This window comes from Carassius auratus, chromosome 1 (assembly GCF_003368295.1).
Source record: "Carassius auratus strain Wakin chromosome 1, ASM336829v1, whole genome shotgun sequence".
NCBI lineage: Eukaryota > Metazoa > Chordata > Actinopteri > Cypriniformes > Cyprinidae > Carassius > Carassius auratus.
Genome location: NC_039243.1, coordinates 5,402,906 through 5,691,263, shown reverse-complemented (window position 1 = coordinate 5,691,263; position 288,358 = coordinate 5,402,906). Strand labels below are relative to the sequence as shown.

At 36.4% G+C, this 288,358-nt stretch overlaps 3 protein-coding genes, 1 long non-coding RNA gene and 1 pseudogene across 5 annotated transcripts; 3 read left to right on the top strand and 2 right to left on the bottom strand.

Annotated features, from left to right (window-relative positions):
• Window positions 1-3,895: 3,895 nt before the first annotated feature.
• On the bottom strand, window positions 3,896-12,376 carry caly (calcyon neuron-specific vesicular protein). The gene is made up of 5 exons (XM_026202495.1): window positions 12,253-12,376; window positions 10,148-10,278; window positions 8,863-8,979; window positions 8,630-8,743; window positions 3,896-5,428 (listed from the first exon to the last, which is right to left on the bottom strand). Exons 1-5 carry the CDS (start codon window positions 12,350-12,352, stop codon window positions 5,258-5,260), a joined length of 633 nt encoding a protein of 210 aa, XP_026058280.1. The 5' UTR covers window positions 12,353-12,376; the 3' UTR covers window positions 3,896-5,257.
• A 16,384-nt stretch (window positions 12,377-28,760) lies between these two features.
• LOC113043018 (C-X-C motif chemokine 11-like) lies at window positions 28,761-30,574 on the top strand. Its single transcript, XM_026202146.1, has 4 exons — window positions 28,761-28,960; window positions 29,131-29,254; window positions 29,668-29,766; window positions 30,030-30,574. The coding sequence occupies exons 1-4, from the start codon at window positions 28,795-28,797 to the stop codon at window positions 30,076-30,078; spliced, it is 438 nt and encodes a 145-aa protein (XP_026057931.1). The 5' UTR covers window positions 28,761-28,794; the 3' UTR covers window positions 30,079-30,574.
• A 17,540-nt stretch (window positions 30,575-48,114) lies between these two features.
• Window positions 48,115-51,456, bottom strand: LOC113050315 (uncharacterized). The gene is made up of 4 exons (XR_003277101.1): window positions 50,040-51,456; window positions 49,921-49,963; window positions 48,378-48,485; window positions 48,115-48,278 (listed from the first exon to the last, which is right to left on the bottom strand). It is a non-coding gene; the product is annotated as an uncharacterized LOC113050315 (long non-coding RNA).
• Window positions 51,457-144,725: 93,269 nt separating this feature from the next.
• LOC113042928 (VPS10 domain-containing receptor SorCS1-like) lies at window positions 144,726-287,483 on the top strand. 2 transcript variants are annotated; one of them, XR_003275653.1, is made up of 27 exons: window positions 144,726-145,638; window positions 218,226-218,293; window positions 225,937-226,036; window positions 240,611-240,769; window positions 244,073-244,146; window positions 247,608-247,672; window positions 249,520-249,638; window positions 250,695-250,784; window positions 252,601-252,780; window positions 254,247-254,393; window positions 255,810-255,912; window positions 258,724-258,800; window positions 260,889-260,980; window positions 261,211-261,318; window positions 262,433-262,550; window positions 263,885-264,018; window positions 266,464-266,577; window positions 266,877-267,048; window positions 267,942-268,128; window positions 270,365-270,498; window positions 270,662-270,785; window positions 271,576-271,688; window positions 273,772-273,906; window positions 275,934-276,033; window positions 276,237-276,342; window positions 278,689-278,851; window positions 286,511-287,483. XR_003275653.1 is itself a non-coding variant. In XM_026201986.1 (27 exons), the coding sequence occupies exons 1-27, from the start codon at window positions 144,967-144,969 to the stop codon at window positions 286,573-286,575; spliced, it is 3,723 nt and encodes a 1,240-aa protein (XP_026057771.1). In that variant the 5' UTR covers window positions 144,726-144,966; the 3' UTR covers window positions 286,576-287,483. The 2 variants fall into 2 exon arrangements, 1 of the variants encoding a protein (XP_026057771.1); XM_026201986.1 differs by having other exon boundaries at window positions 278,685-278,851.
• Window positions 186,511-186,609, top strand: LOC113110226 (uncharacterized; annotated as a pseudogene).
• Window positions 287,484-288,358: the final 875 nt, after the last annotated feature.

Sequence of the window (288,358 nt, the reverse complement as noted above, 5' to 3'; positions counted from 1 at the left end):
GGCAGCCAAGAAGAGAGCTCTACCTAGACTTTGTGACCTGTGATTATGTTACAATACAAAAAAACAAAAAACAGTAATATTGTATAATATTATTACACTTTTAAATAACTTTTTATTTTAATATGTTTGGATAATTAATGTATTCCTTTAATTGTAAAGCGGAATACATTTTTTACTGTATTTTTCATCAAAAATGCAGCCTTAGAGCATATACATTCAAAAACAAAAGAAACCTGAATAATTCCTGTGTTTTGGGAGTGTAAGCTAAACAAACAGTATCTTTCTGACCAATAACGGTGAAAACAGCCCATTTTTTTTTTATTCTTTTATTTTTCAGACAAAAATAAACACTGGATTAAAAAAGTGTGACAACTATCCCAGTTGTCTTTTATATTTGAGCAGTGATTATTCACAGCCAAATGCACTGAGTATGCTATATCTTTCTCAAGTTACCATCATTTTATAATGTTTAAACTGAAGTGTGCTGCTTTCAGTCTGACTGGCTTTGTTTTAAAAAAAGGCAAAATCAATTTTGTGAAATGAAAAAGATCACTGGTGCCAGAAAAGTCACTTACACATTATTGTTCATATAATTATTCTTTCCAACAGACATGTTCCATGTTCATGCAATTAAGACTTTAATACAATAACAACAACTTCCTCTGTCTGTGAGACTTTAAATTGGTATCTATTACTCACAATGTAAAAAAAGAGTGAATGCGGTAACTACACATGATTCCCGGACTTCAGACTGCCTCTAATTTACTCGTCTAAGAATTTGCCCCACATGTGTAATTGCTATAAATTTGGATTAGAGATTGGGGACAGGTTTTAAGTGGATGTGAAGTCCTGATACATACCCATTTGTAAGTCATTAACGTTTTTACCCTCTAATTTTACCCTTGTATTCTGACGTCATGGCACCAGTGATTCAGGGCGACACTATAATTCTGATGTTAACTGATTATGAACAGAATGAGAATTCAATTAAAAGAAATCACCAGAAATTAAATCAACAAAAATAACCTTTTTCTACTTTCATATGCTAAACAAAACCCATCACAAATTGATTATGTTACATTTAGGCATCGCAAATTAAAGCTCAAACGAAAACCATTGACCGCAGGTCAGACGGCCGACACAATTACTGCATACCTACTCTTTATTCCTGGCCTCAGGTCTGATATTTAATAAAAGTATCCTAAATTGTTGCCGGTGTAGCCAGGCTTTGTTTAAACGTTCGTATGATCTGTAAAAATATAGCCATTTCATTACGGAGCACACTCAAATATTTGTTTCTGCGGGTTTGTCTCTAACTGAAGCATAAATTGCTGCAAACAGCAGAGTTTGGAAAATGATTCCACGCCAAGCCATTCCTAAATGAATAAATCAAGGACTAAGTGCTGCCCCTAAGCAACTAAAGTCATTTATTCATACAGTCATTCAAAACAGATCCTACATTCAGTAAAAACACAGAGCACACACACTGTACACTGGCTCTTGCCCAGCATCACGGCAGGTCTGCCAGCTGTTATTATGCTTTGACAGTTGTTAAGTCACTTGATTTCTCATTCATCCCTCTATGACTGCAATATGGCCTTCACTTGAAGGGCAAACGATCAAACGCTGAGAAAAAGAGAGGAGTAGGAAAGTAAATGACGTATGAAAGAGTTTTTTCTTGACCTGTAAAGGTCAGGAGGTTTGTGTTACAGCAATAAACTCCCTGTCATATAGTGCTAAAACAAGAACACCGTTTTTTTTACACAGTTTGAACATTTATAGAAGCAGAAAGTCAACAAAAAACAGAGGCTGTCAACACTTCTCAATTTAAGGTTGGTTTTACAGCCTCACTAAATCATAGATGCTACACACAGTATGGGCACATTTATACACTTAGTAGTTGTGTGGTAAAATAAAACGAATGTAACTGGTTCATTTGAACTACTCTTTCAAAGTCACGTTTATCACATACGACAACTGTTTTCGGAGAAAAGTAGAAAAGTAGAAAGACTTTTTCTAGACATATAGATGTACAGAGAGTATATCCTGAATTAAATTTATTTTCATCAGCCCATGCATTTTATTTCTTGTATTAAGATATGAAAAAGCAGACTGTTCTTAAAGGTGCTGTAGGGAACTTTTGTAAAAAAATATTTTTACATATTTATTAATATGAGACAGATAATCTGTGAAAAAAATCAAGCTCCTCTGGCTCCTCCCAGTGCTCCTATTGCCATTTGCAGAAAGTCATGCGCTCCCGGTAAAAAACAACCAATCAGAGCTGCGGTCCGTAACTTTGTTTGTGTTCAAAATGTAGAAAAATGAACATAATAGGCGAGTACACCATGAATCCATTTTCCAAACCGTGTTTTAAGCTTGTCCTGAATCACTAGGGTGCACCTATAATAAGTGTTTATATTCGGACTATTTTAGATTGCTTCGGAGGTACCGCGGCGGAGTAACCCAGTACCTTTGTGATTCTTCATAGACATAAACAGAGAGAAGTAGTTCCGGCTACAATGTTCTTCCGCAAGACGCAAGCAGTTCTGTTTATTAACCGCTAGAGCGTCAAAAGTTCCCTACTGCAGCTTTAAAACAAAAATGAAAGAAGCAAACTGTCATGGTTAAAACAACAATAGAAAAACATCGGATGAAGTAACTGATGATAGTAACATCAGGGTAATTGAAGAAACTGTCCTGGTCAAAACAAAAACAAAACCACAACACAAACTTGTCTGCTAATACAGTGGCTGAAGGCCTTAGTAAAGTGACCTGAGGGTGGCACTGTATACTCTCTTATGAAAAAAGAAGAAGATGCAAGTTTTACAGTGAGAGATCTTCCTGAGGTGTGTAACATGTATGTCCACAGTAATGTTACATTAATGTAACAGTGCTTACACAGTCAAATCAAGTATTGGCAAATCTTGGAACAAGGAAATCAATTGCAACCAGCTGTAAACTCCAACATATAAATGCAATGCAATGCAATTCTGTTATTTCATAGTTTTCATCACTATTACTTTTATTGTAAAAGTAGCAATAATAAAGATTAATAGAAAGTAGTGATAATAAAGGATGAGTGGGTTTGTCCTTGCATTGTGAGGTATTTGTGCAGGATTCAGCAGAGCATTTGTTTTGACAGTTCACTGGTTCGGCTGTCAATCTGAGCATTCAAGAGTCAAGAGTTGAGCATTTTGACACATTTAATCTGTGTGTGTATGTGTGTGTGTGTGTGTGTGTGTGTGAGAGAGAGAGAGAGAGAGAGTAAGGTGTCTGTAACGAAAGGCATTCTCTGCTGGCGCCAGTATTCAGGAGATCCTGAGACACACACACACACACACTCACTCAAACAGGGTTTGACCCACAACCGCTTTTCACCCTCACTCAATTGATTGCCCTTTCCCCTGACAACACCTGCTGCGAGCTGACTATTGCCGTGAGCTATCCTCTAATTATTACTTTTGAACACTTTATTGGGTTCAGCGCCTGCACGACATACAGTAGAGTGCAAGGAATGAAAATGTTCATTACACCGTTGACTAGAAGGAACATGTGAAATCCTGTGTGTTCACAGGGTTTATGATATTGCAGTATCAGTTTTACACACACACACACACACACACACACACACACAAAGCGGTCCATCCTATTTAATGAACTTGTGATCTATAATAATAATAATAATAATAATAATAATAATAATAATATGATCCAATTTAAGATTTAGTCATCATTGCTATTATTATTACTGCTCTTAATATTATTCATAATTCATCAAGAATTTACTGATACAGAATCAAAGCTCAGGATTTTTATAAGCAACGTATTTAGCATTAGAAGTACATGTAACTGCAGTTATAGAAACCTATGTGCAATGAGAGGACACCACACTGTTGAATATTGAAACCTTTATTCTGTTATTATCCATTGAGGACACATGAATGTTTGTCACACACACACACACACACACACACACACACACACACAAATGACTAATACTGAAGGGTTTATGATTTGACCTTCTGCACCTTACAAGAACTTCCAATTCATCCTTCCAGCACCAGTCACATAAATAAGAGAAATACATAAATAATAAATACACATTGGATATCCACATTTATAGCAACTGGGAAAAAAAAATGCAGATCACAATAGATAAATATAAAACACAGTAGATGAACAAACGGGTAACAGAAGGGGAAACAGGTTTGAATCTGCTTTTATACATTCAGCTGGGATTCATTTGCTTTAGAAGTGATAAATGTACACAAAAACAATTCAAAGGTCACTCACCTTCATGAGGCGGTATCACATTCTTCAACTTTTTTAATAATTTACTACATTAATAAACATTTAAATGGCTGCTGGTGCTTAGTGTGTAAATGTTTCAGCACACAAACAAACACAAAAATGATTTTTCTAACACTTAAAAAATAGTTTACCATTACTCCAGTCTACATTCAAATCTTACACTTTAATTTAAATTCTAGCATACTGTGGAGTTTTGTGAACAAATAATGCATGCAAATGTGTATAAAATGTACTTTTTGCACCAATCATTTCATACTTATGAGCTTTCCTCATTTCGATTTTCTCATTTTGTAAAATGTACAAAAAAGGAAACAAAAACTCCAGTTTAATACTCACTTTTCTCATTTAAATCAAAGACACGTTGCTTTAAGACAACCATTCAGTAGTTAGTTGATTTAAGGGAAAAAAGATCAGAGTTTTTGGAATGCTTTTTCTTGCCAATGCACTTGTTTCTCAGTTGCATTGCAGTTCATTAGAACACAATTCACAGCCAATGCACAGTTCATTACACTAAGATAAATGACTCCAAATGAAGCGAGAACTAACGCCTAACAAACTTCGCAGAATTACAAGCAGCACGACTAAACCTACAATGCCACAGTGAGACGTGCCATCAAAAAAGTGGCATAGTGACATTTAAAACGTATACGGATGAGCTTCAGTGTCTGGATTTTTTCTAAACGGATATAGAGTATCGTGAGCAGATTTCAGAGAGGGTGAAAGCATTTGTATTGCAGAGGGTGACAAAGTAGAAACCTTGAAACCTTCACTTCATAGACATTTATGTGTGTCACAGTTCATCTAAATAGTAATTCGACACCAAATCCCCATTTTAAACAAAATACACACATAAAACGCCTTCAGACTGACTTGATCATCAATATTATGTGGATTCCATCTTCACAAACCCTCTAAAGTGAAAACACTGCGACCCTTTGTCGCCCCCTTATTTCTCGGAGTGGTTCACCTCGTCCTTCATGACTGGCATCCAGGGAGGGGACAGCTCTGGGATGTTCTTCTTGGCCTGGTTGAGGTGGGTCATGGCGGTGTACAAGCTGCCCCTGGAGTTCTGCTCAGGGTAGTACATCTCCAGAGTGGACGGGGTGCAGTGTCTGTGCTAGATTAGAAAGTAGACGTTTGCAAATAAAGGTTATATGGGAATACATTAACTAGAATGGAGAAGGTCAGGCAGGTTCCGTAATAAATCAAACATAAAGGTAAATGTCACATACATTTACTACATTAGTGTGTCATGCTAATTACAGCAGCGGTAGCTGCATCAAAGAAGGTGAGGGGGAAGACCCTGCAGGCCTTAAAGGGTTACTCCACCCCAAAATGAAAATGTTGTCATTAATCACTTACCCCCATGTCATTTCAAAACTGTAAAAGCTCTGTTTGTCTTGGGAATCACAGAGCTGCGAATGCTCTTCTGTGTCATCCGCGCCACAAGGATGCACAAGGTTTCTGTGTGTATTTAACTTTGATTTGAAAGAAAACAGCGCATCCTTTTGGTGCGGAGGACACAAGAGCATACACAGTGATATTGAGTGACACAGAGGAGACTGTTGACAAAGGAATTATTGAATAAAGTTGTTATTTTAGTTTTCTTCGCTTACAAAAAGTTTTCCCGTCGCTTCATATAACCTAGATTGCACGTCTGTGATTAATGACAACATTTTCATTTTTGGGTGGAGAATCCCTTTAATCACAGTTTAGCCATGGATAATACTAATTAAAGACATTCTCACACTCCACCAAAGCTAATGCACCACTTCAGATGATACAATGTAATATGAACACATATCACACAAACAAAAGATGCAGTTAATATTACTTAATTCCTATGCTCCAAAACCTAGCATCTCTGTGCATCAAACTAATTAATTTCCTCATGTGAAGCATATGGAAAACTCAACTCAACTGTATTGTATTGAATTATGTATATATGCTTATTAAATTTATAGTCCATCTTACATTGATTGTATTGAGATCATTTATTATATATTTTTGGAACCTGTGATACTTTTTTCAAGATTTTTTGATGAATAATTTTTGATGAAAAACAATAGAATTTAGATTTATTTTTTGTAACAATATACTCTACCATCCAAATTTTTCTTTTATTCAGCAAGGAGGTGTTAAATTATTAAAAAGTGACAGTAAAGACTTGTATTATTAGAAAAGATTTCTATTTTGCATAAATGCTGTTCTTTTTAACTATTTATTAATCAAATAATTCTACAAAAATATCAAAATTTCCCAAAAAATATGAAACTAATTCTCCAGAAGGAAACAAGATGCATTAAGAGTTGGCGGTGTCAAAACATTTGAACACGAGGAAGATGTCCAAACTCTTATTTTTTTAAATATAATTTTTTTTCCATTTAGTTCTGCCCTTCATAAGCAACAGAAGATACTTGTATGTTTCCCGGAACACAAATTAAAGGGGGGGGGGGTGAAATGCTGTTTCATGCATACTGAGTTTTTTACACTGTTAAAGAGTTGGATTCCCATGCTAAACATGGACAAAGTTTCAAAAATTAAGTTGTACGTTTGAAGGAGTATTTCTGTTCCAAAAATACTCCTTCCGGTTTGTCACAAGTTTCGGAAAGTTTTTTTTCGAGTATGGCTCTGTGTGACGTTAGATGGAGCGGAATTTCCTTATATGGGTCCTAAGGCACGTCTGCCGGAAGAGCGCGCTCCCGTATAGCAGAGCACTGAGAGGCTGTCAACAGACAATCACTGATCAGAACGAGAGCGTCGCGAAATGTCACAAAAGAAGTGTATTTTTGGTTGCCAGGGCAAGACAACTCTGCACAGATTACCAAAGAAAAAACAGCATTAAGGGACCAGTGGACGGAGTTTATTTTTACAGAGCATCAACAGAGTTATGCAAGTGTTTGTGTTTGTTCCCTGCATTTCGAAGATGCTTGTTTTACAAACAAGGCCCAATTTGACAACGGATTTGCGTATCGTTTATTTCTTAAGGATAATGCAATCCCAACGAAAAAGGGTCACGATCGTGTGTTGGAGAGTAAAACTGCTTAAAATATCTCTGCCTCCTTGTTAGTGCTTCCGCCTCCCATCCCCCCCGCTCGGAGCGAGTCGTTGCTGCTGCTGCTCTCGTTCAGTTTCAGCCTCGGGATCTGATTCTGGATCATAAATAAACGGCTGAATCTGACTGTTAGCCATGGTTTATTTTAGATGATGGTTTTTTCCTCAAGGTAATGTCAGAGCCGTTAAATATGTTTTTCAACGGCTCTGGGTAATGTCACAGCTTCCAAACGCTCTCAACGCAAAAGCCTACTGGCGCTCGTGATTCTTTAGCTCTGCCCACACTTCACGCCAGCAGTCGGTCGTGTTTTTCCGGGGAAAATCGGTACAGACTATCTTTCTCTTATGAATATAATAAAACTAAAGACTTTTTGGAGTTATGAAGGATGCAGTACTACTCTATAGGTACTCAAGATTAACAGGAGATTGAGTGAAAACGAGCATTTCACCTCCCCTTTAAGTACAATTTACCTTGATCTATAAATTGCTTAAGTTTTCACCCCCCAGCTCTTAATGCATCTTGTTTCCTTCTGGAGCATCAGTGAATGTTTGAACCTTTTTTAATAGTGGTGTTAGAGTCCCTCAATTGTCCTCAAAATCATAAAGTCCCTGCTAGAAAGGGTTCAAATATGCAAAGATGCTGGAAAACTGAAGAATCTGCAGGACCTTAAAGATTTTTCTGAAGAACGCTGCTCAGTTTAACTGTTCAGAACAAACAAGGGACTCATGCACAACCATCACAAAACAGAAAGACAGTCGAGGATCATCAGGTAACACAGTATTAAGAGCCAAGGGTTCCCAAACTTCTGAATGGGGTTATTTGAATAATCACAGCAATTTTATGTCTTGTGGACTATATGCAAACACACACACACACACATATGAATTCTGACTAGCTTCTTGTCTCACATATACAGGGAGTTATTTGTTTTCCTAAATGTATCATCAATTTTGAATAAACAGGTTGAATGAATGATTCAATGACTCATGCATGAAGCCAGTCACTTGTCGCCACTTACTGGCATAGAAGTATTCGTCTGGTAGCTATATACCAGCATTAACTGATTATTCTTCCACAGTGAAAGAAAGTAGGATACGTTTCGAGGTGAAAATCATGTTGAGATGTATCAAATGGCTGGCAACCACAGGCAAGTTTTCACTAAAGCTAAAGAAGTCTGATCTGTCATCTATATTTCAGAACAAAAATGGTTTATAAAGTAGACCACTAAAGTTCTTTATGTGGTGTGTTTGATATACTGGGTACCTGGAGAACGAAGCCCTCAGGGCAGCCGAGCTGATCATACCACAGCGCTTTGTACATGACCAACAGCAGCAGACATGCCAGGAACGCCAAGGTGATAATAATCAACCCAGTCAGCTGGAAAACACAGACATTCACACATTTATTTATGCCTTTCATTTTCATATTGCCCTAACTAACAGAGAAACAAATGCAAGTTCTAAGTAGGCTGGGCAATCTGTCCTTGTCTTTTTTACCTTGAGCTTCTCTGACATCTCATCATAAAGGTTTATGTTTAGCTTCTTGATGCTCGGCACATACAGCCTCCTCTTCTTCTCCTTCAGCTGATACTCTGCGGTGGTTTTCACAATCACCTTTAGAGTCACACAGAATTATGAATTAAGAATTATGTGAAGAGCCAAAGTAGAGTCAATCTTAAATTACATTACAAGTGCTCTGATTGAAGCCAAATTTACTTTTTTGAGTTGTTGAGTTAAATTTGTTGTGGTTTCATTCTACATGAATTCCCTAAATATCAGAGTAGTAGACTGTTAAAGACTATATGTATTAGAATACCAAACCCAGGTGTACATGTGGTGACATTCCAGCAAAATTATATTACAATTGCTTCTTGCATGACACTTCCAAAGTGAAATGTCCAGTGAGTGGAGCTAAACATACATACAGTTTTATCTGAAATAGATAAGATTTTTTTTAATGTTGGTCATTGTACATATTGCAGCAGTTCAGAAATGAAATATCCATTGAGTGGTGCTACAATAATGCTCTTATAAATCATACTTCGCAGCTTTGCGCTGCAAGTGTACCAGGTGAGCTACCAAGCAAGTTTACCATGCCAGAAAAGCCATACATATAGACCTGGTTATGTGCTGTAAATGGCTAAATGTATTATCCCAGTTTACAAATCATGCTGTTTTGAGGTCATATTGGATACTGCATTGAATTGTATGTATAGGTAAGTTTTGCTAAAATGTAGGTAGAGGCAGGATTTTTAAAGAGATTAGTTTGTAGGATACACAGGATGTTACTTCAGCACATTAAAAATACAGAGAGCAAGCACCAACTACTATATCATGTCATCCTTTAGATGAGTCACTGCAAAGTTAAATTCAAACTCTGTATGCATTTCCACCCTTTGCACTTGCCTCCTACAGAGCTAAGAATAGATACAAGCCATCTGTGAGAGTCCTGACATGATTCTGTATGCGTTTGCGAGATCAGATGGCTTGCGAAGTCTTTCAGTGACAAACTGTATCATACTCAGTGACAACGAATCTTGATGGTGTCACATGAATTCTTTCTTTCGTGCCAGGCTATCCAGTAGGATCTAAGAGGGTGGTTTCCACCATGTCTTTGATGGTATCAGTGGTACTGGATGTCTGCTGCTACACCTCTCATCTCCTATGAAATTCTTCCCCTTAATGAAGTTCTATGCAGAGTAATGAATAACAGAGGTGCGCTGCTGTTTTTAACATGGCATTATGTGTGGGTTCTGCTCTCTAATGCATGAATGATAATTACCTTATCAGGGAAAGGCTGCTGTAACTGGCCGACCTCCAGCGGAGTGATGAGGGGGATGTTGTCGAAACCGTCCTCCACCGATGGCTGTCTCTCCATCTTGTCTACCAGGTTACTGCCTAGTTTCACCATATCTGACGCAAACATATATGATTTGATCTTATATTAAAAAAAATACAAACAAAAAATGCCAATGAAAACAGAGATTTAAAGAAATATCCAACCGAATGCACAAGTATGTCTCCAAGTATCTAAGTTTTCAGCAATTATGTGTTACAACAGGAAGCTTTTGTGGTTTATTGTGATGTTGGCATCTATAAGCACATAAAATCAGTTTTTGTTTAATAAAGCATCTACTTGCTTGGAGAGGTTTTTGGACCAGCTTTCCTTTCAGGCACTTTCATTTTATGTATTTTCTCAGTAAGGTGTGTCAAATGTGTTTACATTTTTTTTTAAAGTAATATATAATATTTCCATAAAATTAATTTTTTTATTTACATTTTTCATAAAACATATTATTTCATTTTTATAAAAATGTATATGTAATATTTGTTTATTAATAAGTTTGAAGTTCATCTCAGACGTACACACGTATATAGAGCTGCTTGAAAGTTTATGAACCCTTTTTTGATGCAGTAACTATTTGACGTTACTGTATTTTCTCTTCCTTCCATATCATTCTTCACCTGAGAGGTTTTTGCATCTCTGATAATACTGCATCTGTTGTTGGTTCATATTTTCCATTTAGCACTAGTTAGTCAGTAAATATCTCTCCATTAGGTCTGTCTCTGAGGAGTCTGATGTTGGAGGACTGTGATGTTGTTACTCAGTTACTGTGAATCTCTCTCCATGTCATTATGACTCAGTGTGCGTGTTCACACACTCGCATCTGTGCGTACTAATTCACCAACACACACACTATCTCATGTCTCACTCATTAGCCGACTGAGGAAAACATCTGATAGTTCACCCGCTCTCTCTCATTATCTTTCTCCAACCTAACAGGTTATTAAAGAGCTCTCTACAGAATACAAAACACATAAACACAACAATCACTAGTGATAGATGGACATGGCAGCCCACGTTAAGTCATTGTCGACTTAGGGGCCAATAAAAGCTTGACTGATAAGACATTTCCATAATTCCACTGATCCAATTTTAATTATTTTGAGTGGATTTTGAGCAATTATTGTTTGAGGCTGGCTCAGATTAACCATTTTTTATTTAAATTTGATGCATATCGAGATTTTAATTAAGCCAAAATATTGCCAGTCATGCAACAAATATTTTTTATGTGCTGAAATTGAAATCGTTTTTTTTTTCATTGTAGCCTACATTAAGCTTTAGTGGCAATTTATTTTAATTTATAATTTAATAGATTTATTAATTTGAATAATTATAGATATAGTTATCAGCATATAGCTTGCTGGAAAAAAACTGTTTATTTTCATAATTGTTAAAGAAGCACACATTTTTTGACAAAGTATTACATTTGAAACTGTATTAAATAAATGCACGTTCCTATTTCGCACAATCGCTTAACGTGAAAGACACTGCAGGCCGCGGAGTAGGCGTGTTTTATTGGCTCTTCCACCACACGAGCCCCTCAATGGCTCTATCAAGGTTATCCGAGATGCCCAATGTACAGCAGCACATCAGGACGTGTGAGGCATCACCGATGATTTCTGCGCTGTCTCTCAAATAAGCTTCGACCACAGACCAATACAGCACCACTGAACACTTATCAAATCATAAACAACGTCATAATTCACTATATGACATACAGACAGGACAAACATAAGCATTTAAGCGTTACTTGTCATTCATCATACGGCACTGCGCGCTCATCAATAATGGGCTGTTGTTATTATTACGCAACAGCTGCGCGTTTACTGAGGCATTATACGTCCACATAATAATGGATGTTTTTTCCCTTTTCTTATGGTGCACTAAAAGGACTAATATTATTTTTCGATTGGGAAAGTGTAATAAATTCTACGCTTCCTCACACATTGCTGCGCTGCCCAGAGGTTAGGAAACGACGGGCATCGAGGAATACAGCCTACGATTAGGTTTTCGTCGGAAATGAATGAAAAAGAGATACTCACTGCTTTGCTTCTGCGGTTGTCCTGCCGATGCTGATGGAGAGCTACTGTTGTTATGGCGATGTGTGTGTGTGTGTGTGTGTGTGTGTGTGTGGAAGCGCATCCGCTCCGTCGCTGCTGTATGATGTCAGCTGTATCGCAGCAGATAACTGGCTGATCAGTGGGTCAAAGCCCCTTTTATACATCCATATTTACTTCGAGAATATGCGTTGAGTGATAAAAGGGTTGAATTTTTTTCTCAGGTCAGGAGAATGATTCCTTTCTTTCTTTCTTTCTTTCTTTCTTTCTTTCTTTCTTTCTAACAATATAGCCAAAATAATGGTTTATGTGATCCTCTGAAAGTGAAAATCTAAATTGTTATAAAGAATATGAAGAATATGACATGAAGAATTTAAATGTGAAAAAAGAGAGAATAGGTTTTGCTTTCAATCCTTGTTATTCTTTTAGAATCTTGATATATTTTTGCTCATAGACAGTTTGGCAGTGGTTATTTGATGAAATACATCCTTATTTATGATTATTTTATCATCTGTGGATTTGCCAGAAGCAATTAATTTATCATGCCAACTTCCATGTAGTCCTACATTTCTTTTTCATTGCTTCAGTTCAGAAGAAGTGTCAGTGTGAGCCCTTGGCCAGATCTACATATAGTTTGATGGAAGTTTTAGCTCATAATTTCAACACATTTTGAGACAATTATATTTCAACATGTATACTTTATTCAGTTGTTCCCAATGATGACTGTAATTAATATAAACATTCCTTCTGGTCTTCTGCATCAAAAATCGTAAAGTCAGGCCAAAAGCTTTGGCAGACTAAAGTAATAAGCAACATTGCCACCTAGTGTCAGTTAGTTTTACTTAAAAAGGCCTTAAACAAATGTTCCTTTTAGAATTTTTCCACAATATATATATATATATATATATATATATATATATATATATATATATATATATATTTGTTCTGATGTTATTTTACTTATTTGCCCTAACGTTGTTAATGTTCATATTATTATTACTATATTAAAATGTTCTAACTTAATAACACAAAACATAATGCATCAGCTGCAACATCTCAAAATGTAAACTGAAATAAAAATGTAAAAACTATTGTTTTTATAGTATTAGATGTTTTTATTATAATATCACAAAATAAACAGTGGTTAATTAATTTACCTATATCAATCAATCAATCAGTCAATCAATGTATTTATTTTTTTGTTATCTAAATTCTAAAAGGTCAGCGGACTATATCTGTCTTGATTGTAAGATAGTTCAATAAGTTGATTAATTTTCACTTGCGCTATCAAGTCTTTACAGAAGAGCAATTCATATATTCAGGTTTTCACGGTGTCCAAGTTGACACTAGATGGCAGTGTGGTTTTTAAAATAATGATTTGGTTTTTTAAACGTGACTCGTCTCCAACTTCCTTTTTACCAGAGATGTATTCACCTTATTCCGCCCCGCCCACTTTTAATACTTCGCATTTCCGCATTTTGTCATCCGACTTCCGCTAAAGCGATACGGCACGTCCGGTTACTAGTTTAGTAGTTGTAAGATTATTTATAGCTAGCTATAACTGTGGCGAAATGACAAAGAACGTTATGTTATAAATTGGGAGCACGATAAAAACGTCTTATGACGATCAAATGGTCTCAAATTGTCCCATCCATTGTCGCTGTTAACGTGGGTAATGTTAGACCATAGGAAGAAGTGGCCAGAGTTAACCTATATATTTAACTGCCCTGTCAGAAGGAGTTGATGGAGCAGCAAGGAAAAATTTTTTTTTTTAAATGTACCGAGGCTTACCAGTATTTACAGTGAGACAGTGGGTCGTGTACTGTTACACAGCGAGGGTTTTTTCGTCTTTTTAAAATTGAACGTGCAACCAGCCAGTCGAGCAGTCTAAACCTCTCCGCATGGTGCTGGTTAGTTTTGTGTGTGTGTGTGTGATGTTAACATACACGAAGTTATAAATGTTTAAAAGTATATTAACGTGTTTGATGACCATCATCAGACTAAGTATTTTGCCTAATAACTTAATTGTACAGTGGAGTATGGTAAGTGAACGTTTATCAATTACACATTAGAAAAGGAGGAGGCTGGAACTTGGAAGTGAAAAACGCTGTTTATCCAGGTATGCATAATTATTAGGCAGATTTTCTTTTACAAATAAAACAAGCCAAAAAAAGATTATATATCACTTATAAAATTAATATATATCACTGCAAAATTAATAGTTAAGATTGGTGTGGTTTGGAATTGTTAAATTTTACCAAAAAATATGAATAAGAAAATCAACTTGCCTCTTAATTCTGCACAGTGTATATGCAAAAGGTAAGGTAAAGTTAAGGTTTGGTAGGTGTACATTAAGTCTAATCAATGAATAATGTAGGTAAATGTCAACTGTAATAATAATAATAATGAATGATTCTGAAATAAGACAACTGTGAAAGCGTTGAAATGTATTTTAGGTTTGCCATGTTCTGTACAGGGCTGAGGGCCTGTAAGCTGCTCATCTGGGTTTCATCACAGCAAGTTACATGTGCCACACAATCAGCAATTCTGTGCCAAGACTGTAGCTAGACTACAAACCTTTTATTTAAAGTGTATGCTTCATCGTGTCAGATGAGTTTCAGGCTAGCGACCTGCTGCTTTCCACAATATACTTGCAGCTTTGTAAGTAAGAATGAGAATAATTAGGTTAAGGATAGGATATTAGGTGATTGGGATGGGATGTAGAGGATGTGGGTGAAGACTAACTATATGAAATAAGTTGCTTTAAATCAGTTGTGTTAAACAAGAGACAGACTGTGATTTGTTTTTTAGAACATGGATAATTTACTATAAGTTGTATAAAATCATTTGTGATTTGTTGATAAGTGTTTGTTGTTTTCAGGAAGCAAGAGACACCTCCTACTGACTATCCTGTAAAACTTCATTTAATTTCCATATGTAATAAACCAAGATGGAATTATCTTGCAAACTTGACATGACTTATTCCTTCAAATCAGAGATTAAAGATAAAAAAAAAAGATCAAATTAAGATAGATAAATAAAAACTATTTACAGCAGGTAATGTCAGGTGACATTGTAAAGGTTCATAAAAATATCTATTACAGCAGGTAACTTCTGGTGACTTTCAGCGAGATCAGGTGCATGTGGATCTGATCACCCTCACAGTTGTCCACTGCATCACCGGCGGTCATTGATACATCTGTGGAAATAATTAAACATTTTTACATTAGTACTTGCAATATATCATGAGTATTAATATATGATGGGACCCGAACTTAGAACTGTGTGTGTGTGTGAGAAAGAGAGAGAGATGCATTAGAAACAAAACAGTATACACACTCTTAACTGTAGTGTTCAAACGTAGGTCAGTATCTGAATGAGAAATGTAGTTAGCTGGCCTGCTATCACCTGCAATCTCTGTAGCAGAAATAATGTGAGCTATTGTAATGTACTATAATATCTTGTACTACCGTAAATATTAAATAAATAGGTGGACAATGGTAATCATGGAAAATTCGTTGTACTTCGTTAACTGCCTGTTACTGATCTTATATGTATTCATAGAACGGACTTCATAAATCTAACGTTAGGCGAGCAAACACATAGCTAGTTAAGGTTAGCTTACCCGAATCTGACAACCTTTTCATCCCCCGGCGTGATTTCTTTAACAGAACATCGTAGTCGAGCCATTTCTCGGGGTAAGAGTGTTCGTCAGTCGCCTTCCCGTCCATGAAATGGTAAGAACACACATAAGAGCACTTGGTGGGCGCTTCAAATTTAGCGCCTTCATCCATTTCCTCAGGTGCTTCTCTTCTTTAGGTGGTGGGTGTAAATTGTAAAGTGCACCACAACACTCCGACCGCTTCACAATGTGTTCGCTACATCGTTGGTGCAATTGTTTTTTAAATACAATTGTTATGCAGCCCCTAACTGAGCATTTGCATTCTGTTATCTAGCCACTAGCTTAGGTACGTTACGTCCGGTCCCTCAGCCGGAAGTAAGATGACAAAACGAGCGCAATGGCGGCACCGTTGTTGCCATGGAAAATAAGGTGAATAAAGTACTAGAGAACCATACTCGAGTAAAAGTACAAGTGCTCTATCAAAAAAGTGACTTGAGTAGAAGTAGAAGTGCTCTTTAAGCACCACACTTAAGTAGAAGTACTAAAGTATTCAACATTTTTTGTACTTAAGTATTGCAAGTAGTCTATTTTAAAATTTACTACTCACGTACTGAAAGTAAAAGTAGAAGTATTGTGTTATGTAGCTATTAAAGAAAGTAGTCAAAAGTTTGAACATATTGTTTTTACTATTTCAAATGATTAACCTAAAGGACAATCACAATTCCTTTGACTGTAACTTCTTGTAAACAAAAAAACGGTTACTATGGTTAGTTAGCCCAATTTGCAAAATGATGTCATTAATAACTTACCCTCATGTTGTTTCAAACCCTTAAGACATCAGAGGGTCATTTAGAATTTTTTGAAGCATCGAAAATACATTTTGGTCCAAAAATAGCAAAAACTACGACTTTATTCAGCATTGTCTTCTTTTCCGTGTCTGTTGTAAGACAGTTAAAAACAAAGCAGTTTGTGATATCTGGTTCGCGAACGAATCATTCGATGTAACCGGATCTTTTTGAAACAGTCCACCAAATCGAACTGAATCGTTTTAAACAGTTCGCGTCTCCAATACGCATTAATTCACAGATGAATTAAGCTGTTAACTTGTTTAATGTGTCTGACACTCCCTCTGAGTTAAAACAAACCAATATCCCGGAGTAATTCATTGACTCAAACAGTACACTGACTGAACTGATGTGAAGAGAGAACTGAAGATGAACAACGAGCCGAGCCAGATAATGACTCGTTTGTGAGTCAAGAACCGTTTCTGTCAGACGCGTCCGATTCGTGAACCGAGGAGCTGATGATACTGCGCATGTGTGATTTAGCGTGAAGCAAACCGACACACAGAGCGTCTGGAACCGAACTGATTCTTTTGGTGATTGATTCTGAACTGATTCTGTTATGAGCCCATGTGCAGTCAACGCCATAGCTGTCAACATTGAACATTTAAAATAAGGGACATTTCCCGGAATCCATCCCCAAAATAAGGGATTTTTTTTTTTACACGATTCTTATCCACAAACTTAAAAAAAAAAAAAAAAGCACTAATCATTAACAATCTAAAGAGTTTATAACTACACAATATATATTAAAGAATGACAGACCAATTGATATGTTAAAAGTGATTTATTTATGAACAAGGTAATATTAATAATAATTTAATATTAATAATAATTTCGTGCTGAGAAACGTCGTTTTTCCTGACAACGACTAATTTTGCAGTAGGCATAATTTGGACCTACATGGCTGCTTGTCAGGTAGTGGAAGGTGGACCCCCATTTACTCAAATATCGGCATAATTTTGCTTGGTGATTAATTCAGTGATTTTGGCATTCGGCGTCCTAATCCATCATCGCATGTCACACTCATCTACTCTCTCGAAGTTCACATCCCGCTACTTTTTCCCTCTTCCTCCCGCACGCTGGCGCCGCTGCAACATCTTCTTCTTCGATGGTAGCCTAAGCTACTGCCACCTGCTGTACTGGAGGTCAAGCAACCCAAGTGCAAGCCACTTCACAGACACAGATAGATGCGTGTTCTGAGTTAACACGTAGTGTAAAATTACGGGATATTTTACGGGAAAATACTAAAACGGGAAGACAGCGGGAAAAGACCTAAAATACGTGAGAAACCCGGAAAAAACGGGAGGGTTGACAGCTATGGTCAACGCCAATGACGCCATTGCATCGAGCGCAAAAGAATCGGTGAACTGTTTTCTTCAACTGGTTTATTGAATCGAACTGTCAGAAAGAACTAACGTTACTGGTCATCCGAAAACCGATGCAACCGGTTCTTGACTCGTGAACGAGTCATTATCTGGCTCGGCTCGGTGTTCATCTCTCTCTTCACAGCAGTTCAGTCAGCACGCGCAGTCTCGCTTGATTCGCTCAATGATGTGCCAGCTTCATCAAACCTGCCATCTACAGTTCTGGCAGTAGTTTGTAATGGAATGATTCGTAACATTATTATAATTGTAACGAGTAACGATACAGCACATAAAAAAAATATCGGAGTAAAAGTATTAAACTCAGCGAAAATATGTGCCGAAGTAAAAGTGGAAGTAGGAGAAAAAAATAATACTCTAGTAAAGTACAGATACCGCCTTTTAGTACTTAAGTACAGTAGTGAAGTAGCTCTACTTCGTTACTATACATCTCTGCTTTTTACCCAATATCCGATTGATTGCACACAAAATTAAATGTCACATGGCAAACTATTGAACTGCTCTTAAATGATAATTCCAGATCAGCCCTGGATAACTTTCCACCACTTACAGTATTTAAAGTAACCGGGACTCTTAAATTAGCCATGACCCTAATCTTCCTGTTTAAATGCCACAAGTAATCTAAGGAAAGCCTATGTTGGGAAATACCAGACACAGGATATTTTATAAGCTACACTAAATGTTACACATCTTTACACAGGCCTGGAAACAATGTATACACTTACCAAATATACAGAGATGAGTTAATAAAGGTTTTTGATATGTAGTTTGATTTAGTAGGCTACTGTATTAAACCATCAGGCTCTAATAAAAGCACAGTATTAGTAGGCACAATTGCACACTGGACCTGATCCAGGAAGTTATGTAACCCCTGACAGTTGAAAAACAGGAAATGGGTGCTTTTGAATCATCTTTTTCTAAAACTGTCCTTTCCAAGCAGACAAAGTGCTCTAACACTTTCACATCCATGTGGGTGTCCATCACCATCTAGATGATGAGTGAACATGTATACTCTTTTACAAATCAAATCATAATCATTTCAAGTGTTTATGACGTCTCTATTGCATCTTTCTCAATATGTTCATATTATTGTTAACACCGCTGAATACATGGCAGACTTGGGCAAAAAATACCCCTTTCGTGTCTGAAGTCCAACAAAGCCTATCTAATCTAGAGGTATTGAATCAAAATGAAACAAGCACAGCGAGGATAAGTGGATAATGTCCAATGAAGTGTGTGTTTGTTCACAGTTATTCCTGATCATTCATTTAATACAGACTCCCAGTTACTGAAAATGTTGACATCAGATAATCATCTCACTGAACTAATTTGTCCTCCTTTACTCCTTGTCTGGGCAATTATGGGATGGGCCAGAACTTACTCATGATCTCAGCTGAATTCAGAGCAAATGCTGACATTCCAGACGGAAGAAACATTAACAAAACTGAAGAGATTTCCAAACTTCAGAAGAACATTGACCCCAAAGCATAAGGGAATAAAATATTTCATAATATTTCACATTATTAATATTATACAGTTATAAAAGTTATTAAATTAATTTTAAGTGGCTATGACTGGTTTAAAAATTTAATATATTAAAATGTTATAATATATATATGTTTGCACAAATTTGTTATTTCTTGTGCAGAAAATCAGCGAATTAGAATGATTTCTGAATAATGTAATGATGCTGAAAATACAGCTTTGACTCACAGGAAAAAAATACATATTAAAATATATTCAAATAGAAAGCAGTTATTTTGAATTGTAATAATATTAACGTTTTTTATTGTACTTTTTTATCCAAGAAATGCAGCCTTGGTGATCATAAGTGCCTGTTTGTATCCCCACTAACAAAAAGACATCCTAAAACGTTTTGCGAATGTAAAAACATCATTTCTGAATCTTGAATGGTCGAATATAACATTTCTGTGCTAACATTTCAAAAAATTTATTTAAAATCAAATAACTTTCAATGAACATTCTTTCGATGTTACTGGAAGAATGTGTGTTAATAACTTAGAGAAAACCCTGCCAGAACATTAGCCAATGTTTCCTGTTAGCTGGGTCATAATATACTCAGTCTACAGCTTGGCAGCTTGGATGTTTCACTATTATGCACCACCCACAGTGTTTGATAATTAAAAGTTTTATCATTCTTGACTTAGGTTGAACTTTTCACTCTTGTTCATTAAATAAACCTACTTGAATAAATCCAGCTGTAAAGATGTGAAAGAATGCGTTGCAACAGCAGCCATGTTGTTGGTATGTGATTAATAGCCTACTGTTTGGATACACAAAGACCAAGTTCATCTCATCTGCGCACGAATCAAATAAACATGCAATTATAGCAGCTGTTGTTTTATGTCTAATGATGCCTCAGAAACACACATCTCTTTCTGCACAGTTGGAGTCTGGACTGTGACGATAGGAATAAAATCAGAAGTATTCCTCCTTCGGTTATAACCTCCTCCGTCTAAGCAAAAGCGTTTGGTGTTTCTGTTCCTACAAAGCAGCAGATGGAGATCAAAGCCTGTGGATTGATCTGTTCGTATGTTGCTGGCTGCTTCATGTAATATTTATATTCTACACTGGTCTATGTATTCACTGCTCTACTGATTTGTCCAGTTGAATGTTACAGGTTTATATAATTCAACATGGTGAAGATAAAAGTGTACACTTTCTTTCCAGTCCTTCTTTCTCTTATGTTGGCTACGCTTTATTTATTTATCATATTTTACATGAATGCCAATTTAAATGCAAACTGCTTGTTTATATTTATATGTCAGAATAATATTTTAGCTATAACATTACATTTAATAATTTAATATAAAGATTACTTCCAGATATAATAATGTTTTGAATCATGTTTATTGCCTGATCGAGTCATTGTGTCTTGATCCTGGCTTGTGTATCTCGTCTCTGTGTTCTCTGCCTGCCCTGAAGTTCACAGCCTGTCTTTGATTACCCCTCTCATCTCGCCCTGTTTGGCTACTTCTTACCCCTCGCCTGGACCATAGCCAGTGTCTCAGATTTACCCTTTGGATTACCCTGTTTGGACATTGTTCACTGGAGATCCACAACGTCCGTTCACTGGACTACTCTTATGTCTTGCCCTCATATACCTGTTTGCCATTGTCTCACTCTCGTCTGTTTTGACCACGTCCTTAATTAAAGCTGGCAAATGGATCTGTACTTCTCTCAGGCCATAACACTTACTATTTACTGCACTTATTATTTAAACAGTGTTTCCTTTGGGAAGAAACAAGCGAGTGAGTCATTCACTCTTTCATTCAGAAACATTTCACTCAGATTTTATGAGGTTAGCATCATTCCTTCAACTGATTCATTCAAAAGCGGTCTTTTATCTAAGAATGAAACAAGTGAGCGAGTCATTCAAACTATTCTTTCCAAAACCCTATAGAATTATAGCATTTTGCAGACGAAGGCAACTGTTTTGCTACGAGGCTCCGGCATTCTTTATATTATATTTATTACACAGGACAAACCTTTTTGAGAAACAACTACAGGACAAGCTGTTTGTAAAATTGATTGTTATATTCAAAGTATGAAAAAGAAAGAAAAAGGTTTTCCTTTCCTTTCAAAGAGTGTTTTGGAGGTTATGCTTTCACTGAAAAATTTCTTCGAGCTTAATCATAATACAGAGAAGCAATATGAGCGCCGAGGGTCCAGCGTGAATCATCACATGTTCAGCAAATTCCAGAAATACTCATCCACTGACACAGAATTCAACATATTCTCATCCGTCTCATTTTTTTTATGATCCTTTACCAGAACCAAGACACAGTAACAGAGAAGGTCTTGTGGTCTTAGAATGAGTTGCATCAGATTTCTTGAGTGATGTGGATGTCATAGCTTAATCATTTGGCTGCTTCTCCTTCCTGTTACTCAATATTTTTCCACATGACTAGTGTTTTCTTCAGCTATGGTCTAATCAAGATCAGTTATTTCCTGTTATTGCCTCAATTCTGTTGAAACAGATATAAGGTTAGTGTGTACTGTAATTGTACTGAGCACTAGATAGTTAATTTATGTACGTATATATATATATATATATATATATATATATATATATATATATATATATATATATATATATATATATATGCTCTTTGACCGCACGTCACTATTGAATTGAATTGTCCAGTTAAATTTAGAGACATTTTAAAGTAAATAAACTAAAATACTCAGAAAAAGCATACTGATTAATAAATATAATTATTAAAATAAGAAGTAAATGTAATAAAAAGACAAAGATAATTATGTTAAATGAACATTTTAAGGTTCAAAGTGTTAATTTAGTACAATTAAACGAAAAATACAGTCTGCAAAGATGCATTCTAGCATTTGAAAATGAAACAGAATAAGTCTTGAGATGTGTTTTCAAAAGTTGAACTGTTCAACAAAATATCATTTAATTAATTAATTAATCTCCTGTTGAATTTTCAGTCAATATATAATGTGAAGTCAATATAATATCAATAAAAAGATACACAGCATAACAATGGTCATTCGTTTTGAACTGCTCATGTTCATCACAACATTTTCTGAGCAAGGCATATATTCTGAATTTTTATTATGTTTCTCATGTCCCAATTGCTAATGTTATGAAACACACACAACAATCAAACGTTCAATACACATTTTTTTTTTCTGAGTAACAGATGTGAGAAGTCTTGTAATTAACACTAAACTGATCTGCTCTACCTGTTCCTAACACAACAAAGAAACCATAAAGGAATATATGTGACTCAATAACAGTCATGTGCCTTTTAAACATCCAAACCTAGGATCCATTGTTTGCTCTGTGGGAATATGTTTGGATGATGAATGAGAGATTGCACAAATTATCGCAATTATCTTCAGTGAATCATGTAGAAATATCACAATATTCCATCTTACTTGTTCAGACAGGAGCCAAGTTCAGTCAACTGTAGGGCAAGCTATAAGAGGATAAGACTTAAAACATGTATTATAAAACTAAAGATTAAAAATTCAAAATCTATTGCACAACCCTTAGAGTGAAATAAAAATCAGATAAGCAAATACAATAATATAATGTACAACTATATAAAATATATGTATAAAATACAGTAGATTAGAGGGTTGTATAACATGTACAGCTAACACATCCATGAGACTGACCAAAACAATACAGACACATCACCACACTCACACTAAAGCCATGGCATCCCTCTGCTTATTTTTAGTATCTTTGCTCTTAATACCAAAGGATTTAAAGTCTATAACTAGGTGGTAAATCCTGAACAGAGCACAAGACGCACTCAGCTGCTCATGAAGCTAGGCCTCTGAGCAGAAATCTGGACCTAAACACTCAAGACATCAAGGGAACACACAGGTCAGCCTTTTCAAAGTCACTCAAACTAACTTGTTGTAGTGTGATTATAATTTTTACATTTGATGTTTATTATTACTTATTTGAGAAAATAGAGAAGACCGCATGCACACACACACACACACACACACACACACACGTTTGTTTTGTGTAAAGTGGGGACATCCCATAGGCGTAATGGTTTTTATACTGTACAAACTGTATATTCTATGACCCTTCACCAACCCTACAACTAACCCTAACCCTCAAAGGAAACTTTGTGCATTTTTACTTTCTCAAAAAAAAAAAAAAAACTCATTCTGTATGATTTATAAGTGTTTTGAACAATGGGGACATGGGTTATGTCCTCATACTGTAAGTCACCCTCTCCTTGTAATACCTGTGTCATACCCATGTCATTATACAGAGTTGTGTCCTGATATGTCAAAACAACAAGAGCACACACACACACACACACACACATGTTTGTTTTGTGAAATGTGGGGACATCCCATAGGCATAATGGTTTTTATACTGTACAAACTGTATATTCTATGACCCTACACCAACCCTACACCTAACCCTCACAGGAAAGTTTGTGCATTTTTACTTTCTCAAAAAAAAAAAAAAAAAAAAAAAACCTCATTCTGTATGATTTATAAGCGTTTTGAAAAGTGGGGATATGGGTTATGTCCTCATGCAGCCCGGTCTTCTTATATTTTCAGCATCATTAACAAAGCTAATAATAGGCCTAAAGTACTATTTAGCATGGTAAGCAAACTTCAAATCCAGCTACAAAATCATAGTATCAGCCAACATGAATCTGATGATTTGTGTTGCACTTTTTTGCACCACTTTCAGGGAAAGTTGGATGTTTTATGTAGGACTTTTGATGACGAACTGACTATTTCTAATTGTGAGCAAACTCAGTCTACCCAATCATTGACTACCTTTGCCTTAACTAATCCATCTCTAATTGCTGATATAATATAGAAATCAAATTACTCTTCAAGCCGACTAGACCCTGCACCTACTTTTCTCCTGAAGCACTGTATCCCTGTTATTTCTGCCCCTATCTCACACCTCATAAACATGTCTTTCATTTCTTCCATTTCATTTCTTCTCAAGATTGCTGCTGTTACTCCTATTCTTAAAAAAAAAAAGAATCTGGATCCTGTAAATCTATCCAACTATTGTCCATTCTCTAACCTGCCATTTGGATCTAAAATCATGGAAAAGGCTGTTGCCTCTCAGCTGCAGTCATTTCTAGCTCGCAACAATCTCTTTGATATCTTTCATTCTGGTTTTCGCACACGGCACAGTACAGAAACTGCACTAGTAAAGGTTCTCAATGATCTATTACTTTCTGGCGATTCAGGCAGTTTATCAATTCTTTTATTACTTGACCTTAGCTCAGCTTTTGATACTATTTGTCATAAGATACTCCTCTCTCGCCTTGCAGAAGTTGGCATCTCAGTTTCTGCATTATCTTGGTTCTCCTCATATCTCACAGATAGGCAATACTTCATCTCACTGCACAAGTCCAAATCTCATAGTGCTTTGCTCAAACAAGGAGTTCCCCAGGGCTCAGTTCTCGGACCATTATTATACATCCTCTATATTCAGCCTCTTGGTCAAATAATTAGTCGTCATAGTTTTAACTACCACTGTTATGCTGATGACATCCAGATATATACTGCTTGTCAACCAGATTCTACCCAGTCGATGACATCCTCATCTTCATGTGTCAGTTGCCTAAAACTTTACAAAGCTGCTTTTTTTTAAACTAAGTCGAATTGCACAACTTCTTCCTTTTCTGAGTAGAAAAGATGCAGAATCATTAGTGCATGCATTCGTTACCACTCGCCTAGACTATTGTAATGCTCTTTTCTCTGGTTTACCAGCTCACTCCATTGTTTGTCTGCAGTACATTCAAAATTCTGCTGCCAGATTATTAACTTCAACAAAAAAAATCTGCTCACATCACTCCTATTTTATTTAAACTTCACTGGTTGCTCTTCTTCACAATACCCCAGAGATTCTCTGTGAGGTTCAGGTCAAGCATGTTAGCTGGCCAATCAAGCACAGTAATATCATGGTCAGCAAACCACTTTGAAGTGGTTTTGACACTGTGGTCAGGTGCTAAAGTCTTGTTGCAAAATGAAATCAGCATCTCCATAAAGCTTGTCAGCAGATGGAAGTATAAAGTGCTCCAAAATCTCCTGGTAGATGGCTGCACTGACTTGGACTTTATAACACACAATGGACCAACACCAGGAGATGCCACAGCACCCTGAATCATCTCTGACTTCAGAAAATTCACACTGGACCCTTGATTGTGTGCCTCTCCAGTCTTCCGCCAGACTCCAGACCTTGATTTCCAAAGTAAATACTAAATTTACTCTGTTAATTTGCACATTTAATCTGAAAAGAGGTGCACAGCATGCGAATGAACTTTTCCTTCGGCGGGTATTAAATGCGATGGATGTGGCATCACAACATTGGAAACTGTTATCAAGTGCAAGATTTCAGCTGTCTGTTATCCGATAGGGTAATCATTGTTTAATTTAGTTGAGTTTTTGGGACATTTTATTATCGTGGGATACTCTGACTTCTGAACTATAAATGAGTGAAGTAGACTCAGCTCTTGATTTGCCTGGCGCGAGCAGTTCGCATGCAGTGCAGTGCTTTAATGGGCCTTTTCCGCCTGTCTTTTTGGGTGACAGGAAAGAAGATTTTCTCCACTGGTGCAGGCAATTTGAAGTGACTGTAGAGGCTAGCGCTGATTTTGATAACACCAGGTTAGCAAAGTTTTTGCCAACTTGTCTTGGTGGTACATCTTTTAACTACTGGGACAGTTTGCCTAGTGACATTAAGAAAGACCATAAACAAGTGAAAGAAAAAATGAAAGCTGTTTTTGGAAAAGCGAGTTTAAAATTAAGACATTTTGTTGCTGGAATTGAACCTTATCTACAGCTTTGCATACATAAACAAGGCGTAGATATGTTGGATGCTGCTCTTGCATTGGCTCTGCAGATTGAACAGGCACACCAAGCCAGCAAGATACTGCTGCCATGTCACCCGCAACAGTGGACTTCCTCAGCAGCAGGAGTTTTTCCTGGATCTAACCTCAAGGTTCTTCCACAGACTGTACCTACCTCTCCCTGCTCCACGACGTCTACAGTACTTCCTGCGGTTCACTCAGCTACATCAGGGGACTTCATGAAACTTCAACGGACCTTGGAAAGATTGACAGAGAGAGTGGATCAACTTCAGCTAGAGGTTAACAGACAGAGGTATGCCGGCCGACACACTTCTTCACCGGATCGACAGCGTCACGGTCTTATCCCAGACGATTCAGGTGGGCGCACATCTGAACGTTGCAGGTATAAAGGACAGTGTTGAACAGCCTGTAGTGCTCCAGGTAAACCTCAAACTTATCTGGTGGTCATTCCTCATGTTCTCATTCAGGACACTTTACACTATTTGCATGGTGGTCCCTGTTCTGGACACTACAGTGTTGAACGTACACTGAAAAGAGCTCAGAGTTTGTGTTTTTGGCCAGGAATGAGAAGTGCCATTGAACAGCACTGAGTTGTGTGAAGCTTGTGGATCTCGGAAAAAGCCTGTTCCTCATTGAAGAGCACCTCTCCAGTCTATTAGTGCTGTACGACCTTTTCAGTTTGTGTGTATTGATATCACAGAACTGCCTGACACTTCCTGTGGTAATAGGTATCTGTTGGTGGTGCAAGATCACTTTACTAAATACGTCAAAGCATATCCTATGGTGGACCAAACAGCCAGTACAGTGGCACGGTTGTTGTGTGACCATTACATACATGAACATGGTGTTCCAGAGGAATTGTTATCTGATCAGGGACATCAGTATAAATGAGATATTTTGCAGGACACATGTAAGAGATTAAACATTAGTAAAAAGAGAACTACACCTTACCACCCTCTTGGTAATGGAATGGTAGAACGGTTTAATAGAATATTAAAGGATCAGTTAGCGAAGGTTCTTTTTCAGAGTGGTGGTGAATGGGACCAGTACTTATCTGCAGTTGTACTGTCATTTAATGCTTCACCTCATTCTTGTACTGGGCACTCGCCATTTTTCTTGGCCCATGGTCGTGAACCTCATTTACCAGCACACATGTACCTTGATTCTCCATCAGATGGAGTCGTGGACACTCCGCAGACTTATGGTTCAGCACAAGTCAAACATATGGAAACTGTTTCGAGAAGTGCTTAACACTAGTGCAGATCAGAGACTTAAGCAAGAGTACTTTAATAGGTATGTGAAATTCAGATCTTTTAAAGAGGGTGACCTGGTGTGGATGAATAATCCAAGCACACAGAGAAAGAAACTTGATCCAAAATGGACAGGACCATATCGGGTGCTTACGGTGGAAATTACAGGTATTCTTTACACAGTGTTGAATGTGAAAAATGTAACATAAAGGCAGAACCTAACATAGTTCACTATGAACGTTTGAAGCCCTACAGGTCTAAGTGGAAAGAATCAGCACTTACTGCTACATGGGCTGGTCAAGATAAGGATGAAAGGGTTCAAGAGTTGAGACCATTTTACACAGCTTTATCTGGGTCTTTGGGTTAGTGAAAATGAGGCTCCTGTTCTCTCTTCTGTTCCTCATGTACGTAGGCCTTCAGGTCGCATAGCGCAAGTTCCTCAGGTTGTGCAGCAGCCACCTCAGTTGGTTGAACATACCTCCTCAGTAGATGGGGAACCTTTGTCAAAATGTGTAGTCACTCGTTCAGGGCGCGTATTTAAAAGGCCTAGGAAATTTTCTTGTAAAAAAAAAAAAAAAAGATAAATGGACATAAATTGTACTTTTGTTATTGGTTTGAAGTTTTGCTGTTTTCACTGAGTGGCGTCTGTACTTCCTGTTCAGAGAGCACCTGTTCATCAAAAGCTCACTATACTTGTGTCAAAACACCAAACTTGCGGAAAAAATTGCGAAGCAAAAGCGAAATCTCTGGCATTGCATTCCGAATCGACGATTAGCGAAAACGAATCTTTGAAAAACATTAACAAAGAACGAAGCATATTTGAAGAGCCTGTTAAATGTGTGCAACTGTGTTAATTGTTTTAATTTTCATTGTGTTTTTCTTCTTTTGTAATTGCATATTTTGGAAAGTTTCTGAAAAAGTTACGTTCAGTTTTATAAAGTTTCGTTCATTTTTATTGAAGCAAATGTAATTCCATACATTCGCAGGGGAGTGTGTCGAGAAGAAAAAGCCTGTGATGCGAGCTTCGAGTTAAGTTCACTCTTGAGCTCTGTCAAATAAAAGGAAGTAATGTGTATGCCTGCATTATTTCGACGGAACCATTTACAAGAGACAGAGGTTTCCTCCTATGGTCTACAGCCCCTCTTACATTACACTAGCAAATTAGTAATGGCATTTTTACCTAGAGCCTTTCTTCTACTGCTTCTGGCAGTAGTTTGTATTCAACTGAGTGGAGGTAAGATATTAATGACACTTTAATATCTTATCATCTTAAAGTGTGTTTGTTATAGTCAGGTGTGTTTTCTTGCTTTTTAAACATTTTCTTGAGAGATTATTGTGCATAATCACCTTCTGTCAGAATCGTGCATTTTTTATGAATCTTTCTATGCTTTTCTATGTTAACAGTTCTAGCTGATGGACCTGACAGGTGCTGGTGTTTGAACAGTTTGAAGAAACATGTCCCAAGAGAAGATATTGAAGAGTTCTCTATTTTCCCCAGAAGATCACATTGTGACAGCGCTGAAATCATGTAAGTTAAAAATGCTGCTTATTATACTTAAAGTGATATTCTTAGTTGCTCTATAACTTTGTTATATAGATTTATACTAGTTGCCAAACACTGTTTGTGAGTTGTTTAACTTATATGCAATGTATAGGTCTATTTTCAAAAAGCTTTACAGTTAAAATATCCTTTGGTTAAGATGCAACAAAAATGTTTTAACATTTATATTAAAGGCAAAATAATAAATGCTCTGAAAAGTCATAAAATCATATGCAGTGTTGCTTCTCAAATAAACTGTGCTTGTTTGAAAGATTTTCAGATATTCTAATTGCAAAAAGCCCATTTAGACCACTTAAAGTTTTATAAATCTGAATGTAAACTTGAATGAAGTTAGACTGTATTTTAATAATTTGATGCATTTTGATTTTTATTGTCTGCAGACTGACACTGAAACCTGTGAATAACTCATCTGAAGTCATCCAGCGCTGCTTGAGTCCAGAAACAAAACAAGGCATTAACCTGCAGCTTTGTTGGAACAGGTACAGACATTTGATTATATCACTTGCATTTTTCAATCAGTAATAATGAACTAATACTAAACAATATTAGGCACAGAATTAATAAGCACAGCAATAGTCATGCTCCTTCAAATATGATGGTATAATTTGAGGTTGTGAATCAGTGTATTACTTTTCTTAAGGCTCTTGTATAAACATTATTCTGTGGAAAAAGTTTATACATAGGCAAATATATGTTAGGCATCAGATTAATGTGTGCACTTTTTTTGTTTTATTTGCAACAGGAGGAACATCAACAAGACCTCCACATTTAAGATGTCCAACTGTTTCTAAAGCCATACATTAAAGTGCAGAAGAAGAAAAAGGGAGGACAGAAGGGGGGATCTGGGAACTCCAGAAACTCTTGTGAGTGAAATTCCATCTTGTCACATGACCCTGCTGGCCAATCAGAATCCTGGGATTTAGGTGTTGGTCTCATGTTGCTGTTGGGAAACCACAGAAGACTTGAAAACACTCGGACCACTGTCAGTATCCGCCGGACACAGATGTTGTCGACAAACACATTTGGATTAGAATTCACTTGCGATATGACTGAAGCACTGAATTGATCATTACTCCAAGCAGTATTTAGATATTAAAGTGGTTTTATAATTTTACATATTTTATAAATGTACAAATTTAAAATGTGTTACTTTTATCTGACCAGGCCATTTAATGTTAGATGTGATATGTTCGGACTGATTGGGTCACATAGTTTCTTGGGCATGTAATTTTATTGCACACAAAGTACATTTGTAGTACCAACAAAATAAAGACCTTTTCCATGAAATTCTATTGTTTTGAGATACACACTTCGTTCCCTGTCTTTAATGTTAGCAGTTGATAAAAGAGAAATAACTTGGCAAAATCAAACCATTGTCAAATCAAACAGCTAAAATACAAAGATAAGAGGCCTTCAATTCCAAGGAGCTTGGAACAGACTGAAAACATTGAAGATGAACATTGAGATAAATCTCCTGATAAAAAAGTGATAGTGATGTGACACACAGCCAAGAATGGTGATCCATACTTAGAATTTCATGCTCTGCATATAAGTGAAAGTGAAGTGAAAGTCATGACATTTGCCAAGTATGGTTACTCAGAATTCCTGCTCTGCATTTAATCCAACCAAGTGCACACACAGAGCAGTGAGAATTTAACACACCTTGAACACACACCCGGAGCAGTGAACACACACACACTGTGAACAGACACCCGGAGCAGTGGGCAGCCATTTATACGGCGCCCGGGGAACAGTTGGGGGTTCAGTGACTTGCTCAAAGGCACTTCAGTCGTGGCTATTCAGAGCTGATTTGATTAAATACAATTTTTATAGGAAGGTTATTAGCACAGTCTGACAGTATTTTTTTTTTTTTTTTTATGAAACATGATAATATAAAGATATATATTATAGATATATGATAATTATATATGATCTAGGTATTATCACTTTCACTGATTTAAATGTTCCCTCCTGCTTGAATGACCTGCCCAACTCAATCCTTAGCCATCTTCAAGAATTGGCTAAAAACACATCTCTTCCATCTTTATTTGACCCTCTAACTCAAGCACTCTCTATTCTAATTATATTCTTAAAATAAAAAATTATGATTTTTTGTACTTTTAGACTTGCACTCTATTCATTTACTAACTGCTTTTTTTCTAAAACAACAAACAGAACAAAACAAAACAAAACAAAACAAAACAAAACAAAACAAAACAAAAGAGCTAACTAGCTTCCCTAATCTTTTTGTATTCTATCTATTTTTTTTCTTTTTATTTATTATAAAATTAACAAAAGCAAAAAAGGCCTCTAACAGCAGCTTGCTCTATTCTTTTTCTGTATTATCTGTTTTCTTTATATTTATCATATAATTTTATAATATAAACCCTTGCTATGTGTACTGAGTTAGGCTAACTGAGACTGTTATAGCACTTGCACATCATTGCCATTGTCCTCAATTGTAAGTCGCTTTGGATAAAAGCGTCTGCTAAATGACTAAATGTAAATATGAAGAAATTTTTAATAAATCACTGTTTATATCTCTCTCTTTGTCAGTTCCAGCATGAAGCCCCGGAGGCATCTGACCTCTGTGGATCTCCTCCCTACGATTCCAGAGCTCCAGGAGAGCCAGAGTCTGGATGACTACATAGACTCCATACGAGAGCTGTCCCAAACCACCTACCCTCTCAGCGGACCCCTCCGGGGATCCCGCCTGTCCCCACTGCGCTTGGCCAAATACCCCAGCATGTCATTGGCCACCCCTGGTTCAGTCCTGGCACATAAGCCCTGGACTCTCCCTGGACGTGACAACGTATCACTAACCTTGACAGACTCGAGGGGCCCGGCGAGTTCAAATCAGGACCCTCTGGACTGGCTGCTTGCACAAGCCCTGACTGACCCAGAAGATGTGTGCATGATGTGATGGAGACAAAAATGATGCAAAATCACAGCCTCGGGAATATGCTGCAATAATCATAAAAATTACAATTAATTATTTTCATTTGCAGTCTGATTTTTGAGAGCTGTGGATCATCCAGGTGACAACACAGAATCTAGCACATGTAAACATTTGAACGGGGTCATTTTATAAATTCAACTATTATTTTCTCTTGTGGACAATATGAACACCTCTTTCATGTGAAATATATTATTCATGTGAGTACTAAATAAAAAGTTTTTTTTTTTTACATGCACTTTGTATGATCCTTCTTATTTTGGTAAAATACTACAAAGTGTATGTCAATTTTTTTTAACACAACAGTATATGTGTGTATTCTTTATCTTATACAGTATACTGATAGATTTACTGTTTAAATTTTGCTATTTAATATTATGTGCAATAAATATAAATGTGTTGAATGAACTGTTGACTACACTGATGATTGTAAAACAATATATAAAAAAGGATAATTTCAGCTTTGCATTAAAATATGCACTAAACAAAGAAATCAGAACAGCAGAAGAAAGCAATTACATGTCTGCATGCTCTAAAATAAAAACAAATTAGTTAGGTTTCGTTTTCCTCTAAGCCACTGTAATTCCTCTCAGACTCACCGCTGATGATTTATTTAACCAAGAAGAGAATGTTGTCTTGCTGCCAAGCAGCTTTAGAAATCTTGCACAACACAGCTGAATCACTGGAACAGACAATACATATACCCTGTCAAGAGCAGAGAACCTGAGTTTACAGATAATGCAAACATAACTTAGTTTTCTTAGAAAAGTTTTTTTTAAAGTAAATGCAATGTGCTATCATAGAGCTCAAAGGTCAGAGAGAGCAGTTAGTCGGCTAAGATATTTCACAAGGTGTGCTTTCTGTCTATGTTTTGCTTTTCTGGATTCTGTGTTTCAACAGTAAGGGGATTTCTGGGCCACACACACAAAAATCAGCCAGCATACTGGATGAATGAGTTGATCATGACATCTTGAGTAAGTCCGAAAGATGGCATCCTTCCCAGTTCCCCATTTTTTTGATGTGGCAATGGCATCATCTTTTTCCATTTAAGTTTTGGGAATCATGACTCTGTTAAAGTACTAGCAATTTTAATTTGGTAGTGACTTTACAAACCTGTAGGGATATTTAAATTGACGGATGTGTCTGCACCAGATCTTTCTTTATGCAATAAAGTGAGTTATAATTTGTTTTCTCTAATAAATAAAAAGCATTTACAGGCACTTATCTAAAGGTAAATAAAACCATCTAACCTAACCTAACAGATCACTTAATGGGTTTTAACGGTAAAACCTTTTCTGTACAACTCGGATCTTCAAACACTACACCAAACCACCACATCCTATGGAGTATTTTTATACATGCTGCAATGGGAAATTCCTGCACTGCTGCATTTCATGAATGGGTTGATATGTATAAATGTGATGACTGTACATTTCTACAATTTAAAGAACAGTAGCTGTTCTCTATTTTAATGTATTTTAAGATGTAATTGGTTCCTGTGACGCAAAGCCTATTTTCAGAATCATGACTCCAGTATTCGGAGTCACATGCTACATTACTTATCAATCAAATATGCTGATTTGCTGCTCAAGAAACATTTCTTAAGACAATTTTCTGCATAATTTTGTTCTTAGTGGAATTGTGACACCCCCCCCCAGTTACTTTGAATAGACAGTAAAAAAAAAAAAAAAAAAAAAAAAAAAAAAGAAAAAGAAAAGGACATTGTCTTTACTGTCACTTTTGTTAATTTAATGCAATAGGCTATTTAAAAAAAAAATCGTTTAAGAAAGGAAAGAAAAGGAAAGAAAAATGATTGAACTACGGTGTACATATCCAAAGGAATGAAATGTGAGCAATAAATAAATACATTCAAAATCATACATACATACAACTGACAATCGAAAAGTAAAGTCTTGCTTTTTTTTCAACCTTTCTGCATTACACAGACTTCCTGCCTCTCTCGCTCCCTGTCTGCTCAGTCAGAGAGATATTTGGAAATTCCGTTGTAACGTCAGGCAGGACTGCTGGGAAATGGTGTGAGAGCTGGGAATCCCTCTCATCCACTATAAAAGGCTTCACTCCCCTCACTTTCACCACAGAACTTGTCACTTTCTCTGAAAGCTAAGCTGGTCTTTCAGCAATCCTACCTTTATTACACTAGCAAATTAGCAATGGCATTTTTACCCAGAGCCTTTCTTCTACTGCTTCTGGCAGTAGTTTGTATTCAACTGACTGGAGGTAAGATATTAATGTCAGGTGTTTTTTTTTTGTGTCTTGCTTTTTAAACATTATCTTGAGAGATTCTTGTGCAGAATCACTATCTTCTGTCAGAATAGTGCATTTTTAATGAATCTTTCTATGCTTTCCTATGTTAACAGTTCTAGCTGATGGACCTGACAGGTGCTGGTGTTTGAACAGTTTGAAGAAACGTGTCCCAAGAGAAGATATTGAAGAGTTCTCTATTTTCCCCAGAAGATCTTATTGTAAAAACACTGAAATCATGTAAGTTAACCTGCATATGATAAAAATGCTGCTTATTATATTTATAGCGATATTCTTAGATGCTCTATAACTTAGTTATATAGATTTATACTAGTTGCCAAACACTGTTTGTGAGTTGTTTAACTTATATGCAATGTATATGTTTATTTTCAAAAAGCTTTACATATAAAATATACTTTGGTTAAGATGTAACACTGCCTATAAAAAATGTTTTAACATGTTTATACTTAAAGCAAAATAATAAATGCTCTGAAAAGTCATAAATTCATATGCAGTGTTGCTTCTCAAATAAACTGTGCTTGTTTGAAAGATTTTCAGATATTCTAATTGCAAAAAGCCCATTTAGACCACTTAAAGTTTTATAAATCTGAATGTAAACTTGAATGAAGTTAGACTGTATTTTATTAATTTGATGCATTTTGATTTTTATTGTCTGCAGACTGACACTGAAACCTGTGAATAACTCATCTGAAGTCATTCAGCGCTGCTTGAGTCCAGACACAAAACAAGGCATTAACCTGCAGCTTTGTTGGAACAGGTACAGACATTTGATTATATCACTTGCATTTTTCAATCAGTAATAATGAACTAATACTAAACAATATTAGGCACAAAATTAATAAGCACAGCAATAGTCATGCTCCTTCAAATATGATGGTATAATTTGAGGTTGTGAATCAGTGTATTACTTTTCTTAAAGCTCTTGTATAAACATTATTCTGTGGAAAAAGTTTCAAATATATGTTAGGCATCAGATTAATGTGTGCACTTTTTTTGTTTTATTTGCAACAGGAAGAACATCAACAAGACCTCCACATTTAAGATGTCCAACTGTTTCTAAAGCCATACATTAAAGTGCAGAAGAAGAAAAAGGGAGGACAGAAGGGGGGATCTGGGAACTCCAGGAAATTCCATCCTGTCACATGACCCTGCTGGCCAATCAGAATCCTGGGATTTAGGTGTTGGTCTCATGTTGCTGTTGGGAAACCACAGAAGACTTGAAAACACTAGGACCACTGTCAGTATCCGCCGGACACAGATGTTGTCGACAAACGCATTTGGAAAAGAATTCACTTGCGATATGACTGAAGCACTGAATTGATCATTACTCCAAGCAGTATTTAAAAGACTATATATTAATTTAACTTATTTTATAATGTACATTTTTTTAAAAGTGTTACTTTTTTTTTTATCTGACCAGAGCATTTAATGTTATATGTGATGTGTTAGGACTGATTGGGTCAAACTGTTTCTTGAGCATGTAATTTTATTGCACACAAAGTACATTTTTAGGCTACCTAACAAAATATTTTTAGAAAGTAGTCTACTTTTGTATCGTTTTGTAATAAAAGCCAATTTCAAGTTATTTTGCATATTTATTTTCAAAATCCATTATATTTTTCTGTTGATATGATGATATGTGTATGATTAAATTATGTAGGAAAACATGTCAGTTTAGTAGTAAAATGTATATCGAAAGTGGAGGAAGACTACTTAGATGCTGTTCTTCTGCTATTATTATTATTTTTTTTTTATGGTAGATTTTACAAGAGTCCCCCCTACTGGTCATGTCCAAAAATGTATGCTCAAAAAGCCTCAAATTTTCAAGATTGACAAAATAACTATTTAACAGATGCGTTTATCCAAGTGTTTTGCTTAAGGGTGTGTGGTTCAAACCTTTTTGGCTTCCAGCCTAGATCATTAACCACTATGTCACCATGGACAGTTTAATAGGGAATGCATTTAGTTTTAAAAAGATATTGAGTCAGAATGCAAGAAATTGCCAATGATCACTCAGTTTTACATCCTCACACATCTACAGCTGTTGTGATCCAGCATGTTCGACTGAGTGAAATGTGCTGGGGGAAATACACTGTTTATTTTATTTTAAAATAAAAGTCATTCACGTGCAAACCATAATTTTTTTATGTATTATCATTGTCATTGTTGTAAAGGGCAGCGGAGCACATCTTTGCATGGTGGACGTAAACTTGACTGAAGGGCATGCACTTGTGTTTGTGTGTGTGCGTGTGTGTGTGTGTGTGTGTGTTCTCCTTTCCCTCCTCACAGGGGAAATCAAAGCTTTTCTCTGGGTTTAACTAAGAGGGAGTGGAGAGAAGAATAAATCCTCAATGAATTTCCACACTGTCAGTCCAGTTAACGCTTTGTCTCCTTCTTTTCTCATATCTCCTCAGAGATGCTGCAAAATTAAGTTTTGGGCCTGAGCTCACACAGCGGCGGCTTAAAGCTCAAGTCATGATCACCAAACTTTATTAAGGCATTTATTATTTAGAAATGTGTAAAAGAGTGTGTTAAAAATATAAAAGATTGGATAAACGATATTTTTTTTCTATTAAATACTATTAAATACCGATAATTTGGAAATAGATGGATGTACTGTTACTTCCTCTACAGTCAAAAATCTGGGTGTTATGTTAGACAGCTATTTGTCTTTTGAAAACCATATTTCCCATGTTATAAAACGGCATTCTTCCATTTTAGAAACATTGCCAAGCTACGAAACATGTTATCTGTTTCTGATGCAGAAAAGCTAGTTCATGCATTCATGACCTCTAGACTGGACTATTGTAATGCACTTCTAGGTGGTTGTCCTGCTTCGTCAATAAACAAGCTACAGGTAGTCCAAAATGCAGCAGCTAGAGTCCTTACGAGGTCAAGAAAATATGATCATATTACCCCAATTTTACAGTCTCTGCACTGGCTACCTATTAAGTTCTGTATCAGTTAAAAATTATCATTACTTACCTATAAGGCTCAAAATGGTTTAGCTCCAGCGTACCTAACTAGCCTTCTACCATGCTACAACCCATCACGCACCCTAAGGTCACAAAACGCTGGACTTGCAGTAGTTCCTAGGATAGCAAAGTCCACTAAAGGAGGTAGAGCTTTTTCACATTTGGCTCCAAAACTCTGGAATAGTCTTCCTGATAATGTTAGGGGTTCAGACACACTCTCTCTGTTTAAATCTAGAATCTTTAAACTCCAGAGGCAGTCCTGGAACGACAATGCCTGTCGCTTCTATGTCACTAACTTTGCGATATTTGTCCACTTTTCTTTCCAGAACTGTTCAAGCTCAGTTAAAATTAAAAGTGACCATTTGTGGACTGCAGTTTTCAATTCATTCCACAAATTTTTAATGGGCTTTAAGTCTGGGCTCTGATTAGGCCAGGGCTCCTCAAACCTTGCCCTGGAGGACCGATGCGCTTGATTAGGGCTAGAGCTAAACTCTGCAGGAAAGTGGATTTGAGGATCCCTGGACTAGGCCATGCAAGGACATTCACCTTTTTCTTCTTTAACCCCTGTGTGCTCATTTCGTTTTGCTGTGTGCTTTGGGTCATTGTCACGCTGGAACGTAAACCTACTTCCCATTGACAACTTTCTGGCGGAGGGCAGCAGATTTTCCTCCAGAATTTGATGTTTTTTTTGCTACATCCAGCTTTCCTTCTATCCCGGGAAGTGCTCCAGTCCCTGCTGCAGAGACCCTCATTACAGTCAGAAAGTCTAATGGCTTTGTGTGCATTTAGAAGGTGATTAGCTACACCTGATTGAGTTTACATTTTTAAGAGAAGGATGATCCCTTGTCCAACTCAGTACTGATTCTATTTGTATTTTTTTTGACATGTTGGGTGTTTTATCTTTTACTTGGATGTTATAAGTTGCAAATACAGCTAGATAAAACAAAAACTGTGTCCATCTTCATTTCAGGCTGCAAAGCAACAGAATGTGATTATTTTAATGGAGTGTGATTTCTCAGTTAAAATTTACTTTTTATGTTTTATATGAGTTATTATAAACAACTTGTTCTTAACTTCTCACTTGTACACATATAGAGGAATACAGAAAAGGACATAAAATATCAAAGCTGTTTTTCATGAGTCGAGAACCACTTTTTAATGTGTCCATTCGGTGAAGTCTCAAGGCCCTTTTTTCCTTTTTTTTGGGATGTTTCCTAACTAAATGCTGAAGCTTTTTTTTGGTTTCTCAGTCTGCTAGTGTAATGAAAAATCTCTTGGAAAATAAACCTTGTAGTGGTGGTCCCTGCAGTGTTTTCTAAAAAAAAAAAAAATATATATATATTTTTTTCAAATATCATTGTCAAAAAGTAGTAATTTCTCTTCCTAACTTAATTCAATTCTTTAAAAGGGCAATCTGTATCTCAAGCAATAGAACGATTCACAATATCGCTTTCAAAAAAGTAATAGCACTCCTGAACACGCCACCGGGGACAGTTTCCATATTTTTAAGACTGAATATGCTATGCTATGCTGCGGCGCCCGGGGAGCAGTTGGGGGTTGCTCAAGGACACCTAAGTCGTGGTATTGAAGGTGGAGAGAGAACTGTACATGCACTCCCCCCACCCACAATTCTGTCCGGCCTGAGACTAGAACCCACAACCCTTCGATTGGGAGTCCAACCCTCTAACCATTAGGCCACGACTTCCCCGACTTCCCCGACTTCCCCTAAAGAGACTGTAAAAAAAATAAAAAATTGTATATAGCATCACATTTACAATATAAATCAAAAACAAGTATAAAAAATGAAAAATAAAAATATTCTTACACCACCCTCATTCTATATATATACTTAAAAAATAAAAAAACGAAAAGTATGTAGAAAATATTTATACTTCTTTTGGCCTACAATTACCTTTTCTTTATGTGTGTGTACATAAATTGAAACTATTGTTATTATTATTATTATTATTATTATTATTATTATTATTGTATTTAATTGTAATTATGAATCAATCACAATAAAATGAAGAAACAGACTTTAAAATGTAGGTGATGATATATAATTTTATAATCAATAATAATATCATAATAACATTTATATATATATATATATATATATATATATATATATATATATATATATATATATATATATATATATATATATATATATATATATATATATATATATGTTCATGTATCATTAAATAAAAAACAACATTTCAGCTTAATATATATATATATATATATATGTGAACCTGCCATCACAAAACGCATCTTTTTAAGTAAATTTTTTTTCTATATGATGCTCATGGTGTTTTGACATAAAGCTTATAAAATATTCTCATTGAATATACAAACTTTGTCACATGCAACTATGCAGTCCAGCAAATTCTTACTGTTTGTTAGATCTGCACATAATTTATTTATGACGATGAGACACAATCCAGTTGTTGTTGTTGATGTTACCATCAGAACAAAGGAAACAGTAAATCATATCATGCCCACTTTATATGTAATATTTATGTGGTGTGGTTCAAACTGCTTTCACAGACTCCACAGATGGCCTGAGGTCAGCAGGGCGAGCTGGAAATAACGCTGGACTCACACACCAATGTCGGGAAACTGCTTTAAAACCCAAGCTTGTCAAGCTCATGGTATAAAGTAGTGTAACTACAGTCACGCTGCTGTTCGGAGAAAATAGTTAGAGGCTGCAAGCAAAACATAGCAAGCCACATTAAAGCAACTCCAGGGGGCAATATCTTTTTAAATATAGGACTATTCGATAGCACAATTTATATATTAAATTACATAAGCCAAGAAATGTTTTCTAAACCACTGCTCTGAACTTTATAGCTTGTTGTAAATCATTACACAACAGCAATACAACTATTGTTTTGTCATTATGAATGTTTCAATATCACATCACAGCAAATTATTATCATTATTATTATTAATAAACATTTTATTAGAAGTCTGTTTCTTCCTTTAAATGTAATGGAATAATATTAACAATTATTTTAATATAATTTATGAAAACAACAACAACAATGTTATTTAAAGGTAATATTATATATTTAAAAAGATACTGACCCCTCAAGCAGTTTTATTAAAGCTACTTGAGGGGTCAATATCTTTTTCAATACCGTATGTCATATTACCTTTAAATAACATTATTATGTTTGTTGTTGTTGTTATTATAATATTCCTATTAAAAGTCTGAAGATGCAGACCTAAAGTGTGGCATTGTGCAGCATTCCAGAGTCAAAAGAGCACATCCTCAGGCCTCTGTGATGTTCTGATTCTCTAGATATGGGTGTCAGGGGGAATTGATGGATTTCTTTTGCCCATTTTATTGTCTGCCCAGTGAAAACCATATGTCTTATCACTTAGCTTTGGGCAGAAAATATAAAAAGTATGAGCAATATTAGCCTTAGTAAGCTCCACTAATAATTTATCATCTCTCTGATTTCTCTTAAACCCTTGTGCTTTAGAGAGTGTAAGATAAAAATGAATGATAGCTTTTTTTTTTCTATGTAACTCCAGTCATGTGTTGAGCTTGTAATGTCACACACATGCCCAAAGGGGGCAGCAGAGGCACCTTCAAAACCGTCCTTCTCCTGCATCAATATGGCAAACAATTCTGCTCTCATCCTGGTGTTCCCACTGTAAAGGACTGGCAGTCCTACTGAATCCATTAACCTTTTAATCTGTTTCTCTCTGAAAAAACACAGGTGACCCACCCCTTACAGCATCACAAAGTTTTGTGTCAGGGGTCAGGGGAAGCAAGCGGACGGCCCAGCCCCCCATTTGTCCCCATCTAAGAGGTGTCATCCCGAATCAGACTCTTAGTTATTCACAGGCCCACTCAGAGCCTATAAGTGCTTCACCCTGCACACTCCTGCAGCGTGACCCTGAAACTGATATCCCAAATCCGGACAGGCGACAAATTGTATGAAAGTTTTTGAGCATGGTGACAATAATGTGGCGCAGAAGCCTCTGATAGCTTTCAAGCACTCGTGAGTAAGTTTTCAGAGGCGATTTGCATCAAAGCTGCTGTAGTTCACTGACATATTGAGCAACAGACTGTGTTTGGTATGTTAAGAGTAAAACGCCACCAATGGGGAAGGTATCAGTTAATCTGTCTGTTTGTTTCTGTCATTATAAAATTGTTGAAATTTTATATAAACGAAAGTTTTAACTTTTATAGTATCATCTTACCTCTTTATTTATCAATATATAGCTGTTTTTCACTTACTGATAAATAAATAGATGCACAAGTTCATAGTTGATGTAGTTAATGTATTATGTAATGTAACATGTTGGCATAATTATTAATATTTATATGCAACAGCTATCTAGCCTCAAGAATGTATCGTTTTAATTTAATAAATAATTAAATTAATAATAAATAATACTAATTATTAGAAATATTAATGAATTGACTATTTATTAAAACTGTTTTATATTTCTCACGTATAATAATAATATTTACAATAAAAGTGCTGTTACACAATTAATATGTACCTTATATACTTACACATATTTAAGACAAATGTTTTTTTTCTATATAGTTAATTTATATTTATATATAATATAAATTTTATATATGTAAATATTTTTTTATATTATATATATATATATATATATATATATATATATATATATATATATATATATATATATATATATATATAATATTGAATGTATCATTGAAATGACAATACTTTTTTTTATTAATTTATGATTTAGAAATTTTACATACAATTTAGAAATAAGCATTATTTCTGAACTTTATAAATATCAGCCATTCATTCTCATGTAAGCAATATGCTTCATTATAACTATTAAATATATTAAGAAATAAAATAATTAAAAATATGTTGTGATTAATTATTGCTATTCCAAAAGCAGTAGATTATTCAAATTATATAAATATGATTATAATAGCAGCATATTAATCAAGTTATATACATTTGATTATACAACAGCAATTGAAATTCAGTTTTGCTAATTGAATGTATATCCTGTATTTGGTATCAGGTGTAAACAACATTGGTTGATCTCTAATAACAGAACATTTGTTCACTGATACCTTTATCATTTATAAAAAAAATACTGAAGGAATCTGTTCATGCAATTGTTGCATGATATAAAACTGTAATCAAAACTCTGTCCAATTCAACCTTTCGCATTACTTTGATTCCCAAATGAGTTTCAGATTTCAAAAGCAATATCGTTGTTACTAGAGACGTTGTACATCTTTTGTCGGGCACAAAAATACACCAAAGTAGAGCAAAACATTTTTTGCATGTGTGTGTGTGTGTGTATGTGAATGTTTGCAACATGCTTCTTTCAGAAAACACCCCCCACCGTCTTTCTCCCCAGAAAACAAAAAGAATTCTAGAGTATGAGCGCACTGAACATCTAAAAGTGAGAAAAAAACAAGACGCAAGCCACCACAACAAAAATAACAGAAACAAAACCGTTACATGACAAGCTGAACACTGCCAAAGCGTGACATACTCCCACCAGTGTCGGCTAACTCGAAAAAATGACTCCAAGGACTTTTTCCTCCACAAGAAAGGGAATGATCACGCTTATTAAAAGCACAGAGATGGCAGATCAAGGAGAATTAAAAGGGCAGAACGGGAGATAGTACAGATGGAGGATGGCCCTCACATGAGAGAGACCGAACATCACGACAGGGAATAGTGAAGAGAGAAAGAAATTTCGAAGGAGAGCGGAGATCTCAAAGCCCTGTTTCAGCAGATGGAAAGCTCCTAATGAGGAAGGAAGCAATGGACAGCAGATAACGGTAAGAAAGGGTCAGGGAAAATGAGAGTGTACCTACATGACCCAAGGCATTGGATCAGAGATATATGGTCACTGAGAGACAGAATCAAATCGACTTTTATAAAGAGAACTGAGATAGGGGCTGTGCCTGGAGAGCGCTAAATAGCTTTGGGGGAGAAATGGCAAAGGATACCCTGAGAGGAACTCCGTGTAAAGTTATACAGTGGATCTCAACCATCTCAGGGTTAATTCAGTGAAAAGTGGTGCATCTTTAATATCTGTCTTAAAGGTATCAGCAAAAATGTACCCATTCATTCTAATTAATGTTCAGGGAAATATTGGAAAATTATTACTGGCCCTTTAAAATATTTTTAACCATGTGGACCTGTTCATGGTGGGTAGAGAAGCACCACATTTATTGTTCTGACAAGAACCTCTGAAGGGTATTTTCAGTCTTAGCATCACAAAAATCACCACTGACGTCAAAGGGGGGCTAAATGTGGTGTTCCACACCAGCAGGGCGTCAGAACTCACCTGAAGCTATCGCAGCTCTCTTATTGACCATGAAAGTTTCTGCTAACATAGTTTTACCTCGGGGGTCCTCCACAGAAAAAAGGGTAAAAGCAGAATTGACGTAAAGCTGGTTTGTCCAGCATTAAATGCATGGACTGATGTGATGCAGTGATGGTCCGTAATCCCTGAATGATGCACATTTAGCTTTGCTCTCATCGTAGAGCATGCAGACCTCAGTCGACCAGCGTTCAAACTGCCACAGAGTCAAATCTGAGCACTGACAGCCTGTACGGTGAGGTGACTTTCTCTTCCCCAGCTGTGATGATAAGCCCTAGGGTGGCGGAGGTAAAGACTATGTGAACGTTGAATGTGGCGAGATGAAAAAATTCACTGGATATTGAACGGAGAAATGTCAGAAGAGTTGGTTTGCTGGCTTGCATTTTAAATGACTATATTTTCTACCGAATCCCGTATTTAAAGCAGTTTTACTCTAGTGTAGTTTGTAGTGAATTAACAAGGTTTTATGGTGATTTTACATTAAGTCACAGTCATCACAGTCTACATACATTTCTTTTTCACTTTAAGGTACGGTGGCTGAGATAGCTCAATACGCTGCAATTTAAGAAAACACATGCAAATTGAAAAAAAAAAAACAGCAAATTAACACGCTGCAAATCATCACAACACATGCATATAACGAAACGCGCTGCAAATCATCTCAACACATGCATATAACAAAACGCGCTGCAAATCATCACAACACATGCATATAACGAAATGAGCTGCAAATCATCACAACACATGCATATAACGAAACGCGCTGCAAATCCTTCAAACACTTGCATATTAAGAAACGCTGCAAATCATCACAACACATGCATATAGCGAAACGCGCTGCAAATAATCACAACACATGCATATAACAAAACGCGCTGCAAATAATCACAACACATGCATATAACAAAACGCGTTGCAAATAATCACAACACATCCATATTACGAAACACACTGCAAATCATCACAACACATGCATATAACGAAACACACTGCAAATCATCACAACACATGCATATAACGAAACACGCTGCAAAATCTCACAACACATGCATATAACGAAATGAGCTGCATATCCTCACAACACATGCATATAACGAAACGATGAAAAGAGATGCATCCATCTTTTTCTGAATTTCAATTTCAAGTACTTATATGATCATGCTTACAACAAAACAAGAAATGACAAGAAAAAGTCAATATAAAAAAGGGAAAATTAATGAGTAAATAAGAGAAAATATAATATTTTATGCATATTTATATATTATATCCTTTATAAAAGTTAACTATCAATTAGACCTTTATATAAACACGATATATAATGTTATATATATATTCATACACTGACAGCTGTTCATTCAAATCAAAAATGTTTCTCGCAACAAATTTTTACATTCAAATATTTCATTGTATATATTTTGGTGTGAACAGGTCTTTACTGATCAGATTGTGGTTTTGGTCAGAATAATGATGAACCATTGCACTTGATGCTGGTTGTGAATGAAAACAGAATTTTACATACAGTGTGTAAAGTCGTCTTTTGAGAGAGTCCTACAAAAGTAAGTTTCACAAGTGCATGGCCAGGACAGCGGCTTGTGTCAAGACTGTCCTTACTTTCAGGCTGATCACCACTGAACGACTACAATCTCAATATTGATCTGTTGTCCAATGAAGCAAGACTGAAGGCTTGAACGTTAGGAGCTATGAAGTGGAAAACTGACTGGGTCAAAGTGAGTGTGAAGTACTTGATTACAGTATTTGTCTTTTTATAAGAGCGTAGTGGTGGACTAACAGATAAAGCTCATGTGGCAAAAATGGTGAATATGATGATGAATACGATGAAAAAGAGTGAATATGAAAATAAAATAAATAAATCAATGAAGTGTTTCTCAATGTTTTCTTTTTTTGTGTCTGTTTTAATCTGTATCTGTATTTTGTATTATTAAAAACAATACAATTAGATTCTAATATACTGTAAATAAAGGCAACACTTTACAATGAGGTTTCAGTTATTAGAATTAGTTAACTACATCATAAATATAAACTAACAATGCATATTAAGCAACCTTATTTCAAGTTAATTTCAACACTAACTACATTATTACAATTAAAGTTGCATTTGTATCAACTAATGTTAACTATCATAATAAATAACACATGTAACAAATATAATCCTCATTGTTATTTAAAGCATGAACTAAAGTAAACTAATGGGACCTGCAAAATGTTATCTAAATATTTAACTTTTGGTTCACGTTCACATGAAATCTTTGGAAACCAAAAAACAAACCATCAAACAAAAAACTAAAATGAAATTTTTTTTTTGTTGTTGAATTTCATTGTGAAAGCCCTTTCACAGCACCTCTGTTCCCCCAACAGGTCATACTCCACACTGCTATAAAACAAAAACTGTGTACAGCTGGTTAGAACAGCTTGGTTTTTATTCCAGATTTGCAACACAACAGAACTGACAGAATGCCATCTTCATGAAATAAAGGGATGTAGCTAATTACCTGGCCTTTGAGTTTCTTTTGGTGCATTGTGGGACTGGCTATAGTTATTTTCTCTTCTGAGTTTTGGAGATCGTCACATAATGGCCTTGAACCGCTTTGGCTGAATGCCGCTGTCGACTCGTAATGCTCCACTGACGACAGCATGAAAGACTCTGCTAAAGATGCTATTCAGACAACACAGAAAACTATAGCGGAGAAAGTGAATAGGGCTGGAGAAAACAGCACGCATCACTCAATCCTCACTTTAAAGGCATTTAAAAAAATATCTCAAAGTACTTATGCTGAATGTAAAATGTTATGCATATACATTTAAAGTCATTGCCAGTGCATTAGCTGCCCAGTTTGTCAAGGCTGAAAGCTTTCAAAGAGACCTTGTATAAAACAGCGCACTTGTCCTCATTCTGTCCTGAAAGAATGGTGCCAAAGTCACACCATTTTGTAAAACAATGGTGAAAATACGCAGTTGACCACAAAACCACATACCTGCTGCCATTGATTTTATTAAGTCAAGTACCAGTTCATCAGAGGGTAAAATGTCTTACTGCTAACGTATATGTGCAGGAACGCTAACAGGTATTAAGTGTTAATCGTGTACCTAGGAAAGAGCATGAAGGATGTTTTCAGACTAGCAGCTTAATGGTACAATGATGCTAGTAAATTAACCCATTGCCTCTTTTATCTGTTTGCACCATTGTGAGGTTTTCAAGCCTGCTCAAGGAGATACTTAAACTACATGTTGCTTAAGTGATTGAAAATGCTCTCATTATTTACTCACCTTCATGCAGTTCCAAACCCATATGCTATTACTATATTCCACAAAGGAGAATTGTTGATGCATTTTTACGTAATGACAAGGGTAGATTCCAAACTTTCAGAAGCCATACACTATCATTCAAAAGTTTGGGTTGATAATATTTTAAATGTTTTAAAATATTTCCATTAGGCTCACCAAGGATGCAAATATACAATTAGAAATACAGAAAAACTGTAATATTGTGAAACATTATTGTTTTCTATTTGAATTTATTTTAAATGTAATTTAATATTTTAATGGCAAAGCTGAATTATTTTCAACATCATTACTCCAGTCTTCAGTGTCACATGATCCTTCAGAAAGCATTTTCTGATTTGATTTCTTTTCATAATCTTTTTTTTTTTTTTTTTTTACGGTTAAAAATATTGCTGCTTAATATTTTTGGTTAAAATGATCAGTTCCTTTCATGCCTGTTATGAGTTCTCATTAGTTTCCATGGTTAGTGATTAGTTATTCCTTAGTTAGTCCAGTTGTTCTCGTTTAGTTCCCTCATATACTATGTGTATATATCCTGTCTATACGGTTCTGTCCTTTGTCAGTTATTGTCTTGTGTAATGTGTAGTTCTACAACTGTGTTCTCAGTAAACTCTATTTTAAAGGGTCAATCATTGTTTACACTCCTTATTCTGTGAATATTGATTATTTCTGCTTATTTTTTCACATATATTTTTGAAGGGATGTCAAAAGGAAAAAGATCTCATGATGAAAAAAATGCAAAATGAAAAAGTTAAATACTGTGAAATTTTTCAATAACATCAAATATCACTTTCCAAGCCCCTGTGATTTTCTTTTTCTAATGGAATATGTCAGTGACCATTACCAGCAGCTCTCCAACTGTAAATAGGAGACATGAATGACATTTAAGAGAGACCGCTAAAATATTACCTCTGAATAATGACTTAAATGTCAATTTGTTCCTCATACAAAGCTTTATTATTTAGATTATGATATTATTAATAATGCAATTGCATGCAGTCAGCTGCTTCTCTCCACCGAGGCTCAGTGCCTTGTACTGCCGTCTGCTCTCTGGTTTGGGCGGCTCTCTGCAGCCAGTGCTTCAGATGCCACTTTGCATCCATCAGCAGCCCTGTGGGCAAGAGGAAATGTAAAATTCAAACCAGAAAGGTGGGAATTAGGAGACAAAATACATGCAGGGGCAAATAAAAGGCAAGGACGGAGCACCCACACTATGATTGCATGTGAGCAGGTCCTTCTGCTCCACCTCTCACACATCGTTTCTGCAGCTGTACAGACTCCCTCTCCTCCTGAATCTAAGCAGTCATGTAGAGTATGCCTGAAAATGCGTTTACAAATGCATCGAATAACTATGCAGTTTAAATTCACATTGACAATGAGATGGAAAAACTTCAAAAAGCAGATGGCTTGGATGTGAGGGACCGAGAGTGATTTTCTGAGCCCTTTCCCTCACCGATATATACGGTTCTTGAAGGGTGGACAGGGGAGCACCAATAATCCTTTCAGCAGTCCGAACCATCCTCTGTAGTCTTCTGATAGACAGTTATTGAAGTGCACAGGACAGACCCAATTACGTTAGACTGTGTCATTGAGTACAGATATGTGACTGAACTCAAAGTAACATATATCTGTACATTAACAGATAGAACATTTTATTTGAAACTGTAATAATAATCTCATAATATATGTATTATTGATCAAATAAGTCTTGCTGAGCATAATAGTTTTTTTTTAATCAAAAACATAAAAAAAATCTTACTAACCTAAAACTTAGTGTTACTGTCATTTATTTCGAAGAAGGAGGTCATCATATTTGAGGGTCATTGGCATCAAAAGTTTGAAAACCTCTTGTTTAGTACAGCTGAGCAAGGCATGTATTGTTTCGGCTGTATTTCTGTAGAAGGTGTTTTCAAATCTCTTGTGGTAGATGAGTGTGAAGACACAGCAGTGCTTGGCTAACCACAGATTGCAATAGTCCTCTAAGAAACCCTTTCACTTCCTGCATAATGGTAATATAATTTTATCTTTTTTTATCTCTCACGCCTTCTGTTTTTTTTTTCTTTATGAATTTGGGTCTTTATTTTGGTTTCTAAATGGAGGTTGTATCTATGGTACCTTGAGATAAACATAATATTCTGGGAGTTTTCTTCATCTTTTCAGGTCAGAATAATATTTTAACCCTCCGCGTGTGAAATCCACGTGCTCCTTATAAGCAGACAAGATTAAATTAAGAAATAAAAAAAAAAAAATATTCAGTCAGCAAATTTAAATGTTTACCATAATTAATGCAAATGTGTTATTTAGCCTAGGGCATCAGACCCCCCCTCCCCCAATCTCAATAAATAACAACAATATTGCAGACCCCACAAGACGAGTTAATTCAAGTCCTTTTTTTTCATGGCCCTACTCTTAAATGCAGAGGATCAGGGACTCACAATTGATTGTTCAAATTAAAATCCCCTGTATCCATGCAACTGTGGAATAAGCTGTAAGTGCACTATACAAAGACAGTGAAAACAGAAAAGGTTACCATAGCACCTCATAAGAATTATGCGACCCCAATGGATGTGGGAGTCATGCACAGCAAATGAGCTTCTGCAGGTGGCACACGAGATGAATAAAGTTTTTCTCAAGCAATCTGTAATGGCTTTGATAGTACGTACGGTATACAGACAACAGTTCACCCAATAATGAAACGTGTGGGATAGTTTACTCACCTTTGTATTAAATTATTATTATTACTTAGAACAAACCTTGAAGCAGAGAGGTTATAGCGTGGGGTGCCAATCCTGTCAGCTATGAACAGAAAACAGAGGCTACAATTTGCACATGCTCTCCACAATTGGACAATAGATGATTAGAAAATGATTACCTGGTCTGATGAGTCGGGTCAGAATTTGGAGTAAACAACAAGAAAACATGGATACGTCCAGTTTTGTATCAGCGGATCAGGCTGCTGGTCGTGGAATGATGTCAGGGATCATTTCTTGGCACACTTGGGCCCCTTAGTACCAATTGAGCATTGTTTAAACACCACAGTCCACATGAGTATTATTGCTGACCATGTCCATCGCATTATGACCACAGTGTGCGATCTTGTGATGTCTTCTGACCTCTAGCAGGATAATGTCCCATGCCACAAAGCTCAAATCATCTCAAAAATGTAAATGAGTCACCAGATCTCAATCCAATAGAGCAGCTTTGGAATGCGGTGGAACGGGAGATTCTCATCATGGATATGCAGCCGACAAATCTGCAGCAACTGCGTGATGCTATCATGTTAATGGACCAAAATCCCCTCAAAATTGTGTCCAGTACATTGTTGAATCTATGCCACAAAGACTTAATGTGAACTTAAGCAGGTTTAACCTGGTACTTAAGTGGCCTGTGAGTGTATGTTACACGGAATATATAAAAGATCAAACTGACTCCTTCCTCCAAACCTGTCTTTTATTTTTGCTCAGAGTTCAGCAGAAACTGAGGCTTGATAAGCAATCACCAGCTCACAACTTCCTCCAAATTACAGAGTCTCATTTATAATTCACATCGTTAGTGGGAGAAATCCAAACAGCTTTGCATTTTGTTGTCTGAGCGTGGCAGTGAGGCTGCTTCTTATTTATAAGTGTCGAGTATGCACAGATGTGTGTGTGTGCGTTTGTGTGTGAGTGTGTTCCACTCTGCCCTTTTAAGAAGGGGAAGTGTGTCTCATTCATGAAAGATTTATCCCCTCTTTGAGAGGATTTAGCACTTTTCTGCTTCACCCCAGAACACATTGCATTGTTTATGAAGGAATATGGCTTGTGCTGGTCTTTTCAAAACTGAGGCTGCTTTGGCACTTACAGAAGGCACAATATAAAACTTAACCTGTTTCATTCCTTCTTTCTCTGCTTCCTTTTTCCTCTAGCCTACAACCAAAGAAGACACAAAAAGAACCTCAAAAGGTTGCTCTGTACCATCTGGTTGAACAAAAAACTTTAGTTAAATGCAACTGAACTATAAAATTAAACAATTGGAATATATAAAAAAATTCAGAACAAACATGTTCCTTCTTCCTGTTTTAATTCAAGACTCGCAAAAACATACAGTGACACTTTAATTTAGGGTCTCTTAACTGGTTGCTTATTAACATTTGTTAATACTAATAAAGCACATATTAATGTTTTATTCTAGATGACCTTATTCTACATTCCTACCCAATACCTAAACTTAACAACTACCTTAATAACTATTAATAAGCAGCAAATTAGGTAAAGTCATAGTTAATGGCGAATAAAGCCTGCATAAGTCCAGATGCGGACAACCTGCATTTTACCGAAAGCGAGTACTTGTCCACACAGTCGTCCGCTCAGAGCCTCTGCGCACACTCTCCGATGAAAATGTTTACGTCACGCCCACCATAGCGGACCCTAGCAGACTCGCAGATGTTGACTTCCCTGAAATATTACCTCTTCAAGTAATAAAACTATTCTAGAATGTATGAAAAGTGGAATGACTTCAAACAGACAGCTGGTGTAAGTATGCATGAGTCATTGTTTTGACTCTGGCTGTGTATCTGCTTGATTGGTCATTTTAAGCTAATGGCCACAGGCTTATTTATTGGTGAACGCTTTAATCCCTGATGGTGGCAAATTATTGCAATGTACAGGAGACCAGACACACGGCTCTGTAACCACAGATAGTAACTCCTTGACGGAGATGCATTATTAAAATGATGATCCTTTGAAAATACCTTTGAGCATATGAATAAGTCTTCTCTATTTGCTATTTCAATGAATCTCTTGACTATCTTGACACTGGCTAATTTACAAACTCAATTGCTAGGATCAGAGCGGTCACCATGATCTTACTAGTTGTGTTATATCCATGTAGACAATTCCATTTATGTATACAAATTCTATCCTCTAAATAAATATGCATACATCACATAAATTGCTTCAGGTTCACTTTTCCAGATGGGGGACATAAAAAAAAAAGTTTGATTATACTGATTGGACTTGATTAGGAAAGCCACACACCTATCTATATAAGACGTTACAGCTCACAGTGCATATCAGAGCAAATGAGAATTATGAGGTCAAAGAAACTTCCTGAAGAGCTCAGAGACAGAATTGTGGCAAGGCACAGATCTGGCCAAGGTTACAAAAACATTTCTGCTGCACTTAAGGTGCTGAGACCAAGATAGAACTTTTTGGCCTTAATTCTAAGCAGTTTGTGTGAAGAAAACCAGGCACTGCTCATCACCTGTCCAATACAGTCCCAACAGTGAAGTAACATGCTGTGGGGGTGTTTTTCAGCTGCAGGGACTGGTTGCAATCAAGGGAAAGATGAATGTGGCCAAGTACAGGGATATCCTGGATAAAAACCATCTTCAGAGTGCTCAGGACCTCAGACTGGGGTGAAGGTTCACCTTCTTGTTGAAAAACTTGTTGCATCTTTCCCAAAAAGACTCATGGCTGTATTAGATCAAAGAGGTGCTTCTACTAAATACTGAGCAAAGGGTCTGAATACTTAGGACCATATAATATTTCAGTTTTTCTTTTTTAATAAATGTGCAAAAATGTCAACAATTCTGTCAATACGGGGTGCTGTGTGTACATTAAGCATGCATTAATGAGGAAAAAAAATAACTTAAATGATTTTAGCAAATGCAATATAACAAAGGTCTCAATACTTTCCGTACCCACTGTATATATGTATGTATAAATAAATATATTATAAATTTAGCATCTAACTAGATGTACATATATGATATGCTCTGGATAGCCAAAGATGCGTTTTAATTTGATATGGTTTTACACAATCTAACTCGTGAATCATAAGTTCTAAGGTCAGAATAATAGAAATTGATGTAATTCACTTGGCTGATGTGTTTAACGTGTGCAAGATCATGTTCAATTAAAATGTAATTGGTTAGCGACTCTCAGTTCCCTTGGGGGTCAACTCCATTTAACACTTCATGCTTTAAATAATGTAATAATTGCATTAGACTTTCAGCTCTAGCCACATTTACGTTCCAACAATTACTCGGTACAATGCATACGCACTGTTTCTACTTTGTTGCTATTAAGAACTCCCAATGAACTTACGACTCTAGTCCATGAGTTTATCAAAAACCAGTGATGGCTGAAAAACATGATATTAATAGAGTAAGGATGTCACTGAGCATATCATGAAATGTGACTTACGAATGAAGCCCACATCTACAGTTTTAACAATAGAGTTGCCAATAAACTTTTATTGCATGGATTTTCAAAATAAAGAAAGAAGCTATGAAAAAGAACTAATAAAATGATGTGTGGACAGAGCATTACCTGAAATCAATAAACAGACGCACTGGAACAGATGTTTTTTGTTTTGTTTGAAATCCGTGATGTCTATATTCATGGACACACACACACACACACACACACACACACACACACACACACACACACACACACACAGTAACAGTTCTTAATATATCACATTTAGGATGTATAATTTATCAAGCCATTTTAGGCCAAAAGTCATCTAAGGATTCTCAAATTTTGCATTCAAGCCTTTCAACATTATAAAAATCCTCCCTCAGAAAATCATCCTTTCTTGTCATTTAAGGTAGGAGAATTGCAGTGATGAGAGAAATTAATGATCAAACTGAGCATGCTCAACCATCTGTCAATTCCACCTTGACCATCAAACTTGAAAAGGCACATTTTTGCTGTTTACAATTTTAGGTTGCTCACACCAAAGACCTAAAAGTTGGCTTTAGCTGATCTTTTTCTTCATTAGTTTAACCAACCTTTAAAACAGAGTTTGTCTGACAGAATGGAAGTAAGAGAAAAAGGATGTCTTCAGAAATGCCAGATGCACGCATGGACCTTTGATCTTTGCCATCATTTATTCTGAACTAAAATATGGAAGTCATAATTTTTACATTTTTAATATGTGCAGATGAATGTGTGCACTGCTTGGAAGCCTCTCACTAATATTAAAGGTGTAGTTCACTTCCAGAATAAAAAAATCCTGATAATTTACTCACCCCCATGTCATCCAAGATGTTCATGTCTTTCTTTCTTCAGTTGCAAAGAAATGAAGTTTTTTGAGCAAAACATTCCAGGATTTCTCCATATAATGGAGTACTATGTGCAGCTTAAAAAAGCTCTAAACAATCTCAGCCGAGGAATAAGGGTCATTTCTTGTATAACAAATTAAATAAATTAATGCATTTAGCAGACGCTTTTTTTATCGACTGTAAAGCGACTTACAGAGCATTCAGGTCATCAATTTTTACCTATCATGTGTTCCCGGGGAATCAAACCCACAACCTAGCGCTTGATAGTGCAATGCTCTACCAATTGAGCTACAGGAACAATCAGTCCTTTCCTAAAAATAAATGAATAAATATTTATATACTTTTTAACCACAAATGCTAGTCTTATTTCCAAGTAACAAATAGAATTTACTATTCAGCGTATTGTGAATCTAGTTATTTTGCGCTAGAACTTTATCTGCACACATAATTATACTCAAGCTGTATGTAAGTAGTGAATGAGACCCAATGCACTTCTACAAAATCCCTGAAAGTATGTGATTGTGGCTAATAATTGCAAGAGAATCAAATAACATTACTGTAAAGTTTCAATCAATGGGGCAGATTGCAGTGCTAAGTGATCGGAATAAGAAGCAGACTTGGCAGAGATGAGATGGCGCATGAATAGAATTATTATGGCCGAGACATTGATTTCACATTCAACATGCCTACAGAACAAGAAAATCTTGAGATTTTTGTTTTTCACATTCTTTCAAAATAAAACTATGATTTCTGCTCAAGCACCTGTTTTATAGAAGATGAAAAAGATGCATTTCCTCCTGAGGTAATTGCCAAATAACTTTTTCCATTTGAACAGGCAATGCAGAATTCTCTGTTTATGGTACTCAAACCATGACTTATTTTCTTTGGCAATATGTTTATGTTTATAGTTTATTCTGAACTAAAATATGGAAGTCATAATTTTACATTTTTAATATGTGCAGATGAATGTGTGCACTGCTTGGAAGCCTCTCACAAATATTAAAGGTGTAGTTCACTTCCAGAATAAAAAAATCCTGATAATTTACTCACCCCCATGTCATCCAAGCTGTTCATGTCTTTCTTTCTTCAGTTGCAAAGAAATGAAGTTTTTTTGAGCAAAACATTCCAGGATTTTTCTCCATTTAATGGAGTACTATGATGCTATGTTTGAGCGTCCAGATTCAGTGCAGCTTCAAAAAGCTCTACACAATCTCAGCCAAGGAAAAAGGGTCTTTTCTAGTATAAAATATCAATATACCAATTTTTACCTATCATGTGTTCCCGGGGAATGAAACCCACAACCTTGTGCTTGATAGCGCAATGCGTGACCAATTGAGCTACAGGAACAATCAGTCCTTTTATAAAAAGGATATACTTTTTAACCATAAATGCTAGTCTTATTTCCACGTACCAAAAAATTTTTTAATATTGAATATAGAATTTACTATTCAGCGTATTGTGAATCTAGATATTTTGCGCTAGAACTTTATCTGCACACATAATTATACTCAAGCTGTATGTAAGTAGTGAATGAGACCCAATGCACTTCTACAAAATCCCTGAAAGTATGTGATTGTGGCTAATAATTGCAAGAGAATCAAATAACATTACTGTAAAGTTTCAATCAATGGGGCAGATTGCAGTGCTAAGTGATCGGAATAAGAAGCAGACTTGGCAGAGATGAGATGGCGCATGAATAGAATTATTATGGCCGAGACATTGATTTCACATTCAACATGCCTACAGAACAAGAAAATCTTGAGATTTTTGTTTTTCACATTCTTTCAAAATAAAACTATGATTTCTGCTCAAGCACCTGTTTTATAGAAGATGAAAAAGATGCATTTCCTCCTGAGGTAATTGCCAAATAACTTTTGCCATTTGAACAGGCAACGCAGAATTCTCTGTTTATGGTACTCAAACCATGACTTATTTTCTTTGGCAATATGTTTATGTTTATAGTTATTCATCCAACAATTCACCCAAAACCAAGAATAGTCATAATTTACTCACCTTTATGTTGTTCTGAACCTGTATGATTGGAACACAAAAAAGACCAAATGTCCAAGCCTCTCTTTTCCATTTCCATCCCCCTAAACTCGAACTTTACAGAAGTACTAAAGTCGGTAGGTTTCAGATTCTCATCATAACTGATGCTGACCTGGAGAAAAACAAAACTGATCTATGACATTTATAATAGTATGCTGATTCTCTTGGCAGTTAAGTGTTTCACAAGGAGCCTGCATTACAGCCCTCTCTTGAAAAGCTTACAATGAGGGTTTTGATAATTAAACAGATGGGAAATAATGGCTTACGATATAAAACAGCAGAAGCATAATAAAAGATATAAGAGCACTTCATCAGAGCAGAAGAGATCAGAGCTTCTCAGAAGTTTTAAGTACTGTGTAACTTTAAACAGATAAATGTAAATGCTCTTGCATCAGAACGGACATTTTAAAGAATGTGTTTCTACTAAAGCCCTATGGATGTTAACCTGCTTTGTGAAGGGCTTTAAAAATTTGCTGTGGCTGCAAAATTGCATCATTAGATTGCATCATGCAACAGAATTGCACCACTCTCCGTGAATATGAAAGTGTGTGTGTGAGAGATGGTGTTTGTCAGGGGGCTGAATAGGGTGAGCAGGTCTGACTTTGTCTGACTAATCATAGAAAATGTGAGGATGTATAAGGGAACACACAGATGTGCCACCCCACTGACTCAGTGTGTGTCTGCACTAGTCTGAAGACTCACAGGACTGGCAGCTGCAACCCTCCCACAGAGCTGGAGAGTAAAGCATGCTGGGAATCAGAAGCCGCTCTCGTTTGGAGTGAACATATAGAAAATTAGTGTCAGGTGTGGGTTCTTGACAAATTGCACTTTTTTGTTTTTGCTTGAAGGTACAGGCGTCTGACTTTTATCTGCACATTATATTGCAGACGGGTGCATTTATGATGCTTTAGAGTATGAAATCCTAAAATAGTCATCTGTGAATAACATGGCTTAATCTCATGCAACTATATAATGGAAAAAAATGACATAACAGTGATAAACAATGGCTGTAATTGAAATATAATTCACTGGAATGTTCAATGTTCAATTATACATAGCGGAGTGATTCAACATTATATTATTGTCATGTTTGCCTGCTACAAAATAAAGTAGTTCATGTACTGTGTAAATCAAGTAGACCTACATGTGGTTGCAATGGGCTGTAAATCATGTTCTTGATTTACAGTAAGTAGTTAGATATACTCTAACCAGATAGGCTAAGAGCACAAAGTACTCGAATAAAGTTAGAAATAAGGCCAAATTTAAACAAGATTAAACAATTTGCTGTCATGTATATACTGTATTCAATGTTGATTTACAATACAAATGCTACAATTTTACATTGGTAACTTACTTTTCGTGCCATCAGTGAAATCTTCCACACACTCGAGCTCTGAGAATCATATGACTTGATTCTTGGCTCCTTTTAAGCCAGACGTGACCAATAGTGATTTGGTTATGGAAAGCCACACCGACCAGATCACTGAATCAGTTGTTGAATCCAGCACACCCGAAATAGGAAAAGACCGATTGGAAAATTAATGGTTCAGCGTGATTTGTGAAGAGAGTCAATGAAAATCATCTCAAAACAATGAGTTTTTTGAGACCTCTTGTTTGAAATAATGAATTATATGTTTTTATGAAATGTAATGTACTTTTGAGTCAAAATGCCAGATATTATGTTTTAGAATGCAATAAATGTCAGGTATTGGTAAGGGAGGAACTCAAGTGCAGACAGGATTCAACACAAAAGGGTTTATTAAATACAAAAAGGGAAAACAAAAACCCACGAGGGGGAAAACAAGGGCTAGGGTAAGGACTAAATAACCAAACAAGACAGGGCTGACCAGATAAAGACACTAAACACTAACTATAAACAAACACTCACGGTATACAGGATACAATCACAGTCACAAGTGTGGAACACATCTGAGAAGCACATAAGTAACACAATGAACCGACGCAAGACAGAGCACACTAGGAGATCTAAATAGGGGGAACAATTAAGACACGACAGGTGACACAGATAGGGCAATCACGACACGACTAGGATAACAAGGGGGGCGGGGCAAGGGAACGAGACAACACAAGCACATGGCCCAAAGACAAGGCCATGCGCTTGTACACAAAACAAGGGTCTGTCATGATCCTGCCTCAAGACTAGGAAAAAATCAAGGACACGAGGGCAGGATCATGACAGAACCCCTCCCTTAAGGAGCGGCTTCCAGACGCTCCTCAAGGGAACATCAAACACGGGACATGACAGACTGGGACACAGACACAAACCAACAAGACATGACTAATAATAACAAAGGCAAACATGAAAACACAATGGCAGGGTTAGGGTGACATAACAAAAAAAACAAACAGGGAAGGGGAGGGGGCGGGACCACAAAGTTCATGGGGGGCAGACCAGGGTGAGTGGGAGGGGTAGGAATCTTAGGAGGACAGGACAAAGGCTGACGACGGGGGGTACGGGCAGGTCTGGGTGGGGAGGGGCGGGGAGGGGTCTCGGGACAACTGACCGGGGACATGACGGGAGCAGACAAGGGACGCGGGGCAACACTTACGGGACGCGGGGCAAGACTTACGGGACGCGGGGAGACGACAGCTGGACACGGGGGGACAACATCTACTGGACATGGGACGACAACATCTACTGGACACGGGACGACAACATCTACTGGACACGGGACATCTACGGGACACGGGGCAACATCTACTGGACACGGGGGGACAACAGGACACGGGGCCACATCAACAGGACACGGGGCCACATCAACAGGACACGGGGCCACATCAACAGGACACGGGGCCACATCAACAGGACACGGGGCCACATCAACAGGACACGGGGCCACATCAACAGGACACGGGGAGACAACGGCTGGACACTTAGGACTTCTGGGGACAGGGTCAGGGGACAAAACAGGACTGACGGGGACTTCTAAAATTTGGACAAGACGGGACAAATAATCAGAAAAAGCTTTAGCAGCTAGGACAATTGGCATCTCCTTATGAGATGAAACCGACTGTACAAGAGTCTTTGCTGCAGAGTCGGCCGCGGCTCTCTCCTCCGCTCTCACGACTGCCGACTTGCATACAGCTTTCTTTCCCGGCTCGGGCACGCTAGCGCTCACCGCTGCTGACTCGGACACGCTCACTGCTGCTGGCTCGGACACGCTCACTGCTGCTGGCTCGGGCACGCTCACTGCTGCTGGCTCGGGCACGCTCACTGCTGCTGGCTCGGGCACGCCAGCGCTCACCGCTGCTGGCACGGGCACGCCAGCGCTCTCCGCTGCTGGCACGGGAGGAAACGGGGTCACAGGACCGGCAGGCCCCCTCTTCCTCCTCTTCCTCCTTGGGCGCGGTGCAGAGACCACAGCTGGGTCAGAGGCGGGTTGGGGGAGTTCGGTCTCTGGCAGGGCTGACTCCGACGATTCCGAGGCAGACTCCCACGATAACCGTCTCCCTCGCTTCCCGGGGAGACCGACGGGTGTGGGAGGCACCTCAGGACTCGGTGAGGGATGTGCCTGATCCCCCAGAGTGGCCACGGCCAGGATACGACCCTCTGGAACCGTTGGCAGCTGGGTAGGTGGGGACCTCTGGGGCTCCTCCTCTCGCCCGCTCGCTCCGGAACGACCTCCCCTGGTCCCCCGGAACACCACAAGGCGAGAGCCCTCAAAACAATCTCGCTGGCTGGCTGATGCCATCCAGCATTGCCTCCTGTCTGCTGAGTTCCTTGGTGGTCGGTTCATTCTGTCAGGTATTGGTAAGGGAGGAACTCAAGTGCAGACAGGATTCAACACAAAAGGGTTTATTAAATACAAAAAGGGAAAACAAAAACCCACGAGGGGGAAAACAAGGGCTAGGGTAAGGACTAAATAACCAAACAAGACAGGGCTGACCAGATAAAGACACTAAACACTAACTATAAACAAACACTCACGGTATACAGGATACAATCACAGTCACAAGTGTGGAACACATCTGAGAAGCACATAAGTAACACAATGAACCGACGCAAGACAGAGCACACTAGGAGATCTAAATAGGGGGAACAATTAAGACACGACAGGTGACACAGATAGGGCAATCACGACACGACTAGGATAACAAGGGGGGCGGGGCAAGGGAACGAGACAACACAAGCACATGGCCCAAAGACAAGGCCATGCGCTTGTACACAAAACAAGGGTCTGTCATGATCCTGCCTCAAGACTAGGAAAAATCAAGGACACGAGGGCAGGATCATGACAATAAAATGTTGGTTAAAGTAAAAAAAAAAAAAAATTTATATAACTCTGATTAAGTACATGTAACACAGTTAGTAGATCGGGAAGGAGGAGGAGGTAACCGGCTCTATGAAATATGAATATGAACATTTAAACAATTTTAATAAACAATTAAACAAACAGAAAACTGAAAATAGTGAGAAAGTCCCTCACGGACGACTACAGCACACAAACAGAACCAATATAACATGAATAGTCCAGGCCTGATCCTCTCTTATCTTGCACTCTTGACACTCCTCCTTTTATTCTTCCGGAGCTACTCTGTGGGACTCGAGACCAATGATTGGTGCAGGTTTCATGCATTATCAGCCTCGCTCTGTTCCCATGGCTCTCAGCCCCACCCCACTCGTCACATACCCCAGTCACCCCTCGTAGTCCAAGGGGTACTCACAAGATTGCACTCTACTCCCCCCGGGGGCCATGACACCTGAGGGTATGGACACACAAGGCCGGAGAAAAGGACACGGAAGGATGAGGAGAGACAGAGACGAGAGTGGATTTAAAAAAAGTATATATTCTCGGTCTAGTTCCTGGACACACAGCCGCTTGTTCCTCAACCAGCTGAGAGTCTCTTTCTCGTGGTGCCATGCAAAGGTCCTGGACATCATTGGTGGAAGGCCTGACGAATGTTCATAGTCATGGGAAGAAGTGGGCAGGAACAATTAAACATACTGTAATTTGATAACAAAATAAACGCCAAACTAAAAATAGCACAACAGCCCCTCACAGATGACCCGCCCCACTCATCATGGTACAATTGTCAATTTTACTTCATTAACTTACCATCACTTTCCATCAATTGTTTACACACACAAATACTTACATTTGTGGTTTACAGGGTCTCTCCATAGGTGTAATGGTTTTTATACTGTACAAATGGTATTTTATATCGCCCTACACCTAAACCTGTCACTTACAGGAACGTTGATCCTGGAGGGCCACTGTCCTGCAGAGTTTAGCTCCAACTCAAAAAAAAAAAAATAATACAAAATAAATAAAAACTATTTGTATCCAGAAGACCTGATTAGCTTGTTCAGGTGTGTTTGATCAGGGTTGGGCTAATTTTTTAGGGACACAGGCCCTCCAGCATCAACGTTCCCTTTCACTGCCTTACAGAAAACTCGCAATTTTGGAATTTCATAAAACACAGTTTTGTATGTGTTTACATGTTCTTTTTTTTTTGTTATGGGGACACAGGAACTTTCCTCATAAACCATGTTTCCGTTGTAGTACCTATGTTATCATACACATTTGTGTCCTCATAAACCATATATACTAGTGCACACACACACAGAGACACACATATAGATCCATATATTAGTACTTTTTTATGGACCTTTGCATTTATATATACAGTCTTGTTCAAAATAATAGCAGTACAATGTGACTAACCAGAATAATCAAGGTTTTTAGTATATTTTTTATTGCTACGTGGCAAACAAGTTACCAGTAGGTTCAGTAGATTGTCAGAAAACAAACAAGACCCAGCATTCATGATATGCACGCTCTTAAGGCTGTGCAATTGGGCAATTAGTTGAAAGGGGTGTGTTCAAAAAAATAGCAGCGTCTACCTTTGACTGTACAAACTCAAAACTATTTTGTACAAACATTTTTTTTTCTGGGATTTAGCAATCCTGTGAATCACTAAACTAATATTTAGTTGTATGACCACAGTTTTTTAAAACTGCTTGACATCTGTGTGGCATGGAGTCAACCAACTTGTGGCACCTCTCAGCTGTTATTCCACTCCATGATTCTTTAACAACATTCCACAATTCATTCACATTTCTTGGTTTTGCTTCAGAAACAGCATTTTTGATATCACCCCACAAGTTCTCAATTGGATTAAGGTCTGGAGATTGGGCTGGCCACTCCATAACATTAATTTTGTTGGTTTGGAACCAAGACTTTGCCCGTTTACTAGTGTGTTTTGGGTCATTGTCTTGTTGAAACAACCATTTCAAGGGCATGTCCTCTTCAGCATAGGGCAACATGACCTCTTCAAGTATTTTAACATATGCAAACTGATCCATGATCCCTGGTATGCGATAAATAGGCCCAACACCATAGTAGGAGAAACATGCCCATATCATGATGCTTGCACCTCCATGCTTCACTGTCTTCACTGTGTACTGTGGCTTGAATTCAGAGTTTGGGGGTCGTCTCACAAACTGCCTGTGGCCCTTGGACCCAAAAAGAACAATTTTACTCCCATCAGTCCACAAAATGTTCCTCCATTTCTCTTTAGGCCAGTTGATGTGTTCTTTGGCAAATTGTAACCTCTTCTGCACATGCCTTTTTTTTAACAGAGGGACTTTGCGGGGGATTCTTGAAAATAGATTAGCTTCACACAGACGTCTTCTAACTGTCACAGTACTTACAGGTAACTCCAGACTGTCTTTGATCATCCTGGAGGTGATCATTGGCTGAGCCTTTGCCATTCTGGTTATTCTTCTATCCATTTTGATGGTTGTCTTCCGTTTTCTTCCACGTCTCTCTGGTTTTGCTCTCCATTTTAAGGCATTGGAGATCATTTTAGCTGAACAGCCTATCATTTTTTGCACCTCTTTATAGGTTTTCCCCTCTCTAATCAACTTTTTAATCAAAGTACGCTGTTCTTCTGAACAATGTCTTGAACGACCCATTTTCCTCAGCTTTCAAATGCATGTTCAACAAGTGTTGGCTTCATCCTTAAATAGGGGCCACCTGATTCACACCTGTTTCTTCACAAAATTGATGACCTCAGTGATTGAATGCCACACTGCTATTTTTTTGAACACACCCCTTTCAACTAATTCAACTAATTGCCCAATTGCACAGCCTTAAGAGCGTGCATATCATGAATGCTGGGTCTCATTTGTTTTCTGAGAATCTACTGAACCTACTGGTAACTTGTTTGCCACGTAGCAATAAAAAAATATACGAAAAACCTTGATTATTCTGGTTAGTCACATTGTATTGCTATTATTTTGAACAAGACTGTATGTTCGCGGTGATTTCACTTCTTTGCTCAAGATGGTATTTCATTTATCTTCCTTGACATGAAAAGTGGTTACTGTTTACATATGAACATTTGCTTTTGATCAGTTTAAATGCCGCACAAAAAAACATTCTGAATCACTCAACTGAGCAGAAAATGTACAAAGATGCAGCAAGAGGGCAGATATGAGAAAAAGATGCAAGACTGAAAAACACAACACAAGTTTATTTGTTCTGTTTTCTTTTTTTCCCCTTTTGTACAACTGTGAGTTCTGCGGCTAATGGACTGTAGAAATAGAAGGGGTCAACGCTCATTGTGTACATATAATGCACTACATGTTGCATAATCAAAATTCAGAGGGTAATGGAGTAACACGGTACCTTACATTTGGCAACATAAAACAGATTTCTTTTTCTCCTAAGTAAAAGCCTCAGCTTTTGTGTTGTTTTACACATGCACAATGGGGACATTTAGTATGATTATCCTCCTTCCTGTCTTGTTTATGCTACAAAAAATATGCTTTTCAATACATTCCTCAAGTACTAGACAAGCAGGCTCACTGAGAGTCACAAGGTCCTAATTTACACAGAAATTACTGCTTTCAATGGCATGTACTTTTTGGCATCTCAGAGCCCTCCAAGGGCATTAAAACTTCTACTTTTCCCATTCTAATGACATTGACAACTTATATTAGGAATATGCATGATATTTCTTCTATTAAAAACATTGATCATCTGAGACCCCACCAAAAGGTCCATGTCTGCAGTGATACAACAGATGAATAAATATCAACCTAGAAGTTGAAGTTAGCTTAGACATGTTAGCTCCTGCTAAATAGCACAGACAGAAAATGAGAACAGTGACATACTGTCATAAGTTGGTCAGGGCAGGCTCTTCATCCACCGTGCATTCCCTCACCCAAACACTAATCTCCTGCACCTCTACACCTTCCTATCATCCAATCACCAGCACCTGTTCAGCATCAACCCATCAGCTCACCTCCACATGAATACACACTCCTCAGTCACCTTCACTGTCGCCAGTCACCTTCACTCCTCAGTCACCACATACTCTATGCGGTATGATGGTTCAAGACAGGGTATGTCTAAAAACTCCCAACACTTTTCTCCTCCAACATCAAAATAGTCCTACGTGACGTTGTGAGTTTTCGGACATACGCTAACTATACCCTAACTGTTTTACCCATAGTCTTCCCCACAGGAATCAGCTAAGGTGTTTGAGGAAGGGGAGGTTCACGTTTTCCCGGTTCTGTGCGCGCAACTAGTGGGCGGGCATAAATATGCTAATGTTTCATTTTGACGTCACCTTAAAACAGCTAAAGATTTGTTTTAAAAATGACTTGTTTTCATGAATCTGAGATGACTCTTTCTTTTGAAAAACAATAACTTTATACACAGTGCACTTTTAGATTTAAAACGTTGCAGGATTTTTTATTCACTTGTTACACACTGCATTAAAGGTGATTTTCAAAAATCCATAATAGGGGCACTTTAAAGAAGACTATAGAGCTACACTCTCAGAAAAAGGACCAAAAGCTCTTACTGGAGTGGTACCTTTTCAAAGGGTTCACTTATGGACAAATATGGACCCTTTAGGTATTGTACAAAAGTGCACTTCTGAAAAGGTACCGCTCCAGTGACAGCTTCTGTGCCTTTCTCTCTCTCTCTCTCTCTCTCTCTCTCTCTCTGAGAGTGTATTATTCAGCTCAATTCAGATTCAGAGTTGATTCAGTTCAGTTCAATGACAGTATAAATTTTAAGAGACAACTTTGTACCTGACCTGTCCCTAAAAAATACAAACTGTACTACTGTACTAAATGTAAAGCAATAAAAATCTCGGCTGCATGATTGTTTATCTTAAAGGATGCTACCGTAGTGACAAGCTGTTGTACCCCTAAAGTTAAGTTACATGCTTGTACATTTTTGTGCTGAGAGTGCATGGTAAGAAACTTTGCGTTTTCAAACTTTTTTTTTTTCAGAGATTTCCAAATGTTAAGCTCCCAGCACAGGCAGATCTTGGTTCATCAAAGGCGATTTGACCAGCGAGAGGAAGGTTCTAGAATGGCAATATATTTTCTCTCTGAGCTGGTGTGACACCTCGATTTAGAAGCCTGCTAAGAAATTCAAGAGGATAGTTCAGCCAAGTGTATCAAGGTGGGCTATTAGTGTGTGTGTGGGCTTATGTGTGTTTGTGTGTGTGCTTGCTTACTTTGCCGACAGTGAAGCCTGAAATTTTCCATCAGTCATCTTACTGTGACCTGGCTGGGGCGTCGTGGTGGGTGTCAATTATAGGTCTGTCCGATAGCTCCTCCGGTAGCTGAAACAGATAAGTAATGGCAGAATCTTTTAATGGACACCAGCCACTGAAGCAGCGCTCAAACCCATCTGACAACAGCAGCTGCCCTCTTCATCAGATCAAGAGATGGGACTCTTATGATTTTAATTAAGGGTTTGCTTACAGTTCAATGAGTTTTGAGGATCTGAAATATGTGTTTGAAACTTTTAAATAGTTTAAAATATAAGAAACATTTTGCTACACCTAACCCTAAGACCTAACAGTCTTAAAATAATTTAAAATGTAATTTATTCCTGTGACATCAAAGCTGAATTTTCAGAAGCATTACTCCAGTCTTCGGTGTCACATGATCCTTCAGGAATCATTTTAATGTTGAATGATGCTCAAGAAACATTTCTTATCATTATCAATGTTGAAAGCAGTTGTGTTGCTTAATATTTTTGGAAACTGTGATGCACTACCATTGAAATGTTTTTCTTTTGATTTTAAAGATCGTAAAACCTTTATTCAGCTTAGACGTCTTTAATTGACCAAAGTGACTGTAAAGACATGTAAAAAGTTACAAAATATTTTTTCAAATAAATGCTGTGTATTTGAATTTTATTCATTAAAACTTCCTGAAAAAGTCACCATGATTTCCACAAAAAGTAGCAAAAACTGTTTTCAGAATTGTTAATAAAAAACATTAACAATTGGATACCAATATCAGCATATTACAATGATTACTGAAGGATCATGAGAAATTCAAGACTGGAGTACAGATTTTTGAAATTATACTTTTTCCACAATATTACTGATTAATAGATGTGGCCTTGGTGAACATCTTAATTGGTCAGAAAAATCATAATTATTAGAAATGTTTGACAAGTAGTTTGCATTGCAATTATGATAACCTGATTGTTTACTTTTATCAAATATTCAAAGAAAATTCTGTTTTATGTGAGAACATTATGGCTTGAGACGCTTTCACAATACCACGACTAACGTTTATGCATTTCTGCTCCAAGTCATACATGTGAAATCACAAAACCACTAACTGAAGAGGTATTTCTTCTGCCCATGGCAGCAATTTGAATACACCTCGGATCCATAGATGAGCAGCAATGACCTTCCTACAAAATCCTAATTGTTTTTTTCTGCCAGTGGCCTCACAGTCGGTCTCTCTGCCCCCAGTTAGTGAGCTTCTCTCTACGTCCCGCAGGGCTGTAACCCCTTCACACTTAAATTCACATTAAACCAGTCAAACATATCATCCTTCTTCCCACCATGCACAGAAAAAGAAAATAAACCTTAGTTTAATCTCTATTATTGATTGGTTTTGTTTGTTAGTAAGTGAAAGTGTACTAGTACAATCAGGGCCCAAATTGTTTTAGAACAAACCACCAAATATACTGAAAGTATATTTGAAAGTAAAATATATTGAAAGAATGTTCTCCAATATTGCTGGAATCAAAACAAGAACAACAATAAAAGCAATCTAACATAGACTGGTGTCTGTTTTCAGCGGTAGGAGGACTGCCATGTGATTTGCCTTTCATCTTTTAATAGACACTTTAAAGAGTTTGTGGAGATCACTAAACGAGAAGATAGCAATAGTGGTGATTTATACACTTCACCTGTTATAACATCTTCCTCAGAATTAAATTCTGTCACATGCACAAGCAAGTTACAATTTACGGTGAAAAATCTAAATTGGATCCCAGGACATTTGTGTCTTTCAAGATGAGGATGCAACAAGTCTTCTGAACTTTTTGAGTTTTTGGGTCATTCGTAATCTCCAACAATACATGCTCTTCTGGGACGCCACGGAATGCAACCATCCTCTTTCACATCTTCCTCTGTTCATGCTCATATGCTGCTCCTCTAACAGTTTTGTTGTTTGCACGTGAGTGCACAAACACAACTGTCTTTCATTAGTCGCAGAAAGAAAAGGATACATTTACATCCTTATAAAGAAGAGCCTGTGCTCTGTTCATATACTTTACTTTCTACTCAGGTGTTTAGTTGTTTTACCATCAGTCATCCAGTTGGATTGACAAACCTAAATCTTAATTTCAGAGGAAATGTCACAGATCATCAAGTGGAAGCTCATCACGGGCTATGAAACAAATCTTGTCAATTCCGTTGGATATTTGTCATATGGAGGTCATCAATATGATTTCCATTTCCTGAGTCGTGCGTCATGCTGCAGACAGTCAGCAGTGACACTAATGGCTCAAACGGTTCTCAATCATCATAAATTACCGCTCATTAGCAATCGTATTTGAATAATACTGTAATCAATGAGAACTCCAGAAGACTTATAAAATGGTTAGGAACTATTAACGATGAAATATGTTTAATGGCCTTGTAATAATCCGAGAATCAGTTCTGGCTCCCAGAAGACATTAAGTATACCAGACAACGAGACAGTACAGATCAGACGGCCTTTAACATTTAAACACTGACAATATGAGGGAATGAAATAGCACTTGTGTTGATCGCTTGAAGGAATTGTTTGGCCAACAATTTAAATTCATTGTCATAAAGTCATAATTTACTGATGTTATTGATGCTATTCTGATATGATTTTTGCTCCATGAAACACATACATGCATACACAAAGAAAATCACCATAAACATAACAGTAAAATCTAAGCAAAGTTTGAGAACTTCTACAGAGGGAAATATTGAAATCCAAGAAGGTTAATGTTTTTTTTTTTTTTTTCAGTTTTTCAGTCAGTTTTATTTTAATACTATTTATATACCCAGGACTATATTTTGAATGAACTTCTTTAGATTTTCAATTTTTATTTAGTTTAATTTTAGTGCTTTTGTCAATTTGTTTAATAAAATTTTTTTTTGATTTATTTAAGTTTCAGTTTTTATTTATTTCCATTCTCCAGTTTATTTCTTGCTTACATTTTAATTCAACTTTATTCCAATTAATAAACTTGTTTTTAATAGATTTACTTTTAGTTAGTCATAATAATCCTGTTGTTAAAATCCTGTCCATAAAAAAGTCAAAATATCTTCTTTTGCTTCCTGCAGAGGAAAGAAAATCATACAATTCTCTTTACAAAAACTCCCATTACAACGATTTATAAAAATAAGCTGCAAAATATAAAACATTACCAAAAGGACTTGACTCTAGACTCATCAAAATACATCAGGGACTTGAGGATGTCTGGAGCTTGGCAGTATAAACCACTGAGCTTGGACTTTCTCCCAAACATTTCCTTTTGGGAAAGGAAAATAATCCAGGGTTGGAACGACATGGAGCAGAGCTAACGATGACAATTTTTATTTTTAGGTCAATAATTCTGTCAAATGGCTTATCCAGACGAGCTGTTAAATGGCTCGCTTGTAAATACCATTATAATGCTTTACTGTCTGCATGTAAATTTGCTGTATTTCTCTCAGAACGACCTTTTGTCCTTTACAGCTGTACGTTATTGTGCAGCTGCAAATATCCAGCCGAAAATGCCTCTGTCTTGCAGGGCTGTTGCGTAACTCGTGAACTGTTACGAGTCTGTCATATGCGTAGCCTTGTAAGGTAGATCATTGCAACTTACCAATTTAACATTGTCCTAATTAATGCTAGAGAGAAGCACCTACAATAATTTCGAACACCTGCTGTAAATGTTAGTGATTCCCACTAGAGGGAGCATGTTTCTAGTATGGTAATTCAATTCTTGTCCTATACAGGGCAACTTATTTTGATGTTTCATTGCTTTTTCAAATCTGCTTTGGATCTGTGGGTATTTTGCAATACATTTGAGGATACATATATATTTTTTAATGGATTAATACAATACATTTATATAAATTACATTATGCATTTCTGCATTTAAACAGACATGCAATGCAATGCAAATGTGGAAACTTTTCAATGGAAATATTCATTCAGAATCTTTAGGTACATATTTTTCAATGAAAAGGCGAAAATTAAACATCCAAGAAGGCATTTAATATTTTTTCATAAGTAAAAATACTGATAATCATAATGATTTGACAATTTTTGGATTGTTGGCTGTGATTTATTTATTAAATTCACATTTTGTTCATATCAAACCAAGTTTACTTAAAGTTTTAAACACGAAAAAAAACAAAAAAAACATTTCAAGTCAATTTATTATTAGTTTACATATTTATATAACATATTAAATCCTGAATATACAATAAACTGTCTATAAACTGGCCTGCAGTGCTTACAGTTAGGTGAATACTGATCAGTCTCCATCATTACACACAAAGCCATTCAATTGACAATTAGAAGTAATAGATGCCCAAATCACATATAAATTCCTGCTTCTTCTTCAACAGGAAACGCATCATTCAGCACCTTATCCAAAGCCTCCAGCTGCATTTGGCCTTATTGTATTCAACCTCCTGTTGAACAGCTCCATATGTTAACTAACCTGAAAATATGTGCCATAAATAAAACAAAGAAAGCCTTGTGGTATCTCTCACTCTCAGCCGCACATTAAGTGCTGCTGTCGACACTAATAGGGCATTATCGTGAAAGCGAAAGGGTTCAGCTGAATGGGTTATTGGAGGGGCATTGTGAGATGTTGTGATATGTTACATTCCCTTGCAGGGATCATACAGACTGTTGAGGAGGAATCTAGAAATCATCTGAAAAATCCTTCTTTTTGGGTCCTCATGGAAAATGTAAGTTATTTTCTGAAAGTCTTCCAGTCCACTATGGTTCTCAAATGTCATTCATGTTACAGTCGGTCACAAGACCATGTAAAAGCAAGTGACATTTGACATCACTGATGTGAAACATGGCTCAATGTGTCTCAAGGAGCCAATTTTCAAATATCAAAAGAGTACTTTGGTGAAAGGAAAGATTTCCAGCAAAAATAAAATATTTTTTTTTCTTTCACTCAGAAAAATTGGAAAAGGAGCACAAGCATGAATGTAAAAACAATGTCAAGACAATTTCACTGTACAGAATATTTTGCCGCTAAGATATTCTGCTAAAATAAAGACCCTAAATATGTAGTCAAAATAATTAAACTAAATCTTCCTAAATTTATGGACGTTATTATTTATATGGAAGTTATTAATAATAATTTACGTTTTTTTCTTTACAGTATGAACACTTTAATTTACTGTATATGGAAGCCTGTTTCTGCCACACACACAAAAAAAAAAAAAAAAAAAAAAAAAAAAAAAAAAAAAAAAAAATATATATATATATATATATATATATATATATATATATATAATATGTATAATAATATTAATGTATAATATGTATAATAATAATAATAATAATAATAATAATAATAATAATAATAATAATACAAAATAATAATAATTATAATTATAATTATAATAAAATATTTTATCTCAATTCAGACTTTTTAATCACACAATTCAAACTTTTTTTCTCACAATTCTGAATTTATATCTCACAATTTGGACAGTTTTTCTCAAAATTCTGAGATGCAGAATATAAACTCACAATTCTGAAAAAAAAAAAAAAAACACTTTGAAAGAGTTCAACGCACATTTATGAAAAGTCCAAATTGTGAGACATAAACTCACTTCAGCATGGGAAAAAAAAGTTTCAATTGTTAGTTAAAAAGTTGCATTTACTTTTTGTATTTTGGTGGAAACATAAAAACTCAAAATTCTGAGAAGAGACTGAAAAAGTTCAAATTGTGAGATACAAACTTAGAATTGCGAGATGGAACCTCTGAATTGGGGGGGGGTGGGGGTGGGGGGGATCTATTAATATATAAACACTTTTTTTTTTTTGTAAACCAAATTTTTCATTAGTTAATAAATTCAATTAAAGTAATGAAATCCTCCATAATCAAATACTGTAGTATTGTTTTATTTGTGCAGGATAAAAATCACTGGTGCAATGTTTCCTTATGGGAGTGTGTTGGGAAATTTCCATCTATAAAGCTCACACCTTCCTGTCCTTGTTCCTTTCTTGTCTATTGAGTGATCTGTCGACCTCTTGCACACTGTAATACAAGATGATGCAGCAAAGCATCTATCAAATGCTCAGAGGTCACCAAGTTTAGATCCCTCAGGTCGAGCTGCATTCCTCATGGTGGTCTCTTCCCGCCTGGCAGGCTGCCCTCCTGGCTCAATGCTTGAATATGAGGTGACATATTTTCAATAGGGACCATTGGCTTTTCTTGCACTGTTGAATATACATTAGGCTGGCATGGCCCCTGCAGAGCAGCTAAAATTCCTTGTCCTGCATCGCTCCTGTCTAAAGCCATAAGAGCCATTGTCCACTGTAGCGACAGCTTGGAAATGCATCCTTTGGATCCTGTGGATGTACTCTGTATAATGGTTAGAGTAACTCTGAAGAGCCTACACTATTTAAAATTCTCTACCAAATCTAATTATTGAAGTCTTCACTGTCACCAATGAAGTTTAAAGGCTGTGTCTGTATTGCTTGGTACGGACGGAAACCTTAATGTGTTTGGGTGTGTGTGAATAGGAATGCAACTATTCTTATCTGACTTCAGGGTCTTACGTAAAAAATCTAATAAATAACAGTTAAGCCAAAAATGTAAATTCTGTCATCATTTAGTCATTCTCATGGAGTTTCTATACAAAACAACTTAATATGCTGCTTGCTATTGCAAACAGGTACAGTATTTCTTGTTATTTTAATGCACACTTTGTTATTCTTCTACTTTTTAAACACTTGAGCACATTTTAGTTGTTTGTCTGCATGTCAATGAGTTTGTCCGTTCATACGCTCAAGGCCATTTATTAGGAACTATTTTTCTTTGTGGAAGCCTTGCATTCAGAGAGTTAATAAAATATTTCAACTCAGGCAAGCAGCCACATACTGTTATAAGCTGTAGTATATATTCAATTATTTTTGTAGAAAGCAAAAGCAGAATTTTAGAATCCATTTAATGAATATTCACATCGACAACATCTGCTAAAATCAAAAAAGCACCAGAAAAGATGAAAATGAGAGAATTTTACACTGTCTGCCTCAAATCTCATTCTCCATTCCTCATACAGAAAGAGACTGCAGATGAAATTTAACTGTGGGACTCGTTAAAAAAGATTGCAAAAAAAAAAAAAAAAAAAACACCACCACCACCAACAACAACAACAAAAAACATAAATATTGCCTAAATTGCATTAATAAATAAATGAAATATGCCTGCATGTTTAGATGTTGGGTGAGTAAAAAAAAGGCAGTATTATATTTTTGAGCGAACTATTTCTTTAATAATCCAATCAGTATAAGGCCCCCAAAGCTCAATGGCGGGACCCAGGGAAAAACTGAAAATCCAATTATTGAATCCCTCACCTAATTCAGACTAAAGTAAGGATCAACCAAAGAGACTGTGGGAAACCTCGCTGATCAATTCCTGCAGACCTGTAAAGGGGAATTCTCTGAACCTTAGGAACCGTGGCGAAAGTGAGGGAAGCTGACAGGGGCAATAAGTGAGTAAATGCACTTTGACCAGTCTGGTTTGTCTATAAATAATTATGGTAAGCCAACTCACAAAATCTTATAGTTAAGCTTTTAACCGTTTTTTAGCACCCATCAAACAGGGTTATATAGTTGTCCATTGAGACGTTTCTCTTCAGCAAAAAAAATAAAATAAAATAAACAGTGTGCACATATTTCTTCATAATGACTCCCCCTGTTTTCCAGTGTCAGCGGTGGCAACTCCAGTTCAAATACGCCTTCCCCCTCCACATTGATTTTCATGTAAACTACAGCACATTGACATAGGCAGACTAAAAGCTTGCAGAAATCCAATATCGCTATCTTCAAAAGTGGTTGGCCTTTACTCAGCAGGTGATAACATAATTATGCCAAATCATCTTGATCAGAGCAGTCAGCAGGCTAACTGGGTGACCTCACCTCATGCTGGTGGAGTCTGTGGACAGATGAGCCGCAGTGCAGTGGTGGCACTGCTGTGACCTGCACAGGCGGGCTGACCGGACAACTTCATGAAGCATGTGAGGAGAGACCCAGGGCTGTGCCTTAATAAGCTGAGCAGCTGTGTTTATATGCATGCGTGCAAGGAAGTGAATTTGGTGAATGTGTGTGTGGACATATGGGTTTGTGTGCTTGTAAACGCATGAGTGTTGCTTCATGCCTCAACTGAGTGGCGGCTGGGAACTGGACTATTCACTTACTGAGTTTGCAAGCCAATTTCAAAGCTCATATGTCTCAGTTTAAGCCTCAGAATCGGTCATCACGATTTCAAGAGGAAAAACTGTACCAGAGTAAGATGCTGTGATCGATTTGTGGCCACATGTGGTAGAGTTACGAAATCACTGGCACCAAAGTTAAGGCCATGGTCCAAGTTATGTTAAGTGCAAACTGCTAAATCAATGAAAAAAATGTTTTGCTATGTTTACCACAGAATGTACAGTAGTAGTAACAAAAATAAAGCATATATAATACATACCCACACACTCCCACAACCATACCCCCCAACGCACATGTAAACTACATTTGAAAGCAAGTTTTTCTGTACAATTGTAAATGAATTGTGTAATGCAGCATCTTTTATCCCACTCTTATCACGAAGAGTTTTCATTCCAATCTTGGAGTTCTATGCATAATATTGACCTCCGATGTCTAGGTCCGGCTGGTTTGTTTATGATTTATTTTTGTTATAAAAACTTTAGGTTTACGGCCATATATTGATTTTTGTATTGAAGTAGATTCTTGTTGGTTATTTTTGTAGCAGATTTTGATATTTGAGTTTAGTTGGTGCCAACTGCCGAGGTCTATGTTATGTGTTATGTAAAGGGGAGTATTTAATCAATTTTTTCTGTGTGTTAGGAACCAGCCTGCATGGAAGTGCTTTCCTTTAGGGTCATTCAAGTTTTTCCTTCCTTCACTGCATGGCGGCGTGAGATTTCCTGCACTGCATGGGTATCGATTTGAAAGTTTAGTTATTTTGATCGGACAACATACGTTCGATCAAAACTGAATATTCTGTTGAAAACTATGTAGATCAGGACTTAATTCATTTTTTATTTGATTCAGCTGTAAAAATTGGTAAATATTTTCCACTTATGTTTCTGCAATTGGACTTTTTATTATCTTTTAATTCAGCTCTCTTAAACATCATATTATAATAAGAGCCTCTGTGCACTCTGCATCACTTATGACACATGGCTAATATCCCATTATGAGTGAGAAACATCCGTGAGTAATTTTACTGGAAAAGCACCATTAGAATAATGCATTTACAGTTCTGTTTCAAGGAAAGCAATGCAGTAGAGTAATTAGACTGAACCTAGAGGATTAAATTAGTTCAGTGTGTATGTGGCAGCAAAGCATTTTATGATACTTCAGTTACACTCATAGCAGTCACTCCCTGTGTAGCCATTTAGAAAGTTCTGATGTAGTTTATCCTGAGTGTCTATCCATTTCAGCAAGTGTTTGATTTGGGTCAGTGCCAAATAAGAAAGTCAGAGGAGAAATCGTTATAGTTTAAAAAGCATGCCAGCTTCTTTAAAATGTTCTATTGTATTCATCCATTTGGTTTCATACACGTCATGGTACTATATGTATATAAAGTCAAGTCACCTTAGTTCAGTTCTTTTCAAATAGTGTCTGTGCAATCATGCCGACAATATTACCAGAAACAAATGACAACGAACTGGCACAAAACTGCAAACACAAGGAGAATAAATAGGGACTAAACACAGAGGGTAACGAGGGAAAGCAGGAGGGCAAACTAACCAATAATCAGATAACAAGAAGGAAGGTGTCAAGACAATAGACATGAGAGAACATGTCACACAGAAACAAACAAACAAACAAAAAAAAGCCAACACATGCACATGACCAGCAAAACAATTACAAGCCATGTGCTTGAACAAAAGACACAAACAGGCAACTAATGATAATACTCATAAGCCACTTGTTCACACGAAACATGACTACATGAAAGTATGTTGTGTAAGGGAAACCTGAGCAGCACGCTAGAAAAAACAAAACATAATACCACGCTCCAACATGAAACAAGGAAACAGGACGCACACATGATAAAGTGTACACGTGCTTCCATGAAAACAAAACATGGCAGGAGTGGCATGGCTCAGTCACAAAACCACAAAGAAACTAGGCCGAAGTGACAAAACACTGATATTTGTTCACATTCCAGTGTCTTAATGAGCTGATGCTAAAAAATAGAATCGGTTTCAACATTTCCACCCACTGCCCCATATATATTCCAATTGCATTTTTACTCTCGGACAAAACAACCACGTTATTAATCGTTTGAGCTCTGCTGATGGTTTTTCATCTCGGACATGCTGGTTCATGCTGTGATTAATAATTAATGAAACTGGGAGACTTTTGGAGTGTGGGAATCTCACCATTCTCCATTCTCTCTTTTTCTACATCTATGTTTTACTAAGCATTTGTTTATTTACCATTTGGGTGTCACTGTTCATTTGGAAAAAAATAATAATCAGAGAACACTGTCTTTAATTATAAGCCTGTAGACAAAGATTCTACTTTGATTCCATGTCTTAATTACCACATGTTTATGTTTCATGCTAATATTTATAAATGTTACTCACGTAAAAACTTGAACAATGAAACAGCTCTTTTTTAATCAGGTAATAGATGAAAGATAATTTAAGAAATGTTGTAAAAATGCAGCACAGATTAAACATTCATATCAGGTTTCAGTAATAAACAGCATGGAAAGATTAAACTATTTAATATCTGACAACCAGATTAAAAATCTAAACAAAACACAGGCCTGGTGCTGAGATGACAGTGTTATTGCAGAGGTGCTTTATCGGCCAAAATGCTGTTTTTTAAAATGCTGACATTATGCAATTCCTTTCTGAAGATACATTCTCTAACACTCAGGTCTAGTTCAACCAAGAAAAATTTATCTAAAAACCTAAATCATTCATTCACCCTAATGTAATTGCAAAACTATATCTCTCTCTCTCTTTCTTTCACACACCCAGAAATTTTGAAGGCTGTTTTCAATTGCAGATACAATAAATATTAATTACAGAAATGCATCACAAAGATATTATGGTATCAGATGAACTGAAATATAAAGCATGCAAGTCATATGGACTATTGTTAATGCACTGTATGGTGTTTCTGCATCCTTTTTGGAGCTTTAAAGCTTCAGAGGCCATTCATTGTAATGTCACATAAAACCACTTGACACAATCTTCAGAATTTCAAATTTTATGTTCCACAATAGAAATAAAATTATATGGGTTTGTAACACAATGACAATTAGTAAATCCTGACAGAAATTCATCTTTGGGAGAGCTATCCATTTAACTGAATTCATTTAATTCCTGGTAATATTTGCCAATGAGCAGGATCTGTCTGCCACTGGGTTTATACTCTTGGGTTTATACAAGAAGTTCTTTAGATTGAACCCGCGACCCGCTTCCACCTCTGCTTCTGCAACATCTACGAAAGGATCTGAATGACAACATAATGGTGGACAGTGGCTCTCTAGCACCCTTCTACATTTTCATAACCAATACATGCTTCTTAGACTTTGAAGCCTGTGCTATCTGGCTATCACCAGCATTCACTCAGGAAGATTTATGCAAGCATGCCGCTGGATCTGGGACTGAGAAGCATACAAGAACACTTTCCTGCTTTGCTATTGAATACTAAAGCACTTTGATGGATTACAAGGAACAACGTATTAGCCATGCATCAGTTAATGACAGCTGGTGGCAATAGTGTGTAGAGAGAAGAAGTGAGAAACAAGCATTATGAAAGGATTGTTTCTTGTTTTCTCACCCATTTGCCCACTGTTTTCACACATTCCAAAGTTTTGCAGATCCTCTATAAAATATATATATATATATATATAGAAGAAAAGACAATGTACACTTTGTCCAGAACAGAGATGAAACTCATTCATCCTCCTCCCATCATTTCCATCCCCCACAAGTCAATTACTAACTGATCCGATACCCTCCAGATCATCTTTGTGCACCTTCCTCTAAGGATTTTGGAGAGTCCGGCCTGTCTTGCATGAATCTGAACACCGCGGATGAGGGATAAAACCATTAAGGTGTGATCACAGATTGGTCTCATGATAGATAGTGTGCAAGGTCACAGAGCAAAGGAATAAAAGAACACCGTCCACTATTGTTGAGACCTCCTTCATCTCTCTAGAAGGGCGCATGTTTTTAATCTAATCCCATGATGGTTCACGAACCTGACAGCTTATTACAACATGATACTCATAAACTGTTGTACTCTTTGATGTCTTGTCAAAGAACCTTTGAACATCACATCTCTACAACAGTATCGCTAAGCATACAGTCTTTTTTCCCTCTCTGGGTCTGACAGTTGACCGGACGCCTGATCAGTGTTGTTTAGTGAATCTAGTCTTACATTTGTCCTGCAGTGATGTCTTCAATTAGCAGCCTTCATTTCTCAAGCCCCGTTTTCTCTAGCCGAGTCCTGCTTGTATAATTGGGCGTAAGGTCGCCTCTCATTATGTGCTTGTCGAACAGCAATCTTACACTTTGCCATCTGTTTATTTTAACGTTAATCATATTCATTCTCCTGCGTTCTTATTCCAGATGGCTTCCATAATTGTGCAGTTTTTTATGCAGCTGTTTTATGGGCAGTTTTAGGAGGCAATCCAAACCCAGCTGATCGAATGCCACAGCAAAGCATAATGAGAAAATAACCATTTTTGTCCAAGCATGGTTTCAACATTTTGGCCATGTAATTTCGAACTTTAATTGTGTCCTGTGCAAGGGAGTTGCTCAGGTTTGACAACACAATTATTCAGAAATATAGGTTGTCAAAAATGGAAAAATGCTACATAGACCATGACTACAAAAATATTTCTTTATGTCAGGCCCAAAATCTACTGTGCCAAAATAACATTTTTATTTCTGTGCACACTTCTAGTTATAGACATGTATAAGAGTTCTGATGTTACCCTTACAGGCCCAGAGCTGAACAAAAGCAGAAGTTGCAGAAGTTTTGAGTGTACAAACAAAGTATGATTTCTTTAAATAAATCTCATAGGTTCCATTAAGGTCAACTGACAGCATTTGCAGCATAGTGTTGAGAGAAATAGATTTAAACTGTTCTTAGTATAAAATTATTATTAGTTAAATAGAGAGAGTGAAAGTGAGAGTTAGAGACAGAGAGAGAGAGAACCATGAAGGTTAAAAATAGTCAATAAAACAATATTACAAATCAAATAATAAGTATTTTTATGGATGAATTAAGTGTTATCCGAAAATATGATCTTCACATTTTGGGCCCTATCTTGCACCCAGCGCAATTGACTTTGTACACCGACGCTTGTGTCATTCCTATTTTGCACCCGCGCAAAGCGCGCTTTTCCCTCCACAGAAGCACGTCGCTAAACTAGTGAATGAACTTGCGCTCCCAGGGCGGTTCAGCGCAAAAAAGGAGGCGTGTTCCGGCGCAAACAATCCCTGGTGCTATTTTGCTGTTCCATTAAACAATTGCGCCACTTACCAGAAAAAACCTAGTCTAAAGTCAGTGGCGCGTTGCGCGTTGTTCATTATGCTATTTTAAGGGCGCATGCTTGACCATAATGTATAGTGTGCACAATGCGCATACACTTTGCTCATGTAATCTACACAGATGCAACAGTTATTTTTGCAAATCATAAATTGTTACACTAAAAAAATATTAACACATGAGATGACGGAAATCATTGTGGTGTGACACGAAGATGTGAAAAAAATAGGCATAAATCTAGCTTACAAATTATTCAGGCTAATTATTCTGCCATCCCCATACAACACAACTTCTCTGTCTTTCACTGCTCTTACAAGAACATCAGTCTCCTCGGCTGTGAACCGCTCCTGGCGTGCGCCTGGTAAATACGCCATAATAATAGCAATCCATAATGGAACTTGCGCACCTGCTTTTAAAGGGAATGTTGGATGACGCTCTGATTGGTTTATTTCACGTTACGCCCAAACCACACCTATGAATAATGAAGCTACTTCAGACCAACCCATTTTAGATTTGCGCCGGGCGCAAGAGCCATTTATCCCGCCGGGAAAATAGCAACAGCGCCGAGACCCTCCCACAAAGCTACTTGCGCTTTGCGCTTTGACACTTGCGTTTCAGATCGTTAAAATAGGGCCCATAGTCTTTTAAACCATTTGGATGCTGTCAAAATGTAATTTACCATTTGCATTATAAATACTTTATATATATATATATATATATATATATATATATATATATATATATATATATATATATATATATATATATATTTTAAATAAAATAAAATAATTCATTTAAACTGAAGACAGAAAAGAAAAAAAAAAGGTGATTCCTCCAAGACTCCAATTCCTCCAGTCTCATAACTTTGTATTGTAGAATCTCCAGACACCGGAGGTGTCATGACAAACTTTTACAAGTGCGCTGGTATGCTCTTGACACAGTAAAATGAGAACACCCTCACTATGGCCCCGTTATACATGTTTTCGGAGAGGAAATCTTTGGTGTCACAGGCCACAGCTGAGGTGCTCAAACTGTCGGGGGAGTGACACTGAATTCTACTGCTTTTTGATTGATGCTCTCACACATTTGATGTGGGTCAGGGGAATCTTCACAGTAAAACTGAAGAAGTTACATGATAAATACTGATGTAGCTACTATCACAAATCTTTAAAAAAAAAGAATAAAAATAAATAAATCACAATGCTATTTATCACCTGTGGCTAATATGATGTCTCTCTCAGAGGTATTGTATGTGTTCATCATTTAGATTTATGGAACTTTTCATTTAGAGAGCACCAGCATTGAATCTGACCCAAAGTCCTTCAGAAGATTTGGCTCATCTTGCATTCTGACAGTCACCATCCATACAGCAGCAGATCATTAAATGACATATTCATTATAGTGCTGACTGAGTAATTATAGTCTACAAATGCTCTGCTTAAGCAGTTATTTTTCCCTGTATCCCATAGTCTACTGCTGACTCAAGTGAAAGGAATGCATCAAAGTTTTGTAGTCACCTGGATGATTCAGATGCTTTCATGTGGACAGTTTCCTGTCAGGACATTTCAATTAAGCCCTCATTGACTTAATTTAAAGTGAATAAAAGAGTGCTTAAAATAACAACACAGGCTTGTTTGTGGGGGAAAAAAAACTAAATTATAAGTATACATACAATTCACTGTAGTATCCAGCTGAAATAAACACTAGAGGCAGTAAAACACTAATGACTTTAACTCCTTTTCTTACAAATAATGATTATGGAGGTAGATTATTAATGGATTAAGACTTATTTTTGCACAATTCCTGTTAAAATACTATGTTATAATATTAAAACATATTTATTATAGTGCATGATTTGTAAAGTAATACATTTCCACATTTGCCTCACCTAAACGTATAACTTTTCTAATGTTGTAAACTTGCTTGGTAGATTACCTAGACCAGCACTGGACTTGAGAAGATATCTGAATTATATAAGCACTCTATATTAATGAGCACGTGCCACAACCACGTTTTTCCCAATGAGCCTGGGTTGCAAAGTCATCTTTACAATTCACCTTTTGTGTTACATGCAAGAAAAAAAAGTGTGGACACATGAAGGTGAGCAACTGATTACAAGTCCTGTCCCTTTAAGACACATTCTGTGAACCATTTACACCCTGTAATATTATTACATGTCAGTTGAGCTAATTAGCTAACAATGTGCACTAACTGCCAGACACCACACAATATGACTATAGCCCCAGAAGTGAAGAAGGTGGACGGCAGTTCCCAAAGCACATCTGGTGTGGATATAATGCCCTCACACTAAAATGCCCATGGGGCCACCTTGCCAGTGATTGCTTTTCAAGAAACCATGGAGTATTACCTGCCTATGGCCATATACACTTCCAAGGCTTCTAGTGACAATGCAGAGGTGTAGTACGCTCGGGAGAAGACACAGTGAATAATAACCTGCTGTGTGTCACTCATGAGATGCAATAAAGCACAAGGTAGTGTGCAGGATAGAGCTGAATTATGAAGTACTCACTATCTCTGGTTGAGGGCACAGGAAATGGAAAGCCACCAATCATGGTCGGCCTAATGGCTCTCAAGAGGTCATTTCTGTCTTTGTTTGGTATTTAGCATAATGGGAAAGGCGAGAATTTCATGCACTGTATGTAGCAAATGTACCATTGAAAGCAATGCAGTGTGGGAAATATTTTGTAATTGGAAAAATGGATCAGCTATGGCCAATTGGCATTTTTATCTCTCCATGATTCTTTAAAATATCCTTCCTTTATTGTATTAGGCAAAAGAAGGTGGCTACCCACTTGTGCATGGCAACTGTAGAGGACCGCGCATGTGTCCTTGTGGCACACCATTACGACATGTGAGGTAATACTGTATGTCTCCCTGCCTGATTTTCTTTTTCTGTTGTAAAGCATAGTTATTGGCATGGCCCAGCATTCTGCAATTTTTCCTGATTTAGCTTTTTTTCTCCTGCATATTTTTCCTGTATGCTTTGTCACTTTTCTAGCCAGTTAGGACAAGGGATAAAAATGCTTACAGGACTACTTTTTAAACCACTTTATAGTAGCGCTACACTGAGAAATGTCAAATGTTTTTTTGCTGTTTCGGTTGCACTTTAGAATAAGGTTCCATTAGTTAATGTTAGTTAATGTATTAATTAACATGAACAAACAATGGACAATACATTTATTACTGTATGTATTAATCTTTGTTAATCTTAGTTAATGAAAATACAGTTATTCATTGTTAGTTCATGCTAATTCACAGTGCATTAACTATTGTTAACAAGCACAACTTTTGATTTGGATAATGCATTAGTACATGTTGAAATTAACATTAACTTAGATTAATAAATGCTGTAGAAGGATTGCTCTTGCTTAGTTCATGTTAACTAAAGTAGTTAACTAACATTAACGAATAGAACATTATTCTAAGGTGGTACTGCGGTTTCTTCTCATACTGAACAGTTTAAGAGTTTACTGTTATTCAGTTGGATCTGGCATCCTTAAACTGCAATGTCAGCTGTCTCTGTAATCAGGTTTTAATCCTTATATGGCTAAAACAGCTCTCAGACCGAATGGAAATGCAATATGGAGCTCATGCTCTCACATAAGGTACTCCAGAGAGCCAAGATGTCTTCAGGTTAAGTGAATTTGATAGTGGATTTATGACATATTTGCTTTCTGTTATTTGGATGGAAGAATGGCATGCTGATGGGTATTGACAAATGGCAAGAAGGCCGGTGGTTTAATGATAAAATATAGATCTTTTTAAAATGAGACTGCATAGATCACTGGACTCAGTCAATGTACAGACTCTGTCTCAACTGACCAAAACTCCTTACATCAGCTGAAAACCCTGCTGTCCCTAACACATACATTCATTTGTCACTATAGCAAAAGTAGCCTGTATGCAAAATATATTACGTTTGTGCTTAAACATTCATAATAATGGGAAAATAATCAATAATTAAGATAATAAGAAGAAATGTCAATATAGGCGAACATTTTTAATAACCTGCAATGCCTTGTAAAGTTTATCACCATGGAAACAAGAGCACAAGCATATATGTGGGGAATATTTTATACATTTAGTTTAGAAGTATTCTGCTAAGAAATCTATGGAAGCCCATTTCTGCTACGGTTAGTAAATTAATAAATAAGTAAAAAAAAAAAAAAAAAATGAAGTTACATAGCCCAAACTATCCAACAATATAAAATAGCCATAATAATAAAACATATTTCACAGCATGTACAAATATATTTTTGTGACTTACTTTATAACATAATTATATAACAGGTATAGGATTCACACTGCCCACATAAGCCAGGCAGTACAGTAGGTGTGAGTGGCACACATAGAGTAATGCAGAACACAGATGAAAATATGGTGAAAAGGCACAATGTATCAAAATTCAAACATTGCTTAAGTAACAGGCACAAACACACTTCCTATTCAGTAAATCTGTCTGAATCAAGTTAATTTGAACATTTATATTATGTTCTGTTTTTGTGGTTTAGACTTTTTTTCTGTGTCGGTTGATTAGCATTTGGATTTTATTTTATTATAATTTTATTTCATGGTGATCAAGTTGCTTTATAACTTATTAAATTATATTTAGTAAATAAATATATTTAGGTAAATAAGCAGACACTATTTATTTTCATTTAATTAAATGTAGCTCCGTTCTGCTGCTAAAAACACTGTCAGTTTAACAACATGCATGAAAGGCCAAATAATTAGTTCCCCAAATGGAAGCCTGACAGATTTGGTCAAATAAGTTGAATAAGGAAAAATTCAGAACATTTTGTAGCAATTATTACAGTGAAAAACATAAACATTGCCTCACAGGCTCCCTTACTCAAAACAAACTCACGCTTTATTCCAGAGCAAGTTTCCACAGATTCAGTGCTCCATCACACACACACACACACACACACAAACTGCACCTTTTCCAGGTTTAATTACATTGCAAAAAAAAAAAAAAAAATGTTTTCTGCAGTCCTTCAGAAAAACACTGTAAAAAAATAATAAAAAAATAACATATTCTGGGTTCAAAACAGCCTTTTTTTTTGCCCAAGGCTACAAGTTTGAGTGAACGACCTTACCTCAAGGTGAAGTGAGATCTGAAAATGTATGCAACATATGCTTAGCATTTACGCAACATATGCTCAGCCCAATGAGTTTTTCATATTTCTATTATTTTATCAATAAGGCATTAAATACTAGGGGCAGAGGTAAAGGAGAATAGAGTCATGGAGGGAAGTCATAACAATCTAATACCAAGATTGTAGTTTAAAACCTAAAAACCCCAAAGCATCAACTAACCTAAAAAAGCAATAACTATCAAAATAGAGTGAAGCTTGGAAATCAGACGAGGTAGAAGTGGTCTGCTAGAGACAAACCCTCGAAAGCCATTTTACTTTTTTACATTTTACAACTTTTTTTTTCAGAGACAAATGCAAGTTCAATGAGAGAAGGGAGCCAAGAACATGAATTTAGAAATCAGACAGAGAATTTTGATTTTAAATCGGCAGTTTTAAGATCTACAAACCTTGGCCTGATACATAATAAGTCTAGAGAGGACGAATAACAAGAGCAAGAAAAAAAATTAAGAATTAGAGCCTGTGGAATGAGTGCAAATGGGCTTATTAGCACTGGGTCATTTTAACACACAAACACACAGACTAATTAAACGGCAGCTGTGCTCCTCCAAAGACTTCTCTGACCTCATTAGTACTAGCATATGGACTCAACTTGCACAGTAAATAGTCAGTGAATTAGCAAGAATAGATAAGAAACAAAAACATCCATAAAAAAGAATAGTACATCAATTAGCATTTGTTCAATTTTTTATGGTTATTAGTGGAATATGATAATCAGCTTATTCTGTACATATCTGCAAATCTGTGTTGCTGTGACACAGAAGTTGTAATGCTTCTATTACTTTCTGCATGTCTATCAGACCTTGAGGTTCATTTGCTTCAGCAAGTCAGTAAAGAAGAAATTGGTAACCAGGAAGCACTTATAAGCCATTGGTCACACCATTACAAATTACTTCAATTACTACCTGTAGTTTCCAGACAAGAAGACATTTTTACAGTCATCAGAGCTCACTATAGAATTCTCAGAGAGTGCTTTTGAAGAATCAGAGCAGAAGTTTCTTTTTTTAAGCTTGTGTAGGACCAGTCACTGCCTGCCTAAATAGACCTAGACCTCTGAGGAAGTGAAAAAATGATTGCAGAGCACCATAAAAGAGGTCCTTCGCTTTGCACTAATGGAGGCATGCTCTGTGAGAGCGCTCGGATGGGGAGACCAGAAGCTTTCAGCTCTTTGCAGTGGTTTAGGAGATATCTGGGAGAGCAGGTTTGTTAAGCCATATACAGACTTTACATTTTTTCTTACAAACACTGTAAAAAGTCATTCAAGTTGTCATAACTGAAGTAAAGCTGCCTACAAGTAAAAAAATATAACTTATGTTTTCTAAAATTAAAATTGAATTATTAATAAAGTTGCATCATTTTGATGAGTTTTGTTGAAGTTTGTTGAAATTATTTTTTTAGATGCAATCTGATTGTCAGAACTGTTGTTAATGAAAAAGAGAAGGCAAAAAAATATTTATAAAGTGAAAAATCTACAGGAAATGGTTACTAGTTACACTTTCCTATTAATCTCCATCATATTTTTTTTAATGAAAAGACAGAAATAAACCATGCCACCTTAATAATAATAAAAAAAGCAAATGAACAAACAAAAAATGTAATGACACTAATTTATTACATTTGAAAGCACACACAAAAGCACACACAAGTTCCTGTTGTGTCAGTCTGATCTATCTCTGTTGTAATGGGACTGTATTCTTTCATAATCACTTGCACTGGCACCTAACGGGAGACAAAGTGCTCTGCTACAGAATCAATGTGCTTGTCATTCACAAGTATGTCTGAATCTGGCGAAAGGTCATCGAGACTAGAATGTGGATTGCACATATAATGCTTACAGGTCTGGAGAGTGAGACTGGCAATCTCAAAATCCACTCACAGACTTTCAATTGTGTGAGACACCTCGGAACAAAAGGATGCTTCCTTACATATCAAGTCAAAGATCATTATTTTTCCTGACAAGTATTTATATTATTTTACTAATCTTTCAGATATTGTATGACAATGTATAATAATAGATTAAAAACAGCAGTCAAGCAGTGTGATTTGTTAAAGCTCTGCTGTCAGTTTTGAAAGTCTGATGCACATAAATTTGCTCCAATAAGAATATAGACACTTTATAGACAATTTTACTGGTCACAGCCAATAGCTGAGAGAGCTAGATGATTCAGCTGCAAGTTTTGTGAAATCAAATTTTTATTAAATATTCATTTTATTTGGATTTCCTGAAGCTGGGCTTTAAATCAACACTAAAATAGGTGTGATGGGAAATATGTGCTGGCATATGTGCATGCACATCCTAATTTAATCATGCACATTCATTTTGTCTGGGCACCCACACCCCCTCAAAAAATGTTAAGTCTCTGATGTTAGAGGAGTGGCTCATCTGGAACATGACTACAATATTTAATATAGCAGTTTAGACTGAACTGGAGTTTTTTCATGGGGTCCTGCATGGATCGCCACAAAATAAGACAACACCATGTGTTTTTCTTTAGTTAGGGGTCCTATATGGAAATACGTTTTTGAATCAGTCAGTCAGTGAGCGAGTGTGTGAGTGAGTGAGTAAGTAAGTGAGTGAATGAGTGAATGAGTGAGTGAGTGAGTGAGTGAATGAGTGAGTCTGTGAGTGAATGAGTGAGTGAGTGAGTGAATGCGTGGGTCTGTGAGTTAGTCTGAATGAGTGAGTGAGTCAGTGAGTGAGTGGGTGAGTGTATCATTGAGTGAGTGAGTCAGTCAGTTAGTGATTGAGTCACTGAGTAAGTGTGTGAGTGGGTGAGTGAGTCTGTTTAGTGAGTGAGTGGATCAGTCAGTTAGTGTACGAGTCAGTGAGTGAGTCAGTCATTTAGTGAGTGAGTCAGTGAGTAAGTGAGTGAGTGAGTCTGTGAGTGAGTGAGTGAGTCAGTCAGTCAATGAGTGAGTAAGTGAGTGAGTGGGTGAGTGAGTATGTGAGTGAGTGAGTGAGTGAGTGAGTGAGTATGTGAGTGAGTGAGTGAGTGAGTGAGCGAGTCAGTCAGTCAGTCAGTCAGTCAGCAAGTGAGTGAGTGGGTGAGTGAGTCTGTAAGTGAGTGGGTCAGTCAGTTAGTGAGTCAGTGAGTAAGTGAGTGAGTGAGTCTGTGAGTGAGTCAGTCAGTGAGTGAGTCAGTGAGTAAGTGAATCAGTGAGTCAGTGAGTGAGTCAGTCAGTTAGTGAGTCAGTGAGTGAGTGATTGAGTCAGTGAGAGAGTCAGTGAGTGAGTGTGTAAGTCAGTCAGTCAGTCAGTCAGTCAGTCAGTCAGACAGACAGACAGATAGATAGCATGCAGGTCAGTGTTGATTATTATTACAAAACTATACAGGTATTCAAGGACAGACTCTAAGATGGTTTAGATCCTATCTTTCTGATCGCTACCATTTTGTTTATTTAAGTGGGGAGTAATCTCATGTATCACCAGTAAAATATGGAGTGCCACAAGGATCCATCCTAGGACCCCTTCTATTTTCAATATACATGTTGCTCCTTGGTAATATTATTAGAAAATACGAGATTAGTTTCCACTGTTATGCTGATGATACTCAGCTATATTTCTCCATGAGACCAGATTAAAGTTCTAAATTAACTAAGCTTACAGAGTGTGTTAAAATTGTAAAAGATTGTATGAACAATATTTTTCTGCTATTAAACTCGAATAAGACAGATATATTAATTACTGGACCAAAAAGCAGTACACAGAATCTAGTAGACTACTGTTTGCAACTAGACAGATGTACTGTTACTTCCTCTACAGTCAAAATCTGTTATATTAGACAGCAACTTGTCTTTTGAAAACCATATTTCCCATGTTATAAAACGGCATTCTTCCAACTTAGAAACATTGCCAAGCTACGAAAGATGTTACCTGTTTCTGATGCAGAAAAGCTAGTTCATGCATTAATGACCTCTAGACTGGACTATAGTAATGCACTTCTAAGTGGTTGTCCTGCATCTTCAATAAATAAGCTACAGGTAGTCCAAAATACAGAAGCTAGAGACCTTACCAGATAAAGAAAATATGATCATATCACCCCAATTTTACAGTCTCTTCAATGGCTACCTATTAGGTTCCATATCAGTTACAAATTATCATTATTTACCTATAAGGCCCTAAATGGTTTAGCTCCTGTCTACCTAACTAGTCTTCTACCACGTTACAATCCATCACGCTCCCTAAGATCACAAAACACTGGACTTCCGGTAGTTCCTAGGATAGCAAAGTCAACTAAAGGAGGTAAAGCTTTTTCACATTTGTCTCCCAAACTCTGGAATAGCCTTCCTGATAATGTTCGCTAATGATGTCTCTATTTGTTTCTCTGTTTCTGCTGGGATTTACATCCCATGGTAACTAGGATTTACACAAGCTCCAGTCTGGATCCAGAACACCTGAGAAGAGATGATGCTGACCCCCTCAGAGGACTTCAGATGATGCTAACCCTAAATCAACAAATAGAACTAACAAATATTGCTACAAGTGTGATTGCATTATATAATTATTTCTGTTAATAAATAAATAAAAATAAAGTTGGTTTGTAATGATTTGTATCGTAAAAAGCGCTATACAAATTAACAGCAAAGTCTTTGGTGCTATTTTAGTATCATTGTGATCCTATTGTGTTTTTGTGTGTGTATATTTTGAATATTTTGTTTCTGTTTTCCATTTTAATTTGATCTTTTGTAAAGGTTTAAGCTTTATTAAATTAGTTTTTATGTTTTTTCATTTTTATTTATTTACTTATTTTATCTATATATTATGGCTCTAGTTTTTATTATTATTTTTATTTCAGTTTTAGTTTTATTAGTAGTATTATAGTATTATATACTGTATAAATTAAATAACTGAGTGCAAACCAAAGATACCAAATATTTTTTACAAGTTGCATTTAAATCTTACCAATTTATTACAATTATTATTTTTACTTTTTTGATGATATCATAAAGAATATGCACATCATATTAAGTGGTAATCAACCTGATTTCCATGAGTTTCAGGATAATTAAGCTGGAAACCAACAAATCAACAGTGCTGCTTTATTATCTGAGTCAGAATTAACAAGATATTTTATAAATAGCACAGATACAGGTCGCAACAAGAGCACTGAGGAAATTGCAGTACAAGCTGACAAACAGAGCAATTACACTGGTGAGAGCTGCAAGCCTTTCATAGTCAGCGCCTGGGTTTTCACATCTCTCTAAGCACAGGAGACGTTTTCCCATAGATTCTTCTCACCCACCCACAGTCCAACATCTTATTGCACCATGAAATTAATACACAGCTATAAATTATTCACTATTGTGAGGGGTTTTATCTGACTGTATCAGTTAGAAATCATGGAGCGCAGGCGTGTTGACAATGCAGATCTGGACAGGAGCATGACCTCTCGTTTGTTACACTTTGAACATTAAATTTAACAAGTTGCAGTGCATCTAACACAAGCTTTATCATAAAACAGGCTCTATGACCCAAGACTATTAAATGGCTCAGCTTGGCAAAGTGTCTCTGGGGTTATTCTATTACAGCCTCCTGTGAAGAGAACAGATCACAGTAATTTATAATACCTGAAGCCTCATGCATTTTATCTCTCAATTCATGAGTTGGCAGCAGAATTTGCAGGCTTCATCTCATATCTGTGTTGACGCTAAATATGTGAATGGCCTGTATACTCACCTGGGAAGAAAGTGGATGGAAGTGTCAGCAGAATAATGGGATAGAATATTTTGTTCTTGTTGTTTCTTGGCAGCTGATACAGTTTTATGATTGTGTTGGAGTGAAATTGCTCCAGTGCTTGTGAGAAACTCTGGGTATTCTGCTGAAATAAGTTACTCTAATTCAGTGGTTTTCAACCATGTTCCTGGAGGCCCCCAACACAAAATTTGGCATCTCTCCTTTGTCTAACACACTCAGTTCAGGTCTTGGAGTCTCTACTAATGAGATGATGATCTGAATCAGGTTTGTTCGATTAAGGTGATATGGTACTTTCAGTGTTGGGGGGCCTCCAGGAACCTGGTTGGGAACCACTGCTCTAATATATAGTAAAAAACAAAAGTACAGAGTAGGGGGAGATCATTTCTGTAGTGAATGGATGCTGCCAGAATGAGAGTTCAAACAGCTGTTGAAAACATTGTAATAATACACAATTAATCTACACAACCTCAGGCAATTATTTAATATATTGAGAAGTGAAAGCTGCATGTTTGTAACCCACACCAACCGATGGACTATTTCACTGAAGGAAGCATCATTATGTATTAAGAATTGGTATTTTGGTCGGAAATGATGATTTAAAAACTAAAACGTCTTAATGACTTCACAAGATGTTAACTGTTGAACTGGAGTCTATTAGACTTTAGGGCTGATTAGACTATCATTCTGATGGCAAACATTCACTGCAGATGATCCATTGATGAGCAAGTGATGAAATGCTACATTTCTCCAAATGCTCCGAATAGACAAACTGTCTAATTCAATGAAAACTGTTCAATAATATTTAAAGCAATATTATTACTTTGATGTGTGCTCTTGTTCATGTGTTATAATCGCCCCCAACTAAAATCAACACATCAACACTCTGACTCCTTTAACATCATGGTCTTTCTCGAAGTTAACAATAGTACAAATCAAATTAAACTGCTTTGTATACTTGTAATTTTTTAATCCAATGTCTGATTCACTAATTGGAAACTAATTGCAGGAACTGCTTGGAACACTATATCTCACTAATCCACTAATTGCTGAAACTGTTTATCCCCCCGCCCCCCTTCTTTATTTATTTAATCTTTTTCCTTTTTGAGAAGGATTATTAGACTGGAACCATGTATCTCATGTGTTATTCATCACTTGGAGACCTTTAAAATGTAAAAAAAAAGACAAGTGGCATAAACAAAAGACGAAAGACATAGATGGAAGAAAATGCTAATCACTTTCTCAAAATCCATTATGCCATAAAAAGGACTGGCATTACAGCAGAAATGAACGATTTAATCATCACTTGACTGCTGACTTGACAGACCCGATGGCTTCATAAATGAACAATTCAACATCTATTATACGCTTGAAAAATTGGAAGTTTATCACCACGACGGTTCAGTTTCAGGGGGGTTTCTGGTTGGAATAGATGGGTGAAATGTGAGTAAAATGTGTATCAAATATGAGTGAAACAAGAGAATGATTCACAAACAAAATAGTGCATTAAGTATCATTGCTGGTCCAAAAAAAAAAAACATAATTCTACATATATTTTTATTTATTAATAATTTGTTTTAAACTTTTCTTATTTACATGTGCCAATAAATTCCTATGATTTTATCATGCATTTAACAACAATTAGTCCAGTCCAAGGCCTTATTAGTATTTCCTCCAGCTATAATGCGCAGAAGACACAATGATATGAAGTTCATTGCTGTCTTAGTTTGATCAAGGATTTGTTTCAGTTTAGCATGACTGGCTGGATTTTTATTTAGCCTATTCTCAGTGTGCAAAGACTTGCATATATTTTTTCAATTTTACTGTTTTTTTTTGTTGTGTATTGTAAAAAAACAAAAGGCCTTGGTGAGCATAAAATACCTCTTTCAAAAACTTCACAAAAATTGTGATGGTGGAAAGAGAACAGAATATACTCAAGTAAAAGTACCATTACGTTCCCGAAAAAATAAAAAATAAAATTAGTGTAAGCAGAGTAAAATGTAGTCTACTTGCCCAGAAAACTACTTAACTAAGTGAAAAAAGTAGCTTATTTAAAAGTACTCATGAGTAGTGAGTACTCAGCTGTAGATTATAATAAATGCTCTACGCTCACATTCAGAAAACATTGTTAAAACTGTAATTCATATAATCTTTTGATGTTTGTCTAAGAATAGCTATCAACCATTAGTTTTATTTTGACTGCCAACTCTTTTAAATACACCAAAACAACACTGAAAAACTATTATGATGAAAAGTGATGAAAAGATGAAAGAGTTATTCTCTGTACAATCATCATCATTTAAATCATAATGATTAAAAAAAGACATTTATAATCAGGTGTGAGGCCACTGAACCATGGCATGCTATTGTTGCACATAAAATATTAATGTTTAGAACAATGCAACGAATAAAAAACCATTAGAAACTCGTGTTAGAGTTCATCACACACCATGAGATGGGTCTAAAAAGGGATTAAAAAGAGTCAATTTCTCTCCAAAATGGTGACAGTTTTAGCGTTCTGAGATAAAGAAATGAGAATCACGAACATGATAATTTATGGTATAATTTAAACGTAAAAGCACATTGTTTTAGAAGGGGGTATCATCCCTTTTGCCTTTTACACAGCTACATTTACTCAAATTGTTATGTTTATGTTATGAGGGCAGTGGCTAAATGAAGGCGGATTGTATAAAATGGATCAAACAAAAAAACTTTTTTATTAACAGGCTGCAGTTTTATTACACCACGCAATGGGTCATCGATAAGGTGCATACTGAATCTGGTCCTCCAATTTCGGGACATTAAGCCATGTTAAGCTGTTTTACACATTTCCAGGTGTTTTAGAGTGTTCCCAATGCATTTTGTTTTTACAGCACACAACAGGACACAAACTCATCAGGAGTCAACAAGCTACCAAATTTTCTGAGTGACTGCTGCAGGATGCACGCGAGGGAGAGACGTGGCAGTGCAGTAATATACTGAAGTAAATGCGAGTGGAATTTACTCCATTATGAACGTGACGTGTGGGTGCTATTTACATTGTATGCAATACCCACGCAACCTCACGCTAAATTTCAGGCCATGTAGATTTGCTAGCAAATACAGATAATTTTGTCAGGAGAAATCTGAAATGTATCTTAACATATTAGAGGAAGATGCTGAAATTGACTCAAGTAAAAGCAATTTTTAAACTGCTAAAAAAAAAAAAAATTTCTGATAAAAACTACTTATAGTACTGTGAGTATTTGTAATACGTTACTTCACACCCCTGCATGTGACATTTCAAATACAACTTAATTGTTTTTATTTATAAACAACATTAGGGCTTACAGCGTATAATAGTATATGTGTGTTACTTGTGTTTACTGTTGGCGGGTTAGCTCTCTAAAGATGAAATGAATCTGATTTAAAATGTTCAATCTGTGCTCATTATGGTCATGTACCTAAGGATCTTCACTCCTAAATATCTCCCCCTTTGTGTTTCAGCTCATGTTTAATTTAATCATTGATGTTTCAGTGGTGAGTTCATGGAGTAGAACACTTTCTACTGTTGTCCTCAAATCTCTTTTGCCTCTTTTTTCTCTGTAGTCTTTGCTCTTGATTGTCCCTGGTTACCAGATGACTCAGAGGAGTGAAAAAATAAAAAAAAGATAGTTGCCTTTCGTTTCAGAGCCACCTTGTTCTCTTCAGAGCATGGGGTAATTGCCCAACACGTAACACCAGTGATGAGAAGATACTGCAGATGCACTAAAAATAGCTGACAGGGCCTTCAAAGCACAAAGCCACAAAACCAGCTGAGTGAAGGGGTTTAGATGATTTCCATCATGTCCGGTATGAGAATTATCACTGTGTCATTACAAAAAGGGTGCGATAAGGCGTTTTGTTTGCACAGCAAGTGATGATTCTCACATTGCCATCCATAACATTGGTGGGGACTCTTGGGAGACGTGCTGGCAGAGTGGAAGTGGGGTCTTAATTACCTCATTCAGGATGCATTCAAATGTTTTTCATCATAAAAGACTAACATTACATACAATGTGCTGGTAGGACGATCATCTAAAGAAGAACCAATAGGAGAACACTGATACTATCCTATTTATATGGTATACAAAATATTTATGCAACATCATAATGAAATCCTCCCTATAGCTTATACAAAAGATTGAAGGTTTCAGTTCCTAATGTGTGCATGAACTGCTAAAAAAATATCCTGAATGCAATGTAGGCAGTTTTAGGTATAATTAGTCTTGCTAATGGTGCCATATTGGCCCACTCGGACCTGGTTCCCCGAACTAGTCCTCCTCGGGACAGCCCATCCTTGGCTTGGAGGAAGGATCTACTGACTCAGAGATGGGGCACCATGTGGCACCCGCGCCCAGACCTTTGGAAACTACATGTCTGGTTACCATCATTTCGGCAAAAGCATCGTCTACGAGACACGCTTATGCCTTGAAGTGGAATCTGTTCGTCGATTGGTGTTCTTCTCACTGAGAAGACCTCCGAAGATGCCCGATTGCGGTCGTGCTTTCCTACCTGCAGCAAGGGCTGGAGCGAATGCTGTTACCCTCATCCCTCAAAGTCCAGGTTACCGCTATTGCTGTGTACCATGACCCCGTGAATGGGAAGTCTTTGGGTAAGCATGACCTCATCGTCTGGTTCCTTAGAGGGGACAGGAGGTTAAATCATTACCGGCACCCCTCTATACCCTCTTGGGCACTGGAAGGGGCAGCACCCATGGCGCTTTGGTAGGGGTCTCATTTTGCGTCGGTCACCGACGTGGCGTTGAGAGTGACCTACTGAAAGGGAACCGTCTCAGTTATGTATGGTAACCCTCATGCCCTCTTTCATGCCACATTCCGTTGCTGTACCGTCATGCCATGGTTGCTGTACCATCGCTGAGCTGCCGGGTCTCTGGCTCGCCTCCTCAGCGAAAACATGGTATGCATTGCACCTGCTGCATTCTCCTACTCACGCTGTGATCAGTGGCAGCTTGATGCAATAATTCCATGCCAATGTGCATTGGCTCGTTTGGTTTACACTCGAAGTAGATTGGTCTATCGAAGCGATATCCAATTTTGCGTCAGTCACCGATATGGAGTCTCCGTTCCCTCCTTCAGGGAATGAGGGTTAACATGCGTAACTGAGACATTACAGATTTTGAATCAAACTTTTGAATATAAAGCAAGATAAATTTACATAAACTTTACAATTAAACCATATTTTCAAAAACAATATCTTCAACTAAAGGTGAAGTGTGCATTTTCAGCATGACTGACCAAACAGAATTGCCAAAATAATGACTGTTTTCCATAAATGGAATTGTGTGTGTTTGTTTTGCCTTGAAAATGATGAAAAAAAAGTTTATACATTTTTTTTTAATGCATATTAAAAGATTTGATGAATCACACAGGAAAGATAGAAACATTCACCGCCTGGGATTAGATGAAGGACAAGGGCTAACATGACACTCAAGTTGAGTCCTTCAGGTCCTCAATCCATCAGTAAGCTAGAACATGAGGAGCCTTTAAAGTGTAGTGTTTACAAATTGCTCTTCCACCCAGCTGGTGATGCTGCTTGATGAAATGAGAGGGTTTTTCTCAGTGTTATGGTTCAATCATGGTCATAGGCAGATGAAATGCAGAGACTCACTTCCTGCCAATCAGCAGAGATACAACACACAGGCATGCTGACACTGAAAAGTAAAGATAAAAAAAAAGGAAGAAAGCTTCTGAAAGGAAAAAATGTCAAGTTGCCAAGGTGGAACGGAATGGCAAAATGTTATTGATGTGTTCTTGACCAGACCAGAAGTCTGACTTTTTATTGAATGTGGTTTGTAGTGCAATCACTGATGTTCACTATCGTTTAAAACATGGTGACATCTTGCTTCAGAGGACTTAATTTCTTCCTTTTTATTGTTTAACTTCATTTTTAGCAGAGTCATGACAGATATTGAAGAATGTTAAATACTTGCTTTTTTTTCAAGGCACATCACACAACCTGTCCGTGTTGGCATTTGGCTACATTGACTAACTTCTTCCAAATGACAGATGAATGAACTTATTTTATTATTCATATTTAGCCATATTTAATGACCCACCAGTTGGGAAATACTGGTATCTGCATGCTGAAAACCTTTTTTGGATTTTAACATTTAATGGCAATGACTTTGTAACTCAAATAAGGAGAAATGAATTACTTCTCTGCATGTGAATGTATATTTAATTCAGATGATAATGGCACAAGATCATCTTCTTAATCTGGAAACCCTGAGGACATACAGTATATAGACATTTCATTAGAACCTCCAAAATGGTAATTCAGGTAAACCTGGACTATTGTTCCTCACTGGCAATCCATAACTTTTCAGCTGAAACAAACTTGTAATTAATAATAATGACTCAGCAGCCGTGATTCATAGCTACATAAAGTTTCAGATTGATCAAAAGGTTGTGGGTTCAATTCGCAGGGACCACATGTTAGGTAAAAAAATGTTAGCCTGAATGCACTGTAAGACGCTATGGATAAAAGTGTCTGCTAAATACATAAATTTAAGTTAATTTAATTTATTTTTTTTATCACGTGGAAAATGGAGTGTGCACATTCTTCAACATTTCTCCTTTTGTGTTCTATGGAAGAAGGAAAGAGATTCAGATTTGGAATAACATTATTTTTGGCAAATTATTGCTTAAAAACATATTAGGTGTGTTATAACCAACCCCATTCAATAGAAAGCAAAACCTCCTCCATTACCAAACACCAACAGTGTCCACTTCATCACATTATATATTTCATAGCATCTGAATCTGAGATTCTGAACTCATTTCAGTAATGTTAAATCAAAACGGTTGCTTCTGATTCACGTTCATCAAAGATTGGCACACACAGAAAACAACCTTTTGTCCAGTATACGGCACAATCAAAGTCTGTTGCTGTTTCATGTAAAATCAAGCCCTATTGTTTGGACCTGTAGCCATTTAATCACAGGCCCTGCGGCTTCTGACAGTGGAGCCAGAATACGTGTCAGTCTGCTCTTCAGATGGAAGAGAATAGTCTAATTGCTTTCTTTCATCTCTTTGGCACAAACTTACATCTGACCTGGTTTTGTGAATGTAAATCATCTAGAAACTGACTGACATAGTTGGTGTGACAAAATGAATTTACTAGCAAAAAAAACAAAAAAAACAAACAAAAACAAAACAGTGAATGGTTTTGGTCCAGCCTCGTCTATCATCGTGTGAAACTGTTTAAACAAATTGTTGTTATCTTTGATAATCTGAAGTGGTGAGATATGTGAGATATTCACTTGTGAATCTCGCTGAAGCATGATATTTCAAGGAGCTGTCATTTGTGGCTACAGTGATTTGGGAGTTGTCACATGTACTAACAGTAACAGACCCACATAACTATATCACCAGATGATGTACTGTAATTAAAAAGCAGCCCCTGGGGAGAACTGTCATTGAAAACACACCCACACACACTGACTCCCCTTCAGCACAAGATAAAGACAGAAAAACAGCTGGAGTTAAAGAGATGAAAGAATCAGAGGTTACTCACAAGGCCAAAAAAATATACCATCCGCAAGTAGTCCGGCAGAGATCTGTGTGTCTGCCTGGTGAGGTTTCGTCCTTGAACGCTGAAAAGCACGAATTGTTAATCAGTGTTCTCTAGTAGCCTATGAGTATCTAAAAAGTATATATTTTATATATTTTTCTATGTTATATCTTTTAAGCATCCATATCGTATTACAAATTTGTTTCCACCAAATATATCTTGTTATAAAGGTGTTTATATATACATAAAAAAACAAAAAAACATTTGTTTGTCTTTTTCAATAACAACAGAGGCTGAATTGACAAGTGAGATTCAGTACCAACAGCTAACCATGGAGACTGCTACTCAAAAACATCAGAAAACATCTTTAGACAAAGGAGACAGTTTGCGTTGCACTTAAAAGTATCATGTGACAGCCAGAAACCATGTGCAGTAGAAACCAGTGACCAGAGCCAGAACACTTCATCTGAAATAAATGCATGTTAACTAGCATCTGTGTCCAGCCCCAGGTTATCCCACCTTACTCCTGTAGGTACGCCCAAGTTAAATCAATTACAAAAAGTAGTGGAAATTAGCCTCAGGAAATATTGGATGTGAAGTGTATAAGTAATTTGATATTTATATTTCATATTTTTCTCTGCATTTTGAATATTGTGTAAAATGAAATTAGAGCTTGTCATCTTATAGTATCAGTTAGCATCAAATAATCTAGCTAGCTTGTCCTTTCTTTCAAATCACATAGCCCTAACCCTAACCCTGCACATTCAAAATATGTAAAAAATATAAAAAATGTCACATACTCAAAATTGAATGTACTTCCAGTCATCCTGTGCCAGCTGACAACAAGCAGCAACTGAAATGAATGGGAATGCTATGGGATAGCTTTTTCCCAGTATTATAGACCTCTTCTTAAATTATTTACTTAGAGTGGCAGAAAATTGAAATGTCTAGATGTTTCAAGAACTTCTTTGTTGTGTAGATAGATCAAAACCAGTTTCTTCACACCAGAACACAAGTCATTCCCAATTCCACAAGCAAAACAGACAAAAACACCCAGCTTACACATCACTGTGATATAAATCTCAGAGATAAATTAATAATTGCATCAGCTTCCCGAGAACATTTTGAAGTTGTGCAGTGAGCAGACACAAACACATCACAAGCACACACTCAGAAACATGACCAGCTCATACGTACACGTGCAAACACATATAATAGCCCGAGGGTAATATTCCACCTCATTTGAACGTTCTCCATATTAAAACAGATGTGTCTCATTGTTAGATAATAACACATTACTAGCGGTTTCTTGCTTTGGAATGCCAATTCTTCAATTTATTTTATTTTTTTCAAGCTAAACTTAATGCTATGTACAATAAATAATGTAATCTTCTTTCCAAGAACAGCAATTCCTGGAGGCAACCCTACAGCATGCTTAGTCCACAAGGCATCAGAGGTTTCATACAGATGCATTAAATAAAATCTATGCATTTAGAAATGCATAAGCTAAACATTGTACACAATATAAATGCTTTACACACCAGTATAAACAGTTTGTCAGTGCTGATTCTGTGAACAGGCACTATCTGCCTGGTCTTATCTATCCGGTGATGAATAGCAGATGTGAACTGAAACTGAATGGACTAGTCAGCAATGGCAGGGTGGACTGAGACTTATTTTTGTAGAATTTGTGTTTGCACAAAAGGGAGAAAGGCGCAGTGGCTGTAATCTATTTACAAAGCTTATTTTGCTGTAAACCCAGTATACAACAATATATAGTACAGACAAAAAATGCACATAAGGGAAACTAGTAAGTAGCCTGTTTTATTAAAGGGGCCATATAATGCTATTTTACAGATTAATTATTTTGTGTATTTGGTGTAACAGAATGTGTTGAAATGCTTTTCCTTTTAAATTGTTATTCATCAAACAATCCTGAAAAAAGTATCATAGGTTCCATGAAAAAGAAAAAAAGAAAAAAGCAGTTTTCAACACTAATAATAAATCATCATATTATAATGATTTCTGAATGATTATGTGAAGACTGGAGCAATGGATGTTGAAAATTCAGGTTGGCATCACAAGAACAAATTATATTTTAAGGTATATTTAAATATAAAAGCATTCATTAAAATGCAATAATATTACAATATTACTGTTTTTTTCACGCTGTATTTTTGGACAGATAAATGCAGCCTTGATGAGCATAAAAAATTTAATCTTAAAAACATAAAAAAAGAATCTGATGCCAAACCTTTGAACGGCAGCGTGCATGTTTCTTAATTTTATGCTCAAAATAAATTAAAGATAGAATATGTGCATGAAAAGGACGTTGGGTTCATCACCAGATTTGTTTACTAGGTTTTGCAAAAATAAACGTCTAGTCTACATAGGCGATGCCTAAGGGAGGGACGCGTAGTTTATTATGCTTTTTAAAATCTGCTATACGATGCTTGTAACCACAGCACTTGGATACAAACACACTCACTCATACTTACATCACATAATTTGATATGCAAACAAAAACAAATATTTGTCTAGCTGCAGGCATGTATTGCAATCGATCAAGCTTTATTTCACTTTCCACTCGTGGACCAGATGAAATGCAATAGCAGACTGAGGTTCATAACCATCTGATGTTCTCAACTAGGACCATTGTGTCTAGATTTCCAGGAAAGGAGCATCAGGGAAAGGCTGTATGAGACAGATTTTTACCCTGAGGGCAATGTCACTGCCACCCAATCTCAGGCCTACTGTTTTCCAAGCTAAATCAAGCCTTCCTGGCTCAGTTTTTCCCTTGCTGCCTGAATCATTTTGGGTTGCTGATGGGGGTTTGGTAATTGTGATATTCTCTGAAATGGAAGTGAGAGAGGAAAACAAAGTGGAAAAAGCTGCTTTGAAGGATGGCTGGGTGCCACTCTGGCATTTTTCTTTGGCAAAATGGATAACAACTTAATAGCGTCTCAGCTGCCGAAAATCGAGTCTGCAAGGCGTCGCAAATCTCATGCTACTTATCTCTGCCTGACATCATTCAACAATGTGACAGTTTTCATACTGACAGTTCGGTTCTATCGCTCTATGAGGTTCATACAGCTTCATGGACTCTTTGAAAGATGGGAAAGAAAAATCACAAATGAGATCTCTTTAGTATCGAGCACATCTGTGTTTTTCTTACTCAACCTCTGTTAAAATTTGAGAGAGCAATTGAAAGGTCCTTTGAGAAAATCTGAACCCAATGCTCTCTCTCTCTCTCTCTCTCTCTCTCTCTATATATATATTTTAAAACGTTTCTATTCATTCTGACCTTCATCGCATACTATTACTAAAGTTACTTTTCTCGTTTTCTCTGCCTGATGTATCTTCATTAAGCACTTTATGCTTTCTAGGTAAAAAAACAGTTTGTGGTAACAAAGAAAATTAATGAAAAAATAAGAAGTCCAATAGACATTATCGTAGTATTCTAAAGGACTGATATTCTTCAAGTAAAATCAAAAACTGAACTGGTGTAAAATTAAAAATATATCTTGTTACAGAGGCACAATTGGTTACATTTTATTCACATTTTTTTTTCTTATCTCATAATTTTAACTTTTTCTGTAATATTTCTGGAAATATAAAACATATGATCATCCTTAAGGTCAAACAACCTACATAAGGGCCAAAGCTTCGTCCTGCATTAATATCAGCATAACCCAGAGCAAGATTCATATTAACCTCAAAAGGGAAGTCATGCAGACAACTCAGCGAGGCAGCAGTCTCCAGCTGTTCTGTTCTCAGTGGAGACATGCCCTCTGTGACTACTGTACACTATCATTTACACAGCAAATAACTTTCCAAGGATACATAGGATATTATTGAAAGATATATTGCTTCCAAAAAACCTTCAAAACACGTTATAATAAAGCAGATAATTCTCAGTTCTGATTGTGTGAGCTGTGTTTGAAGATGCAGAAGGCCAAGCAACACACACCTGTAAGAGCACGCTCAATACAGTTGCTGTGTCATTTGGAAGCATGAACATCCTACAGTTATGAACTGTATCACTTGGGGAAACTATTGGTGTTATCTCATTGCTGCTGCCAGCATTTTATAAGTGAGGCGTGATTCAGTTTTAGGGTTTTATGTTGATAAATCCTTTGCTGTACAGTATGACTAACAGTGTTAAAAAAAATTATTAGTACAAAAACGTGTATCAATTTATATATATATATATATATATATATATATATATATATATATATATATATATATATATATATATATATATATATATATATATACACATACATTACAGACCAAAAGTTTGGACACACCTTCTAATTCAATTCCACATGTGTTAATTCATAGTTTTTATGCCTTCAGTGTGAATCTACAATTTTGTCATAGTCATGAAAAAAGAAAACTCGTTGAATGAGAAGGTGTCTCCAAACTTTTGGCACTATATATATTTCTAAACATTTGACATGTTTAGAAAATTTGTAAATTTATAAATGCTTTTATATGTTTTAATAATAATAATAATAATAATAATAATAATAATAATAATAATAATAATAATAATAATAATAATAATAATAATAATAATAATAAAACAATCCAAAATGTTTTAAAGGTTATGTTTGAATGACTGTTTAAAATATATATAATAATAATAACAATAATACGAATTGTTAATACATATTTTACTGTACACTTCCCAATGTAGCAAAAAAAAAAAAAAAAAAAAAAAAAAAACACCTTTCAAAACAATGAAAATGTGTTTTAAGGAATAAACTGTATTATATTTTATACATTTAAAAACAAACATTTTCCAAAATGTGATGAATGTTTTTCCACAGACTATGCTACTACTACTACTACTACTAATAATAATGTTGAGAAGCTCTGGCCTGAAGGGAGAAATGTAGTTTCATAACAAGTTTCGGGGGGAGCACGTCAGATACTTAGCCTAATTAGCACAGGTGGAACCTGTGAAGATAATCAACCTTAGGGTATAAATACAGCTGAATTAGCCTACCTGTCTCCATTGATGGTCTATCAGCATCCCCCCTCCACCCCATCTCCTCCACTAGAGTTCATTTTACACTTTATATAGACGGGGTGGGGGGGGGGGTTCTCTAGGTTTGGGCCATTCCCGAGCTCGGAGCCCCTTCCTCGGACAGCATGCCAAATGTGCATTGTAATACTTCAGCTAATTATATGTAAGTGTGAACTCGTGAAATGGAGAACCTGATCACTGTTGACCAGGATCAAGCACTTAACACCAGGAGCCTTTCCTACAAGGAGCGACAAGGTTGCAAGCAGACGTGTTGAAATTCCGACAAGTAGAATGAGGATCTCACACAACCAGTAGTGAACACCAATGACTGTACCATCATGTGACACAGAGGTGTGTTTACCGACTTGACCATCAGTGAAAACCACCTGGGCATCAATGGCCACAATGTGTCTGATCATTGACGTCATGATACCAGTGGACCACAATGTATTGGAGAAAGAGAACAACAAGCTCATCAAGTACAAGAGCCTGGGAATCGACATCAGCAGATCCTGAAACACTAGAACACAGATAGGGCCAGTTGTGATAGGGGCCTTTAATTAGCTAAAGCTCGACTTGATCAATATAAAGATATTAAAGGAATCCTGTACATTTACTCTAATAAAAACTTTACTAAACAATGTTCCTCGAACATTGTAGTAGTTGGGTGCTTTTGTCACTTTTTCCGTAAAATCACAATTTTCACTTGGACCCATTCAATCACATCTAACAGCTTGATTAACTGAGCCTGGAGCTTAAATCCTGCAGATGTGCTGGAATAGGTCAGGATGAAAACGCAAGCTGCGAGGATAGAGATCCAGCCTTAAATTGTCACAGTGTCCTTGTCTGTGTCAATTGAAGACTTAAGCCGAGGGATAAGAGAGTGTGTACACGCATGTATCAAAGCACTGGACAAATACAGAGGATTCCAAATGAGCCGAACGGCAGGACCAGCCTGTGCTTTGATAAGGCATACCGGGTTATTTTTTTCTAATCACCCTACTTTGCATTTCAAGGACCTTTCAGCCAAGCCAAATGTCACTTTCACAAAACTCCCAGAATCACTGACAGCTGCCTCTTGATTTGATCGCCCACCACCAAACCCGAGAAAAGCACAAGCATTATTAATATGTGAGTCCCAGCAAAATGTATATCAAAACGATCTCATCATAGTATTCATAATATCAGCAGGACACTGGCGACCACGTCTGCATGAATGTTTATGCGTTTATTTAGGTATGCACAGAGGATCATTGAAGTAATGTTAGGCAAACAGATGTAAGTAAATCTGCATGGGGATTTCTCCCAATAGATTAATTAAATCAAACACTGCATTCCATACAATCTCACTAATAGCCCCCTTGACTGTAGACATTTCAGAGTCGTCTCCCAATGGAGGCTCGGAGCTTAGAGAACAGCACTCGGAGTGCTGTGAGGGAATCTGCTCAAATCTAATCACTAACATGTCACTTTTTGACCTTGCTTTTGTCATTTTATTCCCGTTTGACACATCTTTAAACTTTTGATGAAATTTACATTGGGAGTTGCCACAGCCAACAGGACAGAGTGAACCAGGGGTGAGACTTCAGCAACGTGACATGCACAGTGTTGTATTTTGAGTCTATAGTCACTGCACAAGAGATTTTAACTTTACTTTTGTTAAAGGGATAGAACTTGCAAAAATGTATTAAAATTTATTTAATTCTGTCATTGATTACTCACCCTCGTGTCATACTGTATAAAGTCACTGGTCACAAAAATGGTTTGATTACCAACATTCTTCAAAATATATGATTTTATGTTTGGCACAAAAAAGCAAGTCATACAGGTTTATTAATAATATCATTCAATGAAATAACAATGAAAAGTTGTATTTTATTAACTAAGGATTACAAAGGTTAATATATGCTGCAGTAAATGTAACCAACACCAAATAATGGAACCTTGTAAACTGTTACCAAAAAGTTTTTTATTTTTTTTATTTTTATTTTTTTATTTAATAGATCACTTATTATTAATTATATTATACAATTATACATTTATTTAATAACTCATTCTATCTTATATTTCAGCCATCATATCATAATAAATATCATTTTATTTTTATTGGTTAAAATTCTGACATTACTGGATAGCTCTTTTTTTTTCTCTGTGGGTTTCTGAGTAGCTGCAACATTGCTTACTGCCTAGTTCTTACCTCTAAGTCAGTCAATATGGCTCAGTCCCTAAATATTAATGAGCACCACTAATTAATAGGTTACAAACAATAATAGCCATTGTTAAAAATCAATATGTGACATTCAGAATATATGTCATGTTTTCAAAGATACGTAATTGGAAATATTAATGTGAAACCGATGGACAGAAACAGACTAAACCTGTCTTCAGACTCAACAACCTTACTCACTTAGTCACAGACATGTGCTCTCTCGCTAAATTCCTCACTAGTGAAGAGTCCTGATGTCAGATGGGGTGTTTAACAGTATATTGACAAACCTTCATGGGTGTACAGAAATAACCATTAAATCTGTATTACCGCTCCTATCGATCCAAGTTATTTAATACTCATCAAGCAGATTAGCTTTCTAAATTGTGAATCAGCAAAAAAGAGATACAGCCACATCAATTTGCGCGCCCATTCCAATAATCTTCACCAAACATTTAGAATCCTCCATGGGATCTAGGCAAAGAACGGTCATCAGAATACTCAATGATTTCAATTAGCACAAACCTACTTCTAAACAACCTTTGTCAGTCCATGATCACTGCTAGCGCTATTGATTCACAGGCTTGTTCCATTACGCTTGATTGCTGCCGGTCCACTGTCAGCTCAGAGATCTGATTAGTTCCACCTTTTTAGCACATGCTCTCAAATAAAGGTCCACAAAGGTTGCTAATAAGGTTACAGACAAGTGATGGACTGAAAAGGTCAAAATAGTGATTATTGATAGAGAAGAACGATGATAGAATACAATGGAGAGCGCAAAGAGAATGAAGTGCATACGCATTTTCAAGTGTTCTAAAAAACCCCAGACACTCCAAGTTTTCAACTAAATTATAAAAAAAAAATATATATACGTTTACATTTCTGATTTGATTTCAATATTTTAATTAAAGTTTGTTTAAATTGAGGAAACAATCTGCAGCATTGTGATTCAAATTTAAATGCCCTGGAAACAAAACAAAACAAAACAAAACAAATAATAAAGAGCTTTTCTAACCAGAAACGTCTGTCGAGACAAAGTTTGAATGTTGGCTTCACAAACTATTATTTGAAATGTCAAAAAGTTTTATAGGCTTAGATAGTAAGGTTGGGTTGATGAAGTTCATTTTAATGAACTAATGTTGATTTTTAAATTCTAAAACTAATTCAATGTCTAATGACTTTCCAAGAAGAATCTTTTGCAAACCAGGAACATGGTACCACCAGATTACGGCATTTTCCTCACCATGAGATTTATTAGGTATCTTGAAATATTGCGACGGTTTTATTTCTAGGCTTGAAATAAAGTAGGATGGGTAATAAAGAGGGACCACTAGTGCTCTTGTGCCTTTCAAACATACATAACAAGTTTTCAATTGCCCTTTGTTTTATTGAGACTCGTCTACATGAGACAACTCTAAACAATGTGCTGGTACTGATTGGCTTCTTCCAACGCCAAACACAACAAGCCTTGATTTACAATGGAAAAGCTTTGCTGGCAAAAACAAAGACCTAGAGATGTGGGCATAAAAACCTCTACAAGGCAGCCAAGAACAAACTAGTGAGAGAAGTCAGAGCTGCCAATTCAGGGTTACTATCCAAAGCCGGATGACGTTTTCAGCCAATGACCCATGCTCAGTGTAGAAATGCCTGCAGGATTGTTCCAACTGCAAAAATATGAGATTTCTCTCCAACTGGCATACAACCTAGCATTCCATGGCCCTAACAAGGGCAGATTTGAAAGTCTCCTCCAACCCTATACCACCCACATCAATCAAACATGAGTATCCTCCACCATTATAACAGTCCTGCAGGATCCCAAACCTCACTAATGTTCAATGCGGAAGCTTCCTCAGAGGCCAAACAACCAAAAACACAACCAGTCCAGACACTGTCCCTCCATTTCTCCCTGGAGCTCTGTGCTGATCAGCTCACAACAATTCAAAAGTCCTGGGCTTCAATTCCAGCCTGTTTCCATCACCAAAGATACAAAAACAAAATATAACTCTCCTTGACTTTTGGTGTCATGAAAACATCTGAGCCACTTGCACTAACCAACTCATACCATAATTGACTCCCTACTGGACCTTGTACAATTTGCTAACAGGGCAAATAGGCCATGGTTTCATACTTCAGCCACTCTGACTCATGATATTAGAGTGACAGACAGACCTTTGCATTCTCAGATCTTCCTACAGATTTCTACAGAAGTTTACAGATGATGCTTTGGTGTGATTGACATGATTGGTGTAAGCAACAATGAATCTACAGACAGGATGAGAAGAGTGCCTAGAGAAGACAAGAAATTACTGTATGTGGGCTACTCACCCCCCCCCCCCCAAAAAAAAAACATATATTTTTTTTCATGATTCCAAGTGAAGGGGAAGTAGCTTGTCTAAGAGTCCTATCGCAACTGAATAAATTCAATCCAGTTGTGTTTTGCAATCAGACTGCTGCTCACTTAGGTGCTTTGTGGGTCGCGGTCAAAAAAGTAGGCTTTGAAATGTAGTCATTGATTCCTCACCTCCTGCTCATCAACTCTTCAAAGTACTACCCTCCAAACAGTGACTCAGGACAATAAAGCCAGAAATAATCAGAAATAAGAACAGTTTCTTCCCTAGATTAGTGTCTTATCTTAGTATTTACCAGAGTTGTCCAGCCATTTTGTGTTAAGTACTTCTTTTTAAATAAAATAAAATAAAATAAAACCACTTAAAAAAAAATGATATTGGATAAATGGAACAGCCTACACAGTGGCAATACTTAACACTGCTGTATATTTTCTGGATATGTGTATGGACAAATATGTATGCGATACTATATCTAGTTAATCAGAATTAGTTTCTTTTTCCCTACCTATGCAATGTCTATGTTCCATGTAAATATTGTCTACAGCATGTTTACTGATTGTGGCTTGTCCTTAAATTTAATATACTTTCATGGACGTCAATGTAAAGAATGTTAAGACTAAAGAAATAATTTATAATTCGTTAATTTAAAAATTTATTTTATTATTAATATAAGTCACATTCTGTAAAATGTGTTTGCTTTCTCCTTCTACAAACAGCACACTGACAAATTCAATTCTAATCCTGAAGACTCAGCTTATATTTTGTTACACCCAGCTCCCTGTAAAATAACTGTTTGTTTAGCATAGTCTGATCCTTTGAGACTTCATTATAAAGTCTAAGCAAAATAAAAGAAATCCATGAACAGCAAGTATAAGACGTTTAGATGTAAAACAAAGTAGCTCCAACTTTCTGACTCAACCAGGTCAACAATTAAGCCGTTAGCAGTTGACATCAGTTGACAGAAGTCTTAAAGCACCTGTCAGTCCCAACTCAGACCTCTGGTGCAGTTACGTCAAATACAGAGAACAATTTAGCAGAGTAAATGGCCGTTGGTTTGGCTGCTTGAAAGTTTGTACTTTCTCAAAACTTTGAAATTAGTTTATTGATTTCTTCCATCTCTCCCTCTTTACCTCTCTCACTTTTCTATGATTTAAACGAATGACTGAAAAACTGTTTAATGAACAGAAGAAAGAGAACACATTTCTGCTACATATATTAAATAGTGTCTTAAACTGTATGAATATCGTTCCAACTCTTGATTCAGATCCCAATTTTCCTTCATCTTCAATGATATTACATTTTCATCTGTGCTTTGTTGGGCCATTCTTAAAGGAACACACCACTGTTTTTCCATATTCCTCCATGTTCTTCCCTCAACTTAGATGAGTTGATATGTACCTCTCCCATCTCAGTGCATGCACTCAATCGCTGTAGCACATGGTGCCACTATGCAAGCTTTTAGCATAGCACCATTCATTCCTTGGGATCCAAACTCCTTAAAACTTCCCCTCCCCCTCTCCCTCTAACTTCCATCAATACAACCACCATCAGGAGTGATGATATTAGTGCGCCGAGGTCGAAGTGCTGCGAAGTGCTCTTCCGCCATATATTGTAGCTATAATTTTTATTTGCTTAGGAAATCGCAACGTTTATTTTTTGTCATCATACTCGTGTAACTAGTCGTGTAACTGTCTTTAAATAGGGAAAACATGGAAGTGTTTGGTAGCTTTCTAAATTCATCCCTGTTTGGATCCCAAGGAATGAATGGTGCTAAGCTAAACGCCAGCATAGTGGTGCCACACGCTAGTGACTGAGTACACACACTGAGACTGGAGAGGAACATATCAACTCGTTTAAGTTGAGGGAACAACATAGTGGAATATGGAAAGACGGTTGCGTTTTCCTTTTAAAGGGACAGTTAACCCAAAAAATAAAAAATTCAGTTATCATTTACTTCTTCCAAAACTGTATGAGCAGTTTTCTTTTGTTGAACATAAAAAAATATATTTTGAAGAATGTGGGAATCAGCTAAACGGTTGCTAACCTGGCTCCCAATCACTACCATAGCATGGTACAAAAAAACAAAAACAAAAACAAAAAAATAGTCAATGGGAACCAGAATCTGTTTGGTCGAAAAAAACAATTCATACAAGTTTGGAACAACTTTAGGCTGAGTAAATAATGACAGAATGTTCAATTTAGATTCATCCCCTCAACATATGTATTAGTGTGAACTAAACATTTCTACTTTTGTATACTTTCAGCAATGACGTTAAATTGATCAAAAGTGATAGTTAATATAATTAAGGTGTTACATAATGGTTTTTTTTTTCTTATTGCTTTGTCATCAGCTACATTTCCTTTTCTTTTTCATTTTTAAAATCCCAGACGTGAAAAAAGTTTTTATGATAAAGCATCTTTTTTTTTTTTTTTTTTTTACAAGTCATCAAACATTCGCTTAATTCGATAATTTTCCACTTATAAACTGTGGCTACTTAAATTAAATGAATCAGATGATAATTAATGTTCCATTAACCTTGCAAAAAAAAAAAAAACTCTATAGCCAATACACACTTAGCTTAGTCCCCCCTCCCCCCTCCCCCAGAACAGGGGCATTAGTGCCAAGAGACTCTGCTCCTTCTTGTGGACTCTGATCAATACTGTAATTACAAACCAGTCAGATAAGCCAACTATTCCACATAGAATATAAGATACAGCAGCTTCAGTATTAGAGTAACAGTATAAAAATTATTCTTATTAGATTTTATTTATTGTCTTCAGGATATTCAAGTGTTGCCAGTGAACATTTGATTATGTAGACCTCCATCCATTCCTAAATCTCCCCATTATCTGAAAAACCCTCAAAAAACTTGAGGGCGACCAGACTTTAAGTCTATTTTTTAACACCTTGTCTAAAAAATGTTATGTCTCAACACTTAAAAAGACTAATGAGGATTTCCCATTCTAAGAACTTCCCTAGTGCTCATTTCTCCTAATTATTCAGTAGCGTATTAAAAAAAAAAAAAAAAAAAAAAAAAGCCTGCATAAAGAATCACTGATTAAGTTCCAGCTGATCCGGCATCGGAGAAAGCAACAGAGACTTTTAATGAGCAAACTGCAAAAAAACATGACAGGTCACACTAATGACACAACGCTGTGTGGCAAAGTCACATTCCCCCAGACATTTTGACTCATCCACTCATAACAAGAGAGAGTCTCCATGCAGAATTTTCTATAGCTGCCAGTAATGGAGGATTAAAAAACAACTCACAGTCAGAGATCAAATGAGTAACCTGACGTATGACTTCTAGGTAAGAAATTGCCTTATGCAAGACATTTGACATCCTCAGAGGGTCAAACTAAACCAGTATGCACCAATTCATGCAATTTTACAGTAATATATCTTTAACATATGAGGTCTTTCTGCTCAAGGAGGTACTTAATGTTCCTGTCTGGGGGAATATTTCAGTGTCTGTTCTACACTGAAGCTCAGTAAGAGGTGCTTTAACCACAAGCTAAATGAATGTAAAGCTAGTGCTACAAGAAAGATGGCAGGAGAAGTAGATGGAAGAGTATTTGGAGTGATGGATCACATAAATGCAATCTTGTTTTTAAGAGCAGACCTACCGCATCCTCAAGGTAATGCCACAGAGTATCAAATCAATTTTCCTTCAACACGATCAGAATTAAGAGTCAGTTTTATGATACAGCAGTTTCTGTTGCTTATACTCCAATGTGTCAGCACAACAGAATGTATGTATGTAATAAATGAGTTCTAATCTCTGGTGGTCACTGAACCGTATGTTACCATTTCTTAAAAACACAACCCACCATCCCTCCCTCCGTAATATCAATATACTTTATTCCGTATATTACAGTATGTCCTACACCTTGGCTGTCCGTTGTTTTTCTTTCTTCCGTTTCAGATTGCTGCAACAAGACAAGTTTGCCAAGCAGTCCCGATTTCATTATCTTGATGTTATGCTGATGGTTCCGGGTGGTTATTATTGGCAGCTGATATTTATATAAGCTCATAGTTTTGCTGAACCCCATATGGAACCATAACGCCAAACCAAACGTTCAATAAATTGTTTCCTATACTGCCTGAATGGTCCTGACTGAACTGCTACAAGTGTCATTTTTAATAATACATTAAAATAAATAAATAAATAAATAGATAGATAGATAGATAGATAGATAGATAGATAGATAGATAGATAAATAAATAAATAAATAAATAAATATTCCCTCTGTTTTATGCTGTGGCTGCAGTACAACTCCATGGTGTACATTAATTTTCAATAAGTAATTGGCCCAGCATTTATTATTCATTTCAGTAATATTTAATTTTAATTAATACATTATCTTTTATTGAATAGACCATAATTTAAGAACACTTTATTTCCCAGATTGTGCTAATTTACAAGCTGAACATGAAGCCTTTTTAAGGTTTTTTAACACATGACCTTAGAGATTTGAATAATAATTCAGACAATACCTCTTTCTGTCAATTCCAATTCCACATTCTGTGGAGCGTGTGGCCAATTCAATTCAAAATCCAGCTCATGAATGAAAACAGAGACAATTCTTCGATTCTATATTTTGCCAAGACCTGTCACATTCAGATGAGCTATAAGATCTAAAGTCAACTGCCCGCAACCGCTTCCCTCCCATCGCAACCACTCTGTGTTTCTAAGTCAGACCTATGCAGCTCTTTGCTCCACTAAACAGTGCTTTATTTAATTTGTGCAGGAAGTGACAAGGGAGGCATTTGATTTTTTTCCTCTCTAACACTGCGGGATTTCCCTCAATGGAGATGAAGCCTATGGTTTTAAATATTGCTCTTGCCCAGCACTTTGATTTGTGTTTGGAGCCCTGTCGGAGGATATTTAGACCTGCTTGGCTTTAATACATCACAATGAAAGGGTCTTTTCCAGGGATTGGAGAGGGAGAGAGAGTGAAAAAGAGAGATTTATGCCTGAACCCCACACGTTCATGCTCCTGATTGGGGTTACAGCTAATGTAACAGCTTGGACACAAGCACATTGCTTATGGAATCAATATCTCATACTTCTATGAAATTGCGTTTCGAGAGAGAGAGCGAGAGAGAGAGAGAGAGAGAGAGAGAGCGAGAGAGAGAGAGAGAGAGAGGAGATGCAGAGATGAAAGGGAATTCTAGCAGATATATGCTAGCTGGCTAAAGAGAGCAGACAGTTTATTGCTATGGGCCGGAGCTGGCAAGTTTACTGCAGTTTAATATTCTGCGCCATTCCGTAAGGTCTTAACAACTATGTTTTTGGTCCATTAAATGCTTATTAAATTAATAGTTCACACAATTTTTTTTAATTCTGTCTTTGTTTTCTCACCTTCATGCCACTTCAAATGTGGGACCTTTAGAAACGTATAAATAGCACACTCAAACTGATTTGATCCTTAATATCCCACGTCCAAAGTGAGCAACAAATCAGATTTATAAAGACAGAAACTGACATGAGAAATGGCAAACTTTTTTGCCTTCATCTACCAACCAACCAACCAATCAAAAAAAAAAAAAAAAAAAAAAAAGGAGAAAAAAGGCTGCCACGATGTGCATTAATATAATTATATGCATATTTTTTTTTTAAATAATTACATGATTGAAATTAATTCATTTTAAACATTTTCTTAAAATAATTATTAAAGTTAATCTATTATGCCCCCCTTTCTTTCTTTTTTTTTTTTTTTTACAAGATATGATATAAGTCTCAGGATGTCCCCAGAATGTGTCTGTGAAGTTTCATATCAAAATACACAACAGATCATATATCATTTTGAAAATGTCTGTTTTGAGTGGAAGCAGAAACACACTTTCTGCCTGTATCTTTAAATGCAAATGAGCTGCTCCCCCACACCCCCTTTTCTAGAATAGGGTTGTGCTGTTACAGCTCATACCTCAAATACTCAGCCTAAAAACATCAGTTTGGTTTTGATTATCATGTATATGACTCACTCAGGGCGGGGCTTGAGCAATGTGACCTCACATTTTTCTGAGAATCTAAGCACCATTTCTAATGAGACATTGTTATGCCATGTTTTCACCAAAATTACCCGTAATAATTGTACCAGGAACTTTTTTCCCCATGAACAATTTCCCCCCAGACCTGTTGCTTTCTGCGTTTTCACCACAGTCTTTAAGTACCGTGAACATTATGCAAAAAGTCTGGTGACGTAGGTCTGTTGCATTTCTCAATACAAAGTACGCAAATTTTGGTCTTGCATCCTCAGTAGTTCAGACTTTGCACATTCAAATTTTGATTGGTTGGTTGGAGGATGTCCTCTATGAGTTCATGTGCTTGTGCACGATGCAAATTCATTTTTAGATATTTGTGTGCGTGTATGTGTGTGTGTGTTTGTGTGTGCATACAGATACTTTATAAATAATTTAATAGGAAATGTTCAGAGTTAGTATCATTTTATGCATATTTTTAATAATGAGCATCCAGTTCTTTCACAGAAGATTTTTTTTTTTTTTTTTTTAAATGTTTAATTCTTTTTTAGGAGCTGTAAAAATAAATTACTGTCAATTTGCTTATAATTGTAATGCAATAAAATCATTTTGGACTGAGATGAATTGTGCCATTCTTTGTGCCATGCAGCGACCACTTCATGGTTTTTATTTCCAATGCATCCTCCAGATTCTTTCACTAGTATTCACATCCTGCCGTTAAGTGAGGCTGTACAAGACTGACACTATAGCCAACTGAAATTAATTCATCCTATAATTAGCTTCAAATATCAATTTATTTACAGCCGGAAAGTTCTATTGTCAACTGGACCTTATTTTATTCAACATCCAGTACTCTTTTCAGAGAACTACCAACTCATCACCCTTTCCTTCACCACTTTCCATCTGTGTGTATGTGTGTGAGTGTGAAGCTTTGAACATAACATAGAAGCACACAGGTGAGGAGTCAGAAAGGCACCTGCTTACACTGACAGACAGAGCAAAGGACAGATGTCTCACAGTCAGATGCAGAAAGACAGATAAAGTAAGACAACCAAAGTGTGTGAGGGAGAGAGACGGGTTGACATACTGAATTACTTTCAAGTGTCCAGGAGCTAAAATAGGACAAAAACAAAAAACTAAACATTTAAGGAACATATACGTAATGTGCAAGAACTTTTCTAAGTCTTTATACATACATTCAAATCAAAGATGATTAAACCATTTAAGCACATTTATGTGGATTTAAAATGAGTAATATCTTCAAAGCAAAGCTTAAAAATAGGCTAAAGGTCCTTACAAGACCCAGCCAACAACATTGACACATTTTATATTCAACCTGGTCATGAAATAAGGTAAACAACATCAGTCATCATAATGGGCCCATTTATTTAGTTATAACCTTCACTAAACTCTGAGGTTTTGAAATGTTTCAAGCTGTCAGTGAACCTGCAAATACAGTCCATTCTTCTCATTTTTTCTTCAGCATTCCACAATGCCAGTTGCTTTAAATTACATTTATTCTAGAATTCACCTTGAGGTGTAGACTTCAATATGTTAGAGCAATAAGAAGGCCAAACACAAAGCTAACAAACTAATCACTTAACTTTCATAAGCAAGACCTTCCTAAGTAAACAGTTCCAGGATCAGTGTCAAAAAAGTAAACACACTACCAATTATATGTGCTTTCTCTTATGCGCTCAAATATTTTTCAGAGAAAAAAACAAACAAAAAAAAAAAACATTGGAAAATGTTTCAGAGTACAGTACAGAGTACAGATATGTGCATATGTAGAACTTCATATGAGTGCTTATGAGTGTATTTATTGCTAATAGATTAAAACTTTGAACTCTTCCACTTAACTCTTTAACAGACTACAAATGTTTAACCAAGTGCTGGTAAACAAGCTGCAGTTCATACTATACCGCACCTCACTGTATATCATGCATTATGTCAACTGCATACAGTAGTTCTCAGAGGTGTATTAAGCCAGCAATTTTTAAGTAAATCCTTACAAATGAACTACATGTAAATCTTTTGAAACAAGAAAATCAAATTTGGGTCATTTTCAGTGAAAAAAGTTTGAAAGTCACTTTTCACAGTTAGACAAAATTGACAACAGTATGATTCACCGAAGGACTCTACAAATCCTAATAGTCAATGAAGAGCCAAGTTGTCCCCTGTTACCTGCAAAATGGTGCCACTTAAAGGGGCATCAGAAAGAGCAGTTGTATTTCTAAAGCAGCAAGTTTCTAAAACCATGACTTTATCAATGAGAGGTTGAAGTACAGCATCAAATCTGTATTTTTTCAAAAATGAAACAAGGCAACAATATGGATGTTCATCAAAACAGGGGTAATTTTGGTGGGAAGATCCCATAAAATTATGTATTCTTCATCACAAATATGACACTGGACCACAAAACCAGTCTTAAGTCGCTTGGGTATTGTCACACACCTGGACTCATTTAGTGTTTTTGCCCCAGTGACCCAGTTTCTGTCTTCCGTGTTTAGTTTGATTAGTTCCCAGGTGTGTCAATTCTATTCCTCATGTGTTCCATGTCCCTGTTAATTTAGTTATTCCATCCACCTGTGTTTCCCCATTATCCTTTGTACTTAAGCCTTGTCCTTTCAGTTCTGTTTTGTCGGGTCCTCACTTGTGCTCACTTGTCCTCACTTGTGACCACTTGCTACTTACGTGTGTCTACCTCTGTGCTCCATGTTGGATATCCCCTGTGTTGGATATATTAAAAACCTTATTCCGTTTATCCTCGACTCCGTTTTCCTTCAGGCAGCGTAAAACCGTGACAGAAGACCCGACCTAAAGAAGAAAATAGAAAACTGCGTGTTTTTTTTCCTCCGTTTTGTTTTTGTGTTTTCAAAGTCTTTTTGTTTCGTAGTGTTCTATGGATCCCCTCTATCGTCCCGAATTCCTCATCCTCCTGCTGAAGCAGGAAGGACGTTCTCTCGAGGACCATACCAGACAGTTTTTCCTATTAGCTAATGCCACCAGCTACCCGGACGGCGCGCTCTGCACCTTCTACAACACCAGCCTGAATTCCAAATGCAGAGCGTTGTCGTCCGAAGATGGTCCTCGAGAGGATTTCGCCGCATTCGTGGAGTGGACTCTGGCGAGAAATGGCTCATCTTTCACCATCTGCCCCATAGAGGATCTCGCCAGTCCCACTCCCGACCCAGAGGCCAGCCAGCCACCATCACGCCGCACGGAGCCAGAGCCCACCGCAGCCGCAGAGTCCGAGCCATCCACTGACAGGGAGCCGGATCTCGAGAGCGCGACTGACCAGGTGTGTGAGCCGGCAACACTGTGCATCGTGGGAGTCCTCGTGGAGATCGAGGGCGTGGAGGAAAGCCCTGCCCACACTCCTGCGACTGAGGGTGAGCTATATGCAGTCTCTGAAAGTCATATGGAGCAAGTTCTGGATCTGATGGACTGGTCTACGGAGGTAATCCCTAATATTCCTGTTTCCCCGCTGGTTCCGTCCAGCCCTGATTCCCCTGTATACCCTCTCAGTCTCCCACTCCTACCTCCTCCAGTCATTTCCTCTGCTCCATTTCCGCTGGTTCCGCCCAGCCCTGAGTTTTCTGTTTCTCCGCTGGTTCCGCCCAGCCCTGAGTTTTCTGTTTCTCCGCTGGTTCCGCCCAGCCCTGAGTTTCCTGTGTCTCCGCTGGTTCCGCCCAGCTCTGAATCTTCTGTGTCTCCGCTGGTTCCGCCCAGCTCTGAATCTTCTGTGTCTCCGCTGGTTCCGCCCAGCTCTGAATCTTCTGTGTCTCCGCTGGTTCCGCCCAGCTCTGAATCTTCTGTGTCTCCGCTGGTTCCGCCCAGCTCTGAATCTTCTGTGTCTCCGCTGGTTCCGCCCAGCCATGATTTTTCTGTGTCTCCGCTGGTTCCGCCCAGCCCTGAATCTTCTGTGTCTCCTGTATTCCCTCCCAGCCTCCCTCTCCCGCCTCCTCCCAAACCTGCTGGTCCCTCTACTCCTCTTTCGCTGGTTCCGTCCAGTCCTGATCCTCCTGTCCTTCCTCCCATCCTTCTCCTCTCTCCTCCTCCTAGACCAGCCAGTTCCTCGCCATCCCTGCTGGTGCCAGTCAGTCCCGCAGCTCACCCTCAGTCCGCGCCATCGGGGCGCGATGGTTCTCCGCTGGACTGCCAGTCTCCAGCTCCGCCTTGGCGCATTAAGGCCCTGTCTCCGCCTCCAGCCTCCGAGCCCTGGACTCCTCCTCGGTCCTTCGACCCAGCGGCTCCGCCTTGGCTCTTATCTCCCTCGTCTCCACCGTGGCCTGTCATCCCACCTGCTCCACCGGGCTCCCTCGTCCCTCCGGCTCCACCTTGGTCAGTCGTCGACCATCCGCCGCCTCGGGACTCCACTCCTCTGGTTCCACCTCGTCACTCCATCCCTCCGGCTCTGTCAGGCTCCTCCTTCCCTCCGGTTCCACCTCCATCCTCGGTCGCTCCGGCTCCACAGCGGTCTGCCAGGACCCCGCCTCCACCTTGGTCGCCTGAGCCTTCAGCTCCACCTAGGCCCTCCGGATCCTCGTCGTCACCCTGGCTCTGCGGCTGTGCTGCTCCATCTTGGGCTCCTCACCCACCGGTGCAGTCTCCGCCTGTCGGCCCCCTGGTGTCGTCGACCCCTCCTTCACCATGGCTCCTCCCGCCGTTGACTCCACCTTGGATCTCCGTCCTGGCTGGTCTCTGGTGGACCATCTGGCTCCTCCTGCTCCTGTCTCCTCCCTGGCTCCTCCCTCCGTCGTCTCCTCCCTGGCTCCTCCTTCTGTGGTCCCTGTCTGCTGGCCCCCTCCTGGGAGTCCGTCCTCCACCGGAACCTCCTCCCAAGTTCCCACCCACGCCTCCCTCTGTTGTTTCTACGGTGCGAGGACGCACCTACCGGGAGGGGGGAGTACTGTCACACACCTGGACTCATTTAGTGTTTTTGCCCCAGTGACCCAGTTTCTGTCTTCCGTGTTTAGTTTGATTAGTTCCCAGGTGTGTCAATTCTATTCCTCATGTGTTCCATGTCCCTGTTAATTTAGTTATTCCATCCACCTGTGTTTCCCCATTATCCTTTGTACTTAAGCCTTGTCCTTTCAGTTCTGTTTTGTCGGGTCCTCACTTGTGCTCACTTGTCCTCACTTGTGACCACTTGCTACTTACGTGTGTCTACCTCTGTGCTCCATGTTGGATATCCCCTGTGTTGGATATATTAAAAACCTTATTCCGTTTATCCTCGACTCCGTTTTCCTTCAGGCAGCGTAAAACCGTGACAGGTATATTTCTAGCAATAGCAAAAATAAATAAATAAAAGAAATAAAAGAAAAATAAATGTATGGCTCAGAATTCTTGATTTTTGTTTTATTCAAGGATATTACATAAAGATCATGATCCATAAAGATAATTTGTATATTTCCTACCATAGATATAACAAAATTTAAATTTTGATTAGTAATATGCATTGCTAAGAACTTAATTTGGTCAACTTTAAAGGCGATTTTCTCAGTATTTTGATTTGTTTTTTTTGTTTTTTATACACCCCTTCGATTCCAGATTTTCTAATAGTTGCATCTTGGCCAAATATTGTCCTATTCATAAAGAACATAACCATACAGCAATGGAATCTTATTTATTCAGCTTTCAGATGATTTATAAATCTCAATTTCAAAAAATGTACCCATATGACAGGGTCTTAAATGTCTTCATAAATATCCTTATGGTGTTGACTTGCTTGTTAAAAAAACCTTAACTACTTTCTTCATTTTTAATCATGGATTGAAACATTTTTAGAACTGGAACATATACATACAAACTTGTCCATAACTGGGACCCGGGTGTAGATTCCTCAATGCATTCAACTATTTTCCGTTTCTCTCTGTAGTACTTCTGTCGTTTAGCCTCAATGTTGAAGATGGTGAAAGGATTATCCATGTCATCTAATACAGCTTAAACTTTCTTTCTAATTTCTTACCAGAGCTGATTAAAAACTTCACAAAATTGTCTCTCTTGAGAGGATTTGTATATCATTTATCAACTCCTCCACTGAAACAACTACACTCTGACCTGTACTGTTAGCAATTATTGATGCCTATACCTGAGCAACAACAGATGCACACGTCCTTCAACAGTTTTTAGATTTAAGCACTGCTATCTTAAATCACCCTTTCTTAAATTATTTCTTTGCACTGATAAAACTTGCCATTAATTCTTTGATTCTTGGTCTTTCTTCCAAGATTCCAGCAATGTTGTACACTGCTGTTTGGATGAGCATGTAGAAGTTTGTCAGACTTCTGTGATATGATGTGCTGAACATAAAATGTTCAATTGGAACAAATGTTCAATTGGCTTGTATGCAATTGGTTTTATGTCGACAGTAATGAAGAACCTCTGAATGCTCTTGGTATTTTCTCCAAAACAGAGCAGGAAAGGCTGTACCCATGAGACTGTGCTCTACAAAAGGAGATGGAAGGATAAGGAGAGACAGAGAGCTCCTCCGCTCCCTCACGGATGGCAACCGCTCTTCCACAACTCACTCCTGCCCTCTTCGAGCATCCATGCCTCACCATGCTCAGTGGCACCATGGATTCCCACAGTGGCAAGAGCTCTCAGACAGCATGTTCCTCCTTCCCTCCAGGTTTTGGCACCATTGTAACAAAGGTAAGGAAGGAGGTGGGAACTGGCGAACATTTAAACACTTAAAATTAAATGAACAAAACATAAGTAAATGCGGCAGCCCCTCACTGACGACTGCTGCATACAACAACAAAAAACACAACATAAATCCAGGCCTGGTCCACACTCGTGCTTCATTATCATCACTCCTCCATTTATTCTTCCGGAGCTCCTCTTTGGGACTCGAAAGTGGACTAGTTAAACTAGTTGGGAAACTGGGCTGCTACTGTATTTGTTTGATTTAAATAGGTTTGTACAGTAATTTACAAACTGTATGCTACTATTCATTATTTCCACAAAGATGAATGTGTAAAGATGTGCAGAATTAATGCACAAAATAACCAATCAGAGGCTGGTATGTGAACAAGTTACTTGTGTAATTATCCATTTACATTTACCATTCCCTTCATTTTCTAAATAAGCTGCTGATCATTTAGAAAGAGAAGAGAAGAGTTCATAACTGGGAGAGAGCAGCCCAGCGTGATGTGTTTGAAACTAACCAATTTAAGGCATAGCTTGGAGGGTCAGAAAGAACCAAAGGGCCTATAATTGGCATCTTTCTTGTCTTATTAAAAGCAAACATGTCCCTGTGGAATCCTTAAGCTAGACGATCGTCTGCGTGAATCTTGAGCAAACAGACACACAGTCTGGATGAGATCGTTAAGTGCAGAGATGTGTGACGTATTCTGACAGGAAGGTCCAGCTGATCAGCTGAACTGATGAACATGGACCACTGTCATTTAGAGTTTGTAGAGGTGATGTTGTGCCGTTTTCTGTTGTTGGAGTAGTTCAAAATTGATGTGTTGGAGCCGTGACCTTGATTTTAGTAGGCTACATCTGCTCTGAGATACTGATGCATTATGAGTTCAAATGTGGTTCCTCGTCCTTTCCAACACTGATTTGGCAAAAATGGTCTATGCTATGGTACTTTGGGCAAATTCATACATTATCATCTGTATGTTTTCATAGGACCCACCAAGGGTCAGGTTTAAGGATGCAGCTTTATGCTTAATGTTTGTTTTTCTATGAATCACATTGTACACATTCAGTACTATACTGTAAATGAGGTTGGTTTTTACAATTTTCTCAAATTGATTCTTGGTTATTTAAGTGTTGATCAGATCACAGAATTCTGTCGACTTCTGACTAGATCACCTGAGATGGATTTCATTAATTTCTTTTCAGTGTTATAGTCAACTTGAAGCTGCAGTCGGTAACTTTTGACGCTCTAGCAGTTAATAAACAGAACTGCTTGCGTCTTGCGGAAGAACATCTTAGCCGAAACTACTTCTATGAAGAATCACAAAGGTACTGGGTTACTCCACCGCGGTACCCCCGAAGCAATCTAAAATAGTCAGAATATAAACTCTTATTATAGGTGCACCCTAGTGATTCAGGATAAGATAAAAACACGGTTTGGAAAATGGATTTATGGTGTTCTCGCTTATTATATAAATTTTTCTACATTTTGAACACAAACAAAGTTACGGACCGCAGCTCTGATTGGTTGTTTTTTACCGGGAGCGGATGACTTTCTGCAAATGGCAATAGGACCACTGGGAGGAGCCAGAGGAGCTTGATTTTTTTCACAGATTATCTGTCTCATATTCTACTGTCAGGACATAATGACAGGTTTAACAAATATGTAAAAAATATATTTTTACAAAAGTTACCAACTGCAGCTTTAATGTCAACATTGTGCTGATAGAAAAAAAAGTAAATTGTATAGAGCATTCAAGTGAGAGCTATTAACCACATTGATATGTGACAGTCTAAGGTTTTAATGCCTTAAAATACAGCAAATATGTGAGATAAAAACATGAAGGTCAGAATGGTTTTGCTCTCTTAATACTGGTAGGAAATCACCAAATGCTTCAGATTTATTTTCAGCTGTTTAAAAGCTCCAGAATCTCCAACATTCTTTCTCGCCACCAATGTTTTAAATACATATTTGAATACATATTTAAATACATAAGTTAGTTCTTGGCTCTTAAGTGTTGCAAGATCTTGCTATTAAAAAAAGTCAAATTAAAACAAGTTTATAATAAACATAAATCCAAATGTGTTATCTTGGAAATCCGCCACATACCAAAATATGCACCTACAGAATTTATTAACTTTGTAAATTGGATTGCTTTTATGAGTCAAATCCAAATGTGCTTAATAATCATTGCTTATAATTAGTGGACATGGCAACACTTCAAGAGCATGCATTGCAAAGTTCCAAAAAAAAAACAAAAAAACAATGGCTCTGTTGACAGTGTTTGATTGGATTGGCAGTATTCTCTCCCACATCATACACTATACTGTAGTGTTTACGTACCCTTAAACCTTGGATCAATGAATGAGATTCTGAGGAGATGATCCTGAAGGTTAGACTCTGTATATCTGTTTTCCAGGTCCTGACTGATGGGTGTCTTGGCAGACTTTATGCTTTGACTTTGTTCATCTCTTGGTATCATTGTGCAGTCACTTTCTGCATAGGGAGGATCATTGACACAGAGGAGGTTGATTCTGGGCTCGAGAGTGGTGTAATTGTCATAAAGGGGTTAAGCAGATGAATAATTTCCTGTACCAGTTTCAGTTCACTGTCAGAAAATATCAGTCCTTGACATTCTTCTTCGCATTCTTGTCTATTAAGGCAGAATAGATGTCAGGATTCTGCACAGACCACTTAAAGTGGTCATCGGATGCAAAATTCATTTTACAAGTTGTTTGAAGATAAATGTGTGTTGAAAGTGTGTGTACACATCCATATTATAATGATTTAAAAAAACCCTTTCTCAAAATAGGCTGTTCTGAGATTCCTGTCAGAATCATGTAGTTCTACACAGGCCCCTCCCACTATAGTTGATTGACAAAATAAGGATTCACCTTAGACCCGCCCCGAGTGAGCTATTAGGCTGTCCGTCGTTGTGTCGACTCTGGTGCAGAGAAAAAACAAGAATGTCTCAGATTAAGTGATTGAGGTGTTTTGTTGTTGGATGTAATAATGAATAAAGTAGTCATCATTTACTTCCGACATCAGAGCAGCTGAAGACGCAGAGGTTTAACGTTATTTTTGTTGTCAAAGGGAATGTTCCAATCCCGATCTGGCTAAATGTGTCTATTTTAGTGCAAATCATTTGTGTTCCAACTACATTTACAAAAGAGGTATAGTTTTTTTTTTTTTTTTAATAAAAATTAGCAAATTGTCAGTTGGTCAGTTTCGTGGCTGAAGTTTACAGTCAGTTCATCACCCCACTGAAGAGGGGGGCAGGGTCAGCAGAGCTCATTAGCATTTAAAGCTACATGGACTAAAAAACTGCTTACTGAAAACAGAGCTGATTTTTACAAGGTAGAAATTTAGTTTTTTTACACTACAATTGAGAAATTAACCAAAGTATGTTTTTTTTTCCATTAAGACCCTAAAGAATCACATCAACTTGCAAAATGGGCATCCAGTGACCCCTTTAAATGTGTCATAATTGCTGTTGCATTGGTCTGAGATATCATGTATAAATATGTCAGCAAGTAAATCTAGAATCTTCTGCTTGATTTCAAGATGTTAGCTGATGTTGTACATCTACTGCAGTGGTCTCAGACTCAATTCCTGGAGGGTCGCAGCTCTGCAGAGTTGGGAAGATCTTGGAAATTTAATCCCGAAGAGCTTAATTTGCTGGATCAGGTGTGTTTGATTAGGGTTGGAACTAAAATGTGCAGAGCTGTGGCCCTCCAGGAATTGAGTTTGAGACCAAAGATTAGCAGAAAAATATCACATCTAAGCTATTCTAAGATGGGGCACTTGGACGTGCAAAGCGGGGCTATAGTTAAAGGTATAGTTCACCCCAAAAATGAAAATTACCCAATGATCTACTCGCCCTCACAATATATATATACTTTCTACTTTCAGACGAATACATTCTGAGTTATATTTAAAAATGTCCTGGCTTTTCCAAACTTTATAATGGCAGTGAATGGGTGTTAATATTGAATAGTTCAATAACAGTCCAATAAATAACGTCCATCCATCATAAAAAGTGTTCCACACAGCTCCAGGGGGTTAATAAAGATAGGCCTCACATATGTGTGGTACGCCACTGCACCTAGGATGGCTTAATGGTGAGTAAATCGTGAGGTAATGTTTATTTTTGGGTGAATTATCCCTTTAAGCAAAACTAAAACCATTAAAAAATAAAAATACTTTCTTTATTTGAAACGGAATATCATTTAAACTGAAATAAAATGATAAAAAATATTAATAAAAAAATGAATGAGAACTGTTTAGACATTAAAAATAAAAAGTCTAAACACACAATAATATGTTTACAACGGAACTGTAACTAAAATGAAAACAGAAAATATAAAAATAAAAACTAAACAACATTAAAGAGGTCATGAACAGCATTTTAAAATAAATCAGAATGTTTTCTGAGGTTTTGTTTATTTTTTACATGTATTTATTTTAATAAATATTTTTCAGTTATATTAAAAACTTAAATAAATGTTTTAATTTAATTGAGTTTTATATTAGTTAATCGTATTTCTGCTCATGTGTTTTAATCATAGTGAAACCCCAGTCTTTGATCAGACTGATTAGGGCTACATATCTTTTGCCATGAACACCTCCAGCGCCTTAGTTATTGCTTTGTGATCTGAATGAGCACCAAGTGCTTGCTTAAAAATACCAGGTGTTGTTCCATGCAAACGTTTGTGACCGTGGTTTTGTAATCCAAAATATGTGCATGTGACAGTATCACAGTTGTTCTACAGTATATATCAATTTCGATTGCAGCATCTATTCTATTGCATTAAAATCTGTCCTGTTAATAGTTACTAGTTCCTTATTTTGATTATTTTTTTTTAAATAACACTGCAGGAAATTGATGCTTTCAATTTGAAATTATAATTGTATGTAATTTACTTTTCCATCCTATTATTTGAGTTTTGCATAGATTGAGACCTGTTGCTAAAATAAGTCACTATTCTTGTTGATTGCTCTTTATCAGTGCTGATATCCATCAGTTGTTTTGTATTTCGTCCTCCAGTTTCTGAAGTACCTTCACAGGGTCTTCTTATGGTCAAGGAACAAAACAAAATTGATAACCACGTGAAATTATAAAAGTCTATCACCACACCTCTAAAACTTCTGCCTTTTCATAGCACAGACCGTCTTCTTAATCCCCATATGATAATGACATCAGCTTGTTTAACATCTTTCACCCCAGCATTTCTTGTGTATTTCTTGTGTGAATTATTGCTAATCTTGAATGGGATATGGGACACTGAACATGTTTAGCTCTTGCTATCTTTAAGTGATGTGTTTGACAGTTAATAATGTCACTTTAAGGGATAGTTCACCCAAAATTTTTAATTCTGTCATCATTTACCAGTTGTGCATTAGACAGCTCGAACCATGCTTTTTATATTAATGCAGGCTACTTTTGGAAATGGCTCTGATGAATTAAGTTTCCAGAAACACAAACTCTAAATCTGTGTTTTAATTCGTTTAACTCTTAATTGTTTATTCTCATATTTTTGCTTTAGATTTTGCAAAAACGGAACACAGTGAGAAATGGAACCACAGTTCATGTCATTGCCAACTCGTGCATCACTGAAGAAAAGTCAATTCTAATCCTTAAATTGTAGCATAACAGTGCAAAAATAAACCATAACCATGAAAATTAATTATCATACAAAGCAAACAGAAGTGTCCTTAAAATAAACATTGAAATGCATTAATATTACTAATAACTGCATGCGAAAATAAAAGTGGCAGTTTTTAGTCAAAATATCTTTGTCTTGTCTTGTTGTCGACTTCTAAAAATTGACTTCACAAAGCTATTTTTATTCTTGTAGCAAATAAAGCTTGATTAATCTTGTTCTTTAACCTCACTTTTTTAATTTGTGTAGTTTTGATCATGGTTCTTGATGATGAATATTTATCAAGTTAATTAATTTATTTATTTTTTTAATATTATCTGATTACATCATGTTTTTCCTTTAGAGAGTGGGAATGGGATTGGGACATGACCCAGGTTGGATTCAAACTTTGGTCCCCATGACCTAGCTGTCATCATACATGTATTTTAACTAGTCTTGCCAAATAAGCTTATTGTCAACAGCGTCAGTGTGGATTGACAGAAGAGAATTAAAAGGATTAAAGGAGCAGCTGGTCAATGTTTGCAGTGTACAGAAGGGAGAGAATGTGTGTGTGAGAGAGAAAAGGAGACATAAACAGAGACAGAAGGAGAAAATATGGGCTTAAAACTCAAGACAGCATTTGCGCCACGGAAATTTGGCCTTCACACTGACTATACCACAAAAGCGTATTCATCAAAATTAATTGCAAGGCACAATCTTTCTTTCTGGATATAAAGAAGCTCTCTTAGTGGGCCAAAGGTCATTTTTCCAAGGCACAACTGAATCAAAAGAGCATGAATGCATAATAAGCATTATAACACATGATGATATAATGTCTCATAGAAAAGCATAAAAAAATAAGATTTACTTAATTTTCCATTTGCACATTTTTGCAGACTTTAAATAGTTTTTAATAAATTAAATCTATTCACATTTGCGACATTATTTGAAATAGAACGAGAGACTAAATCTAACATTATTTTCTTTAAAGTAATATAAAATACTATGTTCCTACAATTCTCAACCCGATCTCACAGCAATTCATACATTTTTTACGAGGTGGCTTATTCGTACGACCACACTCGTACAGATTGTTGCCAAATCGTACGTATTTTACGAGTTCCACAATTCCTATGAATTTGTACGAATGACCTACACCTAACCCCGCCCCTAAACCTAACCGTCACTGGGGTTTAGACGAATCGTATAAAATCATACGAGTGAGGTCGTACAAATTCGTACGAATAAGCCACCTCAAACACAAAAAAAAAACACAATAGTTTATATTAAAAATGTAGTAAGATAAAACTGGTAATATAACTTTTTTACTATGAACTCGTAGATTATTGAACTATTTCTATAAATATGTCATGGGCCACTTTGATTGGCTGATTACTGAGTGACCTAGACAGAAAGAAAGTCCAAGATATCTTTTTCCGAGAAGCATCTGTCTATAGATGATGTTCTCCCATTGACTTCTGTCTCAGTATATGGCTCATTTGGCATGGAGGTCAGGGTTTGAGATCTTGAAGTGATGAGGCAATGCTCACCTGAAACGCCCATCAATGTGATGAGATGTCTAGAGACTGTGACACTTGAAATCCAACCACTGCTCAGTTTTCGTTCTCTGAGTTTCTCAGCGGGCACTATATTGCTAATGTAGAGTCAAAAAAGAGTTTGACACTGTGATGTGAAATGTGAATGTATTAATTATGCACCATTAAATATCAGGATGCTGAATTGAACTAAATCTGTTCCAGAGGGCGGAAATTAGTTTAACACAAGACACATAGAGAACAATCTGGGAAAATGTTTTTCTGAAAGCAAATTCCATGAATATAAAACTTAATTTCCAGTTAGTCTTGTTTCTCAGATGAATTAAGTGAAATTTAAGAGAGTCATATAAGAAACATTCTAGTTTTTTAAGTTCATAAATCACCCCAAAAATCCACATTTTGTTGTTACTTTCATGCAATTGTATTCTTTCTTTCTTAGAATATGAATTCAGAAGGACTAGTTCAGGCAAAAACTAGTAGTTCATTTTGCTGAATGTTTACTTGTCCTCAGGCCATGAGTTTGTTTCTCGATCGGAACAGATTTTAAGAAACTTAGCATTACATCACTAGCTCACCAATAGATCCTGTACAGTCTATGGGTGCCATCTGAATTTGAATTCAAACAGCTGATAAAAACATCACAATATTCCATTTGACTCCAGTCCAACAATTCATGTCTTGTGAAAAGCTGCATGTTTGTAAGAAAAAAATCTTTAAGACATTTTTAAATTTAACTTCAAACTGTCGCTGCCGCCAAAAATGTTCCTCAATTTAAAGTATTGATTTCTTCTGTGGAAAAAGTCATCTCGTTTGAATCATGAGAGAAATATGCACAGATCAAGCACCATTTTACAAATGAAAATAGTCCAACAATGTTCTAAACAAATATGTCGGTGGATTTTGATGTGAGAGAACAACAGGGGATGGACTTTTTCAATAAAGGAAGCATTACTATGGATTATGGACAGAAGCAACATTTAAAAATGCTCCTCAATTATGGATTTGTTTCTTAAAAACACAGCTTTTTGCATCAAAATACATAATTTGATGGACTGGAGTTGTGTGGATTACTTGTGAATTATTGTGAGGTTTACATGATCTGTTTGGACTCTTATTCTGACGGCACCCATTCACTGCAGAGGATCCATTGGTCAGCAAGTGACGTAATGCCAAATTTCTCCAAAATATGTTCAACAAAAAAATAAAAAAATAAGCAAAACAAGATAAACTGTTTCATTAAAGAAAGAAAGTTATACACTGAAATGTAAAATATTAGTGTATTAATTGCATCCAAAACATTTACGCATAGTTTGCACAGCTAACAACAAAACTGCCTGGTACAGTACGTTTAAAGACACAGCACAAATGTTCTTTGTCAAAAGGCGATTTCTACATTTTCTATGCTGACTGCTGTGCAAGTGTGGTTAGAAAGTGCTTTTATTGTGCCCATAATGTCATCTGCCTCGATGGCAGCTAGTTGTCTTATATTCTCTCTCTTCTGTCCTTGTCTGTGGCACCAAAGGCATAAAAGATGCCAAATGGATGTGAGAAAAAAATCCCCTGTCCCCTATTTATCACTCTTAATCATTTCCTGCAGATTTCTCAAGACCACGTTATTGAATGCATCTATCTTTTTCTCGTTCGATGGCTGGACAAAGACGGATTGCTCTAGCACAGAGATTTAAGAACTTCCCCGCACCATCAGATAGACGCTGACATTCCTTAATTCTTCTAAATGCTAACTGCCCTTTGTTCCGGGCACACAGCAGACAGACATGTGCACACACACACACACACACACACACACACACACACACACACACACACACACACACACACACACACACACACACATAAAGTACCCAGTGGCACAAACTTGAAAGTGCAATGTCTATTCCTTCTGAATGAACAATGTGTGCATTGTGGAACAGAAGCTTGTGGATTGTGAGACACAAAGTCACATGCACTGAGAGACAGAGTGTGTGGACTATGAATGAGAACAGGTTATCACAGTCAGCGTCATTCACAGCTTTATTTCGAAAGGGCTTCATCATGCGTTTAATTAAAATTTAACACATTTAACACAAAGGCAATAGATTTTCAAAGTAGCATTTTTGTAGACAAAAGTCTTCAACCTCCATTTATATTCTGATCAAACATATAGCGATTCATAATTTTGACATATTGCCCTTTCTCTTCAAAGGGATAGTTCACCCAAAAATGTGTATTCTGTCATCATTTATTCACCCTCATGTCATTCTCAACCTGTATGATTTTCTGTCTTCTGTAGCATGCAAGACAAAGATCAGTCAAGTTTGTAGAAATTAAAGTTTGAACTTATAAGTACATTTTACTTGGAATTGTTTGTTTTGTTTACAAGAATTCTTTGAGTAAATATTATGATACTGGTGATCCCATCATGCATTGGGGCATGAATGAATGAGAAGATTACATTTTCCCTGTTGTTGTTAGGTTTAGTAACTTGCTGTTTTGTGACATCCAGGGGTTCATTTTCTGCTGAGAATGACCCATTCAAACACTATCTACACAGTATTGAGTATTGAGGTCTCTGTGTTAATTTGGGCATTAACTCTATTGTGTTGACTTATTATCTTACAATGTAACAAGCTATGTACTGCCTTGTTTACTTAAAGGGTTAGTTCACCCAAAAAGGAAAATTTGATGTTTATCTGCTTCCCCCCCAGGGCATCCAAGATGTGGGCGACTTAGTTTCTTCAGAAGAACACAAAGATTTTTTACTCAAACTGTTGCAGTCTGTCATATGATCTGGTATGCAATCATTTAATGGTAGTCAATCAGCTCCACGATTTTGAGAGTAAATTATTTTTGGGTGAACAATTCCTACTACAACAGCATGTGCTCGAGCTGCATGTGGAACCCAGATGATCATGTAAAATGTTTCACAAAATACAGGCTTCATAGAAAGTGTTATTAAATGCTTTCTTATGAGATTAAGATGGTCTGGACAACACGGCAGTGTCACAATTTTGCTTATTAGACTTGTGACCTAAATTCTGAAATATTGCGTATTCATTCCTTCTTGTAAACTTTTTATTTCCAGGTTATAATGATGGAAACCCAAGATGTCCCAATGCATTCTCAGGTCACAAACACTATCAATATTTCCTAAAGATTAAGAAAAAACATCTCTGCAGTAAAAGTCCTTTTAGGAGGAGAGTTCATTTTCACTTTACTAAACAACTCAGAGGAGATAAAGCAAAGATAGGGACCACATTTCTTCACATAATCACCTTCCAAATGAACATTTTAAGTAACACAAATAATTAATTTACCTAGCTATATTCAAAATCCCATTCAACAGCATTAGAGTCAGCTCGGATCAGTGGTGCCATCGCTATATGAGAAGTGAGGCAGAAGCAACTTAATACATAAATCATTTATTCAGAGGGACGTATATTACACATTCCTCCTAAATTTCATTTAAATGATAGATAGACAGACAGATAGACAGACAGTAGCCATTTGTGCTTTTCCTTAAAACACTGTTTAGTTTCCTGAAATGCAAAACCATTTTATTATTATTATTATTATTTTTTATTTATTTTAGTAGAAGGAGGAGGAGGTCAGATTGGTGCTTTAAGACCAATTAAATATGCTTTGCCTTTTCACAATGATCTGCACACCACAACAACCACTCCACTGAGTTAATGAGATGCCTACAAGTTTCCTATTTTATTAAGGGTGCGATTATTAAATGAAACATATTTTTGTGTGACCGTGGGTGTAACAGAGCCTATGCTACATTATTAGAAAACCTCATTAAAAATATATTGTGATATAATGCATCGCATGTGGAGAAATTGCCCCATGACCTGATTATATCATGATTTGGTTTGATGGATGTTGTTGCATGATGATTTGCACACGTGTCTTGACTTATAGAGCCATAGTGTGCAACGTGAGTGTAAAGCTGGCTCACGTCCTTTCAGTGGCTTAGAAAGAACCAAAAATAAAACAAAAAGTAATAGACTTTTGTTATGAAAGACACATTATTCAATAGCACCATAGACATTAAAGCGTGGCGTAGTCGTAATTGCAGAGGCCAGCATTTACTGAGCTGCCCGGGTGAAAATAAGACCAGATTAAACACAATTATAACTGGCCCCACAGAGGTTGATAACCTCAACATGGTTTAATTAAGATGTTACTTAAAGTTTTAAATCCGTTTCCTCCTTAGCACAAAAACGTACCTTATTAAGATTAAAGAAGTAATGGTCTTATGCTTCATGTCTATGGCAACAACATCCTCCTGGTCCATGGCGTTTTTCTTTTTTAAGTTAACTTACATTTACCGAGGTCAGAAAAGGTTGCAAGCTCCTCCACATGCTGTTATTGATACTCATTAAATATTGATTGTGTTTTTGTTTGCAGAACTTGGGAAGTTATAGCCTAATCATGCCCCGAAACAAGCGCTTTACCTCATCGCTTGTCCCAGTGGGATTCTCCCTCTGAAAAAATCACACAGCCTTTGACCCGTGATTCATATTCATGGATCAGAATTTAGCCAAAGTGGCCAAAAGTAATGGCTATAATTGGTCCTGACAGAGGTATGTGGGAAGTTTCATTTCAGGTCAGGATAGGCCCACTATTTGAAGTCCACTGCAGATTGCAATAAATAGAAATGAATTTATTAATATGAAGGATTTTGATGCGGTTTATGGATTGGTTTAATTAAAATGTTAATTTTATGGTAATGGTCTCTCTACATTTCAGGCCTTGACATTTTCCTGTGGCAAAAGATCCATCTAGTAAAAACACAGTTTCGGCTCTCAAATTTCAGATTTTATGGCTGCATCATAAACAAAACAGATCACCTGTGCTTTGGTAACTAAAAGGTTCAACAGATAGAGATTGAAGAGACAGGGTTGTGTGGAGAATACATATTAATGGACAGAAATTATCAACCCACCTTGCAGAGGGTTATAATATCCCCAAAACAACAGAGGATGCATGTGAGCATTTTAGCTAATTTCCACAAATAAACCTGAGAGCTGGAAGCTTATTTAATTTAGTGCTTACCAATCTGAAAAAAAAAAAAAAAATCTTCATCATTATTTTAGTCATTTTTAATATAATTTTCTACACATTCTAACAGTAAAACAAGATAAAACCAGTAAATAGTAACAAAAGTGCACACAAGTCATTAAACTTAAATCATAAGATATTACTTTTGTACAAGTTGTATAATTTGAACTTTTTAATGTGTTAACAGTAATTAATATGCACTGAATGAGCAGCAATTAAAAATGAAATTTTGGGTTTTATCAGACTGTTACATCTCAAGATGTTTTATTACAATCCTCTGGTGTTTTCTTTTTTAATTTTTGTACCATATGCACAAACTTGCACTTGTGCCCTGAATTAGCAGCACCATGTCTCTCTTAGGTTCAATTAATTTCTGCATTTTATGATCATCTGCAATTTGAAATATTGCAAAATACATTTTCATCTAAAAAATACTTTGCGGATAGTGTGCGCTTGAATCCTGAGCTGCTAAAAAGCCAGCAAATATATGATCGAAGGGCATGTGATACAAATTTCCATCAATCTGTTTCTGCTTTCTAAAAGCCTCATTCGGCAAATGCTGCTTCTGAACACATTTTAATGCTGCTGAGCATAAATACCAGGAATAAATTGTCCATAATTGCTTATATTTCATAAAGGTACACCAAAAGCTCACATCTTAGTAGAAAGAAGTCCAAATGGGTAGTAGAGGAAAAGTTATAGCTAGAGAGAGAGAGATTATATTTTCGCAGCCAGAACATATATATATATATTTTTTTTATTGCACTTGATATCCTGTCACAACTCTTGGAACGCTGCTTTGCATCTTTTCCCTTTTACTTTTAACTTTCATGATATGTCCATTTTTATTTAAATTTTCTTCAAGTTTTGGAGGGAAGATTGTTGGTAGGTGGTCTTTCATTTTCCCTCTGCCCTTCATATGTATGTCAAATCCATCATCAGCGGAAAGGCAAAGCAGGACGTGTGGCATCATTGCCCGAATGCTAAATTAGCAGTGGTTTAAAAAGTATGATTAGCTTCTTGTCATGCCATCCTGCTCGTTTTCCGGCAGTTACACATTTTCATTCCCAAATGCGCCGTTTGTAGTTTTGTTTTTCAAGTGTTGTTCAAAAACACCCATTAACTCTCGTTAAAAATCATCTGACTGCCATGTTTGGGATTATTGTTGAACACATCCGGCCAGCAGATTCAAGTGAAAATTATTTGTATGCTTGAATTCCAGCGATTTGGCCATAACATCTTGAACACGGTGCTGAGGATTCAACTGCCATTGCTCCATCCCGTGTGCTCTTAGACAAACTGTGATGAAGGAACCAAGGGAAAGATGTGGAGATCTGTTTTCAGATTTGAAGGGCAGCCTGAAAATATCCAGCATATGCTATACTGTATATCAGGAGAATATCAAGTATCTCCAGTGAGTGTCAATCATTACATTTCATCATCAGATATGTTCTGTATTTTACTGTGAAATTCCCAGCAGGTCTCCACAGTCCTGTACACAACATCATTATTTTTTTTTTTACTTTATTATTATTATTATTATTATTATTATTATTATTATTATTATGTATTTCTTGTTAAGCGTAGATTTTTTTTAAACATCTAGGTGGTACATAAAACATTTACATTTCAAAAAGTTCAAAAACCACACACACACACACACACACACACACACACACACACACATATATAAAAAATTTAAGACAAACTTTAAAAGTTTCTGAAAGTCTAGTTACAAATTTTATATGAAATGTAAGTCAATATTAATTCTGCTTGGATTAAATTTGAATTGCATGATTGCAATTCATGATTGCTTTTTAATGATTTTGGTCTGATTGGTTGATTGATTAACGGTTTCCTTAACTAAAGCTCTTTTAGAAAGCAGTAGAGTTTGAATGTAAAGCTTCCACTGTGTTCAAACACGTAAATGATCTGCCTGCAAAAGTGTCTATTTGACTATAAATATGATGCACTGATTACTCAGCAAATCTTATTTATTCTCCCAGTCTCAGCTGCAGGCTGTTCTGAAAGAAATGTGGCAGGCAGTACTTATTCTGGAGCATCTGGGTTTGTTTATTCATTCATTTAAGGTGTTTTGCCACTCATCCGAACTGCTTCTTCAGTTGTAGGATGTCAGGGATTTCTTAGCATGTCATTCCACAATGAAGCGTCATAAGATTTGTGAACCATTGTTGAAATCGCTTCTTCTTATGATATGGATACCAGTACTGTGTAAATTAGAGCACAAGTGTCAGGCTAAAAGTGTGAAGACGTTATAATAGCAGTCAACAATTTGATGTATCTGGTGGCTGGGTTTCCAAATGGCAATGGAAATTACACTCACAGATCACTTTAATATATATTGTACATTACCGTACTTTATGATGAATAAATGCCAAGCAAAGCCATAATGTTTCCCATGCATGTGTAAAGCAGCATCTAATGCAATATTACAGAGCTCTTAGGTTGTTCAAGTTGTTGAGTGCCAAAAAATGCCAATATTTACATAGGTTTGTCTCACTATTATAGAAATGCCATTATGTTTTATTCATTCAGATACTATATTGAATATTATTTTAATATTTATAATGGATTTTGCACTTAACCTATTGTAGTGTTTAAGTTAAATAGCATATTAGTTTGCTTAATTGGCACATTGTTTTTTTAATATAATTTTTTTATATGATGGTTTTTATTTTATTATATATTGGTGGTATATCTTTTTATCTTTTTATTGTATTTAATTAGAGTAAAAAAAAAAATAATCACATGATTTGCACAGATAGCATCTTTTGAAAAGATTATATTTGAACTCTCAATTCTATCTTCTCCACAGTCTTTACATTGCTGTCCTTGAATGAACGATCCTTGTCCTTCAGTTGCAGGTTAATGGCTGGAGGGTTTTGCACTTCTGTGTTGAGCTGTTGGCTTATAAAGGGATTGTTCTGTTTCCTTGATGTCAGGTTAGTCTTTGTTGCACTGAATTGCATAAACTGTTGCTTATGCTGTATAGCCCTCTGATCTTTTTTGGGGTGTATTTTCACCCGATTTATTTAATGCAGGTAAAGAATGTTGGCCATGTGGGATTTTAAAGTGCTCTGTAATTTTGGCTGACGAGAATGACTGATTTAATTAAGACATTTCAGTTCTTTCATCAGGATTTTAATTAAATTAATGTTAATCAAAACATGAAAACATGAGCCTGTTTTGACAGTAAATTAATCTGACCCTCGGCAGCTGACATGGATAAAAATGTATTAAATGATTGTTTATGAATGTTTAACATTAAAGTAGAACTAATATATATATATATATATATATATATATATATATATATATATATATATATATATATATATATATTTATTTATTTTTTTAATAATGATTCTGAAATGAAAATTGAAAGTAAATATAAAAAAGGCACATGCCGCAATTTTCCTTTGTTTAATAAAAAAGGATAATGCTAACTATTGTCTTACAAATATAGACATAATACATTTCTGTATAGAAAGATGTTGCTCAAAACATTGGCACACCTTATGGCATAAAATATCTGAAATGTTGATAGTTTGTTATAATAGGTCTAACTGTTACAGTTCATTATAGTTCCATTGCTGCATGCAGAGTGCTGGTACAGAGGAGGCCGGTCATGGAGGAAGATGCCTTACATTCCAAATCCCCACAGAGGTCAAACCCTCAGAACAATGTTCGTGTTCAGTCCAAAGCCGGTTTCCACCCCAGCCCAGGACGTAATGTACATGCACTTATCTGCAGCTATAAGTCACAAGACCCTCACTTTGTTAGACTCTACAGATATGGCCAAACAGCCTGGATTCCGAATGCTGGTGTTATATTAAACGTATTATTATTTCTGATTAGCATTCCTGGTTTAACTATGCGATAATGTGCGTGATTACGTGCTCTAGATAGAATTACAAACTTGCAGGTTGCTTTGCAAAATAGCGCTTGAGTCTTCTGAAGTGCAAGGAGGGATTTTTGTTTAACTTCAGAACACATCTGTTTAAATGTGGTGATTGGATACAAGTGTTTTCAAGTATCCTGTATTTAAAGAAGTGATTAAAGTATCAGTACCAGAATACATCTTCCCAACACTGTCAAATAGTCAAAATAACCATAATCCATCAACAAATTGAACTTCTTAAAGGTTTCATATAAGGAATGCTATTCAGCCCGTATCAAATCGAACCAGATTTTAATGTCAAGAGTATGTCATTCTCTGCCTGTCCACGTGATTTGAACACATAGTATTGTTGGCTGAAACAAAACCTCATTAATTATTGTGGTCGTCTCACTCTCAGTGACTGGCAACGCATGACTGCAAGTATGAATATTTTACTCCCCGTGGGTAAGCTTTTAAAAGCACTCAACAGAGGATTTACACTCGAATCAGGCAGATCAAATGTTATCTTTCCTCTATCTTACAGGTTTCTCAACCAGAGAGAGAAAGAAACATTGATTTCTGAGAGAGTTCTTACAAAAACACATTAGCATGTAATTGTAGATGTCAGCGAAGCTATCTGCAATTGTAATGCAACCTAAACTTTTTAATGAAAATATGATTCTTTCACGCTGAATTATTGCTCCCGCTGTTCATTTTGATGACAGATTGCTAGGTAAGGAAATTTAAATCTGCAACATCAGTCACGGCCACTGACGCTAACAGTACTCCTCAAAATGGGAAACGGAAAAAGAACAGGAAAGATTAACCACATTAGTTGGGAATGCATATGGCTCACTGGCACTATGGCATTACCCGGGAATTTTATTGTGGGAAATTTCCTCTGGGGGAATCGTATGAATGGGTGCTCTGTACATTGCAAAGGTTCATGCAATATTCAGTAGGCAGAGTCGTCTCCAGATATATGTATTCAAAGACAATCAGACTTCTCAGAACTTTGGTGAGGAAAATAGTCTGTCAAGACAATATAATATTATTCATGCCAATGATGAGCTGCTCACCAAAATCAACTCAACTGCTGTGTCTTTCCAAGTGATGATATGTTTCAGAAATGGATGGATACCAAATGATAGGTAGAATCATATTAGGATCCCAGTGGCGTTTGTCCTACATTGCCAAAATAGAGAAATGGAAAAGTCAAAAATAGAAAAGGTTTGGAAAGTTTGGTTTGGTTTTGTAACGACAGGTCTTGAGCTTGACAGTCAGCTTTACCCTCGAGAGAGAGTGTGACTGCTGTGTCAATTTCACAGTTTTGCATGTGGACCATCTCTGGTAGTTATGAAATATGTGCTTGCTGAGTGCCACTGATGCAGGAGTTGTGCACCATTAGGAATTGAAATGGGAGTGCCTTTGAAAATTCCAGTTTAATTCCTGGATGGATAGATGGACAAAACGCATGCTTTAGAGAATGTGTTGTTTTTCTTAGAATTTCAGTTTAGTAAATTCCTCTTCTTGTCAGTCCATTTGACGATAATGCAAATTCCGTTGGGTTGTGGCCAATCCAAAAAACATTCCAATTTATGGGCCAGCTCTGTTATTCTGAATGGTGCCCTGGTAAATGTGTTGAATGAAGCCAAGACAAGAATCACTAAGACCAAAGTGTCAGGCAGTCATAAAAAGCTCACACTTTTTGTTGACATGCAACATTTAAAGATTAAAATGGTACACTGGTTCAGGAAAATGGCATAGATGTACAGCAATTCTGCATTCAAAAATAGCAAGTGCAGATTATTTCACAGATATATCTCAAAGATAAAACTGTGGATAACTAATGTACAGTACGTTTTCTTTAAAAGTGCTCATTGAATCAACCTGGTAACTTGTAAAAAATCCTCTAACTCCTGGAGGTCGGAACTGGCAATTTCTGCCAGTTCTTGCGTTTTTGTGTGTGCAATATGCATTAGACGGTCAGCGAGCAAACTGTGGGTGATCCGTGGGTGTGATGTCTGAGTCTGAGAGCATTTGTGCCCATTGTAGCTGCTTTGATGATTGAATTCAAGGCTGCGTGTTACATCTTAAATAAGAAAGATGGGTTTTGGGTGTTCCTAAAACCAGTGACTGAATGTGAATGATTCATTATTCATGGAGAAATAATGTTCTCCTAAAGTTGATGCTGGATAAGGGTGCTTGATAATGCTAAATAAGTAAAGAAAGCCAGTTTTGGGCACTGGATGTAGAAGTGATCTAATTGTGCTTGTTTGGTTTTATATAGTGTACAGTATGTATATGAATGTAACTTCATATTTGTATTCAGTTTTTTAATAATTGAATATATGAACCATGGAGATCACAAGATATTTTAGAAATATTTTTGGAGCACCAATAGGAAACAATGTAGGGAACTGAGAGTTCCGGCTGTGTGTGAACTTGTTAGTGTGCATAGTTGAGCAATTTGTCAGTGGTTGAATCCTCTGCAGGTTACAGTTTTTGTGTATTTTAGGAGGAACACTTCTGGCTAAATCCATGAGCAGTATGAGGTTGCTTCTAAAACCATCTTTAGTTTTGAATTCTGAGGGAATTTTTTTTAAATGAATCCTTATTGAAGTGGTTAATATGCTTTCAGAATGCATGCTAAAAGTACTGAAAAACCATCTACCAAAGGATTGCATGTCTAGGGTTGACAAAGTAAACGTTTGCTGGTATGACTGAAAAGATCATATTTCTGGATAAGGGCTCAAAAAAAAAAAAAATTATAATAAAAAAAAAAATAATAATAATAATAATATATATATATATATATATATTCAAGAATTTCGATTCATAAAAAAAGGAAAACTATTTGCAGCTTGGTTGCCAAGTTCTTCCACATACAAAATCCCAATTTATTACCCCTGGTTGCAATGTCCAATTCAGCCTTATGCCTTATGATCTTTTCAGTGAATCAGGTTTCAAAACCTTTTTTTGACGCAATGAAAATACTTGAGACGTTTGGCTGAGGAACAACAATCAAAGAGGGAAAGCGTGCAAGGGAAGCACTGCAGATTAAGTGAAGGCCAGTAAGATTGCAAACGAGGCAGCATGAAACATCAGACATAAGGTATGTACAGACAACAGAAGCCACTTGATCTCTCTTTGGGTGTGCAGCTATATACTCAGGAAATCCACACAGCTGCAGAAGAAAATGCGGAGGATGATTGGTAGAGTGGACAGAAGGTGGAAATTAGGTAGAACAGCGATCACCATAACCACCGTAGAAGGCAGAGGAACTCTCCTGTAAGTTATTCTTACAGCCATAAAATCACAGCAAGCACCACAACAGGCAGAAGAGGCCCAACAGGTAGAAAATGTAGGGGCTGTAAGAGAGAGAGGGGCAGGGAACTGTAGGTGACACTGCAGGTGCACTTGCAGTCATCAAGACCACAGGAGGAGAGCGAGTTTGAATGACTGGCACTGATGCAGGTGTCTCAATGGAAAGAAATGAGCATTTGGGGAAAAGAAATACTGCTTTTCTCATGACAGGTAAAGGACCTGTAGTCAAAGGAAGGTAAATGGGAAGGCAAAAAGTGCTGCATTTATCAATGATGTAACAACTGAATGTGCAGTGAGCACAGCTCACTTCCTTGAACTGCAAAAAAAAAGTTTGAACAAATTTCTGAATTTGTGAATTGGTTTTGAATTGGAATTTGAATTGATTTGACAACACAATGGTGATCTGGAGTTTGGAGATGGGAGTTCAGAAATGCAGCACAGTTTTACAACAGACCAACTGCACAAAATATTCATACAATCAACTTCTTAAGTGTTTTGTATAAGGTTTCCCTCTGGTTAGCTTGAGAAAAGGGGGATCTATATAATCAGGGGATAAAAGGGGGGTTGGGATTAATTATAGTATTTGGGCAAATGGTGATGGATTTTTTTTTAAATACTTGTTATATACAATACATACTTGTTTCTCCGAAAACCAATGCTACAGCCAGATATTCTCCTTTGAAATATATGTCCATTGTCAGAATGTCTGTTTTTGTTTTGGTATTTGTGATTTCACCCACCCAATAGGATTTCAACACCCTGGCTTGCCAGTTCGTGAAAAACACAGCATATTGCAGCTATGGAAAAATAACACATGCACTGGCAGGATTGGGGAGTAAGGAAATGCATGTAACATAGTTACAAAAAAAAAATTAAAAAAAATATATATATATGATTAACTGTATTTCATGACATTTACAATTTCAGTGGGTAGTAATCAGTTTACATACAAAACATATTTTAGATTACCATATTGATTACTTTTTAACAATTACAGTAATTGGTTATTTTCTGACTCTGACACTCTGCAAAAGCATTCTAAGCTACAGTTCTGCTCATGAGTTTCAAACCCCTTGCAGAATATGCAAAATTGTAACAAATGTAACAAAATAAGAGTGATCATTAAATTGCATGTTATTTTTATTTAGTACTGTCCTATAAACTATTTCACATAACATACGTGTACGAATCAACAAGTCAAAATGGCTGAATTGATAAAAATGAACCCATTCAAAAATGTACATATACCCTTGAATCTTGCCTTGTTTTTCCCTGAGCAGTTTTGTCCTGCACATTATTTGGTTTTCTAAATTATTATTTCATTTACCTTTGAGAGGAAAATGCTATATTTTGTCAGGAAACCGCCAGTGCTTTTTGGGGCAAACACATTGTTGAGTGCTTGAGATGATTTAGGGTCTCGATGATTTGAAAACTAGAGAAAACTCTTCAGCTAATGTAAAAACACCAAATAATGGCTTATCTGTCAAATTGAGTTATTAGGTTTGCCAGCCAAACACCAGACTCCAATAAAAGATTAATGTGAAAAGGGGGGTAAATTAATTCATCTCGCAGAAGTAACTGTTGTTTTTGGCTGAAAATCTAATATTTCTAGTTTCTCTGTAATAATTACTGAAGTTGTGAGGGTGGTGTAGGTTGGGGGAATGGAAGCAAAGAGGAAGCCGGATTACCAGGGGCTTTGATCGGCAGGTGCCACGGTAAATTTGTTGAGACAGGAGCGACTACAAAGTCCTGCTGGTGAAAGCGGTGAATACGGAGCAGCTGGCATCCTGGCAGGCATCGCTTTTGATATTACAATAAGAACCATGCTGGCCAGAGTTGCAGAAGTTACAGACAGTCACTATATATTCATGCGGACTGCAGTAATCATACTGGTCTTGTTCCAATACAATGATGTTCAGATTAAGCAGTTTACATGGCTTTCTAAGTCAACTATTATGTTTTGTATGTTGCAGACACAAAATAAATATATATTTATAATTAAATACATAATAATAGACAAGTGTTAAAGGTGAAGTGTGCAATTTAAATGAGTGGTGGCTATTTGTATTGCCTGGTAACCAAAATTTTGTGATTCATTTAACTGTCACCATGCTTAACCTCATGTTTCACATAAAGACTATAATAGAAATATAATAGAAAATAATATTTTGTATAGCTGCATGTGCTGACTGACAAAAAAACAAAAACAAACAAACAAACAAACAAAAAAAACTGTATCTCATAAATAGAATAGCTCAGAAAGAGCCATTGTAAACATTGTTTAATTGGGCTAGTGACATATTTATAATGAGACCTATGTATTTTTGCAGTCCATGTAAACATAGCCTCGGAGGCAAACAATAGTTCCATGTGTCCAATCTAAAATCAACTTAGTTAAAGGGATATTTCACCCAAAACTTTATAAATTGCTTACTTAAGTTGAACATAAAAGAAAATATTTTGAAGAGAGCTAATCAAACAGTTGGTGGTAACCATTGACTTCTATAGTATTTTTTCCCCCACCAACTGTTCCATACCGGTTTGGAAAGACATAAGGGTGAGTAAATTATGTCAGAATTTTCATTTTTGGGTGAAATATACATTTACGCTATTCATTTGAAGAAATTGGAAGCTTAATTTTGGCAAAAAATAAAAATCTATTTCAAATTTCTATTTCAAAATTGCACATAAAACTTTGATAATAAAAATAAAAATAAAAATTGTAAGTTGCATTTATCATTAGACATTTTCCCTCAGGATTCTAAGTTTAATTTTTTTTACTCTAATTTTGTTTTTTGTTTTCCTCAGAATTTTGCATCTTGCAATTCAGTTCCCTTTTTTCATTTTTTTTCTGGCATAGAATAATAATAATAATAATAATAATAAAATAAAAACAATTAATAATGATAATAATAATAATAATAGAGGTAATTGTGACTTTTTATCTCATAACTCTGAATTTTATTCTCAGAAATCTGAGTTTATATCTCACAGTTCTGATATTCCTGACAATTCAAAATTATGGACTGTGATATGAAAATTCACAACTACTTTTATGTATTTCCTTCCTCCCTCTCTCTTTTGCCTTTCTCCCCTCACTCTCTCTCTCCCTTCCTTCCTCCCTTCCTCCCTCCCTTCCTCCCTTTATGCATAATATATAAACTGTTTGCATTTTGTTTGGCAGACTATACACATACTTCTGCTGGTGCCTGACATGCTTAAAAATAATATACGGTACGGTATACATACATACATACATACATACAGTGCCATATTTATGTATTTAGTTTTTTTTTTTTTTTTATACAAATGCAAATATTTTTTCATACAACATGCTCCAAATGTCATTTGCTACTATTTACACCAGGGTGCAAATAGCATCTGCCTTATTTGTAGAACTTTGATTTGATCTTTCCTCACTGATTCTATTGACAACGTGAACTGAATTGCAAGTACATGCCCAAAGAATTTAAAAGCCCATTCATCCAGATACATGACACGATTCTATAGTGTAGGTATCTATGGCAAGATATTGCTATGTAATTTTTATGAATTATTAGAGTGTGAAAGATCACGAGTATCAAGAGTCTGAACTGTGTTTAAATATTACATGATGAGTTCCAGCTCTGCGATTGCTCCTGACCTTCCCACTGGACCTTACAGAGAAAGAATACCAAATAATGTGAGGAAATAGCTCCATTAAAAGAACGCTCACTTTGGGACATGAGAACTAAAGGTTTTACAGCAGATGGCGCTTACCCTTGGGTGGTTGACTGGTATGATGTTCTTTTTTTGTCTTTGTTCTCAGTTTCCTCCTTTGATGCAAAGCCTCTGTGAGTCATCTGTTAGCTAATTATTGGTCTCTCAACTGTTGCTGCTGCACAAGTCACTCTCAGCCTTGATTAAAACCACATCCTTGCTTTGAGCACCAATCAAATGAGCTCTGTCATTCTTCTGCTATGATCTGTGCCATTTTTGGCTTTCATGATATCTGTGACTGTTCCGGTTATAGCCATCCTTGGCTGTTGCCCTGGGAACACGGATGACAACATATCAGTCTTTTTGCAGGCTGAAACCTGTGCCTAATTTGACATGAAACCAAAACTTGAAACTTTCACTCCCAGGATTCTGTGCATGTGCACAAACTGCATGGCAAAACAGAAGAACTTGTTCGGATTGATGACACGCTTCATCTGCTTAAGTAAAGATTTGACAAATACCAGCAAAAGTGCCTGGTTTTCCAGAAATACTTAGCTTGTCTCATTCAAACCAGTTGACTGCAAGCAAAAAACAAAACAAAAAGAGAGACTCCAACAGATCCGAAACCAGCAGTGACATTCTGCCCTCTGTCCATTGGATATCTTGTAGGAATCTGAGAGATCTGTTCCAGGAAGTGCTATTGTGCTAAGAGTTTCTATCACTTTCACCTGCTCGAAGCTCACAGAATAAGGCCTTCAAATATCCTCATTGGTTTTAACAGATAACCTGGTCATGTGTCTGGTGGATTACATTTGAATAGCATTGATTTCTATGATGTGCAGGTGGGATATAAGATGATGGACCATAGTGTCTTCTTGAGCACCTATGGAGAGAGAGGGGGAGAGAAAGAGAGAAAGTGATGAGTGTGTTCTCATCTCTGGAGGCCTGTCCATAGCTGTGCTATTAATCCAATACAATATATCTATTTAATACTGTGAGTCTAGGCCTGTCTAGCTGTTAGTCATTTTAATGCTTTTAGAATGACAAGGCGGTGCATTTAACTCATAGAGGAAGGGCACATGGACAGACAGAGAAGGAGAGTAACATCCACCAACAATAAATATATGCATAATATATTATATACTTAACACCTACTTTGATCTTTAAAGTTTAGTTTGAGGTCATTTGTTCTACAATTTTTTTTTTTTTTTCATAATCCTTAAATCTGTCTCGTATTTTGAGTCAAAAAGTTTTATAATTTAACATTTTGTTCAAGATCATTAAATAAGTATTTTGGAAGGGGAAATGCAAAATATCTGAAATGTAAGGGACAAGAGATTTGTTGTAAAGCATGTAAAAAATAAAAATAAATAAAGTCACACATTGCTCAGATGTACTCAGATTCATTTTCTATGCGTTTGAAAGTTCCGTCACTGACGAGCAATTCGACGAGCAAAAGCGCTCAAATTGCGTCCGTTGCCTATTAGCTATGTTTTATAGCACTAAGCATTGTTGGGAAATGCCTGGGTGAATACGTATCAATTTTGTGGCACTGGAAAGAATCGTGTCTTTATGGTCTGTCTCTCCTCTGTAATCCCCCGAGCTCCTCCCCTCAGCGCGTGGAGAGCTTCATTTGATCAAATCCTTCAAGTTGGGGCGCTTCGCCGAATCGCACTTTTCCACAACGTCTCAGCTGTGGCTGCATCACCGCGCTCCAACTTGCATGAGGACTTCTTTCCATCAATAACTGACGCTAAAGAGAGGAAAAGGACACTGTATCGTGTTGTTATCCGCGATGGAGAGAGGAATCGGATTTTGCCGGGTTAATGTTTTCAGCACCCTGATTTTGGTATTGTTCGCTTGGGTTCCGGTGACCAAAACAGTGATAACTTGCAGGTCATGTCACCTGCTGGATAAGTGGAGCGGTCGGGAATTACTGGTGAGGATGGACAGTGGTGTCGATTTTGGTAAAGTTAGTGACAAAAATGGAGACGGGTCATTGGCGCTGTTCAATTCGGCTGGTGCTGAAACTGGTCAAGCCGACTGCAGCGCAACTGACAACTGCGTACACGCTCACTCTCTGCGTAAAAGGAATACAGACAGGCTCCCCTCGGAGAAAAAGCTACGCAATGATAAATGGAAGTCGATGCGCAGTACTGGCAAAGTTTATAACCTCAAACGTTCAGGTTCAAAAGGTTCAGCCCCTGGAGATCCCCATCACCGAGTGCGTAGAAGCACCCAGGGACTCGACTCGCCCCCAGGTGCGCGCTTGCCGCCGTCTTTGGGCAACAGCACCGCGCGGGATGCGCGGAGAGTCCCCCGCTCTGAGCTGAGATGGAACAGGGAAGAGCGGAGATCGGCCACATCGCGACAGGAGGAGCTGAAACTTACCAGCTCTACCTTCGCGCTCACTGGGGATTCCGCTCACAACCAAGCCATGGTGCACTGGTCCGGCCAAAACAGCAGCGTAAGTGGAAAAATGAATACATTATAAAAAATAATAATAAATAAAACACCCAGTTATTTTGCGCACGCTGAAAAACCTGTTGAGGATTTTCAGGGCACTATCCCCTCATGATCTAAGTGAGTGTCTGAAGGTACGCGTGTGTGTAAAGGCTGTGTGTGTGTGTGTGTGTGTGATGGATTTGGGCGCAGAGATGAACAGATGTCCATTGTTGATGTCCAAGTGATTGCTTCAAATGCATTTAAAGCCAGTTTTTTTATTTATTTACTTTTAACTGGCCTGGTCTTTAATTAACCTAGGCAAAATGAAGTACACTTTTCTGTGCAACACGTTTCCTGTGCACACTTACAGTATGACAGTATGGTTGTTTCTGATGTTGGCTCACCAGTTGCTACTCACGATTTTGAATTTTAAGAGTTAACTGTTTTGCTTTGCTGTCCCTTGCTGTTTAAATCAGGTTGAAATTCCCTCTATATTTGGCCCTTTATATTTGTGTATCTGCTGGTTTTAGAGGGATTTTAGTAGCATTTAAGCTGGTCAGGATGGGGGACCAGCTTGACCACTGCATAAACCAGTTAAACACCAGCTTGGCCAGGCTATGAGACCATCTCAAAACAGCTAAGAAATCACATCAGCTTAGGCTGGCTGGATGTTTTTATTTATTTATTTATTTATTTATTTTCAGCAGGGATATTTTTAGGTGATGCAAATGTCTTGTTTGTTACATGAAACACTCTAGCAGAGATTTTGTGAGAAAAACAGAATGAATCCCATTTCATACAGAGCCACGATGAGTTGTAATAACATTATATACATATTGCCCTCTGATCTCTGCATTATTGGTGGTTATTTAACCCATTTAATTTCAAATGATTATTAGCTTTGTAAACAAGAATATTTTACTCTTTGTATGGCCCCATGAGACGGTATTAATAAGACCCAGTATAAATTTGCAAACATAATTGAATACAATTTTTAGACAATTCTGCAGAACAAGAAAATAATGCACTTTTTTATTTATTATTTATTATTATTTGTTTAATTTTAAATCCATTTTTTATTTTTATGAAAATCACTTATTAACACATAAGGCTTTTTGTTTTCCATCAGGCTGCTTACAGTATATGTCATTTGGGCATGAGTTATCCTGATAGGATATTTAAAGGGTCTGTTATTAATTATTATTATTAATAAAACACTGATAACTGTTTTAGACCATTTAGCACTTTAATAAAAAATGCAACTGGTTGGATTAAACGGGTTAATTGTTCTAAAAAACATTTAGTTTATTAAACCATTATAATATTATGTGATCTTTCTTTCTTTCTTTCTTTCTTTCTTTCTTTCTTTCTTTCTTTCTTTCTTTCTTTCTTTCTTTCTTTCTTTACTAATGACTACTTTGCAGTGAGCTATAATGAGCATTTTCCACAATTCTCCTGTACAGCATATCACATCAGAGCAACTACATTTCAGATGTAATTCCTCTTCCCCATTATATTTTCCTTCCCTCACTTGTCAGAGTAGATGTTTTCTTGCCTTTAGGTAAAATCTGAGGGCATTTTCTAATTAAACACTGTGCTCACTAACACGACACATTTATCAGTGAGATGACAGTCAACCAGTGGAAACTTTCAGGACGGATATGGGGAGACCGTAACCTCAGGGGAATGAACTTCAGTATATCCCACCAGCAGAACTCAATCGTTGTGGCTCAGAGCTTCTGCCATTATCGTATTCATTAATTAGATTTTCCTAGAGTTGTGCTGAATGAATTGCATATTCAGTCGCTTCAGTATATTTCATTCTCAGTAGGTATACAGGGAAACTTAACAATAGGGAAAGTAAAAAGATGACTTTCATTAAGTATTCAGTGTCATTGCAGTATAAGGAATAATTGAGTAGGCCAGAAGTTTCTTCCCTTAGGTACTTCATGAATAAAGAAACAGCTGTAGTTTATAATGATTTTTTATTATGCAAATGGGGATGAGGATTAATGGTGGCTGTCTGTATATCACAGATTCACAGAACCCAGAGTTGAAGAGTGCTAGGGGTTTTGGGTTGTGCATTTTTGTAAGTTGTTGAGCACTAGCATTGGCTATTGTATTGTTGATCTATGAGCATGTAAATATGTTTATGCATATTCATATGTAGCAGTGATTGCTTATGAGACTCTGTATTTAATGTATACAGCTTATAACAACAGTATCTTTAACATATTTGAACATGATTATGAAAAACAGAAAAACAAATAATGTCACTATGTTAAAACCATATGACTATTCAATCGCTGGAGTGAATGAAGTGATTTTCCCTGAAGAAGTTCTTGTCAACAAGCAGAAAGAGATAATTTTTTCTTTTTTTTTGTGGCCAATTAGTAAGAAATTAGTCACCAAAAGTTCCTGAGAACCCTGTAAAATATGCAGCTAGCACCAGTTGTCATATGTGACACAGTCTCACGATAATGCTGATAACTTGCTCAGATCTATTTCTGCCGATATGAAACTAATTCATCTTCCCTCATTTTGTATATATATATATATATATATATATATATATATAAATATATATATATATATATATATATATATATATATATATATATATATATATATATATATAACCATTACATTTTATTTTTATTTTTACAGTTCTTTTCACAATACTGTATATATAGTTGCAGTGCAGCTTTACAAAGAATAGCGCATTGCAAACCTGCTTGACTAATACTTGATTTCCAAACAGAGTGATATTGAGGTTTAGAAACTGTATAAAAGCACATAAACGTACCTCAGCTGTAATGCCAAGACTAATAATGTATTCTCCCACAAAACCATCCTGCTATTCAGTAGCCTTTTTTGACCAAATAATGCACAAACTTGATAAAACATATATGGATTTTGGAAACATAAGACTGGAAATGCTAAATGCTAAGAAATGCTAAATGCTAAATGCTAAGACACGTTGAGTAAGAGTGAAAAAAAAAAAAAAAAAAAATTATATATATATATATATATATATATATATATATATATATATATATATATATGTATATATATATATATGTATATATATATATATATATATATATATATATATATATATATATATATATATATATATATATAATATTTAAACAATTAAATAAAGACATATCCTGTGCATGGGATTGTGTGTGGACAGCTGAAGGGCAAGCATTTTTATTTATTTTTTCTGTTATGAATGGTAGCTCTGCCATGAAGTATTTGGCAAGCAATGTAAATGAAGACAAATAACACTGAAAATGCCTTTGCTAGACAAAAATGAACAGCCACCACAAACATTTTACCCTTCGAGATAATTTCGCCTGTTGAGACAAATAACTCTCAAGTGTAACCGCATTCCAAACATTCAAAACCAGGTCATTTTTTTGCTTGAAAAATGAATAGCACCCTACTGAAAATGGCAAACTCATAGCAGTATGGAACAAAGACTTACTGCTAGCTTTACAAACCAGTTGTAGTTCAAGCTACTGTAATAATGAAGTTAAAGTCAATGTGAAAACAGAACTTGCAATATTTACTTATACATTTCCCTGGTCTGAAAATTAATCAGTGGATTCATTTCAATAGAAAATTCTCATTGTCAACATAAATGGTGTTTTTGTGTTGATTTTAATTGTACAATGAGTGTTTATGACACACATGGTTTATAAATGGTTGTTTCTTGTATGTTTAGAAGGTTTGCAGTTAGATTCTGGCCTGGTAGTTGCTGACTGTAGCGATAACTGTGACCCAAGGGCTAGAAGGTGAACACTAGCAGATTCAGACACTCTTCAGTGTGCCGCAGATTCATATCTACCTGTTGAATGACAATATCTGGCAGGTTTTTTTTTCATATCCTTTTTACTTAATCCATTCTTTCTGTTCTAATTGAGATCTTTCTTTCTCTCGTTGCTCTCAAATCCACTAATTAATCTGTGAATAATGGCAGCTTCAGCGGAGGCTCTGTAGGGAACAAGCATGGCCATTTGAGTGAAAAATTTTATAAAGCAAGAGTAATATGAAGATAATGGGATAAAATTAGATGCAGGTGTTGCTGTATTATTGTTTTCTTTTAAGAAGTAGGATTTCCTCACTGATCATTTCCTCAATTTAGGTCCCGATCCAGCAAGCCTGCATTTTTATTTCCTCGCAAGTGTCAAAGCGATGTTTATTGTTGTATAAAATGTCCTAAAAGAAATATAAATTACTAATGTATATATAGTCCTCTTGTAGGATTCATTGTTGACATTGAGCACCAATTCAGAGCACTGCTTCTCATGATTACATTGATTGCCAAATTCATCTTTGTTGTTCAGTGGTAAACACTGAAGATAGAAACTTTTTCTTTAGTATTGAACTATTTAAGCTACATGTAAACATTGTGCTGTGCACTGACAATGCAAATGGAAAGTATGATGTGAAGGTGAATGTCTTAGTAGTAAAAAGCACTGTTAGTGCAAAGGTCTCTTTCCCAGGATTCTGTGCTTTTACAAGTGCAATATTCCTTTCAAACACACTATTCTACCGCAGCCTTGAATGTGAAATATGCTGAAATGTGATCCATATGTGGCTCTCCAAATAAGAATATAAATGTGTGTTTTTGTTATGTTTTGTACAAAATGTCTGGGAGTAAGATGATTAATATTTTCTAATGAGGATCAGTAATTAATGGAAATGGAACCATTGTTGCTGTATTTTATGATAAATAAGACGGCAAGTCAAACGTAGGTGTTAAAGAGCGATCTTCTCAAAATGGTAATTAACTGAATAAGCGGTGATGAGTGGAGAGAGAGAAACACGTCAAACAGAATGAGTGATAAACAAGTGTGGCATATCACTGTGTGCACAGAACACACAGAAGTCTTTTTCTCCCAGCATGCATTTCATTCTTTTTGACAGGGGGTGAGTGCTATCAGTACTTAATGCTAGTCAGGGGTTTCCGTATCCCAGAATGCAGTGGGAAACACCCATCTTGGCCACAAGCGGCCTGCATGGTGACGCAAATTAAATTCCGAGCAATCTGCAGCCCACAGGAATAGAAGCGTAGAAGCTAAATAAAACATTTTTTTTTTCAGTAGAATAATGCTGAAGGATGAGTTGATGGATTGCGATAATTGTGCGAGTTAGCAGTCGCATGCTGGAAAATAGTGTGGCTAAACTTCACAAATCTACTGAGATTACAACATCTGAATAAAGCCATTATTGTTGTTGCCTCGCACACTTCCAGTGATTATTACCTCCTCTTATTATTATCTCCACTCAAGAGCAAAGCAATTTGATGATATTGAGATCTGTGTTGTGATTTACTTCAGAATAAATGGCAGTGAAGGGATTAATCCGCGTAAATATCTGGGATTAAACCAGCTAGTATGAAGAATGCTATATGTGACCCTGGACCACAAAACCAAGTTGCTGGGGTATATTTTTAGCAATAGCCAAAAAAAACAAAAAAAAAAAAAACAATGTATGGGTCAAAATTATAGATTTTTCTTTATGCCCAAAAATCATTAGGATATTAAGTAAAGATCATGTTCCATTAAGATATTTTGTAAATTTTTCTACTGTTAATATATCAAAACTTTTTGATTAGTAATATGGATAGCTAATAATTGATTTGGACAGTATTTTCTCAGTATTTATATATATTTTTTGCACCGTCAGATTCCAGATTTTCAAATAGTCGTATCATGGGCAAATATTGTCAGATAATAATAAACCATAAATCAATGGAAAACGTATTTATTCAGCTTTCAGGTGATGTATAAATCTAAATTTGGAAGAATTGACACTTAAGACTGGTTTTGTGGTCCATGGTCACATATCAAATAATTCTTGAGTGTAGAAAGCTATGATTGAATGCTCCAAAAAGTGAAATTTGGCAAATAACGTTAAAATATATAGTTAATGCTTTTGTTATGTGAAATTGAATGATAGTACGTTTTCAGAATAAAATGTGAGTTTTAGAAAACATGGCATCACAATATTAGGATGTTCTGTTGGGTTTCCAGGTTGTTGCAAGATTGTTTTTTATTGAATCATAATGGGGTTCAAGATGTTGCAGTGGTTTTTTGGGTGGTTATGTAGTTGCTAATGAGTTCTACATGGTTTTTAATGAGGTTGTCAGTAAGATTCAGGGTGTTCTAGGTGGTTGCTTGGGTGGTTGTGAACAAGCTTCTTAACTGTCACCTCCCCTTTTTAAACATAGATGTGAAAATGCATTATGCATTTCCAACTTTAATGTTTAAATGGAATGAAGTTAATAAAGTTGGTCTCAATCATTTATAAATCAATTATTGCTTAAGATATAAATTATTTTGTAATCTAAAATTTCTATAAAATCAAAGCCATATGTCTAAATATGTTATGTTTCAAATTTGAAGTTGATATTACAAAAATTGAGGTTCCAGTGAGATTTTGTTTAGGTGCTATACCAAAAAAATAGCCACCGGGTGACACTCAAACTCCACTGATTTTTATTTTTATTTTTTTTATACATTTTCGTGTCAAAAATCGATACATATGTCACAGTTACTTCAATTACTTCTATCACAAATTAATCATCAAATATAGAAACATGAGCGTTCCAAGCATATGTCTTTTGTTAAGATTAGAACATGATTTGATTAGAAAATATTGTAGTGACACTTGACACCTCCCACTAGAGGGAGGAGCCTACTAAGAGGATTTAAAGTACCATTTACATGGTAACAATCATAGATTTTAAAACTGTTTTCACAGGATGAATTTTAACTGTTAGAGCTTTCTAATTATATCTAATTTATATCTTTTTTAAAAAGAGTGCATGACAGGTTACTATATCTGTTATATTTTTAATTTGTTATTGATTGTTTACTAGAATTAAACAGTGTAAAGGTTCTAAAAGAAAATAACATATTTGAAAGATAAATAATAAAAAAGATATGCTGATATGCATTTGTTAGTGTGTTGGTGTTCGGTTGAGATGGAGTGTGAGATACAGTCGGAGGGATCAACACAGATCTCTGTGGAGAGCACAGAAAAGTCAAATCAATCTTACACATGTAACTGACATTCTTTCCAGATGCTATTAAACATGCAGCACCTCAATACCGGCTGCTGCTACGCTACAGCTCAAACCTGCTCCCACCCTCTAAACTAGCTGACAAGCAAAAACAACTGGGAAACGCTTTGAGACATTGATGCAGAGGCCCAAATTGATTGAAAATGCAGAGGCTAGGCCCTGTTTTTGAACTAGATTTGGCTTATTGGTCATTTTTAATCAGCCAGACGTAGGGAAGAGGGAGGAAGGAGAATCCCTCTGCATTCAGAAAAGGAGATTTATTTCAGAGAGCTGATGTAAGCATCAAAAATAAACTGCCCACCAATTTCAAAGAGACAGTGTCTGTATCTGAAAGAGACAGTATCTGAAAGCAATCCAAATTTAACCAAACGTCACAGTCTTGTATAAAGCGACCATGGTGTTGTTTTATTCTAATTTAAGATTGTAAATCTATCCTTTGGTAATTCATAATTGTATACATAAACGTTGCAATAATGAGTTAAGTAAATTATGAGGTAAAAGGTCTAAATTATGAGAGAGAAAACATATTATGAGAAAGAAAAAGAGAGAGTATGTCAGTTTTATACTTACGCTATAACTATGGATTTTATGTCATAATTTGATCTTTTCTTTAATAATTTTGATTTGACCTTTGTCTCATAATAACAAGTGTTTTTTCACCACCTTGTCACCTTCTTTTTTTTCTTCTAAAAGTGTGATTTGTTCATTTGTTCATTCATTCATTTACTTATTTTGTTTTATTTATGTGCCGAACATGGGTTGGTAGGGATTTGGAGACTAATTTGGACTTCAATTTTGGACAAAAACAGTATTCAAATATCTTATGTACTCCTCAGAATAAAGAAAGCCATTTGGAATAATAAAACAGTGCGTAAATAATTAGAAATGGTGTTTTTTGAGAAGTTAACTATATTTTCAAGCAGTGGTTGACCCCTAAAGGTTGAGCTATATTGTGAATGAAGTGACAGCTAAAAGCCATTTTTAGGCACAATGTGCAGCAGTGCTAGTTTCACAATAAAACATTCATGCCAGGTCAAAAAAAAAAAAAAAAGAACAGAAAAAATAATAATTAATCCCTGGAAAGCAACATCAAACAGCTGTCATGGAATAATGCAGCTTTCTCTCTGTGAAGGTATGGCATATCAAAAGTAGGTGTAAATTAATGTATTTAAATTAGTTATGTAAAAAACAAAACAAAACAAAACAAAAAATTAAAAGAAGAAAAAAAAAAACTTTGTTTGAATCCTTTGAAGATGACGGCAAAACCAAACATTTGAAAAAAAAGCAATGTGCAAACTGATTCACTGAGTAGCTGATTAAATGCATTCTAATGCATCAGCATTCTAGTGCACCGTCTCATGTGAGCTTTGATAATATATGTATACTTTTTAAGAATAAAAAAAATTGGTGTGTGCCAGACCAGTACTAGGCTAAGCCCATTTGTGTGAGACATCTTTGAAAAGACACTTCAGAGATGGATGAAGACATCTGGAGGCACCTGGCATCTGCTTATGTCCAAACATGTTTACCTCACTTTCCTCAAGAGTGCTAAAAGACTGCGCTCCTCTTAGCCATAGCTTTGATCAAGCACTTCCATGTGTCACTGTTCTTATGGCGTTAGGAGACATTACCTCCTCCACTGGTCATTTATATTCAAGACAAACACATTACCAATTTAAAGGATTCCACATGGCTTCAGCGCCCATAAACAGCCTCTTATGAGCAGTTTAACAATTACATTACAAATCCAGTTTTGACTAAAAGCAGTCATACTCAAAATACACTTCATAATCATGTTTAATTGATCATGATACATTAAACCATAGAGCTTTCTTGGTGTACACATTCTGTTGTTGAAATCAGCTGGTTTATACGCACTTATCAATACAGGTGAAGATGGTTGGTGCTTGTTGCATTTCCAAATAGCAATAGAAAACATAATCTACTGCTAATGTGAAAATGAACACAGTGCTGTGCGTCACTTTGAAACATGCAGTGCATATATTCATTAAATTAAATCATAGCCTTTACTCAGCAGGCTTGTCGCAGTATATTGGGGTTTCTGTTTAATTTCAGTTAACTGTAGACCCAATTTTGATTATTAATATTAATTTAACATTAGTATCTTTTATTGCATTTATGCAGCCAGTGTTTTATAAAAGCAATAAGCCACTTGATTCTGTGCGCTTCAGTAATTTTACCACTGTGAAATAGTTTTCTGGCAGTCCCGCTTCATGTTGTGCTAAAGAACACTTTTTAACCGTGATGAAATCACTTTAGCGCACGACCAGTGGCTTATTGCTTTAATATATTCTCTAGCTTAGCAGGCAGTTTAAACGTAACAAGGATTTTCATTTCACGTCTTCTCTGTCCTTGAAGAGTGTCTTCATGTTGTTGTGAAGGTGTACATGTTTTCAGATTACTCCGAGGCGTTGGTAAGTGATGACAGGCATCTGATAATTGTATCCATCCCTCTTCTCCTTCATCTCCCTTTCCATCAGCTTTCATTTCCACTGTCTTAATGTTTTCACAAATGAAACCAGGGGGCCGGGGAATAAAGATGGCTTTGTCTGACCAATTTTTCGTCGGTCTGTAATTTATATGTAAAACAGCATTGGAAATGCAGGTGGAGAGATGATGAACTGGTTAAGCGCTAAACCGTAAAGGGTGCAGATCATTAGCAATCAGTCCGTTCGGATTGGCAAAAGAGATCAGGATTAATTGATTTATCCACACGCCCCATGGGCCACTTGACTTTAAGGGAAAGATGAGGTTCGAACGCTAAAAGGTTGGAGTGGGGACATATCCGTCGCTGCTCACTCGCACTCTCGACAAGATAAGTGGAAAGAAAGTAAGGCTGGGCAAGATAAAAGCAAGCGTCAGATGCGGTCCAGTGAGTTATGTTTTTTTGTGTGCTGTGAGCTTTGTAACTTGGAGAAACTGAGAAGATCCGTGCTGAAGAAAACATATATATACTATTCATGTGGAGTGACAGACAGAACTGTATTATGTTATGTTAGCCTAACAAAAGTGTGTGTGGCTACAGTCCTGTGACTGGCTATGTCACGTCCTTCCCTTTTAAGTCTCTTAGCACTGCCAATCAAACAGACTAGTGGACCTGCTCCAATGCATTATTAATCAATCCATCCCATTAATCATTTATTAAACCAGGTGGTCTGCCTGATAGTCCAATAATTAATTTTTTTAAAGTTAAATAGGCATCACAGAGGATTCATTTGATGGGTGGAGGAGAGATTCACAAAGAGAGATGCAGAAATCAAAGAGCAAAAGTCAGTTTCTCAGGGTGTTGCTCTTATGTTCAATCCCACAGATCCCTCTTTAATTCACACTGCCTTGAGGACACGTTCCCACTCTGATTGTCTGTCCTTTATCTGATTGTTTAATTTCCCTTTAAATCTTTTACAAGTCCTCAGTTCATGCTAATTGAAGGGGAATCTCAAATGCATTGTGGAGTTTTGAAAAATATAATTTGGTTTAATAATAATTCCTGTTCTTGTCTGTGCACCAAGTTGTCTAAAACCTCTTCAGCCTTTACCATGGCATAAGGCTTATTAGCTGACTAAAGGATCATCCAAAAATGAAAATGATGTACTGTAAGTTAGTCTCGTTTCATTCTAAACTGTTCTTCCACACACAGAATTGAGTCTCAATAATGTGAAAAAAAAAAAAAAAATTAATGGGCAGCATTCGAACTGGAGTCCATCTGTATGTCCATTGATTTTAGGTATAGATGTCAAGCTGTAAAAAATGTGAGCACAGAAAAATGAAGCACTGATCAAATCCATAACAAAAACATTACGGCGATTTCAAGTTCAGAGCAGCACCAGATTGCAAAAATAATGACTTTCCAAACATTCTCAAGCTCACAGAGGCCATGCATTATTGCTTTTCTGTATTGTTTTCTTAAGATCATAACTTTCTTCTGGTCTCAACATTAAAAAAGTTTGAGTTTTAAGATATTTATATATAAACCGTATTGCTTGACCTCTAGGGGCAAAGTTAGGTTATATATCAGGGGTGGTGAACTCCGGTCCTGGAGCTCCGACCCTAATTAAAACTCACCTGCCTGTAGGTTTCTAATAACCCTTCAGACCTTGATTAGCTTGTTCAGGTGTGTTTGATTAGGGTTGAAGCAAAACTCTGCAGGGCTGCGGCTCTCCAGGACTGATGTTTGCCACCTCTTTTATATATAGTCTCGTGTAGCCAAGCTTTCAGACTGACAACGGAAGGTCTGGGAACTTTGGTTGCTTTAAATAGCAAGGCACGCCCAAGAGGCTATGTGAATGACAGATAATGCAACCAGTTGTGTCACGTTTTGTGCCACATCATGTTTAGGGGTGTGGAAAGTTACCCACAATAACAGACTGGTGTGTAAATCTCTTGGACATATTTTAAAGATTCTATGCCGCGAACTTTAAATATTTCACATACTTTTAAAAATCCAGCATTTAGTTGATCCTGGTAAGTGTTCACTGTCACAGCTGTAAACTTGACTGCTTTCTTCTAACATGAGGGGTTTTGGTGTCACGGCATATTTGTTTCTAGGTGGAACATGAAAGAACGCGACACATGTCTCTCAGAAATCCTGTATAATTCAACCAATTCAATGACCACTTTGAAACTCCAGAAGTGTTTCCAATTTTTTTTTTTTTGTGCCGTATGCATCTGACATTCAGCTTGATGTCTGGGGCTGAGACTATATAACTATCATTTTATGTGTGTAATGTTTATGTGTATATTTCAATAAATTAGTAAATCAATAATATTATCTATATATTTTTTTTGCATGCGCGCAAACACACGTTATTAGTTTTTTACTAATTTGTTCATTTATTGAAACACATATAAAAACTGTTAGGATGAAGCCTATTTTTTTACATTTAACACATTTTGCATCATTGACAGTTGGCAATTAAGAACATTTACTAACCAATTTGCATTAGTATTGAATTATAAAATATAGTGTTATTTATATTATTAAATGTTTGTTTTTTGTTCATACTTTGTAAATGAAAATGATAAAAAAAAATGTGTCATATAAATTTCTTAATGCAAAATTCTTAATGGTCCTTAATGGTAGACATACAGAGAGAACTGCACCAATTGTTGGGTCTGCTCACTAGAAATAGGATTTTATCAGCAAGAAAGTAAATTATTTTTGAAAAACAGATTTGCATGTGAATATGAGTGTATCCAAACCCAGCAACCTAACAAAAATATCACGCTTTTAAGTAATGATTTCAACCCGTGCATTCATTATCACCTTGTACTATACAGCCTTCAGTGTCCCAAACCTGCATCTGAAAATGACCGCCTATGCCCTCCACCAGACATTGGTTTGAGGTAAATTGGCAATACTTCCTCTTCCCCCGCTGGTACCACGCTTCTAACTTCACACCAGTCTGGCTCGTGCTCCTTGGACTCTGGCTGGCACATCCACAGCCAATCCAAGCCAGGGTTGGCAGGTATCTGCATCCTGCAAAGCCGTGCCGGGCCAGGTACCACTGTTCTCTGAGCAGATGGTACTGCAGCAAACGTAAGGGAGGAATACGGGCCCAGATGCAAATGTATGAACAAAGAGCATAAGGAAATATGCAGTGAAACATTTCAATGACAAAATGTGCTGAAAGGCAGATACCTCAGAATGAAAACTGGAGCACAGCGGAGGACGAAGGCAGACGTTTATAAAAAATAAAAAAAAACAATCAAACGGAAAAGTGATTTCTTGAATATTGAGATGAATTATTTACTTTGCCTGCATCTTAAAGCAAAATTTCACCCTATATTGAATACTCTGTCATTATTTACTCAACATGCCCCCCCCCAAACACACACACTTTCAGTGCAGGCCAGAAGCAAAACTTTTGAAGAAACTTGATGCAGATTGTTACATTTGGCACTCTGACTTGTGCTACTTAAATCATCTGCCTAATATCAGGTATATCCGTTAAGTTCTGCAAATTGTGAGGTGGGATTTGTTGGTCCAGTACTTCTCATTGAAGCTCAGTCGAATTGAGATCTGGGAAACTCGGAGGCCAAGGCAACACCTTGAGCTCTTCGTCATGGTCCTCAAACATTCCTAAACAATATCTGCAGGGTGGCATGGTGCATTAACCTGCTGAAAGAGCCCACTGCCATCAGGGAACACCACTGGGTCATGATCTGCAATACTATTTATGTAGGTGGTACATGTCAAAGTAATATCCACATGATTGCCAGGACCCAAGGTTTTCTAGCAAGACACTGGCCAGAGCATAACATTGCCCTTTATCGGCCTGCTTTCTTCCCATAATGCATCTGCTGCCATTTCTTTCCCAGCTAAACAACACACACCCAGCCATGATCCAAAAGTAAACATGATTCATCAGGCCAGGCAACCTTCTTTCATTGCTCCATGGACTATTCCTGATGCGCATGTGCCCATTGTAGGTGTTTTCGACTCTGACCAGTCTACGGCTGAACAGCTCCCCTGACACCGGTTCACTAGTTCTCCCTCCTTGACATTTTGGAGCTGCTCTGACCCAGTCGTCTAACCATTATTTTTGCCCCTTTTCAAAATCACTCATATCTTTTCACTTGCCCATTTTTCTTGCTTCCAAAACATTAAATTCAATAACTGAATGTTCACTTGCTGACTTATATTGCTTTCTCAGTGGATTTAATGTTGTGGATGATTAGTGAATGGACTGTGATGTAGATTGTCAGTGAATATGAACCAGGGTTATTATAGTTGATTGTTACTAAAATAAGTAAACAAATTTTTTTTTGTTATTTGATATAAAATGTAAAAGGCTTGTTTCTTGTTGCCAAAGCATTCAAGAGTTCAACAGAGGTGTTGTATGGAAAGATCAGTGTAAATATTTATTTAGAATTTAAAATTTTCTTGGAACTGTTCCTACAAAATGTAGAACTAAGTCTTGAAATCCATTTTTGGAAAGATAAACGATTTTGTGGCTGATTTAAGATGATTTTATTTTTTAATTTTTTTTCTGGTCAGCATCAGCTATTTCTATTCCTCTCAGGTCATTCTTTGTCTTATCTTCTCACCATTAGAGTGTTTTATAGGTGTAGTAAATGTGTTTGAGTGTCAAGTCACTTTGAAGCCCTTCCCTCATCAGATTTTTCACGTGTGAAATACTGCGTTCACCCTCGGTTACATCAGACCTGTCCCTGAACCGTACGACGCAATCAGCGAGACCCATTTCTGCTCGCCAGCCCTGCTGGTGTTAAAGTACATCATCACAGATACTGCACTTGATTGTTATAAATCAGGACATGAACAATCAAACTATAGAAAAGTGGGGGAGGAAGGCCTAAAGAGTGGCTAAAATCTAGCCAGTCCAGACTCTTCAGCATAATATATGTATTCCTGCAGGCTGTGTCCTAGGTCAAGGACATTTGGGCAGAACTGCCTGTGCAAGCACATTTACTCACTTTGCTCAGTGTGTGTTAGAATGCCCACAGATCCAATAAAGAATGTAGATTTTTACACTCTTTGTTGATGTTGGCAGTTGATATGAAACAAATTAAGATTTTAATGATATCTGCTGAACAGAAAGCCAGTGGAGAAAAAGAAAGAAAAGCTTACACAGGCTTACAGTGTTATCCGCTAGTTCTTCAATGTTTGATAGATTGATATGATTGTTTCCTATTGTGGTAGGGAACATTTCTATCTCATTTATTATAGAAATGTGCTTCTCAATCTTTTTGCCTTATGTATCTTTTTTTTTCTTAATAAAAAGAACAAGGTCTCAAGATTTATTTTCACAATATGATGGGATACACTAAGCCTTGAATACCACTATGGAGTGGTATTCAAGATAGTGTGAATTTAGTGTGCGTTAAGGGTACTGCACTTTGGATCTTTTTTTAAGATCTGGATAGTCTTGCACACTTACTTCCTGTCACATGCATGTACTCTCAAGTGACCAAGACCACAAGTGTGGATATTTGGACAAGGCATCAGTCTATGCCATATGAATTTGATTCACTAAAATCGACTCATTAGAGTCATTTGTTTTGAAATTGGATTACACTCCTTGAACTGTTTTGTTTGATTAACTTAAAAGAACTGACTCACTCGAATCATTCATTTAGAAATAGGAGTACATTGGTTATACCGTATGTGTTCCATTCACTAAAAAGAACCATCTCGTTAGAATAATTTGTTTAGAAATCAGACTATACCGGTCATGCTGTACTGTATGTTTTTGATTAGCTGAAAAGCACCAACTTACTAGTATCGTTAGTTTTAAAATTGGACTACGCTGGATGTCCTGCATGTGTTTGATTCACTAAAAAGAACCAACTCATTAGAATCATTCAATTAGGAGTCAGAATACAATGGCCAGACTTTCTACTTTGAGTTATAGATTCAGTAGTAGTAGATTCAGTCTTGCCTAAGAAACTCTGTCTGGGTTTTTAGTATCATTTTAATAGGTTGAATGTAGTTGACTAATGATTCTTGGCTGATTATTATGAGAATTTCAACTTGATAACATTCATCTCTGGTTTGGAATCATAGTACTAGACGTGAACCCATCTGTACTTTATTTCTTGCATCCGCTAGGACTTATGTGTGTTTACTCCCTGTTTGTTTAATCTCTGTTTAATAAAGTTTAGTGGGGCTTCAAACATCAGAGGATTGTGCGTGTATTTTAAAGTGTAATGAACTCACTCAGGTGTCCATGGAAACACGCGTGCCATGCCGGGAAACAACACTTCACATCAGCTGGCACACCTGGCGTTACTGATTTGCCCCTGCTATTTCATGGAAAGACACTAAACTATGAAACTATGAAAAATGTTTGCTTAGCATGTCAGCTTCTTGGTGTTGAGTCTACCTCTCTCTTAACAGTCAGGGTTTGACTGAATCAGGTTAGAACAGCAGTGTGGATATGGATGACAACACAACTGTCGGATGGGCATAGCAAGATGCTCAGACGATGTTTCAAAAAGCAACATCTTACATAACCTCAGAAGGGAGTGTGGGAAGGGATGGTGGGGGCTTGTGGGTAAGCCAGACGCTTTGAACAAGTGTTGTGACGCTTTTGAGTACCATTTGAGGGTGCAAAGAAAATATGCAGCATATATAGAATGAGAACAGCCTTTTAGTTTGGATATTGCGAAGCGTGGAGAACAACAAAGTTGGATTTTGCTGTGGATAGAGTGTTACACGGATGTTTACTAGTCAAAAATGTGCAAATGGTCACAGGGTTGCATTGAGATGTGTTGATTAAGTGAAGCAATAATGAATTGTCAGATAAAATCCAACTACTCTTGATTATCAGTTAGTTCAATTTAAACAAAGGTTTTTTTTTTTTTCTTTTTCTGATCTGAAACAGAAAGAGTGAAAAAAAGAAAGGTGTCACTTGTTTCATTTCGATGGCAGTCACAATGTGTTGTGTAATAAACAAACAAGTCTTCACATTTGAGTTGTCTGGCATAGAGAAAGCAAAAGTTTGGATTAAACTAGGTTAAGATCTAGTTTTGGTGGCTTGTGCACAAGTCACTCCTAGAAGAGGTTTACTGTAAGTGGTTCAATTAAGCATAATTGTTGGGAATGGGTTATTAAGCACCTGTGAAGTGTGATGTGTGCGCTCACATTGTGAAAAAAAAATTGTCAAGATAACGGGCAAAAAGCCTTACAGACCTCTCTGTTTTCAGTTAGATCTATTACTTTTGCAAAAACAAAAAGAAAATAAAAAAAAGAAATTAAGTTTAAACTTTTAGAGCCTAAATACCTAAATTATTCTTATTAATATTATTTCAGTAAAAGAACAAGAAACAATTCCACCTAAATAATTAGTAGTAATAGTAGCAGCAGTAGTAGTAGTAGTACAATTAATTTTACATAAAGTTGTGCATGCGTATGTTTAATTATTAATTTTCAGAGTTGAGTTACTGTAATTGAATTACTTTTCAATTATGGCAAATCAGTAATGTAATGCGTTACATTTTACATTTATGTAATTTAATTACAATTACTTATGCAAATAAAATTGTCACAAGTAAAAAATGAAACCAAAAACTCATGTTTTGCACGTCAGTATGCCCTTAAATAAATCACTGGATAATGCGAGCTAAAATGCAGATGAGTCCTACAACTTTTAGATGCAATTATAGATCATATTTCAATTCGTTTGAAAACATTTTTCAAAATGATGCACCCAACATATTTTAGTCTGGCATTATAGTTTGGGAAAATTTCAACAAGTGAATGTGTTCAAGTTTATGTCACAGTAACACTAAAATATATAAGTAAAAAAAAAAAAGAATCATCTGCTGCATTAAGCCTCTTCTGCACAAATCAAGGCTTATTCCTCACAGCGCATCTTCTTTCAAAATCAAAAGTAGCCGAGATTGAACTTTAATATTTCTTTGTATACAGAGATGATGTGAACATTGCGCGTCTCAAGCATGGTTTCACGTAGATGGTTATGTTATAGCACATGATGTTTCAACCCAATTTTGGGTCAAATATGGATTAACCTAACTTTTGGGTTAAATTTGGTATTTAAAATATATAACTCAACAGCTGGGTTTGTCCTTATTTGACCCAGAGTTGGGTTTAAAACAACCCAGCCTTTTTTAGAGTGATAGGTGAGCTTAGACAGGAAAGACTGTACCTCGCACTCGTTTCATACTGATTATTTAAACAGAGAATATTTGTTTTCGACATGATTTACTTAATTTAATAATAGACGCTTCAAGGTTTCTTTAGATATTCTGTACTTCTCAGTTCAATTTAATTCATTTTAGTGACTCGTTTCAGGAAGATATTCACAGAGGCTGAATGCCGGAAGTGCACCCTATATATGTTATATATATATATATATATATATATATATATATATATATATATATATATATATATATATATATATATATATATATATATATATATATATAAATAAAAATATTGGGAGTGAAGGCTACAAAAATAATAGGCTACTTGTGTATTTTTTCAGTCATTATTAAATTACTGAAAGAACTTTGGGTTTCTGTTTGTAGTGTATTTTAAAGTTTGATAACTTAAAAGTAAACTTGAAAGTAACTCAAAAGTAAAGTCATTAGTAATCTGATTACTTTTTAAATGCAGTAATCAGTCATGTAATCAAATTGCAGTCTTAAAGAAGTAATTAGTAATTTGTAGTGGATTACTTTATTTGAGTAATTTACCCAACACTGTTCATTTTATAATTTTATATGGGACAAGCGGCTTGGAGAATGGACGAATTATAGATAATAATTATATCTATTTATTTTCTGACTACAGTTGTATTTTTGGGCGTATTTTATTTAGTTGCTTTATAAGCATCCTTTTATTTATTTATTTATCCCGCCAGTGATTAAAGCACATTATATTAAAATGAGGATATGGAGACCAGGACTAGTTATCACACTTTTAATTCCAGTGAAGTTTTGCATTAAGAAAAATTTTGAATTTTTGGCTACAAAACTATCAGTTATTGAGTACTATTTAGACAGTAAAACTGTTTATTTTATTTTATTTTATTTTATTTTTTTTTTTAAATAATAAATTGTGACAACTAGCTCCGACCCAACACTGAAGGAAAATACAATTACTATTGTGCTTAAAAGCATTTTGGATTTCTGACTAGAAATGGAAAGTTACAGATGTTTTTGGATATTGCCAAGTTATTTCATCTTTTGCAAAGCTTTTATTACCATGAATGACGCGCAGTGCACTTATGCGTTTAGGAATAGACTACATAGTGTCTAACAATCTTTAAGTTTGCTAATAATCTCTCAGAATGTGAAGAATTACGAAGCGCTGTGGGTGTTTTGCAGTGGAAATGTTTATTGACTGCTAAACATATAAAGCCATCCACCAACAGCCCACGGCAGGGAGCAACAAGCCTAACGAAATGCTTCTTGACAAATGGCTCCGAGTTCCTCACCGCCTCAACCTCGCATTGAACATACTCGAGTGCAACTTTCTATAGACTGACTAACTCTGTTCCAGTTTAATGAAGATTTGTTTGAATATGCTGCTAGTGTTTTCTCAGGAGCAATGTGGGATCATTTCCCCTAGTAAGCCTCTAGTGTTCAATGAGTGTAAGTTTGTTTGAAGTTATCTATTTTTATTTTTGGGGAAGCTCGTGTTTATATGTGCCTGGTATGCAAGTGTTGGCTTCCCACCTGGGACGGTTAAATATTGCTGGTTTGTGCAGTTTTTACTTCTCTGTCTCCATCCTTTCCACACAGGTATTTAATCTGCAGTGCTGTAGCTTTCACATTAAAGCATCAGAGGTACATCAAGTGTGGCATGCTCCTTTAAGGTGCTCTTCCTCAATAGCAGCCCGCTGTCCTTTAAGACTTCCAGTTCCTGAGCTCACCGATTCCGTGACAGGGCTCTGTAGAAAAGGGTATGATATTGCACCTAATGAGATTTCCGTGAGCTCTTCTCCTTGCTCCCGGGCAACTTCTGCTGCTGAGGAGGCTGTTTAGTTCAAATGGAGAGGCCTATTACTGTATTCCACTGTCAAAAAGTCATTTGGGGGGAAAAAAGCGAGGTGCAGACACAGTGGGAGACGAAGAGGAGAGGTTCTCACCTCCAGCCAATTCCCATCACGTTTGATCCTTGAGACCAGAGTGCTCGAGATTGATCTGAAGCAAATCAGAATTACAGGGATGGAGGATGAAAAAAAAAGAGTCAAACTGCTGTGTATCACACTCTTTTCTTTCTTCTTTAGATGCATTACAGTAAATGTAGGGATGCACGATGTAGAATATCTATTTAATATCAGTGGATATTAGAGCTGTTGTCTGTTTGTTTTGTATAGTTGATATTGAGTAATTCAATTGTACATGATCACCTATACCTTTTTTTCATTTCAACCGCTTACATTGTATAATGATGTGATGCCAAAATTCATTTTTGTTTTTTGAAACTGCTTATTGCAGAATTTTTATTTATTTTGGCAAAAAATGCAATATCAACAATTTAACAGCTGTAACATTAAATTAATTAAATATTGAATAACTAAATAATTATATATATATATATATATAATTGGATATATGTTCACCAAGACTGCATTTGTACAAAAATACAGTAAAAAGTAATTTTGAAATGTGCCATTTTTCACACAGTGTGTAATGTAGCTGTATGTACAGTAAATGTAATTAAAATTAATAAATTAAATTAAAATTAAATATAAATTTAAAGTTTCCAAAAATAAAATTAAGCCTAAATGAGTCATCAGTAATTGACGGCTACACATAGTTTTATTTTCACTTCCAAAAGATAAGGCTGCAAAGAATCAGGTTTAAAATTCACAGCAGTACAACAAGGGATTCACAAAACACTTGCTCTTGAAAGATGGATTAGTTCCCAGTTTATTTGGACCAGCTGGCTCCACACAATCACAAACTTTAACTTAAGTATGATAAATAATAGCTGTTTGTATTTTATATTGAGTGTTCAAAATACAGAAGTATGGCAATGAGCGTATTTCTGACGCTTGCTGTATCCAATTTTGACTTTAAATAATGTACTGTAAATAAAAAAAGAAATCCTTTCTTCCATCAGTTTACTTTCATCACTCAATCTGCTTTGCATATGTTACAAAGTCAACAACACAAGGTTTATGCTGTTGTTATTTGATATCAATCAACAGCAGCATTGTTAGAAACTTCTGCTGAAATGTATCAGACTGAAACAGGCTGTTTTTACTTCCTCGGGCGTTTTTGCTGATGCTTGCTGTGATTCACAGCATGAACAAGATCATAACTTCCTGAAGCCATCACAGTTGCACTACCATATGCTTAACGAGATGAGCCACCAGTGTGACGTGTTTTTCACACAGGGCTTCACCACATGATTATTCAAGTTCAGGCTTTGGGCAGAACCCTGAAAATCTATCATTCATGTTTAATTCTCTTCATAGCATGCTATAATAAGAACAACGGCAATAACAATAGGTCATAGGGAGGACCGCTCAAGGCATATACCGGTGTTTGCTAATGAATTAAATGCAATTCTTCACACATGCATCAATAATTGAAGAATTAATTGCAAATGTTAATGTTGGCCAAAGTTTAAGATGCCATAGTAGCTTTCAGGAAACTGCAAACATTGAAATTGTTGTCTGAAAGCGCATTCATAAGGAAAAACTAAATCACTACCATTATTTGTATCCAAAAAAGGAATTTGAGATTCAGCTTGAACTCTGAATTTAAAACATGCACTTAAATCAAATCTAAAACACTTGCATATTATTTTACAAAAATTATCTTTTTTTAACCATTAATAAGTGTGACTCTAGTAAATGTACATTTCGGATAAATGCCCGCATCTAATATGCAAAACATGCCCAAATCTCACCTACTGTACAGTTTATGTCCAGGTTTGCTGCTTCAGCACAATAATAGCCTGAAAATGTTGCCCAATCATTTATTTATTTATTTTTTATCTGCGATGTGCTGAAAGTTATTAAACATTTCTGAATTTAATATAAGACAAAAAAAAAATGGTTTTGGTAAGGCACGGTTTCAGAAAATATTAATGCTCCACTTCACGGAGATAAATGAAAATCGCCCAAGACAAATACAGTTAATGTTATTACACACATTGTGGGTCATTAAGGGCCTCTGCAGTTACAGTTTAGCCTGCAGTTTTGCTCCTTCAGATGCACACAAAACAGCATTACACTGACAGGCATCAGAGCTGTAGTGAACTACTCCATATATATCAATATAGAGAAAACTTGGTGCATTCATAAATCATCTGGTTCGAGGTCTATGCACTTGTTACTGTCAATATGCAACGTGTGACTATAAGACTGGAGATGAGAAAAAAAAGTTCCTGAGGATTTATGAAGTTGTACATATGTTAAAAGGCTTGCATTTTAGATGCTTTCCATACAGTATGTTGATAATATTTGGAGTCTGTTTTATTTTTTATTTAAATGGAAATATTAGTTTTTTCATCGAGGATGCTTTAATGTGACATCCAGCAAAAAATTCCAGAAAAAAGTCAGTTTTCAGCACTGATGATAATAATAAATATTCCTTGTGCATCAAATCAGCATCTTAAAATTAATTTCTGAAGGATCATGGGACACTGAAGACTGGAGATATAGCTACTGATATATTATTTTACAAAAACGTATATTATAAAAGTATAAACGTATATTATAAGTATGAACATATATTACAAAAATTATCTTAACATAGAAAATGGTTATTTAATTTTTTTTTACTTTTTTTTTTTTTACTTTTCACAATTTTACAGTTTTTACAGTGTTTTTGATCAAATGAATACAGCCTTGGTCAGCATAAGAGACTTGCCAAAATATTGAACAGTAGTGAACAAACAAACCACAAATAAACATTTGTTTCACTTACAAATGCCTATGAATCAAATGAACCATATTTTCCAACAGTTGAAGAGATTATCATATGAAGCAGCATATTGTATTTGATTAAGCACTGTCATGAAATGTGTGGCATGCATAAATAATGAATACAAGTATACACAAACAACTTTTTTATGGATTGGTTTGTGTAGGATTAGATTAGATGTGGGTTTTGTCTGTGAATCTGTGTTTTCCTCTGTGTGATTGGCAGATAAAGGCAGATGTTTGTGCCAGTTTCTCTCCTGATGAGGAAGAGGGATCAAGTTAATCAACACCAGTTTGATTTCTCAAAGTCTATCAATATCAGCCTTTCCAAGGAAATGTGGAGAGAGATTGTCTCCACACTACAAACCCGATATCAGATGTTTGATTCATATTGTCACTTGGAAAATAGTGCATGAAGGTTTTGGATAATTTTCAGGGTGTGGTTATGTAATTCTTTTTTTGTCATTTGTTGAAGCTGAAAGCCACTTCACAATTCTTCCTTTCCTGTTCTACAGAAACAAAGAAACTTTTTAACTTGTTATCTTTTTTTTCTCTCCATTCTGTTTTTGCCATGTCTTTGTGGATCGGCAAACAAAAAAACACTTTAGCACATCTGATCTTTGTTCATTTATAGAGCAAATATCTTATTCAATGCAGAATAGTATACACTGTTTCACAAAATCCCTATTCTACAATTAAACACCATTAAACTCTAAAATCCATTTGTATGTGCATATGAAATGCAGCAGCTTAATTACGAGATTAATGGCTTCTGTCAGTTGCAGTAAACCTAGAAAAATTTCCAGTTTGTAGACCTTAGACCCATGGGGGTGTAGTGAATATGAGGTGTCCAGAGGTACAGTATATGTTGGCTTTAAATCTTATTGAGTCCCAAGTTTCAGCCTTTTTATTCACTCCTCCATGAAGTGAGAAAGCTGACAATTTTAGACTTAGTGTCTGAGTAATTAGATCTCACTTTTGAAAGAGAGCAGAGCACACTGATTTAAACTGCAAGCTTGTGTATATTTAGAATGCAATTTCTCTGTCTCTTTACGAGCCTCTATGAATTCATAGCTGGACTCCAGTTTATAAACCGCTTTAGTGAGCCCACATGCTGTAAAAGAGAACATGTTTTCTCAGAGAAGCACATCCACAACTTTGTAAATTAAAGTGGCAAAAGTTGTGCAAGGAAGCCTATTTCAGCTAATTCACAGGGCTGGACCAGAGCTCGTTCTCTTCTTTAGAGTGAAAATTGCAGTTGAAATGGATTCATTTGTCCTGTGTCATAAAATAGATCTCAGTTTGACCACTTAGGCAGCTATTAAGAAAAACATGATGGATAAATTTAGAGTGTCATGAAGCTTTTTTTTTTTTTTTTTTTTTTTTATGGAACATTTTATTGAACCTTTTAACAAAATAATATAGAAAACTAAAACAATATATTTTTCTTGAGTAGGCTATAATAGTTTGACACATCTGACTTTATGGCTTATGGTTCAACAGCTGGCCCAACAGCTGGAATTGGATATTTATATGACCAAAAAGTAAGATGTACTGAAAATCATTAAGGTCTTTATAACAGTATAGCAGTGTACTTGCATAAAATTCATATAAATACCAGTTATCATTCTACACTCATCTAAAGGATTATTAGGAACACCTGTTCAATTTCTCATCCATGCAATTATCTAATCAAGGAATCACATGGCAGTTGCTTCAATGCATTTAGGGGTGTGGTCCTGGTCAAGACAATCTCCTGAACTCCAAACTGAATGTCAGAATGGGAAAGAAAGGTGATTTAAGCGTGTTTAATTTTGAGCGTGGCATGGTTGTAGGTGCCAGACGGGCCAGTCTGAGTATTTCACAATCTGCTCAGTTACTGGGATTTTCACACACAACCATTTCTAGGGTTTACAAAGAATGGTGTGAAAAGGGAGAAACATCCAGTATGTGGCAGTCCTGTGGGCGGAAATGCCTTGTTGATGCTAGAGGTCAGAGGAGAATGGGCCAACTGATTCAAGCTGAAAGAAGAGCAACTTTGACTGAAATAACCACTTGTTACAACCGAGGTATGCAGCAAAGCATTTGTGAAGCCACAACACGCACAACCTTGAGGCGGATGGACTACAACAGCAGAAGACCCCACCGGGTACCACTCATCTCCACTACAAATAGGAAAAAGAGGCTACAATTTGCACGAGCTCACCAAAATTGGACCGTTGAAGACTGGAAAAATGTTGTCTGGTCTGATGAGTCTGGATTTCTGTTGAGACATTCAGATGGTAGAGTCAGAATTTGGCGTAAACAGAATGAGAACATGGATCCATCATGCCTTGTTACCACTGTGCAGGCTGGTGGTGGTGGTGTAATGATGTTTTCTTGGCACACTTTAGGCCCCTTAGTGCCAACTGGGCCTCGTTTAAATGCCACGGCCCACCTGAGCATTGTTTCTGACCATGTCCATCCCTTTATGACCACCATGTACCCATACTCTGATGGTTACTTCCAGCAGGATAATGCACCATGTCACAAAGCTCGAATCATTTCAAATTGGTTTCTTGAACATGACAATTAGTTCACTGTACTAAAATAGCCCCACAGTCACCAGATCTCAACCCAATAGAGCATCTTTGGGATGTGGTGGAACGGGAGCTTCGTGCCCATGATGTGCATCCCACAAATCTCCATCAACTGCAAGATGCTATCCTATCAATATGGCCAACATTTCTAAAGAATGCTTTCAGCACCTTGTTGAATCAATGCCACATAGAATTAAGGCAGTTCTGAAGGCGAACGGGGGTCAAACATAGTGTTAGTATGATGTTCCTAATAATCCTTTAGGTGAGTGTATATGTGACCCATCAGGAAAACCAGTGACACAAGTCGGCAGCACAACTTTCGAGCAAAATGAGAAAGAAGCGTGTTTTTTTTTTTTTCAAAATTGGTGATTTTCGTTTTTTTGCAGAATCTGTTAGTTGAGATCACAAAGAAGCCTCTCCGTGTTTGAGATAGCAGTATTGGTATATTTAAAAGGGTACATTTTGAGGTTGAAATCAACTTGTTTGTCGGAGATTCTAGCACGCAGTAGGGGCGTTTCATTGTCTGTCTGTATTTCCATACTGGATAAGCCGGTTTTTGTTTCTTTTGTTATTGCCCCCGCCGTCTGAGGGAAGCTTGGCTACTTAATATGCAGCGCTCTGGCCGGCTCTAGCTGATATAAAAATTAAATGAAGATGGACGCCGAAAAGATGATCGCAGACGAGCTGAACCATGGCCGTTGCACCGAAAATGTTTTGAAGTACTTCTTCGACAATCCGGATGCTTATGAACAAGCGCTCACTGATTCTGAAGACGATCTGAGCAACGATGAAAGCGGCATAATAAGAATGTATAATTTCCCTAATCTACAACTGAGCGAAGATGAAGACGAGGAAGAATGTATTGGACTGGCGTCAGACGAGTTGGACCGTAAGATATCAGAGGCTATATCGATAGTAACATTTGATGGGGATAAAGACAGAGAAATGGGGAAAATCTGTAACATTTAGAGGCAAACAGACGCACAGTGCAAACTTCTGAGCTTGTTACATCCACAAAGAAGACCCCGACAAAGAGAAAGTGTGCCCGAACTGGGGAGCTTTACAGGGGGTATGGCTTATCTAAATGAGATGTAAATGAGCCCCATTGTCACTCGCAGCAGTGAGAACAGGTGAGATCTGCAAAATCTTTAGAGGCTATTTTCTGCTTTTTGAGCTTTTTTGAGTGCCTACCTTCAAATGGCCACAACTTCTCCAAATATTATCAGATTTCCATGTGTTACACATCGTTGGAAATAACTCAAAATGCCCCAGAACCGACTTGGGCCCTACTTTCCGTGATTGGTCACATATCTTCTAATAAGCTGATATTTAATTGGATATATTTAAATGCTGTAAGGTGATATGATATTTACAATGCAATACAGTGATGATTAAGAGTTTATACTTTTAACATGATTTTTCAAAAATATTCAAATAAAATTAAATTCCATTAAGCATTCATCTTCAAGTTTTACTAACTATAATAAAATCTAAATACTATCAATAAAGATTTCACAGCAAAAAGACATATGTATCTAAAGAAGTTGGGCATTTATATAAGGATTTTATTATAATTATTATATTTGTATTACATATAGAAGGCATGTTATAGATTTTGTACAACAGGTTTTTCAGCAAAGTTTTGATGATGCTAATAATTTTTAAAGCCTAAGAAATCTGTGGCTTTAAATCATATTAAATCATATGATGCAGTGGGCTCAATAGGGGTTTAAGACCGAGTTAAAGAAATGGCTAAAATTGAAATTTTGTCATAACTTTATTGCTTATTTGTTGTATTTATTGTTTATTTAAATCCTAGAACTTTTATAATTCATATGTCAAGTCTTCTGAAGTCAAACAATGTGAAGGTTTTCAATTAAAAAGCTTCTTACACAAGCCTATTGTATAGTTTCAAAAGACTTCCACTGCAAGTACAATTCTTCAAAATGTGTTCTTTCCTGTTCCACGGAAACAACGTCTCTCTAGTTTGAGCGTAAGTACATTCTCTGGGGGGTGAACTAATCCTTTAAAAGCATGTCTGAAATGGCTGTAGCATTAGCTAGACTTGAAAGAAATGGTTACAATTTAATATGCTTTATATTGCCATTTCACACCAGAATTACATGTTTTTGAAGCTTATTAGTGTAGCTGAAATGTTCAACATTAAAAATATCAGAAATGATCAACATTTCACTGACTGCAGAAAATTGAGAACAAAACTGTGACCCCTTCCAAGGCTCAAACAACTGTTTTTATGTTTTTAAGTCTGCCAATCTGTGAATGTCAGAAATGAGCCCCCAGGCAAACACAGCACCATAAAAGTGCCAATCTTCAAGAGAAACCCGAGTTTAAAACCCTCGACAGAATGGGAAAGGTCCATTAAAAACCATTCATATCAGTCTCCTCAAGAGCACATTATTCAGTGCAGATGAATATATCATGGAAAAGCCTTTCTTTGAACACACCGAATGCCATGCTGTGATGGCGTCCAAAGACGTGTCAGAGAGCTCCGATGTTGGTTTTGATCAGATTTCGGTCCCTCTATCAAAAGCTGAGCAGATTAGGAAGTGAAAAGGACCTGTGGTTCCTGAATAATTATTGGGAATTATACAGTGTCATGTGGCAGTCTGGGCTGGAAAGGCTTAGAAGTGTAATGTTTGCCCTGTCTTTTCTGTTAGCATAGAAATGAATGCCGTCTGATAGAATTTATATTCAAACAGATTAAGAATCAAAGGAATTGAGGTATTCTGAGCAAGACATGCGATAAATGCATTTTGCTCATCCATGTATTGCCTAAATAATTAATCAGGCTGCTTAAACACAGAAGGCAAAATTAAACTGCAAAATTTACTCTATGCACAATGATTATTTCTCTATTTAATATATATATTTAAAAAATACTTAAAGAACACTGTGTCTCTATCCTGGGCATGGCAACAGCTATAGGCATTCTACACTGGACGCAACAAAGTGAGCATTGCACATAATTAGTATTTTGTGTCAGGCCAACATAAATAGAATGAGGCAGCAGTTTACAGATGGGGATTTGGCGTGGCATCACTGATTATAATAGGTTCTGTTTTATTTTGTCCCATCGCATTGCCTCGCTTGCATCCGGTGTAGACACAGTGTAACACTCCATACCAGTTTAATGAGAGAGTTTTATTTTTGGATCAACTATTCCCTTGTTTCCCTTACATCAACAGCTTGATATATTACAAAATGTATTAATAGATCACATAGAGAAAAAAAAAGAAATGGAAGAATGAGAAGAATGTTTTGACCTAGATTGAGCATAATGGTGACGGGCTATATAAATTATACACAAAGCCTTGAGACATCATTTAATCCATGCCATGAAGCAGAGGTGACAGCAGAAATCACAACAGTGTCTGGCACCTTTGCTCATTATTGCTCCAAAGTTTCTTTTTCACTCAATTATAGAATATTTACTGACATTATAATTTGGAGAACAGAAAAATCACATTCTCTTCTTCTGAAGTGAATGTGTCTTCTTTTTAATCAAGTTTTAATTGAATCACTACTTTAAATGTGTTTTCTGGAAAGAAAAAAACAACACCCTTAAAATCAATAACATGCATTAATTTTAAAAGCAAAATTGCATAATGTAGTAAGATTTGACACTCTAGAGACTTACATTTAGTAAGATTTGGTTGTTGGTGGTGGTTTAGTGGTTTGTTTTACAGGTTTTAATGCAGAAAGAAATAAAGTTGTTATTTTTTAAGGTTTATGCTTGCAACAAAACTATCTGGTAATTAAAAATATTGTAATAACTTCTTTATTAAGTCCAATAGTATTTCTACTGAAAAACAAGTCTAAAATAATAGTTTTTATACTATTATACTATTTTTTCTTATATATATATATATATATATATATATATATTATTTATTTATTTATTTATTTATTTTTTTCAGTTAATCAATTTCTTATGCATCATCTTGACTAAGCAAAACTTTATTATTCAAATGCTTTATCGACCAGGCTGTTGGATATGCAAGTGTTTTTTTTTTTGTTTTTTTGAATAATAGCACCTAGTACTGTAGGTTCACAAAGTCCCTGTTTTTGCTCTGAGCCAACTAAATTAGACCCTAAATAACACCAGCCTTTGCCACTATTCTTAAATCTGTCCATCCAGAGCCCTGGAGAACTCACACTGAAAGACAGAGCTAAATTTGCCCTCTCCAAAAAGGTAGACAAGGGTGGGCTCTTAGGAACATACCTCGAATGATTTATGAGCATTTGTTGAAAATTCGTATTCAGTTAGCCAGTCTGAGACCATTCTTTGAAACATGCTGTCACTGAGTGCCTTATCTCTCCCTCTGCAGTTCATAGAGATTGTGGAGGAACACTTCAGCTGCGTTTCAATGCAGCATTCACTGCTCCTTCATACTGAACATGGCACATCTGTAGAAAGTCACTTCACTTAACAAAGTTTGATTCTTATTGGTTATCAAACACTTGAGTCAGAACAGTCTTTGACATTCTTGTGCAAATGTATCTGACCATACATAAGTATTTATTACAACTAAGGTCTAATAACAAGTCATTGTTACAGTTATCTGTATCATAGTCATTTACTATTTAATGTTATGAATGGTTTAAATAAGTAAAAATATGCATAATCATTTGCTACCCACAACGTTTTCAGCGCTGACAAAAATGATTATGATAAATTTCTGTGAATTAAAAATTATATTTGTAACATATAAACTTTGGTGTCAGTAAGATTTTGAAAGAAGTTTCTTGTGCTTACAAAGGTTGCACTCAATTTGCTCAAAATACAGTAAAAAAAAAAAAAAAAAAAAAAAAAAAAAACAAGCAAAATAAATAAAATAACAGTATATTATATTATTAAATACAAAATAACACTTTTCTATTATAATATATTTAAAATATAAGTAATTAATTTCCTATGATGGCAAGTATAATAAATTAAATGTGTAAACACTGAATATAATTAATAATAATAAAAAAACACCACTGACCCCAACCGCTTACTTTTGAATTTAGCTAAAGTTAATCTGACGAATACCCTGTGAATTTAATATTAAAGATCCAGAGGTATCATAAAGGTTCCTTCCAGAACCCCAGCTGAATCTTTAATGCAATATATGATTTAACAGTATTAAACGATTTGATTATGCATGTTTTACCAGCTTGCAAAAAATGTAACACAGTTAATAGAATTGTCAAATATCCATTGAATAAATTATATATATATATATATATTAGGGGTGTAACGATACGCGTATTCGTATTGAACCGTTCGGTACGACGCTTTCGGTTCGGTACGCGGTACGCATTATGTATACCGAACGGTTCGTTGGAGTAATTAATTATATTTGAAAAAAAAAAAAAGAGAGAGAAAGAAATATAATGATTTGCGTTCAACAAGGTAGCCCAATAACCCAAACAACGTAACAGGCAACGCCCCTGACACTCCCGAAGAAGAAAAAAACACCATCTTATATGTTTATGTTAGGCTACTCAGCAGGCGCTCGCTCACTCAGTACGCGCTGAAGGCTCGTTGCAAAATAGCCAATGCGTTTAACAGACTAGAAATGAGAAGATCCTCCAATAACCAACAGGTCTGGTGTTTGGGTGCACTTTGGATTCCCTTTAAGCTATAATGGTGATGGCAAGAGAGTGGTGGATAAAAAAACAACGGTATGTCGCATCTGCAACATGACAGGGTACACCAGCGGGATTACAAAAAAAAAAAAAAAAAAAACCAGCGGGAATATCTGGGATATATGCGTCAGCACTATCTGGGAAAAGACGAAAAAAAGGAGAAACATGCACGCAGCAAACTATCCCTGCAGCATTTAGACACTATAGCTTACAGGGAATCCAACCCAAACACCAGACCTGTTGGTTATTTTAGGATCTTATATTTCTGGTCTGTTAAATGCATTAGACATTTTGCAACGAGCCTTCAGCGCGTGCTGAGTGAGCGAGCGCCTTAGGGGCCGTTCACATATCGTGCCTAAAAACGTTTGGAAAACGCTAAGCGCGTCTTTCTCCTCCTTTCCAAAGCGCTCGGGCAGAAGCGCTCATGAAGCGTCTGTCTTTGCTAAGCAACAATGACGTGCTCTCTCCATGAGACGCGGAAATTTCAGCGAAGGATAAATGGATTTGCAGCTCTAACAATCGCTTGCAGTAGCTCTGCTACTGAATTTATTTCAAAATTGCAATCCATATACAACTATGATCAGCTGTTCCTTCATCTTGGCTGAGCTCTCAACGTTGTTACGGGAAAGGATGAAGCTGATTGGTTGGTTCTTGTCACATGACCCGCGGTGCGCTTGCGGCATTCTGAAAAGTTGAGATGTTTTTACATTTTGCTGTATCTAAAACGTATCGAACCGAACCGAACCGAACCGTGACATCAGTGTATCGTATCGAACCGAACCGTGAATTTTGTGAACCGTTACACCCCTAATATATATATATATATATATATATATATATATAATTTTCACGTAGCCCAGTTGTCCAACATTGATATTGTAGTGTAATCTCATCATTAATGTCTCCATTACATCAAATGACATCAGGGCTTCTGACCACAACAATGTTTGTTGCCCAAAACACCCTTCCAGCAAGAAGAAGCAGCCAGCAGAAGACGGGGGAGAAGTTGACATTAAAGTCATTAAAGTTTGTGTTATCCAGTGTTTAGTGCTCCGATTACGGCAAACAGGGCCATCTGCTTAGCCCTGTATAATTCAACAAATAAAGTTTGTCTCTCCATCCAGAAATCAAAGGTCCCACAGGGAGTGCTTGCAGCTTCTGCCGAGGAGCTGGAAATTGCGAGCAGGTGTACCTCCTGTGAGCCCGTTTGCCTTACTGACGCTGTATGCAGATTAGTGTTTCATCCTCGCATTCATTAATGAGTTTCTCTATTAATCAATTCCACTCGTTTAGATGAGGCCTGCTATGGAATGGAACTGGGCCATTGGTGCTCATTAGGAGATAACAGCGATTCTCTCTCTTGATCTTGAATAGTTTATCAGGGACACGTTACTTATTAACAGTTTTAACTGATGTCACAGTGTGGCTTTATCTCAGTTTGATACAACATGACATAACTTCATTAATTCCTAAGTGACGATTGACATGAGTGCGCCAAAATAAAAGTTGTTCCAATTGAAATTTTTAAACTGTGAATGCAGCTCGATCCAAAGCTCCGGATTTTGCTTTTGCTTTTCTGATGACCCGAGTGTTTTTATTTTTATTTTATTCATATATATTGTATGTTTCATTGCTCACAGAAAAAAATAGCTGGATTTAGACTGTATGTACAAAACTCAAATGATAAAACCCTAAAACCATTGATATGACAGATACTATCTTTATTTCATCTGTGTGAGTCAAAAACTACAAATATTTCTCTCTCTAAAAGTGTAGTGCACTTTCTTTCTATGGTTCATTCAGTTTGATAAGACAATACAACTATCACTCACCACAAGTTGTTTTCATAAAGTAATGTATATTTAAACTCTGCGGGGCATATGTTTTTCAACTTATCAGCTGGTTACTTGGCAACCATACAGTACATTTCATATGTCCCAAAATGACACAAAATGAATGTATATAGTCCCTTTATGCATGCCAGTCCCAGTGAGTTGTCATATGGATTAATTGTTATAACATGTTGCTAAAGTATGTTGGTCATTGGCCTGCATTAATTATTTTAGACATGACAGTCTGTAACGGCTCTTGGTCCCACATGGATCCGGGATGTTGTAGGTACAGCATTGCTGGAATGATTTGACAAGGCAGATCCCCTTTTATAGCATGCTAACAACCAGTTGACATTAATGAGCTTCCTATATACAGCACAGCAAAGCAGCTCATTCCCCTTAATTGGCAGAGCTGGGATTTTGCTTGAAAGTCACATCCAAACATTTAGAGTAATGGGGTAATAAATGTGTCTTATCAAAATTGTCAAATGTGATCAAGATAAATGACTTTTGGCGTGAATACTTGGATTGTTTTTATCATGTCATATCTGAGCAAAACTATCATAGCTGTGCAGAGGTTTTTTTTTCACAGATTACGACAGCAAACAGCATAATTAACCTGCTTCCATATTTACCCAGTGCTGTATTTCAGCCCATGTTCCATTAATTAAGATACAGCAGTGCGAAACAGTGTGAAAATAAGTGTGATCATTTGGTTGCACTTTATTTTGATGCTCCACTTTAGACATTCTGCTGACTAGAAATAACTGCAACTACAGTACATGCCAACTACCTCTTATTAGTTTGCAACTACATATCAACTAACTCAATGTTTGAGAATAATAAAATGAAAAGATAAATTCAATTTAGTGTTTGCACAACCGTTCAAGAATATTACAAAGATCACTGAATGACAGAGCCTTGATAAGACTCACGAACTGTTTATATTTGTGGTATTCCCTTGACCTGTTCTTGAAATAGCCGCATTCATTTCCACCCATTGTGTTACCCTCAAAAAGGGCTTTTGGACTGAACAGATAAGAACACTTTTCCATGTAGATCATTGTTTCCAAGCATGGCCACAATGTCATGGGCAGGTTTGAAGCCAGTCTTTATTCAGACTCGGATGGAGCAGTCAGAGATATAGGAGATTTGCATTAAGCTGCTTGTCTAAGATGAGAAATGTGGAGTGTTCAGCAAGTGGGTTTGGTTGGATGAATTACAGTTGCTATGTACTGTACGTTGTCCTGAAGTCAGATTCGGCATAAAGATCAGACTCCTGTGAATCTCGCAAGTCTTTTATTTTTTTAGTTTTTTGATTGGAACAGCAGGTGTTGTTTTAGTTTAAGCTTGAGCATCTACTTGGAATCAAATTAGGCCATTGTGTTTTTGGAAACCAAATGCATAACATTTCCGTTGTTATTAGGGTTGAAATGATACTGCACTTTTACAAGTACTGTAGAAGCAACTAATAAAAATAGCAACAAAAATGTGTCTGTGTAAAATATATTACTTGATCTGCTAAAATAATCAATGTAACGACAGACAAACATACATAATCAGATGGATGGATGGATGGACGGACGGACGGACGGACGGACGGACGGACGGACGGACAGACAGACAGACAGACAGATAGATAGATAGATATAAGCTATTTATGGATGATACATTTACTCACTTTATCTGCCATTGGCAGAAAGTTAATTTTGGTACCTGTGTACATACTTTCTTTTTTAAATATATACTTGAAACACAATATCAGTAAAAAATAAAGTGCTTCTAGCTCTACAAATATATATTAAAAAACTACCACTGGAAACAAACTCTACATCATTTCCTCTGGCATTTCAGAATCAGATGAAGTGAAATTAAAGCGTCCATTTCAAAACCCAGGCAGCAGCGTTCAGTAAATGCTGCCGTGGGAAGAGAGAGGAGTTTTTGTATGAAGTGAAATGAGGAGCTTGTGAGGTGAGGATGGAGGAACTTGTCCTGCATTATAGATACAAAGAAAGCTGCAGGCTCCACGAGGCCTGCGAGGCGGGGATGTTGGCAGTGATGCATGATCATTCAGAGCTGCCTATGATTGATTCTGTGCATGGGATTGACTAAATTGCTACAATTTGTTTAGATCCTCGGTGGAGGATATCTCAGTATTAATAAAACATTATCAATCATTAGTATGGAGACTGGAGAGATTGTGCAAGACTTAGTGCAAATTAGTCTCTGTCTCAGATGTCTGAAATACACTCCCGCTCAGAAACTAGACTTCATCTTGGAGGTTTTAAAGCTTAATTTTAGATACTTCAGACGCATTGCAGTTGCATCGCATTTATGATCAAGAGCATAGGATATTTGCATAAGTACATTGCAAAACATTCTACTAAACAGTATTTTTGTATTGTTACAAACATTTAAACATCCTTAAAATAAAATGAATTTTAATGCACTGTCAAATTGTGTATCTTGTTTTTAGGCATTCATCTATTTAGTGAGTTCCATGGAAAAAAATAACCTTACATACAATATAAAAATATACATACAGTATATATAGCCACTTTGCCTTTATTTATTTACATTTATTAATCAGGTATCTTGTTTTAAGTGTATATTTAAACTTAAAAATAATATAACGTGAAAGTTCTTAATTAACATAAAATAATGTACATAAAATTAACATAAAATAATGTAACAATGACAAAAGAAATCTCATTAAAGTTTTCAGAATGTCTAGTAACTTGCTATTGTCTTCTTCTGCGGTCACGGGGTAACTGCAAGCACAAGGTTAGTTGCTAAGAATTTACAATAAACAAACAAAACCCATGTTAACGCTAACAGTGTGTGTCTGGAACACAACTTTTAACGCATTCAGCGAGACTGACGCCTTTGTCATCTCCAGATGTGACAGCCGAAAGAGAGTGATGCATAAAAGCATATAAATAACCAAAGGTGCCGACTGAATTAGAATGGTGTACAAGGACAAGAAGAGAGAGAAAGACTTGAGAAGACAGAGAAATAATATGTTCCCAGACTCCCTCCCATCTGTACATCTCTCATGTTAGATATAGACAAATGCATCCTGGAAGAAAGTGAAGACTGAAAATAATTAGTTTCTACAGAGAGGCGAAGAAAGCTTGCAGTGTTCTAGTGTTTTATACAGGAAGGGATTCTGTTCTTTACTTTAGTTTTGAGCAACAGGGGTCATGTAGTGCTGTTGTGCACTTGGGTTATCTGTATGTTTCCATCCAAACATGTGAATTCAACTTATAAACATAAGTTTTAAAACATTTAAAACATAAAACATTTGTGAATAAAGCACCGTTACCACTCAACAAGTCAAAGAGAAGAAAATCATCACTTCCTGGTAAACTGGCACTAAATAACTAGGACAAGCTAATGAATATAATCATTTCCATATGCAATAAATTACTTGTGCTTCAGAGAGAGCAGACGTAACACAATGAGGTTGTTGCTTCAAGAGGTGAACCCTGGACCGTGGATGCCTGTTGTTTGGGAATGCAGTCATGTAAGATGGTAATTATACAGAAATACTTTGATGACAGACTTTCCTCAGGCATTTCAAAACAACCAAAAACAACATATAGCCTAACGTTAGATGCTGTGAACCAGATCGATCCCCTGGTTAGTCAAGTTACCCCATCTAATTTGGCAAAGTCACATGACTTTGTTTTGTGTTTTTTTACTATGAATGAAGCAAGGATCAAAAACTGGTCATTAAAAATGTTACTTTGCATAAAAAAAAAAAAAAAAGGATCTGCCGCCCGCAGTTGATTTTGATATTCTAGGTATTATCAAATTGCCTGAGATTTGAGAACACAGCGGATGTGGAGAACTATAATGTAACAAGAGCCCGTTCAAATACTGAGGTGCTAAACGATTCAGGGCTTTATAAGTAATAAGCAATATTTTAAAATCTATACAATGTTTAATAGGTAGCCAGTGCAGTGTAGACAGGACCAGGCTAATATGGTCATACTTCCTGGTTCTAGTAAGAACTCTTGCTGCTGCATTTTGAACCAGCTGGAGCTTGTTTATTAAGTGTGCAGAACAACCACCCAATAAAATATTACAATAATCTAACCTTGAGGTCATAAATGCATGAGTTAACATTGAGACGTTGAGAGCATCGTAATTTAGATATATTTTTGAGATGGAAAATTGCAGTTTCACAAATGCTAGAAATGTGGCTTAAAAAGGAAAGATTGCTATCAAATAACACACCTAGGTTCCTAACTGATTACGAAGAATTGACAGAGCAGCTGCAAATTACTTTATTAAAGAATCAGCATTGTGAATAATGGGAATTATTAAAAATCCATCCATCCAAAAATAGCCTTTCTGCAAAATACATTTCTTACAGTAAATACATATTTTTTCTTTTGATTTTGGAATGAATTATAACTTTGGCATGCTTTTATCAGGTTCCTGAGATCCGCCCACCTTCTTGTATAAATAAATAAAGCAAATGTAAGTCTGGAATAATTGATGTTTATTGATTTTGTTGTATAATTTACTACAAATGAAAAACTACTAGAGTAGCGATATGTTAATGCTACTATGAATAAGTAAACAGCGAAGCTAAATCAAATAACTTCGGTGGCTATAAAAGTGCACAGTGGAGGCTCTGTGCCACAGTTTAGCAGCACAAGCCTGTCCCATGTGCACCACGTCTCTCTGTCTCTCAGGCTCAGAGCCTGTAGCAAAAGTACGAGGTGGCAGAAAATGACTTTGATCTTGATGCTGATAGCAAAGTGGGCTCAGCGTGCTTTTTTTCAACCCCCTTTGGCCTCGAACCATCCTTCCATGCATATGTAGCTGACACCGTACTGTCCCGGACTGGTACTCTGACATCCGTCTCCGAGTCTTTATCTTTGTCTTGTCTCGCGAGCTGATGCAAGCCGCCCTACAGAGCAAAGGCTGAGGAGCACGTTCCCTCGCCTCGACGGGTTTTAGTCTTTATTTTGAAAGTGTGGTGTTAAGGAGTCAGCCGAGTGAAATAGAAAGGGCTGATGAGACTTGTCTCTTCTTTGAGAGAGCACATAGCAGAATTTTCTGAAAAGAAAATGCTGAGGGTCTGCCATTAGAGACCTTGTGTAAAAATTACAAGTTAATTTTAGACAAGTAAAAAACTCGTCATCAAATATATTTATGTATGTGTATGTTGTTTATTTGAAGATATTTAAACATGTTTTGCGATGAGAACATGCTTTTAGCATGAATTAGTGAACTCCTTTTTTTGAGGAGTTGGTGTTGTTTTTCCTGTCTTATTGAAAGAACATCTTGTTTTAAGATCCCAAAAACAGTCTATCCTTAGGTAAGACCTTTATTCAAAAGAAAATGAGAAGATTTGATTTGATACGGAGAGGAAGAGATAATCTTCTTTCGCATTTTATTTCTAATAAAATGCGAAAAAATGCGAAAATCATGTAAAAAATTTCCTTTTTCATAAATGAGCACACTTTAAAAGTATCCTTCATGCATAATGTTTGTGCCTCCATCATTTACTCACACTTGCGTCATTCTGTGCTTTAATCAGAACGCACACCAACTCAAATGTTAATGTTATAGGAAGAAGATCTTTTATTCAGTTTGTCCTGCCTAAAATCCGCTCTCATGTGAGGAATGAACTATTTCAGACATTATGCTAACGTAAACTTGTGCAACTCCACAGGTAGACAACCTTTGGTTCATCTCACAGATGTCTGTCCTCTCATTTCCTCTTGAAGCACCTGTTAACAGCTGGTGGCTGGAGCGCACTGCTGACAATAGTTTCAAACAGATCTGAGATCAGTTTTATAAGTTATTCATACGTTCAGCTCAGGGAACGCACACAAGAAGCCGGTCTTAGATCGGTTGTAAGTTTCACTAGCAAAGCCCAGAATGGGACAATCTCCAGGTGTGTGTTCATGTGGAGACCAGACTGCTCACATTTCATCCCACCAACCAAGCTCTGTTCCTGCTGTCTGGTTTGACAGCTCCCCTTAACGAAGTTCAACTCCCGGGTTCTTCAGTGCAGGTGTCAAGGTGGGAATGAGCAGGTGAGAGAGAAAAGAGGGAAAGAATATAAAGGCAAAAATAACTCTTGTCTTTTGTTGTCACACACATATGGCCCACTGGTTGGGTTTTCCCTCAGGGTCCCAGCACAAACAGAGCTTTCAGGAAGTAAAGAGCTTCAGTAATTCTTCCACAGCTTCAGTGCAACCACCTCAGCCACCACTGCGAACCTTTGATATGAAACATTACTCTAGCATTGACTAAACTGTAATCATTTAAGCCTTTGTTCGTGCTTCCCTGTGTTTATTTGTTTGACATCTATATTGGATCACAAGTTTAGTCTTGATGTGGTTAGTGGTTGGTGATGTGCTTTTGGAAGATGTCATTGGCTTTACTTTGACCATTTTAAGTGCATTGCATTGCAAAGAAAGATTTTATTTAAACGGCTGATATATTTGTTTGATTTTTTAAATGAATTGGTAACAGTTTTGCACATACAACATGTTTATGGATTTAAACTGAACTAAAAAAAATCACTTAAATCAATTAGACATCTCTCTGAACTGAAAATCATGCGCAACTCATCTCAAAATGGGAGAAACAGCTTGTAAATGAACAAATCCCAAGACCACTTGTGGCATATATCTTGAGATTATGGTTGCTTAAATAATACAAGATGAATAGCAGCAAATAATAATCAATAGAAGGACATATTGATGACTTTTCTTTCAATGGATGATGTTTCCTTATTGATGCACTTGCAAGAGATTGTTTTTAATTAGTTTTTTTTTTACAAATATAAAGCAGATAATTTACAGACGAACGGCTTCATTGGTGGAACTTCTGTTGGGAATTGAAACAAAGTGGCAGATTTGTCACAATCAAATTTTTAACAACAATAAAACAGCTTGAAGAAATGGTGCGCCACTTATGTCTGACAAACAACACTAGCTGGAACACATTAGAATTTACACTAATTATGGTAATTACTCTAACTGATATAGCTTAATTAAAAATCTAGTGATAAACGGTAGTATTCAACTCAAGATTTTTGTCAACTGAAAAAAAAAGAGATGTCAATTATAATGCAGGGTATTTGTTTTAAGGATTGGCTTTTTGTTGTTGTTAAAGGGGTAGGTTAGAGATGACAACCCAACATTTCAATTTGATCTAAAACTCTTTGATAAATAGTCAAATTAATGAAATAGTGAACCCTGGTAATGAGCAGAAATCTCACAAGTTGTGCAAAGATCTGAAACATTTATGAATCTTCTTTTTTGAATTGATGCTTTGCAATGCATATTAAACCTAATTTCAGAAAATGAGGATTCGTTACAGCATACTGTTTCTAAAATTTTCAGAAATTAGATTTATTTATGCATCCTAAAGTGCATATTTAAAATGATTTTATAATCCAGGCTCAGAAAGTAAAACTGATTGATTTCTGCAAGTTTGGGCCTCTTGACAATTAGTGATTAATATCTAAACATTTTGATTGTATCCTCTTTGTCCTCTAAAATTTGATCAATTTTCAGAAAGGGCACAGTCTCGAATACTGTGATGGATACATTAAGTGTGATGGACAGAAATGAGAAAATAAGGCTGGCAGACACACCCATTTAAAAGCAAAAACCTCATAAAATGCTCTTTCTTGCCACTAGACGTATACTCAGAGCACAGTGTGCACTTTAAGAGTGGAGTGTGACATTGGCATCCAAAGAGGCGTCCCCACCCCCCTGAGGGATATCTCCCAATTTGCATAAGTAACATCTTGATTTGCTGTAACATGAAATTGGGCTTCTGTAATGTTCAATTAACCCACCAGTTCAGGTTATAATTAAAAGCTCACATCTCCCACCGTGCAATAAAAAAGGGAGCAGGAAGAAAAATTGATCGCAAGGAAAAAAACAGGGAGAGAGATAAAATATAAACTGGTGTCTCATCATGTTTTCATCAGATATGACCTTGGCAATCATGGCTCCTGGGTTCAGGATATCTTTGGAGAGGTGCCACCATATCCATAAGTTGAAAGTTAATAGGGGGAGCATCAGCTGTTCTGTTCCTCTGATGTTGCCTTTGCCAGCTGCTGTACGTGAGTCAGAAAGCTTCCCTCTTACATCACGCAATCTTTACAAGACCACTTGCTTTAAAGGGATTATTTTATGAGAGGAATTATGCAACAATTATGCTAACTAGAGGGCCCTCTTATTCTGAAATTTTAGCTTACAGGCTTGAAATTCATAATAGTCACAAGTTTTTGCTTACAGGCTTGAAATTCATAATAGTCACACTTGTGCTTACCACGGCGTGCTAAAATTATGACTAAAATTTAGTCATACTAAAATTGGATCGATACAGAGAAGATTAGCATGGCTCCTGTGAAAGGATGACACGCAAGTCCATGAAGCGCTACATCTTTTGGGGGCAGCTGTGGCCTAATGGTTAGAGAGCAAGAGTTACCAGAAGGTTGCTGGTTTGAGTCTCGGTGCTGTCAGGAGTTGTAGGCACTGAACCTCCAGTTGCTCCCCAGGTGCTGGATCTATAGCTGCCCACTGCTCCGGGTGTGTGTTCACTTCTCACTGCTGTGTGTGTGCACTTGGATGGGTTAAATACAGAGCACCAATTCCAAATATGGGCTACCAGACTTGACAAATGTCACGACTTTCACTTTCACTTTCTTTCAAGTGTGAGCTTTTTTTTTGTGATTACTATGCAGCATTTCACTTTCACTTCCACAGAAAGTGCTAGGCAGGAATATCCCAGTTCAGTGATGTACAGTAGTATATTGCTAGCATGCAGATAAAGTGTTTTTTATATGAGCTGTTTACTAACTAGCAGAGTTTGGGCAAGATGGTCAGAAACTCATCCACTGACTACTCTAAAAGAAAATGAGAAAAACTCAGACTGAGTCAAGAACACAGTTGGCCAGAGTGATTCCTTCATAAATCAGTTGTCGCTGAAGTCAAATGTATCAGAATGGTAATGCATTTTATTTATTGCTCTCTACAACATCGGAAATGTAACGATAATTGATATCATTAGCTTTTGGCTTGACTACTTTATCAAATAGCTAATACTATGTTACATCATCATCTCAGACAGCTACCTTTTGAAAAACAACTTTCTTAGGTAGAAATGCTTTGGACATTAGCTAATTGATATGAAAATCCCTACCTCACAAGTAGACAGCAGTGGTCACAAGTTTGATGGTAATGCATTTTTGAGACTTTCTTTGCTGCACTATAGTTTTATGGAGAAAATGCTTAGCTGTGGTGTTGACTGATGAATCATGGACATGGATTGTCTTTAAACATTAAAAACACCAGATAGACATGTAAACAACATTAAATACTTGATTTGCACCACAGGGTTTTTTTGAAAAATAGATCAATTATACTGCATGACCTCTGTGGGCTCCTGAATGTTCAGACGTTATTTCGTCCGTTCTGTTGGGTGCCACTGTGAACTTCAGTTCTCGGTCCTGTTCTAGCATGCAGTCTATGTCTCACAGATTACACAGCACTGCATGCACTGCGTGCGTGCACAAGATTACTCTCAGCTCCAGTTCCATACTGCAAATCAATGGACATGCAGAGCTGGAGCACTGCTCATTCATTTAGCTCCTGATTTAGAAATTCTTCAACCTTTAATCAACTAAATTTTTTTTTTTTTTTTTTTTTTTTTTGTGGCCTGCACAGGAACAACACTAGAAGTGTGCGACCATACATTAGTTATGACCATGAGCTTGTATTTACTCCTTCTTTGACAAGGATGGCAAATGAAAGCTGTCTATACTTTTAAACTTTCATTTAGCCAACCTGAGCTCATTACAAAAATGTCTCTACTTACAAAAGTAAAAAAAAAAAAAAAAAAACATACCTATACATACAATTCAATTTCTAGCTGAAATGAACACTAGTGGAAGTAAAACACCAATTCATTTTATTCCTTTTCATAAAAAATATCGATTAATAAATACTTATTTTTACACGATTCCTTGCACAATACTATGTTATGACCTCAAAATACCTTCACCATAGTGAATGATTAGTGAACATTTGCATCACATAACCAACTCCATATGAATGGCTTTTCTGACATAGTAAAATTGCTCGGTAGCTCACCTGGTACAACAATGCACTTGCTATACAGAACACTCTGGTGAAACAAGTCATAATAAAAGAACTCAAAGACTTGTAGAAGGAATCAAAAATGGTATGTTTGCTTTAGTAATTGTGTTTTTATCTCATGTTTGCTTGCTCAGTAAGTTATGAGTATGGTTTAGCATAGGTTGTACATTATTTTCAAATGTAATAAAGCATTTATGATTCCACTGACCAGATATTTAATTTCCAAGACCAAGACCATGCCTTCACCTTAAATTTTACTTTGTAAGACTTGTGAAAGATGCAAGAAGAACCATCATATTTTGTCAGAATGTCATTGCATGTTTATTATTATTATTATTACTATTTTCTATGAGACTGGGATGGTTTTAGTGATCATATAGATGTGTATATGCATTTATATAGGAACTAGGGTTATTAGTACTGTTATATGTTTAAAGTAAATTAAAATGTGTTGTTTTTGAGATTGCAGATGTGGCAACCATCATACTTAAATATGTTAAATAACATTCACCTTTTTGGTAATGTTTAATTCATGAACATTAATATGTAATATGAAATGTAACATGAAAGTTAGTATTTGATTAATTGGCCGCTCTTTTAATAAAAATTAAGAAAATTGTGAAGGCTGTGCTGAGGCTGAGCACCGACCCAAGAGCAGTGTTTTGCTCGTCTGCATTTTAATCGAAACACTAAAAGGACAAACTGTTTAAATTCCTTGATCTAGCAAGAAACATTTGCTATGTCTAGATGCATTTGGTAATTGTCGTGCAAAAGTCTAAGTTTCAACGATGCAATGTTTTATTCATCACAGACCCATGGCTTGGAATATATTTAGCAGTACAGCTCCTTAGAGAGAGAGAAAGAGAGAGGCTCTTATTAAAAGCACAGTGGGAAGGCTTCTACCTGAAGCTCTGGCCTTTTGCATTGCCCATAACCAGCTTTCTCTACTTAGACCAAGACTGATATCAGAGAGTCAACAAAAAGACAGACTCTGGCATAACCTCTACAACACCTTCCAGCCTCATTTACATAGGACTTTTAAAACAAGCCTAGTCAGCCTTGTTTGTGGCATGGGGTTTTGTTTGCAGGCACAGAGGCGCACACCTCTAATTTCACCTCTTTCCCGCATAAACAACATAACACAACACAACAACACAACACATTCAAACTTTTTTAAATGCCATAGCCCCGTTGCGCCCCTTTTGTAAATTGGACATAAAGTCAGTTTTAGTAAGCTCATAAAATCACAACATTTAGCTGACTATATATTACTGTACAAAAAGTGTTTTTTGACACTTTTACAAATCAACTTGTTTGCAGATTTGTTCAAAAAATTAATAATTATAAAATTACAAAACAATTACTTCTATTCTATTCTATTCTATTCTATTCTATTCTATTCTATTCTATTATATTCTATTCTTTGGTGATATACAGTATGTCCCTGGAATTAATGGCAGTATGCTGAAAACTCTGTGTTGCATAAAGCAAACAATAAAGTAGAATAAATGTCCCATAAATATTTAACTACTCACATAAACAAATATATTAGCACACAATGTCATTATTTTCAGTGGTATGATATTTGCATTCAGTGTAAACAGCTTCGGGTTCAACAACTGCTTAAACATACATTACATTTTCTTTTCGTTTAATAATACATGAAGAATGTGGACTGCTCCCTTGGGCACGAGCACATATCAAATCACCGCCTCGCTGCTTAAGACTTTGAAACTTTAAGACTCTGGAAGGTTTTTATTTTTTTGTGTGTGTGTCATTAGCCAATCTTCTGCATTGTTATGATGTAATTTTCTGGCTCCAGGGTGAATAGTCACATGGCCTTTACAGCTCATTGATTGGTTGAAATGTCATACTTAGCCATTAAATCATTTTCATCAAATCATCATCTTAATTTTTTGCATAATTTTGTAAATTTAGTATAAAATATTGAAATATTATTATAATTGTCATTATATATATGCTAAACCTCCTCGTTTTTTCCTTTATTTTTTTTATTTATTTTTTTTTAGAAAAAATGTATTGTTTGTGTAGTACTCATCAGACTTTACCTCCCCGTCTGTCTTCATGAGTCTCTCTCCTGGTTTCTTTCTTTGTCTCTACCTTTTTCTCCATTCTGTTTGTGCTGATTTCAGCGTAATGTAGCAGCATTAAAGTGCTCTGTCTCCATTGGAAAGCCTCTGGCAAGCTTCCTGGGCCTATTCTCCCTGACACAGACCCCTTAAAAAGGCTCCTTTTATAGAGAGGCTGGGGAGATGCAGACAGGACTGGCAGGAGGTTGGGTGTGTGTCTGTGTGAAAGAGAGAGTGAGAGAAATGCAGAGACAAAGCATCAGAGACACGGTTAGATGAATATGTAAGATGGCGTTCCCCAAATAGCATGTCAAATAAAGTGTAATCAAATCAAAATATGGAAATATTAAGTAATGACGTATTTTGTGTGCATGACAACCGTGGTGAAACCAGTGCAACAATTTTATTCAGGATTCAGTTCCAGCTGATACTAACAACTGATATCTGATTAGTATTAAAGGGAAAGTCCACCCAAAAATGGTTACTCTGCCATTAGTAACCCACCCTCATGTCAATATGTCAAATCTGTATGCATTTATTTTTTTCTTCTTCTGAAGAACACAAAAGAAGATGTTGATAACTAAACCATTTTGATTCATACTGGCATTGTTTTTTGTCCATGCAGTGTAAGTCACTGCTCTCTCAGAAATGTGTGATGTCATAATAATATGTGCATATTGATTAGTGATAGATATATTTCAGTGGTTCTAATATTCAATATTTGTTATATTTCTACCATAATTATGAAATGGCTGCTTGCTTCAGAACTTTTTTATATATAGAAACTGGGAGTGTTGATATAGTAATAGCCACTATTAATTTGTTTGCTTCCAAAAGTTCCAAGAACTGTATGCTCTTTCAATGAAAATCGTTAATGAGAGGGGAAAATAGAAAACATTTTTTTTGTGTGTGTTTTTAGCATTTGATTTATATTATTTTAATATATTAATAATCATAGAAAAAGCCCCCTTAGAAGATGGCTGAGGACCCTTGGTTGAGTTATTGTATGCTGTATTGATGATCGTTACACATTTACACAAGGTTGTGTGTGGTGTAAGTCAGTGTAAGATCTCACATCTTTATTACAGAACAGTGGTGAAGCCATTTTAGACAGCTGTTATGAGGTCGCTTGCAATTAACATTCAACTCCAACTGGCATTCTAAAAAGTAAAAGTGAGCACATGTGGCGTTCTCGATAATTACCCATTAGGCTTTGGGCTAGTTTATTTGATTTAGTGTCATTAGTGGCTATATGAGGAGCTTTAGTGTTAGAGTCAGATTATGAGTCATTGTGTTCTCGCTGAGCATGTGTTTAGGTAAAGATTCCGATTTAGAGTTTAAATAAAGCCATCAGACCTGGGTTTTCCACCTGTCTAAATTTAGTTCTCAATGTCATTCGCATACACGTGTTATACACAGGTTATACTGTGTCGATGTGTTTGAAATACATGAAGGTCCCCCCTCATGAAATCTATCTTCTTCGTTGTTATGGTTTCAGGGGCTTGACTTAATTTTTCACTGACAGTGCATTCATTTTAGAGCCTGCGTAACTACCTCAGAGGCTTGTGGTGAGATGTACATGTGCACTAGGCCATCTGTTTATACATAAATACTTTTATCGCAGTACATTAAACACTATTTATTCAACCTTCACCATCTCAACTTGTTCCTGCTGCCATAGGCATAGGCATAATAGCTATTGATGTATTCTTCCTTTGACAAACTTTATTCTTATTTGTCTTTCCAGAGTGGATAGATTGCAAACTATTTTAGAAGAAATTCTTTACATTTCGGATATGTTTTATAGATTTTTTATTTATTTGTTTGTTTATTTTTTTTCAGGGTCAGGATTTGGGGTTTGGAATACCGATGTTTACAATACAACATTTTCCAGAGTTTTCAATGCTGCTTAAAGCATTGAAAGTTGTTAAAAACCAAATGTGAACATAAAAGAGATGAGATGAGATGAGATGAGATGACGATTCAAGCTGAACAACAGTTCAGTTATCAGTGGAGAGCAACAGCTGGTAATTTGGATGAGAATATTTGTTCTTAAGACAAATAATTGTCAGAGAAACACGAACATGATGGATTTGAGCAGGGTTGGGCAGGAATCCACATAATCTGACTATTTAAATTGTGTTTTCTTTTTCTTTTTTATAGAACAGAATAGAATAGTCACTGATAACTGACAGACTTCACTGGGATAGAAAGATCACACCTCTCTGTGACATCTCTGAAGTCGAGAGTAGTCGAAAAAGAGTCTGCAGTGAAGTGATCTGCAGTTGTTTAGCTCATCAGAAAACTATGGAATCAGAAAAACACTTTGCTTGTGTATAATTTTGCTCGAGTTTGCTGAGATCCAAAAAAATTTCAATTATTCTGAAAAAAAAAAAAAAAAACTAATTAAAAATTTTAACATTCAGAAAGCTTTTTAAGGAGATCCCATTATAAATCAAGCTTTACAGTAGTAATAATAAATATATCAACCATATCAAAACCCTGAACTCTACCAGATGTGTATTATTATGCCAATTTACCCCAACAGCAGGTTTTTATTAAACCCCAAATGTCATATTTTTACATATTATTCATATTAAACTGTTGATTTAATTACCTTAAACAAAACTGAAAACCACTAACAAGACCTGTGTCTCAAGATATAAGGACAGATTTCCCAAACATGGCCAATAAGCATGAGAACACAATCACATAAAAGCACGATGGAAGTGGAAAGTTCTGTGATGGTTCTACTGACGATGCACATATTAGAGAACACACAGCTGGATTGTTTCCATAATACACATCACAATCTACAAAGAGCAGTGCAAGACTCTCACGATTCATGCAAATACTCTCCTCGCAGAAATGTTTTGTATGTATGAGAAAGTCCTACAAATGCATATGCAATCCATGCCTTTTCAGCGCTAAATTTTCACTGCGTACAATTAGCCAATCCTGACAGTAGACACTTGTTAGCAACCACAATGGAAAGTGCTAAAATGCTAACTCATTTAAAATAAATCATTCTTTCTGCAGATAATGGCGTTTACTGCTCAGTTCTGGCAGTAGTCTGGCATGCTGCTAAGCTAATGGCGTTAATGAGCATATAAATAGCACACACAAGTACTGGATACATTCTTAATGAGAGTTTAAATATGAAATATAAGTTTATTTATAATCTACAAACCTCTATCATCATCCACCATGTTGTATGCATCACTGTACAATTGCCTTCTCCGCTAAGTAAACCTATGATTCTGCCATTTGTTAAAACAAGGTATTTTATGAAATTTATGATTTTTTGGGAACGTGCCAGTAAATGCTGTTCCTGTAGGCAGCTCACTAGGTTTTGGGATACAGCAAGCTTTGCTCTTATCGTACCCTGTCAAATACTTGTTGGACCTGGACGGTAGAAGTAAAATGGATGAGATTTGGACAGATGATATGAAATTCTACATCCGCACAGTAATTGCATCTAAATGGAATGCAAGTCTGCTGGAAGCAAGATCTGCTGAGTTCTGACCTTGTGTTTTACCGTGGTCATCGGGAAATAATGGGATACCTGCTATGCGCCGGTCACTTCTGAGTCTTAGCGAAATGGCACCTAATACAACTCCATCAGAGGAATTTCACAGAGCGGAGAAATGTGCCGTCGTGGCATGGAAGCAAATGGATTCAAAAAGGGCACATGAGAAGGGAGGTGTTTTGGGGGCGTAGAGCTTACCTGTGCATCTTTACCATGGATTGTGTGCTTTAAATGCATTCACAGGATAGCCAAGTGTGTTTTCTTATATGCAGAGCACAATCTTTCTGGTCTGACTACTCGATATCTCAATCCTGGTGAAAAATGGCTGGGTCACTAATAGGGCAGTGCAATATAATTACAGTGCTGGGTCAGGTTTTTTGAGGACAGTGATTTTGTATTGCTAACATATATAGTATAACAGCGGCTGCCGTATCTACCAGACTGCATTTGAATGGTAGCTCAGTCTGATTTAGTGAGCTCTGATGCTCAAGGATGCATTATCTATATTGATCGCATCAATGTATATGGCAGTCACTCAAAAGAAGCATTATCTTAATAATAAAAAAGTGTAAGAAAATAAAAAAAATAAAAACAACTTTTAAAGTCCAGAGCTCTGTCACAGATCCAAGATCATCCAGTTGCATAGATCGTCACAAAATGCAGACATAAATGGGACTTTAAGTGCAGTACAAGTACATGTCAACAAATTATGCCATAAAACTCTGCTTTATGAATGCTGAGATGACAATCATCCAGTTTCTCTCTCATTGCAATGAGCTATGGCATTGTTGGGTCAAATTGGAAATAATTAAGCAGAGTGGATCTTCTGATGATAATAAATTCAGTACATTATGTAAAGGTACGACACTCGAAATGACTGTCAGAGAACTGTTCATGATAGAATTCCTTCTATTTATGTCTTTTCATTTGTCTGTGCTTTAGATGGGTGGTAATTGGTCCCGATTTTATGTTATTCCTTGCATACCGAGGAATCTGTTCATTATTTCTTTCCCCTGGAGATTAATTTAGAGAACAATGTGCAGAAATTTCATATCAGGGTCACAAGGTTAAAATTGGGAAATATATGCTTAAGGATATCCAATCCAAAATGAGCCTGGACTTGATCTCCCCACTTACACTCAATATACAGGAAATATAGCAGCACTGATTTCAGATCAGCACAGAAGGCTGCCAGTTTAGTTTGGCAATGCTTAACCTGATTTAGTCCTGGATTAATACGTTCATACACACACACACACACACACACACACACACAAAAACTTAACTCTGTAATGCTACTGTTAAAAAATTTGGGGTCAGTACAATGTTTTTTTCTGAAAAGAATGAATACCTATTCAGCGAGCATGCTTTAAATTGATCAAGTGTGACTGTAAAGACCAGAGATGGGCACTCGAGTTAGTGACTCAGACTCAAGTTGCACTCGAGTCGCATTTTAATAGACTCCAGACTCAACCTAATATGACTTTAGACCTGACTCGACTCGACAAGAAGGACTTCTGAGTATTTTAAACAGCTGGAGTCTTTCATCCTTAACTAATAGTTGTAATTTACTTGTATTTAAAAGCATGGTTTTATTATATCTGCGTCACACATTTCCTTGTTGATGTACAGTAAATGGGCCTCTTATCTTAGTATTTCCGTGTATTGTGTGTACATTTTGAAATGTCAGAAACCAAGGATATATATATATATATATATATATATATATATATATCAAAAATGGAAATAATAATATAAAAATATATCAAATAAAAATATAAAAAAGCTATTGAAATTATTATAATAATTCACTATATATCTGGTTATACTGTATTTTCCATAACTCCAAACTTTTGAATGGAAATGTATATTGTATTTATAATGCAGCTAAATAAATTTGGGACCCTGTAAACATAGCAGCATTTGAAATGCTAAACCTTTTAGCGAAAAAACATTCTGCGAAATGTTGAGCTGAAATTAAGTTTGTTTTTAATAAATAGCCATAAGCACTAAAATACATATTAAGACTTTTCAAACTTTTTTTTACATTTCAACCTACTAAAAACTTACTTCTGCAACATCTCACAGACTTTTTGCAGTTCTCTTCCGAGCCTCAATTTCTCCTGAAAGGACCCTCACATCCACACTCTTAGAGATCTTCTCTCACTCTCTCTCATAATCACTCTACCTCCAGCATCCACTTCACGAAAGCGTGGAATTGTAGATTCCTACCACCACATACTATCGTGCGTCTCTGCATGATGCCACTAAATGACCAAATATCAATGTTCAGCCCAAGCATTAGCATTTTCCGTGCTATTTTCATGTAACATACAGTCTGGCAATGAAAGGAAATGGAAGGCAAGGGATGTTTAAAGCAATGACAGGGTCTTCTCTTATGGACCCTGACAGATGCACGCTTTCCTCGGATTCTGACTCTATTTCTGAACATCAGAACTAGACGCAGCATTGCCTGCCACCTGAATCTGATGGGAAAGACTGGAGAAAGAGAGCAGATGAAGAGGCACACGCACTCGCACGGGCTCACAAGATGGTGCAGCCGTGTTGTGCTGAACAAGACGGTTGCAGAACTTGTATGATGTCTCCAGACACATGGATACTGCAGACAGACCAACGCTATCTCACGGCCAATCCGTACGTATTTTACGAGGTGGCTTATTCGTACGAATTTGTACGACCTCACTCGTATGATTTAATATGATTTGTCTAAACCCCAGTGACGGTTAGGTTTATTTAAAGTTCACTTTTAATTAAGGCAGCTGTCTGAAAAATAAATCATTATACAGACTACTTTCATAAAAGAAACATGCAGGTATCGGTCTAATGACAGCTGAAGACGAAGTGTTTCGGTACAATGAACACTTGAGACGTTTCCTTCTCCATGAAGTGTGAGGCAGGTTTTAATCAGGTCCAGCTTAGCTCACAATTTATTTTTCTCCAAGCCAAGTCAATATATTAGCATATGATTAATTACTCTCTGCATATATGCAGACAGTGAACTTGATGAGGTTTGCTAATTCCAAATGCTGATAAGGCTAAACAGAAGAGTGGAATTGCATTAGGGTTAAGCCTGTTATTTTGTATTTTTGTATTATTATTATTATTATTATATATATATATATATATATATTTTTTTTTTTTTTACTAAACTCATCTTTAGGATACCCAAATTACCTTTTGATAATCTGGGTTAATCCAGCCGTTTATGAATGTTAAATTCATTACATATTTTCTTGACTTTAATTTCTTTTCATTTCTGTTTGCACTATTTGAACACGAAGACCAACAATGCTTGATTGATTGATTTAGTAAAAATTAACCTATAATAATAAAAACTTGTCACAAATGTTTCAATAAATACACCAGACACCTTTGTTTATTATTTTTACCTTTTATTTTACTTGTTGTTTTTTATTTAGTAAAAATGAACCTATAAACTTCATGACAAATATTAAAATAAATACACCGTACATTTTTTTTTTGTATTTTCCATAATAAACGTTTTTCATATAATTTTTTAGGATAATAAAATCTGTAAAATGATAACGTACAACATAACCATGTAACGTATAGAGCTTTATTTATTTATTTACTTTATCTATCTTTCACAGAAAACCCAGAACTGCCATTGGTGCATCCTCATGAAGAGGAAAACAGGGGGAAAAAGTTATTTCTGCCTTATTTTCAGTTTTATTTTCTCTTTTCACAGTAGTCATATATTTTTAACTGCGCACATATTTCAGAGCAGCAGTAAACGCTGCGGCCAGCAGCTTTTGTGTGAGGACGTTTGCTGTGCCTCTTTCCTCATCGATAGCTTTGAAGCCATAAAAAAATTGTTCTGCCTATCTGTCAACACTTCATCCCTCTCTACACATCTTCCCTCTCACTCTCCATCCTCTGTCTATCTCCCCGCATCAGTGTTCCATTCCCACCCCTGCGCTCCACCACTGAGAATTCCGCCCTTAATCCTCTTTCCGAAGCCATCCAGCCTTGCAGCCTCGCTCCTTCAGTTCTTCAGTTACAAGATCTCATAAACATGCAGGTACATAACACATGCCTATGGTTAACCAATGCACAGCAGGCTGTAAGATTCCTCTGGTAACAGTAACATGAGTCTCCTTCGACTGGTGCGATGAATATCTCATCTTCCTTTCGATGACACCCTGTTAATTTATGCATTAAGTTGGAAAGGATCCAGTTCAGAAATTTCCAGTCACTCTTAGACATCAAGAGAGGCTCGAATCATTTTCCTGAGAGTAATTGGAGGGTGCAAGGAAAGCCATTAATGCATGGAGGCCAGAGAAACAGAGATCCAGTGATCAATCAAGTGCATACAAGCTGTGGGGTCCAAACACAACACCACTCATTTTCATCTAAAGCCTTTTAGTAGATGTTTGCCCCCTTCCTTCCACCCACTCCACGAGATCTCTGCATATAACTAGTTAAGGCTATTTAAGGTTAATTCATCAATATCCAGCATGGGAGATATATATGCGATGTGGCAGGGCCAAATATTGATTGGGTTACAACACGTCCCGTATTATCCACTGGGCAATGCTGTCTTGATTAATTCTAAAGACTGAGATCAGTAAAGTCTGGTCTCACAAATTCCCAAACACCCCCCTTTCAGTCTGGAGAAGGGTACCAATTTTATTGGGACATGGAACTGATCTCAGACTGTTGTGATGTTCTGTCCATTTGGAGATTTTGGTGTTATCGTGGACAGACAGAGGAGCCACTTGAGTCAATGTTTGAGTTTGATAAAGTCTCTCACAGACGAGACTCGCTCCTGATTTATAATTCTGTGTCACTAGGGGTTTTGTAGAAGAAAAAACTGTGCCAATATTAAACAGGATCCTACTCAAAGAAAATACACTCAAAAATGATTTTAGCAATCATATATCTAATGAGCTCAATAATAATGCGCTTCATGAAAGTGTCAAGTTTGCTTCATGTTTCTCTTATAATTCATCAAACTGCAGAAAAAGGATAGTTTGATAGTAAAAACTGGTAAAATTGTCTCTTGAAAAAATGGAAAATAAATTTTATTTTTAAAATGCATAACTTTTAATTGTAGACTTCAGTATTTTGGCATGATAAATGTTTATTATCTCTAACTTTAGAGTGTAAACTTGGGACCCGAGTTGGAGATATTGTTTGAGACAACAACTAAAACCTTCAATCTAATTTTCATTTTGTTTAAGTTGAAGTACTAAAACTCTCACTAAATAAACTAAAACTAAAATTAAATCTCAAATCAGTCAGTCAATAAATAAATACATAAATAAATAAATGCATAAATACATACATACAAAGATAAATACATATATACATAACAAAATCTAATTCAAATTATTAACAGAAACTTTATTAGTATACAGTATAGCATACATCAATTACATAAATCAATCAATAAAAAATGAGAAATTGTTTTTTACACACTGATGTTTAAAATAAAAAAAGTATTTCAAAGAGGAAGAAGAAATAAGCAGGTATCTGCTCTCATTTTAATTGCATTACTGCAATGGGAATGCAATTCAAATTTTAGACAGATAATGTGATTTTTATTTTCTGTTTATTTTATGATATTGTTAACAATTGTTTGATTGGCTTGAATGTTTTTAGTTGTATCTTATTGTTAATGCATCTCATTTATTTTTGTTAAGTTTTCGTATTTTTGTTCTTGTCAGGTTTATTCAAGTTCAATTCTCTTTTTGTTTTTCGATTATATTTTGTCACCCATGCTAATTAAACAACTTGCACTTCGGTAGAGATAAGTCACAGATGCAAAATAAAAATGAAATATTACTGTCAAGATTCATGTTTCCTTCATAATACTGATCAATAAAACAGAGAAAGCATTAAGTTGGCTGTCCAGTTTCATTTGATCAGTCAAAAGATATTAGTATTGATTGCACACATGCAGCATTACACTGCTACTGTACTACTGTCAGCACAGAATTTAGTGACACCTCATTTTGATTCCATCAAGTAAGTGTAACACAAGTACACAACCAATAATCCTTCCATTTTACAACACTGGCATCTTCCATAAAGAAATCAGCATATTTTCTTCCTGTAGCCACAGCTTGTACTGAGATGTCTTTGCATGTATATCGATGTGTCCATCTCTGCACAAGAGTAAAATGGTTGCATGTCCCAGGTGCTTGGTTTCAACATCTCATTATGAGAAAGTTGAGATGGGGTTGAGACCTGCACTGATTGTAGTTCTATCTCCTGTAAATTTAACACCGCACGTCTTCGTCTGGCCTTCGAAAACTCATCCTCAATGAGAACACGCTCGCCAGACCTATTACAAGCACATCGTACTGTATGGACTGCATCCTGTACACACTGATTTCTTTAACACCAGATTGCATTTGTAAATTGCAGTCCAGATAACATGTGGGGTCCTATTTGGTGGTAATGGTCAATTCCAGTACAGAAGAGGAACATAGATGGTCATCGCCTTTACTGTGGGGGTCTAAAGAGCCTCGGTGGGCTATGAGGACCAAAGCCATAGAGACTAAGACCATAATAATTCCTAATCAGACAGAAGGGGTGAAAACTAGCTTTGATTGGAAAGCATGAAGCACAAAGGGTGTTCTGAAAAAACAAAGTGCACTATATGTGTGGTGATGCTCACTGGACAGAAGAAGAACAAATTAAACTAAAACGTATAGTGTAGTTGGCTGTCAGGATTTCAGTCCTTTAGGGTGATCCAGGTGCAGGATTGTGGATTATTTCATGGTAACTTGGTGGAAATTGTGGATACTTTTTTTTTTTTTTTGCAAGTATGTCAGTTTTTGTTGATTGTTTTCATGAACATGTCAGCATTGATTTATACTAGAAGAAACAGAAAGAGTTGCAATACATTTCAAATGTTGAAATCATAAAAACTGAGTCAGAGATGTGATTTTTCATAATAATGCACTTGTTTTAAAATGTATGTGAGTCAAAGGCACAAAGGGAGTATATTTAAGCATAAAATAAAATAAAAATTAATTGTAAGTACAAATCTTTACCAATATTTGCCAATATCCTTCAAACCAGTTTTTTTCCACATTTTCATTAATTTAAAATATTTTTTATGTATTTTAATTACAATTAGTATAGTGAAGAATAAATGTGTTTCATTTATATATATATATATATATATATATATATATATATATATATATATATATATATATATATATATATATATATCTGTTAAACGGAATGACAAAGGAACATTATTTCACCCAAGTTTTGCCATTTTATTTTCTCAAAAGTTATTTGAACATTACAGTAAACACACGTTACATGCATCTAATGGGCTTTTTATGCATATAAAATCACTTTTGTAAATTTAATTGAATGCATAGACACCTCATCTTTGACATCTCAGCATTTCGTCCCGTTGGAATTATAAGGTTCTATCTGCATTCCGAGTAGTTTTGAGATATTGAGCTTCAAAGTTTTTGTGTTCCATTCGACTGTGTAGTAAGAACCTTATTGTTTTTTACATAAAAAGTCCCATAATGTACACAACATTAAAAAATCTATCTCATGATGTAAAAATTTATTTATTTTTGTTAAAAAAAAGAAGCATTATTGGTAACACTTTAGTATAGGGTCCACGCTAATAACTAGTTGCTTATTAGCATGTCTATTATTAACATATTGGATGTTTATTAGTGCTTATAAAGTACATATAATGCATGACATCCATAATCCTACCCAATACCCTAAACTTAACAACTACATTATAAACTATTAATAAGCAGAAAGTAAGGAGTTAATTGAGGCAAAAGTCATAGTTAATGGTTAGTTAATAGTGAGAATTGGACCCTAAAATAAAGTGTGACCGCATTATTTAACCTAAATATTCCAGAATCTTAGCTTTAAGTTTCCTTTAAGTGAAACTGAGAGTGTGAAGAGTAAGTCCTTGAAATACTTTCATCAGTGTTATTCAGACTGTGAAATGCTTTATTGACAACTTGTCAGCTAAAATGTACAATCATTACAACTCAGTTGGACGTTTACTAAAATTCTAAATGATTCTGATGTTGGTGATTTATCATTCTAACTAAGTTTTGTCCTTTATAACAGTTGCATCTCTTAAACTAAGAGCACATCAGCCTTCTGTATTTTAAGTCCATTAAAAAAAAAAAAAAAAAAAAAAAAAAAAAAACATAAAATTGCTCCCCAACCACTGCTCTAGCATATTTCCCCCCTTGTTTTCCTCTGTATTGTTCGTTGATATGTTGCACAGAGCGTGTTTGAGAATGAGTTTCGGAATCACAACCACAGTCGGGGAGGAAAATGAAACGATCTTGTAACCGACGCACCTAGTGTGTGATTAGTTATATAAAGTTTGCCCCAACATGACGCAAAACAAGAAACTGTGAGTCTTTAAATGTGCTGCAAGCTTGTGCAGTTGATCTTGTTTATTCGGCTTGTTAGTGACAACATTTGCAGTCGTGCAGCCTAAAAATGGTGCACTTTATTTAAGTAGGGCAGCCTAGCACACGTCAGAAGTTTAGGTTTGGTAGCAGATAGTGTGGAAGTACCTTTACATAAATGGCAGTGTGTCTGGCATTATCAGCAGAGAGAGAGAGAGAGAGAATGACCATGCATTTCATTTCAATAATTGTGTCAAGTGTTATCTCGCCCTCATGGCAACTTGCAAAACAATGATTTATCACTCGAATAAGCACAGTTTTCCTACACATCATTCATTTTAGCCCCCGATCTGTCAAATACAGGGGTGTTCACATGCGCTTCACACAAACTGAGATGTACACACACACACAAACACGTACAGACAGTTCTGTCTGTTTTTTATTATTCTTCTCGCATGCAAACTCATACAAAGTGGGAAACAATAATTTTTTTTTTGCATTGCCTTATTTGATTTTGGAATGATTGTCCTCATCTTGGATCCCTGCTGTGAAAATGTGCATTGATAGCTGCTTATCAAGCTATCTACATGAAAAGCAATCAAACCACAGGAGCTGTATTAGACTCTACTGATTTAAATATTACTTTTGATTGAGTGATCGTATTTAATCAAGAAATCACATTTGAATATAAATACATGCAGTACACTATAGAAATAAGTTGATGTAGGAAAAATGTTCATTAAAAAAGTGCTAGTAAATTTTACAATTAATTTGCAAGTGAGACACTGAATTATCATTTTACAGTACAATCTTTTTTTTTTTCACTTACAACTTTTTTTTTAACAGTAAAGCGGTATCCTAAAATCACAGAAAAGCTGTTTTAATCCTGGAAATATATAGAAAATTTTACAATAAAGTGTAAAATCACTTTTTTTTTCTTTTTTTTTTATCCTTTGAACATATGGGGAATCTTATAGAAAATGTAACAGTAAAGTGGTTTCATAACATGAAAATCGCTGAAATTCTGTTTTGTTTCGTAATCCTGGAATATAGAAAGTTTTACAAGAAAAGTGTTGTCCTAAAATTGAAAATCACTTAAAATCTGCTTTTTGTTTTATAACCTTATGATGTCTGTGATGTCTAATTGCACACTGATGTTCTAAAATATGAGGTTTGTTTTAGGTCTGCTAGTCTTACCAGACTACAAGGGTAATACAACATGTAAATAACATTGGAAGTCTTACACTATATAAGAAAAAAAAAAGTAATGCAGTAAAATGCAGTGTATAAGTCACCTTTTTGTATGAGAAATTGCACAGTTTCCACATCTGTAATTCCCATATGGTATTTTGTTCAAGAAATGAGGAGCAGATTTTAAATCAACTCTAACAGAATATTTCAGAGATTAGGTGTTCTCTTATACTGTACACTAGACGAGGCGGTTTATCAAAAGATTTATTGAGGCTGGGATCACTCTCAGTGTGCCAGTGTTTTAGTAAAACATCATAAATGTATTCTTTACGACAAATATTCAATATAACAATTGGCACGACGTTCAGAAAAGGTTGTTTGTTTCTTTAACAAGACTCTGCTGTTGTGACACACCTTTGAAACGGCTGACTGCAGACTGAATCCACTCTTCCCTATATGATCGTGTTCTAAATCTCTCTGATCAAATTTGTGATTGCTGTTGGAAATCTTCATCACTACTGTGGATGGGGAGAAAACGACTAAATTGAGAAATTGGTAACGAGTGCTTTAATGACACAGGATGATGAGATTGGACAGTTAACAGTGTTAAGATCCGTCGGTTACAAAGTAGTTTCGATGGCATGCATTACGAAGAACAAGTATATATATTTTAATAATAACAATTTCCTGTTGATTGAATTCAATCGTAGATTTCAACACACTACATTTATCATTTACCAAACTGTGAAACTCAGATTCAGTACCACCCCATAATAATAATAATAATAATAATAATAAAATCATCAGTATATCGTTTCCATAGAACAATATGTCTCAGGAGATCATAAACCACAGGATTCAACACAAACTTATTCAAATGATGCATCATAAACCTATGACAGCATTTAAAACAAAGATATGTTTTGAGATCAGGCTGGATCTTCATCAAAGATACTCTTTTAATCATAAACTTAATAATGTCATCGATCTTCTGAATGTGGTTTGTGTGTGTGTGTGTGTGTGTGTGTGTGTGTGTATGTTCATACTTTAAAAATTATTCTAATTTGTGAGCTTTTGAAGAAGAGCTTTGTTTTTTAAAAACAAAGAAAAACACTGCTAGAGAAACAAGAAGAGGACAAAGGGGACATGCTATTAGTTTTCTGGACTTTCTCAAGACGTATCTGTCTGTGTCAAGTGTCTCTCTCTCTCTTGTCAATCTGTGTAAAGAATGTCAGCATGTTCTAGCATGTCATCCGTAAGAAGAGGGAGAGCTTTGCGCTCAGAATTGCTCATCAAGGGTCTTGTTTAAAACTATTCTCATGTCTGAGTGGGATATTGATTTATGCATAGCGTCCTGCATCAGAACGCAGGGTGAAATTGGCCAAAGGGAAAATCTTCATGCTGCCACGACTCAAGAGAATCTGACTGCACTTTTGGGAATGAACGTTTTATGCTCACAATTAGGATTTATCTTCGGGAACCCATCCCAGATTCTACATAATGTCCCCCCATAATGTCACTAAAATTGTGCCATTTGTTATTTAACGACGGAGCTGCACTTAATGCAACATGTAGGGTGTTTGTTAAAAAAGGTATTATGGGAAAAAGTTCTCTGCAGTGGTTTTTCTGGAAGACGAAATGGGAATGTAACAAGGTAATAATGCTCTTGGGAAACAAGCCGCAACGGCAAAGTAATGCTGATGTACTATTCATATTCAACTTCTTTCAGAAAATTAGGACTTATTTGGAGCTTAATAAAAGAAGAAAAATGACTATTGTTAAGACTGAGAGAATTTTAAATGACATTTTAGTCAAACAATTGAAAGGCAAAAAGGCAATAATAAAAAAAGGCAGTAAAAAAAACATAAAATGACACAAATATATAAATTAAAGTGTTTTTTTTTTTTTTTTCATTAAAAGTTTAGACATCTTGACATCCTTGAAACAAGACAAGACATAAATATAATATGACTTATTTTTAGAGAATATATATGTATTATTATAAAATCTATATGATTTACTGGAAAATAAACTGATCCTAAATTAATTAATTTGATTTATTTAGTTTCATTTTAGGTTTAGCTTTAGCAAACCCCTCATGAGGTACTGACATCTATATTTGGCATCCCAAGGTGACAGTCCTGGAAAAAACATTCAGACTTTGCCTGACGCAATGAATCTGGTGTGATGGTGGTCTTCATCATTTATCATAACTTCTGAGTCACACTGGCATACACAGAGGCATTAGCTAATGATTTGGCCAGCCCTGTGTTTTCATCCTGGGTTGCGGTTTTGGGTTTCGGTACAGGTATGTTGATTTAGTTCAGGTCACGAGGGGCTTCGGGCTTAAAATGAGATATCCAATTAGTTCAGCTCTTTGATTGTGTTTCTATGCACATCAAAATTCAGATTAATGAATGTTTGATTATGTATTTGTCTTGCAAATATGGTAATTGGATTAAGCCATTATTCTGGTTTCTAAATCTGTGGGTGGTACAAATCTTAATTTAGTCTGATTAAATGAAGGAGGAAAAAAAAAAAAAACATTTCTGGGATGGATCATTTAGATTAATCAGACTTGGGAGATGTAAAAAGACAAGAAATTAGATTGCAAAAAGTTGGTGAAGAAACAAATTTCACAGAAAATATAACTGAAGTAAAAAAAAAAAAAAAAAAAAAAATAGTGTGATAAACTCACCTTTCTTAAAGGAATATTTCATCCAAAAATAAAAAATAAAATCTGTAATTTACTCACCGTGAAAGTGTTCCAAACCTGTATGAATAACCATATAGTTGATAGTAGCCATTAACTTCCGAAGTATTTTATTTATTTTTATTGCTAACAATATATTTATTTATTCTCATACACTGCCACTAATTACTGTTCAGTTTTCCGTCAAAAATGTACAAGAGTGTCTTATTAACACTGGACTGTTTCCATTTTACTTCGGTGATGTTAATGTCGTCATTTGCATATGCTGTTATCTGTTTACTATATGCAAATGAAGACAGACTCACTGTCTGATAATCTGACAACTGTCTGCTTTTAAAACTTTGAGACAGATGACACTTTTTGACAATATGTTTCTGAAATACAGAACATGAAAAAAGAAAAAGAAGTGGGAAAGCAACAAGCATGTACCAGGAGCTTAATTCACCATGAAAGACGGGTTCTATCCGCTAATGATATATTCACTGTTTTTATGTTGAGCAAGATGATCCCTGTTTTCTTTTTGAATGTTCATAAAGAAGCAACCCTGTGTCTTATCTCGTCTCAGCTTGTGTCTTTGAATTATTCGAAGACTGTACGTTTAAGATGCTGTCGCCCAAAAGTGAGATGGAGCACACCTGACAAGTTGCGTGGGAAGATTAAATGTTTTCCCTATACAGCTTTTGACACTGAATTGCGAAAATAAATAAATAAATAAAATAAATATGAATTTTGGTTCTAAGTACTTATATAGCGAAAAAATAGGAAGTAGACCTAGGGGCTAAAAACACAGCAGATTTTTATATATATATAACTGTCATGCCCACAAGCATTTTATAAAAACTTGCAAAACTTTAACAGTAAATTTATAGGTTAAACCACCAAGGGATTCTTATACCTGATGATCCCAAAAACTTTTTGGATTTCTAAGCCACACTTAAAATGTATAAACTACCACTGAAAAGTTTGGAGTCTGTGGGATGTTTTGAGAGAAAATTTCATGTTTAAATGTTTTGTTCTGGTCATTTTTAATTTGGAAATGTTTTTTACTGAATAATGCCAGTTATGATATTCAGTTATGCTATTTGGTTATGTTATTGCATTGGACAAAATGCTGCATTTTTTTTACCAAATTACTGACTTTGCTCACAGAGGGTATAACAACTTTTAGCCAACGGCTTTTTCCACCACAGTGTTTTAACAAGCGCTGCTGGGGATTGATTCTACCTGCTGCCATCAGACAATACAACACCTTCTCCTCTTCCCGTCCCGCTGCTCCTCCAGGTGATTCCCCAGTCAGAGTAACAGCATTACACACAGACTGCTCTTTCTTACTCATGCGCTCAGTAGAAACACTCGCTAATGCACTCAGATATGCACAACAGATTTACTAGTTGGTTTAGACTGTATGTGTGTTTTGAGCATTTGGCATCAGTAAAGTATCTCTATCTGTCTGTTTGTTTTGCTGGCTGAGTTCAGTATTCGCTGTGCGTTCACTTAGTGACCTCCAGATCCACAGGAGATGGTGAGTGCTGTTTGTTTGTGCCTCTGTGTGAGGGAGCTTTGTTGACTTTAGTCCTTGGTTTTTAAGTCAAGGACAAGTGCCAGAAAGCGAGAGAAAGAGGTGCAAGCAAATAATAAACTCATACAGAGACATGTTACAGCATCATTTTTTATCTTCTTTTGTGTCAACTTACTTGGACCACATTGACTTCCACTGTATGGAACACCAAAAAAAAAAACAACAAAAAAAAAAACACTAAGACATTTTTCTAAATATCTTCTTTTGTGTTTCACAGAGGAAAGACAGTCATTCCAAAGACAAAGACCAAGGAATGATGTGATCCTGAGTAATTTATGACAGATTTGTCATGATTTAGGTGAACTATCCCTTTAAGACAAAAGTTCCAGTGACTGTGTTGTGACTTGCTTGGCTGTCATAAATCCACCCTCGCTTTCTAGTGCTGAACCTTTTTCCTCAAGGTCAGGCAAGAGTGTAATGTAGCGGTATTCACATAACCAACTGGCTCCACACCTCTCGGCCTACAACTGCTCTTTCTCAGGGTTTCCCTTAAAAAATAAGATTATTATAAATCCACACTTTTTTTCAAATGGAAAGCAAACATCAAATGTTGTTTTATTAACAAATTTTGGGAGGAGCATGATCAGATATTCATCCAATTTGGCACAGGTGCATCTCGTTTAGCTAATCATCTTAACTAGCACACAAGCGTATACAGTATATATCCAGTCTTCCTATCTCCTGTCCCACGACAGTTTTTCGGCATCCCTCCTCCACTCCAACTCCTTACTTCTAATCTATTAATCCCAAATTAGGGATAGGGGGAGTTATTTGGGTTCGGGCTATGCTCCGGCCCTGGACCCCTCCCCCAGGACAGCACGCCAAAATATGCCTACTATTCTCCTTCAGATTAGATGTAAGTTTGAACTCGTGAACTGATCATTGATTGAAGGTTTTTTTTTTTTTTTTTTCTACATTGTTTCTGGAATAATTATGTTACATTAATAAGCTTCGCATCCATAGATAATTACAATAGAGTTCCAACGGTTCGTTGGACTAATTAATTATATTTGAAAAAAAAAAGAGAAATATAATGATATGCGTTCAACAAGGTAGCCCAATAACCCAAACGACGTAACAGGCAACGCCCCTGACACTCCCGAAGAAGAAAAAAACACCAACTTGTGTTTATGTTATGTTATGACTCAGTCAGGCGCTCGCTCACTCAGTACGCGCTGAAGGCTCGTTGCAAAATGGCCAATGCGTTTAACAGACTAGAAAAAGAAGAGGACTCTCAAACATATTGTTTGAGATGCATGATTCCATCTATGAGCTGCTCGATCAGAGTGACATGAGAGCCCCTCCTTAGAACATTATTTGTAAATCCATGTTATGGTAAGTGTGCACGTGAAGTCTTTGCACACTTTCTTAAATCCACACTGTGGTAAGTTTGCACACTACACTAGTGCTCTGCATTCTTTCTAAAATCCTATATAGTGAGGGCTTCGCGCGGTTGCTTCATTGCTTCAAAAAAAAAAAAAAAACACCAGCGTGAATACTTGAAACATGTCAACTCATTTACGCCGACATCACCTTATTGTGTCAGTATCTGGGAAAAGACGAAAAAAAGGAGAAACATGCACGCAACAAACTATGCCTGCAGCATTTAGACACCAGTATTATAGCTTACAGGGAATCCAAAGTGCACCCAAACACCAGACCTGTTGGTTATTTTAGGATCTTATATTTCTGGTCTGTTAAATGCATTAGACATTTTGCAATGAGCCTTCAGCGCGTGCTGAGTGAGCGAGCGCCTTAGGGGCCGTTCACATATCGCTCCTAAAAACGCGTGGAAAACGCTAAGCGCGTCTTTCTCCTCCTTTCCAAAGCGCTCCGGCAGAAGCGCTCATGAGGCGTCTGTCTTGCTAAGCAACAATGACGTGCTCTCTCCATGAGACGCGGAAATTTCAGCAAAGGATAAATGGATTTGCAGCTCTAAAAATCGCTTGCAGTAGCTCTGCTACTAAATTTATTTCAAAATTGCAATCCATATACAACTATAATCAGCTGTTCCTTCATCTTGGGTGAGTTTTCAACGTTGTTATGGGAAAGGATGAAGCTGATTGGTTAGTTCTTGTCACATGACCCCCGGTGCGCTTGCGGCATTCTGAAAAGTTGAGATGTTTTTGCATTTTGCTGTATCTAAAACGTACCGAACCGAACCGAACCGAACCGAACCGTGACATCAGTGTATCGTATCGAACCGAACCGTGAATTTTGTGAACCGTTACACCCCTAATATATATATATATATATATATATATATATATATATATATATATATATATATATATATAAAATTGTTTCTACATTAGTTAATAAGCTGCTTTCCCTCCAAACATTCCTCAGTACATGGTCAAATGACGTGACTATTATAAATTGGGTGTATAGAGACAGTACCTTGAGTTTTGTGGAGGAAAATAAACTATAACAAATTCGACTTGGACAATTTAGTCCTGGCAATGCTAAGCTATAGAGGCATGTCACTATTTGTTAAGATTGGGAATTTTATGTGGACGGCCTTATAGGTTTTATGCCTCTATGTGAAATTGTTCCTGAATTGCTCTCGCTGTTTGAGACTGGGATAATTTCGTTTGACAACACCTGCTCTAGTGCAATGTATTATTTTTCAGTGGGAATGATCTTCTCCCCTCTAATATAGGAGAATGGCCCAATACCATCCAAAACACTACACGCAAACCCTTCAGAGACTCTGGCCTCTGTGTATAACTGGTTTCGGTTTCACAGTTTCACAAAAACAAACATGCTTGGCCCAAATGCAGTGGTATCATCTAACATTAAATGAGTTTGTTTGTTCAGATTTAGAGAAATTTAAATCACTAGCTCATCAATGGATCTTCTGCAGTGAATGGGTGCCGTCAGAATGAGAGTCCAAACAGCTGATAAACATTTGCTTCTTGCCAAAATATGTCCGTTATCCATAAAAACACTTGCTACAATGAAACAGTCCATCCCTTGTTGTCCTGTCAATCAACATATTTGTTCAGAACTGAATTGCACTACAAACACACAGCTTTTAATTTCACAAGACATTTATTGATGAACTGGAGTTGTGTGTATTACTTGTGGATTGTGATGTTTCTATGTCCCTCTTAACACATGAGGGTAAAATAAAAAAAATAATAAAAAATAAAAATAAAAACCATTGCAGATTTTTCATTTTTGGTGAACGGTCACTTTAAAAGTTCAGTATCTCTTACCGGAGTTCTATAAATGAACCCTACAGAGTTCAATGCTTCATTTATTTTTTATTTATACATTGATTTATCAAAGACAGACGCCTGATTTGGATGGAGATTTATGCCCTTCCAACAAATGTAAACCTTTTCATGCTTGAAAATCATTCCAACAGTGCTGTTTTGTCTTTAACATATGTTAATGCATATTTTTAAATGTACAAAACTAGAATTTAAGAAAATACTCAATTTAATAAGGTGCTCAGGACAGCACTGTAATGAGGACATTCTGTAATCAGAATGCAGAGAGGATCAAGCCAGAGCCTTTGTAAATGAGGGAAGCTTAATCAGAATAAGGGTCTCAACATGTAAACAGCTTCCACTCATTATTCACAGAAACATAGATCAGCAGTATTAGTCATTTTTCAGCTATAATGGTTGTGTTGTATTATATTACGGGTGTAAAATTAACAAGCAGAAATGTAATCATTATATCTAACGATTTGATTTCCTTTGAAAAGTGTTTGAATAGTCTTAATTTACTGAATTACAAACCTTACAATAAAATTGGTTAAAATGTACATATGCTTTATATTACAACGTGCACAAAGTACAACTGCATAGTTTTGTGAGGTTAGGTAATTTATTTCAGTCTTCTATTTATTTTGACACTATGTATGCAAATATATAATGCCTCGCAAAAAAAAAAAAAAAAAAAAAGAAAGAGAGGGAAAAGTGGCTCACACTTCTTAGTCAATAAGAAACACTTTCTATCTGTCATCATTGTATGCATTCAGGAAATCTGAAATCTGATTGGCTAACTTTGTCTTTGAAGGGCGGTGTTATGGACACCAGGCATGTGATTTGCATGTGATTTGAAGCAAATTTGCGGACATCTCTTATGGCACTTGTAGTGGCATTATGATTTTAAAGCATATTTTTTAAACGGCACCACTGATTTTCAGTCAGATAAATTCTTCTGCTTGGTTTACTGGACATATGACTTGATCTCCTATTTTTTGAAAGTGTATGAGATCATTGTCCAAGCATGTTTCCAGCAGATTGAGGCAGGTTCTCTTGCAGTGTTTTCCTATGTATTGCACCATCCACTGATCCTTTTCTTCCTTTAAACAACATACGGCACACAGCATGATGCTATTGCCAGCATACATCACTAAACGAATGGAGTTCTTTTGCACCACACATATCACTATGATTTTATTATTAATATTTTTATATTCGATAAAGTACTCGATGGCGCCGCGCATGGCTGCTTCAGTGCTTGGCTCTCCAGTGTTTGTACTGTTTTTGTTCGTTTTTCCTGTTTTTTGTTTAACAAACACTATCAGTTTCACCAGGGATGAACTGCTGAACATTCGGCAGAACACACCACAAGATCTTTTACCAGATTTCAATTATTCAGACGTTTTACTCAACGTTGTTATCGGAGGAGCGGCGGCGCTGATCAAACGCTTCAGGACGCGCAGACGGGGGAAGCGAGCGGGAGCGCTCGTCAGACTCAGGAAGCGCGGATTTCGAACGCCGTTGCCTAGCATCCATCTGGCAAATCTCCGCTCTCTACCTAACAAAACGGACGAACTCCTTCTGCTTTCTCGGACTAATAAGGATTTCACACACTCTGCTGCTCTGTGTTTCACGGAAACCTGGCTGAATGACACCATACCGGACAGCGCGCTCTATCTGCCGGGCTTTCAGCCGTTCAGAGCGGATCGCGAATCAGAATCCACGGGGAAATCGCGTGGTGGCGGGACATGCTTTTACATCAATGAGCGGTGGTGTAGAGATGTAACTGTGTTAAAGAAGATGTGCTGTCCTGATGTAGAAATGCAGTTTGTCAACTGCAAGCCGTTCTATTCGGCGCGGGAGTTTCATTCGTTCATTCTGGTCAGTGTTTACATCCATCCGCAAGCACATGTGAGCTCAGCTTTACAGAAACTTGCTGATCAGATCACAGAGACAGAACAACAACACCCGGACTCTGTTTTAATCATTCTGGGGGACTTTAATAAAGCCAATCTCTCCCGTGAACTGCCAAAATACAGACAGCATGTTACATGTCCCACCAGAGACAGTAATATATTGGATCACTGTTACACCACAATAAAGGATGCATATCACTCTGTTCCACGAGCAGCTTTGGGAAATTCTGATCACTGTCTGATTCATCTTATACCATCCTACAAACAGAAACTTAAATCTGCTAAACCTGTAGTAAGGACTGTGAAGAGATGGACCAGCGAAACGGAGCAGGATTTACAATCTTGTTTTGACCTCACTGATTGGAGTGTTTTTGAAGCTGCTACCACCGATCTGGACGAACTCACAGAGACTGTAACATCCTATATTAGTTTCTGTGAGGATGTTTGCATTCCTACCAGGACTTATTTAACATTCAACAATGATAAGCCATGGTTTACAGTAAAACTCAGACATCTTCGTCAGGCCAAAGAGGATGCCTACAGAAATGGGGACAGGGTCTTGTACAATCAGGCCAGGAACACACTGAACAAAGAGATCAGAGCGGCTAAAAAGAACTACGCTAAAAAGTTGGAAGACCAGTTTTCTTCCAACGACTCAACTTCAGTTTGGAGAGGACTGAGGGCCATCACAAACTACAAGACACCATCCCCTTGCACTGAGGCTAATCAACGGCTTGCTAACGACCTGAATGAGTTTTATTGCAGATTTGAAACCCCCAACACCCATTCTGACCATCTCCCTGCACAATCATTAACACCTGCAATCCCCCGTTCCACACCTACTGCTCTTCAAATCTGTGAAGATGATGTGCGCCAGGTCTTCAAGAAGAACAAAAGAAGAAAAGCACCAGGCCCAGATGGTGTTACACCAGCCTGTCTGAAAATCTGTGCTGACCAGCTGGCCCCCATCTTTTCACAGATCTTCAACAGATCCCTGGAGTTGTGTGAAGTACCTTCCTGCTTTAAACGCTCCACCATCATCCCCATCCCAAAGAAACCCAAGATAACAGGACTTAACGACTACAGACCTGTGGCTCTAACGTCTGTCGTCATGAAGTCGTTTGAAAAACTGGTTCTGGGTTATCTGAAGGACATCACTGGACCCTTACTGGACCCCCTGCAGTTTGCTTACCGAGCAAACAGGTCCGTGGATGATGCAATCAACATAGGATTGCACTTCATCCTGCAACATCTGGACAAAACAGGGACTTATGTGAGGATCCTGTTTGTGGACTTTAGTTCGGCTTTCAACACCATCATCCCAACAACCCTCCAGACCAAACTGACCCAGCTCTCTGTTCCTAGCTCTATCTGTCAGTGGATCACCAGCTTTCTGACAGATAGGCAACAGCTAGTGAGACTGGGGAAATTCACATCAAACAGCTGCTCCATCAACACTGGTGCCCCTCAGGGATGTGTTCTCTCCCCTCTGCTCTTCTCCCTGTACACCAACGACTGCACCTCTAAAGACCCCTCTGTCAAGCTCCTAAAGTTTGCAGATGACACTACAGTCATCGGCCTCATTCAGGACGGTGATGAGTCTGCTTACAGACAAGAGGTTGAGCAGCTGGCTGTCTGGTGCAGTCTTAACAACCTGGAGCTGAACAAGCTCAAAACAGTGGAGATGATCGTGGACTTCAGGAGAAACCCCCCTGCACTCCCCCCACTCACCATCATGAACAGCCCTGTGACTGCAGTGGAGTCATTCAGGTTCCTGGGAACCACCATCTCTCAGGACCTGAAGTGGGACATTCACATTGACTCCATTGTAAAAAAGGCCCAACAAAGGTTGTATTTCCTTCGCCAGCTGAGGAAGTTTAACTTGCCACAGGAGCTGCTGAAACAGTTCTACTCGGCCGTCATTGAGTCTGTCCTCTGTACTTCAATAACTGTCTGGTTTGGCTCAGCAACAAAATCAGACATCAGAAGACTACAGAGAACTGTTCGGACTGCTGAAAGGATTATTGGTGCTCCCCTGCCCACCCTTCAAGAACTGTATACATCCAGAGTGAGGAAAAGGGCTCATAAAATCACTCTGGATCCCTCACATCCAAGTCACCCCATTTTTGAACTTTTGCCATCTGGCCGGCGTCTCAGAGCCGCAAATACCAGAACAGCAAGGCACAAAAACAGTTTCTTCCCCCAGGCAATCTACCTCATGAACAGTTAAATGTTCCCCACTTATGCTTATGCAAACAAGTGCAACATCCTTATATTTATTTGTTACCCCTCCATCCTAGTACATCCCTGCATCTTTTTCAATCCTATTCCATTATCATTTATAGCACAATTGTATATACACTTATTTATTTGACTACCTTTTTATTTATTTTTTTATTTTTATTTTTTTTTATTTATTTTTTTTTTTTTTATTTTTTTTTGTCTGTGTGTTGGTGTCTCTGTGTACTGGAAGTTTATGTCACTAAAACAAATTCCTTGTATGCGCAAACATACTTGGCAATAAAGCTCTTTCTGATTCTGATTCTGATTCTGATTCTGATTCTGATTCTGATTCTGATTCTGATTCTGATCTGATTCTGATTCTGATTCTGATTCTGATTCTGATTCTTAAAAGCTATCTTGCTTACATGCATTCCAACAAAACCTGAAAATGGGTAATTATTAAAGTCTGTTCCCAAAAAGGTTTTTTTTTTTTTTTAAGTGAATAGATTTTATCATTGTACACTGGTTGTATCTACACATTGCTAAGGCACATTCATATGCAAACATCACGTAAAAGTGAAATTTGCATCCGATGTCCCCTTTATTAATGGAATACTTAATCACTTTTATCTAATCAACAGTCAAACAGAGCCTGTCCTCCAACAAAAAACGACCATATAGGTCATTTGGGCAAACATTTATTACGACCTATATTTACGATTTAAAGTTAAGCGTAAATATATGACAGTATCGCGTTGCGTCTGTCGTCATGAATTGACGCATAACGTCATTACCTTTCAAAACGCACGTTTATTTAAATGCAATGTGGGCGTTTTACAACGATCCTTTACTAGGTGGCTTATTCGTTCGAATGACCACACCTAACCCCACCCCTAAACCTAACCCTCACAGAAATCATGCTAAATTATGATTTATTGAGCATATACATTTTCGTGCACGTCCCTTCCCTGGGATCGAACCCATGATAGCATGATTACATATCAAAGTATAACGCAATAATCTACTAACTGAGCTACACGAAACGCAAACCAGAGGGCAAATAAAAGAGTACAAAACATTAATATGAAAACGACCTTTTGCCGATAGGGGCGCAATTGTAGTATATGCTCTGATGGGTCGTATTTCAGGGATTTGGACAAACGACCTATACAAGCGTATTGGTTGGAGGACAGGTTGGTTTTTAAGTGTGGCTTAAGTGTCCAGGGCCATTATATGCCATTTTGTCTGACTCCAGATATCTTTTCTGCCTGCCTTCTTATTATACAGATCTATTCTTGTAGTTGAGCAGTGCACTGGTGCTTTACTCTCAGTTACTGAACTGTATGTAAATGTCAGGGCAGCTTCAAATACTACAAGAGATCTCAGTGATTCAGGCTGCTCACCATATTGCTGAAACAATTGGCTATAGCATTAAATGTGTTTCCTGGTGGACTAAAGCCTGTTTTACATGAAGACTTGCATTATTCTTTGAGCTGAAGAAGGATTTCATCATTCATTTTCTTTCCCAGAGTACTCTTCTGTTTGAATGGTTCTTCACCCTTTTATCTTTTTTTTTTTTCTGTCCACATGCAGAATTTTATTAAAGCTAGTATCAGGCCTGCATGTTAGTGGGCTCAAGAGTTTGATAAGCGTAGCCGTAAGGAACAGATCCAAAGTTTAACAATGTGGTCATTTATGCTGGCCTTTGAAGTGTATTACTTCAAAATACGCATGCATTTGAAGAATTTCACAAAACAATATGTAATGGCTGGTTTCATCATTTTCATCCTAAAATGATGTGTGACTGTTTGTAAAGTAATATCTTTTTGTGCTTTAACATTCAAAACATTCAAATGTTAACATTTTGACTCAAAATATGCGCTACCATATGATTGAGGTGCTTTCAGAGGGTTAATATATATTTTGCAACACTTGTCATTGGAACTTCTGATAGAATCAATTAACTCTTCCCCCAAAATGATTGGCGCTTTTTCAAAAGGCTTTGAGTTTATATAGGTATGAATTCTTTCTTGAAACATAAATAGATTGTAAGTTTATGAGTCTATTTTTTTCCCCGCTCTAGGCATGAATTTCCTCTCTCTTTCCCGTCTCTAATTTTCCTGGAGGAATTTGACTGACCTAGTTAGCACAGTCTCGTGTACCTCAGGAATCTTATAAAGGATATTTACAGTGCTGTAGATAGAATCAGCATGATATGATTAAGTAATGAAGAGATTAATTATTTGGGTGTCAAGGAGGAAGCCTGATGCATCATTTAATTGTGTTTTATGAAGAGATGAAGAGAAGATCTGAGGATTTGTGCATTTTTAGGTTGTTTTAGGCTGATTTATTGAGCAGTTTATGTAATGGGTAATTTAATAATGGTTCTGATTCAGATTACATGTGGACTTTTGTTGTGTTGATTTGATGGAGTCTTTTTTTATGCATGAAAAATATAATTACTCCAACATTTGTTTTTGCTGGCAATGAATCTTTCCAACACAACTATATGACATGTTTTTGAGAAGATGATTGTGGCATACTATACTTCATCTAAAAGTATAAAAGAAAAGTTTAAAAGAAAATGGTAATGAATGAAATCGTGACCAATGATCTGATATATGCTATTTAATCTTACATATTAACCTAAGAATTCTCAGTGCATTTTATGTTTTACTTTTTTTACTATAAGGCATTCTTCAGCCAGATATGTGTTTAAGTTTTACTAAATTGCATTGCACAGTCTGAAATGTTGTGTAATAAATAGGCTTTCAGAAGATTAACAGGGTTTACAGTTTTGCAATTTAATTTAACGAGCCTTGTGCTCAAGATTTTGAAAGTACATCTTAGAAAGAGAAATCAAAGCAATCTACGAACATTTTGGCTGCTAGTTATTTACTGATAAAAAATAAATACAAAAAGCATGGCAACAGGACCGAAATTTTAGCCCCCTGCTGACAAATGACAATTTAAAAAGATCATTAATATTATTTATTCATTAATTTATAATTATTATTATTATTTTTTTTTTGTACAGGTGATTCTCATGCTGACCAAGCTATATGACTTCAATCTGGGCAGTGTCACAGAGAGCTCCTTATGGAGGTAAGAATACTGTTCATTTTTTCCGATAATTATTCAAGGCTTCAATCTTTATCTGTACACACAACAGGGAAATGTATCACAAGCATGTTATCTGATATTCCTTTGTGACTATTTGTTCTCATCTTGTTAAAGTTTTTAAGCAAGTAGAGTTTTATGTTTAAGTCTCTGGAGTTAAATTTGTTTTAGCAGCTTGAAAGTATGTTCACGTGCAATGTTCACCATTCTTCCAAATATCTTCTTTGTAAATTCTGTCACTATTGACTCATCCTCGTGCCATTCCAAACCTGAATGGATATCTTTCTTCTGTGGAACTCAGAAGAAGATATTTGGAGAATGTTGGTTTGGCTTCCATAGTAAGGACAAAAATTCAGTTGAATTCAATGGGACCCAAAAAAACACCACTCTTCAAAATATATTCTTTTGTGAAGATTCTTTCATAATTAACTCACCCTTCATGTTGTTCCAAACCACAGATTAATTTATGATGTTGAGTACATTTTTTAACTTTAATTTTTTTTGGATGAGCTATTTCTTAACTTCCATTCATCTAAAGCTCTACTCTACATTAAACAAATGGTGAAACTGGCCTCAGATCACCAGATCTGGCAGCTTCTACCAGCAGCAGATTGGAGTGGTGATGCTTAGCAGACTGTGTGGCCCTTTAGCTTGGAAAGATGGAGCTTCCATCGGAAATGCTATGGCCAAACACACCGTAATACAACAGGACAGGAAGAGATCCAGCTGAGCTCATGACAAAAAAATAAAAAAATAAAACAAATGATATATATATGATATGATATGTTCAGCAATCTCTTACTGTCAGACAATGCTGTTCTGTGGACCCAGCATTTCAGTAATGAAGTTAGTGACCCTGCATAAAATATGCTGGTAACCAGAGGGTGATTTATCACATGGCAGTATGGAGTGTAGTTACCTATCCAATCATTTTAGATGAATGGGAACTGATAATTAGATTTCTAGATGATGTCTGTCCTTTGTGTGAGTTTGTGTGTGAGTGAGTGTTCTGCAGTGATGTCTGACCTGTGTTTGTGTGTGTGTGTGTGTGTGTGTGTGTGTGTGTGTCTGATCTGCAGTTAATCATATAAGAGTTCATCTATATATATATATATATATATATATATATATATATATATATATATATATATATATATATATATATATATATATATATATATCATAAAGAAAAAAATGGGTTGTTTTTACATGTAAACTAAGATTGAAACACATCTATGTCAAACAGTACCCTTAACGTTTAAAATTTGCGTTGGTAAGATGTTTTAATAAATGAAATTTTTTTTCTTGTTGTTGTTTGTTGTTGTTTTTTTTTTTTTGCAAGGGTATATTAAATTGACTAAATAAAATTAAAAAAAATAAATACAACTGTTCTTTTGAAGTTTCTACTCAAAGAATCCTATAAAAAAATATCACAATTTCCACAAAAATAACAGCACAGCTGTTTTCATTATTAATAATATAACAAATGTTTCTTGTTGAAAAAACAGCTTTGCCATCACATAAATAAATTACATTTTAAATGTTATTAAAACAGAATGGTTATTGCTTTATTTTTAATCAAATAAATGCAGCCTTGTTGAGCATAAAATACTTCTTTTAAACAGTATATGGGGAAGTCGTGGCCTAGTTGTTAGAGAGTTTGACTCTTAACCCTAGGGTTGTGGGTTCGAATCTCGGGCAAGCAATACCACGACTTAGGTGCCCTTGAGCAAGGCATCAAACCACCAACTGCTCCCCGGGCGCTGCAGCATAAATGGCTGCCCAATGCTCTGGGTGTGTGTTAACTGTGTGTGTGTGTGTGTGTGTGTGTGTGTGTGTGTGTGTGTGTGTGTGTGTGTGTGTGTGTGTGTGTGTGTGTGTTCACTGCTGTGTGTGTGCACTTTGGATGGGTTAAGTGCAGAGCATGAATTCTGAGTGTGGGTCACCAGCCTTGGCTGAATGTCACTTCACTTTCACTATATATTCTGGGTAACATAACATTTAACATAACGTGTGCAATGGAGTAAATTAAAAATGTGCATGAGTTTGTGTGGACTTGAATCAGGTAGTCTGTGAATTGCATCACCTTTAAATATTCTGAGGAATTCGATGTGCTTTCTGACTTATACAAGTTATTATGTAAGTCTACAGTATCTGTATATAAGTACTGTACAGTGCAGTATACTGTAAGTGTAAAATTATCTCATGGGAGTTATCAGGTCTAACTGACAGTAATATATTAAGGCCATATTAGAGGCCAAGTGCATCCTATGGTGTTCCTTCAAGATATGTTAAGACAATTATTTCCCCCTCACCCTGGTAGATAAATTCAGGAGTGCATTAATGAATGTAGTCAAATGCCTTCCGTGGCAGATAATTAAACTTTCATGGAAAGTCATAAAGCAGCAAGACACTTCCTATACTGTAGATACTGTAAGCAATTTTTGGAGTAGTATAATATGTATGGTGTATAGTGAAACATTGCAAGTACATGGTCAGCAAAGAAAGTGCTATTTCTACAGAGAATATGTGTAATCATTAAATATTATTATGAAAAAGTACCAGCCTCTAGTACCCTTAAACAAGTTTTAACAAATTCTTGTCATGTCAGCTGGATTGTCCTTGCTCTTTTAATAGAAAAGTTGGTTACAGTCTTTCACCTTAATACAAACAATGTCATGCTTTATGACCTGGCCCTATCAATAAGGAATTAAGTAGTAAGTTTGGGGTGAATAACATCATGTATTCAGTCTTTAGAAACTTGATTCGCCGAAATGAATGACAAATACTTTGGAATTTTCCACAAGCAATTGATAAGGCAACCATATGTCTAGTCTCAACCGAACACAAGTTTCACATTAGCACACAGATGAACATATTAATATTTTATAAAACTCACAACATCTTCACCGCAGCCTATTTTCAAAATATGCCAATATACAACATATAATTTAACAATAAACAACAGGTTGTTAGATATCTTTCATATCTCTCTCTTTCTTTATCACACTGTCCGTATAAGTGCAGATACCGGCAGGATAAAACAACTGAACAAAAAGTGATGTTCATTTCACTAACATCTTTCAATGTGATATTTCAGATATGTAATAAGGCAACTGTCTGTTTCTGGGCTTCTGAAGGTCGTCACATTATTCTGGCACAAAGAGTGCCTCAGTTCTCGCTTAAAACACTTATAATGGCATACTCAAGGTAATTGTTTTGATTTATTTAAAATCTCTCAGAATAGTCACAGAAACTCCATGGACTTGGAATTAATCATTTTAGTTTAAAAGTAGCTATTTATTGTCTTTAAATGGTCTTAGGGTCATGGCCTGAGCTCGATTTCTGGTAAGACATGTGGTAACGTGGATTTTTTTTGGTAGCTACATCGCAGTACAAGTACAGTACAAATTCAACTGACTATTCCGTTGAACCCTTGAGCAAGACCCTTAACCCTAGGTTACTCCAGAAGGGCTGACTGTGTCAACAATCCCCAATGCGTTGTGATCTATAGAGCGAAGCATCAACTACAGTGTTACCGCCATTGGCACATCTCCTGTAGTTCTGTGAAGTGCAGCCAGGAATTACCAGACACATACTGTGTTTGCAATGACAAGTTCAGCTTTGCATCAAGGTTTGAAATGGGTTTAGATCATTAATGAGGACTGGTTAATTTATAATTTGCAGCTTAAAGGGTCAGTTCACCCAAAAATCTAAATTATGTCATTAATAACTGACCCTCATGTTGTTCCAAACCCGTAAGACCTCCGTGCATCTTCGGAACACAGTTTAAGATATTTTAGATTTAGTTACAACGTTACGTTGTGGCAAGGGAGAACACAGGAGTCTCAAACTTCAATTGAATAGAGTTAGATACTGAAAACGCAGGGTACATGCAATTCAGGAGCAAAATCAATCAACTAATAACAAGGTTGACTGGACAAGGAATGAACGAACAAATATACACAGGACAATTTACTAAACAGGTGTTTAGAATAATCAATCAACTCAACAAGAACATAAAAAAGGACATGGGTAAAACATGGAAAATCAAGTCCACAACACTGACAGGGACCTTACTGGAAAGTGTTACCAGGATTAATAGAAGTTTCTTGCCAAGTACGTAGCAAACTTGTCATTTTGTGTTGCATTGAAGCGGTGCACTGAAGCTTGCGAAAGGGCCTTTGTGTGCTGGAAGTTGCTTGGATAAAAGAGCTAAATGACTGTTTCTGTTCTGTTTACAAAGCTGAGAACTTTAATTTAATCTCAGTGGACCTTCCTGAGTCTAGAAAATGACATATATTTAGAAATGCTAGATATAGTACCAGAACAGCAAAGCTGTATTCTCTGATATGATGTGTTTGTTTATGTAGATATCAGGGAAATGGCTGTTGTTCCCCTAACAGTCAACAGAGGGCATCCTCTCTGGAATTCCCTGTTTATCAGAAACTTGTTCCCGTAGTTACCACACACCTGTGTTGCATTTAGAACTCATTAGTCGACCGTTAAACGCTCCCTTTGTTTCAAAGGTCATTTGTGAAGTCTTATCTGTAGGATTAATGCGATCCTGACCAGCTGTCTTTGTGTATCCTGTTTTATGCTCCTGTTATTGGATGTTGTTGTGCTGACCTAGTCTGTCTCTTGGATTTTATTCTCATGTTGTTGCACCAATATATCGGCCTATTATTGATCTGATGACAAAAAGAAAATAAAATGTATTTCTTTTTTTACTATTTGGCCTGTTGTTTTTAGTTGAAATTAGTATTATATCATCTAGACACTGCTAAGCTTCTACTATACAGCCCTCCTTTAAAACTGCAAGTTGAAAAGGAAAAGTCACTTAGCAAAGTCTTGAAAGAAACTGAACAGTATTTACTGTGTAATGATTTTTACCTCCGATTTTTACAGCAATATCTGAACTGTCCTGCGTGCATTCGCATCCTGTTCTTCAGCATGCGTGTGAGGCGTATTCTTCTCGCTTAATGGTGAATCGCAGACTTATAAGTGCATTACCGACACCTAAAGTATCTCTCAGATGGCCCATTGACACTGTACCTACAATCTCAATTATGAGTGTCAATGGTCCAATTGAGAGATAGATGGCGGTAATGGACTTTGTAATGGGCTAACATGCTCAGGACAGTTCAGACATTGTGTTGAAAATCATCAGAGGTAAAAAACAAACAAAAACAAAACAAATACTGTCTAGTTTTTTGCACAGATTACTGTATTTTCCGGACTATAAGTCACACTTTTTTCATACTTTGTCTGGTGCTGCGACTCATAGTCAGGTGCGACTTATTTATCAAAATTAATTTGACATGAACCAAGAGAAATGAACCAAGAGAAATGAACCAAGAGACATGAACCAAGAGACATGAATCAAGAGAAAACATTACCGTCTACAGCCACGAGAGGGCGCTCTATGCTGCTCAGTGCTCCTGTAGTCTACACTGAAGACACAGAGCACCCTCTCGTGGCTGGAGACGGTAATGTTTTCTCTTGGTTCTAAATAAATGCTACTTATAGTCTAGTGCGACTTATATATGTTTTTCATTTTCCTCATCATGACGTATTTTTGGACTAATGCGACTTATAGTCCGAAAAATACGGTAATGGTTTTGTGTCTTTACACATCAGTGTATTGTCACAAGCTGCAGGGTTTAATTTGGTTTTGTTTGTGTATGTTTTTTGACTCTCAAAGCTGTCATTCCCATCCACTTACATTATATGACTGACAGACCGCAATGGTTTGAGTTAAAAATCTCCATTTGTGAAAGTGACGTGACACGTGGCCAAGTAAGCTGACCCATATTCAGAATTAGTGCTCGGCATTTATACCATCCAAAGTGCACACGCAGCATTGAACACACACACATGGAGAAGTCAGCAATCATTTTTGTTGTGGCACCCAAGGGAGCAGGTGGGGATTCAGTGCCTTGCTCAAAGCAATCTCAGTCGTGGTATCGAAGGTGGGAGAGAGCACTGTAGATTCACTCCCCCCACCTACAATCCCAGCTGGCACGAGACTCAAACCCACAACCTTTGGCTTATAAGTCTGTCTCTCTAACCATTAGGCCATGACTTCCCCACTACTGTGTTCTACTGAAGAAACAAAGTCACCTACATCTTGGATGAACTATCCCTTTAACATTAAAACTTCACATTGAGTGATGACAGATTCTCAAGATAAAACTCTCCTTGTGTATTTCATCGGCTTTGACTGATGGTCTCTTTTCTTGAACTTCCACATACTGTAAGTTTAATTAAAAGCTGGAATTTTGTGTAAATACCAATGAGTATGAGGATGATGGACTACTTACAGAAATTATTTTGAAAGTAATCTAAATATTTGCTGATTTAAAAAGTATAACATTCTCTATCAACAAGATCTGATGATAAATGAGTTATAGTACTAACTATATTACTACGGTGAAACTTATAAGAATTAATATCTGAAAAAAAAATGTACCAAAACATTTAATTAAAGTACACTTTAACACACTGTTGAAATACATTTTAAATATGCTAAATAGATTTTTATTATTATTATTATTACAAATATAATCATATTATAGTATAAATGTAATGCCATTAAAATATATTTTAGTTAATTAAAATGTTATATTACATACAATTTAAAGGCATAGTTCACCCAAAAATGAAAATTACCTTTTACGATTTACTCACCCTCAAGCCATCCTAGGTGTCTATGACTTTCTTCTTTCAGATGAATCCAATAAAAGTTGAGACTGGTTTTCCTTTGCTGTAAACAAAACTTGGTTTTCGCAGGGCTAGCATATTCTCACTGGACCTGTCGCTACGCCTGCATCCTACATCACACACTGAAATGCCACTCTCTCATGAATGTGCATACAAAGCTAGAGAATAAGGTTTATAAATGCATCGATTTGCTTCAAAATGTCTTTATTAACCCCTCAGAGTAATGTGGACCACTTTTTATGATGGATGGATGCACTTTTTTGGGCTTCAAATGCTCGACCACCATTCACTGCCATTATAAAGCTAAGAAGAGTCAGGATTTATTTTGAAATCACTTAATTTGTGTTTGTCTCAAAGGAGAACGTCATATGCAGCAAGGATAGCTTGAGAGTGAGTAAATCATGGGGTAATTTTCATTTTCGGGTGAACAATGCCTTTAACCATATTTCAGATACAACAGAGGCAATTATGAAAGCACATGCAAAGGTGTCTTTAAGTCCCACTTACTGTAGATGGCTCAGAAAAAAACAAATTTATTTAAGTTATAGTAAATGTGAACTCAATTACAAATAATATGCTTTTAGGTTTGCACTTCTTATTCACAAAGATATTTTTTTATGAAAATGCCATGTCAGAGATGATCATAAGACCAGGCAGTACATCCATCTCTTTTTGAAGGTACTGTAAAGGGTCACGGCACTGCATAACTACAACAAATTGCTGTAACATTTCTTAAACCTGTAATTACCTTCCTTATATCAAATTAGGAACTTAAGAAATGCAGTGCTTCCGTGAATAAGCTACAGTTCCATACTCACTACAGCCTTGTTTAAAGTGCAGAGTGGGTCTTTAATTACAACAGCTGATTCCCCAAGTTCTCATTTAAGCCTCTGATTACATTTCAGGTCAACAGATTACGGAACCACTTACGAGAAACTCAATGAAAAAGTGGGCGTAAAGACCATTCTCAGCTATCTATATGTCAGCCCCAACAACAAGCGCAAGGTAAGATTTATGGCGTCCGTTTTTTCCGTCTGGTACACCTACGCATTGTTAGTCTTCATGATGTCTCTTTTACGGAGGTGTCAAAACATTTTTCAAGGTGATTATGCTTATGTGCATGCACAGCTCAAACCCCCTTGCTCATTTATGACCGCTAACAGCATTGGAAGGATTTCACAGGTCTTCTTCTTGGCTCAGTGCTCTGTTGGCTAATTTATCCTCTGGTAGTATTTATGAACCTTTTCTGCTTTTTATGAGATCAATGCATTTTAAAGATTCACTGACTACAGCATCTAATTTCCACTTTGAGACATAGAAGCATTCAAAGCAAAACATATACATATCATTAATATTGATAAGGCTGTAATTGATATTTATTTATTTATTTTTTCTACCTTGAGGGCTAATGAATTATGAACCGGATGAAAAGAGATTCATAAATTGCTAGTGTTTTAATCAAAGGCATGGCAAGGAGGCTTGTATTTATGGCTTGAGGCTTGGGAGTTTGCTTTGACAGTGCAAGCTATCTTTATCTGTCCTCCTTTTTTAAAACCTCTTTTCCTCCCCTTTCACACTTTTCTTTTATCAAGTAGAGTCATTTATTGCTTAATGGTGGTTTTTAGTCAACTAATTATGGCCCGTAATGAAGATGGATTGCACATCTAGTAGTTAACATTAAGATGTGCTTAGCTACATGCTCTGTAAGAAGTGTGTGCATTTGTGTGAAACTTAAGGATTTATTTTTGTGTGTGTGTGTGTGTGTAAATAATTTGTATTATATAAATTTGAATGATTCCCTATGATTTTATATTTTTTTTGTTTTCCCATTTTTTATATCTACATTTTTTATTTATTATTTTATTTATTTATTTAGTTATTTATTTATTTTTTCTGGCTTTGTACATAGCGCAAAAAAAAAACAAAAAAAAAAAAAAAAAAACTTGAGAAATCGGACTTCAAAGATATGTAATATAAATAAAAGTTTTTTTTTTTTTTATATTAATAAATTATAAATTGTGTGTATATATTGGACAATTTAGTGAGGAAAAAAATAAAAAATAAATGATAATAGTAAAATAAAATAAATCTCAAAATGGATAATTCCTGATTTTTTTTCTGTAGTGTCTTGCCTTAGAGCATGCCAGCTAAAATGTACTGTAATCAAATTAGTTGTGCCACTACTTTTGGTTAATTACTGCCCAACACTGCTGCTCAGTCTTGTTCACTTCACTATTCGGTTAAGATGCCGGAACTGTGGCAATCATAACGTAATAATCTGGGGTGTTTCTCTAACAGATCAATTTTGTGTTGCCTGCAGTTGTGGCTGCTTATTTAAGGATTCATATTTCCCAGCAGTTCTGAAGATTTTTATTTTTTGGCAGATTTAATTACTTTGTGTCTAGATGGCATTTCTACCACCAACAGGCACACAAATGTCATCAAAATCTGCTCAACACTATACTGTATTGTTCATCCACTCTGAAAGCCAAAGGATAATCATTGTCTTCTGTAAAGTAGCAAACTTGTACACCAGAGGGGGGGAGATGAACCCACAGGAGATGTTTCTTCCTCTTGTTGCATCTAAGTGCTTCATTTTCCAGCTAGTAATGAAGACGCAACCCAAGCTCACAGAAATAGCTCCTATCTCTTCCAATGGCATTATAAAACCAGGTCTGGGTCATAATTAAAGGCTCTACTATAAACATAATAAGAGCTTTGGGTCTAATACAATAACATCCATTTTTGTGCTTTTACATTAACATGTAATGTGGGACGGCTATTTATAAAAAAACAAGCAGTGATTATGATTGATTGTGAACAGCACATCACAAAGAGCCATAATGAATATAGGGAGTACTGGATAGTAGAGCTTTATTAACCCATTAATGCTAGTTGATGGTGTTCTTGATGATGCAGTGAAACATATTCAACCTAAAGGTTATGGCTTTGAGTCTCTTACTGGCAGGAATGACCAGCACTCTCTTCCACCCTCGATACTAGGAGTGAGGTAAAACCCTTGAGCAAGGCATTAAAACCCAAAAGCTCCTTGGATGCCACAGCAAAAATGGCTGCCCACTACACTGGCTGTGTATTCACGGTTTGTGTGTGTGTGTGTGTGTGTGTGTGTGTGTTCTATACTCACAACTGTGTGTGTGCACTTGGATGGGTTAAACAAATTCAGAGTATGGGACAATATACTTGGACATACTTCACTTTCGCTTTTCCTGTCAGAACATTAGGAAATTTGGCTAAATTAATATGACTCCAAAATGACAAAAGTAACAAATATGACAGAAGCAGTAACTTCCTACACTTCTGCTGGATACTGATAATTATTTTTATGTTATAGTAATAAACTGAATATAGTAAATTCTCTCTCTCTCTCTGTCTGTCTGTCTGTCTGAAGTGTTTTCTAATAATGTATCTTAAGGCAAAAAAAAAAAAAAAAAAAAAAAAAAAAAAAAATATATATATATATATATATATATATATATATATATATATATATATATATATATATATATATATATATATATATATATATATATATATATAATTATAATATTAGTGCATTTTTCTTATTTTACAAATTATCTGCCAATAGAGTAAGAAAAATACGGCAGTGGCTATTTAAACTAAGTGGAATTAGCATACTTTCTTAGCGATAGATCCTATTTACAGTAGGCTAAGTGCAAGTAGCTTTAGATGCTGTTTACAGAAAAAAAATGCACAGCAAAAATCATGATATATTCTAATTACCATGTAAAAGTAGCAGTTGTTTGCAACAGGCTAAGTGTAAATAATAATTAGATGCTTGTTATACTTTATTCTGGCAGATACATTTGCACCTGTATTGTTATACATTAACAGGATGCAATAATAACAGATTCTAAATGATTATATTTATTACAATAATAAATAGCTGTATCATTATTAAACATTTGTTAGGCACTTTACTTCCACTTTTAGAACATTTTGTTATAATGTGACTTGTGATGGGAAAAGTGAGAAGAACGAGCTCTGCAAAAGCCAGACTCTAACCCAATCAATCGCATTACAAACTAGTTTTCTGTGCCCAAAACTTTACCGCCTACACCATTGAAGCCGTTATTCACATGTGTCGTATTTAACCTTATGTCTCGATGGAGGGCGGAGCTACAGTAGATTTGCACTAAGTAATAAACACTCAGAATAATCTTGTTTTCCATTTGCATTAAGATTATTTTTATTAACACATTGACATATAATTTTACTTAAGTAAAATGCACTTAACCCCCCCCCAGGAAACAAGAAAAATATAGAAAATCAATATTTATTTTGAATCTGTTTATATTTGTACTTGGGGGAAAAAAAAGCAGAAGAAAAAAACACTTAGTAAGAAGAGCATATTTCCAGCGTGCATCAATTAAGTGTTTAAAAGGGGGAGGAGACCGAAAGAAACTCTGGGTTTACCGAAGAAAACCTGCTCCTGACCAGGTTAGGTTCATAGAGTAAGTTAATACGGTAACTGACTCTGAGTATAAGTTAGCTCTCTTTCAGAAACGGGATTGACTTACCCTACTTTCTCGGGTTTGACAAACCTCCCATTCTGAAACAGAAAACCTAGAGTTTCCCTCATTTCAGGGTTAACATACTCAGAGTTTTCACTTAACCTCCTTTGTGAAATGAGCCCCTGGTGTAATATGTAGTAAACATTTATTTAAATTATAATATAATTTCACAGCAATGCTATATTTATAATCAAGAAAATGCAGCCTTTGTGAGCATAAAAGACTTGTTTCAAAAACATAAAAAAATCTTACCGACCTCAGACTTTTGAACAGTAGTGTATGTATATTTACTTTTCCCTTATTTATCTGTTTGTTGGGATATTATAAACACGTCTTCAAATGTCATTTTAACATATTTTAGCAAAAATGCTAAATAAATATCTTCTGGCATGGTAAAAAAAAAAAAAAAAAAAAAAAAAAAAAAATTCAAATGGATGTGATCCATGCCTTTTAAAACTTCACTCTGCAAACCACAAAGTGTTCTACAATATCCAAAATGCAGAATTAACAGCTGTAAATCATTAAATATACTAGTTTTTGTGTCTCATTTGTGTTCTCTTTCACTGACAGTCTCTAACCCGTAGCTGACCGCTGCTGATCTCAGGGCTTTGGCACTGCCACCGTTTCATTTTCCTCTCCACTGTCTACAATCTGCTGTGGTTGCACTTTCTGCTGTGCGCCTTTCCCCGTGGCACTCACTGTTTAAAACAACCGCACGGTGGTTTGGCTTCTACCTCACGAGTCTAATTATCCACCATCCTTTAATGATTTTAGAGAAATATTTTAGCCCAATATGACAGTCAGTTTTACAGGGTAAATTCATTTTCTCCATCTCATTACACTCTGACTTCATATAATCTTTGCTATAGCACTGTATGACTTACAAAACATAAATTAGCAGGAACACTTTTCCCCTGGAACGGATTTTGCCATATTTTGGTATTTGTTGAAGCCTCAAATTCCATTTGTCACACCCTGTAATGCGCTCCTAAAAGCCACTCAAATTTTCCACACTGAGAAATTTCTTTGTGAAATGTATAATAAAATTAAATCGTTCACCCGTAGAGCACAGGCTATTTCAGGACAGCAATCATCTCGAGTAAATTTCATATTCACAACAAAGCTTTTTCGGCTTTGCTCATTTTTCTCATTTAAAATGTCTGCTTGCTTTTTCCCCGCACCCACCGCCTTGAACAAATTATCCACATGACATTTCACCACCGAAACCACAAGCTCCACATCCGATTATTTATCCTCCAAAAATATTCAGTCTAGCCCAGATTTAGACCATGGCCCATCACTTGGATGCGAGTTAGACTCAAATCAATCATTGCTTAGAAAAACATTTTTCTTGATTGATGTGACTGTATCCTAAGAGTCATTTCTTTGCAGCATAAACTTTGCTAGATTAAATGTCTGTCAAAAGCCATTCTAATAATCTGTGTTCTCACCGTAACTTCAATTATGTATTGAGTAACAACTTCCATTCATACTGTGCACTAAGTGTACATGCATCATGCTAGTGAACTGTATACTCACAGTAAGTTTTATATCATATCAGTCGTATAAAAAATCCAGGCACCACAAATTGACTATTGAGTCATCCAACCACATCATGCCAGTCTGTTCAAAGCCGTTGTAATATAGCACACTTTTATGATCCTTTATGGTGCCCTTTTTGAGACTCACAAACACCAGTCACCATTAATTGTGCAGTATATTGTTCAACTCCTTTTGTGCTCCACAGAAGAAAAAAGGACATAGAGGTTTGGATCTCACAAGGATAGCAAAACCAAGCTACACAAAGTCATACAGAGATGAAAACCCACTATTAAATAATGAATGGCAAAAATGTTTTGACAGTCTGTTCTCCTCTAGTAACCCCAGTCTGTAATTAACACAAGGGAACTTTCTTTCAGATAAGAGCGAGTGAACTGTCTCTTTACAAAGCGAATAACAATAAATACATAAATTCTTCATTTAATTTAACGTCTCTCTGTTGGCTCGCAAACCCCCTATTTTGCTCTGTCATATGAACCCCACTTGAAGTTTACCATCATACTGTACGAGTGTGTGGCTGTGTGTACTTGTGTGCATGCGTGTATGTTTAACACTGTCTGTGCTTTATGAGTATGAAATTACAATAACTAGCAGGTAAACAGGTTTCGTACTCCATCCCTAAGGACATCTCATGCACTTTCATGTTCAAGGACCTGTTTTCATAATTTCTGCATCTCACAAAAAGGCAGATTTAAAAAATGTAAAAAAAATCTGCATTAAACACCCACTTGTCAGAAGTAGACCACACACATGGCCTGCTGGGATGCAAAGTGGTGAAATTAGTGTCATTATACAGTACACTCACATTATGGTTCATAATTGGCATCCGTGGTTCCATGTAGAACGTCCATGGGGTCTTTCCATTCCACAAAAGGTTCTTTAGATCATTAAAATGTTCTTCACATTAAGCAAAAGAATAAATAAATAAAAAAACAATATATATATATATATATATATATATATATATATATATATATATATATATATATATATATATATATATATATATATATATATTTTTTTTTTTTTTTTTTATTATCATTTATTTTTTTTTATTTTTTTTTTATTTTTTTTTACAGTTTACTGAAAGGTTATTTGGAAACAAATTAATGTTATATTGCATTGTTGAAAAAAAAAAAATAAATAAAAAACATTTTGCCTTTATTTGAAATAATCTAGTGTGCATTGTATTTTAATATAACAAGAGTGTCTGTGTCTCTTAGCATATCAACACAGCTATAGCCTCGTAAACTGAATAAATACTGTAAATCCTTGAAGAACCTAGCAGCCGCTCTCAAATGAGACACATACGGCGGCTTTTTTTTGATAGGTGCTTATCTATCTTTATTTCATGACTCACTTTGTGAGAACTGAATCTGTAGCAGTTTTTGTGTGCCGATGAAGTGAAAAGGAAAGAAGCTAGGCTTAATGAGTGAGCTTTTCAGTCGGTTTCTGAGGTGATGTGGGCAGTTGTGATGGAATGAGCTCTGCAGGGGAAACACTCACTGATGGGGCGGAAGCAAACGGCCTAACTGAGAAAGAAATAAAGATGAACATCTGTAAGCCCTCAGGCATCATTTCAAAATGCCTGCAATGAGGAGAGAGAGAACAGAGAGGTGATTAAAACAGGGTTGAGAGAGAGAGACATACTCTTGCATAAAAAAGACAAAATAACTTTGGGAAAAGGTTTTCCTTTTTTAAGGTTTAATTTATTATTTATTTTAATAATGAGGATAATCACTATGCATTCTTTGTAATGAAGATCAAATTCTTAGAACAGCTTTATTTTATCATAGTTCTTAGTATTATTGGTAACATTGTAGTGGCAATGCAATGTTTCATATTATATTATATTATATTATATTATATTATATTATATTATATTATATTATATTATATTATATTATATTATATTATTTAATAAAATTATATAATTGTTGTTTCATTTCTTCTGTAGAATTTTTTTTTTATTAGTTTTTATTTTATTTTTTTTAATTATTATTTTTTGCATACGATGAAAGTCAAATGGATCCAGTGTCATTTTAGACCTCATTGACAGTACAAACAGAATATAACAATTCCTCACAAAAAATTATTTTCTTCAGAAGAAAGACAATCATACAATTTGTAGGGTCAAGATGGCGAACTATCCCTTTAAATCATGCTAAAATGTACTTGTTTTGCCAGCTTGTTTTTTTGATTGCTTTAACACGGTCAACTGATTCACCGAACATTAAATAATTATGAGTGGCCACTCAGTGCCATGTTTTTAGCCAAAATGTGTTAAAGTACCCCCTCTCGTCTATATTCCCTTCCACGTTCCTACAACCATTTCTTTTTAGCTTGGCTCTTCGGCAGACTCTCAATCACACACGAGACCTTTGCTTCGTTTGCTCAGGCTCTCATCTGACATTTCTCATTCTCATATGAAGACTTCACATTTTCCCCTCGTCGGTGGAAGGCACTGCATCCCTGACCTTTCTCTTCCCAAAGCTTTAATTAGGCTCAGCTTGCCTGACCAGCTCTCCGGTTCACCCTCAGTTTGGCTTTACTCCCCTCACCCCGCTGACAAGCTCGTATGTGTCTTTGGGAAGATAATTGCCAGATAACAGGGGTTGATCTTTTTGAGGAAAGAATTGTACTCATGTCTTTATGTAGAGGGGGTGAATAAAAGGATATTCGCATACAAAGAGAATAAGAGATGAAAAACTTTGAAAGTACATTATAGGCGAAAATCTAAAGGGTTCCAGCATGAAAGATTAATGCTGTCTTTCGGCCTTGACATTTGTTTCTTCATTATGAGAGGAGGACCTTTTCCATTATGTAATATCACTTATTGTTAATTGATCATTTACAATTTTGCACCACATTCTTAAAAATAAAGGTTCCATAAGGGGGTTTTGCAGCAATGCCATAGATGAACAGTTTTTGGTTCCTTAAAGATTCCTTTGACGAGCAGTTCTTAATTGCACCCAAAAATGAAACTTCCGTGATTGTTACTCACCCTCATGTTGTTTCAAACTTACTTTCTTCTGTTATACACATATTTTGAAGAATTTTGGTAACCAAACAGTTGCTGGTAACCATTTATTTATTTTTCTACCATGGACGTCAATGTACCTTTGAAATACCTTTATTTTTAAGAGTGTAGTATGTAGTACTGTATACAGTGTAAGTTTAAAGCCAGAGTGTTTCGATAGTTTTCAAGGTATTCCATGCAAGTGCTGGAATGCTTGAGTCGTAATGCGTTTCGCCTGTCGCGTGGCAACCCCATGAGTGCCATCCACTCCCTCAAAGACGAGCCCTAAAACTAAGCCATCAGCACAATCTTTCAGTCAGAGTGAGAGATCGTGCCTCCTGAGAAAGATTTTTAACATTTAGCTGATTTTCTTTGCGTTTTAAATCGTCCTGACCTTCAGCAACAACAGTAAAGTGTGCATACAGTGTCTCAGCCACTATGGAGCTTATTTTGCAATGTTGCGAACTGATGTTTACAGTATGTGGCAAGTGTTTTTCATTGACATTAAAATGGGATGTGCTTTTTCTGTATAGAGCAGTCAGCCGTTGTGTATTTGCATTTGAAATGAAAATGCATTTAGAAAATCTGATCTTATTGCTAGCTGTTCATCCATGCATGTTTTATTTAATTATGTATTTATTTTATTATCTCTCTCTCCCTCTCACTCTCTCTCTCTCTCTCTTTCTCTCTCTCTCTGCCTTCATATTTACATGCAAAAAATTCTATCAACGACCGATGCATAGAATCCAGTTTCTGTTAAATCCAGTGTTAGGAAAAGTTACTTTTAAAAGTAAAGCATTACATTGTGTTACTCCAAGAAAAAAATAAAAATAAAAAAAAACTTAGTTACTTAGTTACCTTTTATGGAACTTAATGCATTGCTTTTTGTCACCAGGGCTGGACTTGGTTATTTGTTTTTGACAACAACAATTATTTTTTGGCAAAAAAGCCAAAGTAATAAGCCCCAGGCTGAAGGAAGTGCCTCTGCCTCTGCACTTACTCCCGAGAGGTGTCAGCAAATTGTGTGAATTGAGTTATTTATTTGAAAAAGTAACTCAGATATTGCATTGTAAATTTAAAAGTAATGTGTTAAGTCATTCTAATCTGGAAATGACATGTGGGTGAGTAAATGGTGGCAACACACACACACTCTCTCTGTCTCCCAAGGAGGCAACATTAAATAACAGTACCTTGGATGTTTTGTGAACACCTTGAGCACTCACCTGGGACCCGACACAGCATTTCACCCTAATTGGTCAGTTTTCCTGTGAGCAAACAATAGCCTTGGTTAATAAGGCAATATGGATGTGTTCACCACCTGCATCCCTAATAAGAGCAGAAAAAAACAACAATACAGCTCTGAGTTCAGGAAGCAGATTTAGTTTTTCAGATCTGTGGCATCAGCAAGGGACAAAAAGAAAAGTGCTCAGTCTTTCCTGTGCTGGATGCATAAAAAAATGCGTCCCACCTGTACACACCTACGAAGACTGCTGCAGAGATTTGTGTGTGCTGATAACATAAACGTAAGCACTGTGAGCCCAAACGACTTGGTTTACACTTTTTTTTTTTTTTTATGATTATGTTTAGTCATCAGAGGAAGATAGAACTGGTGCATTTTGTATGTTTGTGTGCTTAAATAATGACTTTAATGTGACTGTGCAAGCTTGTTTGCACATTTTTATCAAAACTTCATTTTCATCTGATCACAAATTCAGATTAGCATTGATTAACTGTTCTCTACTGGTCAATAAGGTTATAATAGCATTAACCTTCTCTTGAATTGTGTTTTCCTAAGGCAACAGTGTCATTTTTCTTTCGCATTTTGTACTTTAGAAGAAGAAAAAAAAAAAAAAACTTTGCCATGCATTGCATGCAATAATGCAATAATGCAAACATACACTTTTAAATAAAAAAAAAAAAAAATGAATAAATGTTTGTCACTAGGTCTACGCTGATTTAAATTAATTTATTTATTAGATTTTTTATTATTCATTTTTAGAAGCAAAAAATAAAATAAAAAATAGAAAGAAAGAAAAAAGAGGGATGAGAGGATAGTGATTCAATCTGAAAAGCTCCAAAAAGGACATAAGTATTTCAGAAGTAGTCAGTATGACTCATACACTTTATTCAAAGACAAATAAAGTCTTTATGAGGAACAGATTTAAATTGAAGTAGTTGTTCACTGAGAATCCTCCTGGGGGCACAACCCCACACTGAGAAAGTGTGAGAAACATCGACTTAAATAGATGATCACATTTGGAACTAGTTTGAAAATATGAATATTGCCATCTGAATTAAGCAGTAATGGATTTATTCAATATGATTTATATATATATATATATATATATATATATATATATATATATATATATATATATATATATATATATATATATATATATAAATCATATTGAACCACAGTCTCTTGCATCAGTCACTAGTGTGCCTCTTGTGATCAGTGGAGTGAGGTTTACCTGCACAGCACCTACCAGCTGGCCTCCGTTACACTGGCATTTATTTTTAAATATCCATGATAAAATACACAGATGTATTACATGGAAGAAGAAAGAAGACTGGTGTTTTGGCTCAACACGTTTAAATTAGGCCTACAGCACCATATATATCTATATGATGAATTCCAGGCTCAGAAGACCATTTATCCAAGTCAGGTTAGCAGTCACAAAAATAAATAAATAATTGCATTCATGACCGACCTCGTTATAGTCAGGATTTACGGGAGTGAGACAATCCAATTAGTCTGAGATGGAGCCAAAACATGTTCTTAATTTCATTAATATTCTATCAGAGGCTATGTATCTCTGCACAGCGGGACTCAAAGATTCTCCACCACACTCTCTAAGCATTTCTCCAGCAACCTCATCTGCTGCTTCATTAACCTTTGTCTTCCCAGAAACCTCTGCTCTTATGCTTCAAGTCACTGATAGGAGCTTGCCATACAGAATCAGAGGAAAGATACGGTGGTGGATTCTGCAAGGCTGCATGAGTATGGAGACGGGGAAAAGAAGATAAAATTAATTGCGCTTGGCAATGTGGGACTCGGCAAGGCCAACACAAACCATCCGTAATTTGATCTAAAACTGGAATTCCATGTTCTCGAATTATTTGCATTACACTTCATATTGCTGATAAAAGCTTTGTAAAGTAGGTGGGAAAAATACCCAAAATCTGTATTTTATCTTTTAACTACATTTCTTTGGAGCATCCAAAGAGTGTCAAACTAAGATGTTTTACTGTTTGTGTCTTTTCCTGTTCCTTGCATCTGTTTACACACAACTGAAGGTTAAACGACATTGAGCGAGACATGCACACCTCCACGCATCTACGTATTGTATTATCATATATCTGTATCAGGTAAAGAATTGCAGATGGAGAGGCATTATTCCATAACAGCTTCAAAGCATGTGCCAGCTTGTATGACTGATTTGTGTACTTTCTGTTCAGTCTGGTGTATTCTAGCATGATCCGAAGACAATCTGAACATGTCTGACTTAAAGGAACAGTTCACACAGAAATCTACTGTAAATTTTTTAAGACCCTGTTTGCACTTGGCATTAAAACCTGTCTTAGATGTGCCTCGGGTGAAGGTTTTTTTTTTTTTTTAGGGAAAGGTATCTGATTTTAATGGATACATACTGTATTTATCTCAATGTGTTGATAAAGCACAAACAATAGTGTATGTAGATGTCTGTGTTTTTTTTTTTTTTTTTTTTCTCAATGGGAAGTCTATTGTATTTAAATGCAATCTGGCCACATATATTTTTTACTGCCTCTGAATGTGGTATTAATGCTTGGGTCGAATTTATGCTTGGATTTACACTGTAAGAGTATGGTCACATTAGCGAGTTTCGTGCAAATTCAAATGTCTGTTGTCAATAGCATAGCATACAAACCACTGCTCACAAAGAAAACATTTTCAAAGCAAGTAGTTTTGTTGGTCAGCACGACAAATTTGTGAAATCTGTGTGGGGAACTTTAACGACCTCATGTGAAACTCTCAAACGTGTGGATTCTAGCTGAAATTATTATATTTCGCCTACACAATTAAAATGTGTAAATGTGCAACAATAAATGGGACTGTCTCTTAAAACTTTCTTTCTTTCTTTTTTTTAGAGCAATTAACTGACTTCAATAAAATCTAAAATGTTATTCAGTCTAACTAACAGTCTAACATACATATATATATATATATATATATATATATATATATATATATATATTCCAACTGTAAACCATACAATTGCTTTATGTGACAACAGAGGACAGACTTTATGTAGTGTAAGCCGACACTTCATGCTCTCACAGCAAAGCAAATTAGAGACAGACACTTCATGATAAACAAGCATGGCACAGCAGCCTTTTAAATGTCTTCACTTTCTTTATTTGCTGCATCCAAAGTGATGTGAATAAAAGTCTAGTTTATCTTTTTTTTTTGTTTTTTTGTTTTTCACAAACAGAACGACAATTTCCCTGTCATTTGAAATTACTCTCCCGTTGACTTACTATTGCTTGGCCATCTGTAGTTTCATAGCTGGAACACCAATCTCAGAGCTGAAAGCTTTAGGCTGGAAACAGTCTTTCATTTAACCCTTCATGTTCCAAGAGAAAAGTTTTTCACAATTTTTAGTTATTTATTTTTAGTTATTTAGACATTGATAAAATTGAATAAAATTTATTATTAGAAATTGGGCTTTCCGCCCAAACACCACCACTGATTGGTTGGCATATGTGTCATCTTGGTTGAGTTGGCAGTAATGATCGATGAGCTGGTCTTCTGGGTTCTAGCCACTATGGTTAGCATTAGCATGTCCCGTTTGATGAATGGGCTGGCGGGCTCTGCTACCTTGCTCTACTCAATAATACTATTGCCCTGGAGAGCTGTGTCAAGAACGGGATTGAAATGGAAACTGATTCTGAAGTGGACAGTAACATTTTTATGTGCCAGGAAAGAAACTGGGCAGGTCCTTGGACAAGTTGCATTGACCTGTATTACATCAGCAAGAGGGGTATTGATCTGATAATATAATCGAAGCTTGTGTCCATAAAGTTACTATGAGGAGAGTTAAAATCTGGTTTGTATAAGCTTTACAAACCCAATGGAACAGAAAAAAGCAAACCTAAAGCAGGTTTAGCTCAAACACACAATCCTTAGACCACAACACCTCCAGCTCTCTGTCAATGATACGGTTTCGAAACGGTTCAGCCTCGTTGATTTAATTATATTTTATTTTATTTTTTTATTTATTTTCAAAATTGGCTCAGACTTAAGACTGGTGGCACTCTAAAACAGAAGAGAAGAGAAAAGAAGAAGAAAATTATAGATTTAACGGTCTGACTGTGCTTTTGGGGGAGTTAAAATGCACACCCTCAGGCCATAATGAATTACAGATTGGAGTGTGTTACAAGATTGACAGTGTTAAAGAGATTTATGTTTGTGATCCACTGCAATTATGATGAGATCAGAACAAGCAAATCAGGGATTGGAAATGAAGAGATATCACATTTAACACAAGGCAGTACTGCCACAACTTTATAAAGTGTTCATTAAGATTTGCAAAAATTAGGAGCATGATTTGAGAGTTCATCAAATTTACTACCTTGCGGTCTTGTATATGATATAAAAATTGACATGCACTGTTGATTGATTGATTTTCTACTGTGTTTGACATATTAATCTATTTTTATTGTATTGTGTTGTATTTTGTGTTTGTATTTGTGTGAGAGGCAGGAAATTGTTGAAATTATATAAATATAATTTTAATAATATTTTAGTACATATTTCATACATTAAATATATAATTTATATATTTAATATATTAATATATTAAATATATAATAGTTAATATATTTATATATTAACTATATAAATATATATAATATATATTATATATATATTTATATAGGGCTATAGTTTATGTTTCTGTAGAACTGTTTAACTAACTATCCAAATGAATTAGTTGTTCTCTGAAATCTTGGACTATTTTATATTAAGTTTCTTTTGCAGTTAAAGTAAATGTGTTTACTGAGGCAGATTACTGCACTGGCTTTGTTATTGCAGTCTCTCAACGTTCTACAATGTCTATTTGTGGACAGAAGATCCTAAAAAATGTCCCTCAGGGACCAAATGCCTTAGCTAGTGGACCTCAGGAGCCTCATCTGTGCACTCTAAAAAAATGCTGGGTTATTTCATCCCAACTTTGGGTCAAATATAGACTAACCCAACAGTTGGGTTAAATATTTACATACGATTTTAACCCAAAAGTTGGGTTAGTCCAAATTTAACCCAAAGTTGGGTTGAAATAACCCAGCATTTTTTTAATTATTTTTTTTAGAGTGGAGAGATGAAGCTCCTGAGGTCCACTAGCTAAGGCATTTGGTCCCTGAGGGACAGTGGAGAAAGAAACTATTAGCATGTTTTCTGTGTTTCAGATCATGTTGCTGACAGATCCAGAGGTGGAGAGCAGTTTGCTCATCAGCTCAGATGAAGGTGCAACTTATCAAAAATATCGCCTCAACTTCTACATCCTCAGCCTGTTGTTTCACCCTGAGCAGGAGGACTGGATCCTTGCCTATGGCCATGACCAAAAGGTGCAGAATCATTTCAGCTAAATCATAAAGCAGACATCTAATTATGGCACAAAGTTTTCAGCAAGGCACCATTCATGCGGTTTTCTAATTATCCAGCTGTTTTATTGCCAAATATAACCAAATGCAATGAAGCTAAAGGAAAAACAAATGTATAGTATTTGCATACTGTATAAAGAACCATTTAGGCACAAACTGCAGAGCAAGACATAATAATAATAAAAGCATGTGTGCAAATGGATGCTAATCTGTATTTAGGCTTGAAATATGTCCTTAGAAGGCAATTATCAATGCAAGAGGAAATATGTCTTAAAGAGACAATTTCAGTGGGCTTAAAGTTGGCAATTAAGACAATTTACACATCCTGATTCGCAGGGAATTGTCATTAATTATATGTTTTCAAACTCATGGTTAGGGTTAATCAATTATTATTATTATTATTATTATTATTATTATTATTATTATTATTATTATTATTATTATTATTATTATTATTATTATTATTATTATTCTCCTGAAAAATTGTTTAAGCATCAAATTTAATCATATCAAAAGATAATTGAATTAGTCAAGATTTGTTTTGTTTCTTTCTCTACACAGCTGATTAATCATTTTAATTCCTTCCCCTTTTAGTTTTGGATTAGATTAATTGGTAGCACTTTATTTTACAGTCCTGTTCCTCATGTACATACTATGTACTTATTATAGTAATTACAATAACTATGTTATAACTAGGTACTAACCCTGAACCTACCCCTAAACCTAACCCTACCCCATGTAGTTATGTTGTGTTACCAGAACTTTCTTAGATAAATACACTGTAAGTACACTATAAGTACATGTTAGTACACATACTGTAAAATAAAGTGCAACCGATTAATTCTTGAATTCATTAGATTTATTTATTATTTATTATTATTTATTTATTTATTTATTGCTATACTTCTTGAAGTGGATTTAAATGATATAACAAACTGTTCCCCCACTACAGTAGGTAACTCACACTGCATCCTCTAGTGCAGGGGTTCTCAAACCTCTCCATGAAGTACTCCCAGCACTGCATGTTTTGTTTGTCTCCCTATATCTGACACACCCACTTCTGGTCTTGCAGTTTCTTCTAATGAGCTGATGAGTACAATAAGGTGTGATAATTGAGGAAGACATACAAAATATGCAGGGCAGGGGGTACTCCTGGACAGGTTTGAGAACCACTGTTCTAGTGGATAATATGGGGACTGCCACCAGAAGGAATGGTGTCTGAATCATGTGTGAAACAATTCCAGTCTCACTGGCCCATGTAGCCTGTAACATCAAAGACAGACGCCTGGAAGCATGAGAAGGCACCTGCTGAACATGTCACCAATTTTTTTGTCTTCAGGAGCCATTTAATTGACAGTGCGTGTCAAGGCGAAATGGAGAAAACTAAGACAAGTGGGCATTTTAGAAAGTGTGTGCCTCCGTGTCCTATTGGTTTCTGACACACAAGGTCACACACACGTGTGCTACTAAGAGGCTTGATTTAGTCTGGTCACGTGAAAGGCAGAAGACCGCCAGTGGCAAGCACTTTCTGACCAGTCATGAACTGATACACTGATGTTAAGGGTGTTGCTGAGCACTGATACGCAAAGATCCCACCTGAGAAAAGGACACTTGTGAGCTGGTCCATCTGAGGATCATAGATAGGCAGGATCAGAAGAGTAGTGGCCACTTGCACCTCTCCTCTCTCTAAGAGTTGGGCGCAGAGGCAGGCGAGCACTAAGAGATTACCCAGTTGGTGTTGTGTTCTGCAGGCATCCTTTTAATCTTACGAGTGCCTATCTGTGATGTCACGGGCTGCATGGGCCAATGGGATGGAGTTATTTCACATGTGCCTCAGTATCATATATATACTTTTTATCACAATTAAATCATTGGGTAAGTATAGGTGACTGTATATAAATTGCAGGCATAAGGGAGCCGCTACTGAAACTGTTTTCGATTGCGTGCTATCATTTTACTTTCACTTTTGAGTTTTGCACAAGGACACTATACTATAGAGTGAAATGTGTGTCAGTGTCATTGGTGCTCAGGATCTGCAAATCATTCGCAATCGTCCTATCAGACATTTCAACTCAATCTGTGTATGTGGTCAGTGACCTTTCATGTACTGTAATGCAACAGGCTACCGCTAGCAATCGGCTAATGCTTTGGTTGCCCCATAGAACATGTTATTATTATTATTTTTTTTATTATCAAAGATATATATATATATATATATATATATATATATATATATATATATATATATATATATATATATATATATATATATATATATATAAATAAATATGATTTATTAACTAAAATTCAAACAACACAAATTTCCACAGTGACATGCAATATCATTAAATTATGACAGTTTCAAGTCTCAAGTAATGTTGTTAAACAGCTTTGACTTCAGTTTTGACAAATCAACATTGATTTCACCCTTGAAAGAGGACCAATGAGAATGAATTACAACTGAATGAAAACAATCAAAAAGCATTATCAGCCAATTGATGGCTAATAGTTGACTGTTTGCACGATTTGCATGACTAGTCATGGCTGACAGATGCAACCGCAAATGACATAAAAAGAAAGCACAATCACTAGTGTAATTAAGCCCTATTCAAATCAATGTCACAAATGCATAATTTATTAGTGTTGACACTTTTGCAGCCGTAATTCATTGGCAAGGTTCCTGATTTTATTTTATTTAATTTTTTCATTATTTTTTATGATGACAGTAAACATAGTGGAGATGAGCTAAAATGAAAAGCTTGGTAACCTTCAAAACTTTTGTGCTTCCCTGCTGCAAATAGATGTTTTCAGCAGGGCAGTACTTTTGTGTTTGATTTGGTTTAGTTTGATCCAGTTTGATTTGTTCCTTTGTCTGTGTCTGTGTCTAAATATGACCAAACTTTATCCACCTACTGTCAGGATGTTATATCGGATATGAGTTGTATCAGTTCCCAACTGATGCAAATACAAGTCTACATTAAACCAAATACCCCATTGAACCAAATTCCCATTCCCAAAGCTGACTTCTAAGATACCTTGTTTTGGATAAATGTTAAGACAACTTTACATGTAACTTACTTTTCGAAGAAAGTTCACCATTTTGGTAAGAATTCTTGATGAGAGTACCCTGAAAAAGATTTCCAAGGGTGACAGGTATGCAATAGAATAAAATCAAAATGTATATTATAAACAAAAAGCATATTGTACCATCAGAAGAGACAAGAATCTTCATTCAATTTCTTTGCTAACACAATATTTTGTCCTCAGCTCTACAGCTCTGTTGAGTTTGGCCGTCGATGGCAGCTCGTTCATGAGCGGGTAGCACCCAATCGATTCTACTGGTAAGCTCTCCGTGTGATTTCTTGTGCTGCATGTGGAACATAAATCGTTTGAGCTCCTGCATTCTGTGCCTGATAAAAGAATAAACCAAAGAACACAGATTGTTGTTCAATCCTGATGTGATCTTCCCCACTGTGTTTCACCACCAACGCTTTCTCGAGGTTTATGTCCAAAGCTTAGAAGCTCTTTAATGAATGTTGTCATTAGACCTTGTTACTGATTCAGAGTCTGCATTTGCAATGTTGCAAATGATTTAGTCATTAAGAAAGATTGTTCAGCTTGATCAGGATGGCTAATAGTTGTCTAGACTGTGGTGATTAAAGAGACCTGTTGAGAAATAAATTCTAAATTCAATTCGATTTTATGTTTATCCCTGGTCTCAAGTGGACAAGCTGGAATGAACTGAAAGGCATTTTGGGCATGGATCAATTTTTTGTTCTTAGTTCAAAAAGTTTATTTATTTATTTATTTATTTATTTATTTATTTATTTATTTATTTATTTATTTATTTATTTATTTATTTATTTTTAGGTATTGTTAACAAATATTCCACTCATGTTTTTGGTATAAAAAGGTGGTAAATAAATAAATAAATAAATAAATTATTACATAAAATATATAATAATAATGTACAAAGGAAATCATATTCCATTAAGTAATTTTAAAGCAGGCATTCACATTGATTAATGAAATAAATGAAAGTGCAGGATGATCTATATACATTGTGATTGTGACACTGAAAACATATTACATAGCTGTAAATACACATATATTAAATAATCTATATTTGTATAATAATTGTTTATATTTATAATATTAAATATTAGTATTTTTAATTTAAATAAAAACTATATACATTTTTATATGAACTATACTGAGTGGTATATTGGATGGTCAAATCCTATAAAAAAGAAGTGAATAAATGCTGCATTTGTGTTAAGACAAAAGTTATTTATTTATTTATTTATTTATTTATTTATTTCATAACGTAAAGCAGGTACAAGTTTTGAGTGGTTGAAAGAAAAAAAAAAGTTCCTTGTCTCAGGAATCAGTGAGTCACCTTGCATTCAAATTTGTGGCAATTACAATACATTTTAAAGTCTCAAATTGTTGGTCAGTTTTTCTTTGATCATGTGTGTCTTATACCATCCAAGTCCAAGTCATTTAGCACCAGGATTTTCTTTTTTGAGGTCATTTTAGTGTGAAATTTTTGCATTAGCACGATCGAAGTGAGACAGAGCGAAGACATCAGAGAGTCAGCCTGGAGTACCGTTATTTTTAGGCTGGTAATGATCTATCTTTACAAGTTCCCCTCTATGAACTCTCACATGGAGTCTTATTATCTGAAGTGAGATGAGACATATAACCCTTACAAATGTGTAGCTATTGACTATATGAAATTGTATTGTCTATTTTGATGAGACGTCACTATAGATGATTGAAGAAATGGAGTTTGAATGGATAAAATGGACTTTTGTATCTGTCAACACTTCAAAAGCAACTCAGATCTGATGCTGCTCGTTTCTAGCCTAATACCCAAAGTCTTGGTTTAACTGAACATGGCAGAAATCCTTTACCTTCACCTTTACAACTGATCTGAAATCAAAACCTTTTTTAAAAAAAAAAAAAAAAAAGAAAAAAGAACTGTTCTTGTGAGAAAGGGAGGTTGTAGAATAATGAAATTTTACTGAAGACACCTGAACGATCTTGGTTGTGAATCAGGTAAAACAAAACTGTTTTACCTGAACGCTGTGTGTTATACTGGGAAACACTGCTAACTGTTAAATAAGCAATATAATAAGCCTAATTTAAATATAATGGGAGCATGTTTGCACTGCAAAAAAATGGGAATGACTTTAAACACATCACCATGTCAACTGAAGGGTTTCCAAGTTTAAAATCCCATTCATTTTCTCCATGGTCAATTGATTGTGAACGATAATTTAGCTTAAAAAGACAGAATTGATCAGTCAACAGCCCACGATCTGTCAACTTGTGCATAAATAGTTGTGTTCAACAGCAGAATTTCTAGAGAAAACATAGATGAGAAATCCCCAACATAGATTCGCAACAAGTAAATTGTGCCAAAATAACTCTTTAGCCCCACTTACTTCACTGAAGCACTGCTAATTACATAATAATCATTTTGTCAAAAGCATAAAATATATTGTTTCTATATAAAATCAATATATTTAAATCCATTCTTTTATATTTCTCCATAATTTTTAATTCGATTATGTCATTTAGTAGTATGTCATGTCGTTGTTAGTTCTTTCCCTCATTAAAGTCAAGTACTTGTCTTTTCGTCGAGTTTTCAAATACTTGTTTGCTTTAAATCAAAGTTTGTAATGTTGTTATTCACCTCATAGCTCGTTGGCTTGGTTCATGTTTTTTTTTTTTTTTTACTTAAAAAGAAAAAGGCAAGTTTATTACACACCTTTTTTAGATACTCAATTTTGATTGGTCACGTGTGCCATGGATCATCATCATACCACGGACTTGTTCTCTCATTTCATACAAACACAAGTGGTGCCAGCATGCACCTTAGTTATTTATTATAATGAAAATGACCTCAGAGGAGTTCAGTATTTATATTACTGTAATATTGTTGCAGTGTTCATCTTGTCTATCTCAGGTGATTGTTTGTGCATTGTAATGGCCCATTTTTCTTTGCAGAAGCGGTAAGATAATAATAGAATTAAGATCATAAAAACAATTTAAACTAAATATCAAGTCCATCCATCTATATATTTGAGTAGCTGTGAAATAAGTGGTTATTTATACAGTCAGCTCACATTAATTATATTTTTTGTAAAATATACCTCTTTACTCTGTGGATTGAGGGTCAATCTTGAAATACAGTGCACAAAAGGGGTGTAACTGTTGAATCCACCGCTCTGCCTTTAAAATATTAAGGCTGATCCCAGAGCATGCCATGGGATGCTATATTTGTGAAAGTGTCAATACTTCCAATAAGTGTCATGATAAAGTCTTGAGAGAAAGTCTACTTCTACCTTTGTGTGTTCCTCTCTGGAGCAGCTCTCTCTGATTTTTCAGTCTCTAATAAATATTTTATGCAACTATGATGTTTTTTTTTTTTTTTTTTTTTTTTTTTTTTAAACTAAAAAGAGCGAGAGAACTGTGTGCGCTGCCTGTGGGTGTTCTTGGGAAGCAAATGAGAAGGGCTTACTTTTAATGATGTCAGGATATGCTCCTTGCTTCTGTTAAAAAGCACAGATAGATGGAGATGGAAATGGAGGCTTAACAGGATAGAGTGTTCTGATGGCACTTTCTCAACTTAACCCGCATTGCTCTTTTGGGAGGCTAACCTGGGTCTTTTTAGCCGACATAAAAAAATGCACTTATTTTGACCCATCTCTTGTTGCATGGAAACACAAAGGATTTTCATTTTCCAAAGCTCATTTTATAAAACATTGTTTTTTATTTCCTTTGGGCTTCCCAGGTCTAAACTGGGCCTTGATAAAGAGCCGGGCCTGATTCACCTTGAGACCAGCATCTCAGAGACCGGTAAGTCTGAATAGCGTCCCTGGACGTGCTTTGATTACATTTCAAGAACCTATAATTCAAAAACGGCACAAGGCAACGCTTCACATTAACATTCAAAATGCACAGTTATGCTCCAGCAAATCCATCTTTCCATATTAGTCACCAGTTATTAACATTAATGAAGAAACATACCGCACAAATTGAGTTTGTCTTTTGTTTGTTGGACCTGTATTTCTGCTGATTGGCAGACGGAAAGATAAGCTATATAAATGTGTCAGTTCTGCAGTACATGGTCCCCCAAAACAGTCCATTTGAAAGAGGTTTTCTTAGACTGTTTGAAGTTAATGTACAAGGACATATATATAGAAGGGCTGGCCAAGTTAACGTTATAATTATAGCTTTGACGCATTAATTGATTAACGCAGGCTATTATTTAATCACATCTTATTATTATGAACGTCCATTGCTCACTGGCTCTGAATGCACATACAGACAAGTCATGGGCCACAGGAGGGGATGCTCCTGATCAAATTATTTAGGCTAAGCATCAGTATTCAATAATAATGTTATTTTTTAACAGAATACTATGCAACAAGCTCATAATCATGACTTTATAAGTTGGCAACAGGAAGTTTCCGGATGGCACGTGAAGACAGCAGTGCTCTCGCTCAACACAGTGGAGTGAATCGTTTTGATAACTTGGTAGCACACAATATGTTGCTTTACAGATCTATCGCTTTTGCCACTCACGCAATCATGCAGCACATATCAGAAGATCTGCACTCTGGCCCACCTCTTCCTACCGAGTCAGGGACTGCTAAATGAAACGATCACACTAGTCAATTGAACCACCCTAATTACTCTTCCACATCCCATACACACGAGTACCCGAACATCAAGTGTTGTTCCGCGCCACACTCTGCTGCAATGGGTCCCGCGATCGTGCCGGTCTCTAATAGGAAGGTGCCTGTTATAATGAACGAGGCTCTGGACTCTGAGCAGAACTTGTTTTTCTATAACAAACTGTACAATATTTTCTATAAAAACGTCAATGTCCTGGAAGTGACAAATAACTTGTTTTTGTTTAATTTAATTACAATAATGTTATAAATTGAGATTTAGGCTACAAAAAATATTTTAACTGCTACTACTGTATGGAAAATGAAAACTGCTGTAAAAAGCACCTTACTTGTTTGAAGTGTTTGCAAAACAAATGTTATTACATATTGCGGTAGGCCTACTTTTAAATGAAACAAAAGTGCACAATACACTACTTTGAATTCATAATTACCGTATTTTTCGGACTATAAGTCACACCTGAGTATAAATAGCATCAATCCAAAAATACGAGGAAATTCCTCATTACGAGGAAAAAAACATATATAAGTCACACTGGACTATAAGTCACATTTATTTAGATCCAAGAACCAAGAGAAAACATTACCGTCTCCAGCCGAGATGGTAATGTTTTCTCTTAGTTAATTTCTCTCGGTTCATGTCAAATTAATTTTGATAAATAAGTCGCACCTGACTATAAGTCCCAGGACCAGCCAAACTATGAAAAAAGTGTGACTTATAGTCAGGGAAATACAGTAGTGTTGTCCATAACAATGCGATTAATTGCAATTAATCTAAGACAATAATGCAGTTAATCACGATTACAAATTGTATTCGTTGCCCAGCACTAAAACAAGTAGAAGTAATGAAGTGGTATTTTCGTTTTATTTGCTACTTTGCGCTACAACTGCCCTCACTGTGGGCATTTGTAACACATATTAATACTATAAGAGAACTATAAACTAGTGAAATCAATATTTGTTGTAAGTGTCATTTTGTGTTGAATATATCTTGTCCTGCTGTTGTTGCAGAGGCTCTTTATGTCACATGCAAGCTTCAGAACTGCACAGATGCCAACAAGGGCAAACCTTTTCCTGGATACATCGACCCCAACTCCCTGGTGGTCCAAGATGAGTATGTGTTTGTCCAGGTGAGTTAATTATAGAGGGGAAACCTGTATCTAGTATGGGTGTAGCAATGATTATCTTTCTTATGATGTGGCATTGATATTATAAATTCTTCTATTTCTAATTAAGCAATTCCCCATAGTTCAATTTAGGAAATTATTCAACAATGTTTAAATATATTATTTAGATGAATTAAATTAAAGTGCAAACATTATTTGCTATTTTTATTGTATTTATTTTCGTAAAGTAGCTTCATTCAAATGACATTCTGTTACGTGTAGGCGTATTTCCAAATGTTTTCATGGGACAGATATTTTCTTTTAAAAGCACACACAACCAACAAGTTTATTTGAAAAACACAAACGTAAGGCTCCAATACACTACATGACTTTTGCCCAGATTTTTTCCCAGTTTACAGTCAGGAGAAAGTCAGAGCCAGTCTGCAGATTTGAGTAAACCGATTTCATAGAAAAATCATATTTTTATTTATTTATTTATTTTATTTTATTATTAGCTTCAGACTATGACTCCATCCAGTAGATATCAAACATGTTTGATATTTTAAAACACATATTGTTTTCATTTACAAAGTCTGCAAGTGTGGGATGCCGTGTTTTGAAATCTGTTCAGATGTTAAAAGTTGCGTAGTGTGTTCCAGCCTTAAGTTTAACCTTGTAGCAGTGCCCTTTATTGCTGTTCAAGACAAACTGGATAAATGCAATGATAATGCATTACATTTTAGATACTTATTACTTTCCCAGTCCCTCTTTACACCTGTATTAAGCACAATATAGTGATAAAGCATACCTTAATACCTAGTGTAAACAGGATCAATGAGGTCACTTATTGGGGTAAATTAAAGCACAGATAGAAACTAATACTCCAGATTCAATCTGTATTGTGCATTTGGCAAAGTTTCAACTGCGATTCAATTATGATAACAAGACTGAATACACCGATCAAATCGCAATGCATAATGTGAGCCCTTATTTGTGACCGATATCCCGGGAGAACTCAAAATGTTATTTCTTTCTAAAGTGTCTTTGTCCTGTCTATTTGTGATCCCTCCATTACCTCAGGTGTCAACTGGTGGCCGGCCAATCTACTACGTGTCATCCAGGCGAGATGTGTTTACACCCATGAAGCTTCCCAAATACACCCTTCCAAAGGTAGGGTAACTCATTCACACTTGCTCAACACAAAGTCAGAGTCTGCCACGCTGTGACAGAGTAAACAGACATTGCTATTTCAGACCCAGATCATCATGTCCCCCGATGTTAGCCTTTGAAGCTTGAAACCTTTACAAAATCTGTTTTTTTTCTTTCTCCCTGGCAATTCAGGTACGCAGATGCTACCGCGGTCCCTCGGTTCTCAGGATGCTGTATTATTATTCAAAGCTTAAAATCTGCTGCGCTCACATGACAATTAAACATGTTTTATTCAATCAAGCTCTCGGCGCTCCTTTAAGCACACATCCAGCAATCCTTGCGCAGTGTGAGGTAAATGAAATTCGCAGACTGCCAGCATGTGGTTTTGTTGCATTTGCCCAACTGACAAGCTCAGTTTAAGGCTAATAAGAATATTTGCAGTACGCCGGAGCTGTGAGCAAAACAAGGCAGGTGAGCGTTGGGTCTGATACTGATTATTAATCGGATTCAGCTCAGTGGGGTGAAACCGCCACTGCTCTCCAGCTGTCCCCAGCCGTCCTGGTAACAACATTCATATTCAATCTCACTTGATTAGAGGCAAAAATCACATTAAAGGTTAAAGTCGTTCTCCTCTGATATATGTAAATGAGAAGGGTAAAGGTGTTTAGAATATTAAAAGGCACTTAAGTTGTTCGGAGTTTGGCCTACTTTTTCTTTCTGATGACGGAAAAGACAGAATAGAGTTGTTAAATCATTTGAATGGCTCAGTAGTTATGAACTGCACTGGAAGATGCATTCGGCTCATCAAGAGAATAAAAGCCAATTGAAGTTTAGTGTCTTCAATTTTATTGGCAAAATGCACATCATATCAGCTATAAAGAAAGATATGGACAGCTAGATGAAAGGAAATTCTTGAACAACAGTAGTTATCAAGTAAATAAATAAATATATTCAAAAGTTCAAAAGTTTGATAATGGTGATTTTGTTGCAATGTCTGTGTGTGTTTGTGCGTTTGTTTGTTTGTTTGTGTGTGTGTGTGTGTGTGTGTTTTATAATCTCTTCTACTGACTAAGTCACATTTTTTATCAAAAGGGAATATATTTTAAAATGTATTTTTCATGTGATAGGTAAGATGAAAGAGTTGGGATGCTTAATATTATCTATCTATCTATCTATCTATCTATCTATCTATCGATCTATCTATCTATCTATCTATCGATCTATCGATCTATCGATCTATCGATCTATTAGGGAAGTCGTGGCCTAATGGTTAGAGAGTCAGACTCCCAATTGAAAGGTTGTAAGTTCGAGTCCCGGGCTGGCAGGAATTGTGCGTGGGGGGAGTGCATGTACAGTTCTCTCTCCACCTTCAATACCACGACTTAGGTGCCCTTGAGCAAGGCACCGAACCCCCAACTGTTCCCCGGGCGCCGCAGCATAAATGGCTGCCCACTGCTCTGGGTGTGTGTTCACAGTGTGCACTTCGGATGAGTTAAATGCAGAGCACAAATTCTGAGTATGGGTCACCATACTTGGCTGAATGTCACTTCACTTTCACTTTTTATCTGTCTGTCTGCCTTCCTTCCTTCCTTCTTTCCTTCCTTCCTTTAAATTATTTCTTATACAAAACTGAAGTCATGTGCTATGCTGGGCCACGACCCGTCAACTTAGTACATTAATTATAACCCACTATTCTAAAACGTTCTTTGTCAGTTTTATAGACTTCTTTGTTGACATGTTTACACCAACATCTGGATAACGCCGGGAGGCAGAATATTCTTTTGTCAAATAAATCACAGAGATCTGTTTTATGAAGCGTCTTTCCCTTTTTCCCCAGGATCTGCATGTGATCAGTACAGATGAGAACCGGGTCGTGGCAGCAGTTCAAGAGTGGAACCAGAATGACACTTACAACCTGTATGTGTCAGAGGCCGGAGGCATTTACTACACGCTAGCACTGGAGAACGTCATGAGCAGTATGGGACCAGAGGGAAATGTCATGATAGATCTATATGAGGTAACTCTCTCTGTAAAACACATCAGTGTAATTTCTACACTGTACAGATGTGTGTTGATTCAGTATCACTGTTTCGTGTTCACATTTCTCTGGATATTAAAATAATGATCAAATTGAATGGAATAATTAATGCTAATTGAGTGCAGTGTTAATTGATTTGATAGCCGTGCTAATAAATTAAGGTATTCATTAACTTGACTATCAGTGGATTATCTAAACAAGGAGCAGTTAGGAACCCAGAATCTAAATCTATTGATATAGGGAGAAAGCATGGTTCTTATTTTTATCAATGTAAATATATATGTATATATATTTTTTTCTTTTTCTTTTTTTTTTCTGCTACTTAATATTTATGTCAAAACCATTTTCACTTTTTTCACAGGATTCCTTGATGAATAGAAAGTTAATGAACAGCTTTATTTGAAAGATAAATATTTTGTTATCGAAATCTTCATTGTCACTGCTGGTCAATTTTTGTCCTATATATATATATATATATATATATATATATATATATATATATATATATATATATATATATATATATATATATATATATATACAGTTATTTTTATTTTTATTTTATTTTTTTGACTAAAAGGCTACAAACAACTAAACGAATTTAAAATCTATTTTGCAGTATCATCTGAATAAAACCTATCTCCTTTTCCAGATCTACAAATTTCTGACCTTTTCAGCATTTAACTCTGATCAATGTATTTCCAAATGCCTGTATGCTACAAGATACCTTACAATTTCAGAGCAGGCAGTGCTTTGGACGTGTTAGTTCACCATTTTTATAGTACTACAAATTGTTCTTATAGTGCTGCTCGCTTACAAAGGCGCCACCGGAGTGAAGCCAATGATTAGCGTTTGGGTGTAGATGGCTCGTCTCTTTGAAGAATACCCCAGATCTATATTCATATACCTCCAAATGGAACAGTGCACGCAGCCCCGCATTGCATCGGAGGCCAGCAGGTGTCAAGCTATCTTCTGATCAAATAATTAAACTGTTGATGATAGCAACCCGCATAAAATCACATTTGGCTCTCGGATGTGCTGAAGAGTCCGATGACTTGATTGAGGTCGCCACCTTCATGTAACATATGCTAAAATCTCAGCCGTCGGCTAGATTGAAATATTCGTCAATTATTGAATAGTCAGTGCCCTTCGAGGCCCATCCCGGGCTGCCTCTCCTCCTTTCTAAGAGATGTCACTTCTGTTCAGGACGGACACGGATTACATTCTCATTCTCTTACATACTACTTACCAGGAACTGCTGTATGGAGCTTTTTAGAAGTTCACTTGGCTAGGTTATGCCACACGGACACAAAGTGATTAATGCATCACAGGCTTTGTTTGGTCCATTTGTTTTATTTTATTTTTTTATAAAGGAGGAAATGGTGAAACTTTAGAGATGTATTTATTACTGATTTATCTCTTCCTCATTATGTTCCTGTCCCTAGGTGGCAGGAATAAAAGGCATGTTCTTGGCCAATAAGAAGCTAAATAATGAGGTGAAGACACACATAACCTATAACAAAGGCCGCGACTGGAGGCTCCTGCAGGCTCCCTCGGCAGATCTCAGAGGAAACAGAATCCATTGCATGCTGGTGAGTGGATATGTGGGAAAACAACTAGAGACAGACTTGTTAATAATAATATTTGACATTCATAGATGAGCTTTATGAGGTCAGTGTACTTTAACAATGGCGAACTTGTGAGATTTGAGCTTTTCGAGCATTAATCAAAGATGGGGGTTTCTTTAACTACAGTTATTTTACTGTATGTCCCAGTATGTTCCCTGTATGTTTTTTTTTTTTTTTTTTTTTTTTTTTACAAACACATTTCTGCTTTTTTTTCTTTTGTTATGAGAAGACCACATTAAAACTGTCTTTTTAATGTATCACACCTTCATAATTTATTTTATGCTTCTTTTCAAATTCTGCTTGTTTTGTTGCCTTTTGGTTCTAGTCCTAACAAAGGATTGTAGTCTAGAAAATGCATGATAGAATATGAATCCTTTAGGTATATGAACAAAGAGTGAAATTATCATAAACTATGTCAATATTTATTATTACAACCAACAATTTTGCCCTGAATAAAGTCCCCCATAAAGCCCTTAAAAATCATTTTAATTAATTTAAAATAAAATGTAAAATATGTGTTTATTTATTTATTTATTTTTGCTTGGAAAATAACTGAAGTTAATTTAAAATTTGGGTACAAAATGACATAAAACTACAAAAGAACCCCCCTCAAACAAAATTACTAATTAAATGATTTCAAAAGACTGTTTCAAAATAATAATAAATATAATAATAATAATAATGTATAAATAATGCTATGAGCAAATGTGTGAAAAAAATAGTTTTTGAAAGAGAGTATTTGAGAAAAAAATAGTCAAACTGAAGAAACACTCAGAGACATATGGTCATACTTGATTATATTTTGCACAATAGCTCCATAATAATAATAATCATAATAATCATAATAAAAGTAATAAGTTGATAATATGCCAACAGAATGTATATTCCTGTGGACTCGGGTGTTTGGAATAGGTCTGCATAATTAGTGCTGCTTGTCATTTTAAATGACAAGACATATATTTCATTCCGTGGAGATATGATCCATTCCCGGTGAATGGCCTCCACAACCCTACCCCTCCAAAATGCAAACAAAAATAATTACCCTTTGATAAACTCAACTAATTAATGCTCCCACTGTTGGCCTTGCCTTCACCATCCATTACAGAGCTATTTGTTAGAAAATGTCAAAGTTTTAATAAACCCCTAAACAACCCTTGCAACATGTGCTTACCATTGGCATTTCCAGACTTATAATGAGAATTGTGTCACTAAAGGTTATTCCAATCAAAATTAATGTTGGGAGGGAAAAAAAAGTTATGAGCCTTTGCTGTTATGGGATTTTTTAAAAGGGATTTTATTCAAGCCCTAGCAAGGCCACACACTGGGAGCTGTGCCGATTTTGAGACCCTACTTGATCGAGATTGTTTGTGTTGCTTCTAGCCATACTGCTCTCTGCATCTTCACCTGCACGTATCTGCAAACCCATACACATCTGGAAATATAGACAGCAGAGAGACATCCCCTGGAATCATAGTGGCATCAGGTGAGTTGGGTTAAAATGACTGATAATGTAATTTACCACGGAAGTAGACAATTCTGTACATATAAGGCAGAGTGGTCTTATTTGTATTCATACATAAAGAGTAAATGTACTTTATTTAAATTTCAGGGTGGTATGTTTTTTTTAATGTTTTTGGGGAAAAAAATCATCTTAAGGATTAATAATAATAATAATAATAAAATCTTGTTCTAAATCTAAATAAATAAAATCAATCTAAAATAAATCTTATAAATCTAATATGCTGATTCGATGCTCAAGATTTATTTTTGCTTTTAGCATATTTAGTGGAAGATGTGATAGGATGTTTTTTTTTTTTTTTTTTAAGTAAATTTTAAAAGTATTAATTTCTTACAAAATAATCATACTGACCCAATCCTTTTAGCGTGTTTACTCCTCAATACTTAATACTATCTATCTTTAGACACAGTTCTTTTATGTTGTTTCATTAACTGTAGTCATTTTGGGAAACTTGGGTTACTTTTTTTGGAACTGCTTTGATTTCTAAATGTGTCTGAAATGTATCATTCCATTTTTGAATCCTCCCTTAATCATTAAACATGCATTTCAAAGTTGACAAGACAAACACACACACACATTATTTTTGTTTTGGTTACAGACAGGTAGAGAAAACTGTCTAGATGGCAGGTACTGGAGTAGTTCTCATATTCTTCTTTAAATCCCTGACATCAGTTTATTTTAATTATAATTTTTTTTGTCCTGGAAGTTAAGCATATTTAAATTAATTTCATCTTGATCACTTATGACACTGTTATTGTTGAAGACCTTACTTTTTGCACTCGTGGAGTGCAGGCATCTATATATGCACTATAAACAAGATTAGTGTTGTGCTAGCATGAACACATGGAAATGCTAAGTGCTACTCTTGAGATTAGCGGCAGAGAGTCTTTAGAGTGTTCTTATTATCCTCTCTCCATCATCTTCTGTTTGCACAACCGACTAACTCTTCCACCACTTCAAACTTTAAATGTTTATTTTATAAGATTGAAAGCGCTTGTCACTTTTTCATTTTACTCCTTCAGGCTTGTGTCTTCCGTGACGTTCGCCAACTATATTGCCTCTGGATGCATGCAGATGAAATATAAATGTCTTGGCACTGTAACTCTCTGGATAAGTAATCCTAGGAGGAGACCGACTATTAGATATTAGGCTCTAAATTGACGTTTAGTTGATTGATTTGATGGTAGAAGGGTTGTGGGGATGGCACAGACTTTCCTGAGTAGCTTAGCTTATTAGATAGAGAGGTTTTCTAGAATTTCTATTTACCTCACAGGGTCAGACTCTGATTTCATTATACATTATATATTTTTGCTGAAAAAACTATCTATCCATCCGTCCATCCTTCCATCTTTCCGTCCATTGATCTATCAATTGATCTTTTTGTCCGTCCATCCATCCATCTATCCTTGCCTCCATCCATCCATCCATCCATCCATCAATCTATCCATTGATCTTTTTGTCCATCTGTCTGTCCATCATCAATCTATCCATTGATCTTTTTGTCTGTCCGTCCATCCATACATCCTTTTGTTAATCCATCCATCCATCCGTACATCCATCCGTTGATCTATCCATCCGTCGATCTATCCATTGATCTTTTTGTCCGTCCATCCATCCATCCATCCGTTGATCTATCCATTGATCTTTTTGTCCGTCCATCCATCCATCCATCCATCCACCCGTCGATCTATCCATTGATCCTTTGTCCGTCCATCCATCCAACCATCCATCCATCCGTCCATCCATCCGTTGATCTATCCATTGATCTTTTTGTCCATCCATCCATCCACCCGTCGATCTATCCATTGATCTTTTTGTCCGTCCATCCATCCAACCATCCATCCATCCGTTGATCTATCCATTGATCTTTTTGTCCGTCCATCCATCCATCCAACCACCCATCCATCCATCCATCCGTTCATCTATTCATTGATCTTTTTGTCCATCCATCCATCCATCCTCTTGTCCGTCCATCCATCCATCTGTCGATCTATCCATCCATCCATCCGTTGATCTATCCATTGATCTTTTTGTCCATCCATCCATCCATCCATGCATCTGTCCATCCATCCTCTTGTCCGTCCATCCATCCATCTGTCGATCTATCCATCCATCCGTCGATCGATCCATCAATCTTTTTGTCCATCTATCCATCTGTCGATCTATCCATTGATCTTTTTGTCCATCCATCCATCCATCCATGCATCTGTCCATCCATCCTCTTGTCCGTCCATCCATCCATCTGTCGATCTATCCATCCATCCGTTGATCTATCCATTGATCTTTTTGTCCATCCATGCATCATCATTAGATTTGTTTCCCAATGAAATGCTTTTTTTCTTATTCTGCAGGACATAATGGAACAAAGTTAGTCTGTCACAGAACACTTCACACACTACAGTGTTATGTTAAAAAGCGAAAGAGAGTATATATGATTGTGTCGCTGTCATATTCTCTTCCATCCTACAAATAATGCACTGACCTTGTACTTTCCAGTCCAAAAAAACATGCATTTTCTAACCTTCACACTACTGTAGTCAACATTAGTAATCACAAATTAGGAAATGTAGTCATTGTGGTTAAACGATCCGAGAGAAATACAAATTTGGATAAAATCCATAAAGCACTTGCCAGCTTTTGGAATGAAGTATGAATGCCTTTTGTGGGGAGAAAAGGCACATTGCACTCAATCTTCATATCCAAATAGCTTTAGTTATCAACTCTCTATCTGCTTCGGTAAGCATGACTGTAATTGTTCCGCTCTTCTCTCCTTAGGTTCAGTTGGCGCAGAGTTAACGAGCAGCAATGTTAGCATGTTCATCACATCCGACGCTGGAAACACGTGGCGGCAGGTGACTCTGACCATGAGGTGTTCAGCCAGATGGGGGTGGGCAGTAATTTCAGCACTGATCCATATCTTGTAGCGGATAAATCCATGTGCCGCGCTTCAGAGCTGATAATCAAATGACACCTTCAGAGAAAACTAAATTCAATGACATATATGATGCACACGGGTGCATGTTTGATGATGCGATTTAAATTTATACAGGCCAGCTGTCTAATTAAAAATGGAGAGCTTAAATAATTAAGAGAAAATTTATGTGGCAAAAAGTTAAAGCATGCTTGGTAGGGCACGGGTTTGATGTCATATATCTTGTCAGTAAGAATTACAATCACTGGGATTTGAGAAATAGCATTATTTCAAGGACAGCAGACCTGTGGTTGCCAGCTTCCATCTAATCAAATTGAAAGCCCTCCCAAGAAGAGTAAAGGATATGAAATATTGTCATAACTCAGCCAATCTGACATGATGAATGAAAATAACTCAGGAACATATGTAACAAATCCCTGAGCAGAATAACATATTAAAGGTTGTTTTTTTTTTTTTGTACTTTGGCACTAAACTAACAAACCCACAGTAATTATTTCAGAACTATATGCAGACCTTATTTGTCATAGATTTATGTTGACCAGAGCAACTAGGGTCAGATACATTTCTCAACTATAATGACTCTTGGCTTTTGGTTGATTCCAACGTTTCCAGTGTGTTCACAGCCAAAGGAAAACAAAACAGACCCCGCACAGTATCCCGCTAACATAAACACTAGCCTCGTAATCATTAGCCCATGAAGTACTTAAGCCAATCAGATGGTGTTTTTCCTCCACTTTAACAGACTTGCATATGTTAAACTGCTTGAAGCCCCAAGGCCTAAACTCAACAGGAATTTATATCAGCAAGAATTCACAGCACATGCAGTGCAGCCATCAGTGCTCTGGGGCAAACAAATGGAAACTGCTAATGAGGGCCTCAATTTTCAGTTCAACTTTCCATTAGGTCAGCCTAGTATCTGGCTGGATTTTCCTCTAAGGCAATTACTTGTTTCATACATGTTTACAACTACTCGCAGTTCTGTAATGGTGACTGGAAGGGTCATTTCTTGTAGCGATTTTCTTTCTTATTATATGCTTGCATGTACTCTCAGAAGAAAAGGTACAGAAGCTGTCACTGTGCCAGAACCTATTAAAAGGTACACTTCTGCACTATATTTATCCCTAAAGACTGCAAAATAGTAACTTAAAGGTACATATTAGTACCTACATTGTAAATTGTACTACCTAAATGTTGCAATTTAGTTCCCTTTTGAAAAGCTACTGCCCCAGTGAGAGCTTTTGTACTTTTTTATTTATTTATTTTTCTCTGAGAGTGTCGTCTGATTTATGGAAGTATTTAAATAATAAGCACAACAGACTCTAAGAAATAATGGTAAACTGATTACACAACAGCAATAAGATTAACAAGGTGGAATCACACAGGTTGGAAATAAAAGGTTTAATTTTGCCTTTGCATTAGGGAACAAGAGGGTGTCAGTTAAGTTTTATTCAGTTTAATATTAGCAATTTCCTGTTTTTATCATTTTTCATCAGAATGCTTTAAAAATAAGACAAACCAAGTAATATAATACACTATCTTTTTATATTTTTTTCATTAATATCATTGCGTTGTTTTCCCTCTAAAATTATTTCAAAAATGACATCAAGGTCACAGGAAATACCTAAATTGATTAACAATTAAAATAATACTTCAAAGAAAACATGTTTTTTTGTTTGTTAAAAAAAATATTTGAGTTAAAAGAAAAGCATGAACATTTGTACAATAGTTGCCTTGTTTTTCATTCTAGATGTTATCATGCTGCTGGCATGAAAAAAATGGCAACATCTGCCCAAATAAAGTTATATAAAGTTATATAAATTATATAAAGTTTAATATTTTAAGTATTTCTTTATTATATAACAGGATTTTTAACAGCACATCATTTATACATTTATTTATTTAATAAAAAATAAACTTATTTCTATATGTATTTATTCATATTGGACATAAATACACATGCTCAAATATTCCAAATGTTTAAGCGTTAAACTATGTCTGTCTGTTTCAGATATTTGACGAAGAGTACAGTGTGCTGTATCTGGATCAAGGCGGAGCTTTAGTGGCAATTAGACACACCCCTCTTCCCATCAGGCACCTCTGGTAATCCTGCGTCAATACCATTACTAATAATCCATGTGTATGCTTCATAAAGAGATGAGTCAATGCAATCGCACCGAGCTGCTCACACAATCACGGGGAGTGTGAACATTCTCATTAAACCCAGTAGACTGTGTAATACTTTTGTCTAGTAATCTAGATTAAATGTCGGAAAGGTGCCGTAAAGTACTGTTGGAAATGCAATCAGGTGTGTGCTGCTGGTTTCTATGCAGGCTGAGCTTCGATGAGGGGAGGGTGTGGAACAAATACAGTTTCACTTCATCGCCTCTGTTCGTGGACGGCGTCTTGGGCGAACCAGGCGAGGAAACGCTTATAATGACGTAAGTATGATGAATATTTAATAGTAATACATTTTGATTGTCCTGGAATAGGAAAATGGTGCTTGCTAAAATACAGTTTACGTTATGAACACTGTAGACCCTAAGAAACTGAAAGGAAACCTCAAAGGACTAAACAGCTTTTTTAGACATACTGTACATACTAACATAAAAATATTAGTACTATTTTATCTTGCTTGAGTAAAATAATGTTTAGAAAGAGAATATATACGTACACTCACTGACCATTTCATTGGGTACATCTTACTAGTACCAGGTTTTTGCCAACTTACACCCTAAACAGGTCTATCTAATAAAGCGGCTGGTAAGTGAATATTAAGATGGATAGAAGATATAGAGAAATAATGCATTATGGATGGATGCCTGGTTTTATGAAACCAAACATAGTAGCAAATTAAGTGTATGCATATTCATTTAAACTTTATATAACTAAAATAAATTGTATTGTTAACATTTGCGAGTTTGTATCTCGTAATTGCATCTTGAATTTATGATTTTAAATCTCACAGTTTCTACTTTGTTGTTCATAATTGTCACAGATTTCTTATTTTAAGCTCTGTCACAATTGCATGTTTTACTTTCATAAGAATAAATGGTAATTGTGAAAAAAAAAGTGAGTATGAAATACTCAGTGCTTTGCTTAATGATACTTGGGGATAAAAATAAAGCAATTAATGATTTATTTTTTTAGATCTTCCATTAATAAATCACCTGTTTAAAAAAATGAATCAATAAAACCGTCATGCCAGTTCTGATTTTACATCATCCTGAATCCAGCACAGCCTTAAATTATTTTGAGAAGTATTTCATGAAGTTTTCCTTTGTAGGATATTCCTAGATACTTTCTGCAGTCTTTCTGACAGGCCCTAAAAGTGTCACAATGTTCTTGAGTGTCAGACTCTCTCAATGTGAGTTTCAGACTTTTTGTTGACAGTTTGACGCAGGTTTCCACTGATGGGGTTTGACTTGGATAACATTGCTAAGCATTTCCTTTCCCTGTCCGCTCTACATCTTTCTAATCATCAGAGTCACCGCGCTCTGGATATGCCACTGCTCACCAGACATACAGCGGCTGATGTTGTGCCTCTGTTTGCAGGATCTTCGGTCACGTCAGTCACCGCTCAGAATGGCAGCTGGTAAAGATAGACTTCAGGTCTATCTTTAACAGAAGATGCATCGAGTCTGACTATGTGGCGTGGGATTTACATGACCAGGTGAGAAATCATTTTATTATTTTAACATTTGGATCCATAAATCTGAATATTTGCCGGATATTCTTGTTACAAATTGTTGTTTGTTGGTCTCTTTAAAGAGGAAAGATTCTATATTTTTATTTCATTATTATTATTAGTAGTAGTAGTATACATTTTTATAATATTATTTTCTATTAAATTTGACTCGTTATCATTCTTTTATATATATATATATATATATATATATATATATATATATATATATATATAGAAAAGAATGATAACGAGTCAAATATATATATATTTGTTTATCATATTATATTTTATTATTTTTATTTTTAAATTTCTTGGCTCAGTCTATAAAGCTGCTTAAAAAAAAACAAAAAAAAAAAAACACATGACCTAATGGTAAGATGGTTGCAAGCTGTAAAGTGTGTCACAGCCGCCAACAACAAAAAACTTTTTTTGCTTTGAGTAAAGGTACAAGGGTAGTACCACCCCCCCCCCCCCCCCCAAAAAAAAAAGAAGGATTGCTCCAAGTTCACTCGGGCTCCATTGTGCCAATCATGCAGCCTCTGTAAATGAATCTCCCCATCTTAATGTCATTAATGTCCTCAACTCAACTTCTATATGGCCTCTCAAGCCTTAAAATGAAGAGAGTTCAGTCTTGATCAGATACCTTTCTGCTTTGTCTGGTCTTTCCAGCATAATAAACCCTCCAGTGAGGCCTGAGACTTTAGATTGATTGCACTAAAGTGTGTGCTACATTTGCTTCCTGTTGTTTGAAGCTTATGAGATTCCTTTCTAACTGGCACTGACGTGCTTTTTGAGGGTCTGCTGCCGTAGCTATTTGTACAGGCTATTTGAATAATATATATGCTAGGAGTCAAGTGTCCTCTCACAGAGGGAACACAGAGCACAAATCCAAAATAAAATAGGAGCACTAATTTGAAGGAAGCATGTTAACAAAAAAAACTAGACAAAAAAAAAAAAATGTTATTCCAAGATACATGAAATGTGAGTGAGATGTGTGGAACCATGAAACCTTTGACAAAATGCATCCCACAGAATTCGGATGTGAGATATGAAATATGGAACAAGTACAATGAGTAGAAAGATGTTTCTCTCTCTCTCTCTTTCCTGTTTTCTCTCGTCTTCTTTCCAGTCTCTTATTTTTCTAAATTCAGGGTGATGGGCACATGCTTTGTAGTTATGAATTATTCATATGAGAACTGAAATAAACCTGAATGAGAACACCATATGCCAACTTTATGTAGAAAATGTGTGTGTGTGTGTGTGTGTTTGTGTGTGTGTGTGTGTATGCGTTTATGTATATGTTAAAATCCTCCTTATAGGGTGAACGCTGCCTCATGGGAGTCAAAAGAGTCTACCGAAAGCTGAAGCCCATAGCAAGGTGTGTTATGGGTAAAACCTACTCAGTCACAACGATTTCCGAGCCATGTGACTGCACTGAGTCGGACTTTGAGTGGTAAGCAAATAAACATTTCTCTTTTAAGATTCAAGCTCTATTCTAAAACTTTGATGACAGTTATTTTTAAATTATCTGATATACTGTGTGTGTGTGTGTGTGTGTGTATGTATACAGGGAATAACACCTCCTACCAGAAATAAGCTGTTTCAACCTTAATAATAGTAATAAATGCTTTGTAAGCACCAGAACAGCAAATTAGAATTATTTTTGAATAATCATGTAACATTGAAGCCTGGAGTAATGACTGAAATAAATTATATTTTTCAATACAAATCTAAAATAAAAGTTATAATTAGTATAATATAGAATTAGTGAAGTAACATATCATAACATAATGTAACATAATATAATGTAATATAATATAATATGATATAATAATATTTATTGTATCAAACAAATGCAGCCTTGATGAACAAAAGAGACTTTATTCAAAAACATTTAAAAATAAAAAGTAAAGGCAGGGTAGGTAAAAAATATATAAAAAAAACTTTTTTTTCAAAATTTGTTTAAACTTTATTTATATATCAATACATAATTAAAATGTAAGTACTCTGAAAAAGAAAGTATAAAAATCGAGTGTCTGTAGACCTCTCACGACTGTTTTAAAGACAGCTCATTATTTCCATTCACTCCACCCCCTCCCTTCTGGGCTCCTTCCAAAGCCACGCTATAGCTATCATCTTGAGCTAGGCCTATAGATTATTTATCGTCTCTACTACAGCTCGCTAAGTAATGTTATGTTAGCTATATTATGCAGCTACGTGTGCTAATGACACATGCTTCATGAAAAAATAAACAAAAAAATATGTATGATCAAAATACAAAAATAAAGATTTACCTGTCCAGCAGAAATAAAGCCATCAAGGAGTCACTTTTCAGCCCCTTGAGTTCCCTCAGTTCTCGCATCGCTGGAAAGCCACGCCGATATTAACTCACGTTTTATTTCTTTGTTTATCCAAAGACTTTTTGTTCATTGCCTTTTCTTGTACTGTTACTGTCTTCCTTTTTTTGCCTGGTTTGCCTTCACTAACTGCATAGGCCGGTACTGTGAATTTTGCTTGCTGTTTCTCTACAATTGTTTTGGTATTCCTAGGATCCGTGCCTCTTGAATTCCTCAAATCAAACTTACGCGCGCAAGTGGGCAGGTCATGTGTGGCAAAAGTGTGGTTGCCATGGTTGCGAGAGAGTGACAGTCGCCTAAGCCAATCCTATGTTTCGTCCTGAATGGAAATAATGAGCTGTGTTTAATACAGATGAAACGGTCTAGAGTCACTCGATTTTTATACTCTTTTTATCAGAGTACTTACATTTTAATTATGCATTGATATTTATAGAAAGTTTAAACGAATTTGGAAGAAAGTTGTTTATAATTTTTTTACCTACCCTGCCTTTAAACCCTGCATTTGTATTGCTAACACTCATTTTCTTCTTATTTTCCCCTGAATTATCAAAGTTATTAATGTCATCGTTCTGGAAAGTCCCAAATTTGCAGGCCTCTTGAGGCCGTACAGAACAAAGTGTGAACGTTGTTAATCAGGGAGTGTAAAGCTGTGCGTTTACCAACACAAGCTGTGTAGCTTGTCATGATAATTACTGTCATTTGTTTTCTTGATTGGGGTGTTGAGTTGCATTGTTAGCACAAACAGCTTTGCCTTGTATTGTCTAATGGTTAGGTCTAAAAATAAATGAATAAATAAAACATGTAGATGTCAAAACTATCTTTGGAAGTATTTTCATGCTGACAAAGATCTTCATGCAATTGAATACAAATCTCTCTCTCTCTCTCTCTCTCTCTCTCTGGGTTATTTGTTAAATGTTAACATGAAAGAGTGATGCTAGCACTTCTGGCTACTATGCAATTTTTATAAATTGTTAGAAATTAACAATCATATGACTGCAAAGAAATACTAAATCTTTAAAGCATGTAATGAGCATTATTACGATGATTAACATGTCTAGTTAAAGACTTTTCTTGACTTGCCAGTAAGAAAAAAAAAAGATATATTCATCTATTTCAATAAGTATAATGTGGGTGACACATAGACTTTTGCTTTAAATGCATATTATTCCTGACAACTAATATAATTATTTCCATATAATGGTGAGGGTTTTTCATGTTAATCATAGCGGGGAAGATTCTGACTTCCATATTGTAATTTCTTAAGACTTTCTCAATGTAAATATTTGACAGTTAACAAATATCAGTGTTAATTTTTACCATAAATACAATGACATGATTAAATAAATAAATATTATTATTTAATGTTGTACCAGGGAGTTGACCGAGATACTAAAGACAAATGTTATAATGAAAGAAAGGCCATTTTCATACCAATAGGATTCCAGCTTAGCGCTGTGAGATCTGGGGTGACAACTGTGTTAAACCGACTTAACACAAAGTCAAGAAGTAGAGACCTCATGGGTGTTTATGTTTTTTCACAGTGATTATGGCTTCGAGAGAAGGGCTGATGGGAAATGTACCCCGGCATTCTGGTTCCTCCCCTCCTCCATGTCTCGGACCTGTATTACAGAACACACGTTCCTCAACAGCACCGGGTGAGGTCTCACGTGACGCATGCATCTGTCTATTTAAAGTGATTATTCTCATTTAGAAAGCTAAGTGAACTTGTATGTGTTTGTTCCTGAGATTTTCAATTAAACACGTTCGCCATCTGTATTCTCAAATGATTGTAATGTATGACTCATTTAAAGTGTTGTGTGTGTTTTCCCTGTTACAGCTAAGCAGACTAATGGATTTCAGTGTTGCCAACTGATCGTTTTCTATTACAAGTTCAGAATAGGTTTATAAATGTGTGTAATTTGAATGAATGTCATGAGTCTGTGTGTGTGTGCAGGTACAGAAAGGTGGTGTCTAATAACTGCTCCGGTGGGGTGATGGAGCAGTACACGGCTCGTAGGCAGCTATGCTCCAGCCAGGCCCCTCGCGGCCTCCACTTAGTGACCAGCGAAGGGAAGCTAACGGCGACTCTGGCCAGCAACGTCACCTTCCTCGTCTTCCTGGAGGAGGTATAGAAATATTCAATGTTCCCTGCACTGCTTTTCAGTGACAAACATACAAGGACATACACAGTATTTTAGGGAATTTGAGTTTGCAGATAAAACAACTGCAAAATAATAGAAAGAAAACACATCTTTCCCACTGAGTACTGATGAAAACTAGTCACTTTGACCAGTGTGAATTCCTGTGAATTGTTCAGAAAGACTCACACACTAAGACGTGGTTTTAATTCCTCTGGCAATTCCTTCACTGAATATTAAAGTCATAATCAATTATATATTTACATAATTAAATGTTTAATATGTATATTACTATGATAACGCTTTAGTTTAAGGACCAGCTCTACTAGTTGCTTATTAGCATGCATATTACTAGCATATTGGCTGTTTATTAATGCTTACAAAGCACACATTGATGGCTTTTTCTTAAGCCTACCCCATACCTAATCTTAACAACTACACTCTTAATTATTAATAACCAGTAAATTACTAGTTTATTAAAGGGAAAAGTCATTGTTAATAGTGAAATTTGGTCCCTAAACGAAAGTGTAACCATCTGCTAACCTCCGAAGAACAGAGATAACCCTCATCCACCATAAACTGGGTAAGCTTGAGATTTGGAGAAATCATGACAGATTATCTTGCCTGCACAAAAGCAATGTTTTCCCATGGTAGATCAAGTGCTCTTGGAGAGAGCCTCCAAAAGCAGCTGAACTGACAGCTGAATGAATCGTACACGGAGCTTTGCCAGTATCGTAGTCAAGAACAGTTTTGCTTAGTGCCTAAAAAAGGCAAAATTCTCAAATATTACAGAACGTTCCCTGACTAAAGAACATTTGTTCAGCAGCCTGAATGTCTTTTTTAGCTAGACGCAGTGATGTTGTTACCCTTTTTTTTCACAGGGGGATGGATCGAAAACCAGCATAACGGTGGATTTCGGCGATGGAAACGCTTTCACCTACTCCAACGTGAGCTCTATCGAGGACGGCATTAAACACATCTACAAGAACGTGGGAATCTACCGAGTGTCAGCCACGGCGGAGAACAGTCTGGGCTCGGAAACTGTGCTTCTATTCCTACACATTACATGTAAGCCAAGATATTGGAGGGCGAGTAACAATATGCACAATACAGACAGCCATATCATATTCTAATTTAATATCCTTAATGTATTTTAAAGACCCACTGGGTCTGAGCACTCTGAACTCATTTATGCTTTATTGACCAGAAAAATCTCATTTGGCCTTGGCCGTATTGCCCTCAGCATTGAGCAATCTAGATTTCAAGCTTATAGCCTCTAACTGGACCACGAGATTGGAATCATCCCTCTTAGTTATTGCAGACAGTAACTTTTGATGAGGGTCCTTAGGAGCCAAAATATCATCCAGGACTGATAGACTTTATTTTATGTAACTTTTTACATTTATGAATCAGTTATTTTTAGTCAATTAAAACCATTCAGCACAAACAGTGTTGTCCAATCAGTTTCCAAACAAATGACTCTTTCGAACAGCTCTTTTAGGTGAATCGGACACAAACGGTTTACATTTTACTCGTACTTTATGTTGCCTATAAATTATTAAGTATTATGAGTAGTAGTTTATAAAAAAATAAATAAATATTGAAATAGTAATTCAAGGAAGTTTTGGAGTCTTCTTACACAACTATTTGGAATATTTGATTCTAATTATCTTGATTCTTTATGGCAGAAAATCCCTAATGATTCAACCGTGAGTCGGTGAGTCGGATACTTGTATTTTTAAACTTTTTGAGTCGGTTCTATTTTAGTGAATCATAAATATACAGCACAATGAAACAAAACTATTTTTAAGTAAATTAGAACCATACCGTGTGAACAGTATAATCCAACCGATTTCCAAACGAATGACTCTAATGAACTTTTATTTTAAGTGAATAACATCATAGAACTGTTATGTTTACTGTTAAGTTGTAGTTAGAACTACTGAGACTTCTTATTATAAAGTGCAGCATATATTATGCGTAGCATAGATAAAAAGTGACCACATTTTTTGCTTGTTTAATAATGTTGTTTAATATGTAGTTGATGCCAATTATTGAATTTACTTTGCTTCTTAAGACTGAGAAGTCATGAAAAAGCATTGATTTCAGATGCATTTGCCCATTGATGTTAAAAAAAAAAAAAACATTGTGTTGTTGGTCATTTCACATGTTGGACAAAAGGCATATTCCTGTCTGCGTTGGTGGTTCTTGGCCAAAATATGAATTAGACTTAATGCCAATAATTTACAGACTTTTGAGCAGACAACTCAATCCGCTTATGTTGCAGAGATGTTGGAAGATGTTATTTTAACACATTCTACAAGTAGATGGTCTTGAGTTTTTGTAGCTTTTTGTTAGTGGTTGTAGTCTGTGTTCATGCTAGAGGAAGCTCATCAAATATCAGCATCTAACAGAGATTAACTAAGCATTTCGATTCAAATGTTCGCCCTTTTTCTCATGTCCACCTACTCAGTGAACTTACCACCCACTGCCACATTCAGGCAGACAGATGCCTCTGCAGTGACATATTGATCAGGGAGACGGAACGCTCCCAATCTGTCAATCCTGTCGTGCCAGCCAAAGCAAACAGGGCCTCTGGAGCATGAGCTGAAATTCCCACGCAGATGGCTCTGTGTTGCTAGGAGAAGTTTTTGTGAATGAGTGAATAGATGGTGGCATCATTAGGAGGAAGTTTAGTTTGGGCTGTAACTTTGTTAAGGCATGTTCTTTTATAGTAAAAAAATAACCACATTCCACCCCAATGTTCTTTGGGATTGGTAAGATTTTTAGAAGGTTTAGAAGAGTTTGGAAGATTTTTTATTTTATTTTTTTGGAAAGCCATGTATTTGAATAAAAATACAGTAAAAACAGTAGTATTGTAAAATATTTTTTCAAATAAAAATAACTGCATCTATTTTAATTTATTTTAAAATATAGTTTATTTCTTGTGGTGGCAAAGCTGAATTTTCAAGTTCACATTATCCTTCAGAGATTTGGTGCTCCAGAACCTTCAAAAGTTTGGGGTTGGTTTGATAGATTGATTGAATCATTTGATATTGAAAACATGCTCAATGTTTTGTGTCATTTTTTATCAATTTAATGCCTAAAAAAAAAGAAACAAATCAAAAGAGATTTTTTTCATTTAACAAATGATTTGTCAACAATTTAGTGTTAACAAAAATATTAGAAGTCAAATTATACTTAAATTAACATATTCTTAAAAAGTTCTCTCCGTTGTCTTTAACACGGCAGGTTTAAATGTGACCAACTAACTTTTCTATTTTCTTTCTCTTTCTGAGAGCAGGTCAACTGGAGTCTATTCATCTCTCCGCTCCTTTTGTTGCTGTGAAAAATAAAGAAGTCAATCTGACGGTGGTTCTCTCGCCAAGCCAAGTGGGAACCGTCACCTATATCTGGTGGTTTGGGAACAATTCGGAGGTAAAGCCTCCATGTGTGACTCACTAGACACCTGTGCATGACTCAGTCTGTGTGTGTGTGTGTGTTTGCCTCACAGAGTGCCATGTAAATAAAGATGGCATCTTCACTGCAACTACGCTGTCAGGGCATACTCTAGAGAGTCTCTCTTACGCTGTATTCACAGCCCGTGATCACGCTGGAGGGGAGTGTGGCGTTCACGTTCTCTCGAGAGGGAAGCAGTGTTGTCACTGTGCAGGTGTCCGCTGGGAATACCATCCTGCAAGACAGGAAAACCATCTCTGTCCATGGTGAGTTTTACATACAAGAAGTAAACAGACTGCTAGCTACTGAATATAGCTTCATATATTAGCAATAAACTTTCTCTAAATGTTTTATTCTTTCCTCATTGTATATTTGTGATACTTTGTGAAAATATCAGCACTTTAACTATTTTAATTAAGAATACAAGATATGGTAAAAATGCTTAAAAATATATACAATTGTTTTCAAAAATAATGTTATGTTATTCTTCCATTTATTATTATTATTATTATTTATTATTATTAATTAATTAATTTGAATGAACTCAGTTAAGCTCACCAACGCTGAGTATTATGCTCACCAAAAATACAATAAAAACGAAATTTTTAAACAGTATTACAGTTTCAAATAATTGTTTTTTATTAGATTTTTTTTTTTTTTTTTTTTTTTTTTTTAGCATTTATAGCGTCATTACTCCAGTCTTCAGTGTCACATAGTCCTTCAGAAATCATTCTAACAACGGATTTGCGGTTCAAGAAACATTTCTAATTATTATTAATGCTGAAAACAGTAGTGCTGCTTAATTTATATATATATATATATATATATATATATATATATATATATATATATATATATATATATATATATATATATATATATATATATAATTTTTTTTGATATCCTCAGAAATGTCAAAGGTCAAAATGAAACTGCATTCATATTGCATTTTAAGTACTATATCATACAGACAAACATTGAAAACAAATGCTGCAGCAAAGGTGTACTGCAGTGCAGCTGTCAAGAATTTTTTTTTTATTTTATTTTTATTTTCAGAATACTTCAGATCTCAACTTCTTGCCTTTTCATCTAATCTGGATGATCACAACCCTGATGTGGCTGAATGGAGGCTTGATGTGAGTCGAGTCATTAAAACCTCTATGGTGCAGGTGAGTTCAATCATTTACCATTTTACCAAAAAATAATAATTAAAAAAATAATAATAATGATAAAACCCTACACGTTTCACAAAGCTGAAAATCTGGTGCTCTATTTATTGTCATAAAAGAGTTAGTGTGCATATACAATATAATTAGGCATGAAGAGCCAATCATGTATGTTTGCTTTGAGGTCATTTATATGGTAGTCTAGTGCTAACATAAGGTTTAAGCAGATATACTGTACATATTAAAGTTGTTCTTTTCCTTGGAGAATGTAACTACAGCCTGTTTATTCATAATGATAGTCAAGTACACAAGAATAAATAAACTGATATTTCTCCAATGCCTGTTAGTGCTCTTTGCACAAGGTTTAAATGAATGAGTGTGTGCAAGAATAATCATCATCTGATCTGCCCTGACATAGGATAAAGAAAATAAGACAACTCATTTCTATCAGGAACAAAGACAAATTTCAAATCATTTGATCAAACAATGATCAAGGTATTCTAGGAATTTACTGTATAGAGATTAAACACAGGATGACAACAAACCATTAATGGAATGCGTTTTGAGCATTATATGACTAATGTCAGCATAACATCTTTATGAATCCAGTTTCGTGATCAAAGAAATAGTAATGCCATTAAAACAAAAACCTTTCAGAGAATCTTCATTTAAAGATCTACTTGAGCCAATTCAAGTAAACCTGTCAAGAGGGAATGTTCAGCATAGAAAATATATGTATACAGTATATATACACACACACACACACACTCCATAAATAAAAAGTTTACAAGTGTAGTCAGGAGTTGTTGGCTTTTTCACGCACCACTTTGCTTGAAGAACTCAAGTTGACACACTTGTGAAATTGGCTTCCAGATTCGCGATCACCAATGGAAGGAAAACACCAATGTGACAGGAAAAGCTTCACGAATATTCAAACATATGGCACGACAGACTGAAATAATCATCAGTGTTCTTCCGCACTTCACCCGTGGCATTTTCAAGAGGCCGTTATAACTGAGCATCCGGACTTTCTTTATAGATGTTTATGGTAGATGACACTTGAGAATAACGGTTCTCATGTGAGCCATATGCGTGTTCTGCTCTAGTTGGTTAGTGGTAATGTGTGTAATCAGTTCTGCACTGGGCATATGGACAGGAACGAGGTGGACGGTGTGACCTTGTAACACGAACCATGGAGAATGTTATTCATTCGTATTCAGTCTGAAAGGCATAGTTCACCCAAACATAAAAGATGATGTCTTTATTTACTCACCCTCATTTCATTACAAACCATGTTGGAACTGTGGAACACAAAAGGGAAAATACAGAAAAACCGATTTGTTGCAAGAGTGAGAACCAATGATGTGTGCCATGATGTCAAATCTGGTTCAACCTGTCGAGAAGACATGAGGGAGTAAATGATGCAGACATGTTCATTTTTAAACTTAAATGAATGGCAGCTGTAATGGACTGTTTAATTATGAGTATTCACAAAACAGTAAACAATATATATTATTTTATTGTATTATTTTATTGTATTATTTGAATTTTTTACATAAAGTTGAATGGCTCAAAAACAAAGTAAAGAAGCCTATTTTTCTGCATTTATTAGAAAATGCATTACAAAATTATGAAATATAACTATTTAAAATAACTGTTTTATATTTTAATAGAATGCACATTTAGTCCTGTGATACAAATAATTTTTAATAGTGTCACACGATCTTTCAGAAAGCATTCTTATACAGTATGCTGATTTGAAACATTTATCATTTGATGTAATGTTAAATTGTTCTCCGAGTTAATATTTTGTGATATGATTTTTTTTTTTTTCAGGATGAATAAAATGATCAAAATAACTTATTTGAGACCTTTTGTAACGTTATATTTACTATCACTTATCAATTTAATGCATCCTTGCTGAATAACAGTATTAATGTCTGAATAATTATAATAATTACATTAAAAAAAAAAAAAATCAGTAAATCTCAAAAGAGCATTAGATTTGTCTCCCTTTCTCCTTGTATTCCTCTACTCCTGTTTATTGGTTGTTAGTATGACTAATGCACTGTTTCCTGTTCTTCAGGCGACAGGGGTGAATTCAGACCAGCTGTTGGTCACTGTGTTGCCTGGACTGCCAACAGCGGCCGAGTTCTTCTTGTTACCAGACAAACAGCTAACAGAAGGGAAACCAGACAAAACCGCTACCCATTTAGACCAGGTGCTGGACAGAACCCTCATCTTTCATTATGCATGTTGGCTTTCAATCTCATTTGTGCAACACTCAGCTATAATTGATGTTTGGCTTTACTTGTGTCTCTTATTCAAGGAGAAAAGGCTCAGATATCCAAATGCTATTTTCAAATTCCTTTCAAATACAAAAGGATGGTGGGTTTTGACAAGAGTTTCTTATGGTCTCCAGCAGATGTCAATGTTGGCCTGTTTAACTCTTGACAAAAACCTGTTTTTACTAGTCCACGCAGATTTTTCTTGTTTAGAAGATCTTTAATTTTCTCTTGAAATGTAATAAGACAAGCACAAAGCTTAATGAGATACATTTCGTATAACTCACTTGTGAGGTAGTGGGGTGAATTGTTAGGTCATGGCTAATTCTGGCCATACTGCAGTGGATTTAGCCATTCCAGAGAACAGCCATTATCGAAAATGAGAAGTTGCCTCATATCCTCCATGCAGAGTGATTTCTCACCATACAGACTATAGAGCAGGTCATTAGTAATCCATCCACTAGATCATTCAGTTCTCCATTTTCTATTAGATATTATATCACAGATGATAGGGGGATATCTGCACTTTGTGGAGGTCCATGCATGGGTGCTGAAGCAGCACCTTTTTAGGTTTTTTAGCTTTTTTTCTCACCCAAACCTACCTTGAATCTTCAATGGACCTTTCACTGCAGATACTTATAAATCTCTGTTCAACGGTGGGATGTTCAAAGTATAATGTGTAGATAGCCTTATTAAAAAAAGTATAATAGACTGACTGACCCTGGTACAATTCAAAAAGACAGTAATTATTCACGGTATGGTCTCATTTTAAAAGGGTGAGAAATAAGGACAGAGTGAGACAGAAGGTGAGAGCGGCGGAGAAATAAAGGAGCACAGAAGAAATAAGTCAGGAGTCATTTAGTATATGAGACAGATTTAATGAAGCTTGGGTAGAAAGAGCGAAAGAAAGGATTCCTTGTTATTTTGTGAAAGGTTTAGCACCATCATCACTGAACTCAGATCTGATGCCCAAGATTAAGCTTAAGAAATGTTTATGAAAAAAATAAAAATAAAATAAACGCTTATGTAAAAAAAAAAAATTAAATAATAATAATATTAATTAATTTTTCATTAATAAAGTAATCCATATATACAAAACAGCAACTATTATTGTTATTATTATTGTTATTATTAATATTTTTTGGCTGTCTTAGTCAGCAGGCAATGATCTTTAAATCCTGACAGTTCTATGAAAAACAATAAATAATGGAAAAGAAAATGTAGGCGTTCAATTTTATTTTTTTGAGAAGCACATTGCAGTTTTATGACTTCAGCATTAATGTCAAATTGTAATGTCAAAAACTGTAAATTCTGTGACTGTCAACCATGTCAGCTTTCTGAAGGTGTAATGTTACCTCAACCCATATTAAATTGTATAAATTTAGCATGAGCTCTTGCAGTGCCATTTATTAATACATTGTTGATGATAATAATAATAACAATAATAAAAACCTACTTTAAAAATTAAGCTCCTGTTAGATTGACCCTTAAACCCTGATGTCCTAATCAAGCACAAGCACAAACAAATAGTTTGTTATGTTGGGAGGGAAATAACTATCTGCTTTTGAGATTTATGCATAAATAAAAGAGCCTGACAGTCAAGGGCTCTGCGTGTGTTTGAGCTAGAGGAGAGAGATGTTAGGCCTAAATGAGATCCCTTCTATGTCATCTATCTATATTTGTGAGTGAAGGTGATAGAGTTGATTGATGCTGAAATGTCTTCTCAGTGTGGTTCAGGCTCATGTACGACAAATAACATCACGAGCCCACCTCAGCCAACAGTACAATGCATCAGGACTCAACCGGCTCAGAAACAGGGAAATCAAATACCTCTGGGACTCAGTATCTATGTGACTGTCTAACTTAATCACAGATTTTGGATGTATCATATATAAAGCATCGTTTTCTTATCCAGTGTGGTATGAATACATGAATATGATCATGTGATTTTTTTTGCTTTCAGCTCTCAGAACTGGTTCTCAGTGCTCTCAATCAGAATCTGGTTCAGTTCACACTCAGACCAGGAGTCCAGATCACAGTATACGCTGCCCATTTATCAGCAGGTAATGAACTAGAATCAAAGACTATTGTTCTAGATACGAATGAGAGAAGAGAGTCCTATATGACATTGGTTGTATAATGAACTCTTTACTATAAAGGGATTCTCATGATTAAGGAGATTTGTGACTGTTTCTTAAAAGAAGGGTTGGAGACATGCCAGACTGTGCACTGACAACTGTTGTCTCTTATTTCCCTCTGTGTCTAGCGCCTCTAGTGGACACAAGCGAGAATCACAGTGGCTCAGCTATGCTCATGCTCCTGTCTGTGGTGGTGGTGGGTTTAGCTGTGTTCCTCATCTATAAATTCAAAAGGTATTGCTATCCATTTTCAAAACTTCAACCTGGATAATAATGCATATACTGCATAGCAGTCAAAATATGGTTAGCTTTCTAAATTGGTTAAATGTCTAGTGGCAAAAGAGTCTGGGGAAGCCCGGAAGATTACAAGTTATTTATAAAGTAGTCAAGACTTTGTATTGTTACTATCTAAAACCTACCTAACCACAATGGATTGACTATTTATTTATTTGTTTATGTGTGTGTGTATAAAGACTCAAACGAGGCTAAATCATTCTCATTCTCTTAGATCTCTAAATTTAGGTGTCGTGGCTCAGTTTAGCTCACATGTCGAGTGGTGATTCACCCTTTTGCTATTGCAGAACCCCCTTCTTTTGTGTCTAAGCGCCCATAACAAATGAGAAATGTCAGTCAGTGCACAGACATTATCAATATTTAGCCCTTTGAGTTTTTCAAGTTGACCTTTATGAAATGTTAAATGATTGCACCGTTTCTGTCATTGGACTGAGAGAAAAGGGCACGAGAGGTCAGCAAGACAAGATCTGGAGACAGGAGAGGGAGACTATAGAAGTGGCGAGAATTTTCTGATGCTTTAATACATAAGTCTGGGGCATTCTGTGACACTATAGCCTGCAACATTACACTTCTTTGAAAAATATGAGGAACTTCCTGTTAAAAAGTTAGTTTGCACAAAATTAATGATGGAAAAACTCTTCTTTTTGGTGAATCAGTTCACAAAACGAGTCTAATTTTTGTTAGTGAATCATACTGATCCTGTTGTAAACTCTGAATATAAGTGAATTATGGCCTAAATATAGAGTAAACATGGTATGGACTACTTTTATAATGCATTTGCATCGCTTTTGAAGCTCATCTTCCATGAGGTCTAATTGCAGTTGCAGTACAGTAAGCTCTGAAGAAAAGCTTCTGCCAAACACAGAAGTAAATGGGTTTAGAGCAACATGAGAGTGAGTAAATGGTAACAGAATTTCTGTTTCTTTTTGTGAACTGGGTATTAGATCACATCTTAATGAGCTGTCCATTTGTGTTGTGTTTTCTTCTTGCTAAATCCCTCTCCAGTTGTATTTAGCACAATACATTTGCTTTTGAATCCTCTTAGGCAATGCTGTGTTAAAGCTCTCTTCTGGTTTTTGCTTATGTGACTTTCTCCCTCCGTAATGATGTAGACCAAGATGGATAAAATCACCTCTCTAAAGGGAGGCCTTGATTTCACAGCCCCTAAGTGAGACTTTTCACACAGAGGTCTTTTTTTTTATTTATTCCCATGTCTTTTTAACAACTTTTACCTGAGGCAGATCCCAGACCTCGGCTTATAAATGGATAGTACCGCACTCACAAACTATAAACACACACTTCCTGTGATAAATGACCAGAATGATGTGAACTGCAAAGCTGATAATGTTAGAGCCATCAATGTTCAGAAAAAAGGCGGAAGCGCATGAATATTAATTAGGTAACATTTGGCTAGTAGTCCTTGCTGAAAGATAAGTTGGTGACCACTTAATACCAGTGTGTTTGTCTTAACTAGGTCAAGAAAAAATAAATTGTGGTTTTATGCAAGTAGCTATGAAAAATTTTGTATAGTACTTATATATTTAAACTACTGTTCAAAAGCTTTGACTTAGTAAGATTTAAAAAATATGTATTTAAAATCTTTTGTCTTCACCAAGACTGCATTTATTTGATCAAAAATACAGTAAAACAGTTAAAACGGTTATATATATATATATATATATATATATATATATATATATATATATATATATATATATATATCAACTTTTCTATTTTTATAATAATTGTTATTAAGTTATTTTTGTGGCAGTAAAGCTAATTTTCAGCATCATTACTCAAGTCAGTGTCACATGATCCTTCAGAAATCATTATAATACTATAATTTTGTGCTCAAGAAACATTTCTTCTTATTAAAACATTTTGAAAATAGCTGTGCTGCTAAATTTACAGTGAAAACATTGTACTGTGAAACATTTTCTCAGAATTATTTGATGATTAGAAGGTTAAAATTAAGAGAATTTGTATTTGTAATTTGAATTAATAAATATATTTAATTTGATTAAAAAAAGAAAGAAAGAAATCTACTGAACCCCAAACTTTTGAAAGATATTTTAAATATTTAAATGATTAATTAAGTTAAATTCTTAACTTATAACAATTATTTTCTAAAAGTTGAAGATGGACACTTGTCCAATAAAGTTATGTTTGCTTACCACTTGATAATATAGATTTTTTTCCCCTTCCTCTGGCTGATTCCCCCAAGCATATGTTATAACATCAAGCTTTGTTTGCCCATGTCTCATTGTAAATCTTTCCTCAAGGAAGATCCCAGGCCTCCACATCTATGCAGCGATGCAGGACGAAAAAGAGCAAGAAATGATCCAGAGTCCAGTTTCACCCACTGACAGCACACCCAGCTTCAGCTCTCAGAGAGAGCTGCTCACATCACTGGAACCTCTGGACACAGAGCCCAACACCCAGACCATCGGTGAGTACCACACAGTATGATACAGGCCCTCGGCACCCATTTCTGATACTTCTCCATTGAACACTGCTTGGGAACAGCAGACACACTTTCACTGTTACTCGGCTCAGTCATGCCGTGTTAGCCAACTTCATATAAATGGCCTCAGCAGTTTTTGTTGGTATAAAGAGTCTTGTTGATTGCAGGGAAAAGCCCTGGTATCTCGACGTATTGTCCCCTGGTGATTCCTATAATAAATCAGCGGAACAGCAAATGTCATGATTTATTTCAGCTTTTATAGGCTGCTGTGTGAATCACTTACACTCACATATGAGGTTGTTTGACATTTGGAAAGAATGAAGAAGAAACAACAGTAAGAAAGTATACCTACATGATATAGATATCAAGCATAGCATTAGTTCTGTCCGGTCACGTTAGTCAAGTACACATTATCTGACTCTCAGCTGATCCACGTCAACCTATAGGGATATGGATCATCAATATATAAGGTACTTCAGTAGCTTTCAATTTTGCTAAATAGCTATTCACGAGTTCACCCTTACATCTAATCTGAAGGCAAATAGTAGGCATATTTTGGCGTGCTGTCCTGGGGGAGGGGTCCGGGCCCGGAGCATAGCCCGAACCCAAATAACTCCCCCTATCCCAATTTGGGATAAATAGATTAGAAGTGAGGAGTTGGGGTGGAGGAGGGTTGCCGAAAAACTGTCGTGGGACAGGAGGTAGGAAGACTGGATATATATACGCGTGCGTGCTATAAGATGATTAGCTAAACGAGATGCACCTGTACCAAATTGGATGATTATCTGATCGTGCTTCTCCCGAACTTTGTTAATAAAACCACATTTCACGAGTTCACCCTTACATCTAATCTGAAGGCAAATAGTAGGCATATTTTGGCGTGCTGTCCTGGGGGAGGGGTCCGGGCCCGGAGCATAGCCCGAACCCAAATAACTCCCCAAAAGAAGCTTAAAGCCATAGGACAGCAGCCAGAGAGATAAAATTTAGTTGCCCCCCAAAATATGCGTGTTGGGAAGAAAATGCAGAGCGACCTGGAGAGCCCGTGCAGTGTTCGACGAGAGCTGCGGCTCGCAACGTCTTACCAGCGAGCCCTCCATGCCGCTTATGGGAGGAGCACAATGCCAGATATCAAGAAATGAGGGACTCTTGCTGCCTCCGAAGGGAGCTGCGGCTCTGCTGCACCGGAAGGGAGAGTCCCTCTTGCGGCTGAGTACGAGGCGCGGTTTGTTGCATCTGATGGAGGGCTCTCACTGCGACTGAAGGGAGCCAGCGACTGTATCCCATCGGGAGGGAGATCCCTGGCCGCCATAGAGTATGCAACATAACTCGGACGGGGGGTTCACACTGCGACCGAAGGGAGCCGTGGGTCTGCTGCACCAGAAGGGAGAGCCCCGTCAGATGCTAAATAGGCAATGAGATTCGAGCCGCGGTTTGGCGCGTCGGATGAAGGGCTCCTAATGCAACCGAAGGGAGCCAGCGGCTGTACCCCATCGGGAGGGAGATCCCTAGCCATCGTGGAGCATGCAACATAACTCAGATGGGGGGTTCACACTGCGACCGAAGGGAGCTGTGGGTCTGCTGCACCGGAAGAGGAGCCCTAGTCCGATGCTGAGAAGGCAAAGAGACGCGACTGTTGGAGGGACTCCCGCTGCATCCGAAGGGAGCTGCGGCTCTGCTGCACCGGAAGGGGGAGTCCCCCATTGCGGGTTTATGGAGGCACGGTTTTTTGCCTCTGAGGGTTCTCCCAGCCTCCGTAGGGGGTTCGCAACTCTGCAGCAGGAGTGCTGCCCCGGAGGGGAGAGCCCTGATTGACGCTAACTAGAATACGACTGTTGGAGGGACTTTTGCTGCGTCCGAAGGGAGCTGCGGCTCTGCTGCACCGGAAAGGCGAGTCCCCCTTGCGATGCGAGGCATGGCTTGATGCGTCTGATGGAGGGCTCTCACTGCGACCGAAGGGAGCCAGCAGCTCTATTCCCCCGGGAGGGAGAACCCTATCCGCCCTTGAGCATGCAACATAACTCAGACGGGGGGTTCACCCTGCGACCGAAGGGAGCCGTGGGTCTGCTGCACCGGAAGGGAGAGCCCCATCAGATGCAGAATAGGCAAGAAGATTCGAGGAACGGTTTGATGCATCGGATGGAGGGCTCCTGCTGCGACCGAAGGGAGCCAGCGGCTGTGTTCCCCCGGGAGGGAGATCCCGGTCCGCCCTTGAGCATGCAACATAACTCAGACGGGGGGTTCACCCTGCGACCGAAGGGAGCCGTGGGTCTGCTGCACCGGTAGGGGAGCCCCGTCCGATACGGAGTAGGCAAGAAAACGCGACTGATGGAGGGACTCTCGCTGCGTCCGAAGGGAGCTGCGGCTCTGCTGCACCGGAAGGGAGAGTCCCCCTTGCGACTGTATAAGCGGCTTAATTTGATGCATCGGATGGAGGGCTGTCACAACGACCGAAGGGGGCCTGTGGCTCTGCTGCACCGGGAGGGATACCCCCATCTGCCGCTGAGCGCGCAGCGCAACTCAATGACAGATGAAAGGCTCACACTGCGACCGAAGGGAGCCACTGCCCAGCTGCACCGGAAGGGAGAGCCCTGTCCGATGCTGAAATAGGCAAGGAGATTGTAACGATGGCTGGAGGGCCCTTACTTTGGCCGAAGAAACGATAACTGAGAGGCTTCTATTATTCAAGTACACAACATGATTTAAGGAGGAATATATAAATTTTTTTTTTTTTTTTTTTTTTTTTTTAATGTCTGATGAACAACAACCGAGGGCATCTATCGGATTATGTGAGAGGCCCCTTTTGAGCTGCTTAAGATTAGGTCTGAAACGATTCCTCGAGTAACGCGATTACAAAAAATGATGTAGGCAAATTCCTCTGCTTCGAAGCCTCTTTTAATTTATTCTAAATCTCACGTCGGGTTCTTTCGCAATGAATTTTTTTTTTTTTTTTTTTTTTTTTTTTTTTTTTTTTTTTGAATGAATTAATCAAAATAGGTAATTGCACTTACATCCGATTCACGAATTAATATCTCTAAATATTAAGACGGAACAGTGTTTAAATGTAAATCCTGCATGTTCTGTGTGTCTCTGTTAATGAATGGAGCAGGAGCGCGACTTCCTTTTTCACACACACACTGAAGCGCGCATTACTCTCGCGGTAATTTCTGCGTCTGCTGTCTCACTAAATGAGGACTTGAACACATGAACAACATCTCCAGAACTGCTCTGACAGTCAGTTCATGAGCATTTGACTTTAAGTAAAACTAGCGTCACATCACATACACAGAACTGAAAAGGTACGTCAACCCGACTAAATAAAGGTCCGGGGTCCTGACATTTTATCCTACCCATCAGATTTACTGTGCATGCGCACATCAGTATAATTAAGCAACAACACATTTTGTTACTCGATAAATTTTTTTTTTTTTTTTTTTTTTTTTAAACCAGAGTCGTTGATGAAATGAGGGTCCATCGTGAATTTAGATTGGGCGTTCCGGAGTTAGACAAAAGCGAGCCTAATGAGGTTGAATTGGAGAATGGACATAAAATATATATTTTTATTTATTTATTTATTTATTTATTTATTTATTTTTGAGGCTCTTGCGGCAGCGAGAATTGCGGCAGTAGGGAAGGATGGAAAGGGCTCCTGCGAGAGCAGACACTGCTGCGGCAGTGGTGAAATATAGGTAGAGGCTCCTGCGGGAGCAGACACTGCTGCGGCAGTGGTGAAATATAGGTAGAGGCTCCTGCGGGAGCAGACACTGCTGCGGCAGTGGTGAAATATAGGTAGAGGCTCCTGCGGAAGCGGAGACTGCTGCGGCAGTGAGGAAAAAACAGAAAAGGCTCCTGCAGGAGCGGACAATACTGCGGCGATGGGGAGATATAGAGAAGGCTCCTGCGGGAGCGGACAATGCTGCGGCGGTGGGGAGATACAGAGAAAGCTCCTGCGGAAGGATGGCTGAAGTGAGGATTGACCATTACAGATAGATAGGGCATGTTAGGAGAGTTAGCTATGGTAGATTAGGAGTTTTAGTGAAAGGGGATGAGCTGGCGTTAGAGGGGTTGGCTGAAGAGGGTTCGAGATAGATATATAAATAAATAAAATAATCGGCCTGACCAATAATAGGTCTTGGTACCCTCTGCCTTCTGGCAAATCTGGAGCTGGAGGCCACTGAACAGAAAAATGGTTAGTAGCATGAGGGAGCGGAAGAGTTGAGGGCGCGTTTACGAATGGAGGCGGCCTCACGTTTGCTTCAGCTGCTGTAGCTGTGGGTCGTGGGAAGGGGCTGGGGTGTGTGATGTCTTGAAGAACCTGTGTAGCCTGCACTGCTAGCAGAAGTAACAGGATGAAAATACTGAGATGTGCAGGCCCGTGTTGCAAGTAAAAGTAGCTTCATGCTTGCTTTGGCTGCTGTAGTTGTTGGCTGATTTGACAATTGCTCAAACCTTGTCTGAATTAATACAGTCCTGTTGGAAAAGCATCTTTTCCTCTTGTTTTGGCCTTCGGGCCCTTTTAAACAGCCTCCGGAGCAGATAAATTTGGGATGCTGTTTTCCTGTTGTAGTATGGACTGTGAAAATAGAGGCTTTGAAACAATGTAGCATGTTTAGTTTTATAAACCATTGTACCAATAGACATGTCTATAGCAGTAACGTTAATTGCAGTAATTCAAATTCAAGCCGTTTCTAAAGACATTTACTTTGCATGCTTTTCATATAACAGTCCTAAAAAGACGATAGAAAATTTACTCACACTTGTTGTTCTGCAGCCAAACACGAGGCAGTAGCGTGAAAAATTCTGAATAATCATGCCAGTAAATGGTGAAATATGTCCCTAAATAATTGATCCTGCCGGAATAATTGCATGAAACTTATGTCTGTATCATCTCAGTGAGGTTTAAACATGCACAGTAAAGCAAATGTAATGTCTTTAGACATTTCGGTGTGGATGACAACTCTGCAAAAAGCCTTTGCTTCGTGGTTAAAAAGTGGCATCGTCATCGGACAGAGTTAAGTCATAACGCCGTTTAACAAATTTTTGCGTCTTCATAAGCGCATTCTATATATAACGTCTATTTAAATTGTTCAGATGAGAAAATCACGAGGTTTTCTTGCATGATTAGCATTTTAATTGTTTGGTCAGACGGTTCATATATTGATCTATATATTCACGTTCATAAATCGGGGATTAAACGTGGAATTTATCTTTTGTATGCTAAATATGTAAACAATATGTGCACAGTACCTATAACTGCGCTTTACATTTTGCAAGATTGACATGCTAAATGGCTAACTGACCCGGTTTACTCTCATCTTAACAAAATTGATAAGAGTTCCTTGCGTTTACGAACGACATTTATCTGTTTAATCAACTCGACATGTATACCGGTTTAGTCCTTTCGTTCACGAATGAGAGCTCTCGATCTCTGAGACTCATATGAAACTCGCTCATTGTGGATGACAACTCTGAAAAATTCTTCATGAATGAGTGTAAACGGAGAACGATTCGTTCGCCTAGAAGATTCATTCGAAAAAAACGATTCTTTCACGAACGACATGCCACTACAACAACGCACGGTCTTCGCCGCTAGTGGAGGCAGCATCGAACTGCGACACGGCTGAAAAAGCGAGAGAGGTTTACTGCGGGGAGAACTGGAGCACGGCTGCGATCCAGCATTATAATAGAGCCCGGTCCTGGCGAGAAAATCGTGTTGCCGAGTGAGGCGAGCTCAAGGATTTGCACGAGCTTTTGGCCACAACGTGTGGCTTGGCGAGAAGAGCAGCTGACCGATGACGCTTGTTGGTGTTCGGCGGATAGATATCTTCGTCGGAAGGAAGATTGGGCCTGTGATAAGATGACGGACAGCGCGAACCGAATGCTGACAGAGCGAACCGAATGCTGACAGACGGTCTATGCCGAAAAACTGTCGTGGGACAGGAGGTAGGAAGACTGGATATATATACGCGTGCGTGCTATAAGATGATTAGCTAAACGAGATGCACCTGTACCAAATTGGATGATTATCTGATCGTGCTTCTCCCGAACTTTGTTAATAAAACCACATATGGCAAATTCAGCAGGCAAACCCCACCATCTTACTAGGAATTGAGCAATCAGGAATTTAGCGAGATCAATTTGTTCCCCTTATGGACTTCACCTCTGATTCAAGTTTGTGAACTTGAACTTGCGAATTCGCTGCATTAATCTTAAGCTGCCTGATTTGGAAGTAACTGAGCTAGCATTGCTTCTCACATCACTGTGTTATTGACGTTGACTCCATGAGTAACACTATGTGACTGACTCACTAACAAGTTCAGATGGGATCTGAACTCCCTGCATAAAGAAGGATATCAAGAGATCAAGCAGCCACGTCACAACTGGATATGTTTCACTCTCCGTTCATCTCTGAATGTCTTCACGAAGTTAAGCTAAGTTCCTTTTTAATGCTTTCAGGTTATTGGCAACATGCTTGTTGCTAAAATGCTTGTGATAGGCTTATGCGATCATATTGGCAATACGTGTTATTATCTATTGTCATTGGCAACATGCTGTGTTTTAACTTCGACTTTATTTATATAGCAGTAAACAGCACAAATTCAGGCAGCTTTGTGGTGATAGAGAGGAAATAACAATCATGGTGCAGGCGGAATCGGAATCAGTTGTGGTGCAGCTCCAGGGAGAAAATGGTAAGCAGGCGTTGTTCGGTGAGGTTGGTTCAATGTTGATTCTCTTCGAGTAATGGAAACATGCTTGTTCCAGAACTGTCTGGTTGCTTTTGGAACTCGCTTGTTCTTAAGGCCATCTGTTTTCTGTTGGAAACATGCTTGTCTAAAGGCTATCTGGTTGTTATTAAGAACATGTTGTTGCATAAGCTTTTCGGGTATTGGCAACATACGCATTAGGTCATCTGGTTAAGGACAACATGCTTGTTACTATGGCTTATGCAAGTTTTGGCAACATACTCGTTTGGGTAAATTGGGTAAGGGCAACATGCTTGTTGCTTGAGGCATTGAGATTTTCAGTATCACATTACCTATCACATCATTCCATATATAAGTTCCTTCTGTATTATCAGCAGCTTTCATGTTGGCTCAATAGCCAATTAACCTTCTCCATCCCCAGCTCCTCCTCTCGTCCAGTCAGGATTCAGCCTTTTGATACCCCTTTGAATCAGACTTAATTTATTATATAACTTACTATGTGTTATAAAATATATGATTAGTAAAGTGCTAAATATAAATTGTTAAAAATACTTTTAATATAACTAAAAATTGTATTATATAGAACAAATATATTTAATTATGTAATACACACACACACACACAGACTAATATAAAACAAATTAATTTAAAAGATGTAGAATACATATTTATATAAATATTGGAATTGTGTCTATTGTATATTTATTACATAGTGTGTATGTAAATAAAATAAAATTCTAAATTTCAAAACAAAATTTGAATTGCATTTATTATATGCATACATGAACATATATAAATCATTAAAACCATAATAATGATACTTATAAAATAATAAAATAATTTATTTTCAACATTTAACTTACTTTTTTATTGTCATGTATATTGACAGACATTTTATCGATTTAGTTTTTTTATTGTAATTGTGTCCTTCTGTATTTCCCAGAATGCATCAGTCCTCATCCACGTGTCAAATTCTCATCAGATCTTCCTACATACATCGACGTTTGAACTCTAGCCTCCGCCATGTCAAGGACTTTGGTCATGCGGACACAAAGGTTTCAAGCTTTATTCAGTACTCGTGCATGTTGGACATTAACTTTACTGTGCTCTGTAAATACTAGAACAAACTTTGTACAGCTTTTTTATACATCTGTGCATTCAAAACAAAACAAAAAAAACAAAAAAAAAAAACATTTTTGATGCTGTTCGTTTATAAAGATGCCAGTGTGTACAAACTCTGAGGGAAAATCCAGCATGAAGGGTAGAAAAAAAAAGACAATTATACTTGGTTACCTGTCTGTTTATTTTTCTTGCAAACAGTGGCAGTACAGTATTCATGAGCGTAAAACATGGATATGTGACATTTTTTAAGTGTTTTAATAATAAAATGTAAAATATTTAATGAATATTGTAAAATGAAACATTTCTTGGGTTTATCTATATCTAGCACATCTGTACTTTAACACAGAAATGTAGATTTTATCACTAATTTTATGAGTTTCATGCCTTTACAGGGTTAATGTTGAAGCTTGTTTATCTTATTTTACTTCTCTGCAATAGCAAATTATTTTTTCTTAGTAAAATAAAATCTTTGTGTATCTATGTAGAAATAACTGACTGTTGGTTTACAGATACATAGTGTCAAGTTATGCTGCGTAAACTGATTTGAGACATTATGGCCAAGCATAAGATGATAATCCTGTACTGTGTCTGGTGTTTCAGAATTATTTTTTGTTTTGTTTTGTATGGAATAATTTATGTGCATTCACAGAGAGTTACATGATTTATGCTTTCCTTTTGCTTGTTTATTTGTTCTTTTTTGTGCATTTAAATTCAGTCATGACGTACCAAAAGTTAACTGTACATGGTGACGGAAATGAATGTATGAATATGTAAGTACATATTTAAATATATAAGACTTGTTTTTTTTTTTTTTTTTTTTTTTTTACGTACGATCAGTGTAAAATCACAGGGAAGCTATGATAAGTTGATGAATTGACGAATACTAACGAATCATGTGTCACGTATGGAAGGCAGTATACATACCTTCATCCACTAGAACAGAGCTACTATTCAATAACTAATTGTATGTATACAACTGGTTTCAGCCACTCCAAAATTGGCTACAATTTACAGCACAAAACACATTGTTGGCACAAGCCATGTTTGAAATAGACTAACTGGTTTAAAATTAACTAATTGGACACCATTATATTTTTAGTACAATAACAATACAATAGTACAATAGGGACCCTTTTTTGCATGTCCTCCTGTTTATTACAATGGTGCTGTTACACTCATGGATGAGATCCTGCTCCTCGTTCACCTTTATGTCACACTCAATATTGATATTCTTTTTTATATAGTTCCATCTATGAACTATTTGCTTCTCAATTTTGCTCTTCTTTCAATATGTTCTCATTTGAATATCAAGGTTCTATTATAGCTATTGTTAGTCTTTCTATTCTCATGCACCAATGAATGTAACTGGAGATCATTTTTGCTACAGAATTGTCAGGATATTGAAAACAGCATGTCTAAAAGGAAAATTTTAATGGCTAATTCTGTTTAAATTGTCATTGTACCTTACCTTTTGTACACTGTGTATAAATATCATGTCACTGCAGTAGAGGATGTTCATACTGAGACATTTCACTATGGACTTGACACAATCACAGTACAGATTATATTTTCATAATATCACACGCTGAGGTTTGATACTGTCTATAGAATATGAGAGGATGGATTACAGGTTGGAAGAAGGGGCTATAAAAGGAACAATGGCAATATC

Excerpts from the sequence above, each read along its gene's own strand:
- LOC113042928 (XM_026201986.1), top strand. The coding sequence starts at position 144,967 with ATGGAGAGAGGAATCGGATTTTGCCGGGTTAATGTTTTCAGCACCCTG. Across the intron at positions 262,551-263,884 it reads CGTGGGATTTACATGACCAG|GGTGAACGCTGCCTCATGGG; the intron begins GTGAGAAATCAT and ends TCCTCCTTATAG. Across the intron at positions 267,049-267,941 it reads TCCTCGTCTTCCTGGAGGAG|GGGGATGGATCGAAAACCAG; the intron begins GTATAGAAATAT and ends TTTTTTTCACAG.
- LOC113043018 (XM_026202146.1), top strand. The coding sequence starts at position 28,795 with ATGTGTATGCCTGCATTATTTCGACGGAACCATTTACAAGAGACAGAG. Across the intron at positions 28,961-29,130 it reads TTGTATTCAACTGAGTGGAG|TTCTAGCTGATGGACCTGAC; the intron begins GTAAGATATTAA and ends CTATGTTAACAG. Across the intron at positions 29,767-30,029 it reads CTGCAGCTTTGTTGGAACAG|GAGGAACATCAACAAGACCT; the intron begins GTACAGACATTT and ends TATTTGCAACAG.
- caly (XM_026202495.1), bottom strand. The coding sequence starts at position 12,352 with ATGCGCTTCCACACACACACACACACACACACACACACACATCGCCAT. Across the intron at positions 8,744-8,862 it reads AGATGTCAGAGAAGCTCAAG|CTGACTGGGTTGATTATTAT; the intron begins GTAAAAAAGACA and ends TGTGTTTTCCAG. Across the intron at positions 5,429-8,629 it reads CTGAGGGCTTCGTTCTCCAG|CACAGACACTGCACCCCGTC; the intron begins GTACCCAGTATA and ends TTTCTAATCTAG.